Source organism: Nymphaea colorata, chromosome 6 (genome assembly GCF_008831285.2).
Source record: "Nymphaea colorata isolate Beijing-Zhang1983 chromosome 6, ASM883128v2, whole genome shotgun sequence".
Classification (NCBI taxonomy): domain Eukaryota; kingdom Viridiplantae; phylum Streptophyta; class Magnoliopsida; order Nymphaeales; family Nymphaeaceae; genus Nymphaea; species Nymphaea colorata.
Window position 1 is genome coordinate 560,432 of NC_045143.1, and position 278,637 is coordinate 839,068.

Sequence of the window (278,637 nt, forward strand, 5' to 3'; positions counted from 1 at the left end):
TAGATTTATGATAGAAACCTCAAACTGCATTCTTCTTCTTCCCAACCCCTTACTTTTAAAACTAATGCATCAACTCCAATCTTTATAACCTTCATAACTAACATTTAACATGTTAGACAAATAGTCCACCTTCCAAAAGAAAATTTTATTACTAATTTGAAAACCAATTGAACAGAAATTTTGTGCAACTTATGAACAAAGTTGCAAAGATAAACGCTTACAAGTAATTAACTGGAATGTCGTTAAAGCAGAAAGTCATCGTGAGCAGCACCATGATCCAAGAGGAGAAGACTTGAAAAAGAAAGCAAGAACCATGATGCTAATGCAGCAATGCAAACGCAGACACAGAGTTGACCTATATGACACCCTTGAGTCGACACCCTCCAATACTATCCAATCGTGAATGACATCTGACAGCATTAAATCAAGTTAATTGCCAAATTAAGTTCAGAAAGGCAACACAGATAAGAAGAAAATGGGATACTGTTGAAAATGACAAGGCAAAGGTACATGTGCAAAAGGAAAAGCACATAACACATGTACATGCACCCTCACAAAGCAACTTTTGCAAACAACATGGAATGAAATGCAACCTACTTCTAGTTCTATAAAATTTAAAAATCAAGGATACAAAGAGGCTTGTTTTCATTATTAGGCCGTTAGTATGCAAAATTTGGAAACTGACGACAATAGGAAAAGGCGCACAAAAGCCCATTGTCACCAATTGCTTCACTGGCTCAGGCTCCCACACTCGGATGGACATAAACACTTAAAGATATTAATACATGATTGGTACTTTGGCATTACAGAATCAAAACTTAACCTAGTCTGATTGCAGAAAGGAAGTTTTTCTAGTTACATAAAGAAATAAAAGTATCACCATCTTCTAAATAGGGGTAAATTTTCTAAACTCACTTTAGAAAAATTGGTTCACCATCTCACCCGTGCCAGTGATTTGAATTATTACCAAAAGAATTACACTTCACATCTTGAAATCCACTTCCTTAAAATTTCAAGATAAGCAGAACAAATAGAGCAAATTCTTCAGCATTCACTTGGGGCATTTCAGTGAGAATAGCTGCATCAACCACAACAGAATGTAGTTATACACAATATTGTTGGAGCATTTGCAGACAACATAAATGCAAGTACTTGTGAGAGAACATCTCTAACAGTTCAATTTCATATTCATGGGTAGGCAATCCAGTTTCATCGTACTGAAGGAAAAACATGCTGCCGTATAGAATTCATCACAGGTTAATTATTTCAAATACCTTGCCAACATTGTATTGCCCCCATACATAACAGAAGAAACTCATTTCGTGGCAAATATAACATTAGTCTGCAACTAGGGGTTATCAAGCACAACGCACAAGATTTTGGTGAAGGCAACATGAAGGAAAAATGAATTTGGTATAAACTAGTTTGCTTGTGAAGGCCATCGAATAAAAATGTGGTGCAAGAAAATAAATATCCATCCTTCATCTCCTCGGTCACTTGTAGCTTCTGATGTCCATCAACACCCCTAAGCTGATTTTTGGAATGGAATTCAGAGATGACAAGATAGTTTCAGGTTCCATACAACTAAACATATGAAATCCATGTTAATCTTGTTTCCGAGGCTTCAAGTGGCAGCCTGTTGCTCTGTCAGTTCTTTCTTTTCATGTTTATCAAAAAGCAAAAAGGAACTAGAGCTTTCGCTGAGAAAACAGGACATCAATCATCTGTTCCTCGCCTTCACTTGAACTAATCATTTAACGGAAAGTACAGGACCAGAAAAAACTAGCAAAGATCTCATCCGGTCGCATTTGCATCCACAGTCAAATCGCTTTTAGTAGCTACAATGAGCAAAAGTCTGCTCAGATAAAATAGTGTTATCTTTATACAACACGTTTCGAAGTGGAAAGATTATCAGGAAAATAAAGAATTCAAAAAAGAAAGGCCGTCTTTTTTCATGGAACCAAACAAAAGATCCAAAATTCACAAATACAATTCCCCACCTATGGAAATAGAGAAAATTTTTCACGTGGCAACTCGGTGGATCTCCTCCTTCACTTCTTGTTCACCCCAATTGTTTCCAATTAGATTTTCACATGTATATAACGAAAGGAAATTCTTATGACAACCAATATGTGAAATTGGTCCCATTTGAAAATGCAAAACCGCAGACGGTGTTTCAATTTGTGCGAGAATTCGTTCTATGTTGACAAAAGTTGCTGGTTATCGGACTTTTTGCCCCTCTCGTGAGGCGAGGAAATTTGTGCAGGTAAAACCGACCAAAACCATCAACATCGGTTTGCAAAATTTCTTTCGTTAAGATGCAAGATTTGCCCTGAGAAGAATTTTGTGCTGCTGCTCATCTCTCTTCGACAATTGCATCCTCTAAATACAAGCCTACCACTAGGCTCAAACTTCAATTGGTGTATCTTCTAATGCAAGTCTACTCATCTGACGTAGCAGTTGCATTCGGAGCGGTGACCGGATTCTTTCAATCAAAAGACAACTACAACAGTTATTCGTCCATCAATTAAAAGAGAAAAGCAAGCCAAAGTCTCCAAATTCAGTGGAAACAGAACTTCGACAAGGTCAGTGAAAATATACATACTACAAGGCCTGCATTGTCAAATGCCAACGTAACCATGCAGCCAACCTGCACATGTATGATTGTGGCGCTCCAACTCCAAAGCCAATTTCAGCGCTGCTTATAGCTGCCACTATCAGTCTCTTCTTTTTGTTTGAAAAGCAACCTGGAGTGAAGCAAACGCCGACTCTACCAGACACATGGGATACTGATCTCAAACTTCCTTGAAGTTGAAGGTCCAAGTCTAACCTGTCCGAGTGATTAATCCTAGATGAGCTCAGTTAAGTGGCACTTCCTTAATTTTTGGTGATTCAAGACATTCTTGCCTCGCGTATTTAGGACTTAGTTTCGCAGTATTGCACTGCAGAGTATACACAGTTTACAGGAGAATGATGGTAGCTGGTATTTGAATCATGGGTGCCAAAACTGCAACGAGAGCATTGTTTTTTAGTGGCAGACCATTAAACAGAATACAATCCAAACAGAAAATGAGAATTTGAGTATCTGAAACATGCATTTTTTGCACCGAACCACACTAGTCAATAGATCAGGCTCGTCATCGGTGCAGATAAAACAAGGTTGAATCCAGCGAAAACAGATAAGCAGTCTGTAAGCGTTCTTCTTTAAGCAGATATTTAAGTGAAACCGTTCGAAGAAGACATCCTCTATTAACAGAAACCAAACCACGAAATCACAATTACGTGAACTTAGTTAAACCGCCCCAGATGTCTCATTTGCCAGTACATGTCAGGTCACATATTCCCGTAACTTGGGAATGTGAAACACCGCTAGGACAAGATAATCATCACTTTTTAATTTCTGAAGATTGTGAATCAATCAGCAAAACAGTTCTATACAAAGTTCTGCGATCACGTTATTGCGAACATATTACACCAAAAGAAAGAGGAATGGAAAGAACAGGACCTCCAACAAAAGCTTCTGATGACCACTCTCTAACTTTTCAACCATCATCGCTAGCTCATGCAACTGGTTCAAACTTTTCCTCTTCATCCGTTCACAACAATAGAAAATGTCAAAGATTATTCATGATCATAAGTTGTTCGTTATTTCCGTTTTCTTTTGGAGTGTCTGTGCTCGTGTGAGAGAGAGAGACCACCAACAGGGAATGTAAGAGAAGAAAAAAAAAAAAAAACAGAAGGCAAAGACAGACGATATCCAAAGACAGGTACAACTAGCTGCTTGTCCGGGAGGTGTAGAACCATAAACATATTACATATATTATAAATAATGCGTTTACTGCTGAACAACAAAAGAGAATTTAGAGACAAACTACTGCTTCATCGTAAGAAACTGATGAGAGGACAAAGACCATATTTTTACCTTAGAAAATGCATGTCAGCTGGCTTCCGTAACAGCTTAATCTGCCAAAGTAAAATCAACTTCATAGAAGAAATCACTCTATATGAAATATTGTGCCAAAGACAAACCATGGGAGGAATGGACTGAATTCTCGTAAATATATACAGCGACCAAACTAGTGCTTGCACTGTGACCAATTCAATAAGCAAGTCAGCAGATGCTACTGAAAGACTAATGAAGGATTGATTACATGGAAAACCAAACCACCATGTGACACATTGTTCATCTGAACAAACAGCTAAGGTCTCCAGATCACTATATGAATTCAAGGGTGTAAACTACATTGTTCTTACAACTTTTGACCCACCCTAGAATAGGTGGTAGGATGTCCATACTACAAGGTCAATAAGGTAGAAATCAGAAAAAATAAACTAGTATAAAGGCTTAACAGCCTAAGAATTGAAAGGGCTGTTCATGGCATCCCAGTCAACTTCATTCCTCAACAATCTCACGGTGAGATATGGAAGAGACCCATATGGTTTCAAGGAAATATATTGAGAACAGAGCTTCCATTCATGGTCACCTTCCCACATCCATGGATGATGTTCCACGAGTGCTGTTCCAGTATCATTGGCTCCATGTATTATGATAAAGTCTTCCCGTCTTCCTTGAGAACAGCCTCTTCAGACAGAGCCAACTTTCCCCATGTGCTATAACACAGTGAACTGATTTCCGAGTGTTGAAGATCTTGGCTACTATAAAGCTTTGGGGGGGAGGCAGCACCGCAGCAGTAGATTAAACGGGAGGAGAAGAAAGTGCGGAGAGAGAGGGAGGTGCATGTGGAGAAGGGGACTGTTCTCTGCTGACCAATGGAACGGTTTGTAAGGACACGGAGACAGTTGACCAATCAGGCTCCAGTGGGAACTCTCAATCATGGTGCCTGTCGAGTACAAAAAGGCAGGGCACACAGCACATATACGTACTGTTGACCCCTTGGCCTCTGCCCGCCACCGAGCCACATAATATGTAGGTCAAGCGTAAGGTTAGTGTACTCACAGCCGCGCCACTCCATATCTGCTGCCGAAAGATTAAGTAGGGACTGCGATTGCTTGGTTATCCGCCGGACAAATTAGCCGCTGGTGGTCTATCAGACTGGTTCTGCTCCAGTTGCCAAGTGCGCCTGGCAACTGCAGATATAAGCATCCGGTGAAGAGATTATTGACCCGAGTATATACTGTAGCATTCCGATTTTATCGCATGTCTCAAGAGGCAAGGACCACATGACAGACCCGAATCTCAGGTCAAAACACTCCGCGGGGGAACCTAATTAACGAGATCAAACGGCCGTATTTGGAATCTGAGCCTAGCCAACAGAAATCTCATCGGAACATTTCCATTTACAGTTGTACATATTTGGACACCCATGAGATGAGAGTTGGGTGTGACAATACACACGACAGCCAGCATCTGCTAAATGCATGAGTTTAAAGATCGCATTTCGAAGCAATTATGTTTCATTACACAATCTGCACCAGCACACGGCAATCTAAGCTCAAGGATCTTTCAAATTTGCCAAACAAGCTAGTGTTCGCAGATCATCACCCATATTGAGCAAAATGAAGACAATATTTCGGATATGACTGTCAATCGCCTTGTCAATCTTCCAAAGTTACGGACCAATGTCAATCTTCCAAAGTTACGGACCAAACAAAGTTCCAAGATTTCTGTATTTCACAGGACGTTGGAAGCCTTGCCCACTGTAGAAAGAAGAAAGTGCATCCAAACCTAAAGAAAAGCTTCAACATCACATCATACAGGACGTTGGAAGCCTTATACAGTTTTTTTTTTCCTTCTTAGCAGCCATTCTCCGGGAGTAGTTTTTTCTTAACATGTAAATTGAAATACATTTCGAAAAGAAACATTCAAAATAATGCAACATCTAAAGTACAGGATACCAAATTCGTTCAAATGTAGGAACTCAACCTTTGACTCCTAAATAATAAGAGAATAATGTAAAGAGAAAACGTCGGAGATCTCACATGTTTGTATAGAACGAAGCCAGTTTGCTTTATTAGACGCCATATACCCGATTTTCCCACTCAAGCGACAAACACCCCATCGTTAGGTTAGGTGAAGCTGACAAGGTCTGTTAATTAAATTACGATCTATGCAAAGCACAGCAGTAACAAACACGCGACAGAAAGAGGTTTAAGAAACATTAGAATACCGTTCAAAGGTTAAGAAAAAATAAAAGAATACTAAAGAACATTGTGGACCAAGTAGTAAGAGGGCATCACCGGTGAGTAAGCAAACAAAAAGCCTGCCTTGTCTAAGCACTCAGAATCTTCATCCTCAAAACTACCTTTCCAAAGGAGAGAGCAAGGTGAGAAAAGAGTTTTAAGACAGACGATAAATTTTCAACGATACCAATGGGAAATAAAAAATGGCATACTTCAATTTACCAACCATTTCATGTTGCAGAGTATATTAGCGAAAGACAATATCCGAAAATAGAGCCTATGGAAAATAAAAGGAAATCAAACTAAGCAAGACAAGAAAGAAAAAACCGCGACAAAATGTTCGAAATATAGAATCTTTTCCTGGTCAATTAAACCAAACCCAGGAATCACAAAACCCCCAACTTGAATCACCGTCAAGAGATACACTAGTTTAGTCAACCTCCTCAATCTTCGGACCAGCACCAGCACCACCACCAACCGACGGGCCATCCTCGTCCATGCCACCGCCCATGTCTGCACCAGCTCCCTGGTACATCTTGGCAATGATCGGGTTGCAGATGCTCTCCAGCTCCTTCATCTTGTCCTCAAACTCGTCCGCCTCTGCGAGCTGATTGCTGTCCAGCCACTGGATGGCCCCCTCGATGGCATCCTCGATTTTCTTCTTGTCAGCAGCGGAAAGCTTGGCGCTGATCTTCTCATCCTTGACGGTGTTTCTCATGTTGTATGCGTAATTCTCCAGGGCATTCTTCGACTCAACCTTCTTTTTGTGCTCCTCGTCCTCCGACTTGTACTTCTCGGCTTCCTGGACCATCTTTTCAATCTCCTCCTTACTCAACCTGCCCTTGTCATTAGTAATGGTGATCTTGTTCTTCTGGCCGGTGGTCTTGTCCTCGGCAGACACATTCAGGATACCGTTCGCGTCAATGTCAAAGCACACATTGATCTGAGGGACACCACGAGGAGCAGGAGGGATGCCAGAGAGCTCGAACTTGCCGAGAAGATTGTTATCACGTGTTCTCGTTCTTTCACCTTCATAAACCTGGATCAACACGCCAGGCTGGTTGTCTGAGTAGGTGGAGAAGACTTGTTCTTTCTTGGTCGGGATGGTGGTGTTCCTTGGAATCAAGACGGTCATGACACCTCCAGCGGTCTCCAGACCAAGGGACAGAGGAGTGACATCCAGAAGAAGCAAGTCCTGCACCTTCTCGTTGCCCTCCCCGCTCAAGATGGCAGCCTGAACGGCAGCACCGTAGGCGACAGCCTCATCAGGGTTGATGCTCTTGCACAATTCCTTGCCATTGAAGAAGTCCTGCAACAACTGCTGCACCTTCGGGATCCTAGTGGATCCACCAACGAGCACAACGTCATGGATAGAGCTCTTATCCATCTTCGCATCCCTCAAGCACTTCTCCACAGGCTCCATGCACTTCCTGAAGAGGTCCATGTTCAGCTCCTCGAACCTGGCACGCGTGATGGTGGAGTAGAAGTCAATGCCTTCGAAGAGTGAATCGATCTCAATCGTGGTCTGAGCAGTGGACGAGAGGGTGCGCTTTGCCCTCTCACATGATGTTCTCAAACGCCTGAGTGCCCTAGGATTTCCGGTGATGTCTTTCTTGTGCTTCCTCTTGAACTCCTGAACGAAGTGGTTCACCATCCTGTTGTCGAAATCCTCACCACCAAGGTGGGTGTCTCCGGCCGTGGCCTTTACCTCAAAGATGCCCTCCTCAATGGTCAGAAGAGAGACATCGAAGGTGCCACCACCAAGATCAAAGATGAGCACGTTCTTCTCACCAACGCTTGTGGCCTTTTTGTCCAGACCGTACGCGATGGCAGCCGCGGTAGGCTCGTTGATGATACGCATCACGTTAAGACCTGCAATGACGCCAGCATCCTTGGTGGCCTGGCGCTGGGAGTCGTTGAAGTAAGCAGGAACGGTGACGACGGCATTCTTCACGGCAGAGCCAAGGTAAGCCTCGGCAATCTCGCGCATCTTCATGAGAACCATGGACGAGATTTCCTCAGCGGCAAACTGCTTCTCCTCGCCCTTGTATTGAACGTTGATCATTGGCTTGTCTCCGGGACCGGCAACAACCTTGAAAGGCCAGAGCTTGATGTCGCTCTGCACGGACGTGTCGCTGAACCTCCTCCCAATCAAACGCTTGGCATCTGCGCGTGAAAACGTGTCAATGTGATGTACATTATGGAGACAAAATCATACGTAAAAGGCCATTCAGATAAAAGCCCATGAACATATACAGCAAACGCCAAATAGCAGTAAGATGACGTCGCTCTTCAAAGTCAAGCAGAAAAAACAAGAAGGCCCAGATTCTTCAAATCCATTGGCGGCATTGAAGCGAAGTAGTAAACAAATCATGAACGAGAAAAAGAAGTTCAAAAATTGTTGAAAAAACGACCAAAAAACTTGATACAGCAAGCTCAACTAGATGTTTACAACACAACCAAAATAGGACTCAGAAAACGGGAATCCATGTGAAACAAAGGGGATAGCAGATCTCCCACATAACAAATGAACTTGAGATAGATCCCTTGACCAACAGACAGAGGCATCTAAGGACAATTCAACGGAAGTAAAAGTTTCAGATCCTATCCTTTAGCCAACAGAGAGAAGCATCTAAGAACAATTCAACTGCAGTAAAAGTTTCAGATCTAACAACGAACGGAAGAAATGGGACATGAAGCGGCGACTTAAACATCTAGAACGAGGTAACGCTCAAAAGACGCACAACAAACATAGTATTCAAGAATAATCCCTAAAAAATATACCGAACGCACATGCGGAAGACTACAAATCGAGCACAGACCCATTTCAGAATCCCCAACGGGACGTCAAGAAGCGGCACGAGGTCCAACAAAACAAACGATAAACATCCCGACAACCTCAAGATGACACCCAGGGATCCTAGATTTACACGGAACACGAAAGATCTAACAAGAATCGTCAAAACATGGAAGAAACTCACCGAAGACGGTGTTGATGGGGTTCATGGCAACCTGGTTCTTGGCGGCATCGCCGATGAGACGCTCGCTGTCCGTGAAGGCGACATAGGACGGGGTCGTCCTGTTACCCTGATCATTAGCGATGATTTCGACACGGTCGTGCTGCCAAACTCCGACGCAGGAGTAAGTGGTGCCGAGATCGATACCGATCGCCGGACCCTCTCCCTTTCCGGCCATTACAGAAGCTCAAGACGGAAAATCGGAGAGGAGAGGAAGAAACGCAGTCGCTCAGAGAGAGAGAGGGAGGGAGAGCAAAAAGGCGATGGGAATCGCGTGAGGCTTTGAGACTGAGAGGAGGAGAAAGAAGAAATGCAAACCCTAATATGGTGGCTTCCCACCTTCGAGAAAGTTCGAACCGATGCTTCCTGGTCGTCCGATCGCGGAGGCGATGGAGGGTGCGCGGCGGCGTCGGAAGATTCGTTCTCCCGCTCTTCCGTGAAATGAGGACCTTTTCCCTCCAGAAGCGTCCGGTGGCTTCCAGGTGACGGCCAATTAGGGGTCCCCCTCTCCTCGGAAAGCCCCACGCTCTTTACCTTTATTACCGAACACGCCATCCCTTCTCGGGTCCGTGAGAAGACCGTGGGTGGTCCGTCACCGTTAACCCAAACCCGTTTCCCCACCTTTCCTTTTCATTTCCATTTATGAATTTTCTCTTTTTCCAAGGTGATCTATTCAAAAAAATTAAAAAAAAAAAAACATTATCAAAAAATCACTTCAAACATTGGTGGCAATAAAATTTGATGACTCCTCCTAAAGAGAAAATATATGTTCATTATTAATAATCATTGCCATGTGTAGAATACGTTACTTGGTACAATAATATATTCAAGAGGTCGGCACGAATGGACAGGGCTTTAAGCATATGAAAATTGACATGTAGTGACTTTTAGTCATGGGTTCGAATCTCATTGGAGCTTCTTCTAATGACTGAAGGGCCGGCAATTAGTCTAAATCTTTCGTGTGAATTGAATTGAGATCAAGTCGCCACTTGTTAGAGGGCCTTAAGGCCACGTATCCTTTTCGCCGCCACTTGATGGCGAGACATGTGCCAGTAAAAATTGAACATCTAGCTCGATTCTGCTACATGGCACGAGTCGCAACCGCCAACCGGTGGGCCTGGAACATGGGTGCTACGAGGTCGTGTCATGGGGAGCAAGGTCGAACTTGATGTACTCTCGTGCATGGACACTATACAAAGTGCGAAAAGGGCAACCAGAAGTACAATAAGTTAAATCGACCTCGTAAGATCTCACTTTCAAACAGCAAAAGTAGTCTAAATAGTAAAAGGACAAACTTTATGCAGAATCAAAGAATAAGTAGTTCGCAAGTAAAGCAAGCAACATTTTGGTAATAAGTTTTCGTGTCAGGTGGTCATGGAGCGAACCGGTTCTTTTACAGTGCGAACTCAGTTCATCATGTAAGTATTCATTGGATTTGTGTTCATGTTTGAAGCTAGCGGAGTTACAGTGTGACTAGTGTAGACGGTGCTCGCACCAACTCTTCCAAGATCTCATTGCAGCGAAGGTAGACTCAATCCCCGTTACATGCAGTGCCCACACCAGACTTAGGTTGGTGACTCAAAAGCCACTTTGAACAAGTTGAATCCAAATGAAAATAAAAGGAAAGTGTTTCCAGTATATAGAGTTACATTCCCTAGCTGTACTAGGACTCCAAATTCACAATATTGCACGACACAAATTTATCTTGAGATACTTTTTCTAATGTTTGAGCACCGAATAATTTACGAAGACATTCACACGTTATTGTACGTCCGTGCTGCCGGCTAGTTCAAGCAATATCTACAATTATAGTCTCTTCGGAGGCATCCAATACAATTGGAACAATATCTACAATTATGTGTGTATATATATATTTACATTCTTGTTTTGTACATAATTTTTCACGGGTGCCTCGTTCAAAATTTATTCACTTTGAAGTCAAAGTTCATTGTAGCGAATAGATATATCGTTTGAAATGGCTACAAATACCATATTGTTTCATATCCTATATAATTCTTTTTGTGAATATAGAATTTACGTTTTGTGATGATTATGGATATTTTTGTTCGAATGCTTCCAACGTGTTTGTTTAAATGCAGACACGAACATTCAGTTAAGCAAAATCATGTCAATTACAACATTCAAAGGAAAGCAAGTGCGACCAAGAGCTGGTATAGAAAACGTGCATCGTTCCGGCTGGTTATTATGGTTGCAAAGTGTAGCACGACAACTTACCTACATGAATGTGGTAGATAAAAGAAAAGATGTGACAAAAATATGCGAGAATAGAGAAATGGTTAGTTAGATGGAAAAAACATGCAAGGAGAAGACAACTAACACTTGGAATAGAAGTCAACAAGTTCTTCCATAGATCAATCAAACTTTTCTTGAAGATTCTAGCAACATAGACATTGAAAATGAAGACAAGACTTTAGAAGTGACAAGTTAATGGACACATTTTAAATGCCCAACAAATAGTTTGCATCGATCACTGCACATTCTCAAAAGCATGCTTGTCTGTAGCACCATCTTCACATAAAAGTTGGTTTCGGGTGAGTGATAGCAACAGTGCACCCTGCCACGCTCTACCACCTTAAAACACAAGAACATAGCTGACAGGAAAGCTCATTTAGTGACAAAAAAAGTTCTAAAGATAAAAAAAAAAAATGCAGGTGGTCCGGGTCATGAAGCAGATTTTGTGGTTCAAACAATAAGATCCAATAAACTCCCTCATTGTTGAGATGGTATCGATTCGGATGTAGGGCATTCATGCTTAAACTTGGCGCCGTCGATTCCAATCAGGATCGAAGGATCAAAAGTTGCGATTGTTACCCACAAATGCTAAAATTATATGCTTCTCACATAAAAGTTACCCTTTTGTTTTCTCCCTCTGAAGTCTGCGCGGAGGTAGAGCGTGGGAGGGAGAGGGGCGGGGGAAGGGGAGGGGGAGAGAGAGAGAGAGAGAGAGAGCGGTCCCTCAAAGAAACAAAGGAAGAAGAAGTGGGAAGCTGAAATAGTGCTTCAGCGCGAACATACAAGTACAAGTTCCTGTTTTCTCCTTTTGCGCTTCGGAATCTCCTCTCTTTACTATTTTCTGCAATTCTCGGACTGCCTGAGTGTATTGATATCTTCTTCTGTGATTTTTTTGACTCAATTCTTTTCTTGCAAAATCGCTAGTTGGTATTCTGTTTTTTTTTTTCATTAGAGAAGTGAAATTGGTGTTCTTTAATGCATTTTGTCTCTTAATCTGTGCGCACAAATTGATTTTTGCCATTAATTTCCGGTTGTACTGGAATACAGTTCCCTGATGGGGCGGTAGCGTCTATCAGATGAATGGATAGTGGGGTGCGTGCGGCAGTTGTTCTTCCTCCCGGTGTAGTTAGGGGTAGCGCAATTGCTGGCAACCTGAATGGTGGGGGTGATCCCCGTCTCGGTGGCGCAGGCGATCAGCCGGCAGAAAATCAGGATGGAAGTGGTGATTTCATAGGGCCCGACGATGGAGTGACTCTAGAGCCCTATGTTGGTATGGAGTTTGATTCGGAAGAGGCCTGCAAGGATTTCTACAATGCCTATGCCCGGCGAACGGGCTTTAGCGTCCGAATTGGTTCCACGAGTCGTTCGGCCCGTGACAGGGCGATCATCGGCCGGTACTTCTATTGTTCCAAGGAAGGCTTTCGCCAGACGAAGAACAAGGGTGATAGTCAAGAGAACAAGAAGAGAAGGGTACGCTTGGTCACGCGAGAAGGGTGCCCGGCGAAGTTGGTGGTTCGGAAGGATGGTAGTGGCAAGTGGGTAGTTCGAATTTTTGTAAAGGATCACAACCATCCCATGGTTCTGCCCAACAAGGTGCAGTATCTTCGATCTCACAGGAGCTCGTCCACTACTGCGCAGAGTCTGATTGATAATTGTATGGAAGCTGGAGTGGATGTTAACCTGATGATGGCTTATTTGAAGAAGGAAGCCGCTAGGATCACAAAACTTGGGATTCTTGAACGCGATTCTGGGAATTTGGCGAGCGTTGCTCGCTCCAAGGTAGTAGAGAGTGAAGATGCACAGGCGGTACTTGACTATTTTAAGCAAATGCAGGCAAAGAACCCAGGCTTTTTTTATGCAATACAGGTCAATGATGAAGAATGCATGACTAATTTTTTCTGGGTTGATGGTAGAGCAAGAACAGCTTATAAGTACTTTGGGGATGCAGTCACATTTATCATGACCCACAGACCAAATAAATATAAGATGCCTTGTGCTTTGTTCACAGGCCTGAACCACCATCGACAAACGGTGTTCTTTGGTTCTGCTCTGCTCTTGGATGAAAGTGAATCATCATTTGTTTGGCTGTTTAATACATGGCTTGAGGCCATGTCTGGTCACCAACCTTTCTCATTGATCACAAACCAAGAACACGCTCTAGGAGCAGCAGTGGCTCGAGTATTCCCGGAGACTCGTCATTTTTATTCTGTGGGGCACATCCTCAAGAAAGCTGATGAAAAATTGTCACAACTCTACCAGACACACAAAAACTTCAGAGAGGATCTTCAAAAGGTCATCCAGACTTCGGAGACTGTAGATGAGTTTGAAGAATGTTGGAGAACCCTTTGTGATGCTTATGATTTTAAGGAGAATCAGTGGATTCATTCCCAGTATAAAATTCGGCACAAGTGGGTGCCTGCATACTTGCGCAATACATTCTTTGGCGATGTATCGACAACTGAAAGAAATGATAGTATTAACTCCATCTTTGATGGGTCTGCGAATGTCAGTACTAGTTTGCATGACTTTATAATGCAGTATGACAGATCATTGGAAAGCCGTTGTGAAAAGGAGATGCATGCAGACTTTGAAACAAATAGCATGCCAGCAACTGTGAAGACGGCATGGCCACTAGAAAAAGATGCTGCAGAAGTCTACACAAAAACAGTATTCAGAAAATTTCAAGAGGAGCTGCTTGGTAGTCTTGCTTATATTGCAGAAGTAAAAGAAAAAGATGGAACAAGCACCACCTACAATGTAACAAAGTTTGGGCAAAAAACTAGAGCGCACATTGTTAAGCTAGACGCTGCCAATGTAAGAGCTACGTGCACCTGTCAGATGTTTGAATATTCAGGGCTGCTCTGTAGACATGTCTTGATTGCATTCAGAATGCAAAATATTTTACGTCTCCCATCTCATTATGTCCTGAAACGGTTTACCAAAAATGCGAAGTTTGGGATTGTAGTTGATGGAAGCAGTGGCAGGTTGCTTGTTGATTGTGAAGAGTCTTTTACTTTCCGATTTAATGATATCTGTAATCTGGGGATAAAGTTTGCTGAGGATGGATCAGCTTCAGCAGATCTTTATCGTGTGGCATTACATGCCCTTGATAGGGCTTTTGAAGATGTCGCGAGAATGAAAATGGCCCAGCTGTCACACTAAATTGTCTTATTTATCTAGTTCAAGGGTGTACTCTCCAGGGATCATTCGAGAAAAATGAATTTAATGGACAGCGCTCAGCGAGCAGCATGGGTTCTCACTTGAAGAGTGAAGACTTGTATATTAATAGCTGTGGAAGATTGAGGCTAGTTTGCCCATTGCATCGTTATGAATCCATCGTTGGAGAACTTCAATGCTATTTCTCGTCAAGCTTGTAAAGATTCCTGTTGGCAAATGAGAACAAGCACGTGCCTGTGATGAAAAAGGTCCACAGTTTGAGGGATATGTTGCAATATTGTCAGATGGAAGGTTCATATGAAGTCCAAACTTTGGTTCTTTTAGTTGGACTACTGGGTTTCATGATGTGAGCATGTAATTCACTCATTTCCACAACTTGATGCATTGTGAAACACCTTTGTTGATCTTCCTGTTTGTAATATTACTTGAGTTATGTAACCATCTGATCAGAATACTGCTATTTCTGCTTATTTTATGGGATACACAGATTCTTTCCCTCTTTTACAAGAATTTGGTTGTGAAGGGGAGGGAAAGATGAAGAGGCAAAGTCGAAGTGCACAGTGAATAAATTGAAGGAAGAAATTATTTATAGAAAACTTTCGCTTGTCAGAAAGTAAACTTTTGGGGGAAGAAATCTCTTGTAGCAATTAGTAGGTGGATGTTGATGTATTCGAGCAGGTAATTATGAACTCAATGACAGGCTAAAATCTGCCACTCAAATATCAACCTACTCCATTTCCTTCTTACGGTTATGGGCTGCCTGCTTGCTATTGTATGTAAATCCACGTGTTTGATATAGATTAAATTTAGTTGATATTGGTGAAAACGTATTAATGTAATAATTTGCTTCTAGATTCTTCTTTGGTCGGGAATGCTTCATGCATCTGAATGCCATGAAAGAACATGATAAACTAGTCCACTGCATTAACCAATTCCACCGCTTCCGTTTACCCAAAATGTCTCAGTATAACTTATTGGCTATTGGAGGAATTTGTAAATTGATCTACAAATATCTTTCGTTTTCAAACTTCTGCAAATTCATTGGCATTAGAGAATGTGGTGTTTTGTGCCTAAAAACGGATACTCCTCTAGATAATCCGATGCACTTGATTTTGCTTCCAGTTATTTTGCTTCCAGTTGCATCAGATATACACTGGCTACTTCATATGTCACGAGGTAGAACGTGTTTCTCTGCTAATCTATTATGTCACCTGCACAAATACAAATGTGCAAGATATAGACAGTCTATTGGGTCTTTGTGCACGTGTGGAAGATCTATCAGCTTTCTGTACCATGATATTAGTACAACACCATAGTACTATATGTTCTTGTTTTCCTCTGCCAAGTGATTTTAAAGATGTGTTTAGAACGTCTTCTTTCTTGTCACTAACTAAGACAATCCAAATTTTCGGGGATTGATTTAACTTGAGGATGGTGTCTACTTGATTAGAAAGACAGAGAAAGGTTGACACTGGCAGGGCACTAGATTGATCGGGTCAAGTTCTGCTTCCTTGAAGTTATGGTAGTTTGATGCTGTAATAGATTATTGATCTTTTTATGCTTGTCTATGATGTCCTGTAAGAAGAGAGAGAGTATCAACCTGTTTACTCCTTGAGCAGCTGCAACTAGAAGAGAACTCGATGAGGAGTTGGGGCAAGGCAATCTTAACAGCCTTCCATCAATTTAATAAGGGATTTTTATAGCAAAAGAAGAAAAAAAACTCTTCTCTCTCTCACACTGTGAATTTGTGGTGCATGTGTCTTAAAGTTATATTACATAATTGTAGATGTACATGTAGGATGTCAGTTTGGATGAGGTATTACGAAAACAGCAGAACAAATATAAAATGTCAAAATGATTTCTGTGGAATCAAGATTTTGGAAAAAGGCCTGAGTCTGATACGACAGATATGAATATGAGAATTATTTTATTACATAATATTTTGATAATTTATCTCGCTCAAGTTACCAATGTTAATTCCAGCTAACTTCTCAGGAAAAAAAGAAAAGTGTTCGTCACGAGATTCTTCCCTGCCCGTAATATCAGGTCAACTAGATTCCTGAGACCATGCTTTAGAATTGCATTTTCAAAAGGCATTTGCAATTGTGCGCGGCGGCCAACTTGCCTCAATTGGTAGCCTGATTCTAGCGTTTGAGTTGTTCAAACTTCAGAAATAAAGACACCTTTCTTCCCAGGCATCTCTCTCTCTCTCTCTCTATATATATATATATATATATATATATATATATATATATATATATATATATATATATATATATATATATATATATATATATTGTGAGGGAGTAAAAAATTTTCTGCTAAACACTATATATTGTAAATTGAAAACTTTAAAAGGCACCCATATGCAAATAAATAAATTTTTTTGTGGGCTGGTATGATTGATTGCCCATGCCAGCTACACATGCCTCAGAAGGTGTTTAAAAACTATAATTTAGTCCATGTAAAAATTTTAAATCGGCTACCGTCAAATGTTTTGAGAAAATTTATTTATAGTCATATCATATGTCCTGACCGGCCCGTACTAAAAAATCCTGACTCCACACCTACGTGCCTTGGCTACTACATATCAACTCATAAAACTAGATTTGGGCATTCAACTTTTATATGTATAGTATTGATTAAATACATTTTCATAGGTTTAAAACTAATTTTATATGATTAGATTAATGAAAAGCAACTAAAAGATACACATAAGAAGCATATTTGGGAGACATAATCTAAGGATAATATACTTTTAACTATCGATGAAAAGGCTGTCATCCTGAAAGACATCCAAATCGAATCTGCTGACCGGCGAACTACCTGGAATTCAGAATGTTTTGGAGTTTTGTCGCAATTCGAAGACGTAACGGATGTTACTACTTTTCCTGTCAACTGCAGAAAATGAATTTGCCATCATTTTCGAGTTATCGAGATAAGGCAACTTTTAGTAATGAAGCTGACTAAAGTTTTATTCCAGGCAGATAGGAATATGATTCTATTTGGATTACCGTCACAATCTTATACTGTTCCTTTCCTTGTTTGTTTACTATACGTGCATCTTATGATCGTTGATGCTTCGTCGTATTCATGATGTCTGAGAAAGAATGGAAGCCTTTCGCTCGTTGGCATTTCTTCAGTCTGTGAAGGAAGGGGATCATTTGAATCTTACCATGAAAATATCTCGTCCGGATCACTAACCATTTGGTTGATGTTCAAGTGTTTGATCTCCAAGGGGGCATTTGACGGCCTTCAATTTTGATTCTAGAGACAAAGTTCCACCTCAAACTGGAATTGAAATGAAAATTCTAGTTCTAACTTGCCTTTGTGTTTGATTGTATGGAATTTTGGCTTCAGAATTAAAAAATAGCGTGTTTGATAAAACATGAATTAATATTTTGCAATTCATGAATAAAACATTCATGAAATGTGTCCCCAAGAAAGATAAAAAAAAGTTTCTAAAATTTTTGAATCATAATTCCACCCCCTAGGGTAGAATCACAATTATAGCCTCATCAAACACCCGAGAAAAGATCCTAGAAGTTCAAAATTCTATTGCTTACAATCTTGAAGTAATGTGGCCATATATCTGGCAACATGAGAAAGCTATGGAATTGTCATAATCTTTAGAGAGTCTATTTTAAACTTTTAATCATCGATCAAATTGCGGTGCTACGTTTATACAAAACTTCTACCACTAGCACATACAAAAGAGCTGCATAAAGCCAAGCAAAATCTGACCATTCATGAAGGAAACAATTGTGAAGTAACCAATGTTGCTCATTTTCATGGGTCGCTCACCAGATCTCGAGGTAAGGCAATCTTTACCTTGGACACCTGATTTGGTGGAAACCCAGATATTGGATGTGAGCACAAAATTGATTGTGGAATGAGATGTCTCTCTTGCATGGTAACAAGTAGCGGCCAGAATTTTTTTGTTGCAGGGGCCAAACTATAGTTTCAAAATTTTAACAAGAGCCAAAATAGAAATTTTTAATATAATATTTATATATATTAAACTAATTTTTTAGATTTATATATAAATTTTTAAAGTTTTTAAAATCTGGAAAGAGCCAAGGCTCCTGCCGGCCCCTCTTTCCCTCCGTCTTGCGAACAACGAATCGAGTTTTTCTCGGTTGAGGGATGCAGATTTTTGCACTGCAGGCAATGACACAGGTAAAATCGTTGAGGGATGTAGTATCTACGAATATGCTGCAGATTATGGTAGATTTTCATGTGATATCCATATATAATTGAATCTCCCACTAGAAGCAGGCAAGGTGCATACGGACAGTAACAAAATTTGGGTTGGGAACTCAAAGCTGATTGCTTGTTAGTGAGCATGCACCTAAACGTGTTAGGTAGTCAACACACTAACTACCAAACGCTTAGTGCTTCCCCAGCTAGATAGGAGCCTCAAACCTGGCCCATGCTTCTAGTGGGAGATTCAATTATATATGTACTATTATACCTAATTATGACTATTCCTAGCTTGCAAAATCCAACTTAATATATATATATACACACACACACACACACACAAGAGTCATCAAATCAGATTAGATTGGATTATTCATGTGTTGCTTTATTAAAGGTTGTTAGAATTAATCTGTTAAGAATATGTATGATTTGAGGTTTAGACTTGCTAGGAGATTATATGTCCTAAGCTTGGTCGGACCAAAGTGAGAACACAAGAAGACATGTTCCAGCTACCAAACGCAAACTTGCAAGGCTAAATACTGCAAATATCAACATGGGCCCAGGGACAGAGTCAGACAATTATGTATAAAATTTTAAACTTTTAAGAGACACTAATGTATAAATTAAACGAGAAAAATTACTCATAAATGTCAACATGCGTGGATCCAGATCTGAATATCTAACATATACTGTATCGAATTATTAGAACCCATCTCTTGTGCTGATGGTGATAATCTGAAGAGGCTGCTTTAGACTCTCCTTTTCCTTTTATTTTGTCGTCGATGCAGTGCATGTACGTGGAGATGCAGCGATATCGACAAGATTGGCAATGATTTACGTGGATTCAACATGACCAGGGAATGAAATGGATCCTGATTTAAAAGGTGCTGAATGAATAATGGAAGGGAAGGGATTCCCTTGAGAAGCTCATGCAAATCTTCTGGCAGCCATAGTGGGCATCACTGTCAAAGGCAGAGACTGGTACACGCAGCCGTTCACCTGTGGCCGATGAATCGTGTAAATATATACGACTGCTGCTTTCTGTCTCTTGTTTCAACCTTTATGGTGCTCTACGACTGAATGTTTTTCTTCTTTCTTTTCCTCCAAAAAGAATATGTTGTCCATATCCACGACAAGTTTTGGTTCCTCTTGCTACTTATAAATAATGTATCATTTGCGCCTGTAGAAAAGATATTTTTGTTCGGATTTTTCTTTCCTCTTTTCCGAGTCCCCATTAGTTTCTGAACTGAACTTGGCATTCGATTCTAAGTAGGTGATGCTTTGACGCATTTTCCGGCAGCATCAAATTAACTTCACGGACATATAGTTCGTAGTTCTTTGAAGTTACCGGCAGTCAAAAATTTAACTTCCGGCAACAAAACCCACCGACCTGAATTCACAGAGGAAAACTGAATCTGCCACTTCAATCCATTGGCTGATGATGTAGGAGCAACATCTCACTATTGCTTTTGTTGTCATAAAAATAGTTTTATATTTAATTATTTCTAAATGTGATTTATTTTAAAATACAATAATATCATTTGCCAGTTCACAACCAGCCGTCTGATCGAATTGACACCGGTAAGATCCGATTCACGGCCTTCTGATTTTTCAAACACTGTTTCACGTGAAAGGAACCGGGTGAGCCCACCGGAGTGGCGACGGGAATAATATTAGAAGCATCTATAAAGCTGCTGTAGAAGCAAGCTCTAGCTGGAGTTTCAGTGCATAGAAGCTGCCAGTATCACGCATTATTGTACCGAAGATGATCCTCTTCCATTTTCCCTCCTAACTTTCATAGACTTCCCCAACAACCAAACGGCCTGTATTGGATGTTCATCCATGCAAAGAATTTCTGTTAGCGATTTGGTGAAGTGTAACCAAGAATTTATTAATTTCGATGGAAGCAGTTGAGATAGGGCTGTCAATACGTTGTATCCTGACCCAGTTAGGCACAGCTCAGCCTGTCCGATGGGCCTGCAATTTGCAGACCTATATATATATATATATAAAATTTTCAGTTGAGTGAGAGACTTAGTACCGATCGAGGCCTCTCCCATTCTTCATGCCTTTGGGTCCTGAACTGTGTCAATGTTAGTGATGATAGTACTGTACCCTTTGACTTGAGTACCATGCCCTACCACTTAAGATGTATAGACATTGCACTTACAAGAATGGTAGCACTTCACCCTTCGATTTGGGTACCATGCCCTACCACTTAAAGATGTATGAACATTGCACTCACAAGAATCAAACGAGAGACACACTGATTCATGTATCCCTAGGTTAACCAACAGCTATTTGAAATGATTAATTTTTCAGTTGAGTGTGAGAGGCTCACTACCCATTACCCAGAGAAAAGCGTCAAGGCCTCTCTCATTTTCCATGTTTTTGGGGTCCTGAGCTATGTCGATCTGCCTCTATGTCAATGATGGTAGCAATTTACCTTTCAACTAGAGTACCGTGCCCTACCATTTAAAATGTATAAACATTCCATTTACAAGAATCAAACTAGAGACATACTTCTTCACTTATCCATAGTCGGACCAGCTATATGTACGTAAAAAGGCAATGTTTGATTAAACTTTTAGCAAACATCCATGTCACTTTCTAGCTAGGGTTATAAAGAGGGAGAGAGAGAGAGAGAGATGGGGTATTGGATTGTTCTCACACTTTCTGTGAAAGATATCTGATTTGAAGTTTTTAATTGAAGCGAGGAAAACAGGATGTTGGGTTCTTTTATTCTCGAAATAGCAGAACAACGCCTCCTGCTTTGGTGTCATAAGCATCACTCAAGGAACAATTCTCAGTGCTTACATTCATTGAGTGTCCGTTCTACAGTGTTTCTCCGTTTACCATGGAAATCGGAACACTGGAGAACGCCGAATAGGAACAAAGCCGATAGCGTTCTGCATGCTCCAGCGTCCAATTGTCTTGCTCCCATTTCAATGAAAGTAGTATGAAACATAACTGTGGCATTCTGTTCCAGTGCCAGACCGATAAATCAAACAATGCCTATGACGGGAAAATATTCTCCCATTCCAATGTAAAAGGATACACGAAAAGTGGAGCAAGGGGGGCCGCATGGGCCTTATTCCTACATGTTGAGCTCGAGTACGATTCGATTAAAGCTTGACAAACTCGTAAATTTATTTGAATATATCGACTTGATTAAGGCTCGAGAAACTTGACTAAGGCTCGTGCTCGACTCGACAGTTATGTGTTGAGTTTGAACTCAACTCAATTATTTGAACGAGTTGACTCATAAACTTGAGCTTGACTCGGCTTTAACGAGTCAAGCTCGTCTCGTTGTTCACCCCTAATTTAAGGTAATCATAAACTAGTTTTATAATAAAAACAATTTAATGCTGAAAAATCAGAATATTTATTTGGTAAAAAATAAAAAATAAAGCCATATACTCGTGTACCACTTTCCTTAAGAAATTCATGATCCAAAACCTCAAAGTCGCTAAATAAAATTACCGAAAGGCCCCGACATGGCCGGGGTATTTACGGGCCCACCACCTGTGTCCCTTTCCCGGTTGTCCAAAATTGAAACAATAATGGAGGAAGGCGGAAAGAAGAATGAAAGGGAAAAGGCAAGGCGTGGTTGCTTTTCTTTCCCTCGAGGCGGACCCACACCCTCCCACCGCGTGGGTCCCACTCCGCCTACGTGGCACTAGGAGAGAGAGGGTTCGCCGACCAAGAGCATCTGATGACGGCAAAAAAATAAAAAAAAAAATCCTCCATTGGGCCCCCCTTCAGTTTCCCGGTTTGATCCAAACCCGGATCCAAATCCCTTCAACCGGATCCGCAACGGTTTAATCGAATCAGTTTGTCATGGATCCATTTTAATTAATTATATAAAAAAAAGACGAATTCACTGAATGGAGAAGGTAGTATTCATTTGTAATTGATACGATCCATGTCGGTCGATCCAGTACCAAAAATGATTGACCTCGTAATTTGCCTCTTGACCCGTTAATAATTTGTGGTTCTTGGTTGGTTCGCCCCTCCTAGTGGAAACAACTGAAGATTTATTTGACTAGAGCGGGTTGGACCCACTTAATTTAGTATTAATGAATTTGGTTGGTCAACTAAAGTCTACAAGATACCATGTGATGATTACGTTAGACCGACTTTGAACTACTAAGTAGTGAATAATTGCAGTAATAAACACGTTATTATAAGCTTAAACAAGATATAACATAAATTTATACACTATGACCTTTTGAAATCGACATGCCCATGTTGTTGCGCATTGGTTCTTGTCTATACCTTAGTGCGCATTTTTTTTTTTATAGTACTTAGCTTGTGAAGACTCATCCATGTTTACATTTTTTTTTGTTATTTTAGGTAAAGGTATAGGTCTATAGATGTATGAATTTTGTTTTTTTAATTATTCAATTCGGCCAAATGTCAGCGAAGCACCTGGGATCGAGGACGCGAGGCCGGCACTCTGTCGTATGGGTCATCTTCCAAGTGGCAGAAACCGCGTGGCTGACTCGCTTGAATCAACTTTAGTAGAAGAACCTTGCATCCTAGCTTAATTAAGCAGACCCAATGAAGCAGGTGTGTGGTGGATCCCTTGTTCATAACATGTAGATCATGTTTAGCAGATGTTTCATTTGGTACATACATGCAATAAGGCTGCTCTAATAGAATGTAGAGTGGTTATTCCTCATGCTTTTCCTAGTGAATCTTCTCCCTTTTCCCTCAGTGACCAGTCTCCTCCAAAAGGTTGCACTCTCTACCAGCTGCATGTGTTCTTCTTTCTTCTTAGAGTTCAAATGCATATATATATCAGAGACTTTTTCCCCAGATTAAACTTTTCTTAATGAATTCTGACCTTTAGGCTGATCTGATCTACACTTTGTGGGATCCACGGTTTAAAAGAATAGCGAATTTGGGCATTGTGGTTTTTTGGTCTACCTTTAAGCAGCAACAACCACACATATCTAGGGTTGGATCGAAGGGGGCGCCAGACTTTATATTCATGGATATGAGATCCTTATCTCACATTGCAGTTCTCTCAAAAATGGGTAAACGACTTACTCCATTTGAGGACAACCAAAGTGTGTTACTACTATTTAAAGAACCTGATTCACAGATTGAGGTAGGTTCATGAAACACGAACAAACTATTCATATTGCCAAGCAATAAGGAGGATGCTTCTCGTTGAGCACAATTGCAAAAAAATTGTCAAGTTATAGCCACACAAATGCATATAACTTGATAGACGTGATATTTAAAACCCACTGAGATGACATGAGTAGTCTAAGTTCAAGACAATGAATATATATACATATATATATATACAAACAAAAGTCAGACATTCATCTGGCTCTTCACACACAGTGCATCATGGGTTGCATGTGTGAGGGGGTTGATGATGGATCGAGGGAAAGCGAGAGAGAGAGAGAGAGAGAGAGGAGGGGGAAAGTGATAGAGAGAGTGGTTGGCGTCCTTGGGTTGTTGGGGGCAAGCAAGCACATGTCGAGGCAGGAGAATTCATGCATAAAAGCAATCACATGCAGTCCTCCAGGCAGAGAACGAGAGGGAGTGATCTAACCGGCCGGACCACCAGATGGACCTCCCTAACATGTGGATGCTTCTGATCAGTAGGCCCATTAATCGACGCCATGGAGCAAGAGATCTGTAAGGGAGGAAGGACGGGGACGGGGACCTACCTGGTTTTGGCTTTGGAGTTTCGTCCTTCCCATGCCAACCTGCTGCCCGCCGCCGACTCCCTGTTCATCAGTACTACCACTCATCATCAACTCTTACCAGATTCCCCATCTCTTTCCCACCACCATTCGTCAAACTTTTAAACTTCTACTTACTACGTGGACGCTCACCATGAATATATATATATATATATATATATATATATATATATATATATATATATATATATATATATATATATATATATATAATACTGCCTTATTATTTTTTTTTGGAGAACCAATACCTTTTTTGGGTAGCTAGGAATTTGGTTGTGTGGTTTGTAATATGGTCCATGTCCAAACCAATGTCCAGCTGAGCATATGAAGTGGAGTATTCATGTCCAGTAGAGCATGGCTAATCCGATTTATTATCCAGTTTGAATTCTATTTTCAATTCTTCCTCCGAATAGAAATTGTGATCCTCCAAGCATCAACTCTATATAAGCGACCAGTTTCTGTTTTGAAACCCTAGGGTGTCAACCCCTTGTGCCTCAAAAGAAAAGGAAAGAAGAGAAAAAAGGGAGGCTATTAACATGAAAGTTGAAGTATGACAAGAACGACACTTTAAAGTATCGAAAGCCACCTCTATATGATAGGAGGAGGAGTGGTCGGGTGGAAGCTTTGGCTCTTCTCTAAGCGGTATGATGAAATACTCCTCTTGCTTATCCAGAATATGCAATTGTATCAAATCTACAAAATGACATGAATACAAGCATCATGTGTTGGACCAACTAGAAGCACTTGACTCGTCGTGTAAAGTCGATCCGATGTCCAAAGGACCCACCTACGACGAGGCAGGTTGCCTTTTCTATTTACGGCATTCTTCATTTTCTCAAGGACACATTTGTCATTTGAAAAACACTTTTTTTTTTGCCCTTTTACCTTTTTGTCCTTATAGGGGGCTCTGACTTGCCCCCTTATTGAATTCAATCCATCTGAACTTGCATCTAACTTGGCACTAGAGATATAGTGCTACCCTCTGCTCCTTTCAACATGCATTCCAAATCCAAGTCCAACTAGATAAAAAATTCGAGGGGTTGGGTATCTACCGCCAATCTCAGATCCGAGGTGATTTGAAGTCGCTTATGAGAATCACATATCCGAGGATTTAAGGACCCCGCTCCCATCCAACCTCAAATATGAGTTTTGGTCATATACTGAAGATCACAAGTCTTTTTTTTTTTTTTACTTAGTGGGTGAAATCAGATGTTTATTTATGATGTGAGTCCCACATAAAAGAGAATTCGATGCATTGAGATCCAAGGCTATCAAAGACACGTACATAAGTAGGGAGAGATGAGATCTGGGCCAAGTAATGTGACCCGCTTGGATGCGTTTCACAATGGGGACTCCCTGTCTCTATGGCCCATCACATTCAATATTACGTTTTAAAGGTGATAATTTAGCCACAACACAATAGTTCCCTGTATTTATATTGAACCTGAGATCCGTCCCACTGCTGCAAGTTGAGCTCCATTGGGCCCTTAAAATGCCATGCTTTTAACATCACGGTAAGGTGTAAAGTCCAATTTGTACACTGAGCCACATCTACATCTTTCAATATATACCTGATGCTTCCATATTCCAGAACAAGATATCTAATCTGGATATGCATTGCTTTTTAATAATAATGCCACAGAATATCCTAGCAATTGACATTTATCTAGTTATCTTAAAGGTAAACTTTGTCTTAAAAGGTATTTATCAGATTTGAAGTTAGGTAGCAGTCAGCTAGAATTCGATTTCTCTGGGCAAAACTTCTTGAAGGAGGTTCTTTTGGGTGAGCGGTAGGCTAATTCCACCACTCTAGTAAAGGCCGAAGCCTCTTCCATTTCCTCCATGTTTCTAGGGTTCATGATTAATGCTTTTTGTGTTCTGGTGTATGCTTTTACTATGCTTCAACTTGCATATTAGTGCATTTTTTTTGCAACACAAAGAATTGATGTCATGAGAGTTTGACAAGAAAACTGGCCGCCAGTTTTCATCCTATTCATTGCACCAACCCCTTCTAGATAACGATGCTAAAATGTTATACACTCCTCCCAAGAAGTGGCTTTCCTTCAAGATCATTGAGGGCACGTTTGATTGATCGGCAGGAAATATTAGAAATAAAATTTAATTTATTTTTTTAAATTATTGCCCATCAAACTTGGGATGAAATAACTTATTTTAAGTCGGCTCTCATAAACTTCTTGTTCTGAAATTTCGTCCCACCGCAAGAGGTGGAAAAAAGTTTCAAAACTGAAAAAAAACCGTTGGCTTCTTCTTTTTCAATGATTCTGTTTTGTATCTTTCATTTCTATTAAACTGAGAAATTTATTTCCTAAAACATAAACCCAAGTCCAACAAATACAAAGAGGTTTTGAAAATCTAGATTTTGATTCAATTTCCTCATTTCCGGAAGGAAGAAGAAAGTGTTCACTAGGTGGAAAAACGACGGCGTGTTTTGCTGCAGATTGTGGTCCTTGTTCTTCCTCCCCATCTTTACCAGCACATTATCAGTACAACTTTAACTAAACCAGATAATTAAAGAAGGAATAATACGGAAAACCAACTTTTTCTAAGATATCGTCGATATCAGTGCGTGCCACTAAGCCAAAAAAAATAAAAGGATTACTCGGTATATGATACATTCACTAAAGGAAGAGAAAAATAAATATAGAAATATGATTAATTACCCACAAAAAACTAAGGATCCTAAAGAATCATGACATATTAAAGGAAATGGATTTGTTGAAAACATTGTTCCCTCAGTATTATATACAGTTGCTTGGGGGTTGTGTATGTAAGGCGTGTGTATATGAGAAATTGATAGTTAGGTACCAGACTCATAAGGAATCATATCAGCTCTTGATATTTGAAAGATGGATGACTAAGAAATTGAAAAGCTTGGCCTCCATATTTCCCATTTAATCTCCATGGTCTGATATGCTTAGAATCCATGGATATATATATATATATATATATATATATATAGTGTGTGTGTGTAGATTTTAACACATTCCTATTTTTTACTTCCTTTTGTTTTACTTCCACTGGAAATCCATTCTCTAGTGGAAACTTGAAAGCTAGTCAGCCTATTTCTCTCTTTATTGAATGTTCAGATACGTTATCAAATATTTATTAACCGGCTCATTGAGACCGAGCTGGTGGCCAGTCGGTTCGATTTATCGATCCATGTGGAAATAACACGCCATATTACTCATGTTTTTAATCATTTGAAAATACTTTTAATTGATTAGTTGTTTTATTCCTTTCTGTTTTATTTTATAAAATGTATACAATAATTTTCTTGTGGATTATTAACCGATCTAGCTGAGCGTTTAAATCGGTAACATATATATATATATATATATATATATATATATATATATATATATATATATATATATATATATATATATATATGCACACACAGTAGCCGCCTAAAAATTCATAAATGTTTGGCTAAAAACTTTCGGCAAAGTTTTCGGAAATTGTCGCCGGTATTTATCGCCGTGTATATCTAACCGAAGATATGACACCGGCGTTGCTAGTAACGCGTTCACTTAAGTTCATAAATGAAACCATATCCGTGAAGCGATACGTCTCCAGAATCACCACAATCCGGTTGCCGTCTACCTATCATGACCGGGGCGCCACAGTTATACAACCGAATGTTTATGTCGAGCATTTAGGAGCAACATATATGATCCAAGCAAGAAGTTATTACAATCTGTAGTGTGAAGTTCCCACAATGTGGTGTGAGTTGGCAATAAGGAAAGGAAAAAGATGGTGTGGAGATTGTTCACTCTTGATGGGCAAGTAGCTCCGAGCGAATCATGGTGTCGTGGCCGCTGTGATTGTCCCGGCGGGCATACGCCGGAATAGCAACCGGAGACAAGGATGGAAGAGCAGGTGGCCCCCTCTCCCTCCACCAGCACCACCTTTTCCTTTTTCTATTGTTTGTTGCTTGTGCAAATAAAATGTGTTTCTGCAGACAAAATTTATATTAATCGTTAGGGTTTCTGTGGACAAGGCTTCCTTTATCTTTTTCAATTCTCTCTCTCTCTCTCTCTCTCTCTCTCCATGCATAAGCCTACCCTCCCTTTTTCCTCAAACACTTCTGTATCAGAAGCTTAATGGCGAAGTAACTCCAAAATTCTCTTCCGTAGACAGAAAATCTCCCTCCCTCTCTCTCTCTCTCTCTCTCTCTCTCTTTCTGACTCTCTCTCTGCATCTGCAAGTCCTCCAGTATTATTCTGGTGAGTCATTTCTCCATTAACAGCAAACAAAGGAGGAGAAAGGAAGAGGAAGAAAAAAGAAGGGAAAGGAAAGAAAAAGAGAAAGAGAAAAGAGAAACAACAACGATGGTTTTTACTGGAATTCCAGTTTATTTAGATCCACCCAATTGGCAGCAGGTAAGAAATTCGATATCCCTCTTTGAGAAAGATGGAGAGACCAAACGAGAGAGAGAAAGAAATGATACCCTTTTGATCTCCTCTTGAATATACCACTGAACTTCAGGGTTTTTGAATGCTTTCTCTTGAATTTCATCAGGATCATCCGCGAGCAGGCAGTGGTGGTGGCGGCGGTGCAGCTGCGGGTGGAGTAGGTGGTGCTCCTGGTGCTGGCGGTGGTGGTACTGTCACCGGATCGTCGGCTGACAATCCTCCGATGCCGATCCTTCATCCGCTGCCTTCAGAGATGATGCCGACAAGCACAGCTGCTAGTTCGGGAGGTTCCGCGAGGCCGATACTTATGGCGGAACGAGCCCGACTTGCAAAAGTTCAGCCACCGGATATTGCCCTCAAATGCCCTCGCTGCGAATCCACAAACACCAAATTCTGCTACTACAATAATTATAGCCTCTCTCAGCCACGCCACTTCTGCAAAACTTGCCGCCGATACTGGACCAAAGGTGGCGCCCTGAGGAACGTTCCGGTTGGCGGCGGGTGCCGGAGGAACAAGAGGAACAAGAACAGCAGCAGCAACAACAGCAACAGCAACAACAGCAGCCGGTCTCAAGCTCTCGAGACTGGCAGCGCTGGCAGCTCCGGCGGTGCAACGGTGATGTCCTCCGGCAACTGCACCGGCGAGATATTTGGGCTTGATCACAACCCAGCTCCACCGTCCGTGCTTTCTTTCCTTCCCACCCTTCACGGCTTTTCGGACTACGGCAGTACTGGAACTGACATCGGTTTAGCCTTCCCCAGTCGGGATCTGGTAACTTCCGGTGCCGGAAACTCACTGGGCCTGGATTTCGTGGCGGCAAATGATCATCCAGAAAGCAGCAGCCTAAGCCAATGGAGGATTCAGCAGCATTTTCCGACCGCCTTCCCGCGACCCGATAATTTGGCCCTCGTGGAGCCACAGTTGTTGCTACCTTTTGATGGGGAAGGACTGGTAGAACAGCAGTATCTTACTACGGCAGCCGCGGCAGCAACGCAACTGAGAAACAAGCCACCAAGCCACCTCGGTAATGGCGGTACCCCAGTTAAGATGGAAGATAATCAGCCACAGAATCTCACATATTGGGGTGGAAACGCATGGGGTGATCTCTCCAGTTTTCCCTCAACCACGAGCTCGCTCTTGTGATGATAACCTGACGGGTAAAATTTGAATTTACTGAATTATAGAAAGTAACACTCGAAGTTTTCCTCTGAAAATTCCATTCAATGGTGTAGGTTTTAGCAGTGGGGATTATGTTTCAGGTCACAATGTTGTTGAAACTAAGAAACTTGTGGTACTTCAATTCCTTTTATTGTTGGGAGTGTAGAGTAGAAATGCTTCTTTTTTCTCTTTTTTTGGTGGGGGAGAAAGAGGAGGAAAAAAAAAGGAAGGGGGGGGGGGGTTTGTTCAAGCTCTGTTAGATACTGAGATCCAGGAGAAAATGAATACAAGCATGTAACAGATTATATGTTAGTCAAGTTTTTTCTTTCTTTCCTTTAGTATTGGTTTTAATCACATAGTGAAAACATTTTCTTTCCTTCTTCTTCCCCTCCTCAGTGGTTTGTAGCATTACTAATTTGATTAGAACAGTAGAATACCAGATGGAAACTACTGAGACCTGGCGAATGCACGTCTCAGGAGATAATTGTTTCAGGTCGGCTTACAATGTAGACATGACTGAACGTAGTGTTGGATCTTTCTGCGGTAGGAATAAGAGATGGTGTGTCGAACAGAAAGATAAACGCAGTTATAGATATTGGTCCTTATATAAATGTTCTATAAGTGCCGTACTTCGGGAACCGCAAGCGTTGCTTGCACATTTTCATCTGTTTAGGGGAGAAGTTATTCGTGCATGAAACTTTCTGTTGGTAGAAAGAGAAAGAGTGTGAAATTTTCATACGATTTTGCACGGCCATGTTGAGTGAAATGTCATTTCTGAGGAAAAACCCCCCGTGGCGAAGGCTGGCGCAAGCGTGTGATGTGATCGAATGTGTGTCTCTTCTGCGTGTTTGTTTGTGTCTGCAACTCTGAGAGAGATGAGAAGCAGTGCAGAATCATAAGCCAATTTTTTGTATTTGTCTATAAGCGGATAAATGCGCATGTGTTTGTAGAGAGAGAGAGAGAGAGAGAGAGAGAGATGATAAATAAAATAGTAATAAGAATACTGACCAGGCTAAACAACAATAGACGTATGGGAGGAAAGAGAGATGGGGAAATCTTGGTCTTGGATGCGATGTGCCTCTGCCTCTTTTTTCTTTCTTAACTTTGGACAGTTTTTGAGCTGCCTCTTCGCCCTCTCTATCTCTCTGCGTTGCTTTTCTCTCGTTTCATGTGAGGGGGGGAGGGTGGGTGTGCATAACTTTTTCGCAGTCCCCAAGACAGATTAGTAGAGAGAAGAGAATAAAGTAAAAAAGCAGCATCTCTCGCTCTGCTGCTCCTGCTCATCCTGCCGCTGCTTCTGCCTCCTGTTATCTACTGCTCCTGCTGCTGCTGGTGGCGGTGGTGGATGGAGGTCCCCGTCTGCCACCCCCGCCTCTCCGCCCTCCCTCCACTGATAACGAACTGTCTAACCATCACCAACCAACGCCAAAGTTAAGCAAGACCAACTGTACGAAGAGGTTTTTCAAAGATCTACAGAAAATGTTGGTGGGGTTTGAAGACACGGAAATGCGTCGTTAATAAATCAAGAGGATCGTAAAATATCTAATATTTATAGTTTGTATATTCCATTAACGGCATCATCGTGTTCGTCTGTCTGTCGGAAAATGTAGTAATTTTCATTTCATCATTGTGGGAGTACTGCTTTCATCCATTGATCATCTTTATGCTGAATATTTGCTACTAATCTTTAGAAATGCTGCATGCGACATGCTTCTGTAAGACGATATAGACGCCATGGCAGTGTACCGATCGAAATGGGTATATCATCTTCTTGGTCTTTGTCAGTATTACCCGGCGACCCGGAAAAAAGAGAGAGAGAGAGAGAGAGATTTGCGTTGGAGAAAGAAAAAGTGAGTGAAGTGGTTAATATATAGATCATTAGTGGAAAGTTAAGTGAATTAGTCTTGGGTTTGGGGTTGCAGGCTTGGAGACATTTTGGTAATTTGCTTATCAGGTCAAAAGATGACCAGAGGGTGGCGAATGTCTGATTCGGTTAGAAGGAGAGAAAAGAAAGGAAGGCAGAGAGTTGAAGGATAATGGAGTTATATATATATATATATATATGGATGAATGGATCAGAGTGGTCGGAAAGATACAGAGAGGGAGAGTTGGTTGGTACGACCGTCAAAGTAAGAGGAGCCCAGAATTCTACACGATGCTCCTTCACGTGGATCGGCGTGAACTGTTCCGATCCGACCCTTCAGCTTTCTTTCTCTTTCCACAACACAGACACTCTTTCCTCTTTTCTAGAGAGAGAGAGGGAGATTCTCATACTCTTATGTAGCAAGAGAGAGAGTCTCACACTTGAATACACAAGAGATACCACTTTATGATGCACATGCCAAGGTACTGAGTATGTATGTATATATACATTTTGTTTGTTATTTTGTGATCTCATTTTCGAGTCCTGTTGAGCAGGTTCCTCCTTATTCTAACCAAATAAATGTACCCTTTCATCAAAATCTTGTGGAAACTATAGATTCTGATACCACCAATTCTAATAACTAGCTTTTATTTTTTTATGTTTTATCAAATGTAATTCAAAAGATGAAGAAATAGATAAAATAGAAGTGAAGTTATCGAGATTGGAGAAGTTGCGGTATATATAAACAGAAGAATATTGGCTGCGAGTCAAGTAATACTAGTTCTGCATCATATCGTGCTCAACCTTCACCATAAGTGCCGTCAACCGAGTCTCTTTCATGGTCGAAACTGCTGTTTTATGATGCTCATCTTTAGGAGAATAAAGAGAAAAGCATGATGCTACGTGCTGACATACAATAATGAATGCTCGCCTAGACGATGGGACTCTTCCCTAAAACAAAGGATCAATTCTCTCCCTATAACTAAGATATGGAACACGATTGGAATGCAGTTTAAGACTGTTTGGGTACAATTTGGCTACGATAGATAAACACGCTGTAGCAAAAAATGACAAGACTAGTCAAATCCAACCCACCTGCAGCCTTATCTATATAATATAATCAATCAGAGAGCCAACTGTTCTTCAAGGGGTTGGCAGGTGAAGATCAGTATCTATTTTGAGTGTAAGGGGTGTCAACCTCATGTAGAGGTGGCACTATCAGGTGAGGCACCTAAACAAGCTCTTTATCTTAAAGGGGCAAAGGGTTGGGTGCAGTGACATAAGTAGATTTTGAGAATTTATACATGGACCGAATAACATTTTTTAGAACTTCTATATATGCTTAGTTAGAATTATTTAAAGCATATGCATAATTTTGTTTCCCTAAAATGTGAGGAAAGATACCTCTGCGAGCACATCCTTCCTTTCTTTTGCCGTTGGTTGTGTAGGATTGTCGGCTCTTTGGTTCTGGACAATGAAGGATTTTCCACTCTCTGGTTCTGGACAATGAGTCTCCCTTCTCCCAGAATTAGAAGACCCAACCAGCCATTCTAAAATCGTATGACAGATGCAGAACTTAAAGCCACTTGATTCCCACCTTGTTCATGTGAGTCAAGAATACAAAGCACCAATGTGTTCAAATACTTTGATGGGTTGGTTTATGATCTTAATTTATATAAATTATTGGGTAGATCTCTCCCAGTTCCTCATTCGGCTGAAGGTAAGGACTGAACACATGAATGAGCTGAAGCAAAAGTAAATATTTTGTGCTTGGATGATCTTAATTTATGAGACCTGAGTGGTGGAAAATCGTGCATTATTTGGCCTAATATGTACAAGAAGTATAATCAGATTGAAATCAGACAGATCAGACTGACAGACTTAATAGCACTGATCAGACAGATCAGAAGTTTTTAGTTTGGCTCTAGCATATTATATACATGATTAAGAGGTATGTAGAAGAAGTATAATCAGATTGAAATCACATTCAAATTTTTTCACTTGATCAGATTCTGCTCTGTCGAGGAGGGGCTGAACAAGCATTTAGATCGCTCCACGATAATAAACCAATAAACACAAGTAATCACGTAGTAAAATTTAAGCAAGTTAAAAATGCCAATAATGTTGAACGAGATCGCAAGGGTGGGATTTTAATTTATGGGAACAAGGTGAACATGGTGGGATCCGAAGCTGCGGCTTTTTGCCTAGAAAAGTGCAATTCGGCACTTGATGGCTGGACCCGCTTCCAGGGTATCAGCCTAAGATGTTGGGTCCATATCAATGAACCCCTTTTTAATTATTTATGCATTTCTTCAATAGAGACAAACTAGGGTTAGGCTGAGGCTCGGATCGGGTCATATAGGAGACGCTCTATCGATATGATGCTGTTGAACTCTTAACCTCATTTTGAATAATTAAAAACCTTAAAAAGACCTATCAAATTGTAGCCATTTCTGCGCAATGGATGAGATGGAGGTTGGTTGGCCGTCAATCTTGTTTTGAGCAGTCAAGGTGTCAACTCATGCGACCGATATAACAGAATAACCCAAAGCTAGTAGCGGAGTTACTTGTTCACTGTTTTAGGCCACTGCTACAGTTGTGTTAACTTCATTATATTGTGTCAGTCTATAAAAAATTTCACTATATTGTGTTAACTTTACATTCTAAAATTTTATGCAATGTCCACACCAAAGTTGTGTCACCAATGAAAGTGCCGCACAAATAAAAAAATCTTGGCTCTGTCACTGCCCAAAGTAGGTCTCGAGCCCACAATGATGATAGCTTCGGCTCTCTTGTTGATCAATAGGACCTATAGGTTTTGAAGGCCTCTAAATACCCGGATACATTGAAAACAATAATGATGTCAATGATTTAAGATCGCAAACGACATTACCATGCACCGCCATCAGGGATGTTCATCCGGTTGTAAATATCCGTTGCCAATCTTAAAGCTGACGACCTGTTTAGACGTTGAATCTGGTAAAGAGAATAGGATCATCTGTCTGGGGACTCGTTATTTGGTTTATGTTATATGATCAATTTAAAACTGGGTCTAGATCCAACAAGGGTTTGAACCAATTACATGCAAACGTTAGCTTTTTTTTTTAAAAAAAAAAAATTATGCCTCTCGGTCGAATCCTGATTGGGTTTTAGAACTTCATATCTGATTAGTCTGACTCCAAGTTCGTAGCCGATCAAGTTGGTTATGGTTGGAGCTGAAACTAATATGAATATATCATTCAACATTCCTGGCCACCGTACCTCCTACTTCAGTATAGTCGCCGCATGCCTTGGAAATAGCATTTTAACTATACTCGACTTTTTTCCTGCGTTTTTTATCTGGTATAGGAAGCGTATATCGAGATGTATTTGAAGAGACCCATATGCTCATTTCTGCGTTTTCTATGAACCAACAGAACTCTAATTACTTCTCGGCGAGCTATCTGTCTGTCTCTTTAGTAGCACAGTTTGCTTTGTTGAAGAGTTTAGTTTAAAGATGCTCAAGTTGAAGGTGGTTCAGTTTGAATTGATGGAAAATGATTCTTGGATCCTGCATGTGTACATCTGTTTACCAGTCAAGAGATGGTAATGCTCATGAAAAAAGGAGACGATCGATTCTTAAAGAAGTGTCCTGAATTCAATCTAAACGTACCGGGCATTAATGAACCAAACTCCGTTGCTAATCAAATCGTAGCTGTGCCTGCAACATGAATCTCTATACTTTGGCTGAGAATTTTGCGTCGCCGGTAGCCGTGGAGCTCGTACTTTTAGAGAGAGAGAGAAGGTAGTCCATTCAAGTTTGTCTTCAAATCTTTCTCGCATCGCTCAACGATATCAGGTGATGTGACGGAGGTCGCAGTTGCCCCCCTAAAAAGACTATAAGAAATAAAAAATCATGAATGTTTAATTAAAAACATTCACGAGTTTCGATATCAAAATTGTTTCGGTACATGGATTATCCGTTTAACGACATGAAAATTCAATCTTGGGCAGTATGGAATTTGAAGATGAATCCCTTTACAGAAGCAAAAAGATGGGTAAAGTTGCACCTTAAAACTAATTATTAAGAAAACGAACTGGGTACAAAATTGTACAGTTCCTTAGGGAAGCAACAGCTACGATGTAGTTTTATTAAAACCCTAATAAAAGCAAAAAGTTTTTAAAAAAGAATTCCAATTACAGGAGTCTGTCTACAACAACATCCAAGAAAAGGCGTTATTTTCAATGCTCTACCGTATTTGATGAAAGAGAAGAAAGAAGGGAGGAAAAAAAGGAACCATTTGATCGTATTCAAAGAATGTATGAAAGTGCGGGCAGGAAAGGAAAGAAAGAAAATATTCTTACGTGAATGAGAGGCGTTGGGGATCTCAAGGAAGGGCGGAGCTCTCTGGCTATGGCGTTGGACGTAGGAGCCAGTAGTACCACCCCGACCTGCTTTTCTGAATCTCGAAGCCCCAGAAAAGAAAAGATGCTTCCATCAAGCACCAACTACTGCAGCACCAACAACAGGTCGATGCAAAAGGATTTCCCTGTTCTCTGTTTCTGTGACAAGAAAAGAGAAAGGCGCACAAGAAGAAGAGAGAACACTTGAAGAAAAAAGAAAAGCAACAGAGAGCGATCTACGCATCTGTGTGTGCTTGTGTGTATCGGAGCACGTTTAAAGGAAGTGTGTGCTTCACGTTAACTCCATGAACAGCCGACAATTATGTTCCTGAACAGTGGGTGACTGTGGATGTTTCTCTGTTTCCTGCAGTTTCCTAGCTCTCCCTCTCTCTCGATCTCTGGGAGTTGGCATCCGGGAATTTCTTGGATGCATTTGTCACCTGCAGGTAGATTCTCTTGGATTCTTTGGTGTCTGAATTGATGGAGATTGCAGTGTATAGCACCTGTGTCATTCGGTAGACTAACCTACACCATCTACAAATGTGGGCGCCTCCTTCGACTTGCTACAGGCTGGGCGAAATTTGAGGCATGAGGGATCTTATAAGTATTTTTTTATTTGGAGTGCGGCCAAAAACATAATTTTGTAAGCATTTAGTTAAATTTTTATATTCACGTTGTTATGTAGATCAGCACTATATATAGCGATCATCGAGAATTTGATGTTCGTTTCGTGTTTTAGGGGTTTTTTTTTTTTTAAAGAATGGTAGATCGGGATACTAATAATTGATTCTCCAAGAATCTTAGTGAGATGTCTTGTTCTCTTTTCCACTGCACACGCTAAATATGGTCTCCAAACTAGCTATAGTGCACAATATAAATATAGATAAATAAGATTCTTAAACAGTTATGAAAAAAGTTTGAGAGTAACTTTTATAAAAAAACTTCACAGGTTTGAGAAATTTATGTACACCCTCTCTCTCTCTCTCTTCTCTCTAGTCAAAGTGGGTATGGGAGGTAACGATCTTAAATTCATAGATACGAAGGTTTTACTTACATAATTTCATGCAAACATGGATAATATTAAATTCATAAATGTGGAGGTTTAATTTGTATATATACTATCATGAATCAGAAGTTCCCCTACATCTTCAATCATATGCCCGGATCGTCTTTAGTTTAACTCGGTCTCACAGCCTCGCAGGCGGAAGCGCAGACCGAGCTCACCTTTTTTGCTGAATCATGGCTGTCCCTCATGTCGATCACCGCTGTTGGCCGATCATTCATCAGCCTTTACAGCTCACTGATGCTTCCTCTTCCCTGTTTCGGTTAAAATGATCAAAAGCTACTTTACTCTTTCAGTTGAAAACTAGTAGAAAAATCCATACACCATTCATTTTCTTATCAGAGTGCATTGCAAATGAACGAGGTCAGGTAATTGAAGATTGCCGCGGTTTTATCTTTTGTGCCAGTGAAGTGAGGATTCAGACTTGCGATTAAATGTGTTGGGTGGTACCAGATCTAACTCGCTTCGCACCATTAATTTGAATGCGTTTTCATGCATGCACACGCAGAACACTGCGATGATTAATCTGATCTTATTGATGAAATTAATATAAAACCATATACATATACCTATATATATATATAATCTACATTCGACGTATAGGTGGGGTTTTAATTATAAGAGCTTTAAGATTAACAATCTTTGCTTTCGAAGCTAATTACAAAATTTATTCCGGACATCAGATTTTCAAGATTTTTTCATTTTCAAGTATTTTTCACTCATATATGTTGTCAAATATTTAGAAAATCATTATATATATAGTCATTAAATTAGTCACCCAAGATATATTCTGCAATGTCCGACTTCCAGTATTTAATATTTTTTTTCTTGTTATAAAATCCAACCGCATATATGGATGCACAATATTGTATATTTGAAAACCAGTAACGGAAATAAGATGCTTAACTAAGGCCATTAATTTTTTAATTTTTATAAAATCTTATTTATACATCGCATGTTTCTTTCGATCCAACGAATTTGGATATTGAATTTTCATGTATTTATATGGGTGGATTTTTAAGAAGAACGCTCAATGTGGTTGAGAATAGTGGTATATATATATATATATATATATATAAAAGAAAATTGAATGGTAATTCTACCCATCAAGAGTCGCTTTATGATGAATGGTTAAGAGAAAATTAAAGAAAAAGATGTGATAAGCATTTTTGTTATTATCTGCTATTACTAGTTCTCGTTTTTTTTCTAGTTTTTGTCTCAATAGTTCATTACAATGTGTAGGATGGCTATCATCGGGTGATTCTACATAGGCAGAGACACCATCGTTATATATATTTATGGTGTTCGTTTCTTTTCTTTCTACAGCCAAACTAATGAGTGGAGTTGATCAGTAACCGAGTGGGCGAGTCGAGCGAGAGGACTCTCATTGTTGGTCAAATTCCAATTGAGAAAAGGAAAGACAGAGACACAGAACGAGACTTTCGCCATGTGCTCGGAATATGCCGAACAATCCAAAGGGCCTTTGCAAGAGCCCCTTCTGAAGTTTGACCAGCATTGTAAATCACAACAAAAAGTTAATCAAAAGAAGAAGGAGCAGACTGATCACTCTTCCTGTCTACAACGTTACCGTTTTCAATTCATGTTTTTTAGTGATATCTCCCAAACTTAAAAACCCATGTTGGTGCATTTGTCAGGTGTGTTTGAATGTTGTAAGAACCGATTTCTGAATAAAATCAGGAATTGCAGTCGATCACAATCTTTTGAATTAGATCAAAATCAATACACCAGAATTTGACAAGAACGGCCATGTTAGAGCTTCTGCCTTTCTCTGTCTCTGTCTCTCTCTTAGGCGCTCGCATTTCACCTCAAGGCTTTCTCTATCAAGTCTTTAAAGCAAAAGCTTCTTAGACCCACTTTTGATATCTGCTTTACTTTCACATTCGTTCCTTGTTTCCTTTTCCTCTTGTCCTACCCTCGTCTACTTTTTTGCTTTCTTTTGGTTCACCATTGTCGTCTTCTTCTTCTCTTTTCAGCTCTTGTTGTCGGATGCTGCTGGTCACGATGTAAAGCTGATTGGCATACGCGCTAAAAGAACAGCTGCCAACTGCATGCCATCGCTGGCCATTGATGCTCCTCTTGAACAACGTAACTCAAGCCAAAATCATCCTGATGACTTAAGTAAAGAATCTTACTACAATCTGGTTAGCTTGCTGATGGAATATATGGGCCAAACTTGAAGGACTCCAGTTTTCCGAAGACATGGTGAAACAGGGCAATCAAAGATTCATCAGTTTGGATCTGAACATTTTGTCTTCATATAAGACCGATCTACAAAACTTTGTTTTGTTTAAAAAATGTGAAAATACGGAACTGGATTTAGACCCAAATGCATTCCGATCATGAAACAAACAGCGTGTTGATGCAAATATAATAAGGTTGAAATGGATCCGATTATTCTCAAAAAGAAAATCCTGATCTGAACTTCCGATTGGATTAATAAGAAATGAAGGATCACTTTACCATATATAATAGTATGCCTCCTATATATTCCATGCCATTTGTAGAAGATTTTTTTCTCTCCTAACCCAAAATAGCCTCACAACAGCCCCAAGAGGCATAATGTAGTTGATCAGACTGACAGGCTATTGGTAGTCCGGTCGCCAATTCGAATCTCATGGGCGCTACTTTTCTGGACTGCAGACGAGATATATAACCTAGGTCGTCAATTCAAATCTTATGGGTGTTACTTTTCGGCCTATCATCGCATGACCAGACTGTATGACCTTGCAACCAAGGTCATCTTGCATCTGGTGATGCAAGATATCAAGAAAACTCAAATTTGGACTGGTCCTTAATTATACCCAAGAACATGATCGGAATCAATTTAAGACGTAACAACGTTTATGTCTCTGTTCTCTGTCATATTAAATCCCATGATCAGAACGCAATTGAACTGAATAAATCCGAGCTGATCCAAATTCGAATCTAGATACCAAACCAAAATGAATGAAATGGATAGACAACACACAAGGATCTGGGTCACATGGAACCGGATTCATCCAAATCTGATTCATTACACTTGGATCTGGGTGACAAGCTGCATATAGATTGAATCCTGAATTCCCCACCCATTCCAGTTTTCAAACGATTGTGGGAATTGTTGTTAATCAAAACCTTCTCTTTCTCAAAATCCTATATAGACACACACAGAGACGCACACACACACATATCCACAGGGAGACGCGCACACATAAAATCAATCAAACCTTCCAGTTTAAGTACATGTTGCATCCATCTATAAGGTTATGCCTCTTGAAGTTAGTACCCTTGCATCAGTGTCTAAATCTGTGATGCCCATTTGAGAAGGCGGCGCCTTTCGTTAAGGGCACTGTGTACACATCGTGCACAAGTCCGCTCACAAGTGGTAGGAATTACCTTTAAATGTTTCACCTATGTGAAACCCTCATTATGAATTTATGCTGATGGGATTTGGGGGAAGACTCGTGAGGATTGGTTAAAGGGGTATATGCTATTTTTCAGAAAAACGTTACGCAATAGCTATTAACTTGGCTTCACAAAACCGATTGGCCAGCTGATAAACATCGTCGCCAATTCAATCCCATATTCTACCAAAAAATCATTGCACGCAAAGGGCGAGTGCATAGATGCAAAGATCCACCACAATTTAAAGTTATTTTAATGAAGAGAATATTCAATATGGGAAAATAAAGAAGGAAATAAAGTAATACATATTTATTATATATTCAAAACTGTTTCCCAGGATGAAATAGCTTTAAAAGCGGCTCTCTTCCTGGCCTAAGCAATTCAATTTGGATGATCTCCGCAACAGCTATCCATCTGAACAATTAATACGGATAACAGATAAGAGACCACTTTCCTTTATATACTTTTATGACAGAATTAGAAAAATATAACAAAGAAAAAGAAGACAAAATTACTGATACATCAACAACAAATCACAGAAACTAACATGGAAGTAGAGATGATCTTCCACCTCCACTACGTACATTGGAATAAACGACACAAAGAATCAAATATCCACAGTGGTTGTATGGTGATGAGAATTAGTGTAGCTGTTCGAGCTGCTGCTGCTGCTGCTGCTGCTGCTGCTGCTGCTGTTCTTGCTGCTCACATTGCCGTTCTTCGTCTTGAATCTGTCGCTGCTGTTGCTGCTGCTCCTCCTCAAACCTGGTCAGATGTTCTATCAATGCAGTAGCCTTCCTCTTGGCCCTTGGCGTTCCGTTGTATGCCAACTCCAGTAATGGCTCCATTGCTCCCATATCTCGTGCTTCTGCCAAATGACGGTTACCATCACCTGAACAAAGTGTCAGCAACACAGCCGCTGCATTTTCCTTATTTCTTGGCGATCCATTGCTTATTATATTCACCAGAATATGTACTGCCCCTGTCGCAGATCCTATTGCTGCCCTGCCCTCATGGTGGCCCACCAGTATTGCCATAATTGCTATAGCTTCATCCACCATCCCTCCTTCAATAACCATTTCCATTAGCGTCTCCACCACTCCAGCCCTCACTGCTTTTCCCCTGTTCCCCTGAAACATACACAAATTGAACAGAGCAGTAGCTGCATCTTTTTTCCCTCTATGGCTCCCTTCTCTCAGTAACTCTACCAATGCTGGGATTGCCCCTGGAGTACAACCAATCATCACCTTGTTGTCGTCAACAACCGACAAGCTGAAGAGTGTAGCTGCTGCATTTTCTCTTGCTTCCATGCTTCCTTTGCGTAGCACATCAACAATTCCTGAAATGGCTCCTTCTGTTGCCATGATTAACTTCTTGTTATTTTCACATATTGAGAGGTTTAGTAAGGCAGTTACCGCGTGCTCCTGTGTACGGGGATCTGAGGATGAAGCAAGAAGAAGGACAAGAACAGGAATTGCCCCAGCATTGGCAATGCAGATGCGATTATCAGCATTTCGCTTTGCCAAAAGCCGAAGTTCACCAGCAGCAGCCCGTTGATCATCCAAATCGGCTGAAGAAAGCTTAGAAATGAGAGCGTCAATAGCTGCACGGTCAGCAGAGCCACTTGCAGAGAGGCGCTTTGGAGGTTCGATGCCGTGTGACTCACACCACTGTGTTATCAAGCTTCGAAGGGCATAATTTGGAGTAAGAATAGTGTGAGGGAGTGTTTGGTGTGACTTGGGACATGTTTCATGACCAGAATCTAGCCACTTCTGTATGCAAGACCGATCATATGTCTGCAAAACCATTGGGGTTGATTATTTCCTACTTCAAACCTGAGATAATTTGGTCATTATCTGTGAGACCAAAATTTATATAGAAACTTAAAGACACTAGATGGAGATATAAAAAGTTGTAACGTCCTAAGCAACACTCTTAAATTCAAATGTGTGGATAAAGAAAAAAACAAGAAAAGAAAAACAGGAAAAAAGAAAAAAATGGACAGAAAAGCACAAACTCTAAAGAGTATCCAGTGAGGAAGAAAAGGGAGGAGGTTGAGGGGAAAGAAGGACCAAACAAGTGAAATAGAAAATGAAATTTGGATTATATTAAGTTGGAAAATAAAAAGCAACAAAAGAAGGAAAACATTCAAAGTGAAAATGAAGGATATTCGCACCTGTCCAGTGGCAACTATGACTGGGTCTTTCATCAATTCCAAGGATATTGGGCAGCGAAAATCATCAGGGATCATGGGTGATGGAAGATCACCATCACAAGAAGTAACATTATTCTCTGCTACAGTATCAGCTGTTTCTGGGATGTGGCTCTGCACAAAATCCTTAATTCTCCTCAGTAACCTGCACATATTTTCCAGGCTATTATCTGGATCTCCACCAGTAACAACCATCTCCTGTAAAGCCAAAGATTCTTCTTTCAGCTCTTGTATGGTCAAGAGCCGCAATTTTTGTGTCAGTCTCTCCATTATGGCAGGATCCACGTCAATGTTGTCATTCTGATAATAGAGAGAAATAAGATCTGCATAAAGGTCATTATCAAGTGCACCTATCCGTTCTTTGGCCCGCCTAAATTGAGAATTCACAAGCTCAGCCTGGAGATAAAATGAAAATAATATTCTAATCATTTGATACATAGTGAAAAATCGTTATATTGTGGGTCAGGTGAATAAGGCTCTACCTGTTCTCTAACTTCGTCTGATATGTCAAGCTTATCATACGGAATGGCACTCAGAGCCTGCTCCAGTTGGTCGTTCACTTTCTGGAATCTGTTTATCAATTCTTCTCTTTTTATAACCTATACAAGGCATTCACAAGAAACTAGTGTCAAATACAACAGTATCAATGACAAATAAATTGGCAATACTCCATCCTAGATCACAATCCGCCCGAGAAAATTTGCAAATTATTTTCATCTTATGGCAATCCCCTTTCCTTCAAGCAAATGTTTCATTCTAAACTGACATTACAAGAGACTTCAGACACACGGATGAATAAGAGAATTAGGATAAAGGAAGCTATAAATAGATCACAGATTCAAGTTACCCCAAAAAAAAAATGCAAGCATTTATTTGACTAAAACATAAACAAGTAGCACATGTGGTCACAAACAATGACTTTAATTTGATTAAGTCAATTTACGTGGGTGAATATGCAACTGGATATCATGGAAAGCAAAAAATACAAGAGCCTGTTTAGATGATTGCAGCTGAAAACGTAAGGTTGATATAACAGATCCCTAATGCTGATTATTTAAAGGGTATGTGATAAATTATCGTCTATTGGCATGTGCAACCATGCATTCAGCATGAGAAAGTACTCAACTGCAGTCAACGAGGAACCAAAATGCATTCCTTATCCACCAATAAACAAGCAATGATCTTATACATTTGTTCAAGCAGTACTTTTTATTGCCTATGGCCTACTATAATAACAATGAACTATAATGCTCGCACAAAGAACAACAATCTATCACTACAATACAGATCTTCTAAACTTGTTATTGCCATATAAAGCAGATATGTGCATTAAACAAGCAAGGATTCATGTTTTGAATTTACCTTTTCTAGACATTATTTTCAGAAACCAGTACATCAATATTTCCAAAGTCTACTGAATTTAAGCCTACTGAAATAATGGAATAAATTTTATGGTTTAATTGCATAAACAGAAATTTCTGTTCCATGTATAAACAACAGAAAATCAACCAAATCACAGAGAGTTCCATCCCCTACCTGTTGCAACTCCATATAACCATCAAGAATGCAAAAGAGAGTAACTTACAGTAGCTTCCAGTTTTGGGTGGACATGGAAGTTCCTGGTTCTCATTTCATGATATTTTGCAGTTGTACCACCATAATTTTCCCTTGAAAAAGCAAGATCAGAAATATTGGGCTATGATACTACTCATGTGCTTTTCTTTTTTCCTCTTCTAAATAGTGACTAACATCTAACTAAAACTCCTCTAGTTCCAGCCTTGTTGCTCCGTCATGATCCTTTTGAATCTAGTATTGAGGACATCATTGATTTATTTCTTTGATTCATGTAATAAGTTATCTGAGATATTTATCTTACTTTGGAGTTTGGACTATTACAGAGAAGCTCTCAACAGAACATAAAAAAATTGCATGTTCTAGCCTGGAAATTTCCAGTACATTGAAGCAACTCAGAGTTTTTTCTTTTATTTTTCCCTTTTGTTAATTTTCATCAGCACCAAAGAAAAGGAACCTTCAGATGAAGTAATGAAATTACACTAACAAAATATAATAAGCAATCTATGGAATAACTTTATTGCAGTTGCATGTAGGAAGGGAAGAAAACGTGAATACCATTGACGCATAAAAGCAATTGGAGGTGTTGTAGGTATTTCTGCTTGATATACGATGAAATTGGCATTTTTTGACCTTATAAATTACTATTATCTAACAAAAGGCATCAATGTTCTAAGTTTAGCTTGGATGCACACAAATAGTTTCACACGTTGACCTTACTCTCCGAGGAACTTTAATACCTTTATACATAAGATATTCCAGGCAGGCAAAATTTTGCGGAGATGGCATTAATTATTAGTTATCATATCAAAAGATAGCGGATACAATATTCAGTGTACAAACAGTTAAAGTAAATGGCCAATACACTAGCTAAGTGGGGAAATCTGCATTACAAATTTCCTGGCTGACAGGAACCTGCTGATCCAAATATAATGGCACAAACTAAGGGAACTTTTGTTTTTCAACCGGGTAAAAGCATCAAACGATTTAGACGTCTCAATTACAGGCCAAACTTTGTCATCTTGACCGTGGGGTGTTTTAGTTTCTAGGAGAAAGTCTTCACGTTGACTCGGGGAGTTCACACATGGTCCCGGTACCACACAAAGATGAGATGTATAACTTTCTCCCAAGTAAGGAACAATAGTACCATAGGTCCATAACCAAGAATAAGAGTCAAACTACGCACAAGAAACTGTCCACCTTAACTTTGTTAACGAGGAAAACTAATTTTCCTCCAAAAACAGCAGTCGTTCTCCTGTCTTGTTGATACTTTATTTAAAAAGAGCCAAAGTGCTCAAATGCAGAGCTTGTAAATCAATTGGTTACAAAAGATTCACACTAAATGTATCGCCAATGAAGAAGAAAGAAACCGGACTAGCGCAATAAATCATTCTGAACAAATAAATAAAAAACAGACGGAGGAATTCGCTGCAGTTGGGTCCGCAATAAAAGGAAAGGAGTCAAAATATGCACTAAACTACCAGAAGGACAAAAGTACCCTTAAATCCTAAACCAAATTCTGACATGATCGTTTATCATGTTCTCGCAAAGGGGAAAAAAGAGAGCCACGAACAGCGTTCGACAGACGTCAATCGTGAAAGGAGAAACTCCAACTTCCTCGAATTCAAAATGGAAAATTCGCTAAGAAGGACTATAAGCAAAGCAGGCGAGGGGGAGGATAAAGGACGAACTGAAGGACCATACCATGAAGACCTTGCTGCCTCTGCTGCCAAACCTGAGGAGGTCGCGAGCCGATTCCAGGCCCTGCCGCAACGACGCCAGCCCCTCGAGGGCTTCCTCGGGCAGGGGCCAGGCGGCGCAGTCCCTGACGTCCTCTAGCAATGGAGCGAGGAGCCTCACCCTCCGGCTCAGGCCGACAAATTCCCTTCTGAAGAAGTCGGACCGGAATTCCGTTATCCCCGACACTTCCCCCGTAATTGCCATCAGCGACTGCACCTCCTCCCTGCCCCTTTCACCTTCTTCCATCTCTCTCTCGCTCTCTCTCTCTCTCTCTCTCTCTCTCTCCCTGTGTGTGAAAACCAATAAAAAATAGACCGAGACTTTGGGATCTCTGAAGTTCTCAAAATCAGGACAACTTACGCGAACTAGTTCGCGTTTCCTCCTCCCCTCCCTTCCCTTCTTCCTCCCTCGAAAATCTAAGAAAAAAACAATCGCAACCGATTTCTTTTGGGGATCCGTGAAGTTAAGAAAATCTGGACGAATGTCGGCGATTTCAGTTGTCTGGTTCCTTCTTCTATTTGCTTTGCAAGAAGAAGAAGGGAGGAGAGAGAGAGAGAGAGAGAGAGTGAGATGAGAATCACGCGTCCTCGTTCTCCTCTGTCCTTCGTCGTCTTTGTCTTCCTCCTCCACCTGCTCTCTCTCTCTCTCTCTCTCTCGCCTTGACCGAGAGTCTCCGGCTCCTCTCTTCTTTTCTGCCTTCTCAAACTCGCCGGCTTTGTCAGCCGAGGAATTTCATATACCAACCCAGCCGCAACTAAGAGGACTGGCCGATCTCCAACGTTGCCACCAATTTACATATACAGGCCTACCATTTTCAATCATTCTGAATAGCTGTCACATCCCACCACCCTCAACCCTTGACAATGATCTTCGGCTTTGTCAGAGACTGTTGCTTTCGTCTAACGATCAGAGAATACGAACAATGAAAATGTCTGCTTCTGAGATTTCGCAATTTCGAATACAACGTACCCTCGACTTATGATATGGGCAAAAGGCGTGGGTGTTATTTGTAATTTGTTGGAGAGAGGAAAGCTAGTCATTTCGGTAATGGTTTCAGGGCAAAAATAAACAGCGATTTTTTTTCCCGTTGGGCGAGGAATTGAGGTACGAATCGGCGACGAAGTGCGGGCTACCAACATACCTCCTGGTTGCAGAGGGATAAAGCTCGCTCTGAGCCGTCCGATCGTCAGATCGGACAGCCGCGAACAGCAGGCTTCTGCGGGGCCCGCCGAATAGAAATCCCTTACCATGTGAGATCTGCCGGGGCCCACTCCGCACATGGATGACGTGGCTCGCAGCACCGGCGGTCGGTATGACTTGGCAGCTCTCCGCGAATCTCTGCCGTTGAAATGACGCCGCTTCTAATCCTGACCGTTGGAATTGGACGGGACCCCACCTCCGTCAGCGGATATCAGGTACAAAGAGACAGGCTGGATCGGCGAATGGGCCCCGCTTCTGTAGCCTATCACCTCGCAGCCCCATGTGACCCCGGCCCTTCGGAGCGTGACTCAAGGGGTTCTGTCGTTCGTCGGGTCCGACCCGGATCCGAAGATCGACCCCATATATATATATATATATATATATATATATATATATATATATATATATATATATATATATATATATATATATATATATATATATATGGTTTCTTTGTTAGGAACATAGCGAAGTAGTCATGCTAATGGTAATGAAATTCCATGTCCTTAATTTTATTATTGTAGACACTATATACAAATAGCTGTTGCACACTTTACTAGTTGAAATTTGCATCCTCTTACTCCCAGCCAGTAGCCGCTTTGGGTGGTGAGGAGAAAAAAAACAAGTACTAGAGGAGCCAGAAATTTTTTTCTGGTGGGGGCACTCATTCAATATCTTTCATTTCTTTGGGGCACTTACACATATAAAAATCAAATATATTAAAACATTAACATATATATTAAACTAATTTTGGCCACTAGCCACAAGAGAAGAAGGAAGAGAAGGGGGCTTCGGTTCTCGGTCTGGTTGTGGATTCCTCTTCCTCTTAACCCGAAAATATGGGGAACTAACTGCCGCCACCTATGCTTCTTGGGGAGCTGTCGCCTAGTCCTGCTTAGCACTTTTAACTACGTATGTCATGTGAAAACTCAAAAACCTAAGTCTCTCTTACAGACTCATGCTGATTAAAGAAAAAAAAAAGGAACAAACCATTCAATGAGTGTATACAATTCGACAGAAGTTGGTCGCTCGCTTGCAATTATTGTTGCACTTGCTAATTTGATGAACAAACTCAGTACATAGCCAAGCAAAAAGTGCGACTCTTTTGTGATCTTGCAGCTATTTCCTACTATCTTATGCAAATTAAGACCAATAATTTGATATCTAGAAGAGAGAAGAGAGACGTTTGGAGTGATCTATCTTGGAAGAGGGCCAGTGCTTCTGGGATGTGGCAGCTCAACGGCAAACAACGTTTAATTTTCTGATAACGACTTCGTGCACATCAAAAGAATTTGATCAACAGTTTAACGATCAGTATGTGCGTCAGCAAGAAATAAGTGCCAAACTTTTGTTGTTCGTGCGTTATCTTTCATGCCTACGAACCCAAAAATCGATTAAAATGTATTGTCCTCTGTCATGCTTTTGGAAACAAAAATCATGATTTTTTAGCTCCTCAGGTTTTGAAGCACTGCGGATCGTTAGATTTTTTTATCCTTAATTTTCATTTTTTATACCGCAAAATAATATAATTTGAAACTCGATGTTTCTAGTTAAATTACATAGACCGCAGTATTCAATTTATTTTCAATGATATAACTAGTTGATTATACGGTTTTGAAACTTTAGAGAAAGCAAGATTATATCCTACAGTCATCTATGAATGTAATTTAGGCAGACTTCTTTCTAGAAATCCAACCTGACAGATGTTAATGGAGCTCGGCTCTGTTGAATATGTTTGTGCCACTGGGATTGTCCCAAAACAGATTGAATTTTTCAAAATTCAGAACATGAGTCTCAAACAGTATCACCTTCGAAAATTAAATTGATCAAATGAAACCAGGTCGCAAAGCAATTCTAGATCTCAAGAGCAAAAGGTTAAGGAGGGGGGTTTCGGCTTCTCACTCGGGCGGTGGGTTTTCTTTTCTAGTGCTCATCCGCACTAAATCTTGAAAGGAAATAGCGATAGACAAGTGTGAATTAGCATAAATTTACTGTGAAGAAGCATAAAATGAAAAAAAAAAAAAAAAAAAAAATTGACCGTGCTCTTTCTTTAAACCGAAACATATTATATATAGGATATTTCGCTACCAATCTCATCATATATGCTCATATCGTGGCATGGGGCCACTGCCTGGAAGGAAAAGCATTTCATATCTAAAACAAGACAAACAACATGTGAGGTCCAACAAGGTAACGGCATATAGCGCAACAAGAACGAGTCTCCAAGCCAAAGAGACAAAGAAAGAGCTGCTTTCTTGAGTTAAATTGATCATTTTCAACAAGGAGGCGAGCCATTGGCAGTTCTGTACTCCGAATAAAATGAGTAATGAAAAGGCTACTGGAGAATATAGACAGAGAAGGCATGTACTTGGAAGTCAAATTTGTTTTCTCCACTTGGTCTGTATAGACTAGAAGAATTCAAAGCAAAAGTGATTCTCTCTGTCTCTCTCAATCATTGTATTACCACTTCACCAAGATCTAGAGCATATAAGAAGACATGAATTTTAGTGAGTCCAAGATCGAGGTAGATGCTGCAAGCGCATGAAAGCTTGGTATCACCAACTCCACTTGTGGGTTTACATTGCCTCTTCCAACACCATTCCCGTGATCAGGGGTGGAGGCAGGTGTTGACATGGTGTGGGCAATTGTCCATACTGACCCGTAAAACATGTTTGTTTTATGATGAAATTTTATAGCAATTTTTTTTCATTTATATATATAGATGCCCCTTGAAAAATTTAAATTATATATATATTAATCTGTAATTAGAATTTTCTGGCTCCGCCCTTGACCATCTACTCAAGCTGCCACTTTTTTACTGCTCTCTGCAAAATCGAACAAATAGAGACAAGAGAAAGTTTACTTCACAACCAACGTCGATGACAGAGACCACGGCCACCAACAGCATGTCGACCATCAACCATAATCAAACTGCCTTATTTCAAACAATTTTGATATGCCAGCCTCAAATTAACCAAGTTGCGCATTTGGCATGCACGAATGAAATATTTTAACACTAAAAATTGCCCGGATATAGTTCGGGGCATCTTACCGTGATATTTCATGTAAAGCAATTCCAATTTTTGCCTAGCGATCGCCATTAGTCGAATCTTTTGACGGCTCCAATTCCAGCGGTTCTTGGAAACGATTTTAGGAAACAAGTTTTCAATTTGTTTCCTAAAATCATTAGTTGTAAGACACACCAACCTCGTCCTAATTGTATGATACACCAAGTGTTACAAATCATTAGTTTGGTATGAAGCTTTTCACCAGTCATATTGGTTGAACAAGCAAATCCTGAACCACTAAAACTCCATTGCTCTGGATCCAATTCCACGAACAACTCTTATGAGAAGGTTGCGGCGCCCACGAACACACGCAAGATAACCCAAACCCATGAGCAATTCTTTGCTTTTTTCCATGTCAAAGGAGGATCCTGTTAAGATGTAAAAGAATGAATACCAACAGGCAACAGTGGCCTTGTGTGGGGAGTTGCTCCTCAATATAAAAAGTTTTGCAATGCTAAAACAGTAGCGGAGCAGAAACAGAAACAGAAATCTGCCGATGATTTGCACTATTGCTTACTCCGCTTCAAATCATGTTCACGTTCAACATTTAGCCGCGTGAAAAGCAGAATGCGGGCAAAAGAAATTGTCATTTGAAACAAACCAGATAAATTTCTTTGTACGCCACTCATGACCAGCTGAAACTACAAGCATCAGAAAACGAAAGAAGAAAATTGTTTTCTGCAACTGCTAACTGCAAAACTGCGTTAACCCAGTTCGCTTGACACACAACATCTGAACTGTTTACTTCTTCTTCTCACCACCACCAGCAGACCTGCAAGAAAGAAAAAAAAAAAGACACCAAGAATCAGAATTGCGGTTGAAAGCTGTCTGCATTTGGTGATGGAATAAATCTACAGGGACATAACAAGATCCTCACTTCTTACGAACACAAAGTAACAGCAATCCAGCATTTGTCTACCCATGAACAAATGTAAACAATAAAAGAATAATTAAACAGCCTGGAGGAAATTTGTGCACATGCCTTGTCAACGCAACAAGTTATAGGTCGCCCCCAAAAAGATTTAGCTTTATCTAAATCCGTTTTAATCTCTACCAACATGCATTAATGGTTAAACCATATCAACATTTGTAGTCACAAACTATGTAACCAAAGTCGCTAGGCGACCGTTTAAATGATTATAAATTTATAGTACATACAGTCATTATTATATAATTTGTATTATACGATATTTCAGATTGTCATATATAACTTAATATATATGTTAAAAAGTGTGAAAACAACTATTATATATACTAAGCTATTAATTGTTATGTTATATAATATGATTAACAGTGATATAGTCATCATATAACAACATAACAGTCAATATTATGTGAATTTATATTATACCTATATATTGAAGACAAATGTAATGTTATAGCATTAAAGATTCAAGAGAACTGAATCAATACAATAGGTTCTAGTTTCAAATGTTCACTTAAAAAACAGCCATTTTGAGTGGAAGGAAGAGTGGAATTCGGTTTCCACAACTTAAAAATGTGCACCACATCAGTCTCCAGCACTATTTAAACCTCATCCTCATTAAAGTGTCTTTAAGAACACCGTTGAGTCACTGAGTGTTTCTTCAACTTCTATGGACTGAGCTAGGCAAGAGCACCAATACCTTGCATCACCAAAGTACTGGACTTAAGAGAAGCAGTTGGAGTTGTGCCTAAGTGAGGCATTAACAACATCGGTCAGAAACAGTTTCATTCAGGCATATTCTGGACCAAATCTCTCAAATAGGCACATAAATAAAACTGGGAGGTACAAACTTTTAAAATGAAACTGAGATCATCTATAGGAAATCCTCAAAAAGTATATATTCCACTTAATCAGTACTAGTATCTTGATCCAATGGTGACTGACGCTCTTATTGAATGAAATTTGGAAATCCAATCCAACTCATTGGTCATCTCTGAACCTCCACTTAGTTTGATCCCACAGATTCTTTATGTGGCTCGATGTGAACCTCTTCCTTTTTATTCATTATCGAATCTTTCACCACGCAGAACTCTCACCTACTTGTTGGTTCCTGTCATTAGGTTTACTTCTTAAAAATTTACAATTTGAGCTCATCTCTAGGAGACCAACAACGGCATCCACCAAGCACATAAAGTGGTGTAATTTGCTGAAGAAAAAGGGGGACTGCTTATATACATTAAAATGCATCCCAATGGTGATTCAGAGGAGTGCACAGAAAAAAGAAGGTAATAACTGAACACAATATGTGTGTGTGTGTGCAGTCAGCACATAAGACTACCTCATCTTGCGGAGAACACTAGACATCTCCTCACGCTTCTTCTTGGCTCTTTTGTGGGTGCCCAGCTTTCTTTTTGCCACCTTCAAAGCACGCTTGTCCTTCCCAACCTTAAGAAGCTCAGTTATCCTCTTCTCATAGGGGGCAAATCCAGCAACCTCCCTGATAAGGTTCCGGACGAAATGTGTCCTTTTGCTACTTTTCTGAAAAATAAAGAACGTTCGAAGAAATCAATTAGATGAATAGTTCCAGGACATCGCAAATAACAAACTAGTACAATTTAGGAAGAGGACAGAGCCATCAACTAAAGAAGTTGACCACAAGAGAAAAAAAAAAGTTTTATCAAAATAAAAAAACAACGTTATACTCGTTATTTGTTGTTAAGGGCTTCCCAATATATAACAGAATGTATAATATAAAGGATCGCTCAGCTCCTCAAGAGCATTAGTACAGATGAAAACTCAAATTCCATTAGCCAATTCCATCAAATAATTAAAAAAGAAAAAGAAATAACAAAACACGCACCGTGGGAAAAAAAATTGCAAAATTTAGCTCAAAAGTTCATTCCCCTAACTGAGCTAAACGGAAAAGAAAAACCGAAACTGATTATGGGTCTTTAACCTACCTTTTCACTAACCCATATGCATATAAAGATCCTTGTGGAACATAATTGTGGGGCAAATCATGAAAAGTAGATTTGAAACACTAGTGCGGACACCTATAACCAACTTAAGAAAATAATTAAAATGGAAAATGAAAAAGAACAAAGAACAACAAGGCTTTGAATAAAAGGACGCAACAACATACCCCTTTTCTATCCGATGGGCGTTTAGCCAATTCACGCTTCGTCACTACATGACCTCTGTTCAACCCGACAAAGAGCCCTGATTTCGGCTGCGACGGGGCCATCTCCACCTCCTACAAATCAAAACAAGCAGAAAGAAAGGATTAAGGAACCACGTCTGCCCGTGTGAGCGTATTGCCCTTTATATATAGCTCCGAACACATCCTAATCTCACAAGAAACCAAAACCAGTGGAATTTCCCTGAATGAAAGGGAAAACCAAAGATTTCTGATGCCCAGTCTGTCGTGCACCAAAAAAAAAAAACGGAAGGATCAACTATCAAGGAATTTTTATCTCAGAAATTGCGAAGACCCCACTACTCCACGGTCAATCAACTAAGCCACGAAATATGGCAGTTAATTTAACAACCTATGAAGCATTCCCTCCAACGAGACAAATCCAAAATCGGAACACCTAAAATTGCAAGCAAAAGCAAACTCCACCGATGAAGAAAGCCAATATTCAGAAATCCAAAAGTCTTCATTTCATAATAACAGGAATAATAAGAGAGAGAGAGAGAGAGAGAGAGAGAGAGAGAGATGGTCTAGCATTTGAGGATGAAACAGGAGATTTTATTCATCAAATTCCTAACGGAAATGGGAGAGGACCAAGCATAGCATAATGAACAAAAAGAATATATCATGACTCCCTCCAACTAAAAAAAATCAGAGCAAGAAGAGAATACAACTACGATACGAACTACGGTTGCTTCCTGATCTAAGAAATGATCACATACAAATCGAGAGAGAAATTACCCGCCAACTGAACCGCCAGAGATCGAGCAGCCCTGAAGCTCACCAACACGGACGGAGAAGAAAAACCAAAACCCTAACCCTAGACGTAGTTATACGGCGGGTGCCGCGCGGGAAGGCAAATTACAAATATAGACAACGTTTCTTTGCAAGTTTCCCTCATTTATCCCATTCGAATCCTATCCGGATCTTATAACGGGATCCAAGACCAAAACCGTGGTAATGAACCTATCGAGGTTTGCCTACAAATTCCGGATGCTCTTGTATTTTACTGTTGCAAGATATGGGTGCCCTTCCTTAAAATGTCGAATTACTAAATTACTTATATAATATATGTTGTAATATTTTTCTATGCAATTCAACTATTGAAGTATGTTATATAGTAATAATAATATATACATGTTTATTTTGTTATATATATAATAAAAAAAAACTCTCGCCGCACCGCCGCACTTAAATTTTTGGGATGTGCTGCTCCCGCACCCCGCACTCAGGTGACATATGTACCAGACTATAAAGTTTGAATCCCCTAGTTATTCTTAGATTTGGGCTCCTAAAGTAAGATCCAAAATGCATTTTAAATGGATTTGAGCTCTTAGATTTGAGTTTAATTTAGTCACTCAACTATTACCCGATTGTAGTTTTATATGGAAGTACCCCTATGATCTTACAATTGCAAGTGTTTTCCTATATAAGATTTGATTCAAGGAAATTCAAATGAACATGCTTTGTCAACGGAAAACAATCGACATCTTATTGATTCTTGTCATATCAATCATGCCAACCAAGTTTTAGATTGTTAAAAACGTCATTGAGACAAACTAAAACATTATGAGATCTGAAATACTTGCAAAACACGACTAAATTCCTTCTTCTACTATAGATTCTAGTAATGAATCTACGAGTTTTTTATTCAACTGCACACAAGATTAAATTTCAAGCGTTCTTGTACAAAAGCCTTTAATGGGGTGTATGCTTTTGAATTGCATAGAATCAAAATCATACATTTAAATTGAGATTTGGTATGTTTTTTTTTTTCATTTTCCAAATCAAGAAGTTTTGTGAAAGTCATTAAAGTGGTTTGATAGAGAGAAGACTATGTGAGAGTCATATGAATCTGCCCCAAAAATTAACCACTTATCACTGTCATTTCTTTTCTTATTACAATTATAACAATCTTCAAATCATTTTGCCCTCAAAACAGTGTTTTAAGTCGTTTCGAGACACAGTCAAATCTTGAATTGAGAAAAAACCTAGTTTTGACAAAACATCATAACATTTTCTAAAGGGCATAAATTAACTATGCTTTACAAACTGAATAAAGAGCTAGGTTGTCACAAAACTTGAAAATGTCATTATTTTCACTCTCTTTTTATGATTCTCAGTTAAAGATCCCCGGAATGCATTCAAAAGCACAACATGCCAATCTAGAACACATTTTTGCATTCCTAAAGGATAAGGTCGGGTGTCGGGTCAAGTACCTGGTACTCGTCCCGACTTGGGCATAGGCTTGGGTCTGAAAAAAAGCATTGGGCCGGCCCGGGTGGTGAAGAACCAAGGTTCCTATTCCCCTTCAATTGCACTTCCATCTAAGCACTTTTGACCTTGATATAACATGTAATTGTCTATTTGAATGGTCGATTTAGGCACCTCGAGTCTGAACTTAAATGAGATCCATTTATAATCCAGACCCGATCGATCACACGTAAAAACCTGTATCCAAAAGGGCATATGCAAGTTCTTTTCATCTATTTTTATGCATTGCAATACCAAAACTAATGATCTGATATGAACAGACTCAAAGTGCCAAGGTCCGAGCCCAATCCAGCCTTTCTTGGTGCTCCTCGGGTCAAGGCTGAACCTGCCGGTTATTGTCCCTCGCTAAGGCTGAAAAACTGATCAAAAATTGTTCATGTGAAATCATTTGGATCTTGCATCACATCTTTTCATGATCAACCGGACCTTGTGGATCCATGTATATCATTTTTGTCCTTCTCTACTTGGTGAAAGGAATCACATCATGAGGCTTGGACGCTGTCCCAACTATGCCTACATCCTGAGCCTGTACTCGGTTCCTTTACACTTTCACATGAGCCTAGCTGGGTCAGCTACATGCTAACCAGCCCAAGCTTAGCTAGCTGGGCCTTACAGCTATTTTGGAGAGCCTTAGATCAAATCTAACAAGCATGAAATCCATGGCATAAGCAAACAGTGAACTTCCATAATTGTAGATTGAAAGTTATGGAGCTGTAATCCGGGGACGAGGGGGTTGGATTACAGATCCATGGGTTTAAGATCACTGTGGATCTGTGACATTCGCAGATCTCAAATCCGAAGCTATCAAACACATCTTACAAGGTTCTTTCTCGAGGAAGCAATTACGATTTCATTGCGTATCAATTTATTGAACACCAATGCATGATTCAAGGCCCAATCTGTCCTCTACTACTGCAAAGTGGGCTACAATCGTTCACAAGTCCACATTAAGCCGCTGCCCACTTCGTTTTCTCCTCGGAATCATTAAAATATTTCAACTTTGCTGCATCTTGTTCCCCATTTTCTTTCTCTTTGGAGTTGGCCGATGTCCTTGGCATCAGTTTGAACCTCCCCAACTAAACAAACTTCCGTTCTTCTAGGCGTCTTGTCTTCTTTACAAACTTTCAAAGTGCTCCAAGCCAGCGCTTAATATGTACCTACAAGGAATCACCAATGCGTTGATTACACGCCGTCGGTGAAAGGCAATAACATACTTATTTTTTTTGTAGCATATATATATATATATATATTGAAAGTTTTCGGGTCATACTTAAGAGTTTAATGTATGAGAGTACAGCGAGATAGTAAACAATTAAAGAGCAAAAGAGAGAGAGAGAGAGAGAGAGAGAGAGAGAGAGATCTCCCTCTTTTGTCAATCAAAAGTTCGATTTTCATAAGCATTAGCATTACTCTTCAATGGGCATCGGAGGCCAAGGACTGAGGGTGAAGCCCTAGAGTCTTTTATTGTAAGAGCTCTCTCTCTCCCTCTCTCTCTACACATACACATTCATGAAACTCTAAGAACAATATTATTTATAAGAATGATGCTGTCTAAGTTCAGTCTGGTTAATTTCTCGGAGAAGTGGCGATACCTTCAACTTCTTACAAGAATTAAGAACTGATTTTTAAATATAATTTCTTTTTCAGGTTCAATTTTTTGCTTAATTTATGTAAATGTTATTTCTCTCTCTCTCTCTCTCTCTCTCTCTCTCTATATATATATATATATATATATATATATATATATATATATATATATTAGCAGATGCATACACACATACACATTTATGGAGAATGGCAAAGTGGATGCTTTGTGACCTTACAAAAAAAAGATACGGTTCACATGGCCCACTGTTACACAAAAGTCCGCTTGTTTGTTACGAGGACTTATTTTTTTAATTTTGTATTTTTAATGCCATCATGGGCATAAAGAACCGAGAATTCTAATTAAGAAAACAAAAAAAAGATTGAAAAGTGATGGCAGATCTTTTGCAAACACGAAAATTAGGAAGAGGATCGGGAAAGGTATCTCGACAGTGAAGGAAGCTCCAAAACTTTCTCTTCCTGCCATCATTTTCATGGCCTTCTACAGTGGTTTCTCGAACAAAGAATCCTCTAAAGTAAAAATGGAGCTCCTGCCTTTCTCTTGCTTCTATTATATGCATCGCCTTTTGAGTTTTTCTTTTTCTCTTTTGTTATAAGGAAAACTGATCCTTTGCACGTGATGTTCTGCTGAAATTTTAGTGAACATTTTTTAGTACTTCTACGAGCCACCAAGTTTTCTATGCATATTCTTGGCGACAAGAATACACTGTTATTGTCTTAAAAATACAAGAGATTCATGAAACTCTCTTACTTTTTAGAGCAAATTCATGAAACGATAACAATATGTTGATACTGTCTGTCAAATGGCCCTTAAAAGGTGAAACAGAATCTTTTTTTTAAGCTAGACCAACAAGTAATTCATGCAATTTTCCAGCAAAAATTGCATATAAGTGAGCATTACATAGTCTAAAGCGTTGAATCCATGCCATACATCATAGTTCCTGATAAGCAAATTAAGAATACAGTCCACAGTTTTAAGTCATGAAACCAAATATTACAGGGACATTTTTCTTGAACTTAAACTTTCTTATCATTTTTAGAATAAAACTGGGCAGCGACTTCCACATTTTGTATGTGACAAAGCAAGATAGAGAGAGAGAGAGAGAGTATTTTTATTATTGTTTTGAATGGGAAGCAAGTAAGAAGGACCATTTGTTTTCTTGTCTGCTGGATCATGTGCTTGCATCACGAGGCTGGCTGCCCACATCTCATTTCAAAGTCATTCTCTCACTACAATTATGGTTCACACTTTGGGTGCAGTCAGGAACTGTCTCCCTGCTGCTAACATTATTGTTCTTGTCACAGCTGAGTCTGTACTGCTATCAACTAGCGTATCATAACGCATCGACTTTGGAAGTGATAAGGACACTCTTACTGTGTATTCCTTCCTTGAGATGCCAACCTAGAGGTAGAAACAGGAAACCAGGCGAGCTACAGCTACTTACAGGGTTTGGCCGAGACATTCTCTCATTCAATCATATATAGATTAATTAAGCAAAAATAGATGCGCTTCAACAGTATTTTACACTATAAGTTGGATCACAAATAAAAGTTGCTAACTGCAGTTATCAAATGAAAAGAAGGCTGCTAGTCTCTGGTTCGAGCCGAATTGCCGCCGCTCTGAACCTGTATACTAGTTGACATGCATCGAAGGCTCCTCCGCACCAAGCACCTTTCTAACTCGGGTCCTTAAGAGCTTCAACTTTTATTCGGGCCTTCTACTCACTCAAAGCGAAAAACCAGTTGGTATTCTTAGTAGAAGACCCCTAAAGCAATGCCCATTATCTTTTTTTCCTTGTTTTTCTTTTAACCATTGGTCGCAGAGAATCGGATAACCATATTAGATGGCTAGCCAAAGTCACTATTCAATATATATATATATATATATATATATATATATATATATATATATATATATATTTAGATACATATATTTTAGGACCTACTGTGGTTTTTGCTGAAAGACATTTAACCAAGGATGGCAGATCAGCATCAAGATGTGCATGATTAGTCTATTTCATGGGTTGGAATTTAGTCTGTCAAAGTGAGTGGACCCAGCAACAAAGAATGCAGTGGTAGGTTCAATCTTCACCTGCCTCACTCAAGGGAGAGATCAGCTTAACTCTTCACGATCACTTTTTTTTTTATGTAAAAAAAAGTTTGGTGTAATTAAACGGTTGAAGATGGCACGTATAAGTTTATGACATATGCTTTTCATATTATATTTTCTAAACTTCGAATCTGATTTTTATATATATATTTTGCTGGACCAAACTCCACCCCTCTACACGACTTGTTTGAGGGTAGGTATTGACTTAGACAGTTCGGCGCCTATGGTGCAGACTTTGTTTGGCTCGATCTGCTTCAATTATTACACCAGCAATCGAACCTTTTTAGCTATGTATTAGCAATATATATTCACATAATCTTATGTAGAATGAGAAAAGAAAAAGAAAAATAAACTTTGGAAATTTTTTTTTAGATTTACCAAGGAAAAAGATGAAGGAATATTCGAATATGTGAAAATAATCATGCCTTAAACGGTGAGACAATTTCAGAGTTTTCAGTTTCCTGATAAATGTGACAAACAACATGTGCTGCTACCACCAAATTTGGGATCTCAAAAGTTTTCACAAGGAAATCAATGTCAGGGACTTCTGAACTAAAGATTCTCTTAGTTCAGGAACTTGGTCGTTCGCAGGAATATTAATGGGAAGCAGCGAAAGCAAGTAGCAGGGTCGAGGAGAGATGCGCGTCGGTGCTGACAGTGGGAAATACGCAATTCCATGATTCCTTGACCTTGAAATGAGCAAATCTCTCGACCAAAAACAAATCAAACACGTCGTTTTATAAAGAGGGTTCTAAGAAATTTGTTCCCTTGGAACGACACTTTCGGATCATTAACAATATATATATATATATATATATATATATAACGATAACTTGAAATATATTTTTATTTAGTTGTGAATTCATTTTTAAGTCATGGATTTTTATTTTGAAAAAAAAAAATCAGCATTGGTAGCATGCAGTGTCATTAAAATAAGGAATTGAGCCAAACCCTGAATTAGCTGGCTCGCCAATGGCTGGTAAGCAGCATGTCGCTAGTTCAAATCTCACGCCAATGGCTGGTAAGCGGCATGTCGCTAGTTCAAATCTCATAGGCATCTCACTTTTGCCAAAGCATGGTAAAGATTACTAGCTATAAAATTTTATATTTTAAAAGTACATCAATATGTAAATAAAAAAAAATTCCTGAAAGATCAATGTGAAAGTAAGAATTTTGTTTAAGTCTATGTGGGCAATTGCCCACACAATGCCCATACGAGCATCTGCCCAACTTACCTCACAAGAAGACGTCATTCTGACTACATGTCTGCGCCATACACAAGCGAACGTGCTCGCACTGACTCATAGATGCGTTAATTTTTTTAGTAACTTTTTATTGCTTTCGTCGTTTTTATTAAGTATTGTTTTAATAATAAAAAAAACTGGAAACAATCTGTTTGGTTGATTAGAAAAGAGCAAAACCAAAGTTTAATTTAAAATTTCAAATTTACCTCCATGCTTCCCGGAAAACATGGAAGCCCAGTTTGAACTTTAGGTTTATCATTTTGACCATCATGTGAATAATCTTATTTAATAATCTTCAGGAAATATTATATTTTTTTCCTATAGCTTCAAGCTTTTTTACTTATTTATTAAAAAGCCACGAACTTATCCATACGCAAAACCACAAAGAACAGTCACTTTTTATTAACTGCTGACGATTTAAAAGTGATAACAACAATAACAATGTTAAAGCATTGATTTTAACGTTATTTTGAGTGTTTATAAATGACGTTATATTGAAAATGGTGACAGACTTATGTCAACTTGACGTTTTTAGCCACAGCTTTTCCTAAACAAGCTCCCCAAAAAATGGCTTGGGTTTGACAGTGGCAGAATCCCAAGGCCGTGAACGTGATTTGAGATCTCGAGATCAGGTCACCAATTATAATAAGAGTTTTGGATTTCTTGCTTGGAAGATGTATAAATTACAGCAAGAATTTGTCGTCAATCTTGAACGCCAGTTGAGATTTCGGAAGCGTTGGATGAATTACAATAAAGATTTAAGAGCTCTTGCCTGAAAGATTCATGAATTTATAATAGAATCTTTTCCTGAATTTCAGGTCTCAGATCTTGGCTTCTGAAACCTTGGGGTCAAGTCAATAAATGATAATGCACATTAAGCTTTCTTATTCGAAGGATCCATGAACTAAAACAAGAATCAGCCTCAATCTGTAATCACACTCTTCCCCTTTCATTTGAACTCCCATTGGGAGAGATTCATGAACTTGGTGGGTAACGAAGATCCAGAATTGTGGTTCTAAAATCTGTGGTTTGAGAGAACCCTGTGTCAAATCCAATCTTTTGATCTCAAACTCGAGGCAGTCAGTCGCCCTTTAGCGGCCTCTGTTGCAGAGAAGCCATGGCGAGCCAATGAGTGTTCACGAGTTAGACTAGCAGTCGATTGGTAACTTGGTCATGGAGTTCCGTTCCATTGAAGCTTCCTGAGGTGCAGTTCTGCCACACTGACCTGAGCGAAACTTTTGAGGGTTCAGTAATTTCTGTCTTTTTGAGAGCTTTCACATAGAAAACAACCACAGAGCATGACATATGCAACGAGACGATGGAAAGCAAGGTGCAGAAGTATGACATATGGAAAATGACACAGGGAAACTCAGTGAAACTTTTCAGGGTTCGGGAGATAATGAAATTCTTCTCCGAAACTTTTTCCATGGAAGATGAGACTCAGACTTTCGCATCTTCTGTTTTTCCATGTGAAATCGATGTTGAAAAAAATTGTCCTGAATGAGTTGGAAAGTCCCAAAATATTACAGGGAGATGGATTGAGTATAACGCGGTTGCGCATCGCATCGAATGCCGGTTAACCATCGGAGGGTGTCACCAAATCCCCTTTTCTGATAAGCCCAAGGTCAGGACCAACGCCGTCTCCGATTTGACAGTCGACGGTAGAATCTCTGCTTTCTTTCTCTTTCAAATCCTCTGCTCTCTCTCTCTCTCTGTCTCACTTCTGTCTGTGTAACTGGGATTCAGATATCAGAGAGAGAGAAGGAGGGTGCTTTTGAGAAGATGAAGGCCCAAAATATCAAAATTTTTCTGTGAGCTGCCCGTAGGCAGTGGGGCCTTCTGCCCGGGCCCACGCGGTCAGCATGGAGGGAAGGGCACCCAGAGAAAAAAAAACTCAGCTTTTTATACTCCATGATCACGCAACTCTGCTGTTGGTGCTGGCCGGGGCTTAGTTCCCCTTTCTCTCTCTTCTTCCAGCCCCTTTCTGTCTTTCTCTCTCGCTCGTACATTTTTTGACATCTTTCTTCTTCTCTTGCCCAATTTGGCGATGCCCATGAAGGGCAAATAGAGTGGGGTTGTTGTTCCTTACTGAGTGAGGGGTGTCGAGAGAGAGAGAATGGGCCAGGGGATGAGTTGCACGGTGAGTGGGGGGAGCCATAGTTGGTTCAATGCAGTTCGGGAAGGGGATGTGGAGACGGTCGTGTCCCTTCTGGACAGGGAGCCGCTGCTGCTTCTTCAGGCCACCACCACCTACGACAAGCTCTCCGCCTTACACCTTGCCGCCGCCAATGGTCAGCTGGAGGTCTCTTTCTCTCTCTCTCTCCCTATCTTCCTTCGCTGTGACTTGGTTGGAGTTGCGAACTTGGTTCCTGGAATTTTTGGTTCTCTTGTTTTCTTGGTTGGTATTTGGATGGGGACTTGAAGGAATCGGATGTTGTACTTCTGATGTGAATCTTTGTTTCTTGATTTTTTTTTGCTTTCAGGTTCTTAGTTTGTTACTGGATCGATCGGTTCATCCGGATGTATTGAATCGTCATAAACAGGTGAGGAATCACGTTCTTATTATTACTGATATTGTCATTGTTATTATTACCATTAATACTTCTTGTTGTAAAGGTTGGTGCTTCCTTTTTCTAGTTTGGTTGATCTGTTGTTCAGGGTAGTTGTGGTATTCTTTTGTGGCTTGATGTATTTGATCGAAAATGGTTCAGACTCCCCTGATGCTGGCTGCAATGCATGGGAAGATCTCCTGCGTTCAGAAGCTGCTAGAAGCGGGCGCAAATGTAAGTGTATTTGTCTCAAGTTTTTTTTCTCTTGATATTTCCATTATGAAACTGTTTGTCCAATTGTCAGCGTCTTTTCATCTGCTCTTGGTGATGACGGAACAGAGATTGAGACGGAATGCTCTTTTGATTTTCTTTTCCAGATCTTGAAGTTCGACTCCTCACATGGCAGAACATGCTTGCACCATGCTGCATATTATGGCCATTCAGACTGCCTACAGGCCATTCTTTCTGCTGCCCATTCCACACCCATCGCTGATTCTTGGTAGGTCTCCTGGAAGATCTTTTAGTCCTGATCATGCTTCTCATAATCGGTTCAGTATGAACTGAAAACGGAACACCGATTTAAATTTTGATGCATGTTTTGGCTTCGATTAACGAAGATTTCTCTGCTATGCAGGGGATTTGCAAGGTTTGTTAATGTGAGAGATGGAACTGGAGCCACACCGTTGCACTTGGCTTCTCGGGCTGGAAGGCCTGATTGTGTGCATGTTCTCTTGGACAATGGAGGGCTTGTTTGTGCATCCACTGGCGGCCATGGGTAGATTCCTGAAATGCCCAATTACGGCTTCTGCGCCTGAACTTGTTTTCCTCTTAATAATATTGAACTTTCTTTCGTGTTAATTAGCAGAATTTTGGTCAGTGTTCCAGGTAGTACTCCCTTGCATTTGGCAGCGCGGGGAGGGTGTCTGGACTGTGTTCGTGAGCTGCTTGCTTGGGGAGCAGACCGGCGTCAGCGAGATTCTTCAGGGTATGCTGGCATGGTTTTGTAGTCTCAATTATTTCCTCACAGAGCTTCATTGTTTAAATCATTTTGTTCTGTTTTACTGGCCTGATCTTTGATCTGAAGCAGCCTAAAGTTTGAATGTCATGCTGGTTTCCCTCTAGTTTTGCAGAAGAACATAATTCCATAGGCAAGATTCCATGTTATTTTTTTTTCATTTGCTATTTGCCAAGTGTCCTGCTTCCTGTTACTCTACTCCTTGCGTGCTCTCGATCCTTCACGCGTGCAGCTTGCAAACAGAGAACTAGTTTTAGCAACTCTGGCAGCAATTTCTTAGGAAAGCAAAGAAGAAAATAAGATATACTGATATAACTATGAGATTTTAAGTAGATAAATTCATATCCCAAAGAAGGAACCAACATTCACATAATCTGTGAAATCTTGGACCATGATTCTTGGTTATTCCATTAGGCTAAGGGCATGTTAGCGCATCAGTATTAGGAGCAGATTTTTTTTCCCGTGAACTATGATGGGAGCGAAACTTTGTGAATTTACATAGCGTCTTGATTAAATGAATGTCATTTGAATGGCCAACTTTGACGTTTATACGCAGGAGGATGCCATATGCTGTAGCACTGAAGTATAGACATGAAGCATGTGCAGCATTGCTGAATCCCAACTCTGCTGAGCCACTTTATTGGCCATCACCCTTGAAGTTCATCAGTGAACTTGATCCAGGTGCCAAAGTCCTTTTGGAGAGAGCTCTCACGGAGGCTAACAGAGCAAGGGAGAGGGACATCCTAAAGGGGGCTGCTGATTCATCACTGTCTTCTTGCCAATCAGACATCTCTGCGGAGGATAATATTTCGGAGGTTTCTCTCTCTCTCTCTCTCTCTCTCTCTCTCTGTGTGTGTGTGTGTGTGTGTGGTTATAGAAACTCTATGTTGATCCTTTTGCGAGAAAATCTTAATTAGAACTTTCTTGTGCTTTGGACGCTTTGTTCCTCTTTCACTCATGCAAGTTGTTTTGTTTCTTTTGAATTTTCCACAGGTTAGCGATTCTGAGCTCTGTTGCATCTGCTTCGATCAGGTCTGCACTATTGAGGTTCAAGACTGCGGACATCAGATGTGTGCCCACTGCACGTTAGCCCTCTGTTGTCACAGTAAACCAAACCCTGTTACATCCTGCTCGGCCGCACCCACCTGCCCCTTTTGCCGCAGCACCATTGTGCAGCTTGTAGTTGCCAAGCCCAAAATCGATGATGGGGAAAACGATGGCACGTCCAAAAGTCAAAGGTCTAGACAATTGAGGAGTTTAAGCGAAGGAAGCAGCAGCTTCAAAGGCATATCTGCAGTGGGTTCATTTGGAAAAACTGGCACTCTCACTTCTGGTAGGATTGCAGATGGCAGTGAGTTGGCGGATAAGCCTTGATGGAAGACGCACCATTTCCACTTATTTTTGCATGAAAAGAGGCCCTGCTGTTTGCTGACCTGCGGAGTTCTCCGTCCCCCAGAGTTCAGTTTTTTGTGCTGGATGCAAATGCTGGAGGATCTGCTAAATAAGCCAAGTTGGTGGCAGAGTTTAGTTCTTCGTGAGCCTTCGTAAGTTCGGCCTATGAAGAAGGAAATACATGAAGCTAGCAGGTATTTTTTTTGTCCGCTAATCTGAAACTTCCGTTTCAAAATCTCCTCAGTTGCCTAAATCCGAAAAGCATTGTCCAGCGGCAGTATTGTTGTATTCTGTGCATATCCGCTTGTCCACGCGCATGCACCTGCAAGCGTGCGTGGGCGTGCTCGTGTATTTCTCATGCCTGCGCTCTGCAAATAGTATATATGCTTGTATATCCGTATGTTGAGCAATGAGCAAAAGCCATTAAAGAAGGCCATGTAAAAAAACTTGGTCTCGGTTCTCTTGATTGTGAATCTGAGTTTGCTTCTGATCGTAACAAAGATTGCAGTTCACCCTTAATCACAAAATCAAAAGATTTCAGTTCTCTTTCTCAAAAAAAAAAAAAAAAAAAAAATTACAGAGGTTAAGATAGCTGAATAGACAGATGCGCCGAAAGAACTCGACGTACAGCAGCAGTTGCTTCAGAGAGGTTTAATTGTTTGTTGAACAGTTGACGTGATGAGGGAGAAGGAAAGCAGCAGTTACCATGATGCAGACGAATGAATGATCGTACCTAACGTCTCTCCTGACTCCATGTGGAGTGCGTCTCCTTCGCCTGATGATGATGATGATTGACGACGACGCGCGCCCTCTCTCTCTCTCTTCTCTCTTTTGCTTCTTTTTATTGGTGGTGGGACGATGGGGAGAGGAAGGAAACCGGAAAATCGATGGCGTCCCTTCACCATCACCCTCGGAACCTGCGCTGGCTTCATCCTCTTCTTGCCACCTTCTCTGTGGGCCCCACGGGCGAAACCAAAAATCTCAGTCCTTTTAGCCAATCCAAAGCGATGTTTCCCCCCCACTGTGGGGCCCACCGGCCTTACTAAGGCACCTTCTCTCGCTCAACGCGATTGGCCAGTGGCTTCCATTGGTGGGTCCCTTCCCTATCCTTCGCTCGCTTGCTGGGTCCCAGGTCTCTTCGGGCCCTCACGTAACGGTTTTTTCCCCTTTTTTTTGGTTTATATTATAACGTTTTTTTGTAGTTTATAAATAAAAGCCCAGCTTTAAATAAAATAAGGAGAGCTTTCTTTCTCCCGTTCTTTATAGTAGTATATCTTTCAGTTTACGCGGTTAAATATAAAGGTTTTTACAATGATGCTCTGTTCGAAGGATAATTGAACGTAAAAGTGCGGACCCAGTTTGTGTTTCGAAACCATTAAATCCGTTTTCTAAGTTCGAATACTTTGCATCAAGCCCTCACATGGTAGCTTTCGCTTACCTAAACTGTGATTTGATGGTCGGCCGGTGACAATAAATTGTTGTGTTGCAAATTTTATTTATATGATAGAAACAATCCCCTAAGTTTGATGGCACCATCAAGATCATAATTATGATGCGCTGCATAGGTAGGATTAGAGCAGCCCGTGCCCGACCATGTCCACAACTTAAGGCTCTGAGCTTCACACGTCTTATTTCATGGGCCAACCAATGACTTCACTATAAGCCAACACTTGGCCTTGATAGAATCCATATAAAAAAACCTCAATAGGGATGTTAATGGATCAGATTCAGATTTAATGCATTTATTATTACAGCATTGAACATATACTAATGTGACTCAAAAGTTTAGGTAACAGAACAATGTATTTCAACCCAACAATTTAATTCGCTGTGATTCAAGCAGACTATGACAACATTGTTCCTATCCTGTAGTGAGGTTTGAACTTTGAATTCATCGCCAGGTACGTCTACTAAGTAAAGAACGTCCACAGTGAAGAAAAGGCAGGGAGCCTATCTCCCGCATCGCTCATCGGAAAGAACGTCCACAGCAGTTACATGGTCTGTATGATTAAAGCGAAGAGTAAATTGGAACAGAATCTGAACTGCCTATGGAAACTTTTCGTTTCGGCATTTAAGAAAAAATGGCAGCACACTGAACAAGAAAGAAAATCGTGTCTTTGGAAACATGTGTACAAGTGTGTGGTTTTCTTTGGATTCTCAGTCTCTAAGTGAGAAGCCAATTCAATCAAACGCGATTATTTGCGGCACAATAGCTTGAGCTTCTTCCTGGGACGTGGTATTCCAAATGTAAAAAAATGACGATAGAGGATTTACGAAAAACCAGCTTCATCACGTCCAGTCGTCTTCTTCCATTATCTCATTTCTGTTAGCATTAAAAATGGCCCAGATCTAGTGGGAGAGCTTTGTCATCTTTGGATCCAAGACGGCCTCCAATATGTTTAGATTTCCTAGATTCAGATTGCACGCAGCCCGTTGACAAAAGATCTGGTGATTTATTATTTACTGTTTGTGGTTGGTGGTAGCATCACTTCTAGCTGAAAAAAAATTATCGATTTTGGTACATCGACAGTGGGAGGCTGGAAGAAAGAATCTCTTGTTTTTCTTGGATTTACTGTTCCACTTGCCAAGCTACTAACCAAGAGCTCCAAGAAGTTGCCATCTCCTCGAGACGAACGAGAAAGATATGTTGAATAACTGAGCAACTGGCTGCCCATTATTGATCGCGTAACCATAGTTTCTTTGCCCCTGTTTCACCTGCTAAGCGATTGCGCTTGAACTACTAAATGTGGTTTCAGTTGCAGCTACATTAGCATGGACCTCAGCTGCATAGCCAAATTGGTCGGGCTAGGAGAATTTAAGCAGCGGATCTCCAGTTCGATCTCGATAGATGCTATGTCCTTGAACTAAAAAATGGGATGGAAGCACAGCGCTGATGTACATTGGACACAGACAGCAACTCAGCTAATGACCTACGAGGGAGGGTTCACTTTCAAACTCTTTTTTGGGTAGTGGATCACATAAATCCTCTCACTCACCTTGAACTAAATTTTCATGAATATCTAAGTTTCTTTTCAAAATGTAAGAAGAAAATCAGTAGTAATCAAGTCACCTTTGTCAGGTCCAACTTGCAATTGTCTTCTTATTGTGAGAGGAAAAAAAAAATCCACAAGAAAAAAATAAATAAATTGGTGGTGTGAAGTCTCTTTTTTGTTTGCCAAATTCTTTCAACGCCATATGCCAATTGAACAACACATTTAACCGTCGCAGTTCTAAAAAGATAACATCAAAGGATCTGTTAAATGGATTAAGAAATGACCTTTCCAGTTAGGCGCCTACAGAGATTTTCAAAATACATCATTCATCATTGTCATCATCATGATGATCATCCTCTCTCTCTCTCTCTCTCTCTCTCTCTCTCTTTTTGTGATGAAACGAATTGTTTCAGTTTTTTTCTTTGTTCCTTCCTTTTGTGTGTTCTTCAAGGTAGACAATGTAAATTCTGTGGTCTTCACCAAAAGTCTGTAGAGAAGGATGCCGTCGAAGCCCTTCAAGTGACACAGAAATCTACAGCCTTGACCAGAAACTGTGAAGAAAGATGCAAGTCACCTAGGATGATACAGAAATCTTAGCGTTCAGAAGTGGCAGCTCCAGGCCTGTACTCTCCAATTCCAAGCAGGTCCTGTCTCCATCATAAACACCAAATACATCAGCTTGTTACAAGTACCATAAGAAAGTTTAATACTGAAGTCTAAATCGAGCATGAAGTTTCTGATTATGTATCTCAAAAATGCAGCAGCAGACTTGGCACGGATGGACTTACTTGGCATGCTTTATTCTTAGCTCTGGTTTCCGCCGTGCTTGGGATATCATGATTTGGTTTCGTGAATTTTTTCTCTCCACGTTCGCATGAGCCCCATCCATCTGAGAACCTCCCACCCCTATTAACCAAAACAAATGGGGCAAAAAAATCAAATGGAATGAAATCTCAATAGAAGATCAGCATGCAGTAAAATGAATCAATTGCACATACTGCATGAAGGCTCTAACAATAAATTCAGCACGCTGGACGTTGCGATTCTGATCAATGTCTATCTTCTTGTCCTTAATTTCAAATGAAAGGTTAAAGAAAAACGATATTTTCCTCCATCCTGTAGAAGAACGGCATGTTTCCAATATCAAGAAGTCTGATGAGGATATAACAGGAAAACGAAAAAGCCATGGTTTCCAATAGTTTACCTGTTTTCTTGATAAAGGGGTGTCCTGCAATCATCGTATAGTCGCCTTTCTCTAGGATCTGCACAGTGCAAATATCAAATAGGGAATCTAAATTTAGGCCTCTGCAGAAAACTGAAACACAATTCGCTTATCAGGATGTCATGCAACGTGCACAATTGACCATCCCGTCCATCACAACCAAATGATACTTAACTAGCCTATAAAACCAAAGGCAGGGATGTCCTTCCCGTTTCCACAAGAGCATTTAAACTTTAAAGTACGGCTTTCCAATTATGGTTGCATACGGAAGGATAATAAGTTTGAACTGGCATATTTGCCCGGAGATCAAATGCATGCAATTAAGAAACTCTCAGCACAGAACATTTTAAAAAAAACTTAATAGCCTTATGCCTTCCTATTTTTCAAGAGGTCACAATCGTTTTCAGAGAGATTACAGAGAAATTCTTTGGCAGCTAGATTTATCCATGTGAACTGTAGCTGCTATAAGGATGTGGATGCCACATTACATCTTCTAAAGTGTCTGCTAAGAAATCTGAAGTTTCTGAACTTAGGTGGTTTAAGCTACCTGGATGCCTAGAACTTTTTCAGTCCAGGACATGTTGGAGAGTTGGCAAATGTTCATAAACAATCAGAAGTGACCAAAGCTGCAAACTGGATCAGTTGGGACCTAGAGTTGAGACATAGTCATGTTGCTTTTCTCTTACTACTGCATGCATAGAACGGAAATCTACTTCGGTTCCCCGGGTGAGATATGGTCACTTTGTCAAAAACAGTACCACAAGACATCATTGGCAACAACACGAATATGGAACTAGCTTACACGGATAATTGGAAATTATTTGGTATACAGTCTTCAATGAACAAGGATTTTTATATTAAGACCATTGTGTCTGGTTGATGCACTTGTTGTAATCCGAAAGATTATAGTGGCATGTTCGGATCGCACAAAAGCATGAGACTTCACCAATTACTGACATAATTTTAGGACCAATCAACCACTTTATGTCCAATTTTGAAAACATTGAGAAGTTTCAAACTAAAAAGATTGTACCCACTTATGCTACATATACCAAAAGAAAGTCAAAAGACTTTTGGCTAGCTAAGTCTTCATGGCAACAAATAAATTTCAGTCTCATCACAAACCCATACACGCGTTTCTGCAAGAGGAGAAAACGGAAAGTGAAGGTACAGTGAAATGCTTTGGGAGACCATCTTGGAACATGATTACCAAGACAAACTATGTTGCCAATTAATCACGATTTCCTACAAAACCCATAATCTTCCAAGCCAATCCAATGAAGCAGAAGAGACAATGATAAAATTACAATTCCTGGGTGCAATCTCCAGTAGAAAAGCCACGATCTTGAAACCATAACTAAGGAGGATAATAAAGGGAAAGATGATTTACCGCCATTGCAGCGTTCTGGTACTGCTTGAAGAGAGACACAGAAGGCATCTTCAAGGACAAGCTATGCTCGAAATTCTCATTTGGCAACCGTCGGTTCGCTTCCATATCGAGGTTTCTCATCACCGGATACATCTCTTGCACGCCATACCTCTCCGGCACCACTGATGACGACGAATAACCCTGCGATCGCCCTGGATTCCTGTGAATGGCAACAATCTGCTTCCCGCAATCAAATCGGTCTCCTCCACCCGCCATCCTCATCATCTTCCGCGGCCGGCTCGCCCACGGCTCCTCCAAGACTTCACCGTCCGCAGAAGGACTGCCGCCATCCTCCTCCACCGTGTAAGCCGGTCTAGGGTTTTTGCATATTCGTGTGGTAGGGGAAATGGGGGAGACAGAGGGCATCGAAGCATGGTTGTGCTTCAGAGAACTAGGACGGCGGGCATGTGAATTAGAGGCCGAGTGGGCAGCGGCGGCGGAGTCGATAACTGCCCACAACTCCGCGTCGTCAAGATCTGTATCGTCCACGGATAGGTACACTGATGACATTGGTTGCCGGAGCTCGGATCGGTAGCCGGAACGATGACGACGACGGGCTTCGTAGCGAGTCGGAGTCAGGTCCGTTTCTGCTGCCGTAGATCCAAGATGGGTTCTGATTTGAATTTGAACAAAGGATGGGCGGGAAAATGGGGCAGCATATAAAGCAACCAATGGATCGGCTGGATCCTAATCCAATTCCAAGACATTTGTATTTATATTATTTGTTGTTAATAACAGGCTGTGCTACTTATATAGAAATATTATCTCATCTAACATTAGTGAAAGAACAAATTGACTCTTGATCAAACAGATTGACTTATATATTTTGCAACTTAATTTTTCAGAATCTAATCTTCTTGAAATCCACAAGATAGGGGACCGTTTATATTTGGCTCCACTAATGTTCTAAAAAAGAGAAATGTTTTATCCTACCATCCAGAATGAGAGATGAAATACGACGACGCCCACAAGAATCAAACTACAACTAGGAAGCTTAGTTGATGCTAATCCGACCTACCAGCTATATTATGCCCCTCGGTCCGAGACAGTCTCACCACCCATTCAAACAAAAGATGTCGCTACCATCCAAAGTGAACTCCAATTGTGTTTGATTGGGTGTCCCAAAATAATGTGCATTTGGAAGAATTCACCTCAGAAATAATACATCTTGTGATTCAAACACGCTATTAGTGTTGCAAACACCCAATGTCGCTTTCGACTCCTGCCAGGCCGCGCATCATTACTTCAGTTTTTCTGCATCAAAATGGATCGGGTCTCATCACCAAAACATCAAATCTATCTATAGTGAACCGATTCGATTCGATGGCCGAATAATTGGTGTGAGCTGTCAGTTTTTTTAATTAATTTTTAAATAATTAAAAAAATTTATAAGCGATTTATTCAGCAAACAACAGTCTGGCTGCCGATTCACTCCAAAAGCCCATTTTTATGTCATTGCTGACGGAAGGGGAGGTGAAATAAAGGGGTGCCAGTAAATAATGGCAGCCATTCACATGCTATAAGCAACACACAGGGGAAAAAAAAATGACACCCACAGCTGTTGAAGATGGAGCTCAATTAATGACTTACCCCTCTCCCTCTCTCTCTAACAAGAAGAATTAAATCAATGTTTGAATTACTCTTGATAAAAATAACACTGAATTGGATCGATCAGGCTGCTCATTCAATGCATCATCTGATCCGATGGTTGAGTTCTATCTGTTATGGGGTTGAGACAAAGCTTATTATATATACTTCAAAGAAATGAAAAGAAAATTAAAAAAGGTAGACTAAAGAATAATAAAAAGTAAAACTTTCGAATCTGTCACTAAATCAAATTGCTTTGCTTCAAGTGTTGAATCAAAAGGACGAAGCTTCAAATAATATTTTCCCCAGTTTTAGAAGAAATGATTGTTCTAGCTGGCAAGAATCAAGAGCAACGTGTCTCATCTAACTTTGGGCGATCGTTAATTCCGAGGCGATCAAGTCAAACGAACTATCATCGCCTTCCAAATTATTTATTTCATAACAGATCTGAAATCCCCGTCCCCACTCCCCCTCAACTGGCCACTCTTGTGTTTGGTGACTGATAAAAACGATGAACATCGTTAACGCATCCATCGCCAAACATGAATGCTAGTAAGTGCCAAACTTTTCTCCGTTTACGATTTGACACATTAAGTACTTACTTTGAGATCAACGATTCAGTGTGTCTCAAAGCACTCAGATTTCTGCTCTTATAAAATATTGAGTCCTCCCATTCAGATTTCTCCTGTGTGTCATGAGCCAGCCCATTCATGTATGGCAAAATTCTAAAATATACACTTGTAAGCATTTTATTTAAAGATTCAAACATGTGAATTAGTGAAGAAGAAGTCCATCTGAGACAAAATGTCTGAACCTCTCTCTCTCTCTCTTTCCCCTCATTTTTAGGGAATTTGGTAAGACATCTTCCACCTTTCAATTTACCCACCATCAATGAAGATCTGAGTCGAACTGAGAAATGGAAGATAGAAGTGAGGAGAGGCTCAAGGGAGCAGCGGTAAAATCCGCCTTGTTTCATCTTGCAATATAAAAAGACTATTATATCAGCGTAGACTGACTCCGCCACTAGGAGAGAGCAATATGGTGAAGAAAGAGAGAGAGGTTGAGAATTTTCTTATTCAATTCTTGGAAGGGGTCGAAGCCCAACACGTACAAACGGGTTGTTGGTAGGTCTACTGCTCTCCCCCCAACCAGACTTCCGTAATAACTCGCTCGCCTATTTATGCTTCTCCTTTATTGCAAGTGATCACTCGATTCGTCTAATTTGTAAGGCGGGAAGGGGTTTGGGGTCTCTCGATCTATCTCTCTTGGGTGAGTGCTTTGCGATCTTCTTAGACTAGATTCTTGGCTGATCTGTGAAGATGAAGGTGAGCGTGGTGTCCAGAAGTGGGAGAGAAATCATCAAGGGTGGAGTCGAGCTATTAGAATCGGTATGATCTCTCTCTGTCTCTCTCCCCAGCACGCGCACGCGATTATGGGCATCTCACTAACTTGTTAGATTTGCTTTTTGTTATCTATAGGCAACGGTTGATGATCTGAAAGCTGCAATTCATCACCGAAGTGAGTTCAAGATTTGTCTTTCTTTTCTTTGTTATGAGTCTCCCTTTTTTCCATTTTGTCTTCTCTTCGTTGGAACGTTAACGCTCTTTTTACCTTCGAGATGATTTGCAATTGAATCTCTGTATGGTCCTGATGATCTTCTTCATTGGTTGGTTGAACCGTGTGATTTTGAGGAGAACCATGCTCCGGATTTAGTGACTGTATGCTCTTATATCGATGTTGGAGTTGCTTGCTTGGTAGATCCTAGAGTCTCTCTCGTCCAAGTTTGGTTTCGACGGACGTTGTGCGTGGATCAATGTGGTTGGGTTTTTCTTCTCTCTGTAATTAGGTTTCCTAGGATTGAAACGGTACAGTTATCCTTCTCTTCTGGTTTATGGGTGGCCTTTTTCTGGCTTGGTCTGACAGCCTCCGACTGTCTGGCCGGCAGTCATGGTTCGATTTCCATGGGCTTCTCTCCTTGCAGAAGCCGAAGTTGCATGTGTATAAATTGGGTTTGAGGAGGTACGTCTAAGGTGTTTTACTGCTGCTGCAAGGTGAGGTTTTACATTCGGGTTCCACTTTGAACTCTATCGGAAAACCTATGCTGCTGTGAGCGGGTTCGAATGTGGCTATGTGGACTAGTGTCCATTTCTCTAAGAAGCTAGTGCTGAAAAGCCGTATGAGCTTCACATGCTTATGCGTTATGTGTCCTAATAACTGTTACTAATATCATTAGACAACTCTCTGTACGGCCAATATGTGTTGTCTTGGCCCTTCTCGGAAACAAGTCAGGTGAACATGTAACTAGATCTTTTCTCTGAAATTCGTAAATTAGGATATAAATAAACGGGTTAAATCCTAATTTTATGTGGCGATGCAGTCTCATTCTCTATAACATTCTGCAAAAGGTTTGACTCCTATAGCGATACTAACGACTTTCCCATCAGTTATCTATACTAGCACATGTAAACTCCACATTATTACCCTGTTGACAATGGAGAGCCGCATGTACTTGAGACGATCCTAGGTCCCAAGATCTTCTTGTATACTTTCCAGGGAAAGGATAAAGAACTAACAAGTACAATCCTTCATTGGTCTTCTTTGTGGTGGCTAATGCTTGTTCATTAGTATCTCCAGTTACAGGGAACATTCACAGAAAGTAAAATAAAAAGAATATAGAAATGAGGATACGTTCGTTACTTCATTACCTTTTGTTGAAGATTTGAAAACAGTAAAAAAGCTGAATTCTAGTAATATGGTCTTTTCCTTTTGAGTGGCTTTATAGTATTTGCTGTGGCATTTCTGTTTTTTGATTCATGATAGAGCATTGTCTTGGTTAGTTGGAATTTTTTGCGTACATGTACTATTAGAGCAATTTCATTATTTCATTAGTTCAACTCTATCCTCTCTTATTGCTTATGCATAGATGTTTTCGGTCCATTCTTTTCTGTTTATTTTGTCTATTAATGATGCGGCTATTTTTTCAGTTGGACTCTGTGTTGTGCTATCGATTGAAGTCTTGGTCTTATTAGTATCACCAGTTCAAGATTATGTCTAGAGGTCTTGGTACTGTGCAATAGTTTTCTTCTGCTCTCAAAATTTTAAATAACTCATGGTATGGTATCTATCCTGTCGTCAAGCCTAAATTGATCATCTTGACTTTATAGGAAATACTGCGTTATCCAAACAGAAATCGGATGCAAAACCATATTTTCCTTGACTAAGCAAATAGTATCCAAGCAGACTATTATTCTATGTATTCACTTGTTGAAGGTTCTATGAAGACGGGAAAAATAACGAGAAGTTTCAATAGTTAGTAATGAACCAGGAAAAATTTCGATCAGATGTCTCCTCCCCAAATATAGAAACTATATGTCCATATTGCTTGCAGAATGAACTGAGAGGAGAATGGTCATGTGGCAAGCAAAGTCAAGATATAGAAATCTATTTTACCTCCGAATAACTTTTCACGGAAAGACTGCAGTTACCTATTGAAGGGAATTTTTTCTTTTTATTCATTGAATGGTCGAGCTATTCAACTATCATGAAAACATTATCTTTTGCAGTCCATGATAGAAAGACTGGATACTCATGTAAACAAAATTCTTCTATCCTTTCTTTCCCTTAGGATGTAGTATAGGTTTCCAGCCAACACCTTGCTGCTGGATCCTTGATGATTGGCATGAGCTTCTGTCTTTTTCCAGTTAAGATTTTTATATGTTCAAATGTTGAGTTTTACCATTTGCGTATTTATAGCGGGCTTCATATAGTCTGCCAAGCGTCTTTGCCATTTCCAGATTCCAAAAAACTTGTTCTGATTCCACTATTTTCCTTTTATGCAGATAGAAAATACTATCCTTCCAGACAGCGCTTGACACTCCTCCAGAAACCTGGCTCGCAAGGGAGGCCTGTTGTCCTTGACTCCAGGAAGAAAGTCCGTGATTACTGTGAGGGGGACGGAGAAAAACTAACTGTGGTGTTTAAGGATTTAGGGCCACAAGTCTTTTACAGCACTCTGTTCTTCTGGGAGTATCTAGGCCCTCTTGTGATCTATCCTATTTTCTATTTTGTCCCTGTTTATGAGTATTTTGGTTATAAGGGACCCCGCGTAGTTCATCCTGTTCAGACCTATGCTATGTACTATTGGTGCTTCCATTACTTCAAGCGCATCATGGAGACGTTCTTTGTTCATAGGTTCAGCCATGCAACATCGCCACTCTCTAATGTGTTCAGAAACTGTGCTTACTACTGGACTTTTGGCAGTTATATAGCTTATTATGTGAACCATCCCCTCTACACTCCCGTTAGTGAGCAGCAAATGAAAATTGGCTTTGCATTTGGGTTGGTCTGCCAGGCTGCAAACTTCTACTGTCATCTACTGTTAAGGAACCTTAGAAGCCCTGGTGGCAGTGGTGGTTATCAGATCCCAAGAGGATTTTTGTTCAACGTTGTAACCTGTGCTAATTACACAACTGAGATCTATCAGTGGGTCGGGTTCAACATTGCGACACAGACTGTTGCAGGTTACGTTTTCCTTGTGGTGGCAGCAGCGATCATGACCAACTGGGCTCTTGCCAAACATCGTCGCTTGAAGAAGGTAAGATATTTATTGCTTGTTTATATGTTCACAAGTTATTGATTCTAGATATCATTGTCATTTTCATTTTCTTTTTCTCCTGTTCGTAACCAACATATTTTCGACTGCAGCTGTTTGATGGAAAGGACGGAAAACCAAAATATCCACGGAGATGGGTCATTCTTCCACCATTCCTGTGAGTCATTCCTCACACGGATTCCTGGTGTGGCGATCATGGAACAGTCTCTTTTATTTGTGTTGTTAATTTTAGGGTGCTGTTGTCGAAGGTTTCAATTAGTTCCCATTGTTTTAAGTCGCGCAGAACTGTTTACCCCAACTTATGGTAAAACTGATCATCAATTTCTGTTGCATTCAATTATGTCTAACAATCCGAAATACTTTACATGGTATATCTATCTGTATAAGCCAACAGGTCATTGACGTTGTTCACAAATCACAATTCTCGTGCATAATCTCCCCTTTGTTCGGGATAAGGTCTGCCTGGGGGTTAGGCCCCCATCCTTTGTTCTGGGCTTGTGGGAAGAGACTCTCCGCTAGGGTTTCCTTCTGTCCGCCCTTGCAGGAGAGACCGTGGGGCTGCCGCCGGGCCGCTGGCCGGCTCGGAGACCATAGAAGAAAATGAACGGCGGGAGACCATGGATGCGGAGTCGCGTTGCATTTCCGACAATGTTGTCGTCGGGATGGAAGTTGAGAGGGCGCCTGAGAAGGAGCTGGGGGAGGCGACCGGGGGTCGCGGCCTTCACGGACCTTGGTAGCGGTGGTGGAAGACCACCCAAATGAACCTGAGGAGGCCATTCTGCCTCTGGTGGTGCTCGAAGTGAATGGTAAGAAACGGATTTTTATCCCTATAGAATCTTATCAGGTGATTACTCGTCCAATCCACTTTGTTCAAAGGAAAAAAAATAAATACAAAGAATACAACTAAACTGAGCTTTATAGGTGAGTGGAAAGGGGAATATGTTGAGGGTGTGCGATGCTGACGGACATTGAAATCCTTGTTTCCTACAAAAGGCTTTTGCAGACTGCAGATTTAATCCTGTGAGAGATCGCATTTTCAAAAGAATCGTACATCTTTAATTCGCTCTCACCCAACCCTTCCAAAATGTGTAAAGAGTACATTATTCGATGTTCATAGTGGCTGCTAATGTCAAAAACTTAGTCGAGATTGTAGATTCTTCACAGGCATGGATTTGGATGATATTTTTATCTGCTGCTGGCCTGTTTGAGAACTTGGATATGAAAATCTCGAAAGAGAAGATGACGTATTGACGTTCCTTTCTCTCTGTGCTGGTCTTCCCCCTTTCTCAAGAGTCTGCAAACTAGAGGTCGATTCTTTACACATGCCAAGTCAAGCTGGGTAGGTTAATCAAGAGAGCCTGACGACTCGTGCCCAAGGTTGGCGCTCGGGGGCTCAAACGGCAGAAATTAACCTCAACTCAACAGCCTCAGCTAATCTGAGGTTCTACACAAAATAAAGTGCACCTTTGCTGTAGTAAGCATGCACACGGACAAGACCATTTTAATTGATATTAGTGGTACAGAACTACAGATAACCAGACAAAAACGAAATACCGCAGAAACAAAATGGAAGGCACAGAGCAAAAAGGTTCTAAGCAGCTATAGCACAATTGGTGTTTGTATTTTCATTGTCATTCCAGATGATAGAATTCACTTGTACATGAAAAATGAATATTATCTAGTCTCTGGCAAATGCACTTGCCTCTCACTGAGATGGTCCATCAGCACAAATCAGCAAATGTTTTGCAAGTTGTTCCTTTTCATTGTGTTTGACATGGATAGGTACAGAGCCAGTGATATATCCTCCTCTTGAAGCACCACATGTTTAATTCATATAGCACTTCACTCGTGGTTCAGGATTTGGAATAATCCTTGGAGGTCAAGAGATGCCTTGTTTAGAGAAAGTACTTGAAATCTCAGTGTGCATTCATCTCCTTAGGCAAAAAAACAATACTTGAAAGCAGCTGTTATAAAAGATTTGCGTTGTGACAAGTAGGGTTGCATGAATATGGACAGTCGATTAGCTTCACTTCTTCTCTGTCAAAGTACCAATCTCCAACAGCTTCAGCAATAGTCTGTTCCTCAAGTAAAAGGGCTATTTCTTAGTCCACCATATGAAGAAAGTTACAACTTACAACATTAGATTAAAAGGCCATCGCTCATATAGCAAAAAGCTAGCATTCATACCTTGTTACTCAATCTTGGTGAATCTGCTGAATGCCATGTGCTACCTATCCATGTTTGACAATGTGCAAAGCAAGAATTCACAAACAGGCCTCTCGATTTAGATTTTGGCAATTCATTCAATGCAGTGAGTAGCTTGTTCCTGAATTCTGTGAAAAAACCATGAATAAAGTTAGGAACCAATATCAGACTATGGGTCACTTCCCAAGTCTAGTTTTCCAGATGTTAACTGAAATGGCATTACAACCTTGCAATACTTTTATCTGGGCTCCTGTACAACTGTCAATGCTCCGCTTACACTTGTCCCATTCATGACTTGGATCTGCTGAATCTGGCGCTAAAACGTTTTGTATCTGAAATAGTAAGCAAACAACTAAATTAAGTTATAAACTGGAAAACCAAAAGTATGAGAGATACAGATACGATGCATGTATACATTCACCTGCCAAAAATCATAAGCTGGGTTGACAATAAATAGTGGAGTCCGTATGCTTTCAATGATGGATTCAGGAAAGAAGCACTAGAAAAATCCATTCAAAGCAAGAAATATATCAGAATTAGCTAATTGCTTCTACTTGATGTCATTTCTGTACTAGATGTAATATTTCAAACACACCTGAGAGGGTTTCTTTCTAGAGGTGCAACCATTAGGAAGAACTTTTGCTACATCCTGTCATCCAAGGAGGAAAAAAGGTTGCGCACTTTAAAGTTTAAAATAAGACCAGAATTTCAATGAAGACAAAAATAAAAAGAAAAATGTGAGAAGCAAGTAGATAACCACAGTAACATACAAATAATCTAAAAAAGAAGTAAAAAGAATCGCATGGAGCAAAAGCCAAAATGCTGATATAAGGTTTGCATTGCATGTCACTGTGGCTTCATCAGGGTAGATTCTGATCCAGGTAAGATGACAAACCAACAGAAATTGCATACAGAAAATAAGATGTCAGCAATAAACAACATATTCTGCACCATTTATACCTAGTATGGAAATAGAACTGCATATGGGTTGACTACTAATTTACCTTGATATTCCTCAGCATTTCTAATTTGTTTGAACTCAATGTGGTGGTTGGGTTGGGGAAGGGAAGAGAGAGAGAGAGAGAGAGAGAGAGAGAGAGAGAGAGAGACGGAAAGAGAGGACTTTTTGTACATCTGACAGGAATCTCCTGCCAAGTGCAGTGCCTGATATACCTTAATGGTTGTCTGATAAACCAGGACTTGGCATGAAACAGAAACCATTGGATGCTTCCTTTTCTGGAAGCAGTTTCATCTTAACAGAACCATTATGCCAGTGCAAAAAGTAGTTTAGTGATTCTCACATGTTTTGTTCACCAAATATATGAGAAACCACAAATCTACAGGATATGGTCCATCCTAGCAGTCAATATACAAATAGGAACTCATCAATACACAGATATGTACCATTGGCCACTTTGATATAAAACGTAGAAATTATAGTTAAATCATGCAGAGAAAATATTGTATACTTTTACAGATTAATTATTAAAAAAAAATGTATATGCAGGCATAGAGAAACTATAATATCTAGTGCCAATTAATGAGAACAAAGGCAGATAAGGACAGGACACAAGGATTGGGGGAATCATAAAACCAGAGGGCAGTAACCTGCAACGTGACCACTTCATGATAGAAGGTCAGCATAGTGCTCTTTCCAGAAATATCCTTTCTGCATGAGCAACAAAACTTGACAAATTAATCCAGTAAAGAAGTGATCAAGTCAATTAATCTAGCAATCGAGCTTGAGCTAACAAGATGTCAATTCACTTAGAAATGATAGATGGAAGAGATTGAGCTTACAAGATGTCAATTCACTCGGAGATGTTAGATGAAATGCACTATTATAAACTTTGAGATTCAAATAACTTACATCATTAAACGGTGCAAACAATAAAAAATAATTCTTATATAAAAAGATGGAAAAGTATCAATTATGTATTAAATGTCAAGCTCAAGAAAAAAAATAAAAATTCTTTTGCCCCATTCGTGCTTCTAATTTACATAAGCATGGAGAAAATAAATAACACAAGAAGATAAAAAATTTCCTGAAAGATCAACTGTTTAGTATGCATAACAGGTGCACTACCAAGCATATACCTACATATAATTAAAAATAAAACTCATGCTTCATTAAAATTAGACTATAAAAAATGGTTCAACGGGAGGGTGTTCTGAAAATCAGTCATGTCAGACCAAAAGTTAGGGACCTTGAACACACTCATTCAGAAAAAAGCCTCCATCCGCAAGGCATTTGACAGTGGCATCTTTGGGCAACAGTGATTGAAAGTCGTCACAATGTAGAAAGGTTGCCAATCCTCCAGCAGAGCACCCTGAAAGTAAAGCCTGCATGCACGAGCAGCACAACCACACGGTCAATTAGCAAAGGCTTGCCAATCACCAACTTTTCATCCATAAAATAAGAAAATAGGAAAAATGATGTTGCTCAATGGGTTACCACACTTAAATCTGCCATTATCATTTCTTCATTAACAGTTCAAACCATGCTGTTAGAAAGAAATGAACATATAAAATGTTCTTAAGTACGCCATGTATGCACATAAGGTCATTCAGCAAGGAATACACATAAATAGAAAGATTATCATTGAAAATCAAGTTAATAGAAGAATCCTTTTTTAATGAAAGGGTGAAGAAACAGAACCTGAATATGCTGAGGTTAAAATGAAACGTATTAAAGGTGAAGGTCTTTTCTCACTCTGGAAATGATAAATAAGTACGTGAAAAGCATGCATTGAACAGTTGTTTACTAATAATCTTCAACTAAAGAAAGCTTAGGAATTGAAATAATTAACCCTGAGTAAATACTATTCATCTTAGAGAGTGAAATGGCTAGCCCCTAACGTGGTTCTTCTTGAATGAGCACAAGTGGTTAGTATTGTGCCTTTATCAAGGAGTAGATACACCAAATTTGGTGTGTGCATTTACAGAGAGACGGTTCTGTAAAAAAATGTTCTTGAAATGAAGATAACCATGGTACTCAACCGTGCAATTTGACCATTTTATATCTAGTCATGTAATGCTTTGAATTCTGATATAGCTAGCCATGTAATGCTTTGGATGATGAACATACTTCACAAAAAACTAAAATACTCATCCAGCCCATATATTTGCAGAACTATTTGATCTTTCAATCCTTTTTAACACTGATACAACAGAACTCCACTTACAATATACTGACATAATGTGAACTTTGAAGCTAATTAAATGCTGATAGAATTTAATAATTAACAATTAATGAATTAGAATACTTCAGTAATACCAACAACATGGAACTGGTTATCTACAACTTGTTCAATAACTAAACTCTAAAGTACTGCTGGTACTGTGAGGGATTCAAAAATCATTGGATGAGAGCAGAAAACAAAAAACCAATATGCAAACTATAAAAACTGCAATGAAATATTTTAGCTTATGGTATGCAGTAATAATAGAAAAAAAGAGCACCAAATTATGAAAGGGGTAATTGGGTAAATAGAGACCTTTTGAGCAACAGCTAGACCTTTTGACAGAAGTTCATTCATGATCTCTTGCCAGATTTTCAGCCCTCTAAAGAAAAGCTTCGATCCGTCCTATGTTAAAGAGTACCATGAAAAGATAAAAGGGTTACTCATACATCTGCAGTTCTTAGTGTTTCTTCAGAAGCAATAGCATGTAATATAGTGATTGTCTGAGAAATGATGAATGAAATAGTGGAATTTCACAAGGCAAGAACAAAATCAATAGCAACAGCTAAATGCAATGAATTCCTAAGCTACCTTAACTTCATGTTCAACATCTCCAGCAAAAGATGCACCATCACAATAACGTAACTTGACCCGGTTCCAGTTGAAAAAATCTGCATAATGTGCTATTCATCATAAAAAATATCTCTGAATACGCAACTAATTACAGATGGAATACTGTTAACTTATTAGATGTTAAGAACATGTCCACATCCACCATTAGTGAGAAGAAAATTAATTTATCTAAATCACAAGTAATAGTTGTCAGCATCCATATTTTTTACGCATTCATAATTTTTTGTTGTTTGGGATAGCAGTGGAAAGGGAAAGACAGAGATGCCAAGGAACCTGTGCATAAATATGCTAGTAAAGAACATGAGAGTTGTGAATGTTCATATCAGTGCTTATTTCTACAATCGTCTTCTCCATAGCATAAAATATTAACAAACTCAATGGTCAAAAAACTGTACACCTTTACAATATTCTTTCCATGTTATAAGGGTAACCTTAGGTCATGGTATTACATGTAGGAATACTAGCCAAAGGACAACTTTTATAAATTACAGACTTAAGGATCATGATGCAATACTGCCAACCAGAAAATGACCTGATTCCTTTATCGTCTCTTACCACTTACATGCCTGTTGCATAAACAAATGCAGGATCCATGTAAACTGAAAGCGATTAAGAAGCCAATCCCAATTATAGGAGAACAGTATTGACCACTATCATCAGTATTTGAAAACATCACAACAATATCACCAATTTAATACTCCCTGGTAGAAACTGGAAAATATCATGACTAATTCAAAATGTTTAGCTTAAAACTCCTTTTTTTCTGTTTGCTTTTAAGCCATTCCAATGATCTTTTGTAATTTTTGCAAGAAGACATCAATGAACACATTATTTCAATACCTTTTTCAAATAACTTTTATTTTTACTTTTTTAAAGAATTCCAAGATTTTGACTACATTTTCTTGAGAAAACCAATTTTGTGAAAAAAAAATCTAAAAATTGCCCAGAATAACATTAGTGACTATCATTACATACACAGACACACACACAACATATATAGAATTCACAACATTGTAATTTTGAAAAAGGGCAAGCCAATAAGATACAAACGATGATGTGCTACATACAAGGGTTTTCTGATGGAGAACCACTTAAAATTCCAGAAAAGACAACAGGTTGCATAAGTGTAGAAGATCCTAAGATAGTCATCTTGCGTGCACCACATGATGCCATGGTATTGCACCATCCACCACCCTGCATGAAGGGAAAGTATGAAAACTTCCACCACAAGAAGTTAAAAGCTAAAAGTGGATACAGGCCGATTCAGGTGACATCCTGAGTAAAGAGTTCCATTTACCTAAAGGCAAGATAAAGACACCATAACTACGCCTATTTTTCTGAACTTTTCCACAAGGCTATAACATAAAGGCCTAAGACATAAGAGAAAGCATAAAAAATAAATGGAACTTAGAACACAATTCCATCAATTTGGGAACACATTAAGTATGTCCTTCATAGACCACAAGGTCCATAACACGCTTGTAGAATCTTATTTATTTTTGCACTTTCCCAACAAGGCAAAACCAAAGGTTCTAGACCTCTTCCCTTTCTTTCGAGAGGAAGTGCTGATAACATCCTACAATGCGAATATGATCTAGTAAAGTGTGTCCAATTGATTAGTCACACAGATCATTGAACTCTAAGTAAGCCTAAAGTTTTAGATCAGCTCATTGAACCAACAAACCAGAACTTCCTTACGCTCATTATTGCTTTCATCTATGGATAAGTTTGTTCAGATGAACAACCATCAATTTGTGTTCAGAGTCTGATCAACTTCCTGTTCTTATCTAAATTAGTTCTAAAGTTACTAGCCGGCTGGACCAAGCAGTTCTTAGGCCCCATCTAATTCAATCAAAGTTGACTTAAAAAAAATCATGAGATTGAACTTTGATGGGAGAAATGATCAAATGGCAGGAACTGAGATTGGATTTTGCCATGCAAATGGCACGAGGCAGAGAAAATCCTGTTTATAGTTACTGGGCTACAACTGTTTTACTGCCTTGGATGTTTGTTATAGTCCGCCAAGCGCCAAGCCATCTGCCATATTCCTGGCAGAATGGCATATTTTTATGGAAAAGACTTTGAAACATACGACGCCTTGACAACGCTTTAAAGCATTGCAGACAAGATAAAATGCAATAAATAGATATCGCAAGCAAGTAAACTTTTTTTAGTTCAGATAGGCCGAGGACGAAGCCCCGTCATCAGCCTCATATTGGCAGCCCTCGAGTTGGAACGGAACGCCGTCACCAGCCTCAAAGTGGTAGCCGTCGAGTTGGAAAGCCCCTACGATTCCCAGTGCTTAACTTCGACATGGCAGCGTCAGGCCAATGGCTCCGAACACACGACATCCCATCAACTTAGTGACTTCCGTAACTACCCTCTGTCCGAGGAGCGAAGCCATGTTGAATAAGTAACTGTAATTTTTGCAACTGCATCGTTGTCACCAAGACAGGGTCAAAAGGTTACCTCTATATGAAGAAGCCAATTTTTTGAGCCAGATCCATACCCTCTTTGAATGTGATAAGCAGGTGGACTTCCATCTAGGCAAACTACTCATAAATAATGGTTAGCGTATAAGCATTCCTTCTTTCTGAAAACTACAAAAAGGGAAATATGGTGCAAGTGATACAATAAGAAGTTCATCTCCCGACTAGAGCTGTTATGAGCTACCGTGTGAATGCAGCCACTTGTTCAGAAAGGGGGATAGCAGGGTAATTTGCAGAGAAATTTGCAATATCCCAACTTAAAGCTCCGAAGCAAAGGTGGAAAACGGAAAGCAAGAAAAGGCAATCAAGCAACGAGTTCCCCAACAAACAGAATTTCGCGGAATTCGGAATGTGTGGAGGAATTCATTGGTTAAAAAATAAGGAAGACGGGAAAGGAACGTGATACCTGCTCCTTTTGATTCGGCATCCTGCAACAATGTCAATTCCACCAGAGGACTGTTCCCAGCGATCAGTGGCTCGCTCGGAGACCGCAGCGAGACTTTGAGCAGGACGGTGATGATCACGAACGCCACCAACCCGAACGCGATCCTCCCGGCAGACTTCCTCCACCAGAGATCGCCAAGAGATCGACGATGATGTATCAATGCCATGTTTAAAATTCACGAATCAAGAAACAGCATAAACGACGTTTTCGTCCGAGAGAGGAGAATGAACCAACGGAACTCTTGGATCTTTATACCAAACAGGAATCCCGCCCCCGGCAATGTTGAGCCGCCGAATAGTGGACGATAGTGCACGATAGCTGATCCTACCAGGTTGAATTCCAGATTTCAACGTAAAACACCTGGAATCGGACGAGAATCGCCAGACACTCGGAAATGGCCGAGGTGGTCGAAGTCCCTGGAGATTTTTGAAGGCGCGCGGGAGGCAGCAGAATTTTATGGGCCCATCAGATAACTCCGGTGGGCAGCAAATGGCAGAGGATCCAGCACGATACTGTCGAGAGCACGGAAAAGATCCAGCAAATATTAATATGACACTCAAACCCCTTCTTGTTTTAACCAAACCTAACCTTATCGCTCTGACTTATATGGTTGATCCGATGAGACATCGAAAAAGTTTTACGTATATTTAATATTAGAAGAGTTTTCGACATTTTCTTTCTCCAAAAAATGGGAATTCATAAAAAAGATGAGGGGTTTATGAAAATTGACAAGTAGTTATCACCACATTAAGGCAATATCTATCAGATTCAATATCTTTCAAGAGTACTAATATTTCGACATTTTAAAAAGTGCATTTTTGAATCACAAAATCTACCGAGAGTCAATTCTTATCATGTAGATTATATTTATGTGGTTAGTTTTCGTCAAAACTACCAAATAAGATCGATACCCGATCTAAGAAATAAAATTCCAGTCAAGCATAACTAAAGGAACTGGCACTTGAATTGATTCTGCTCTACTATGCTCATCTCAACTCAATTCATCAAGTTGACAAGCCGAATTCGGACCAACTTAATACGAGTAATGAGTAGAACACCAATGGTCTTTTAGGTTTATTATTTGTCAAATGTGCTCAATAGTATCTAAGGGTGGAGAGAGGATTTTTTTTAAGGGCGGGCCAAACAGTCCAACGAACTTATCTGGGTACGGCCAAACTAAACCCGAATCTAAAAAATATGTTATCCAAACAAAAATTTTCAACAATGCATTTTTTTTTCAGTTAGTTAGAGTAGGGCCACGGCCTAGGCAGGCCCCCCCTCCCTCCGCCCCTGGTTAGTATCTACAAGATCATTGCTTCTTAGAAAATCACGCTGAAACTAGCTTTTAAACTTTTGTCTTTACTTTTTAATCAATTCTTATAGTCTTTTGTCATTTTATTTTTCACACCATAGCGCACATGCTTTACCACAGTCAGGCTCAAACTGGTCTTATCCAAATGAATATCAGAGTCCAAATCAATTCCAATAAAATGCTAAGCACATTTAAACATGGCTTTTTAACTCATATTTGTTTTTAGAAAATCACGTCCAAATCTGAATCTGTATCCGATTAAGTCACACTTGATTAATTTGGAGTAAAGCCTTCGGTTGGCTTGAAACCTACCTGTTTATAGAACAAAGGGTTATACAGTGTGATACCAAGGGCTATACAGTGTGAGACGAGCGTCGATAATTAGTCTTTGGGTTGACTGAGTTGGTGCATTCTTATTTAGCCAAGTCACCCATACTCTTTTATTTTACTGTCGCATCGAATTGGGTGTGCATCGGATATGGGTGCTCCTTTGACTCAACACACTAAATTTCTTATATAATATATGTTGTTCTCATATTTTTCAATGCAAGACATATATTATATACATTAATAACTAAATTGTAATAATAACATATACATGTTTATTCTGTTATATATATAATAAATTAAAAGTAATAATAATAATAATAAAATAACCTCACTCGACTGCAATTTTTAAACTATTAGTTAAAGTTGCATAAAGGGTAGTCATTTCCACAGTGTTCGCTTGCCTCGGATCTCATGTTTTCGCTACTTCACGTGGATATGAAGTTTACAGTGCTGAACTTTACTGTTTGACTAAACAGTGGGTTCCATAAAGTGCGGATTTCATATCAGTCTCAGATCTGATATTTATCACAAAGGGATCTGCATGGTAGAGCTGGCTTTTGATTGCAGGGCAATATTTAAAGTTCCATTTATAAATAAGCCACGTCCGAACAGCACAACAGCACAAGATTTAGGAGGGTATGGGAATGTGAACCATCTCAAACCACTGCAGGAATCTGTTGTAGGTCCCAAAATAGATCCGGTCACAGACATCTTCAAGGAACTCAGTAGCTGATTGATGCTAGTGTAAACAGGTCGGATTTGGATAAGCTAAATACGTAGGAAATCAAATTTTAAATGGGTCGCTAAGAAATGTAAAATTGCAAAACCTTGTCTGACCAGTTCATAGTCTTAGTCTGGAGAGGCACCTCTAACATGTAAAGGTAAATATTTAAAGATGCCCTCTAAAAATAAAGAAATTTTAAGGAACTGGTGTGAGCAACTTCCCACAAGTCGCACCACCACTGCAATGTGCACCAGAAAGAATACGGTGGGTTGACCTCGCGACAAAGGCCATGGAATATGAGTTTCAAGCCTGTGACATGCCATCAGCTTAATGGCAGCCATGACTTGGCCATACCAGAACAGCAGCACCCTTTTATCATCAACTTTGTTATACTACTTTCAACTTCTGAGAAAGGATGACTTCTTGGTCAGCACAACCACCCAAGTTGATTCCTCAAGGTAGTCGGTTAGCCCAGCCTTGTTATGATTGTCCCAACAATGATTGACAGGTAAAGACGATAAAATGATCGTCCTATTTTACATATTCAAGACAGAGGCTGCCGGTTGAAAATGCATAATAAAACATACTATTTACAAGAACATGTAATAAGTATCTGAGTTCAGAATAATATTCAAAGATAATATACATAGATGGCAAACGAGATTAAAGCAGAAAATAAGAGGTGCAGGATGTTAAGATTAACACACGAAGAAAAATAAGATCAAATATGAGAGCCCGCAAGGACCTGAATTTTCTGCTCCAGCTGCACAATGAGAAATCAAGAAGACAGGTAAGTGTATTTTCACAAAGTTTGATAGATCAAAGGGTCATCTCTTATCATGAAGCATTTGCAAGTTCCCCTGCATTGCCTTTTTATCCGCTTAACTTACATTTTGGACGAATGATAATTTGGTTGAAAAGCCAACTAGAACCAACAAATGAAATAATAGCACAAGGGTTCACAAAATGGAGGGATTTTGTCTATGTCAGTATGTCACTACTGCAAATTCTAATTAATTTACCGTTATCATCAACTAATGGCCCACACATCAATGGTGTCATCTCCTTAATGTCTTTATATTCATGACAAGATACAATAGGAAGAACTCAACTGGCAAGGTCCCTTCCAGTAAATGGATTGTTCACATATTTGGTCGAGCCAAAAATGCAGACTAATTATTATACATTCAAATGGGCAAGCCAACCAAAATGGTATCACCGTATCAGAAAGAGCTAGACAACAATTAGGAAGTCAAGAATTTAAGTAAATTTGCAGTCATTGTCCATCAGCATACCACTTCTCTTCAGAACATAAACAACTTACCAAAATGAAAACAATGCTATCTCTGTTACCTTGCATGCTACTACTACCATACCATTCTTTCAATATTTGAACACTGGACATTATCCAAAATACCAAATTCAGTAACTTGCAGAACAACCACACAATAAATTTCTGTCCACTATTGATTCTGCATTTGGCTTAAATATATACCCAACTAGACTGAATCAAATGAAGGTAAAAGGATAATTACAATACCTGCATTAGTGTTTCCAGTTTATTTCTTAGAATATAAAACTGTTGCTTAACCACATTAAGTGCTTTGACACACCTGCATATTATGCAGTTTTACAATTCCATCAGCAAAAGGAATCTACTATGAAACACAGAGCAACAGAAGCAAAATGAAAATCCATTGAATGCAAAAACTGAAACCATCACTGGAAACAAAATATCAAACTTAAGCTTCTCTTTAGCTAAATATAACAATTGTACGAGGGATGACATACTCACCCATCTTTATTTGCTTGTTCACAATGTGAACGCAACTCAATACAAGCCAGTTTAACTTGATGAGCACCAACACTGTCAACAAACCAATTTTGTCAAAATGAACTTAACAGAGAATCTAATCATCACTATAAGTTTCTGCCAATATATGCATCCAGAAAACTTAACAACATATATTAAGATTCCAATAATTTCTAATCTATATATGTGTGTGTGTGTATACATAAATGTATGTATGTATGTATATAAACACATGTTTTGTGTGTTGAACGAGTGAACTGTGTCTAATTCACATCAGTATACATAGACAAGCGGTAAGTGAATTACCTCGCACTACTGCCTTTTAATTGGTGAACAGAAGCATCAACTTTTCGGAAGTCAGGTCGCTTTTCGTTCCTACAAAATATTAGTAGAAATACATACGATATACTCTTCACAAGCTGCCACTAATTGATAAAATGGATCTCAGAACATCATTGTGCTGAAGAAACACATACAATGCCTGGCTTATCTCTGCTAAAATCCTCTCCGAGTCTTGACAATATAAGGTGATTAGATCTGCCATGAAACCAGGTGTATTAGCATCCTGTAGCATCTGAACCTGTTTGAATTGCTCATCAAGGTATCCCTGTAAGAAACCAAGAGAAAATCAAGATTGATGATTCAGGCAATAGCACGACCTTTTCCCTGATATCGAAGGCAAAATGACATTGAAGCATCCAGACTGCAATTGCAACCTAAGACAAACTGGCAATGGAGAATCATATAAGGCCCTTTATCTTAGCTCTATTTACATTATGATTCTTAACTGCCAGTTCATGTACCATGCAGAAACTATCATTAAGTCCAGCAAATTAACTAGACATAGTTTTATTTACATATAACATCTGGCTACTGCAAATATAAAATAGAATTTTACATCCCATGGATTCCTAAAAGGCGCTGGCCCATTTTATAGCACTACACATTATGTGGTGAATAAAGGATGTACTTTGTCAATCATAAAGAGTATCTTTGGGGATTACATTGCACGTGTTCAACTTACATTTTCAAAATGCTAGTGCAAACAGGAGTAGACCATGTCACGTATCATATTCTGGAACATGGAAGGACAGATTTCTCTTTTTAGGTGGGAATCAAGTTGAAGTGTGGATTAACACTGCAGGGCATTGTAGAAGAGTGATTGCCTTTTTTTTTCATTAATCTGGCCTGAGCTCTATCATTTAAATTATTTAATTGTGACATGCATTTTATTTATCTGGCCTTTTGAGAAACACTGGCACCATCATGTGAAATAAATCTCAGAATTGAAGCCTAAAGAGGACTTACAATGCCAAACACAGTGCGAGGCAACAAGAAGCAATTAATACAGGCTGATCGCAGCAAACTATTTCAAAGACATGAATATAAAAATGTAAATGGTCTCAGCACTCAAGATGATAGAGGTCACACTATTGTATTTCTAATTTCTGATGTCATGAATTTGTGTTCTACAAATTACAACATTATTAATCGTCACCAACATGTCTTGTGAAAGTCATAGACATCATCGGCCAACTGTAAATACATAATAATCTTCATAGCTGTAAGCAATGTACTATCACGATAAGGCATAAACAGCTATCTTACTCAGACTGTTATGTGGCAACACCAGTGTATGAAACCAACACTTTTACATACTCCAGGATCTAGCCTTTAGGTCATTTCATGTTCCAGTTCTCCTTGTAACTGACCTTCTCTGCTATCTACTTTCCGACATCACATGATTAATCTTGTTAACTTCCTGTCACATTCATATGCATATTAATATACTTAATATAACAAAATGTTCAACACCTTATAGTTATATTATAAAAAGGGGATCATCTTAATAGCCATTTCTTGAGAGTTATATTTGAATTTTGAATTAATGGAGGGAGAGTATGGGAAAAATGTAGGCTTACTGGTTGATTGTGCAACAAAACCATATATTAGCCTTCATGTTCAAAGACATTGGAACCATCAACCATGTCCTTGTCTAGACAACACATGTAGTGAAATGCTAAACCTCATCATCATAAACAGCAAGGAAGAAAATCTTCATTTTGGGTGACAAACATAAAATGGCATTTATGTTTGAAGTCATCTGACCATAAAAGTATGGAATTTTATAGAAGCCTATTGCTGCAAACATCTTTTTTCATAGCACAACGACAACATTATTGGAAATTTTGACCATACTACCAGCATGACATGCTAAATCACCAAATACAACCAACAGGTTCTACCACAATCACCAGCATCATCTAGCTATGTGATTACCATCCTTAAGATCCACAAAGAAGCTTTTTACATCATCAAGAGCAAATAAATATAAACTAATTAAGAAGCAAAGTTCCTTCTAATGTGGCACAAATTGCCATTCAATGGGATAACAATAGATGCATAGCACCATGTATCAGTATTATATTGTTGAAGCATCATAGAATCTTAGTACATATTATCCAGAGAGTCATACCAACCTAAATTCCCAATCCTGGAGTAACCTATATCTGCATTTTTATTAACAAATCCAGTTTCCGTATTACTGCAACTTCTGCTTATCCAACTATAGCATTGAAGGTTGGAGTTGAAGCAGATAGTACATTTATATGGGCGTAGCAACGTCCAGGAAAGGACTTGATATACCACCCATGCCTTAGATAAAACAGTGACGAAACTGGAACGATGAAAAAGTCCTGCTCTTATTTTGCACGGACATGGACCATAGCACCATTAAGCGCTCACAATAATAGAAACTTCTGATAGAAGTAATCATGAAAGCATCATCACAAGCTAAAAAACTTGTTCACAGAGCATGAACAAGTAAAGCACCAATTAAAGAGAAAAAATACCATCACTTTGTTCGAAGCACCAATAAAGAGACAAAAAAAAATCTTTGTTTGAAGCACCAGCTAAAGAGAAAAGCAACCCATTGCTCTGCTCGACTCTTCTCTTCCAACGTTTTCCTTTTGCGTCTCTCGATAATCAATAACCAACTCTTTTTTGACTGACAGTAAGCAAGAATTTCAAGAACATAAAGAGTTCAAACTATCAACAGCTACAATGAAGTGGCAGCCTGCAGATTCATCTACAGAGATACCGATATAAGAAACCGTGCTTTATCGATTAAACGCATCTAACTGCACCATGTAATTCCGGAAATCTCTCCTTGCATCAAAGAAATGAAATTTTAGGTCTACTCAAAGCTCCTCTTTCTTTTTGTACAAACCCACGGATACGTAGACGACATATATATACATACTGAAGTATGCTTTCTTTGGGGAGCACCACCTGATCATGATGCTGCTTATGCACCAAAATGGGCCCATCCTTGGACCATCGACGACCAAAACATAGGGTGATTCAGACTTTACTCAGAAGCAGGACGCCAAGAGTGAACAACGTTCACCCAATCGCTGCTCTCTTCCGTTAATCGGTCGTGGTGACTTCATAATTTAAACACATCACAAGGAGCGCTTAATTTTTATGCCTTCGCTCTGCAACCCAACGAAGACGTAAATTACTGACTACCAATTAGATATCTCCCCACCTAACTCGAAAACTGAGACGCAAATTGCGGAAGATGGGCAGTGGCAAAAATCTCTTTTTCCGAACCAGCAATTAGTAGGAGAGGTTTTTTCCTTTTTCTTTTTCTTTTTTCCATGCTACTGAAACAAATAATGGGGTTCTGGTACGCAATACACGGGTGTTAGAGATAGAGAGGTTTTTCCCCTCATGAAAACCATATCGGCGTTCAGCACCGGTATATCCGTGTACCAATAGCCGAAATACAAACACGCACACACACAGATAGAGACAGAGACAGAGAGAGAGACCTCGCAGAAAAGGGAATTAAGGAAGGCAAGGCGCTGTTCCTTGAGGACAATGGCGTCCATGACTTCTTTCTTCACAAGGGGCTCCTGCTGCTCCTGCTTATCGAGAATCTTGGGGGCGTGGAGCGCGACGGCGATTGGCGAATGAGGAAAAGATGCATACGGTAGAAGGGCAGCTCCAGAAACGCATATACCGAGAGAGAAAGAGAGATACGGACAGGTAGATGCTCCCAAAAGGAACGGTTTTAGCTCGTCTTTGAATGAGTAGCGGTGCAGAGCATGAGCCTCCCCTCCGCTGTGGAGAAAGGATGTGGTGCGGCCGCGACCGCCGTGTCTGCGATTCAGCAGCGACACTGACACGCAACTTAGTTCAGCTCTTGTTTTGGGAAATTTACATGTACGAACCTAATTTTACTTTTAATGTTAAGTACATACCTTACATTCCAGATTTTTCCGTTACACGCTTGGCGGCTTTCCATGTCATGCCGCTGGGAAGACATTTGTCACTACTCCCTTCGGTTGAAAAAATATCTTCCCTTCTAACTTTTTTACATGATTGTCATTTTCAATCACTAGTACTTTGGGGACAATGATCAAAGCAAACCTTTATTTTGACAAATAGCAGTCCTGTGTCAGTTGTGATCATCTTAATTAACTACTAAAGGTTTAAGATTTCAAATTTTTAATTTTTAAAAGAATATGAAATTTTATATTTGAGAGGTGCAAGAAGTGCATTATATATCATTTAGCTTTGTACTTAAATCTAAGGATTTCAAGTCCAACCATATGAATTTGAGGGAAAAAATGGTAGTAAATCTACAGTTTCCAAGTCTAAGGTTTGTTGTAACAACAAATTTAAGGTGGGTCTTTTGTTCAACCAAACTCTAGGAACTAAAAAATCAGTAACCAGACGCCTTTGACAAAGCAGTTTTTCTCACTGGGTCCCGAAAATCGAAATATGGGGCCCCATAATTTGCTTCGCGTGAAGTAAGCATTCGTTCTCACCGACACCAACCCTTTCTCCTGTTCCATCGGTTCGGTGGTGAAAAGGATCTAAACTTTCCTGCTCGAACTTGGTTGCAATTCGAGTGGTTTCGACTGCTGCTGCAACCCCCGCCGACTTGTGGAAGTTGGAATGCGAATGCGCCGGACGTTGATTCCCCTTTATTGAAGCCAATGATGCAATGGGAACTCTCTCTCTCTCTTCTCAAAAGCGAATGGCAACCGAGAACTTTCCCGGCGCTTTATGGTGTTCTTTTTCTTGCATGACTCGTCTCACTTACTCCAATAAAGATTCGGGTGGGGACAACCGTTCTGTTCTCAAGACTCCAGAGTGGAGTGGTTGAAGGATTTGAGAGCAGAAATTCTAGATATCTCTTTGTTCTTCCTCCTCCTCCTCCTCTCTTGCTATTCATGGAGATGTCCATCTCTTAGTAACAGCATCATGGGCACCCCCTTTCTCGTCGAGATAAAGAAGCAGGCGTCCTTCTTCTTCAAGGAGAAGCTTAGGAGTGCCCGGTTGGCCTTCACCGACGTCACCCCAGCAGAGTTGTAAGCCTCCAATTTCAGCTAATGACCATTTTCTTTTCTCAAATGTCTATCTTTTTTTCTGTATTTTTTTCAATTTTAGTTGTCCTGTGAGCGCTGGTATCGGTCACAGTATTGGTGTTTTTCATGTTTACTGCATTTATTACATGTAATTTAATTTTATTAAGTTTTTCTTGTGGGGTGTTTGAAGATTGACAGAAGAGGTGACAAATGGTAATCCATCGGCACCAGATACGAAGGTGATGGGTTTGATATCGAAAGCTGCTTTTGAAGTGGGTGATTATTGGAGAATAGTGGAAATTTTGCATAAGAGGTGATTATCTTGTACGTTTGGTAGTTGTCAGCGATAGTATTCGAAGATCTGATTCTCCTCCTATTCATTGTTGTGCGAATGTCTGAGTTCTGTTATTTTTTTCTAACGTGTCGCTGTGTTGTTCTACTTCTCGATGAACCATTTCTGCAGACTACGTTTTTTTTTTTCTTTTTTGACTGTTATGCTCGAGTTATAATAGGTTGAAATGGTTCGAGTTGGATACGTATTATAGGTTTTTGTTAGAGATCATTTTCATGAGCTGGAAACAAGAGCTATTTGGTCTAAGACTGCTGGATCATTGCTTTGCCATTCTGTATATTTCGTCAATTTTTTGAAGAAAAAGTATAGTTTGATAGAATTTTTTTCCTTTCTCCATTTTCCAATTATTTTAATAAATAAACCTGAGTTTTGTGGTTTATTAAACATATTCTCTAGCTTCAACTTTGTAAAACTAAAAATAGGACTAATTATATCATGGTTCTTGGTTGAGTTCTTGCTCATCTTTAATGCTTTTATTGCTCGTATTATACAAGACAGTCGGATCAAGCGTCCATTCATCTTTCAAGTCTCACGGTCTCAAGTTTACCAGTTGAAAGATCTAATTTATTTGTGTGGCTTCAGGTTGGAAAAGTTTGATAGGAAAAATTGGCGACAGTCATACCAAGCTTTGGTGCTCCTGGAGTACCTTCTCACTCATGGACCAGAAAGTGTTTCTGGAGAATTTCAGTGTGATAAAGAAGTTATCAAGGAATGTGGCGATTTTCAGTATGTTGATGAAAGGGGGTAAGGAACGACCATTTCCTTTCGGTTTTGTTGCTTCTAGACAGTGTAGAAAGCTTGTTCTTTGGATCCAAAAAAGAAAATTTCTTGGTAAAATATGTGGAAAATCTCCTCATGAGATACTTGGAATAACATGTAAGCTAACATATAAACTTATCATGAACTACCAGAAAAGAAAACTATGAGAAATGGATGAGAGTTTGGAAACTTTGCTCAACCAAGGTTCCCATACTTGGTGAATATTTTTACAGTGGTTCTGCTATAGTGAAAATCTGCGTTATATGGGCGGCTTGTGCGCCTATATGATTGTCTCCTTGAAGATTCTTTTCAATTCGAACTACTAAAGTTGAAGTTGGTCTTTGAATTTTCTGTATTGCAGATTTAACTGGGGTCTTCCTGTAAAAAATAAATGCGAGAGAATACTAAAATTTCTTGATGATGGAGGCCTTCTTAAAGAAGAGCGACAACGAGCACGCAAACTCACTTGTGGGATCAAAGGATTTGGGAGTTTTTCTCAGATGTCTTTAAGATCAGAGGCTCAAAGATTTGGAGAATCCATTTATAATTCATTCGAAAGGTGGAATTCTCAGTGCAATGACTATGCAGAGCAGGATGATTCATACTCTCCAACAGCCAAAAGTTCTGCACGAATTGGTAAAAACAGCTCATGCCCAAGCTCTGAGTTCTACATGGACCCGGAAACATCTTTGTCTGCCATTGAGAAAAATGAATTTAGTAGCATGCCTTTGAATGAACAAACAAAAGGATCAGATTTGCGGGAGGAAAACACAGAGAACGAGAACTTCATAAAGAAAGAGAAGGATGAAACTGTTTCAGCAAAGAATTTGACAGCAAAAGGACATGATGATCAGTGGGATCTAAGACTGGAATCTGACCCTCTTTTCGGTGTTGATGAAAAACAACAAGTTGGATATGCAGATTCGTCATTAGAGACATGCAATAGTCATCCATTTATGCGTATTGAATCACATGCCAAGAGTGGTTTACTTTCTTCAGGATTGCGTTGAAGTCTAAGAATTCAGAAAAATGAAGAAGCTTTCTGTCACTTTTGATGTTGGGAACGGGTGTACAGGCTCTAGCCATGCCATGAACTTCGGATCTGTATTCATGCTAATGCTTTGTTGGTTGGTTGCAGATGCAACATATGCATGTTAATATGATTGAATATTTGTAGTTTGTAGCTTTGCTTCTGTGCTGTTTCATACATTGTGAGCAACTATGTTGCTTTCTAAAGTTCTACAGACGTGTAAGGAATTCCAAGGATGCAGAAGTTATCAGGATGCGACATTCTTTTGATTTCCCCACAGTGGCAGCTAAAACGATAAACCTCTTCATACTTGTCAGGGTTGAAGAAATTTTGAACTTCATATAAAGCATGTTGAAGAGTAGAAAAAAAAAATTGTATCAAAGTTTTTTTGAATAATATCTTTTCCTGTTGGCATAAAATTATAATTGAGGACAAGATGAAAAAATAAGACTCGCCAGATCTAGAACCTTCTGCATCTCCTTAAATGAAAAAATGCTTTGTATGAAACGCAGATCGGCTCTCATGCCGTACTCACGGTTCTTTTGGCCGACACAGAAAAATTCACAATGTTGTTTAAAATCTTCCCGGCAACATCAGTGATTATCTAAAGAAATGTGCTTGATATATTAAACACACTATTCAATATGTAATACAGAAATTCTTGTATCCTATCTGTGACAGTTCCACAAAACTACATTGGTTCGTAGCAAAATTGGTAAGCTCTATTTTCTCTTTGGATTGCAATTCACTTGAATCCAAACTTTTCCTCTCTTTTTTTTTGTTGAAATAAGATCTAAATTGAATTTGAGCCGCTCGATATTTCACGTACACTTTAATGCTACAGATCTCAAAACAGTGTTCATTCTAATAGGATTTCATCATGTTCGAGGGTGTTAAAATGGACCTCTTGGGCAGATATTAATGAAATTTATTTTCAAATAAATTAAACCTTATTTAACGCCATACTAGAATTGGATCTCGCAAGTAAAAACAAGTGTCATAAAATCATTGGATCCAATACAAGTGCAAACAAAACAAAATTTCATCGCGAATCACTTTGGTGCTACGTATATTCAAACTGGTATCATGCATCTCATGAGCATATGCAGAAAATATCATTATAAGTGGATCTCAAGGCAAGTAACAACAACATTTTGGATTCAAGAAGGGATATAAGAGTTGAGCCAAAGGATCCAAAACATGTCAATCCATACGCAAACCAAGCGCAGTCAATGTAAAGAATATGAAGATTGAGATCATATCAGTGACGTGGATCCAAGACAATAACGTGGATTCAAAACACAATAACATCCTCCAACCATGCAAACATGAAGGATCCAAGAATTTAGTTCCGTCAGTAATCTAGTGTACGTGCTCCAAGAATACAAACTAATAATAAAAACTTAGTAGCAAGAAAATGAGAAACAAAAAGAACTCATTTAAGGCGGAGGAAAAGAAGGGAAACCTAGATTTAGGGCGGTCAGTGATCTAGTGTACGTGCTCCAAGAATTTAGGCACACTTTTGAGAACTTGCAGTTTAAAGGAAGTGGGGAATATGATTCAGCTGCCCGTGTAGGTTGTTTGTGACTGTCATTCTATCGTTTTCTTCTTGACTGAGATCCATTATGGAGCATAATGTATATAATGAGGGGGGGAATTTCCATAATCATACTTACAAAACTAAAAAAAAAAAAAAAAAAACAAATGTTTTCATGCCAGATCGTTGCAGAGCTGGTCAATTTTTCATCTCAGATTTGCACATGGATTTTTCTCCGGATGTTTCAAGAGCATATGTGATGTCTCTGCACCTATTTTCCAATATATTATATGATTGTATATTCACGTATATACCATGTTTTGATTTTTGTAGCTTTCTTTATCTTGTTGAATGGAAAATTAATAGTTTTACATCGGTTGATCATGGCTTATATAAATACTTTCAGGTGGAATTTTGATTACAGGTGTAAGTGCCGTCACACTAGATATATAGAAGGTCTTGATCAAAGCTTCAACGTGTACCGCAAAGCATTTCCCATTATTGTTTGGCGCTTAAAGTAAAGTGGAATCCTATAGTCATAGATAGCGTTTGTTGCTTTCTTTCTTTTCTTTTCTTTTTTTCTCCGCAACAAACGTTACTTAAAAGGCACTTTTTTAAAGTTGCTTTTTTTTGCATGAAGTGATTGGACTTTCATAGTTGATGCCATATAGCTAATATTTTAAAAATTCGTTGCTAAAAGGGCCATAAATTCTTGTTAAAGTCATCATAAATTGTCGCTGCACCATACATAGTGATTTTTTTTAGCTACCAAAATTCTTAAATTTTAGCTATTTAACAGCATACACCTTTGGATCATTATATATATATATATATATATATCAACTGATTGCCGTATTACCAGATGGCTCAATATTATAAACCGTTACTTAATAACCATGTTGTGTGGGTTTTTAGTGATAGTTTTTAAATATTAATCACCCAGCAACGTCCGGCAGTAATCTTATTAACACAAAGAATACGAAAATGCAATATAATATAGCAGTTTCATAAAATTTGTAAAACCTCGTGTTATTTAAGACTATAGTGATTGCAGTCACGAATATATTCAAAGAAAATTATTAAAAGGACGCTTACGTTAGTGGATTGAGTGTTATGGGGCATTGACGTGAGTTTGGTGTGGGTGCCATATCTGGCCGAACCGAGGTCCAGTTCTTTCCTAATAAAATTTTGCAAAGACTGGTGTTGGCTAGCTGGGCAATGGTCGACACCAGCCCACATGTAACTCCGCTACTAAGTAGCGAGAGACCCTTAAGTTCAAGAAAATGGAGTTAGAACACGCTGACCAACATGGGACAATTCCAAAATATTGTCCTTGACAAGTAAAAATATAATTAAAAAATATTACACAACTTTGTTCTTTTGTGGGTGGCAGTCAAAATATGAGCCGCATTTCTCACAACATGTTGATGGTTTTTCCATGAAAAGACCTTGTTTTCAACAAGGTATCAATCAAAGGCATTGAAATGGATGATCAGGGACCAGAAGCATAAAATATTCTTGAAGATTCCAATGTTTGGCCAGACAGATCCAACCTCATCCGGATCTGTTTATTCAGATTTGGTAGGAAAGCTAGATCCAATAATATAGTGCCCCTACTAATTTAGGCCGAGCCAAGATGACTTTAAACAATATAAATAATTTGAAACCAAGAACTGCCTAAACAAGCCTACTTGCTAAATGAGATTCATTTTTGTTTGATTACATCCAGAATAGGTGTCTAATTACGTGAACCTGACTTTGTAAGTGTCTCATGAATTTGCCATGAAGATTATGGTAGGTTTCTCAAACAATGGCTCTAGTGTTCCACGAATCTGTCTCAATCTTTAAGTAGATTCATGATATGCTCACAAAGTGTCGCTTGCTACCAAATGACCCCTAAAAAGCTATTTGACATTATCAATATTATGTGAGTGTTTCATGAATATATCTTATAATAGAAAAAGATTCATGAAACACTTGTTTAATAATTTTATTAATTTACTCTAATTTTGGGGCAGATTCATGAAACACTCATATGGTAAGTGTTCCATGATTTGACCTAAAGATTATAACAAATTCATGAAACACATGTTTTAGTGCTGCATGAATCTATCGTAATCTTTGAGATAGATTCATGTAACATTTACATGACACTCTTACTGTCAAACAACCTTTAAAGAACCATAATTAGATCACAAAGTCAGCCTTTTTTTTTGAGATATGTCTGGCTGCTAAAATTTAGGCTCCTATAAAACTGAACAAGTTCTTGAATTATGGTGTTTACAACACCAAGTCCAAAAAAGCTTAGATGGTGTTTGGCTGGCACTTCAAAACGGCGTTTTAGAGACAAAACAACGTTTTGCCTTCAAAATAACATTTTTAGAGTGTTTGGGTAACATCAAAAACAGGATTTTTTAAAAATAAGTTTTGAGAAGACTTTGTTTTTAAAAGATAATGAATAATCTGGTGCCACCACAAGTTAATTCCCAAAGAAATGAGTTTTGGATGTGTCATCCAAACACACAAACTAATTTTCAGAAAATTATAAAGAAAAAAAACCATTTCTTTCATATCTATGATTTTTTCAAACAACTTTTTTTAGGGTGTCATCCACGCACACCCTTTATGTTCGTGAACTTGGTCATGATTCACTTGGAAACCAAACGCGATTTTATGCTTGTGCCTTTTTTTTTTTTTTTTTTTACAAACTGCATGAACTACTTGCGTGGCAGAGCCAAAAATATTTCTAAATAGGATATCAATATATAAAATATTACAAAAGAGCACCAAAGGCTTGAGAAAACAACAAATCAAAGTTCCAACTTTGAAAACCTAACAAATATGCGCTCCAATTTTTGAGAGAGTTTTCAATCGGCTGCCTTTCAATAGAAAACATTAATTTTTTATATAAAATGATAGGGATACCATTCTTGAAGAACAAAAAATATCTTTTAGTGGTCATGAGAAGAGAGGAGCATTTATATCAAAAATTAATATGTTCTGTCAGTAGGGAGCCTTCTTTCCAAAAGTTATCTCATATGTCGAGCGGTTAACTTTTAAAAGATAAGTTGTAATTTCTTATTTACTTCAAACGTTAGGTGGCTTTTTGTAAATTTTTTTCTAAAATTCTAGTTGAAGAGAAGCAATTAGATGGATTTTTGAACCCTTGTAGATGTGGCTGCCACTTGAAGCATGTTTATGTTGCAGTTATTCCCAACAGACAAAAAATCTATGTTTGCTTGCATTTCAAAATTCCTCGGCAGATATATGCATCTAAGATACATAATCAACTCGCAAACCACTTTATCTGTAAGAAATGTTCATCATTTATACTGAAAAATGTGTCGCTTCACCACCCCCCTAACTTGACCAGCCATTTACTAAACCCCTTAAAACACGATTCAGCAAACACAATTCAGTAAAAGATCGGAAGAGAGAAGAAAACATGTGAACCAATCCTTCAGTTCAAATTAATTCCTACGCTTGGGCTTGGCACCTAAGTGGATACTTAATCCTGAAGTAAATTTTATCTGAGCAACCAACGTGTGTTTGCATGTGAGAAAAATTCCCACTTTTTCTTCTAAAATTTTCTGACACAACAATCTTTCCGCTCGACAACAGTCCTAAAAACTTTGCTGTTTCTGCAGCACGTATCAGAAATTATAAACAAAGGAAGGAAAATAAAGACAGGGCAAAAAGAAAAGAGAAAAGACATTTCTTTACATGCCGACCCAACAAAAACCTAAAACCCCCAAAATCCCCGCAAGCCGGAGACCCCTTCCTTCTCCACCGCCACCGCTACCGCTCCCCCCGCTCACGCCGCTCCCCGGCGGAGGCGCCGCACTCGACGGAGGAATCCCGGAATCCGGCGAATCGGCGGAGAGTTCAGGGGCCGGCGAGCTCTCAGGCTGGGGACCGTCCCCCCCTGTCTGGTCGATTCTCTCGGGGCCGAAGATCTCCCTTGGCAGCAGCACCGCAGAGATGCCGAAGATTGCGACGGGGTTCTGGTCGAAGACCGTCTGAGTGATCGATGCGGCTGCGATCCCCGTGTTGATGGAGAGAGAGCCGTTCGCCCTCGCGATGTTGAGCGTGAAGCTGCCGGCGCCCTGCTCCTCCGTCGCCAGAGTCGGCTGCACGGGGTTCACGATCGACTGCAGGGAGCCGAGGGGGTAATACGAGTGGAGCGCGTGGTACTTGAGGACGACGGCCTTCTGGTCGGCCGATAGGCTCTGGATCCGCCGGCCGGACAGAGAGGCGAAGGCTTCGTCCGTCGGGAGGAAGGCCGTGATCCCCGCGCCCCGCTCGTCGGACTCGATCTCGGCCGTCACCCCGGAAGCCGCCAGCATCGACCCGACGACGTTGAAGTCCTTCGCGTCGATCAGCACTCTCGTGATGTTGATCGGCACCGGCGGGCCACTCACCGATGCCGACGGGTCGAATCCCGCCGGAACGAGCAGGCCGTCGACGGTAAAGACCGCTGCGACGTACGGGAGGGCGCGGACGAGCGAGACGACGGTGGCGTTCGAGGGCCCGGATGGCCCAGGCGGGCGAAGGGCGACGTTGCCGGTGAGCGGATCGCGGGTGAGGTTCACGGCCCCGAGGTTCGCGACGGCGCGGCCGGTCGTCTGGAAAAGCGTGGTGACAAGCTTCCCGGCGGCCGGGATCTGGCGGAGTGCGGGCCAGTCGAGATACTGAAGGAGGATGTGGTAACGGAGGACGTCGGAGATTTGGGAGGAAGGTAGGCTGCCGAGAGGAGAGGAAGCAAGGAAGGGGTCGAATATGTGGTTCGGCACGGCGAGGATCGTGAGGGACGATCGCTGTGCCAGGTCGTCGGCAACTCCGGTGGCGGAGAGGAGGTGGTTGAAGGAGGAGAGCTCCGGGATGGACGATAGGAATGTGGTCACGTTGAAGCCGACCACGGGATGAAGCGAGACGATGATAACGAGCAACGTAAAAACGGAGCGACGCCGGACGTCATTCCCCGGCGCTGGCGGCATTTTCCGGGAAAAGGGCCCGAGTGGCTTTCCAGTGAGCGCAGGGTGGGAGAAGAGACTGAGATAGAAGGAAGGACGTTTTTATTTATTTCTCTATTCATTTAGTTTGATTAACTAAGTTCCTTTTACCTACTCAGTTGGTTAAATGACGGTATTATCCTTCTGTGGTGGCCATATTAGTGTTATTTGCTTCAGAAGGAAGGGACAGCGTTGTAATCCACGTAGACATTCTCAGGTTCCAGCACCAGCGACACCTTTCTCTGTTGTCAGATTGGTTAATCTAGCAAAGAGTAACTTTTTTTTTTTACTTGAAGCATTTGACCATTTTACCCTTCCTGATCAGTGCTAAGCGCTAGTCGGAGGAGATTTCAGTAATTCAGGTGAACTGGCGAATTACCGTCGGGGGCATAGCATTTACTGTTTTTGGCAGAGGCACGCTTTAAGATTGCGCGTCAGGTCTTCCCTTTTCAGGAAAAGGACGCGGATCGTCGTCCTGCGGGGGAGCTCCGAGCTTGGTAGGTGCGAATAAAAGCATTTTGGTTTGGACTTTTGAAGAAATAAATGGCTCTGCTTTTTTAGCAGTCAAAAGGGGGGGGGGGACGGCCCAGATGTCAGTAGCTTGATATTAGCGTCACCGCCACCGCGGCATTTTAATGGACGGATCCAGAAAAGCCAATGCGTAAATTTCTACTTTTCTCTTTTCGCCATCTTTCTTTTTCTTTTTTTTTTTTTTGTTGTTTCAGAAAGTATGGACAGTATGTGTGTGGAATTAAAATCCTTTTTCAATTAACTTGGAAAATATTTTTTAACTCAAAAACTATACTTTCTTTAAAAAAAGTATACAAAGTTGAAAGGGTTGCGGTAGAGAGGGAGATAGATTCTACGTACAAGCTGTGTCGGACGCAATCTGATCATAATCTTTAGTCATGCTTATTCAATGAAAGAGTTGCACGCGCTTTTTAAATCTTGAAATAGTGGTAGGTTGTGGATTTCTGAGTTTAATATTCTTTTGAAAATATCTCCTGCACATTAGAATAATATTGCCTATATTTTTTTATGTTGCAGGTTTGGTCCTTCTCGTTTTCTGATTAGATGGTCTCCCAGAAGCCTAGAGAATGAGGACGTTAAAATGTGCCAAACGTAAGGGTTGAGTAGGCAGTCTCCTAGAAGCCGTGTCCTGCTGTTGTTGACTAGATTTCCTTCCACTTAAGGTTTGCCCAATTTTAATGTTCATTAGAATCGGCCTAAATCAGCCCAATTGATTCCCTGTTACGCTTTATTTATATATATTTTTGAGTTTTAGTTCATGTTATATATTTTTAACTATTTATTTGTTACAAAAATTGAATTTCTAGATTTTTGTTTTTTTTGGCGATTCACAACCGGAAGTACACGATTTTAATGAAGACTTGTTTTACTCGGTAAGAATTAAGCTTATGTATTATTAACAGTGGTATTATTTGACGTTTCAATATCCAATAAATTTAGATTCAAATCAATCTTGGTCCACGCGTGGATGAGTTTGAACTTGAATGCGAGTTTGGAAAGCCTTCACTGCGGTCTCTATCTAGCTAGCTGCTGCCGACACTGCATAAATATATTTGGGGTTTGATTAGATAATCCCATCCAGCTCATCGGCAACGCCGGTTCATTAACCCTGGCTCAACCGCTCAATCAGAGCTAGTTTTTTGCTCTCGGAAGATTCATTTACTGTTTTAACTTGTTGGAAGAGCCGGAGTCTTTCTATGTTTTAATTAATATGGCACATATTCTATTCTGGTTAGATAATGGTGAAGGAAATTAATATGTGGTGGGAAAGTAGGTAATAACTTCTTCATTTGGGGATCTTTTAACAGTTGACTACACCCAACTGCGCGAAGGTGGTAATATTTGAGATCCACTCAACTGGAGGATTCCAGCTCCGCTGTCTCTTAGTCATGTGGCGATTGGAAAATGACGAGACACTTGACCAAGCATAATCTTCTCATCCTCCTCGTTCAAGACTGCTTTGGAACTTGAGTAGACTAGCAGGTGTTTCTTTATTTTTTTTTCATCGATAATTTGGTAAGAAATTATTGAAAATGAATCTTTGCATATTTAAACATAAAAGGTGGAAAACATAATGTGTCTATATTTAAAGATTCATTTTCAATAATTTCTTATCAAATTTTCAAGAAAAAAAAAAAGAAAGAGAGAGAGGCACCTGCTAGTCTACTCAAGTTCAAAAGCAGTCGTGAACGGAGGATGAGAAGAAGGAGGAGCTCCTCTTTAACCAAAAACTTGGCCTAGCTAAATATAGGCTTCCCGAAAATTGAATTTTTGCAATTTGGCATTCAAATAGTGCGAGTGATAGAGAGGGAAAAGAGAAGCCACACGTAGAGGATTTCCCTTTTTGGTAGAGCCACATTGTGGCCACCCTACCCTGCCTTTAAAAAGGTCTTGAAATAAATGGATCGGGTAAGGATGCTGAATGCTACTCTGAACCGAGCCATGCAAATTGTTCTTTAAACTTATTTATTATGTGCCTATCCTGCAAACACGGTCCAATTTTGCTTTAAGAAAATTAGCCAGGTGCATGTTGCTATTCCCAAAATCTCAGGTCACCGTCCTAGCTTCGTTTCAAGCAAAACAAACCAAATAGATGCAGCATTCCTCATGCTCAAATGGATGAGTCGCGGATTCAATCAATTGCCGTCTGTGGGTAGGATTTGTGGGGCAAAAAAAAAAAAAATCTGAATTTTTTTTTTTATATTTGTTTATTGGTTTTCAAATCCACATAAAATCTTACCTATAATTAGAAAAAGGATCAATCAAAAAGTTCCAGCCTAGGCTTTTACAATAGTTTATTGAAAATGTTAAAGGAGGCTATACATTTTTTTAAGAAGCTTAGACCGTCGACCTAAAAGATTTGGAGGATATGAATCGTTAGGCTGACGATTCTCAGCTAAATTGGTTATGAAATTGGCAAATATATAAATATATATATATATATATTAAAGAGCAATAAAAGTGAATGGTTCATGACACATGCCACCTTTTAATCGACTATTCGATTGAACAATTTTTCCATTGATTCTAATCGTCGGGTCCATTATGACAATGTTGGTTTTGCATCCGCCATATTTATCCAGATGAACAGCAATATCAACTGGGTTTCTATAATTTTAGCCTTACAATTAACTCCCACTCCTTTTTCCATCTTTTCTCAGAACCCAAAAAAAGGAAAAAGGAAATAAAGACGTTTGCTGAGTAGAACTTGCTGGACCAACACGAATCATGCATCATCTCATGAATTCACAGGCAAATAAAGAAAAAGAGAGAGAGAGAGAGGCGAGACGAGAGGAGGAGGTACACTAGCTTACCCTATTTCTGCGCTAAAAGAAAGGTAGCAATGGAAGGTATCCATCCACATAATCTTTCATAGTAAACCTAAAAATAACTATGGCTTCAAACGTCATTCTCTCTCTCTCTCTCCCCTCTCCCCTCTCCTCCCTCCCCTCTCCTGTGCAATCTCCTGAGTTGCATCATGTCTCCTGGTTTGCTTTTCCTCCATTCTCTTTTCTCCTTAGCTGTAATGCAATGGGTAGGCATACCAAAAACTCATTCCGTCCTCCAATTTCTATTCCAAAATCTGCAGCAAATCCTGTGTTACATGCCATGCTTCACTTCAATAAATGTGAAACAGTAAAGTTACCTTACGTCGGAGTTTACATGGTTTTCTTTTTCTCCTTCCCTGTTCAGCATGCAGTGTTTGAAGTTCAGAATTCAATCCAGTAGCTCATCTCTTTGCCTCCTTCTGGTACCAAACTAAGTATATCTTGGCCAGCATGTTAATATCTCCTTTTTTTTATGTATGTCAATAACAGGCAGGAATCTGTCACGGGGCGTCCGGCTATCAGAATTAAGGTGTAGTTGAATCACCACTATTTTGCCGCTGCTGTTGAGAACTACTCTTTCCTTAATCCAAACAATGGCAAGAAAGTTACGGAGCCAAATTGAGGTTAAAGATCACCCAGGCTGCATGTGGAACCTCTTTCATCATTTCCATTTCCACAACCGCCACCAGCTCGCGAGGAAAATGTTGTTAGAAGCAAAGCAGGCTAAAGGTAGCATCCTTAGACCCTTTAATGTTATTGAAATGAAGAGTGGAACCCTCTTCTGTCAAAAACATGTCTTTAGTTTGATTCTCGTGAGCTCTATGCTCATGCGTCTTAAGATGATAAGGCGTGACATCCAAGTTGAAGGGTGTACTGTTGTTATCGCTAACGTCAACGCAGCTCAGAACCCCAAGGACAAGGGGAATGGAGGCCCTTCTCGCCTCGCTCCGAACAGTAGGGATGAACCTTTCACTCACCCGAAAGAGTAGTCATCAAGAGCTCTCCCTCCACTTGGTTAGAAGGTCATACTTAAAATCACGAGGTTAAAGCATTTCAAGTGTTACCATAATCTGGTAAAGATTCTCGCTAACCCAAATATTGCCCACCAAAAATGATACACATGATGCATGGACGATCCATATCCATGTAGCCAAAAATGAAAAAAGCAACTGTGACTATGAACCAGTCTCTTGTTTGCAAGGGAACAGGAAAAAAAAAAAAAAAAGAAGTGCCAATTAATAAAATCCTTACTCTTTCAACGTTAGATTCATAAAAAAAACGGGAGCTAATTAATTGAATGTCCACCAATCAGTCCAAGGCAGGTAAGAATAATTGATTCTCCAACTATGATACTCTTTGAAGGGGGAACGTCAAGTTTACACTGTCTAAGGTGTTTTCTCATAAAGCAACATTTCCCTTTAAATGGAACCTCGTCAACCCTTAATTTGCACCAGTTGAAACCCACATCTGGTGTTTCAACAAAAAAAAAACGTGCTTTTATTCAAATTGGTACGTATAAATTAAACTATGGTAACTTGAATACCAATTTAAATCCATATGAACTGAACTGGTAAAATATGGATTAATGAGAGAAGCCTCCTCCTCAGGAAGGCGTCAGCAGGTTTCATGTCTAGGAGAGAGCATAGTTTAGGGCTCCGTCCCATACTCCACCTACGACCACCTGTATGTATACTTGGAGACAATGCCCCCAACCCATGTAGCCTCCTTCTGCCTGTTTTAAAGAAAGGTGGCTCGAGCAATCCAGGTATTGAACTCTTTAACCTTCCTAAGCGCCAAGGCTAATCCAAGCGGCGCTTGAGACCCTCCTTATGTTCAGTCTTCAGACCATTTTTCCGTCAGACTCGTGCCTCAGTTCAACAAGGGAAATCATCACTGACTTCCAACGACTGCATGCAGGTGCTAAAGCCTCAAAGAAAAAAGCAGGTGGACGCGAAGAAGATACAGCAGATGGTAAAGTTCCAGTAAGTATCAGATCATGAATGGCATATTTTTCTTGCTCGTTCGTTATGTTTGAGAAGAAGCCAGTACACCCAGACCTTTTACGGTGCATCCGGATGCTACGGAGAAAAATTCCCAGAAACAAGCAGTTTTCAGTCTTTAGACTCCCTCAATGGATTCTCTCTCTCTCTCTCTCTCTCCCTCTCTCTCTCTGTGTGCGTCTTTTTTTTTTTTTTTTCTGTGGGGATGTGGGTAGAATATAATGACCGAGTAAACTTAAAAACGTGTGCAAGATTGAATCAAACATGGTGGGAAACCAAATATATGTGTGCATGGTTGAGCAAGTGTTTGGTTTCACATGCAAGATTTTTCACCTATCTGGCAGTTAATGTGCACCATCTTCAGGTTAATGAAAATTATAAGGAAAGGAGCTCATCAGTACACAGCTACAGCGGCAGACTAATAAAAATACTCATGGCTGAGGAAATATCCAAGGAACCAGAAAGAGGATCAAGCGCCACCTCTACCTCCATACCAGCAACGTTTACTGCTTCATTCTCTGATACAGACCTTGGAGACATCGCTTCCCTAGGAGAGCCTGCTGCTGAGAGTTCAGCATCTAGCCTCCATTTATCACAAGACATGGAAACTCATGCTGTGTACGAGAAAAATTCTTTGCCAGAGCAGGGCGGATGGAATAACCCATCTGATGAAAGTCATTGGATCATGAATTATGGTGGCGACTCCAGCTATGATCAACTTGATGAACTTGGAAAACAGTTACTTGAGAAGCATGCCCTTCTTCAAGAAAAACTGGATGAAGCAAAGGAAGCCATTTTAAACCATAATTATGTAGATGCCAAGGACCTTGCAAGAGATATGCTGTTGCATCAGTCAAAAGACTTCGTGGATGCACTGGAGATATTGAATACTGACAGAGAACTATTTCTGGAACTTCTACAAAACCCTAATCCCCTGGCAGAAAGAGAGACCCCTGACAAGCAGCCATTTCATGAAGAGAACGACATCATTTGCTCTTCATCACTGACAAATGCCGATTCTTCAACCAAAAAACACGTCAAGGATCCCAAGCATAAGATGAAAGGGAAGAGATGGTTCACAAAACTCCGAAAAGACCCCCAGGACAAGGATTCACCGCTAGACTTACAGCCTACTAACTTATTGAAGGATGTGAAGCACCAAAAGAAAAAGCAGGACAAGGATCGGAGACTAGACTTACAGAACACTAACCCATTAAAGGATGCAGACAGGATGGACAAAAGCTCTGATCCACCAAAACGTGCAACCGTCATGAAACCTGCAAGTGGAACACCTAGAAGTAACAAAGATCTGGATCCCTCACTGAGCTCAACAAATAAACTCAGTAGGGCAGAAAGTGAAAAAGCTGGCAACCGTTTTCGAGATTTAAAACACAGGCTCAAGAAAGCCATTAAAGATGGCAGAAAGGAGCAACTACACATCTCCATGGATGGGATCCTTCATAAAGTCCCATATGGCACTAAGGATAACATGAAGGAGAAAGTGGACCAACATAAAGAGACTACTGCATGTGGTGTGAACAGAGAACAAGCAAGAAGCAATGCTGACAGTTGCCCAAGTCCATCAAGCAGTATAAAGGATGACCTCAACAATAGAGAGTTGAATTCATCTGTCACTAAGAGTAACATTAAAGATCATCCAACAACCTTCACTGTTTTGAATGAGGATATAGAATCAACAACATCTGGAAGAGATCAATGTTCTGAGGAGCCAGCTAGTCTACGAGAAATACCTTCTGATGGTAATCATAGAAAAGAAATCCACAATGGAGAACCAAAGAACACAGAAAACATTGTCATGGAAGTTTATGGAGAACCAGAATTGGATATAGTACATGATGACAATGAAGAAAGCGCTGGAAGTCCACCTCTGCATTTCCCAGAAAACAGTGAGGTACAGCATCAGGAACTTGGAACAGGTACTGCAAAAACAACTGACACAAGCCCAGATTCCTTTACGGATTGCCATTTTGAAGAAGGTAATTCACATCATGTGGAAGATCCCTCAAGCACATCAACATTTCAAGACCAAGAAGGCAACTATTTTCTACTCATTGCTTTCCTTTCTGCTGTTCAATATGTTTTCCCCCGACCAAGCTTTTTAATATGAAGGCAATAATGTTATTGTTGCAGGTTTAGTGCCCATGCAAATGCATGAGTTCCAAAGAAAAGATTCCATTGTTCCACAAGAAGACCAATGTAATGGAGCAGTTCCTCATGATGCACTTGCTATACCTGCTGTTCATGCTAACCAAGATTCAGCTGACAATGGCAACTCCCATGATCTATACACTCATGGTGATGAAGAAGACAAAGCTGATTTCACATATGTAATGGATGTGCTTAAGGCTTCCGGACTTAGGGGCGACGAATCCCCCACACAATGGCATTCACGAGAACAGCCAATGGATCCTCTATTGTTCAATGAAGTGGGAACTTTACCTACAAGTGACATTGCAGGAGTTAACATGGTTACTGCTTGCAACCACCAATTGCTGTTTGACTGCATCAATGAAGCATTGCTAGAAATCTATGAACGGTCATTCAAAAAGTATCCCCGGTTTATGTCCTTGACATCACGTACTAGAACAATGCCTATAGGAAAGTACATCCTTGATGAGGTGTGGGCTGAAATAAGTTGGCACCTTGAATCTCAGTCACAATTGTATCCATCAGTGGAATATCTAGTGACAAGGGATCTGGCAAAGAGCAATGGTTGGATGGATGTGCAAGCAGAAGCAAAGAGCATAGTGATCGAGCTCGAATCACTAATTACAAATGATTTGTTGGATGATGCTCTCTATCAGATTATCTAAGTCATTTATCAAACTTGTTATGTTTATTCTGATGTCTTCATGGAAGGATTGGTGTATGCACTATGCAGCCATTTAATTCTCTGCGCCCCAAATATAGAAAGTCAATTGTGACCCCATAGTCCATGTAACAGCTGATTGATCATCCATGTGGAAATAGCATACGTAAATGTGTAATTATGACCTGCAGAAAACAGCATTCAACCAATAGGAGACCTTTCTGTATTACATAAGAGTACAATTTGTAAGAATAGGAACCATTGTTTTAGCAAAGGCATGCACCGAATAATACAAACATATCAAAAAGGGTCAGGCAGTTCATATCTAGTTCTTGCAGAATAGGTAGAACATAAATGTTACTAATACTACCAACACATGCTGTGATTGACTGATTACCATATGCATATATAATTAAAGTTGCAATAGAACAAATTAGTATAATAAGCAATTTAGGTACAACGAAATGTATTCTTGACTGAACTAGGCCTACTCCATCTACAGTGTGAAATCAAACAAGTTGTTGCCTATGTGCTATAAGAAATGATGACGCAAAAATGATCAACGAGGTCAAAAAATTCAAGACCAATGTAACTGCCGAACCAGAAAACTAATGGTCCAAATATTTCTGCTTGCTTAACATTTCCCCCTCCCTCAAGGCCATGGTTGTATGCATCATAACATAATCACAAGAATCTCTGTGCATGAACACTAGCTGAGATTATCAGTAGAAATATAAGAAGACCCACCATTTATGGCAAACTTCATCCCTTTGTCACCCTTCACAAAATCTTGACTTGCCTGTGTTCAAAATAATCTTCCATTGTTTTACGCAAGAGCAAATAGAACCCATTTCAAGAATTTCCAGAATCCTAATCCATAACCAACACAAACAAGCATGAGCTCAATAAGCATGTGCATGATACTTGACATGTGCACTTTGGATCCAGGATTCTCCGTCCACCTGACGGAGATATCAAGTATGGAGATATTAAGACTTTTGAATAAGTATACCAATTCAACATCGAAGCACCACCTGAAGTGAAAATCCTTAGAAGAGAAAGACAAAAAATTAGCTACAAATAAATGCAGAATGTTAATCACTGCCAGCCAAAAAAAACTTTTGTTTGTTGACGCAGGACATGGATCAAGCATTCTTATATAATTGAGACAAAAAGGCCATGGCTCATACAATTCAACAGTATCCAGTCTATGCAACTTCAGTAGGCTCATGCAACAGCTTTCATATTTTAGCAAGTTAACTCATCTGGTAGTGACATCAAGGTCTTATAAGCGTAACAATGAAGCACCTTAAGACAAACGAGGAGCATGCCTTTAATGTCTTTCAACATAAATTTTTACAAAAAATTATAAAATTTGTTGAAGCAGTATTAACTATTAAACATGTTAGTGACCCTAAAACCCCTTAATTACTTAAAAATAACTTAAATCAACAAGCAAATAAATGTCATGTCTTTCTCAGAAAAATGAAACAATAGGTTTCTAAAGATGAACAGACATGGAGACCTTAAGAAATTTATAAATTTCCCTCCAAATACTAAGTATAAAATTTTCAGAAAAAATAAAATAGGTTACTTAGTTTTAGCTAATTGTTCACTAAGATGAGAACCCTCTACCAATTACCTTTTTACCTTTAGTATGTATTATCTACGTTTAATAAGGAAATGGTTTTCCTCGTCAAATATGCATTCAAAAGGTAAAATTTTTTGTGTTTTTTTTTTGGCAGGCGAATAAGACATTCCACTAGTTGCTCCTAACTTTTTAATGCTTTAGTGTTTTAAGTAGTTGTCTGCATCTGCCAGTGTATTTTTTGTATTAACAGTTGTAGTATCAATCACAACTATAAACAAAATTGCAGGATTGATCTTGTCAACTTTGAAAGTTACAATGAGTAAAGCTTATGTTCCACTCGAGCTCTTTTTACCTCTACTTTTAATCATTTTTCTCACATTAAGAACTTCTATTCTCAGCATATCACACAACAGTGCATGGTAAAGTATATTCTTAGCTCTAACAGAAATCCATCTTTACTTCCTCAAAAGCATAGTAAACATGGGAGAAGCAGCTCTTGTAACATCTTAAAACCACACTGCAGGAGGGAAAAAGTTGCATTAGCAAAAACACAAGCTTTTGTTTCCTTTCCACTTACAGAAAGGAAACAAATATGGGAGAAATTCTTAGTAAATAAACAAGCTGTGTGTCGCGAACTTCTGATCCAGCAGTAAGCAGAACTAGCAAATGAAAGCCTTTCATCAAGAAGTTCCGGTACCATTTACACTGAAATAGTAAAGGAAAATATCAGAAAAGCTGAGAATGGTGAGAGAGAAAAAGCAAGGGAAAATAACCTACTGTAGCTAAAGCTTGCTTCTCAAGGTGGCACGAGAACCAAATGCAACAACTGAAACTTCAGAGAAGCTGAGAGCAGAACTGATAGGACAATCACCTTATATGGAATTGAATTTCTTCTTAGTTGACATAAGTATCTAGGATCACAGCAACAGCAGGTAAGCCAAGAGTTCACATTGAAGCAATGTATGACAACCACAAATGTCAAGTAACATTTACATCAGCTGGGGCAAGAACACAATACAACATAGACCAAAATGCACTGGAGAACCTGTTCTTCCAATTTCCCAAGGTCAATGACTTTGGTGGCTCCATAAGCATCAAGCATTAAAAGAAGTGCACCACATACATGAAGAATTCCCTGTTTTACCGTGCTTGCAGAATATAAAAACCTCAATCAAGGAAAATGGTAACTGAAAACACAAAATTATGCAGCCTTAGTGAAAGCTGAAATTAAAAGAAAAAAATATTGACCAAATGTAAAACAAAAATCTAGGATTTTAAACAATGTCAGAAATGTCCAGTTGAACTTTTACAGGAAATAGAAAAGGCTAAGATATCTCACTTTCCTAATTGTTGCTCCTTTCCCTTGATTTCTTCCAAGAATAATAACCCTTAAAACATCAATTGTGTGCTTTTTTACCTGTTCAAGCGCTATTTTAGAGGTACCATCACTACTGCCATCATCAACTACAATTACCTGCTCTTAAGCATTATATTCAAAAGAGAAAATCAGTTCTTTCTTGACTGGATTCTGTAACACGGTTATCCCTTGATAAAGACAAAAAGAGAAGACATCTAGTGACACTCATGCAATTTGAGGAGAAAATTTTCCCATACGGTTAGCCTAAAACCATCTACTCCCACCCTCATCTCCACTGCCATCTATATTCTTATCTCCCGAAGCCACGGCTCCGAACTAAAGAGATGAATCATCATAGGCCTTCTTTTTTTACGGCTTAAATTTACCAGATAACCTATATTCATATTTTTTACGCCTACATCGCCATCTCCCCGGTCCGGTTTCTGTTGCGGGCACGTTTTTGGGTAAACCTGACTTATCCACGAAAACACAGATCAACAGCTTAGTGGCCTCGAATTCGGATCCATTTGGAGTCTGATGAAGATAAACAAATTGAGTTATTAATCAAAGTTCAGTTATAGGATTCAGTTTTGCATCTGAATTCAAATTGCATAAAATACGCTACGGATGTTGGGCACATGCAAAAAAATGATGGATTTGAAATAGCTCAGATCTAGGTTCAATTTTAAGTCGCAAATACGAATCTGATTAGGCTAGATCCAGTTTAATCAGACTTGCTAAAATCCTAACGAATCTTTATTCTCCAATCCGGTTTCTCTTACGTCTAAAACTAAAACATACGAAACCATGGCCAGTTCACTAGTGTCTCTCCTTAGCTTCTTTAAATTGGTTGGTTCTGCAATTTGCTTGAACTAGACCTTAAAATCAATAAAATCATTTGACGGAACCATCCATTTGTTCTGGGTGAGTGAGAGGTTTATCCCCCTCCTTTTTTTCTAATTCTAAGGTCTTATACAGTGTCGACATTAGTGATGGCAACAGTGCATCTTTCAACTCAGGTGTCATGCTCCATTAGGAAAAAGAATTGGGTTGTAAATGCTTTAACCTCACAGAGATATTTAGGGGCTTACAGCGAAGGAATTGCTGAAGCAAAACCAGCAAATTCATCGTCCTAAGTTTAATTAGGGTGAAATATACGCATAAATGTTTAGTACTTGTGCTCTCCATTCAGGATAGAAGCAGCAAGTTGCCATAAAACGTCAGCCAAAAACCCCTCGATAATTGCTTGTTACCATAAAACCTGCAAATAAATGGCTGATGTTGGGTGCTCAAGGAGTGTTGGTGGTTCCTCCTTCAATGTTATCAGAATCAGCTGACTTGAATCGAATCAATGTGGCCGATGCAAGAGTGGTATATGTTAATTTTTAATCATTTTTCTAATATTTTAAGATCTCTTTTTTTTTATGTTTACATATTTCTCCATTCATTTTTTTGGGTTTTTAATACCTTGGTTGATTCACAATTGATTTAGATGAATAGTTGAATTGGTAGCCCCATAGATTCGGTTCTATAAAACTACCCTACTCATGCCACCGCATACATAACGCCTTTCATGTTTGATTCCTATGAGTGTTACATGGCGGTTGATATTATTGAGGTAAAGAAGCTGGGATGCGAGTTAAGGACAAAGGTTGTGGCTGTGTCTGCCCTTCACCTCTCTCTCTCTCTCCATTGGATTTCTTTCTATAAATCCAATTCGGAGGAGACATGTTGCATGTCTCTATTGGAGACCTTTCTATAGGTCCAATCTACATGAGACATGTTGCATGCAGGGGCTCTTGAATATGGCTATTAGTTTGGGCCAAACGTCAATCAGCTGTACTCCACTGATGGGTAAAGTCACTGAGAACCCTCCAGATCCCTTTATGTCACCAGCAGTACTAGTTGCCACATTATCTTAAACTTTGAAAGTCCTTAATCCAGTGCAGACTAGCAGACATTGTTATATGTGTCCTTTAACTATTTACCACGGCAATGGCGGTGGTTTAGGCATGTTTTCAACAATGGAAGGCTCTGGTTTCCGTCCCCCTCTGCTGAATATTATGATGTCGAAGGCAGTTTATATTTTTTGTGGACCGTCCAATGGACAAGAAACCGACAGAATCAGTTCTGTATATTAGATAACAGTTGTCTTCTAATTGATCTCGTTGAAAGGATAGATGAATGGTATGACTAAACACGGCGAAACAGAACTCACACGCGTCGATCTTGTTTCTTACATTATTTTAGAAAATGACAGAAGTGTGATGCAAGCTTTTGGAAAAAGAGAAACATATCTTTTGGTAATTAATAATGTAAAAATAAATTGAACAGTTGATAATTTACCCTTTCAAAAAGCATAGGTGAGTATTAGAAGCACCTTGGCTACTACATATAATACAGTGATTAAGAGCACGATAAGAGGGAAGTACAAGTCCTCTCATTATCTTATTTTCTTTCATCGAACAACATAGGAATCCCAACACGAAGACTACAGAAAACTGCCACAATGATCCATTATATGTCATGGAAACCTTGCTCAAAGATAATCAAGCAGTAAATGATTCGGATTCAGCTATCAAAGTATATCGGCGAACAAATTGAGTTGAATTTTGGGTGAGTATGAGGATTAATCTCCTTGCCTACAGGATCCACAGCTATGTCAGTACTAGGATGAGATATCCATGTGCTTCATTGTAACATAGCTTCTGCTAGCCAAACAGAGGACACACCATATAATGCATTTCAACCCGCTCATTTGAGCTATGCTCTAGCTGAAGTGTGGTATGCCAAGTCTATAACTTGTTTCAGTGGAATTTGAACTGTTATTATTCTGCATTGCTGCTGGCTCATCAGAGTTACTGGTGTTCATGAATGTTCTTGCCATTAAAAAGACAACGCAGCCAGAAATTAGTATGAGTTGCAGTGTAGCATAAGTTTACTTGGCACAAACAACAGTGTGGTTCTTTCTCCAAGCATACAAAAGAAGGTCTATTACTTTACTTTGCACTAGGTTCTTTCTTTTTGTGATCCCAATTTGATCTTGTCTGCTCCTAAAAGGGAGGCAATTTATAATGGACGGAAAAAGTGGTAATGATGGTGAAAAGAGCACAACCACTACTCACTTGGGGGCCAAACTGACCTTTTAAGATGGTCTTGCAAAGAAGCATCAAAGAACCAAGTTATCTTCTCAAATGTTTCTTTGTAAAAGTAGGCACCAATTTGAGAACTGTTGTATAACGTAAATATTGTTCTTATTGTGAAACTATTAGGTGGTCAAAAAGTGAAGATAAGAAGGAAGAAGCCGGATAAGGACATAGCTGCCGGGACCCATTGACATGCCACGTTTACGGTGGTGAAGGGCTCCTTCCTCTTCTAGTTGCTCTATATAATCAGGCGTCCTTCGGCAAGGAGAGGCACAAGACGGAGAGAAGGGAAGAAAAGAAAGAAACCGAGGAAAGAATTTTGATTACAAAGAGAGTTCTAGAGTGGGAAAATGTCTTGCTGCGGAGGAGACTGTGGGTGTGGATCTGGCTGCAGCTGTGGCAGCGGCTGTGGAGGGTACCCGCCTCTTCTTTCCTTTGTAATGTTGTATTGGTTTTTCATGTATTTCTTTCTGTCTAACTTTCAAATTTTCAGGCCCTATTCCTTTTATGGTTATGTATTTTGTATCCTCCTAAACTTGGTTGAACCTTACGGGACTCGGGTGCTCTCTCTCTTTAATCTCCTACATGACTCTTTTCTGCTGCTTCATGCAGCTTTTCTATTCTCTTTTTTACTGCAATGCTTTTCGTGTGTCCAACTGTCATTGGCTTCATGCAATGTTACACAACGTCTCTCTCCCTCTCTCTCTCTTTCTCCCTCCCGCTGTGCACTCTGTGTGTGCACACACACTAGGATCGTAAGACCATTGTACAATTCATCCTGGTCCTGCCACTTGTAGCTAATGTTTACATTTTTTTACTGTTTAATGTTCTTTAAAAGTCATTAAAATGATTGTGATATTCGTGATAGAACTGAATATTCCAAAAAACTATACGTGTTCATGCTAAATCATCATACTATAACACGAGCCAAAGTGAAAACGTACTTGAATCCAACTGGAAGAAACGCAAAGACAGAAACTGGTGGTAGCAGAATCTTTTGAGGTCTCCATGAAAAAAATTTATATAACATAGGAAACCACTATTTCTTTTATATTAAGACCAGTTTCTGTTTCAGCTCATTATAAAAACCAAAATTACATATAGGTATCTATACATATGAAAATTAACTCATGAAATGACTAAATATCCAACTAGTTAGGATTTTCAGTTTTAAAACTGATCAATACTTTCAAAGTTTTGGCTTTCTATCGAAAATCACTTGCCTACGAATCTTAATTTTGCAGAAAAAATATCTGGTTACGATTCATACATAAATGCTTTTCGTGCTTCTGTCATGATAAAAAAGAGAAAAAGATATTTGCTCTAGGAATGATTTATCAAAGGTTTTGAACGTTTTGTGTGGCATCAGGGCTTGATAGTTGTTAACGGCAATATTTCACTTTGGTACCGACCGTCATATCGATATACTTGCATGAATTGCTTTGCCTTTTTTTAGCTAGAAGAAAATTGAGAATTGAAAATCCAAAGTTGTCCTCATTGGTTTCTTCCACTTAGTTTTTACGGAAGGCAATTTTTCATGGTTGCAGATGCAAAATGTTCCCTGATCTTGCTGAATCCAGAGAAAACAAAGTCCAGATCAGCGTCATGGGGGTCGCTGCTCAAGCTAAGTATGTGATTTTGATTATCTTATATCCGGCCTCTTCTCTATACTGCTTACAAGGGATTGTTCTGATTTCTCTAATGTCTTGCCTATGTTCATGGGGGGTTACAAGTCATGCATGCTATGTGATTTTGATTATCTTATATGTAGTTCATATTTGCTCTGTGTCATGCAATAAACCATTCTGTTTTATGACTGCCTTTGTCATCAAGCATATTGCTGTTGTACGCAACTCATGCTAAATGTGTGTCTTGACTATCTTATTTGTTTTATCTCTTCATATGCCTTCTGTAATGAATCATCAGAGCTGCATTAACATACACTAATTCGATCACAGGATCTTTGAAGTGGCTGATATGAACGAAGGGTACGAGAACGGCGGATGCAACTGCGGCAGCAACTGTGCTTGCAACCCATGCAACTGCAACTGATGTGCTCGGGAATAACATAGTTAATGAGCAATAATTGACCACTGCATGGTGGCCTTTGTGCACGATGCAGCGGTCAAAAAGGTGTACTTGTATCTTCTTCCCTTTCTCAAAGTAACTACTATGTCCTGAAACCTTTCATGTCTAAGGAAGTCTTGCCCTTGCATCTGGAATTAAATATAACAATATACTTTAATAGGAAAAAGGTCTACCATACACGGCATCTATTTTTTCCGTGGCTTTCAGGATAAATTTAGTAGTACAATGTTACAGGAAGCACCAGATACAATTAACCATGTATCTGTCAGATGAGTTGGTTGAACTTCACATCGATCTGCTCACTCCAATCTGTTAGGGGTGAAAACTTGGCAATCAATCTCCGGTTTGTGAGGGTTAGACTTCCGCAAATCGTCTAAGTGAAGAAGCTCCTTGCAGCTCTTTTGAACATGCCTTCAACCTGAGGATAGTGAAAGCGTTAGAACCTAAAGGCTTAATTGCATGGTTGCTGGTAATGATTTTACATGTATGGAGATGAGACTCACTTGCTTGGACGACATGCCAATTTTCTCTAGATCGTATAGCTACAACAACCAGGCAGATAACTTGCACATGAGTTTATGAATCCAGACATCAAGCTTAGATAAGACGGACAGAAAGGGACAAGGTTTCCTTACTGTTTTGATAGGCTGTGGTGATTGTTCTCTAAGATTGAGAATGTAATCTGCCCTTTTCTGTCCAATACCCTGTACAAAGGAAAGTTATACTTGTCAAGCAGGCATCTTAGACGGAAGAATCTAGGAGACCTTAGACTTATGTTCTTTAGGAAGCTCACCTTTAAGCCCATTAGCTCCTCTCTGTAATTGAAAAAGCCAGGAGAAAGGATTAGTCTAATTCTACATGTAAATCAAAACAAAGTACGCAAAAATACATCTACCTAATTCCAATTATGGAGCAAATGAATTGCTTTTTTTGCATTGATTGGATGTAGAGGCAGATAGTGACCTTAAGCAAGTTGAATCTTATGACTAATGGACCAGAATATTCTTCATAACCTCCATGGAATTACAAACTAGCAAGTTTGCCGACAAGACCTCTGAGACACTTTCCTAAGGGTTTAACTTAAGGTTCAATAGCTTATTACTCAGGTTATGTCTTAGCTTAATCTGGGAGGTTTCTGTTCAAACCAGGTTACCCATACAGAGGGAGAAAAATGACACCACGCAAGTCTGAGTAAAAACACAACAGCACCAAGCAAGCGATACTCAGCCTTCTGTTAATTTGCAACAAAAGTCAAGCAAATTCAATAGGCCCGTCTCAAGTCTCAGCAACTTCAAAATAGATGATTTGTCAGGATTTACTTTTCCTGAACCTATGACCCGGGACCTCATAGAACACCAAAGGAATTTATAGTCACTGTGAAATTATACTTTTTGCTGCATGTGGCTTCCAATGCAATGATATCAAGAAACATACACATAACACCAGATGTGGCTTACCTGCTAGCTGTATTCAATAATTTCAGATATCCTTTAATGAGGGAATTCTGCTCAGCACCACACAGTAACCAAAAAAAAAATCAGTCAGTCAAGTTAATGGAGAAAACCAAGCAAAGAATTCAAAGTTGTCTACCTTCAAACTAGATCCTTGTGCATGAAATTTGTCAAGAGGAGTGCCTTCACGAAGTGCCTCATCATCATCATCATCATGATTCAGGACACGTGGCACAGTCACTGCTGCAGCTTTTGAATGACGTGGAACTTCGTTGGCTTGAGGCTTGTGTGGTGTATCTTCCAGTATTGACCCACTAATATTCGTGTTCACTGGAGAAAGTACATTCCTTGAAGGACTTTGCTGTGCTCTCATCTGGATGGTGGCCGTTGGAGACATCAAGTTCTCCTTATCCATAAACTGATCTGATTAAAGGAAATAAAATTGTTGAAATCAGTAATCTGCATTATTTTAATGCATAGCTCGCCCCTTCCTGAAACTCCTAAAATAATTGAAGCCAGTACTAGAGTATTTGAGCCTTATTTACTGATAAGTACCAACTATAGCGGTTAAAGGCATCCAGAAGTTGCTCTCGTTGGCAACCTCCACTTCCTTGTTATGATGTGTGGTTTCCATGCACTTGTAGCCGTCATCATCCTTAAGATACAATACAGCCTGCAAAAGAGTAGTTGTTTGTACAGTGAAGCCGTGTGATGCAATATTCGTACAAGAGTTTCTGACAAAAGTGGAATGAGTATGAAGCAAACCTCGCTAAAGACACAACAGTCCATAGATACTGAGGTCATGGATGACGAGCTTTCCTGAGACCAAAAAGTATATCATTCATATTAGAAATCTCAAGTTGCACGAAATTTCGATAATCAAGCCAAGTGCTATGACAAGGAATGAATAGAAAACATGAGCAATCAGTTCCTTGAGCAACTTCATGTGGCATAAAATTGCAATAGTTAAGCCAAAAGTCCCAGAGAAGAATAAGCCGTCATGGGAAATGACAACGAGCTACTTATTCATGGATCGGAACAGAAGAAAGATTTGCTCAAACTCATGAACTAGGCTCCACGAGCCAAACACGAGCAAAAGGTGATCAACTCAGTACAGCTTATATGGCCTCATCAACTAATAAAAGGTCATTATGTGTACCTCCATGGTGGAGTCTTGACTTTCTAGTGATATTCTTGGACATGAAATCATGTTTCTCAGAGCCTAAAAACGATACTCGATGAGCAGTTCAAGCATTGCTTCAGTTGATTCGGACTCCAACTTCTACTACTGTTAGCATCAAATAACATTTTTTACAGAAATTAGCCAGTTAAAACTCATCTGTCTTTACGCAAGCTCGACCTCTCGGCAGTTTATGACAAGAAGCTGACAACGGTAGCGCTCGAGGACACTAGAATGCACCCCAAATTCACACTAATTGCTGTCCTGAATAAACGACTACCAACTAAAAGCAAGTCAAAGAATAACATTGTCCACTGCAAGATCTGGAAGTTGGCCAATCAAGTTACTACTTTTTTACTTCAATACAACTTGTTGCATAGGATAGATATGCAGGTTATGCTATATGGTTAACTATTAGGACCATCATTAAATTGTTCCACAAGTGCATTAGCACAAGCCACTGTGTTATGTTTCTGAGAATCTCCTTTTTGGAAGAAAGAATCCTAACAGATGCATGAAGTAACAAAATAAACTCTACTACAGAAAAAAGAAACTTAACCAGGAAAACTTTTTCCTTCTGGGATTCTGGTATCTGAACAATCGCTGAGAAATTAGTTGAGCAGTTATCCTGAAAAAGGGAAAAGACATGAAGCCTTTAGATTACAGTTACCCGAAGCTTTTAAAGGTAAAAGGATGTCTTTCTCTCAAAGGAGAGGACTTACCTCTGCAGTCTCTCTCAAAGGACCCGCCGTTTGGGGCTCAAAAAGTTTTCTGTGCCGAGAAAAGGAAAGTATGATTAAGATACTCTTACATCCAAGACATTGAAACTATCTTAAACTCAAAAAAAGTAAAATTACCTCCCTCTTAAGTCGGAAGGCATTTTGTTGGCCAGTTTAACTCTCCCGGAAGACTTAAATGATGTTACCTTCTTTGCAGAACTGACTGGTGTAGCCTTTGTCTTGCCTTTGGATTCAAGCCAAGCTCGAAGCTTTGCTTCCATGTCAACCTTTTCTCTTGGAGTTTCCTGTTTCCTACCTGGAGCTACATAATTTACAATTTGGCGAGATCGAGCTGCTAAGCTTACAGTATGAACAGCTTCTTGGTATGATGCTGGATTCTGTGATGCAGAAGCAGAAGTGGCCATCAGTATCTGAGTTGATGAAAAAGAAAAAGACTACTGCAACGCTTACCAAGCAAGCGATCATTAGGGCCCGGCTAGTACCACCAAGAGAATCCTGCAAAATCCGGGTCAATTTGCTTTCTCTATATGGAATACGGGCCTGATTGCTGTTCAATGCATAAATCACATTGGAAAGGGCAAACAGAGATTGGTTTATTTTGACACTCTCTTGAAGCCGGATGCCATCATTGCAGCTTCTTCTGTTGTCTTCGTTGCCTGCACAAGTTGCCATATTGAGAAGAAGTGCATTAACAATGACAAAATGAAGTTGCTCATAAGATATGCCGAACGGATGAACCTGCCAAGTCTATAAGGTTAATCTTCCCGACTAATGAAGTGTTCAAACCCTCTGTTTTAGATACTGAAACCATAAGAATTCCGTGGCTTCTACTGGATACATCATTGAGGCCAGTATGCCCCACCTTACGCCTCTGAATCCCCTGGGAGAAAACTTGACGGAACTCCTCGATTGACCGTATCGGTATCTGAAACATATTCAAACGCGGTAAAGAAATTCACATCCGTGTTCCCCTCTGGTTATGCACATGCGATCGTGACAAAACAAAACTCACCTGAGAAAGACCCTTCAGTTGAATTTTACCATCTCTGTCCTCCAGTACAGACACCTCCTTCATCTTAGGCTCGAGCAAGTCGTAACACCGATCAAGGTAAACCTCATAATATGAAATATCTAGCAAGTAACCGTGCATCTCACACATCGACATGATGCTCGACATAGTCAATGGCATCAGTCCAGGATGCTCATCCGTCCCCTAATCCATCACCAACTTTAGCAAGATGCAAACAAGAGAAATGGAAACGCAACAGGACAAGAAGGGTCCCAAGAATGCATACCTGCATTGTATATGTCTTTCCACTACCAGTTGCTCCATATGCAAAAACAGTAGCATTATCTCCACGAAGAACCCCGGGAAGGAGACGGCTGACATCTCTGTTGAAAATCTGGCCAACTTCGCTGTCCTGTCCATAGAAGAAGTCGAGCCTGTAGCACTCGTTCCTACTGCAATTACACCGAGTCCCGTCTCAGAGACACAAACAGGATAGAAAAGAACAACAAAAGAACTAGGAATCTTGACGCATGGAAGTTTTTGGCAGAAAATCCGCAACACTCCAACCTCGTGAATTGATCTTGGAGATGAACATCGACTCCATGACTGGACCCATCTTCTTGCATGACGGAAGAGACGCAGGGAAGGGGCTCCTTGCCGGAAGGATCCATTTCCGACTGCAGGAACGGCCTGATTCTCACCACAACTCTAACCTTGGACTCCATGAGACCAGCGGGGAGGTGCTTGTTTGAGATGGGTGTCGCCATTTCATAAGCAAGAAGATCAAGAAACTGGAAAACAGAGACAGATAATGTCACTTCGCTTCAGACGGGTTACTAAGCTTTCCTTTCCTTTCCTTTCTTCAATCAGACGAGGAAAGACAGCAAATCCGTTGAGTTGAAGAGCCTGAAAGGGATCGTTTCCTCTATGACTATGAGCTATTCAAGTCGAAATAAATGAACCAAGCAAACAGATAAATTTGGATCTTGCTTTTGTCAAAACCCAAGTTGACCGTTTGGATAGGTTTTTTTGAATTTTTGAATGTCATCCCCCGAACAAGAGTGGGACCAACCAGAAGCCTCCTTTCTACAACTACGTGGGACCGCCGAACTTTTTCTTTCAAGTCAATGTTACTGATAAAAGAATCAGCCGAACTGGCTCGAATCAAAATCACTTGTAAATTAAAAAGTTAATGAACTATGAAGTTTAATATATCTAGAAGAGAAAGTAGTATTTATCAAATTATTAACAAATATGCAAGAATAGTTGAACAGCAACATTGCCTAGTCGGTGGATTTGAATAAGGATACGAATGTGCATATTATATAAATGTGAGAGGAATCCAAAGTTGTAGAAGCTGCTTGGATTGTTTGGAGGAAACATATTCAGAAGGTGCTTAAATGTTTCTGATGGGAAGTACCATTCACAGACGCTCTATCTGGCGGTGGAGTGTTAGTTTTATACTTTCCATAAGCGTGCTTGATGGGGATGAAAGGAACGTTTAGAAAATATACTTTTGGCGCTTTTTTTTTTTAGGTGAACAAACAGGAGGAATCTTTTTTGCCATAATTTTTCTGTTGTTTTTATTAGACACTAAATATGTAAAAGATATTTTAAAACGTATTATTTCGTGTAATGTTTTAGTTTGAGATAGTTTTAAGATCCAATAATGAAATGACACTATATATATATATATATATATATATAATAGAGGGAGAGAAAGAGATTGGTAGGTACCAGATCACTGGGATATGGGAGCAAAACAAAATCTCTTAAATTCATGTTAAAAAATGTTTTAAACAAAATATTAACCTTATAATGTTAGAAATATTAATTTAATATAAATCATGCTTTATTTCAAGTCTTTTCTGTAAAAAAAAAATGATCTTTACACTAACAAATCTTGATGTTGTAAGAGTAGTTTATTTCTTAATTATTAGAAAAATATTATTTAAGTAATGAAGTCAGATTTCAAAAAAAATAATAATAATTAATTTCAATAGGTTTTGTTTTTGCTCTTACCCAGATGGTCAGGAGGTCTGGGTTTTAGCAACTTTCATCATCATCATCATCATATATATATATATATATATATATATATATATATATATATATATATATATATATATATATATATATATATATATATATATATATATATATATATATATATATATATATATATATATATATATATATATATATATATTATAGACACTTACTTTCTCCTAAAAAAATCATAATTTATTTCCATCATCATGAAGTTATGCAGATTAGTAGATGATTACTGATGCATGCCTTCAGGCTGGTCAATTCCTTCAAGCATCAAAGAGCTTACCAAATTATTCATATAGAATTCATAGTAGAAAAAATCAATACAGCGCAATGAACATCACGAATCTCTTGCAAGCAATACATATCTCTCCTTATTTACCTCATTGTTAAAAAATCTCTTTCAATATTTAATTAGAAATGATGTAAGGAAAATTCGATTAGAACCTAATTTGAAACTTTGCATGCTCGATGATACAATTTTGGGTAGAGTTGCAAATGGATTGTATTCAAGGCAACAGAATGGATGAGAGGTCGAATCAAAGTTGAATTAGGTGGATTAGATTTTAACAAAATCCTTGATCCTGATCCGAACACTTATAATCTGGTTTTTGGATATTTTGCATTGTATTAAACAAGCATCTTGGTCACTGATTTGCAAAAGAAATTGAGAAAAACATGGAATTTGAACTTCCTTAATAAGCTTTCATTTACATTCGGATCAGCCACGATCCGATCGTATCCAATCCATTTCATACCACCTGCTTTATAACTTTAGGGTTTGGACACAGGCTTGGGTCACTCTGGGCTAAAACCCTGTGAAGGAACGAAGGGAGCACCATGGACAAGAGTATGCTTGGAGATCTTGATTCTCTTCCCGAGGAAGATAAGCTGAAGATGGCAGCCATGATCGACCAACTTCAGATCCGCGACAGGTTATTGCGTTCTTTTTCCTTTCCGTGGTTTCTTTAGCTAATAAGGTTTCTTCTTCTTTGCGGTTCCCTTTTTCTGTCCTCATTCCGTATTTTCGGTCGTGTTTGTTGGTTGTAACATTTCTCGTACTTTCATTGTTTCTCTATTCCTGTTGATAAATGCGAAATTGGGTATTCGTTTTTTTGGGGATTTTGGGATTTCATTTGGCGAGAAATTGAAGGTCGAATGTGTTCTCTATCGTGCCCATATCTCCAGCAATTGTGCTTGTTAGTCTTTCTCTTGTTTGAATTTTCCTTTCTTTCCGAGTTCTAAGAGGTTTTTTGTTGCTCGAGATTTTCTGCGTTAGTGATTTTCTTTTTATTCTTTTTGAACCATCTTCAGTTCTCCGTGTCCGTGCTTGGGTAAACAAGTCTAGTCTACGTCCCATTTTTGGTCTACGTATATTGTGGACACAGATGCGGAAGCATTTCCGATAAGAAAATGGATTTTTCTTTTTTTCGTTTTTTTTTTTTTGGTGTGACTGCAAACCTCTAAATGTTTTTTTCATCAACACTTTGGTGGGGAGATTATGGTTAACATTGAACCGGTTGTATGAACTTGCCTACTTGTTTCCTAGTCCTCAAGTGAGCTATTTCACTGATCAATTGCCGAGGAAAAGATATCATGCCAATGTGGATGGGTTGGTGTGTTCATGAAATGTGTTCCTTTGGCTATAGCATGGGAAGCTTTCCATCGGGTTCCGTGACAATGTTGCCCGCCTAAATTTTGAAAGATTGATGCTTCTGCAGTGAATTAACTGCAAGGAATAACAACGTTTTTTAGTATTACGACTATTTGGTATTGATGTTTCTGACTTTTAAGAGCTTTAGACTTCGAAGCAGAATTTTTCGTAGTCACCTGGATCACTTTGAGCAAGAATCCCAATTCTTAGGAATCAAAAAGTGGATTCCCTTATAAATTCTGAAACAGTTGATGTTTCTGAAGTAAATTAACTGCGAGGAATAACATTTTCTTTAATATTACTACTATTTGACATTGATATCTTCGATTATCAAGTGCTTTAGACTTCGAAGCAGAATTTTTCGTATGTCACCTCGATCACTTTGAGCAAGAGAGGATCCCATTTCCTAGGACTCGGTAAGTGCATTCTAACAGCAATTCTGATTTCAAAAATGAGCCCGATTTTCAGTCATAAGAATCCCCAGTCCCATGTCAAATTTTCATCCGGCTGGCCTTGGAGGTCATGTCTTTACATTGTTGGCATTTTTGAATGATCCTGTAAACCACTTCTAACTTCTTCCCGTCGTTTCCTACTCATTTTTTGCTTTCCCAGTCCGTTGAAGTTTTGAAATGGCCACTTTTCCGGTTTGATTTTCATACTGCTTCCGATTTTCTTTTCCCACTCTGTTAGCTCTGGTTTTGTCACTTTAAGATGCTTGTTGGGGCATCACATAATAGTAGTATAGATTTGGAAAAGAAGGCCTTTACAATTTCCATATGATAGAATGAATGACATTCCCCAGTTTTATATGCAAACATTCTTGGCAAGGAAATATACGTTGTACCGCACCTGCTCGTTCTGAGTGATGGCGTGTTTATGTTAGGTAGTTGTTTAATCTATTAATGCCTGGATGTTTACCGCATACACTTCATAGTGAATGGAAAGTGACCTATACATGTAACATATATCTGTCGTGAATTAAATCAGTTTCTTCTGATAGCTTTAGAGCGCTGCATAACTATAATCTATAGTAATACACTAATAATCTAAATCAGCTGCCAACCTTTATCTTTACCATTCCATGCTATAAACTAGCCATACTTGATCAGAGAAGAAACTGGTTTAATCTGACACAAACCTCTGGCAGCAACTAACTGTTCTGACAGCATTTAGGTTTAAAAATCTCGTAGTTTCGTGGCAGTGTTATTTTTCTTGTCTCTGTCCTTATTGATGAGAGCCGTTTATTTCTAACTCTCACACGGAAATGTGTCTCCATATTTTGGCCTTGTGCTAAGAGAGCGTGCCATAAGTGGGGTTGTGGGAACTAGATTTACCTTTTTGGCACTTTCACACTCATACATAAAAAGATAAAACCATTACTCTTCCCAAATATATATGGAATTGTGCTTGATATATTTGTAGTCGTCTTAAACATATATTATAATAAAGTCTTGCGTGTTCTTTCCTGTCCTAAATGTTATTGAGTTCTGAGGAAGCTGACCTTTTGCTGCAGTCTGAGAATGTATAATACCTTGGTGGAAAGATGCTTCAAGGATTGTGTGGACACTTTTCGGCGCAAGTCTCTTGATAAGCAGGAAGAGACATGTGTTCGCCGGTGCGCGGAGAAGTTCTTGAAACATTCGATGCGTGTTGGGTTGAGGTTTGCAGAGCTTAACCAAGGCACGGCAACGCCAGATTAAGCTGCTTGATTTTTTGAGAACTTCTATTTTCTGGTTAGACATGTTTTTCTGTCCAAATGTGATTTTCTGCCTCTCCTTTTGAGAGGAATCTAAATCATTAAAGTTGGAAGATGTCCCAGTAATGATTAGACTGATCTTGCTCATAAAGGGCGTGAGAGGCCACATTTCTACCAATGCAGATTTCTTTTCTTTTACTACGATATAAACTTGCGCTGCTGCGAATGTTATGGCAATTCATGTGAACTGATCTTTTGATGGGATTTTCCTGTATTAGTTTCATGCAAGAGATTGCTCTTGATTTTGTATTTTCAGATTTGAAGTTCCAGGCAATAACGTTTTTTTCTGTTTTTGGGTAAACAACAACCATGAAAAAAAGAAAGAAACATGAAGAGGAATGTGAACGGCTTTCTCGGTGATTACCCTATTGTTGGTGGTTGTGTCATAAAGCCGTGAAGAATCACTAGCTTGGATCCGTGCACTGTCGTTTCTTAACCTGCTGGGTATACCTAAACGTTTTTACAGATAATCCCTTATCCCCATTGAAGGATTAGGTCAGGTATGAACTTTATTATTTGGCTGATCTCTGTTTTGGAAGACCACTCGTTAAGCTTGTTTACTACAATAATAGGGATCTACCAAACCCTAGTTTGCTGATCGAAAAGGAAAAGAACTCTCGTAAACAACGGACTGATACTTTCAGCACCTCCAAACAGATAAAATATGCTTCCTTGCTCTCAAAGAAAGTGTTTGAGCGCATATCGTTCTGGCCCATATGTGATGTATAATTTTTATTTTTAATATGTAATTGTACACGGGGATTAGAAATTTCAGTTAATAACGTATCTTTTCTGCTTCATCTCTATATATTTACTGAAATAATAGGGTAACTGACCCTTGAAACTCAAGAAGCTTGCCTGCCTACACGCATGATTCTGGTTTCTGGAAAACCTTAGTTGTAATCTATGTATAGCTCTATCTCTTATTACCACTCAGATGGTACGCAAAAGAATTCATTGCACGACTTGAACACAAGAAAGTTAAACAAGCAACCAAAAATAGATGCTAATCTTCAGGCTGATAAAACCAGCTATTCACATCATGTTTTGACCTATACAGAAACAGGCCTACATGAATAAATCGTATCGTTTTTCTAGCTTCCGGAGTGGGTATGTAACAAATAATGAAATAGAGAATGCAACACCAAGCAAACTCTTATCAATCCTAAACAGATTTCGACCATGCAGTCATACCATTTAATTCTGAACAGAATTTGGTTTCCCTCAGCAACCTCATTTTTTTGAACTAATAGTCATCAATGGAGAGAAGAAATGTGGCGGAAACAGGAAATATACGTTCTTCCTCTTGCTTTTGGGAGGTGGGCCACCTTTTGCCTTTTTCTTTCCTCCATTCCCTTGCACAAGGGGCACGCTGCTGACAGAATTCACTTGTGGAAAAAAAAATGCTCCATTCATCTGATCTGTTAAGGGCATCAAGACCATTAAGCAACATTCCCCAAAGATGTCCATATTTGAAACCGTAAATTAGCACGAAAGCAAAAAGACATTAAGACATGAGACCGTCTTCAGGGTATGGCAACTTGGATGGAGTCAAAGACATCCATAAAGTCAAGTATCAATAGCTACTAACTGACGCGAATATGAGCTACAAATAACCATTCAAGTCTAAACCAGATATCTATGGCATTTATATGCAGCACTGCTACATCTAATATGAACTTTCAGCTACATCTAATATGAACTTTCAGATTATCTCTTCAAACACAATTAGTAAAAACTAATAACAAATAAAAATCGTAACCGCTATGGACTCACCTGCTGGAGATACACAAGTCCTTGTTGTTATAGAAGACGACTAAGTGATCTAATGAGCAATTTAAGGTTACGCCTGGTTGCCTCATCACCAGTAAAGCCAGAAATATCAGACGTTATACTCTGCAGAACCAGTGGTCTCTATGAATTAAGAAATAACCAAAACAATGTATCGGATCAAAAAGAAGAAAGGTCTGCACAAATGCTAAAATGACCTCAATGTTCTTCAAAGTGAATATAAGAGTAGCAATGGACTGGCGAAGAAGCTCTGTGTTTTCAGGAGTCAAAATGGAAGAATGCACCAGCCTGTAGGAAAAGCATCACGTTAATTGTTTCATATATCTATGCAGCCATTTCTCTACTCTTACTCTATTAACCATCATGGTTTTGATAATAAGAAGATGACAAAGGTTGTATGTGGCAGAACCATATCATGGTATCTTACCTAAGATCCTCACTAGCTTCAGCCAGGGATCTGGTCAAATTTTCTACATTCTTGAGTAGATCACCATCATGAACCTTGGTCAACAAAGGTTGAACATCTTCAGCCATGGCCTCCATCTGTGATATCACTAGATGGAAAAGAGATATTAGCATCAACAAGTGATTCTGCACAAGTGGCTAGGTACATGCTTGAATGATGGGATTCAAGCGAGACAAACTTGAACCAGAAAGTGATAATCTGAACTACCATAACAAAACAGCCAACAAATGCTCTTCTCATGATGAGCATGGTGTGGAAGCACATTTGGCAAACATAAATTTGTATGACTTCAGAATTCGAAAAAGTAATTTTCCAAGTTTCCCATTGGATATCCATTTTCCATGTAAAACCTCTCCAGAGGATACACATTTTGCATATGCAAAATGATCACATATTGATTTATAGGAATGTTGAATCACATTGTTTAACATGTCGACTGTGAGTTACTGTTACCCACAATGTCACATGGGTACGTGGGTTTCGTACTGGTACGGTGGTACGGTTCTGTGATTAAGAATATTGTTTTCCTCCTTCTTCCTTCTTCCTCCTGATGCCTCTTCCTCCTTCTTCCTTACCAACATATTTACGGCAAAAATGGCATCTGTTTCTTATATTTATGTTACTTCTTTTGCTGATTTCATGTATATAATTAATTAAAAATATATAACTATCGCCGTACCAAGATTGGCGAAAACGCCGTACTCATACCTATGTGACATAGGTTACCCACCAGTGAACAAATAAACTTTGATCATGATTGACTAACAGATAAACTAGCAGCTGAAATTTGTCTAGAACCGTACCATCAAAAGCGAGAGAACTTAATAACTTGTAGTTAATAAAGATACAACAGAAAACTCCAAAGCAAGACAGACATACATACATACATACCTTTGCAAGTAGTGGCTTTGCTTCCTCAATGGCGATTGAGACTTTTTCCGCCAACTTGTATGTATTGGATACACCAATTTCTTCCATCTCTTGCCCCAGGCGGATAAATATTCCAACCAATGTGTCCAAGCTCACCCCTTGTCCTCCCTTTAGTCTCTGACGATCACATACAATCAGCCCTTCTTTGTCACAATCTGGATCAAGGGGACCAACTGTTGGAGTTGGGATTGGATCTCGTGGTGTAATATCAATCATCGTCTCCATAAGAAGACCAGACTGGTTTACCTCAACCAAGGAATTTCTAGGTATGACAGTTTTCTCATCATCAACCTGGACTAGGTCACAGTACACAATGCCAAAGTCATTTAATAATAAACCACAAGTTGAGTCAGACTACAGGCACGAACCCTTTCTAAACAACAACTTTGTCATATAACAATTGATTTGTAATATGACACACAACAGAGATAGGATGATTTCATATCAACGTTTCTCAAACCAAAGTACTGATTCAATGGCTTTAATATGTTATAGAAGATGTTAAACCTTTTCAAAGGGGTAACCTTTTCATTTCCGGGGTAAATGGCATTGAAAGTAGGCGCATCCCTTACACAGACAGAACATATATGTTCCCATTTTTTGTAGGACTTCAAGACCCATTATAAATTTGCAGTTCAAAAAGATATGCAGAAAAAAATATGAATGATTAAGAGAGTCCTCCAGGATGTGGCATTAATTTAACCATATGGCTTGAATCAATTTGAAAGGCAATTAACGTTATTGAGCCACGGCAGACTGATGTTCTGGTAAAGGATGGTTTCAGAAAGTGACACAAAAAGTTACAAGTTGGTGTGTTCGAAACTTCTTAACTTAGATAAAGCACGAAACCAGTAACACCATGATAGTCAAATACATTATTATTCCCAAGATAATATATATAAAGTAGTTATATAACCAGTCCCAACTTTACCGGAATCCTTTAATTTGGAATTAATTTGTTAAAGGGTTCATATTTGAACTTACCAGGAAACCCTTGATAACCTGATGCAAGATGCGTCTATATGAGAAACTTCACCTGAAGCACAAAAGGTCAAATGTTCATGCATCTTCTCGATGTAAACATACCCAGCATCTTTTACCTCCTAGATATAATAACCCCAAGTTTTTGGGTTTAAAACCCAGAAGCACATGCATTTCGGACCACAACAAAGCAGGAAAACATCTAGTAAAAATCTACCTCAGTTCAATCCCCGTCCTCAACAACGCCCATTTTTAACCGAATTCTTGCCCAATCTCTCATCTTCTTTTTACTCATGATTCATGAAATATGCTGTTTTTCTGCACGCTTTTTATAGTGCTTTCCAACCAAGTAAAATCCCAAGGTATGTTTGCGGGATCCATTTTCACCATCATATATACCTTACGCTCATCCGAGCTCAAACATTTCTTACCGGATAATTTGGAAGAAAAATAAAATTCTCTAGTCGATAGACGCTGTAAATGTGCTTCTTGCATGCTGTAGGACTAATTCCTGTACTTAACAAATCACAACTGAAAACCAATGGCTCGAAGATAAAACTGATGCCCGAAGAAGCATAACAGGATTGGACAACGGATGACAAGCTTGTGAGCAGTAAAAATCTAAACCACACTAAGAGCAGAATGCAATTCAACAAACAAAGAGGAGGGAAAGATGACAATTCCTTACCTCGACAACGGCGTCGATACTCTTCAACGAAGGATTAACTTTAACAACAGTACCCACATTGACCCCCCTGATTCTCACGGGGGTCCCGGTGCATATCCCGCACGCCTGAGAGAACTCGAATACTGCTTCATATTTTTTCAAGCTAGACCTCAATCGGAAACCCTTCAACCAGGCCAGAGAGAGGGCAAGGAGCACCGTCCCCGATACGACAAACAACCCAACACCTCCTTCCCAGACGCTCCTCCTCCCAAAACCAAAATCACCCAACGGACGCAGCGTCTGCCTCCAGATGGCCCTGGGGACATCCAGAACCAGAGACAGCGGGTTCCTCCCGCCGCCGGAGCTCCGGTCCTCCTCCGAAGATGAACTCGCCCGGATCCTCACAACCCTCGCATCTTTGCGGCGTTTCGGAATGGGAGGGGAGAGGTAGGTAGCGGAGTCTAGGCGAGGTAGGCGAGTCCCGCAACCATGGATCTGCAACCAGGAAACTCCCGCCATCTCTTTCGACGAAAAAAGAGAAAATTACAATCTACGAGAGGGAGAAGCTGGAATGGCTTCCATGGAAAGCTTCCTAGGGTTTACAGCACAGAGAGAGAGAGTTGATTGCCGAGTGCTGGCAGAGGACGGAGGATGGCGCAAAAAGAAGAACGCTGAGCAGGATCGGGCGATAGAAGCGGGAATTCCCGGGGGTTTTCTGTGGAACCGGTGTATCGAGCTCGGGCGATGGATCCTCGACCAGCACAAGAGGCACCGGTTCGGGTCAGATTTGCTCAATAATAAAATCAGAAATCGAGAAAAACGTGTTCTTTCTTGGCGATCGCTTGCTTTTCACAGATCTGTTATTCCAAACCACTCCACGCTTTCTAAGTGTTCTTCCGCGAGGGGGCCATTATCATTTTCTTTTTTGAAAATTTATAAATACTAATCATTAAATATTTAAGAACTACTTAGGCTTTATTTTATTGAGTTTTTTTTTTTTATATATTTTCAGTTGCTAATAGCTAAATATTTTAATTTAAAAGCTACTTGGTTGTCATGACCTTCCACCATTGGGTAGAAGGCCGTAACAAACAATCTTGTTTTGTTTTGTTCTCTCAAGGCTGTATTTGAAAAGTAGCAAAAGTGAAAGACAACTTTGAAAATATACTAATAAGGTAAGAACTGTTTTGAAAAAAATATCATTATGCTGATTCCATTTCCTCGTGTAACATTTGCCATTCACAATAAGCGGCACATATTAATATTGGACGCTAATCACATATTAATATTGCAAGCCTCCCCGTAATGTTACTTGTATAATAATTCATAGATTGCACAAAAGCTGTTATGTACTCAACGTGTAACGTAAAATATAGGAATCAACACCCAAAAACATTGAGAATCCTATGTGATGTATAGTGTAGACTAGATTTTTACAAAAAAACATTTGATCAACTGCATAGTTAGTTGGGCTAGCATATCGTCGCTGGTTTATTTTTGGAAAATCAATTCTTTAGCCTAAATTTATGACATTTCATCTTAGATGGTAAAATATTATAACAAACAAGGTGAACATGGAATATTATAATAAACAAACAACATCTTATGGGTTTTTAAGATTTTATGAGGATGAAGAAGATATGCAACAAGAAAAAAGTTTGAAATTTTTAAAAATATTTCAGCCCAGCATGAGCAAACTTGAAAAAAAAATTTTGAGGAAATTTTTTTCATAAAACATATTTCCGCCGCGAAAAGTGAAAATATGTTTCCGGATTTTTCTTTTTTTTTTGCCCGTTAGGGCACGCACTCTCGCGTCGGGCCCCCGTCGCCTTCCCGTTTCTCCTGCTCTGCTTCCTCCTTCTTGCCTGGGTTTCCCTCAAGTTCTACCATTGCCACCACCAGCAGCAAGACTTTGACGACCCACAACGCCAGCAGTACCAAGAAGGGCGGGTCTACCGGAGCCCGGACGAGCTCGCCAACCTCAAGAGATACGACCCCTCGCCATCTTCGAAACATTTCACGGACGATCGCGGGCGGCTGCTCAACCCCATCGCTTCCGCACAGCGAGCAGGGCTTTCAGGTCGCTCTCTCTTTTTACATCCATTGTTTCGTTGGAATGAATTCGTTTTCAGTTCTATCTCTCTTTCTCTCCCCACCCCGATTCGCATTGGGGGAGATTGGAGGCTTGCTTGCTTGTTTCCCGATAAATTCGAGTTCAATATAATCTCATGTTTCTCCGTTATTGTATTAGTCCTCTTTTCAAGCTCGTACATTGAGCTTCTGATCTTTCCATTTTCGAACTACCACCTCTATTCTCGTGATGGTTAGGTTGCTGAAGTTGGTAAATTTCTATAAAATGTTGGGACAGTGCAAGATTTGACAAGCTATTATAGAAAATTGATGCAACAGGTATCAACAAGTCTTTATTTGTTGTTTGATCTCTCTCAATTCGTTGATACAATTCTTAGAGCATCATTTGTATTCTTGGACTGAACATCGACCCCTGTTCGTTTCTGTGATGAGTAAGCGTAATCTAAATTTGTGCTGTTTTATTCTTCTAGGCTTAGCTTTTCTTGTAGTCACCCTGAAGTGGCATTCAGCTCAGAATGATCGAGATGATTTAATTGTTGCACAAAGATCATTTGCCTGTTCCATTTTGACATAGGGGAACTCTTTTGAGAGGGAAAACAGGAAAAGGTTACAGGATAGTGTGTTTCATTCTTTCCTTCTTCTTCATGCGACATAAGAAAACAGAGTACATTGGCATTGAGATTGCTATTCACTTTCTCCTGGAATCTGCTCCCTTTTAGGATAATATGAAACAGAAACTGTAAGGAGGCTCTGTTATGACAAGAAAGAGGGAAGGTGAAATTGTTGTTATGAGGAATAAGATCCTAGAGATAGCAGTTGGATCGTGATTAGAAGGGATTTGACAATTTAGGTAGTTGGCCACCGAAACAATTGGGACATCAAACGTATTGTTAGTATGAAATTTACCTTTGTGAAACATATGGTAGCCATACTCATAAAATCTCCTTTTGCAATTTGCGGCAAGATGTGCTAAATTGCTAACTATAAGTCTTATTAATATAAGGTGATGTTCAATTATGTGTCTTTCGAATATGACCTCTAAATACATCTGATGTTTCAAGTAGTCATTCATTGAAGCACAAATAGAAAAAGAAAAAGTCGTGGACTGTTTAGTTGAGGTTATCAAACTCGGGAAAATGTTTCAATATAGTTTTTTTTTTTTTGTTATTAAATGTCCATCTTTTTCAAAAGTACAAGCTTACTGAGTTTTGGAGCGGGTTATACATTTACCCATAAGATTATGCAAACGAAGTACTGAATCCATATCCGACTACCGAACTCGGATATTTCCCTCCATTCCAAGCGAGTCCGATCTTTCTGGTATCTCAAGGTCGGTTTAGGGTGAGGGGTCTTGTACCACTGCGACCCAGCTCGTGGGGACACTTCTCCGTCGCCTGGTTGCCAATCGGCCGCCGCAATCGTCCAGCGATCACCGTCCTCCGGCAATTTTATTGTCCGGGATTGTCAGGTACTCCCTATTTCTTTCTCTGTTTGATTTCCTATTTTGTCTCGTTGGATGCGTTGGTTTCCCCTTCTGCGCTCGGTCGTTTTGCTCTCAATCAAGATCTGGAAATGGAGGGAGAGAATCTATGCAATAGTTGGGTCTCCGTGGATTGTGGGTATGGAAGCCACCGTTTTCTGTTGGATGTCCGAGTGTCCATCAACTTTAATGCTCTGTTGCTGCGGCAGAAATGGTTTATTCAAATTTCAGTTGAGGGTTTCGTATTATTACTGGCCGTGGTGTGTAGATTTTTATTGGATTTTATGTTCTTGAAAATGCTGCTAATTAGTTTGAGCAAGCAAGTGATGGGGATTTTTGGTCAGTTAACCCAAGAGAGATCCCCTCTGGAGCATGACTTGAATTATGCACTTTTTGGGGACATTTTGATGCGAAGTTCCACATGGCGCGGTCTTCTCTTCTCTTCTTAAAGTAATTTTAGAATCAATTTGGCTTACCAGAGCAAAGAAATATTGCATCAAATGGTCTGGCACATTGGAGTTGATTGATTGGTGTTATCCGTTTCTCTATTTTTTTCCACCACAAAATGAGATTGAGAAATAGTGGGCTAGACTTATTGGAAGAAATTGTCCATATTCATGTCCCGTTTCATGTTCATTGTTGAATATTGCAGGTGGCCATGGAAGCCTGCATGGCATTTGACCAAGATATGATTTAAAATTTTTTGCTTGTTCCTATGGTAAACATGTTTGGAAGAGGTCCAGTTTTATTGTAGGATTGATTATGTTTTGGATAGTACAGGTACGTCTCAGTGCCTTTAGGACACATTAAGAAATTCTCTAGATTTTTTTAAATGCACTTGAACTTACCAATGCATCTTCAGCATTGAAAAGTTTACTGAGTGAATTCTTTGGACCTTATTTTTGGACATTCAGCTCTATCGAAAGAAACGTACACTTTTTAAATTTTTTACACAAGCAGCTGGCAACCTACATAGACCGATAGACCGTTTAAGTTCATTTGTTTGTCTCCTTGATTGAAGAGAAATAAATGGGGCATGAAGTTATTGGAGAGCTGCTGGCATGGTCCAAGTGGTGTAACTGGTGTTGGCTGGCATTAGGAACAATTCTGGGTCACGCAGCTTATTATTAATCCTGCTCATTGCTGCTAACATTAATATAAAGTGGTTAGGAAAACCTCACATGCACATACAAACACACGCAAGTATGCAGAGATATGTACACAGATACATACATAGCATTGCACACTTGAATTTTCAGAAGCATGAATCTCTAAATATATTTGTGAGACAAAATTATACGTCAAAAGCAGAAGAATCTTAGTAAAAAGCTAGAATATAATGTAGATAAATATGTGCATGCGGAGGGGTGAACATCTGTCTGGTCATGGTTGGGTTTGGGTAGGTTTTTAATGTTTGTGGTGGATATTGCCATATTGGTGATTCAAAGGTTTTTTTTTTTAGTTCCATGGGTTTGCTAAATCGGAGAATGGAGGTTTTGTTACTCCTGCAACTTGATTTGTTTCTTTGATCCGATAATAATTCAATTAGTTTTATTTTGCTGATTTTTTACTGATCTCACTTTTTTGCATTGATGTAGAAAACAATGGGTCGAAAGAGTGGAGGTTTATACATTAATCCAAAGAAATTTGCAGCGGCCCAAAAACCTTGCATGAAAGAGACGCTAGCATTCTTGAACTGCTTGGCCCTTAATCAGAACAATGATGATAAATGTGTGCGGCAGAAGGAACTTTTGCAGACATGCATGGATGCTCAGGTATTAATAAAAACTAGAAGTCTAGGATGCGCAGAAACAGGGACTCTCTTTATCTCTCTCTCTATCATTCTCTTAATCTCAATGTTTGCTTCTGCAGAGTGGTAAAAACAGTAAGCGGTCATGGGGAAGTATCAACTACCATCTACAGCGGCTTGGTAAAGTGAGAAAATAGGAACTTTCTTGACTTTGTGGTTTGTAGATTTCTTCAGAAAGAGAATTCTGAATCATTTGCTGTTCAAGGATAAATTTTGCTCTCACTACTGTTTGTTAGCAACAACTGGAGCTTGGACTTCGGTGGTGGACTTGGTTCAAAAGAGTCGGCAGTGTAAACCTGAATGGCCCAAACTTAGGATGTAACAGGTGAGTCCGTCTTATATCCGAGCACCAAGTAGAATTGTGGTTCAACCCATTGGAATTTGATAGAATTTTGTGAGATCTTGATCGATCTCAACATTTAGAGAAGCTTCCACTCTAGGAACAATGGACCAATAATCAGAGCTGTTACATTCCAAGATCGAATCAAAAGTGGCAAATATTGAAGTGCAAGGAAAGAAAGTGGGCATATTTTTCCGCAGGCACGTGCCTTTTCCAATTACTTGGAATCATAAAGCCAATGAAATCTTCGTTGTTCCTCCCATGAATGTTGATTACGAATGCATATTATTGTGTTCTTCAATGGGCTGCAGATTAGGTGATCTGGTAGATGACTTTGTGTGACTCCGCCATCATCACTGAGTGCGTGGCAGCAATTCCAGCAACCTTTCAGTATTTCCTTTGGTCGCGATTAACTAATAAGGTTTTTGCTAAAAGCCGTATGTTTGTTGCTGTTTAAGAGTCGACGATGATGGAAAATTGCGGCCTACACAATAGGAATGTGCAACGAAAACGAATCCATTGTATTTTTCAGGTTGAATTATCATATTTGAAATAAAATGATTTGTGGTTATTTCAGAAGGCGAGGAAATTTTCAAACGGGCACATTGTGAAATTACTCCTGAAATTCTGATTGATCGGATGACTAAAAAAATTTTGCTCGCCGAAATTCTAGTCCATTAATGTGTGAACATGCATGGATGAAAATTTATGATGGTTAGATCCAGCAGGCGTGAAACGGTTTGGTATAAGTGAGCTAATGTTCTTAGAAACCACGAACCTACCGAATCATCGTCAGGCACGCACGACAAGAAGAGGTTCACTTATACAGGTGGGGCAAGGGAAGAGACCTAAAACGAAACTATAAGGGGAGTTGCTTTGGGCATGGTCATGTCGATGATCTCGTCCATGGACTAAGTGAAGAACTTGCAACGCTAGTGTCCGCCCGCCGCACATCCTCCGGCCCACACTGGAAGGCGTGAAGACGATTCTCTGACCACCACCGAAGTTGGTTACCCTAGAAGCATGGCATGAGTTGGGGCAAGAAACTTGGTTGATTCGTTGCCTCCTTAAGTAAGTCATGGACTTGAACATTTAGCATTGGCGGAATGATCAATTAATTAGCGTGCCCACATGTCTTAATCACCTAAAAGAATACGGGAATTTTCTAAATATATTTGAAAAATCGGTAGTGATTAAAAATGAAGTCTGCATGAAATAGAGGTGAAACCAAATAACTAGAGAGAAAAATGGAATGCTCTTCTTACAAGGAAGATATATTCTACAACTCGCCACTTTCATATGAGATCACCCCTTCTTGATCATTGCCTACAAGGTCACTACAAAATATGGAATTTTCATTATTAGATAATGTCCACGACACCCTTCAATGATAGAGAACACAAACAAATACGAAACTCTTTCGAAGCATGCCAGCAAGAGCGATGTGCATGTCTAATATTGGCCAGTAGAAGAGAGAATGCGTATCCATGGTAAAACATACAAAGAAAGAAAGGAAAAAAGAGAAGCATAAATCTGTGATCTGCCTGGTCACGGAATCGTCAAATGGTTCAGACCTAGCCTAATCTGCCTCCATTCTTTGTCGATCAATACCCATACTTGCACAAACATCGTAAGTATATGCTTTTGTTTCCCGAATAATATTGAACAAAGATGAACAGTCTGCAGTAAAAGAATGAAAGACAGTGTGAGAGGAAGAGACTCAATTTATACCCAGGTCGAGAAATTTTGAGGATGCGCCTAAATTTTATTTTCTCTCACGAAAAGGGTCCAAGTTTCCGCTTTTCTTGTGCCGCACATTTGATGTTTCAAGTTCTCCGTCTACAAAATTCTTTGCACTGCACAGATCTATCATAAATTTAAATAAAGGGCACCTGCTAGAGGTTTTTCTTTAAGCCCGATATGTTTTGAATTATGCTGCCATCTTATGCAGAAATATCATTGGAAATTTAATTTCATTGATTATGCTCCTCGTAAATTTGTGCACTTGAATATTATGGACATATGTTTGATTATGGAGAAACACTTACTTTTGGCTGTCTCAAATTAAAGCATATTTCTTTAAATAATCGCTAACGTTGCCAGGAAGATTTAAAAAAGAAATTGTGAATTTTTCTGGGGCATGATATTCTTAGAATAATTATTTTACCTCCCTTCACTTGAACATATAATTTTTTTGTTAAAAAAAATTATCCGACTCTTCTCAAGTTAACCAACTAATAAACAAAAATCAAACATATGCCAAATTATACATGAATAGGCATTCCTCTTCTTAAGTCAACAATAAATCTTGTTGCCTTACAGAATATAAAATGATGGCTTCATAAAAATTATATTCTCACAACCAATTCAATTCAATATAAATGATTTAGAGGAAATTAAGGTTTATGTTGCCCAAATTGGGTGCTTCATGGTCTAGAACTTTTTGGTAAGTGGGAGGTTATTTCTACCACCCGAGTGATGGAAGCCCACCCTCCTTCTAGGGTTCAAGGCTATTTCTGGTGTCTAAGATTGGCACTCCTCTTATGTTTTAACTTGCATTGGTACCCTAAAAAGGTATTGGAAAAAAATTCAATGTTTCACTGTCTATCAGAAGCTCATATCCAGGAAGCTTTAGAATTCAACGTCATGGCCAATTATATCTAGGATGATAAAAATTTTAAGCATAGCAGCTTCTCGCTCTTGTATCAGAAAATTTGTAACCATGAAGTCATGACTTCATTCTACCTGCATTTGCAATAGATTATACGATAAATTACTTTTTAATTTACAATCTGCAGAGGTCTTTGATTTTTTTATGCCACATGGATGTGTTTCCTATACCAAAAAAATATAGCAAGTGACTTTTGAACCATTTTGAATATGTAATTGGAGTTTAGAAGCTCAGAAAGGGTTGAAATACTAATCCTTACAAAATGCAATCTGCAGATTGGAAAATACATTATCAAGAGCCAGTTACTAGAGCCTTGGATATGGAGATGGCAACAAAGCCCCTATAGCTGTAGATGAATGACAATGCAGAAAACGGAAGCCATTTTCTCTGATAACAATTTAAACACTTATATGGCATCCTTCAGATCCCCTTAAAAAAAATAGTACAGGGGCAAGCATGCTGTACCCGCCATGAATAGATGAACCATCAAGCAGAATATCTCTTAGATAGCTGCTATTTACATTGTTGAGGTCTGAAATTTTCAGGGCTTAAAAGTTTTAGCAGTAGTTTTTCCAACCTCTTGGAGCCAGAACCAGGTCTGATTAGGTCTTGATTTACAAGGACGGAGCAGCGGTTAGAACCAAGCACAGATCTTCCGGTGCACCATCCTCCAGGTGTGAACCGTCCTCTGGCTCTTCCCAGAAGTTCCTCGTCTATTTTGTCGATAACAGGATCGTTCTTCAAGAACTTGCGTGCAAAGGGTGCTCCACTTTCCACCATGCCCTCGTAATGTTTTAGAGAGAGGGATATAGGGTGTTGCCTAGGCGGATTATGCCACAAAATGTAATGGAGATCGCTGTTGAGTGTGGTGTTCTGGTACTTTGAGTTGCATATGACCGTGTGGAAATACCCTTCAGGCGAAGACAGGAAGTTTGTATAGTACATAAGAAGTGTGCGAGGGAGGTTATCCCAACCCCATATGCAGAACTCCATGAACGATCGAGAAAGCACCACCCATGCCGATCCTACATGTAGTCAACAGTCACTTGACACTAAGTGCTTAACAAAGAGAAGATTTGGAGGAAGATCACCGGAAATAAATATGCGCTCAGTGAAATCAATGTGTAACAATTGCAACCTTCATATCGAGTCTTGGAAACAAGAAGAAAGCGACTAACCGCTTTTATCACAAACAATAATCCTTTATAACTCCCTATAATCACAGTTTGATATTTAGCAGGACAAACAATTCTTACGTAAATACATACTACGCATCACAAACAGAACTCACCACGCAAGGCGTATTTAGATGCAACAATTACCGTGAAACTCTTTTCCCTTTTGGAGGGGAAGGCAGGGTGTTGACTAGGGTATAGGTGGATTATTCACCCTAGCCAGTATCCCTGCCGCACAGACAATACATGAAGTTCTTAAGGGGTTAATTTCACTAATTTCACCTTTCACTAATTTCACCCTATTCGGTATCCCTACCATCCCTGCCGCATTAACAATCTACTGTGATAAATTTATCACTAGATGACTAGTCATTGTTAAATGAAGCCCGTAATTACACTGCAAGGTAATCAACATTACTGAGGATAGAAGGTAGAAGGTAGATGGTGCTCTAGGAGTACCCTGCCATTATTCTACACATGCAATGAATATTGCTACCAAAAAGCAAAAACCAAAAGGAACAACTATGATCCCCTCTCAGCCAGATACAACACAAAGGCAGTTGACATTACGTAGTTGGATTGCCTATAAAAAATACCTGAGCATCCAGTTAGGCTACAGCTGAAAGCTTAACAATAATGGAAAGAACACCAAGGTGGAATATGCAATTGCCATCACACTTCTCTTTTAGTTACCACGTCTGGCCCATCCAGCAGTCGTGTATGATATGACAAACTAGGCAAATAGAGCTGTCATCTTCAGTCAGAAATCTATCCATGATATGCATCAAGCATGGGAATGAAAATGGAACATGCACAATATGCATAAATACATTGTATGTGTATACAGGATTATCCAAGTATGTAGATTCATCACAAATAAAGTTGATACCTTGAAAGTGTCTCGCATTCAAAGAATATGGAAGGAGACAGTTTTTTTTTTAATAGTGTCACGATAATTTATACAAACTGGTCATGATCTCAATAAATTAACATACTTGTCCAATTCTCCATTTTGTACCTTCCACCAACTTATAAGTAATACTACACCCACACAACATCAGTAAAAGAACCATTTCTAAAAGAAATAAAGCATCTTCTTGAAAGTTTCAGTCCACATAAATGGGGTGAAAACATCAAAGCACATATTTCAGACACACTATCATGCACCTTTTATACCTTTTTATTGGACCAAGTCACCAGTTCTCACATTTAGCAGTCATAATGTAGTTAGATATGTGTGCGTGCATGGGTGTGTGTGTGTGTGTGTGCGTGCATGTGTGTGTATGCACGCATGAGAGTGAGAAAGAGAACTAATTGTGCAGGATTCACTTCAGATCATATATAAAATAATACAAGCCTTAGAGACCGAATCAGACCTCACAGGAGTTTTCAACATGGTAAATTTTCTAGAGCTTAGCAATGGAAGCATGTTTCCCTTTGGTAAAAAACTAATTTGTGAGGAAAAATCTGATATCATGAGCTGTTGATTTTGAAGCTACTAGGAGCCACTTATACGTCAGAATGAGATTCCTACAAAAGACATTAGAGCACATAACATGAAAATGAAACTCATGAGCTGAACAAGACAACTTAAAGAATGGGGACAAAGATTTCAGACAAAAACCATAGATGACATCATCCCATGTCATCTTGATGAAAGATGATCTCTGTGTACTTCCATGTATGTACACACACACATATATATATACATATATATTTTAAAGCCTTGAAATAGGCTACACATCAGACATAAGGAGACGACAACTTTCACGTTTAATAAATAAGCTAGAGTAATCGTCTCATTTAATCTTGTACCAAAAACATCTTCAGTTTGATTCCTGTCATGGCCACCCTCAGCTTTGTTATGGAAGAAAAAGAAAAATCAGTTTGAGCCTTACCCATAAATAGTTTAAAAGAAGAAGGCATAATACGGCGCTGTGTGGCCCAGAATATATCCGATTTGTTCAAATGATACAATCCAGGATCAACAATGATCGGCCTTGCTCTTTGGTGCCTGAAGGAGAAAATGCAATCATGTATAACTTCTATAGTTTCATAATGCTAGCAAAAACAAATATCAGAAGACAAGGGAGGCAGCTTACTCTTTCCATCCGATGTTACTTGTGTGCTCAATGAAGTTCAGATCTCTGGGCAAGTAGGAGAAAACATGAAGCAGGTCTGGCGATTCAAGTGCACAAATAAATAACAGTAACAGGCTTTTTAAAGGTTAAAAAAATTATGTCCTTTTAATACCTGACGAGAAACTAAGAAAAACATAACTAAGAGCAAGCAGGTTGCCACCAAATACCTGACAAGTGACAACTTGTATGTCAGAAGGAAACGATTTCTTCTGACAGCAATAGAAGGCAACACTTATCAAAAACACCCAGGCCATATCGACGCACCACTGATAACATCTGTCTTAAAAGCTAGTAAAGAAACGCAAGACAAGATGAACAACGACCCCAGGCCCAGAGAAAAGCAGCAGACGAACACAACCATAAACATGTTTGACTGATGAATACATCGGACAGTAAGTAATAGTATAACGAGTTTAATTAACCACAAAAGAAAAATCGTATTATTAATAAACATATACATCCAAAACTAAGAGGGAAAAAAACTTCAATAAATTGAGAACACCCAAAATGCTGATGCCGAAACAGAACCAACAAAAAGTATATCTATTAATCTCATCAACAGCACTAACCATCTTGTGACATCAGAGGGTAATCCGAGGCGCTGAGGTTGATGAACCAATCCCAGTCCCTCTTCTGCCTCATGAGGATGGCCACCGCGTGAAGCGTACACGCGATCATCGTCGGTCCCATGTAGGTAATCCGATTGGGCTTCCCAACAACACGCACATTGTCCGCCTTCCGAAACACCCCCTCTGATTTCACCACCCTCACCAAATCCAGCCTCTCCGACGCCGGCGCCTCCCGGTCGAGGTGGAGTAGGTACAGGTTCCTCGGGTGATAAACAGCCCGAAGCAACCTCATCACCCTCTGCCCGTCCCCCTTCGTCCCAGTTATCAGGTACGCGAATCTCGGCGTACTCAGAAATCCTGAATCCGACGACTTCTCGGGCTCCCCGGTGCCGGATGCCGCCGACGGTGCCCATCGGCCTAAATTAACAAGGAAAAGCAAGGAAATCACCACGGCCGAGCACCCGATCAAAATTACTACCCATTTCTCCGAGAACGGAAATATCTTCTTCTTCAGCATCTCGGTCAAAATGCCGCGATGCATCGGAAACCCTAGACAAGGGGAACCAAAAACAAACGCCAATCGAACAAAGGTGAAAGACCGCAATCGAATAGAGTCGAGTCGACTTCTGAGACTGAAGGAAGAAGAAACTCGCAGCCACTACCAGATTCAAGAACAGAGGCCTCGCAAATGGAGGAAGGGAGGTGGAGAGGCACGTCCCTCCCTCGTCGTGGTTGCAGCACGGTTGATTTTTAAACGTTGTTTGTTTTTTAGGTGGGAAAACCGGGAGAGAAAAGGCGGGGGTTGTTAATCTCGCGGTCTATTTCCCCCATAAAGGCCCTCCTCTTTCCATGATATAACAGAAACGCCACTCAACGTCGATCAGTCTAAGCATCACACCTGTTCAGGGAAAAAAAGGGGGAAACAAGAGAAGACAGAGAACGGGTGGTGTGTGGTGTGGGCGCCGGCTCTCATCTGCGCCATTTTGCCGGGAAAACCAGAGATGGTCCATGTTCTGGCTATGGTGGAAAACCTATACTATACATGTATATATGCTAAACGAAGAATAAACCAAAGTAGAACACAGTACCGAACATCGGCGTTCTGCTCTAGTGTTGGCTACCTGGTGTCGTGCGCCTGACAGTCTCGCCGGTGGCCGGAGATGGTCGCTTCAAATTCCGGCAATCAAACCCTTGGAAAAAAGGGGGGAACTAGTAACTGAAAATTAGTGAATAAATGCCTGAGAAGGAGGAATTGGGTTGCCACGGTGGTGTGCCGGTAGGCGGAGGCGATCCAAGGTTGATGGAGCCGTCGATCAGCCATGGTTTTAGTCTATGAAAGCCTCGGCCGAAGAAAAATCCATTGAAGAGAGGAGAGATCGAGAGGATAGAGAGGGAGAATGGGTGGAAGGGAGAGTTGGGGTGTGGAACGGGGAATCATGCAGTGTCAACCCCATTTTTCTTTTTAAATTATTTTTGAAAATGCTGGAAATCATCCTCTTCCCGCCCCCTTCTCGTGTGAAACAAGAGAATTGAAAGAGGGTTTCCCGTCATTCTTTTGCAAAACCATACGATTTAATCTTTTATTAAATTCCATGACCCTGGGTTTGGATTCAGATCCGATTGTTTGTGTTTTAATTGTTCTACACAAATTTTTTGGATGCAACATGATTTTAGTTAGTTCTACCATCGACAAATATTTTTCAGCATGTCATTGGTCCCAACTCTGTTTTCTTTCAAATGAAATTTGACCCGAATCGGTCAGAAAATGGATTTGGCCTGGTATTATTTATAGTCCAATTTTCCATCCTCTTAATTTAGAAGGAAGGAGCATGATCAGATTTTTTTTCTTTTGAAATCCAGACAGATTTGTGTCCAGATGTGAATTTGCTGTGAAATGGAAGCTTTGGTAGTTTTAGTTAAATTCGGATCCAGATACAAATCCATATAAGTATGTATTTCAATTGTTGTAAATGGATTTTTTAGCTCATAAAATGGTTAGATACTTGCTCAATGTGCTCATAAAATACTGACTAAATAGATGATAACTTTGGTTGGGTAAGCCTTGTTCTGAAGAGATGGTAGCTGTAGAGCATGGAATAAATTCTCTTTTCAACATTTTGTCGGGAATCATTCCCACGACGCTTTGCTGACCATTACAATCTCATATCAAGAAAGCTTTAGAATTCAACGTCATGGCCAATTAGATCTGGGGTTATACAAATTTTAAGCTTAGCAGCTTCTCCTCGCTCATAAATTTGTAACCATGAGTTCATTCTACCTCTATTTGCAATAGATTATACGATTCCTTAATTTTAATTTTCATTATAGACAAGTTCCAATACTTCACCTGCATGGTTTAAAAGTAAGGAGACTTAATTCTCACAATTATTTAGCTGCCACTTGAGCATATTTGCGGAAACAAGTTAATAGAATATAGTATCATTCTCGAGTATATGGTATTGTGCTTATTGAAATTATCAATAGAGAGTATAGAAGCCACAACGGTTTCATTTTTATTATTATTAACACAACAGACCGAGTTGGTCAACGAGACGCTATTAACCAACTTTTAACTTTAATTGACAGTAGGCGGGCCCAATCGAGCCCACCAGCACCAGGAAGAGTTAAACGTAGGTTGGAAAAGGACAACATGGCCGACTTGGCTAGGTTAGGCGGCGTGGGTGAAGATCTTTGACTTTAAGCAGCACATGGGCCACCATCCCGCACACGAACCCAAGAGCGGCGCCATAGGACCCAACCATGGAGACGGCGGTCACCACGAGCATCACGAACCACTCCGGCTTAGTGCCCATGTCTCTGGCCGCCATGGCCAGCTCGGTTCCGGCGAAGAACAGCAGCACGCCCAACAGACCCGTCGGAAACTCCCTCAGTATGCCCACAAGCGAACTGCCGATGACAAAGCCCAGCACCAACTTGACCAAGCCCAGGAGCGCGACGCAGGCGCCCGACCTGCCCCCAAACTTGTACTGGCCGGCCATGCCGCCGGCACCGTGGCAGCAGGGCATGGCCCCGAACCAGCAGCCGACGAGGTTCATGAGGCCGACGCTGACGGAGATGCGGGTGGCCGTGAACTCCCGAGCCGGGAAGAGGTCGGCGCCGAGCTTGCACACGGCGAGGACGGAGTTCAGGACGGTCAACGGCAGCTGAGGGACCGTGCCCTTGATGAACCCTTGTTTCCAACTCTCCGAGGAGATTTTGACCACGTGAGCATGAGACGGACCCGCTTTCAGGTCGCTCAGGATGCTCGGCTTCCTGACGATGGCGAGGACCACGCCCAGCACGAAGACGATGACGGCCGACGGTAAGTACCCCAAAAATTTCATGACCCTATCTCTGATTGACGCCGGCCTCGATCTGGCTTCTTCTTCGTCCTCCTCCGGCGCCGCATTCCGGGCGTCGATGATGGAACTAATGACCACGAGGAAGCCGAAGGCCACGAGAGCTAAAATCAAGCCGTCTAGACCCAACCATGGCCGGGGGTGGGATCCAGACTTCCCCTTGGAGAAGTCCTGGGAGTACCTGACGTACGTGACGGCGGATTGAGCGAAGGAGAGCCCCTGGGCGAGCTGGATGCCGCGGACGACGGGGAGGGGGACGTAGCGGTAGACCAGGCGCATGAGGCCGGTGGCGCCGAGGAGGAACACGACGGCGGACGTCAGGATCCCGGCGGCCATGATCTCCGGGACGCCGAAGGACTTGCCTTCGGCGATCGCCGCCGCGGCGATGGACTTCATCGGTTGGACCGGCATGGGGACGCCGAAGAGCGCGCCGGTGACGACGTTGTACACGCCGGTGAAGATGAGGGTGGTGCCGAGGTCGAGACCGTTGACGAGGGTGAGGGAGATGACGATGGGGATGAAGGTGCCAAGGTCGCCCATCGCGCCGTTGATCTCCGCCCACCGGGCGCGGAAGGCAAGGTTCTCCTTCAGCGTCTTAAGAAAGGTCGACGAGTAAGAGGGAGGCCTGAAAGAGGGTGTTTCCGGCAGGGTGATGGCCGTTTCGTGGTGGGAGGAGGGAGGAGGGGTGCCCTTTCCGGCCATTTCGGTGGCTCTGATCAAGTCGCAGGCTTGCCGGGATTCTGGCCTCTCAGAACTACTTATTATCGGGGTGGCCGTGGCATCGAGTGAGGGTGAGCCAAAGACGAATCGAACATAAAAAGCAAGCCATTGATTTTCGCTGCGCCACGTGGATATCTCGCGTCTCTAAGCAAGTTCAGTTCCCCAAAAGGGAACTGATTTTGATTTTTTTTAATGTGGACCTCGTTGTATCTGATCCGAGTCGGACCCGGATCAGATTTGGACTGACTCCGTGCCCGTGGCAGGTCCAGATAACGGATAATCCAAACTGGTAAGACAAATCCAGATCGGCAATCCAGTTTTGATCAAATCAAGCACACACTACTTCATCCAGAAGGGGGTTTAGATGATATTTTAATTCCTCCTGATCTAATCAGTTACGCTATATCCCTAAGAAAGCGTTAATGTATCCGTGTTTGTTTCACGCATGCATGAATCACTCCGTAGGTTGTAGGGACTCCATTGTTTCTGCTACCACACGTCAAGAAAGAAAAAAAATTTATCGCCAAAAATGTCAAATTCCGTAAACACTGACTTTAAAATCGTCCAGATTATTGGGCATTCAATGCCGATAAAAAAGAATTAAACGGACTTATAAGAATGGAGTTTTTAGGTTCTGACATAGATCATGGCCGTATTGATGAACTAAATCGACTCTCAATAATTACAGTGCACTCCCGCCGTCAATTGGTGGGCATATAAAAGCCAACCTTTTAAATCATTCTTTAGGGCTTTCAAAGCGTCACTCTATATAAATAATATATACTGAATGAAGACTTTAAAAAATCTCTTTGTCTATGTCTTTAGGGGTTAGAGTCAAGAAATTTTTTAAGCAAATTATATTTTAAAATTTTTATATAAAACAAGTGAAATTTTTTAAAATTTACGAAAATTAAGGTGGGTCCAATCTATCCAGGCTCCTACCTTGACTCTGCTCCTGCCTCCCCCGGGTTGGGGGATGCTTCTTTCTGTCGCCTGACGCCAGCGCCCCTCCTCAAAATTCGGCCGGCCAGATGATTTGCGGCATGCAGCTTGCAGGTCAAGGTTGATTTGTAGGGCTTAAGAAAGAGAGAAGCTCCCTCATTTATTAAAATCTCTTGTTTGAGGGCACTAGATCTAGACATATACATATTCTCTCTCTCTCTCTCTCTCTCTCCCTTTATATATATATATATATAATCGGGTTTCAAACTGCTGGATATTTAGTTCTACCTTTCATTTATCTTTGATTGCAAGAAACTTTTGTTCCAACCATTGAGAAGTTTACAGGCAAAAAATGTCTTCCACCATTAAAGTCTTGCCTGTTGAAGTGGAACTTCAGCGAAGCTTTAATGTTGGCACTATAATTCCACAATGACTCCAAAACTCTCGAAACTAAAGTTTTCTATTTACCTGCCTCTAGATTTCTACAACTAAAGTTCAACCTCTATCGTAAAAGTTCAATAAATCCAAATCGGTGACTGCTCCAACACCAAATTTGAGTTATACGTAATCGGACCCACATTCAAATTCAGATTCAAAACCTATTTTTAAAACCGGAGTCAAATTCGAGTGGCATAAGTTATGACGTTTAAACATAATTAGGTTGGATTTTGTTACCGAAGCTTAATTACATATCAAGGTCGAGTTGAAATTCGGCTGTGAAATCGCACCAAATCTAAATCCAGTTAGTTTCAAAATCGAATTTATAATAAAATGTATCTAATCCATTTACATCCCTTTCCCTCCTCTTGGTTGACTTGCAAATTCTTTATTTGTTTAGTAAGGCCCTATTAAATAGTATTTATTAATTTTGGTTTGTCTGACTTTGCAAAGTATAAAATAACTTTATGTGTGGCATCTATCAACCATCAGAATGGCTCATATTTAGTGCAAGTTGTCCACATATTTCTTTCTTTATGGCCGATAGTTGTGAGCTCATTTGCAGGATTAAAGGAGAGGCGATGATGAGTCTTGAAGAGGTGTACAAAAGTTTTGCCAAAGACAAATGAAATTGCATGCAACACCACTTTGCCTTCGATGCAAGTTATATGTTCGGGCCTCGGAACACGGCCCTTTGTGCTCGGGGATCCGATTGTGCGCCACGTGTACGAAACACGCTCCCCAATTGGATCTGTCTCGATATCGATCCATTCAATAGTCCGATTGAAAGACAAAAATACCTGTCATGAATAAGCACGTTCTAGACTGCTTTGGGACCTAAAACACCTTCTAAGAACATGAATAGCCAAGAAATTGACACTAATGTCTGGGTGTTTCTCAATAGTATCTTAACAATGTAATGTCGTTTCCAAGCTTTATAGAACTAAAAGGAATGGCGGTCGTTCGTTCTAGGAAACTAGTAGGAGAAAAAGAATGTGGCAGACTCTGTTGCAGGCATCGTGCACGTCCATCCCTCCTCCCTTTCCCCTGCAACAATGGCGTAGTCAATGAAGGGATATGATTTCCTCATCTTCAATGCCCAACAGTAACCGTGGCTTTCTACTCAAAATCTTAGCGACCCTCGTTCTTCTAAATTTGTGTTAATCGCACACGCAACTTAGATTCTACTAACTTGAACGTTGATCCTGCCTCAACAAACGAACCTCGACCGATCCATCTTATGGTATTCTTTAGGTGAAAGAACACGCAAGTTTTTAAAATCCGCTGCATGAATGTGATCTTCGCATCTACAACATTATGGATCGATAAAGAAATTGTATGATTTAAGTGTGTGGTTGAGATTTTATAAAAGCTTAACAATCAACGGACAGAATCTTTTAGCTTGCAACAGTCGTTCGATATCTCAACGCACACAGAGAGTGAGATAAGCCAACTACCAGTGAACTTTGAGGTTAGTGGAGCCTTGTCCCTTCATTGCTAAGTTTGCACTACAGAAAAAAGCTATGCTGGCTTCCATTTTACTTCTTCTTCTCTGAACTTCTTCATTGTGGTGGATCATGGATGCATCTGTCAGATAGTTCGACAAGGCAATGGCTGCCTGTTAAGCCATCTATATTGGTCTCTATTTGAGCATGCCCGTAGTGCAACCTAGGGAACCTGTCGTTCCAAGTAAAGGAGCAATTGTAGTCGTCCATCATCGAGTGACTTAATTCTTTCTAAATGGACTTGTTGTGGCTTACTTTCCGTTAAGCAACTAAATCTTAGCTTTGTGTTGGTGACAGATTTTATTTTTGCTCCTGGAAAACTAATTTCGCCTTTCTTAAACTTGTTTCTTTTGATTGGATATGTACATTATATGAGAAGAAGTGGCTTTATATGTCGATACCAGTGCTTGATTATTTTCACAAGTAATTAGTTATGTTGTTTAGGAAAATTGCACATCAACCTTGGAATAAGTACTCCACCGACATTTCAAAATAAAACATTATTGTCATGATAAGCCTATTTCATATATCATGTTAAATGGACAAGTTTTAACATCTTGAACACATCAGATCTATACAAATTTGTTTTGGGTTCATTACCGACTCCAAGAAATATTCAAGTGAAGGAATTGGAAAAAGTAAGTATTTTGCTCTAATGAACATGCTGTAAATGCATGGGTCGGCAATAACAACATTTAATTTGTGATTATTCCTCAAAAGAGGATTTCCTTTTAAAACATATGCTTGGTTTGGTTAATTCGGCAAGCTGCATGACTTTGTGGTAAAGAGGAAAGTCGAATTCCACCAACAGTTGTTGGCCCACTGAGGGAAGAGAGAGAGAGAGAGAGAGAGAGAGTCTCTTTCTTATGGTTCAGGGCAACAAGTTGGTAACACGATCCCATGAAAAGTTCATAAATTAGCTAATGCCGAAGAATTGCACTGGAACTTGATACTATTGTTACACAACCAAGCTTTTCCGAGCATGACATCAGAGTCCACATCCGCAAGAACATATATAGTACTAGTTATTGTCAGGTTATCACCACTTGATCTTAGACCTGTAGGCCCCTGACCAAAAGAGAGAGGAACAGAGAGAGAATTTTACAGCAGACACAAATTCCACCATACATGTCAAGAAACCATATCCTCGGAATTCTTATCAGTAGCCACAGAAAGCCCGCATCTAGTACTCCACCAACAACGATTAGGCTATCACAAGCTTTCTCAGCTTTAGAAGACGCATCCCCTCCATCCTTTACATTGCCAGCAATCATTTCTTCAGGACCTGATTTTTCTACTCGGCTGTTGGAACTCCGATGTCCATCTGCCAATTGTGCCGCACCTAATCTGTCTGCATCATGAGCATTTAAGTCAACACTATTAGTTAAAATGTTATCCATCTCAGTTACCAGCTTCCTCAAGCATGAACACAAGGTTAATGGTCACTTCACGGTGTCTGTATTGCCACAAGTTTCCTTCGCAAATCCATTGTTGAGCACATCTCCAGCAGCATCTTGCAGATAGCGTTAGACCTCCCAGCAGGATTGATAGAAAGCTCCATCTCCAGCATCTAAAGAACCAGTCGTTCCTCTTTGTCGTTTTCAGGTCCAACATCTATAGAAACCAAAGATTCGATGTTCTTATCATGAATCACCGTCTCAGTTAGACCAACTTGGCAACTTTGATTTCAATCTAACACCATACTGTTGGCCAGACTAGCATTTGTTTTGTCGACACCTTCAAGAAATGAGTGACCATCCAGTTACCTAATATTAGCATCACCAACCTTGCTGCCTGTTTTGGAGATGCCATTCCCATTATTTTCTTTCTCAGTTAGGATTTGCTGGTCCTCTTCTGCCAAGTCTCTCTCTCCAATCTCCATCACATCATTGACGGATCCAACCTCATCAGCTTGTATACCAGTTTCGAGTTTGGTGAGGGTTACTTTGCCATGTGCTTGATAATCCCTAACATTCAATTGTGTTTGTACATTGACAGCTAAGGAAACAGCATGATCCAGGATAAGAGAGTCATGTGGTGGACGGTAAAGCACATTATTCAAAGTGTGCTTGTAACAGGAAAGACTGATTGATGGTGCCGTAGATACTAGATGGCGACAAACTTTTGCAACCTTGATAACATGCTTACAGAGGTTGCCCATTCTTGACCAATCACAATCACACAATGCATATTCAGAACCAGGATTAAGAACTACATGGACACTTTCGTGGTCACTCTGATTGATTATTTTTGCATATCCATCTTCGAGGACAACAGCAGAATCTGGAATTAACAATGCTTCCCGCCAAGATGTTAGGCCGCTCTCCCATTCGAGTTTCTTGTATCGAACGAAATCATTCCGCCCAGCATACTCATCAAGCCAGAAGTAAGAATGCACCTTTGTTGCTAATTTATCAGCCAACCAATCAGCACGTTGGTACACATTTGTTTGTTTTTCATTTAATAATCTAAGTTTCAACCTGTAGTGGTAGTTTTCCATTGCAGCACAAGCCTCCTGACTTGAGAATGGGAAGCTCTTGAGTGCTTCAACCCACGTCCCTATCAAAAATCAGTCACAGAAAAAATTAAGAAACGGAAATTCCTCAAGCAATGAGAATCTACAGAAGGAATGCCACCAACCAATTCTGGGCAACCATGTGGAGGTGAAGTATTCCAAGAAGCCAGTGCTGTCAATAAAGTCCTCTAGAAACTCCTGGAAAGATTCATCACAACTATGTCTCCCGCGTAGCCTATAAATTGCCTGTCCCAACCGTTTAAATATCTCAACCTGCGTTTCAGTTTCTGAGCACATTTTGTTGAGGTTTTTGTGCCATGCATGTCGAACACGCCAAAAGGAAACCAAAATAGAGCACTGAAACACCTCTCTGTGTAAGTAGATGAAAAAACAGTTAGCAGACAAGATTCTAAGAGACAAAAATAATTGTTAAGCAATAAAACGATGAACAAGGAAACTGCAGGACTACTTGATTGTCGGGATATCAGTAGTTGGATCATCAATTATAAACCCAGCCAATTTCCACATTTGATCCTTCGCATGAACCCTGTTGTAGAGAGCCCTGATCCACTTGTATGAATCAACAGTGGCAAAGCGTGTTGTTATAATCCAGGCAATAGGGATTAGAACTTTTTCTTTGTTGAAGACAAGAAGACTGTGGAGAGCATACTGCACAAAGGATGAAAACCATAGTTACAGCATTATCATGCATATTCAAATTCATGTGCTACAAATTAAATTCAAGGCATGGAAGATTGTAAATGAGTCCGTAAAAGCCGATAATATCCACTAGCAACTCGAAAACATACAAACAACCACAATTTAACAGCTCAATCTAAGTCTCAACTTGGACAGTCTACTGCATGCTAAAACTTGCTCCCGCCAAACTCAAGAGGCCATTTGCAGTCACCCTTGTTCAAAGGCGCTTCATTGAGGTAAAAGATTACCAAAAAAGAGATAACAAGAAAATCACAACAGGAAGAAAACCTTCAGCTTGTTCATCCCAAATCTTGAATTGTATACGATAAGGCCGTGATTACCAAACTGAATCATCTGTTGAAGCTGCCACTCTGACTGAAGGCCCAAAACAAAAGGTCCCGTCTCAGAAAAATCTTCATAGAAGAAAACACAGTTCTGATGACACTGGACCCACATTCCCACACTAACTGTATCGTCTGCATCAAATTTAAAAGTAGAACGCCTAACATTTCTCTCCAATGTACGAACATGGCGATGGGTAAGCAGGTCATCTCGGTTACGTGGGCCTCCTTGCTTCTCTACCATCTCTGAGTGCCTCTGCATTATGCTCTCAACAGGCACACCAACATGCAATAAGGAAACAATACGAAGACGGAGGTCCTCAGAGAAGTCGGGAGCAAACATTGCACGAGTACCAACAGCTTTTACATCCAACGGACCATGACAAGGTAAGCCTTTCACATCAACATGCCTCCGCTTGTTATAAATGATAAGTGCAACTGATGGGTCATCTACTAATTTCTTCACAATGAAGTGGCAAACACAGCCTCTCTTGATATTTGGTCGCCCAACTGTCTTCTTCTTATGTTTCACAAAATTCCTTCTGCTGGGCCGGGAAACCCCACCTTTTCTATAATCATCTGGGCCAAATGAACACCAATACCTGAAACATTGTGTTTAACATCTCTCTTGAAGCTATAACTAAAGTCCGTTGATAGAAGTGAAAAGCAGCAATAGTAAGTCCAAATACTTACAGGATGTACTCAAGATATGCATCAACCCTTGGTTTCAAGACTGCATCTTTTGGTCTTCTCCTTCTAGCTTCAACATGAAACCTAGTTGGACATTCAGAATTGGAGGATTCTCCCCTCACGAAGTCATCCACTCTAGAGAAGGGAATGCGTGCAACCCTGTCTACCTCCTGCTTCCACCCATCCACATTAGACCAGACAAGATCAGCAGCAGAGAAATCTAAGGTCGGTGGGTCTTGTATAGGAAGTGTGAGAATGTCGTCCCATCTAGCCATCTGAGTCAGGAAATAAAACAACACCAATGAGCATCAATGGACACCTCATGACACAAAATGATAAACAAGTGAAAAACATAGATGAACCAATTCCAAGGATGACTTGGTGTCATGGACGAAAGTAAAGTTGGCTTACTGAGGGACCCTTTCTTAACTAATATATGATGACTGCTGTTAGCACCAAAAGTTACACCATATCCAGTACCCATAAGAAGATCTTTCAACAGTTACAGAACTGGAGTGGCCTTAAAATGGTTTGGTTTAATCATTGCAGTTTCACTTGCAATCTGTTTGTGAATGCTGCAGCGGTGGACAACACTAAAAACTAATATTGATATTTTCTGTTTCAGGTAGAGGAGATTGTCCTTCAGAGAACCTCTAGACAGTGAAGATTTTTTCCTGGGTTGTTGGCTGTGAGCTAGATTTTTTTTTTGTTAACCACAAACAATCATCAGAGGACCGAACTTTGTTTCAAATTTTAGCCAATGGTTCCAGCTTTAAGTTTGTTCTCCATAAATAAAAATCCAAGTACAAGAAATTCACAAAAAAAAAAGATGATATTCCGTGTCCTCTTCACCAGCCATAAGCCTCAGAAAATCCAATAGCAACCTAACCCAAAACAAAGCGAAAAATTGATGCTGAATTCCTGCAAGAATGACAAAAAGATATGCCTATTTAATCCCAACAGTGGTACAATAAACCCAATATTGGCAATGCTCAGCTGTCAAAAAGAAAGGCCAACCGTAATGGAATAATATGGCTCAGCAAATATCGATGAGAACTAAGAAGTTGTGGGATCTAATGGTAACCCAAAACCGAAAAAAAAAATTCAATGCATGTTTCATCAAACAATAACAATTGATAATTTTAAATCTGGATTGAAAACTTCCGGCCATCAAACATAACAGAAAAATGGAACAAGGAATATTCATCATGATTCGGTACCTCAAATACCCCCAAGGTTCTTGTATGTCAAAACATGATTGAAGCGATGAACTGATTGTTTTGCCTGCATTCTCTACTATGCATTTCTTCCATGACAATGCTCAAATTTGCTAGCATGGACAAGTTATATAGCTTTGAAGGGTTTTATAGTTTATCTCGGTAGAAAACTAGCTGTTGCAAGCATTTACTTAAGGACTATGTATTCTATTCCATCTATGTCGAAGATAGAAGATGACCAACTAGTACACCACATGAGCTTGGGAAGATGGATGGTGGATGAACAGGCAATGCGATTATACAAACAAGGAACTGCCATAGTGAACCAAATTATGCAGGAACCCAAAAAATTCAATCAGGAGGTACCCAGTAAACAATTTCGTAATGAGAAAATTTTGATAGCAATTAGCAAAAAGCTCGCGGGGTGGCGAATGCAGTGACAGTACTAAGAAAAATAAAGAGAAGCTGCGAATGTTTGTACAGTGTAATGAAATTTTGTGAGAACGTGAAGGAGATTTTTGGAGGGCATTCTTCAAAGCTGGAGCTAGCTGGTAACTGCCCTCTGTAGTGAGATTAGGTGGACAAATTCAAGTTCACTGGTACGGATGCACCTCTTTTTCCGGTATCAAAACCTCTAATCTGCATATTATGTGTGTATTTAACTGGTTTGGATGCAACTTTTTTGCACCACTTCAGCCGATCTGAGATTTTATATTGTACCATATCTTTCAAAAGTTCTATTGCACGCAATATCATATCTGGCTTTAGAGAATGTGTCACATGGACCGGCCCAAAAGAACATGAGATATGCCATTTTGAAGGGATATCCTATTGAAACTATAACAAGTTTACCTGTTTCACCAGACCGTAGATGGACACTAGGCAGCCAGAAGCATCAATTTCTCACTTGCAGCATGAAGTATCAATTTCACACGTGCAGCACCAACAATAGGGATGTTTGAACTATTTATTATGAGTAGAAGGGAAAAGTGGGGAAAGGGTCACACGTACACATTTACTAAAAATTATTTGGTGAACAGTTTGCATACAAAAGACGCTATTAATGAGGTATCTGTAGCTCCAGATAACTAGATGTAAAACCAACCAGCCCATTTAGAGAATGCAAGAAAAAGATACAACTCGTCCACCGACCTGTTTACCAGAGACTAGTTTGCAGGATTGCTCCCACAACAACGATGAAAGTACCCTCGTTTAGCATGCAGAAGTCCACGACCTGCTCAGCAAAGGGCAGTCCAGGCCAATCTAATGTCTAGGTCCCTTGCTTCCCCCTTCGTTTCCCTCTTTGTTCTCAAATCATTAAAGCCTTTAAAGCACAACGAAACCCTAAAACTCAGTCACGCATTCATGAAAATGAAGGCTTGCGCAAGATGAAATCGTCTTGCCTCAGTCGCAGGCTTACCTCCTTGGATGATGGCTGCTATTTGGCGTTAGCACAAAGAGAGAGACCTGAACAACTCGCATAAGCTGCCAGCGGCGGCGGCGGTGAGAGGTACATAGCAGGATGAGCCGTTCGCGCGAGAGATATACGACAGGGTCGAGGAGGACCTGCGTAGCGCGAGACGACGGAACTCCACAATTCCGGAACGAGGCGTAGAAAACATCTAATTAGCTCCCAGATTTTTCACCATAATGTCATAAAGCGCCGCACAGGTCGAATGGTTCCCATACGAGCTTCATTTGTCTTTAGGTTTTCTTTTTTTACCTCTTATGAATCAGGTTCAACTTATATCATGTCGTGTTAAAAAACTTTTCAAAAAATGAGTCGTTTCAACGTTCACGTTTTAGTTTTGTTTTCACCATCACGCATGGCTTTTATTTAACTTCGTTTCGACTTAATTATTAAAAAAAAATAGTTTGAAAGTAAGTGAAAACTGTATAAAAATAAATCAATTAATTTTAGTGTGGATATTATGCCCAACATGAGATCAATAATTTTATGACAGATTTTTTACCACATCTAGCATGGAAGCATGTATAAAAACTCATATATACATCAAATCCATGGATTTAAAATTTGGAGTAATCAAACGCCCTCTTAATAATAATAAGTAAAGATGTCAATAGAACTGATTAGTATCCGACCAAAGTGCCTCGAAAGGGTCATATGTGAATAAAAACTAAGCATTCAATTAGAATAACAGATTGGATTCGTATTTGATAAATGTCAGTCAATTGGATTTAGTTTTCGATCCAGTTTGATCTAAACATCCAACTGAGATTAAATTCCAATTTAAATTCAGATTCACTCAAGTGTTCTTCTACATCAAATATTTGTACACTTTGGAAGTTCGAGTTCTTAACATACCATGATATGTTAAGTGTATTATAAACGAATCATGCAGTTATGTTATCGCAATTTGTTTCGTCCGATTGCTTATCGCTTATTAGTAAATGTCATTTTATTGTAAAGGAGAATCTCCAACTAGCAATTGGATACAAGTCTCTGCAACCAAATACGACCACATGAATTGAAATTTCATTTCATATCTATCGCCATCTTACACGCAGCTGTTTAATATGCACAATCATGAGCGATGAATGAAACTACAAAGAATAAAAAGCTCAACGAATGACTAAACAAGGAAGCTTATTGAGTGAGCTGATCGACACATTATGAGAAACTCATTCCAAACATAAACTGGGGGTTTTAAAAGAAGAACTTACTGTTTGACTTGTCATCTAAACTTACAAAGTAGATTTAAAAAAAATGATTGAAAAGCATGGTTTTCACAAAGCCTATTTTCTTGAGGTGATTTTCACAAAACTGTACGGCTGCGGTAAATTTTACTCGGTAACTGTTGAGTGCATCGAACGCGAACTCGTTGTAAGCCGGTTAAATTTCACCCGGTAAAATGTTTGAGAGCTGAGAGCTCGGACTTTTTGCCATGGATTTCTTCGAGAGCCGTTAGGGCTCTAAAAAAAAACCCGGTGTTTTCTCCTCTTTCCCCTCCTTCGCCTCTTCCCTTCTCCTCTCTCTGTCTGTCGTTCTTCTCGCAGAGCCTCTCCTCTCTCGCTCTCTCCGTCCTATCCCCCGTTTTCTCTTGTCTTTCCCCTCCGTCGCCTCTTCCCCTCTCCTCTCTCGGTCTCTCGTTCCTGTCCGCTCTCAGAGCCTCTCCTCTCTCGCTGCCTCTTTCCCCTCCGTCGCCTCTTCCCCTCTCCTCTATCGGTCTCTCGTTCCTCTCCTCTCTTGCTCTCTTGCTCTCTCGTTCCTCTCCTCTGTCGCTCTATCTTCATTCAGACGCAGGACCTCAGGCACCATCTTCAACAGGAAATTTCTGTTCTTCCCTCTTGGCTACTCCTTTACTAAGGTATGTGGCGATTTCTCATTCACTGGTAACAGCTATCTGTGTTTACTTCAGCTACCTCTGTTTCTGTTGAATTTTACAATGATATTAGGGCTAGAACATGAAACGGACAAATGGGATGGTTTTTCCGTTTTTCTACCTAGGAAGCGCCTGAAAAGTAGAACATGACCAGGGAAAGAAAAAGATCATTTTGCTTATTTATTGTTATATGCATGGGACAACTCAACTTAAGAGAAAGAAGAAGAAGAAGTAGGGTCTTAAGTAAAAATTGTCAAGAAGAAGAAGAGGGCCTATGTTTTGCTTATTGATGGTTTACGTGCATCAAATTGTGGCTGGATTAATAAGTGGATGTAAATAGGTACAAATAAAAGTTGTCTTTCATACATGCCATTCCTGATGTTACTATTGGTCGATTGCAAATGCTTGCCTTCTGTTTGTTCCTTAGTGATCTTAATCAAAAACTTTCCTTCCATAATGCTATGAATATTCTTTGCTAGAAAAGAACTGCATCGTAGAAATTGGACTAATGCATCTGTTGATATTCTTTTCTTATACTTCGTCTGCATCTCAACTAAAAATTGGTGCTTCCAATTTTATTACTGTATATCTTCTTTTGCCTGTTAGCAACATATTCACAAATACCAATGCTATTTTGGAAGATATTATTTTTATTGCCAAAAACAGCATTAAACATTTTTGATAGGGATCCTAATATTTTAAAATATTGTCAAGAAAAATGTTATTGGGTTGGTATCGTTATTTTATGTCTTATTTTCCTTTTTATAAGAAATACTTGAAATGCGCTTTTAGTTTTTGTTTGTTTTAATTTTTTTAAATATTAATAACTATGTTGAATTTTTTGTCAATATATTTGCAAGAAAATTAGTTGAAGGCTCTTCATTTCATATCTTTTCTGTTTGTATCTATCTTAATTGTTTCAGTTCCAAGATTTTGCTCAAGAAAAATAATTTTTCAGAAAAATTCTCAACGTTGTTACTGTTCTTGGCAACTTGGAGCATCTTTTAGGACTTAAGACTAATGCTTGCTTTTCCTGCTTGTAGTGGGTGTTGGAAATTTCTGACAAACCCGGGCAAGAAGAGCCAGAGCCTGCATTTAAGGTGAGTTTACATTCATGCAGTTGTTTGAATTAATTTGCAGTCGAAATTGTGGCACTGATGGAGAATTGTAGTTTCTTGCTCTTTGATTTTGAGAGCCAATGCATAATTTCTTAATGCTATGTGCACTTGTGCTTACACCTTGAGAATGTTTTCTATCTGATTTCTCATGGCTGGCTAAGTTGTTCATCAAATGTCCTCTCTACTCTACTATCTGGCTGCACATATGTAATTGCCATAATGCCGAAAGTCTGAAGTTAAAGGATGACTTTGATGATTGTCATGAATGGGCAACAACTAGAAGCGCCACAACCAACACCATCCTTCTGTCAGTCTGTATATACTATGTACAATGTCTCAGTTCTTAGACGCTGTAAATATATGAAGTTTTCAAGTTGTTATAGTTCTTGATGCCTTGCCTTGTTATTTGTTGTATTGTTTGCTGCATTTGTTTTTCATAGCAAATTTTATCTCTATAATTGCAAGTGCATCATTTCATTGCTTCTTACCTTTTTGACTTAATTGAGTTGACCATTGATGTGTTAGCAGCCCTTTTTGACTTCTTTTGTGATTACCTGTTTTCTTTGTTGGATATGTACTCATTAAACTTATATTTTGGATGGGAATACAGGCTTTTGTTAATGTTTTATAACTTTCATACATGTTTAACTGTGTTATGGTTCTAACTTCTATTTGGTCAACTACATTGAACTCGTGGATGTCATGGTTCTAACTGTGTTACTTTTTTTTGTACCTTAAATTTTTTTGGTACTGCATGCTTAATGCGTAGGTGTAAACCTCAACATTTTGTTGTTTTAGAATATTATCTTTCAATTTGTTCCCACATGAAATTGGGGAGAAGAAGAAAAAAAAAAAAAAACAACTACTACTAACAGTCCCAAAGAAAGTCTCTCAAATTTTCTACATTGTGCATTAAACAAGGTTAATTTTACCCTGCAAAAAACTATCTGTGCATCAAACATGGTTAATTTTACCACGTTAAATTCTACCCTTCAATCAAACAGAGCCTCATATTGGAAGAGGGAGAAATTTCATCATGTAAATTTTTCCAAAAGAATTTACCATGGTAAATTTACCACGTTAAATTCTTCTTTGCCATCAAACGGGGCCTAATAGTTACTAGACTTCTTTGAATTGCAAATCATAAAGTCTAAAAAGAGCAAGTATGCACCAAGAGAGGGAGCATTTCTGTCGGACGTCCTTGTCCTAACCGCAACGTGCCACTTAAGAGAACCGTCCGATTAAAAGAATCGGACTTCTCATTGCCCCATCAATCAGTGCGGGGCTTCATTTCCCGCCTCTCTTTCTCCCTCTCCAACCGTCCCCTGCTGCGAGAGTCGTGCCTCTGCCAATCGTCGTCGTCAGTGACATCGGAAGTGTTTTCATCATCCACAGGTAAGCTCGTATCCCCTTTTTCTTTCTCTCTCTATCTGCCCACAGCCACCACCCGTGGCCAGCCTGAGCCGGATGCGGTGGCCGAGCAGCACCTTCTCTCTCTGTCTCTCGCGGCCCATGGCCGGCCGCGCCCCCCAATCTTTCTCGCAGGCCATGGGTGGCTGCGCTCTCTGTCTCTCTCGCTGCCCATGGCCAGCAGTCATGCATGCCGACCCAGGGGGGGCTGTGACGACAACCCCGTCCCAGCTCATCCATTCTGTCTCTTGGAATGACCAACAATAGCTGTTTGATTAGAAAAATCGAACGCTTCTTGTTTGCCGAATATTTTCATGGAACGAACGAAGAAATTATATATATATAGTCCTTTTCTCTTTCTTCTCTGGCTCTGTACCAGTCTGCTTAACCCATGAAACCCTCTCCTTTCCTTTTCTCACCGCCGGATGATAGGTTCGCCGAAGTCACCGCTGAAGGGTCGGTTCATTCGAAGTCTACTTAGCTCCGTGGCCCTCTCTCTTCCATAACTGCAGTACTGGTGGCCGCTAAACAGGTTTCCCTCTCTCTCTATTGAGGGCAGCTGTCCAGAAATGTCCTGCCATCCGCCCTCGCCCCTCTCTCTCTCTATATTGTTCCTCTCTCTCTCTCTCTCTCCCTCCCTCTTTCAGTCCTACCTGTCTCTCTGTTGCGAACGATGGCTTCCGGTCAGCAATGGCCGGCCGGCAGCCCTTGTCTCTCTCCCTCTCTCGATTTAGGGCTGCCTGATATACTGTCAGTTTCCCGTTGATTTATTTGTTTTTTCAATTGTTTCATGCCTCAATATTTTTTTATTGTTGCATTTGGCGTGGCTTTTAGAAGCTTTTCATTGAGGGTTTTTTGCACGTTTGAGTTCAGTTTGCTTCCATTCTTGTGGCGGTTGCCTTAATCATCACGAGAATATGAGTTTAAGCAACAGGTTTATGCAAAGGAGTTGGTTGTGTCTAAACTCTGTAATCTGCTGCATTTTGGGGCGATGATTCTGTTTCTTCTGTGGAGGAATAGGATAGGTCACAGATTGATTTAGGTTGAGGTCGGGTCCTTGGTTAATAGTTAGTCTTGAATTTTATTTTAAGTTTTAAATTTTCATCAGCTGAGTAGAATAGGTTGCTCTAGTTTAGTTTGTGTTTAGACAATTTGTTTCTAACCTAATTATTTGCCGATTTTATAGGGTGTTAACTGTAGTTCCTTTATGTAACTTAGTGTATAATTTCTAGTTGTATTGCTGCAGTCCTCTAATGATATGTGGTTGCCACAAGTATTGCCACAACATACTTGAAATTTCTGTATAATTCAAAAGTTCACACAAATCGACTTAAGTTGGCCTCCCTTTTTCTTGTTCTTTTTTCCCCCTCAAACAAATGAAATATTTGGAAAACATACATACTGAAGGCAAAATTTTAACTGTGAAATTTAAGTAGACCTAGAAAGTATTGTTGGGATAGGTCATTTCTACAAAAAAAATTTGCATATATAGGATGTGGCTAGAGCAGGTTGATTTGAGGATCACCACCCATATGTTTGAGTTATTTTCGTTATGATTTCGTGATTGTGGTTCTAGCTTATTTACATTATGAATACAACTTGATTTTGCAACTGAACTGTGTGTAGAAGGTATTGTTAGGAGAGGTCATTTGACAAGAGATGACCTTCATGTAGAAGGTATTGTTGGGGCATGTCGATTTAGGGACGACCCCACATTTGTTGGAGTTGTTTTCACTATTATTTTGTGATTGTGGATTTCATTATATTGTGAATATAAATTGATTATGGTTTACATGTTCATGTTTATGTGAAACCTGATCAATACGAGTTTGATGTGTTTTTACGTGGTATTTTAGCTGTACTTTTTCAAAATTTTCATTACCATTGTGGATATAATATATCTTACAAATTTGATCTTGAAGTTGATGCCCTAATGCTTTGCTTTATGATAGGCTGAACGCCTTTCTTCACCTCATCACATTTTACAACATTGGCCTGGAGGGAAACTGAAGAGTTAAAGAGGGAGAGAGAGCAGGAGGGGGCAATGGCTGAGGGCCTCATCAGTGATGGAGAGGAAAGGGAACAAAGGAAGCCAAAGCACAAGGGGAAGCATGACAAACCCAAGCCATGGGATGACCCTTCCGTCGACCACTGGAAGATTGAGAAGTTTGACCCCTCTTGGAATGAGGGCGGCATGCTTGAGACTAGCACCTTCTCCGTAAAGTTTCCAAGTTACAGAGGTATATGTTAATCTGTTGCACTGGGTCCTGTTTTTGTTATTTAACTTGTCATATTTGCTTGCCGATGCTGCCATTGGTACGATCATGATAACTGAAATCATTAATGCTGGGATGGTTGCTGGAACCAAATCTAGCGTGGATTGATGAATCTTGGGTCTGGAACATTTGTGCATAACATGCACTGAAATGACTCTTGTCAATTCTCCTATAAACTTGGTTACATATATCTCATTTGTGACGAGCATAGTCACAAATATCACATTTCTTCAAAAAAAAAAAACATCAGCCAAAAAAGGGAAAATACCAAGTCTTCTTGAAAAAGATGCCAAAATGAACAAAAAAAACATGAAAACACGTTTTTTCACATTTTTTCATATTTCTCATTTTTTCACTTTTTTGCGTTTTTTCACTTGATATATATAGTTTTATTTTTTTGACATTTGTTGCGTTTTTTACATTTTTTTATTACCACATTTTTATTTTTGCATTTTGTTTTTAAGATATTTTTTTAATTGTTTTAAAGTTTCTCGAGATTTTGCCGAGAAAAACGACTCTGCTGTATTATGCCTGAGGAAAACATGCCTACCTTGTTGTTTAAAACCCTTAAACAATATTTGTGACTATGACTAGTAATTGTCATATGAACTTAAATACATGGTCTTAATATCTGCCATGTTTGGGAAGATATCTGCTTATTATCCACCTGTAGGCAGTGGTAAATGGTATTACCTGGTTTTTCATGGCCACTGGCGAGCACTTCAATGTGCTCTCTCTCAAGTGGTTGATAAGTTTAGATATCTTGTAAAACGCTTACGTAAAGCTAGCCTCTACTTTCACTCTTTTGAAGAGAGGTGTGCACTCAGATGCCTTATTAGTAGAAGGAGAGGGGATTGCTTGTGTGGTTCTATTATGAAACTTGGCACAGGCTTCTACAAGGTTTTGTGAACTTGGTGTTATCAGGATTAATTTTTTTCAGCAGGCCGGGGTTATGACTTATGACATCTTTAGTAGCATGAATTTGTCAATACAAGGATACGATGTTCAGCATCAAATTTTTCCATCTGTGTAGGTTTCATCTATGTTTTAGCAGGTCAAGACTGATGGTAATTGTGTAAGAGGAATGTGTAGACATGTAACCTTTGCAGACCTTGGGTATGTATATACTATGTATATATTCATTTTAATGAAGAGATGTTGCTTAACGGAATCTCATCTTGAGCTGCTGTCACGCCATGTCAGACTGAATTTGGACCAAATTGGTAGGACCTTTTGGAATGGCATAAAGCTACTTTTCAGATTTTGCTTAACAGAAAAAAAGTGTTATGAAGATGACATTCTTACCACTTTTGGTATATGCATAATTGATGATGCAAGAAATTGCCCTATTTATTGTTCTGTGTGCATTGGACTTGTCAAGCATGACTTTGCACTTGTAAAATGAGTTGATGTTATAGCTGAACATATGTTCCTCACTGCTCATACTTGTGGTTATTTTGTTTCAGAAAAGTATTTGCAAGAAGCATGGCATATTGTGAAGCAGGCACTTAAAGAGTATGGTGTTGCATGTGAGCTTAACTTGGTAAGAATATTTTGGGCATGTTTGCTGCATAGTACAGTTAATGTACTGGGGCATATGGTTGCACTTCTATGATAAGGTTGCTGTTGGTTCTGATTACAGATTAGCTCATTTGTTGACAGGTTGAGGGTACCATGAGCGTTTCCACAACTCGGAAGACGAGGGACCCATATGTCATTGTAAAGGCTAGGGATCTTTTACGACTTTTGGCTCGTAGTGTCCCTGCACCTCAGGCATGTAGATTTAACATTTGGCTTTATACATATTTTGTTGTGTCAGAAGCTATCCAAAATAAGTCTTCGGAGTTGTGTTTGAATCTGCACTAAGGTTTTTGTTTCAAAAGAAAGTTTGGCACTGTAATGATTAGTTGCTTTCTAATTTGGTCAAGCAAAGTGGTTTTGTCATTCATAACATTGTCCAAAAGCTGTATTTTAGAGGAGGGAAACAAAAAATAATAATTTTTATGTCAAACAGGCATTTGAATGCATTTCAGATAAAGGAGGTGGTTGAATGTGGTAGAATACATGTTCAATATCTCTTTTGTTTTTTTGTAATTTTTTTTTTGTCTTCCTTTTCTCTGTGAACTTCTGTATCTTAACATGCTTTTTGAATATGAAGGCGAGAAATTCATGTCCATTCAAATTTTGGTTGTAGGCAATTAAAATATTGGATGATGAAATGCAATGTGACATAATACAGATTGGCAACATTATTCGCAATAAGGTATTGTCTTCCTTTTCATCTAATACCCTTGATACGTGTTCACACATGCGTTTCCAGCCTTCCATACTTTCCGTACAGGCAAATTCTTAAATCCAAGCATAAGACTTTCCCTGCTTATGGCTGGTAGATGTTTGTTTACATATGAAGTATAGGGTGGTGGTCCTTGCATGTCCATTGCTTGCATTGGTTGGTGCACCTTGTTGTAATGATGCTGATGTGGCTGAAAACATTTTGCGTTGGATGTAGGATGGCATACAACTAAAAGATCTGAACTAGATCCTTGCTACCTATTAAATTTGTTGCTTACAGTCATCCTTACGCTCTGATGTGCAGTGCCCTTCTCTCTGTGCCATTGAGCTGAACAAATCCTTGGGTGCTGCTTCTTTCTTAAATTATGGCTCATCAGAAATTGATATTGAACTTTAATTAACACAGTGTTGTTTTAGTTGAATCATCTGGCAGGCCGTTAATGTGTGAACTGTGAAGCATCAACTCCTGCAACCCTAAGTAGTTTTTATATTTTCCCCTATTTGACTGCATTATACTAGGAAAATAAGGAAAAAAGAGATTTGTCTTGCTAAAGCTCTTAGTGTTTAATGAAATTTAAATGTGTAGGAACGGTTTCACAGGAGAAGACAACGCCTGTTGGGTAGCAACAACACCACTCTGAGGGTATGCTGGTTTAAAATTATGTTGTTTCAGTTGGCATTATATGGGGCTGAGGTTAAGCCCTTCTTTTCTTGTTGAAGATTTTGAGCGAACTCTATTTTGTAAATGCAGGCCATTGAGTTGGTGACTGGTTGCTATATGTTGGTCCAGGTCTGGAATCATTACCTGTTCCATGTTTTTGCCTTTTTGTCATCTGCAGTTGCATCCTTTATGGAGTTTTAACTTTTGCTTTTAATATGTGCAACTAAAGTCTGCATCTGGAGCTACGTAATGTTAGTACTTCTACAGGCTCGCATTACCTATACAGTACTTGTTTTGCTCAGTTCCTCTTGTATTCTGGGCATGGATCATCTGAAACTCAGGCTTCAATAAGCTCGTGTAATTCACTTGATGGTTTAGACACACAATCAGCACAAATGATAGAAAATATTTGATGTTTATTGAAGTCCTTTTCTGTTTGGATTTTTAGTTGTTTATATTTTGACATACTTCATACTTCCATCTGTATTCTGTGTGTGTGTTTGTCTGTTTGTGTCTCGGTGAATGGATGTCTGTTGCATCCATGCATGTATGCATGTCTTTATAAAATTAATGTGTCATATCCTGCACCTCCACCTGCATCTATGTGACAGTATCCGTCTCCAGGGATACACTGTTGCTGCCATGGGTTCATTCAAGGGCTTGAAACAAATTAGAAAGATCGTGGAAGATTGCATGAATAATATACATCCAATATATCATATCAAGGTAGGTACAGAGGTTTGCCGTTGACTTTTGGTAGTCAAAATTTCATGAAGTTGTGTGTGATGTGAGTTAATTTTTGCTTTCTTGGTAGACTCTTATGATCAAGAGGGAGCTTGCAAAGAATCCCACACTTGCAGATGAGAACTGGGACAAATATCTTCCCAAATTTAAAAAGTGCGGTACCCCTTGTGCTATGTTTTGATTTCCCTTTGCATCTACTATTTTCTTTTCTTTTTTCCTCCGCTTCTTCTGGCATAATCTAGGTCTGGCATCATCCAGGAAAAATGTTAAGCGGCCGAAGGTTAAGGCTAAAGAGAAGAAACCATATACACCATTTCCTCCTCCTCCACAACCCAGTAAGGTTAGTTATTGTGTTCTTTTGTATGTCCTTTGTGAGTGGTTCTTGTGATGTGATTTAACACTTTATGGCCTTTTGGGACTTACTTACTGCACATATAAATATTAGCTTACTGCAAAAGTAGAGTTGTTCATTTTATGCTGATAGATTTCTACTTTAGATCTTGAATGCTGAAAAAGGTTAAAAAAAAAAACTAGGGGAAGATATCCATAAAGCTGTTACTGGACTGGTATTACAATTTTTATGCAGATTATAGAACTTAGTTTTTTCTGTCGGTTGTGATTATTTTGCTTCTTATTGTAAGCCAATTGTCTTTCAAGTTTTAAGTTAAGAGCAGTAATATCTTGTGCCTAATCTCCTCCTTCATATACACCTTTGTGGTGCTTCTTGTGCTAGTAATGCAGAATCAATGGAAGATAGGATGCCATTTCTGTGATTCAGCATTAAGGGATGAACTGGATGTTTATCTGTCTGTTTACTGTCTATGTAGCCAAAAGCACCAGATGGCACCTAAATAATGGACTTCATTTGGAACTAGGCTGGTGGTATGAAACAAGGATAACAAGGATGAAAGCAACACTCAGCAAATCTAAAAGACATTTGGAAGTATATATATACAAAACATGTGTTACGCATAAAAACTCAAATTCTGCATTCCACAGTTCTAAGAAACTGGTTTTGCATTTTTCCCCCTCAATTTTGCACATCAAAACCACAACATGGGTCAAGAGAATTTTTACTTGCCAAGATATGGAAAACCACGCGTCTCCCATCCTCCCCTGCGCGCCACCCCCGCCTCTCCTTTTGATCCTTTCCTAGCACCCAGCAGAACAAACAGGCTCTCATTTTTTAGCATTTGATATGTTAAAAGAACATGCAGAGGTCTTAAAGATTTTGAAAACCATTTATAACCGAACTGTTTACAAACTTGTGCTTGTGTATGCATAAAACCTCACCTGTAAGTTTTTAATACATGTTCATTTGTGTGAACTTCTAGCGATACTAGCTGTGAAGAGGTTCGTGCCTGCTCATTTTGTGTGCTTAATGCCATAATCATGCAGTAATTCTAACTCTTAATTTTGTTTTTCCTCTTTTCCACAAAACACCAATAGATGAAGTAGACTTACTGTTGCTTGCTACTCATAGACGAATCTTCTGTTTTTCCTTGGTAGCACTTATAAGGAAAAAGCAGTTGAAGTTCACAGGCTAATGAATTGTTGTGTGTTGCAGATTGACCTTGAACTGGAAAGTGGTGAATACTTCCTAAAAGCTGAAAAGAAATCTAGAAAGAAGTGGCTGGAGAAACAAGAAAAGCAAGCTGAGAAGACAGCTGAAAGGAAGAGAAAGAGAGAAGAGGCATTTATTCCTCCAAAGGTTCATCATTGGACTTATTTTTTGCTGTTTTTTTTAATTATTTATATCTCTGATATAACTGTCCATGCGGCTCTTCTCCCACATCATATATTTGGCCATCTACGTCAGAATATGTTTTTCCTGCATTTTTTTCTTGAGAGCCTTTTACTTTCCTTTGAGATATCTGGAAAACCATTGTGCAGGAGATGTCCTCTGACCCTACAAAGCCCTCTGCAAATGGCAACAGTGAGTTGGCTGAAATGGCTGCATCCTTAAAGGTGAATTATTGCATAGTTGCCCGCATTGTTTATTAGACGTGATTAATGGTTTATGAACATGCATGTTTTGGGTTTTATGACTGATTTTGCTTTATTTGTGTTTAAAATTTTTGTGGATGAAAGGCCAAGGCAAAGGCTCATCGGCAACAAAAGATGGTTGAAAATATAAAGGCAGAAGAGTACCTCGTTGCACCAGAAAAACATTCAAACAAGAAAAAGACGCAACAAAAGACAGTTGAAAATATAAATGGGGGGGAAGATATTGCTTTACCGGAAATACATTCAAAGAAAAAAAGGAGAGAAGAGGCTTGAGTGTCAGGTATTTTTTATGTTTCCTCTTTCCATGCTGTTATAGTGTAAAACTGCACCTAGTGCAGCGACGACTTTCGTAGTGGAATAGTGTTTTAATGTGTTGTGGGTGAGGGGTTCTTGGGTTCAGAAGTCTTTATTCATATAGGAATCTCCTGCGCCTAGGCGGGACAAGCATAAATTTATTTTAGAACATTCAACTTGAAAATTGCATATTTTTTTCCCCTTCTTTTCTGTTTCAACTCTCTGACGATGTCGATGAATATTGAGAAAGACTCAAAACCCCCCATCATCCTCATTTCTTGTTTGTGTTTCTCTTAATTTCTTTTATTATTTTCTTGGTGCTGATTAGCAACAAGTGGGTCTGCATAGTGCTTTTTACTGTATAGTTTCTAGCAGCAACTTACTGGTGAATTATGCTCATTCCAGGTCCATGAATGTGGCAGCATTCTGAATTTTTGTCTGCTGATCATGGAAGTTTTGTTCTTGACCACTGTATTCGATAAGACATAGAAGTTGGACGTGATAAATAATCTGGTAAGTAATAGTAGAGCACACTTGAGGTGCAAAGGAAATCTGAAGTTCTTCCTGGTTTCCTCAATGTGGAGGAAGCAAAAAGCAGAACTGCTGGACCGGCCACCTTCCTTGGAAAGGAAATCGAGCCTAATTAATCGTATTTAGTATGATTTTTTTGTTTTATTTTTGAAGTGGAGACTGATGGTTTTTGGTACCATTTTTTCCCCACTCGTGTTTGAACGATTGTAGGGCTTTCAATATTTTATTGCCCCAAAAGTGAAATGTAGTGAGGGTGGTGATAAATATTTCATTGTGTACATTTAAAATTTTACATGCTCTTTATCTAAACAAGATTTGCAGAAACAAGGTTATATTTACAGCACGGTTCAAAATTGCTCTGTAGACGCAGAATCGTGCTTGACGATTGCATGTATCGGGCAACAACTCGTGTGTGTGTGTATATATATATGGAGAGAGAGAGAGAGAGAGAGGTTGAAATCCTTCTGATCTTGAACTCTATTTAATCAGGGATGTTTGATGTATTGCATTTCTTTTATTGCATCTCTTGCATCCATCTAAATTCGGACAAAGAAATCGACATTCTGTGGACTGAATAAATAAGAAACCTAGGCGGATAGTTTTATAAGCCGTGTAATCAACTTGGTTGTTCGCAAGGTGTCACATGGAAAGTTTATAGATACAAGTCATCATTCTTTCAAGAAAAGTTTTTTAACTGCGTAAACCTTTAACTATGTTGATTAGACAACTCACCTACTTTCTATACTAATATTTATTCGGTTGCATATTATGTGAGCTCAACCTTATTGGATTCCCGCATTGAAATGCATTTGAAATGAATGGGACAGTGTCACAGTTCCCGTCTCTTCTTACACTGCCGTTTTTGGGGCCTTGGACCATTTGTTTCTTTAATCTCTATTTACCTTTTAATTTTTTTTCATTGTGACCATTCTTGTTCCCACAGTTTCCTAATGCTGTGAATTTTTTAAGTTGCCATTACTCTCGAACTTTTCTTTGGCGCATCACGTTCTGTGACTGCAAGTTGTCGACGGACATGCTATAATTGATCTTAAGAAGGAAGTTTTTTTTTAAGGCGGAATTGCTCTCAAAATTTTTTCTTATTACGTCACATTCTGTAACCATTAAAAAAATTCTTTTGTCATGGCAATATCGTTGTTTAGCTAGAGACATCCACGATATGTTCGGTCATGTCCAAAAGATGTAGATGAAGTCTAACATTTGACATAAGCTCATTTTCTATTCCTTGAACTCGTTTATTATATGACTGGAACTCATGGTGGACAATGATTTCGAAAGCCCAAGGAAATTTTCAGTCTCTGTTAATTTCAGTCTATGTTCACCTGTTGTCAATGGTTCAGTTTGCTAAGCAATCACTACTAAATGATGCTTATTTGAGAAATTGTTGGTCAACATTTAATTTTTGATGTACATCGTAGTCAATGAAACAGAGTTCAAGAAAATGATCCAACAGAAGCAGGAGAAATGGAAAAGTAGGTTCTAAGTAGCATAAATATCTGCTTTTATGAGGGCAACAAAATTTAGCAGATTGATAAGTCTCTGCTAGTTTTTTTTTTTTTTTAAAAAAAAAAAATTATACGAAACGTCTGTATTGCTTTTCAAAATCTACTGAATTCCAGAATCTTGTTGACCAACATCAGAAATTGGTCTGCCTTCCTCCAATTGCTACTTTCTTTGATCAACTGTATTTGCTGTCCCTCAACAACCTTCCACTGAATCTATGCCTTCAACCACCACCACCATTCCTAAGTTTTCACGATCGCTGTCCCTTCTCAACCAAACCAGCCTTGACAAAAGTAGCTCCTATTCCCTAATGCTTAGACTGTAGATCCCACACCAAGCTACAACTTCCATGAGTGGACACTTCCATCTACCCTCGCTCTGCATACCTCCACAGAGGAAACTTATTTTTGCTTGCCTGAACTAAGAACACCAGATGAACTGTCATATCTACAAGCGACTCGATAATGTGACAACTGAAATATCAAATATAAACGATTTACAAATTTCTTATTAGGAAGAAGTTAATTTAATGAGAGAGAGAGAGAACCAATTACTTTGATAAGATGTGAAAATTATACTGCGATTTATGTAGTTGCGTGCTAAGTTGGACCAACAAAGCGAGAACTCATTGGTCCCTGAGGGGATTGGGTGCAACAACTTGTCGTGGGAGTTGGTAGTCGAAAGCATCAACCTCTTGTTCTACAAAAAGAAGGGGGGAGGGTCACTGATTGTAGTACAGCAGAGGCGGCACCTCAAAATACTGGAAGAAGCCTTGTAACCTGTGGACACAAAGGGTTGGATAGTAAGTTCTGCTCTCTGCTGGGCGATGGGTTTCCTCGACTCACCCAGAAAGAGAGAACCCATTTAATTAGTGTTACAAACATCAGCAGGAACACTTTCTGAAAAGGGAAGAGATGCCTACAAAATTCTTTTGGTTATTTGAGAACCCCTATGTTCGAGGGCACTGGAATCCAAGCTAGTTCCCACTTACTGCTCGTGGCTATGATCTACAATAATTTCCTCCGCATTTTATTCTATAGATCCAAAAGATATTGCTTCCTATCAAACTCCAAAGTTGCCAGCAATTGGCCACCGCAGCAAGAACTTTAGAACGTACAAAATTTGTAGGACCCGTCGATCGATTCACGACGGGAGAAAATTTTCAAAATTTGAAAACAACAAACAACCAAACGCTTAAAGTAGAAGTGACATTATGCATCTACTTATTATACCTTTCTTAAAGTGTCAATCCTTCTTCTTTGAATGGCAGAGTGGATCCAACTAAGCCTCTGCTTCATCATCTACCATACCTCACATGCACCAACTTAACTAGAAATAATAATAATAATAATAAACAAATAACTAAATAATATACAATTTTAAAGATTCAAACCAGGTGTTGTCGGCCGATACAAACTCATATATCACCAATTTTGGTGATACTGTTGACTTAATTTAATGGTGTATACTTCCAAGTGGGGCGCTTTATAATGTAGAAGATCAATCATTTGGTGGAGAGAATAATGCATCTTTTCTAGAAGCAGTTCCATCCTTCTTTGTAGAGCAAATTGCAGATTCGAAAATGCTTTGCCCATTTAAACAAGGCACGCGCAAAGTGGAGGCAATCATTTTTCAGTTCTTTCTAAACAACTTTTCGGCCTCCTACAGCACACTGCTAATCTCAGAAGCAACGCTGCAACAGTAACTTCCTTTTTTTTTTTTTTTTTTTTTTATCTGAATGGAAAAAGAGGACAGGGATCCTGGGGGTCAGGTTGAGCTAAATATGAAGAAGAAGCCAATCAAAGGAAGAATAATGGGCTGACAAAATGTGAAGAGACAAAGAATTCTCGTTCTCACTGAGATATTGTTGCGATAATCCTTTTCTTTTCTTTTCTTTTTCATGAGGCACATGTTGAAACTCATTTTATAAATTTGATTTAATTTATGTAATACATAATCATTAAAAAAGCAATAGCCAAGCAACTGGCCAATGCAAATGCACCTTTTGTGTATATATATATATATATATATATATAAACCATCCGACCATTCATCCATCCAGAGTCTCCTGCATGCACATCCATAATAACGGATGTTGAACTTTCTCATATGTTATATATAGTACAAATCCATTTTAACCTTTTATTTAAGCATTTCAAGATGTCTTTGAGGTTAAATTTGAATGCCTTTTACAAAAAGGAGATATAAGGAATGCATTATTTCTATAAGCTACCCTTAATTTTTTATAATCTTGAACTGCTAAGATTGTTAAAATATCAGAGGGACCAAACAGAAACACCCGTCACTTGGGTAGGAGGCTAGATTTCTCCAACTTAAAATAGGATTAAAAATTTTAATATCACCAGGTTGTATCTATGTTAACAAAATTTAAACATAGTTCCGAAAAGCAAATTTGTCCATCAAAATGATCCTAAAATTTTAACCGATGCATAAATAAATCTGCCCTAAAACCTTAGAATCCATGCACATTATGAATGAATTTGTCAAAGCAGGATAGACGAATTCAGGAACTAATAAAATATGGCTTGTGTAAAAAGCAGAAAACTGTTTTGATCAAGTTAATATTAATATGATATAATAATATGACATTGCTAATTGCCTTTTACATGTTTTACATTTTTGGTACAGGATTGATTTTTCAAATCTTGCAAATAAAATCACAATCTCTTGAAAATTGCGTGGTTGTATGGCCAGATATTACTACTTTGCAAACTCTTTTATCTGTATTGGAAACTTTTTCAGATAAAATGATAATAATTTTTTTAATTGTCTCCCTTCTGATTGCCTGCCATTGACGAAGCAGTATCTCCACAAGCAGAAATTATCCGTAAATTTCATCCCTTTTTAATCGACAAAAATAACTCTGCCAAATTTTCCAGCTTCACTCGATCCATACTCACGCGTGAAGGCAGGTGAAGAGGCATGGCATGGTCAAAAAAATTATAAAAGGGAAGAGAGAGAAGAAAAAAGGAAAGACAGCTCTGATTTTGATTTTAGAGAAGGAAACGTCACTCCTTGGTTCTCCACGCAGATTTCTGTGAATTTTTTGTCATCTACTTTGGAAAAGAAATTTGGTTTTTATTTTTCGCTTTCTAAAGCCCCATGTGAACAGCCATCGATGGACGTGACTTTTCCAACGGTACCTCATCCCCTAGCCTTAATCAAGGCCATCGACTACAAGATAATCCCCTTCTGTCACTCCCGGGAGATCATGAAAATGCACTCATGGTGGTTTTCCTCTGGCAGCCACCAGAATTTTAGAGCGGCCAAATCTTGAGAGGAGAAACATAACAAAAAGGGGTTTCGCAGAGATATTGCCGTGATTTGCCGAGTAAGGACGAGATATTTTAGGCAAGTTTGTTCCTGGAAACATTGAAGAAAGTTGATTGTGGGAGGTGCTTGCGTAGCCTGTTCTGCAGATATATCACCGTGGGAGTTTTCGATACACGAAGATGAGACGTTTCTGTGGTGTTTGTGAAATGGGTGTGCGGTTCTGGAAAGAAAAAGGAGGTTCTCTTGAGTAGTTTGTTTTTGGTGGTTTTGTAGACAGAAATTGAAGAGAAATGGGGTCATTGAGCAGTTTGGGTATTGGTCTGAGCCTCGTTTTTGGGTGTCTCTTTCTCGCTTTGCTTGCGGAGCTCTACTATGTTCTTTGGTGGAAGAAGAGACTGAACAGGGAGATTGAGGATGAGTACAACAGCTCAATGAAGGAGCTCCTCTATCTCTTCTGCTGGAAGAAGCGTGCTTCGATGAGTTCCGCTGCAGTAAACCCCAAGAAGTTTGTATTGCAGGTAGAAACGCTAGTGCCCGTAACTTACATGAGCAGAACCAGCAGCCGGGCTCAAACAAGGACCTTCTTCTCATGCCTTTTGGGGAGGAGAGCGTTGAGTCTGAGATCATGAGGCTGCACCATCTGTCTGGTCCACCGAGATTTCTCTTCACCATCAAGGAGGAAACCAAGGAAGATATGGAATCCGAAGATGGGAGGTCAAGGTGTGGGAGGAGTAGAAGAGGGTCTAGCACAAAAAGCCTGAGTGATCTTCTAGTTGCCGTCGAAACGCCATTTACTACCCCACTTTCCTCTCCATCATTTCTCACTCCTGTTGCTCTGACTCCTGATTACCATTACCCAAACCTCCCATTTCTGAATGGGTTCAATCCACTCTTTGAATCAAGCATAGAAGGGGAGCTCAACAGGTGGAGATCATCGCCGCCTCCGAAATTCAGGTTTCTGAGGGATGCAGAGGAGAAGCTCTGCAGGAAGCTGATGGAAGCTCAGAAGATTCACCAAAAATCTGGGTGTCTTCTGGAAGAGAAGGCGAACAACCCCAAGAGTTGTTCTGGTCCATCAGCAAAAGAGGAAGACGGGTCTTTCATTACCATAATCATAAACAAAAGCACAGAGAACCAACAAATTCAGCCTCCTCCATCTGGGTCTTCACAGGTACTACCGTTGCAATCTTCCCCACCAGAAAGCACAATACCAGTTAGTAGAAAATCCATGTTCCATTAACATCTCAACAGTGAAACTAATCTTTTCGTTGTATCTAATGATGCCTGTAAAATTTAATATTACATTGGGAATTACAGTATGCTCATTTTATTCTCCAATGGTTTTCATGGGGACCCAGGTAGGCTGAGATTTATCATCTGTACACAAAGTGGAATTCTATAATGCAAGAGCCCGTTTAGTTGTTATCATCGCCCACAGCAGTTAGTTTCTGGCTTTTTAGTCTGTTAACCTGAGATTAGATTCTTAGCGTTGTTTTTCTCTCTTTTGTGGTCTTATACACCTGCCAGCATCCCATGGGTGGGAGTTGCCTTGTATTTACAAAGAAGACAATGTAGTTTAATGTTTGAACATGAGAATCTCTTCATTTCCATTGCCTGGGAGTTGGTGGAGTCTTCTCTTTGCACACCTCTTTCACCAGACATGCTTCAGTTTTAAAATTTAAAATGCCAGCATAAGTTTCTCATGAAATAGGGGCATTTTTCTGCATTAGGTTCTTCTTTCTCACCGGCCTCCAAAAGTTCCTTCATTCTTTTCTATTTTTCTGCCTATTTTGGATTTTTGATATGCTCTGCCCATTTGACGACAAACAGAGTTGGCTGTTAGTCTTCTTGCTGCATGTGAATCTTTGTTTTACATAGGGCAGTCCTAATCAACCAAGCGTTGGTGAAGAGTAAAGTTCGTTTCAAACCTCACATTTCCCTGTGAAAAAAGAAAAAAACAAAGGTTTGAATCCCAATATCCTTCAGCCTAATAGGGGCACAACTGCCCAAATGAAAATTTGTCTTATCTGATAATTTTATTCTTACCTTTGATATCTGAACTCTTTGTGTGGACATCATGGTCATTTTAGATTTGCTGCAGAAACCTTCCATGGGGTATTGAATGTAGGCCCAGGAAAGGAACCTTCAAGATTGTAGGCGTAAACTGTACAGTAACTTCTCTGTGCTCCCTCATCTGAGTGCGGACCACCGCAGGGAGAGGCAGATGCAATTTTTTTTAGTGATACGATTATTTCTTGGAAGATATGTTTTAAGCAAACTATATTCATGAAAAACAAGATTCATGTCCACATCTTGCTTTAATTTATGCATTGACCATTCTTTATGCTGCTTTTATCTTTAATGGGTTTAGGCAGACATGCCCAGATATTGTTGTTATATCGAAATTTATTTCAAGAATTTTTCCCAGAAAAGAGACCTGTAATTATGATTGCTTCTCGCTACCATCATCTTGACCGTTGAATTGTCCGGTAAAGTTTATCCGTCCAACGAAGGGCGAGAGGAAGCATATTACTTTTGTTAACTGAGTCATGTCTACAAGACTGAACAAGGGTTACTTTTCCCCTTTTTCTACTTATTTTTTTTCTTCAATGATATTATGAAAACCTGTAAGCTAGTGCTTATTTTTTGCCTTCTTATAAGGATCAAGATGGCAGCTTTGTCGAAAGTTTGGTGTACTGTATACCAGAAAATCATAATGAAAGAGAGAATAAATCACGGGCTAAATGAGGAGGGGCCCATTCTAGAAGAAGAAGTGGCTGGTGAATATATATATATATATATATAATCTTGCACCTAACCAGAGCCATATGGTTCGCCCAGTTAAGGTAAGGAAAGTGCCGGCCGGAGAACGGCAGATCAGGCTGCGAGTGGCATAGAATCCATCTTAGGTGGAGGCAAGGGGGAAGCGCCAGCGAGCTCTCCCCTGCCATTGCCGGACTGACAACAGAATGGGTGTCTGCCGGAGCTCCACTGGACCGGTGGGAAGGCCCGACGGCTGCCCCCCATTCTGTTGTCGGTCCGGCAATGGCAGGGGAGAGCTCGCTGGCGCTTCCCCCTTCCCTCCACCTAAGATGGGTTCTATGCCAATGGCAGCCTGATCTGCCTTTCTCCGGCTGAGACTTTCCCCTTACAGTAACTGGACAAACCATATGGCCTCGCTATATATTTGTTCGCGACCAGCTGATGAGAACTCCTTTCATGCATATTTGAGAGACGTTCATGGGGATGGTTGACAATTGATGAAGATCAGGAAGTGAACAGTTCGGATTCAGTTGCTATAAACTCGCATTAGTAAATCAGATTTGAAAAAGGAGGAAAACCCAAAAATTTCAAGAACATGCACTAATCGTGGACAACAGAAAAGCCACAACATGTGCTTTGTATATCACACGACAATAAAAAAAAAAAAAATTCTGTGATTTGTTTCAGTGCCAAAAACAGGTACTGAGATTGAGTATCCCTCTAGGTACTCCACGACAGTAAACCAGGCAGGTCTAAGAATGCCTTATTATTTGGCCCGTGATAGTCCTCCTCCTCCTACCCCTAAGTCTTAGGACATATATACCACAAGGCCTACTAAAATGAGAGGGCAGATCTTAATAATCAAGTTATGCCTTCATTAACGCTGCCAACTCCAAAGAAAAGGGCCCACTCAAAAAGTAGTTGTAAGCTGACTTTTTGAAATATTGCACAATAACTTATTTATTTATGAATCGTGATATCTGTTAAGACTTGGAGAATTCTACGTTGTTCGATAGTTAAAAATTGAAGATCAGACACTATAAAAGAAAAGAGCATTGGCGATGCGACAATTGTTCATAGTTTTTTTACAATAATAATCTGGTAATATCCAGCACACATGGCAGCATTATATGTATAATTGATATGAGCGTGAGAGCGCAAATCTTAGTCATCAAAATGAATTATGCCCTTACTAGTGCTGCCAACTCAAAAGAAAAGCGCTGCACATGTTCTTGTTTGATGAACAAAAGTATGTAGGTCACATTCCCATCATCAAATTTTGACAAGGTGGTAATGGACTCTCTCAAAAATTTTCTTGCTTCACCTGCCTTGGGATCTCCGATGGTGCTTTTCTTCTTAATCACCGAATCGCGTCGCTTTCTCCTGATAAATGGCAGGCAGCAGAAAACATTGGCCTTGTGATCTTCGTCTTCCTGTTTCTGTAGGAGCAGGTGGTTGATGAATTTGCGCTGTCCAGCTCGTCTATATTGGACCCCATCACCCGTCATCTGCGCGTTTGCTTCTCTCTCTCTCTCTCTCTCTGTTCTTGTCCTTTGCTTGAACATAATTAGCCAATGACATTATGAAATGTGAACCTTTCAAATCATCTGCTGTCTTGGAGTGCTTTTGCGTTACAGCTCAAGGGAAATTAATGACATTAACCATCAAAAAATGTCACATCAATGAGCATAATCTTCAAACTCTCACCAACTGAATTTGAATTTTACGTTATAGACACGAGAAAAATCCATTTTTGGCCGTATGGGAAACTGCGGCCCAGATCATCTCTTCTTTGAAAGAAGAGAAGATTGCTTATAAGAGCTCCATTTGGAGAGTTTAGTTTCAGTTGGTAGGAGTAGTATTTCATCCTACCACTCCGATGAGAGCGGAAGCACCCACCATCCTTTGTATGGAACTTACTTTCCATGCCTCGGATTCATTTGGGGAGTTAGATTTAAGACTTTTGCAGCAAAAGAATGCTAACAATTTAACAGGAGTTAGATTTAAGACTTTTGCAGCAAGAGAACGTTAAGCATTCAACACTCCACAGCTTTGGTTTAGTGTTTTCTGCCTCAGGCAACTTGAATATCCAAAGAAATAAAGGAAAATATGTCTGATTTTCAAAAGAATCCTGCACATTTAAAATTCAATTTATTATGTTCACGAAAAGATAAACTCCTAATGAACCGAATTGCAGATTTAATTAGATAGGATCCCAATTGGCAAGAGCTCCACTTATCTGATTTCGATTCCCTGGTTTTGTTCCTTAATTAGCTTTCAGAAAATGGTCATCCTTTTCTTTATCACATTTTGAACACTACAAATCAAATGATATACGCTTAGATCTGAACCGAGTCTGTTTATGATGCACATCTAAACTACCCAACAATGCAGAGTGCCACTTTTCAATAAAATAACACTCGGTAAAAAAAAAAAAAAAGGTTACTCGAGAAAAGGGAAAGAATTTTGAGAGGTATACTACTCAGCAGCTTCCTGCCAAGCTGAAAAGAGGTTGAGAAAGAACAAAAGCAAAAGCCAAAGGCAAACGACACTGCACGATGGGCTCATTTTGTCTTTCTGCTTCCCTCTCCTGTCTTTTGGATCCCTTTGTTTCTTTTCATTCATCCTTCTTTCTTTCTCCACTTTCCTTCCTCTTCGATTCTTCTTGTTCTTTTGTATCTGTGTACGCCCACGAATCTTTTTGCAACATGATGAAGAGAATCGAGCTGTATGGATCACATATATATCGCTTCACTGGATAGAGGATAAAAACACTTAGCACCAAATAAGAAGCCATTGGAGGAACATACCGAGAAAAAGTTACAATCATTGGCGCAAGATGACGAATCATGACCAAATTCATAGAAATTGTTGAGGTTTTATTTAGTTATCTCTTGCTAGAAATTAGCAAAGAGAACAAAAGTATAGTATTAGCGGCAACAAGGGGTGAACGATTAAGAATTTATTTATATGTAAGTCCAGTTTCACTACCGATCAAGTCGACGTGTCCCTTAATCTCGAGGGGTTTAGTGTAGCTGGCCAGCAACCCATTTAATCAATCTCAGGCCAAGCCCGAGTTGGGTTCGCGGCCCAACAATGACTTGGGATTGAACTTTGGATTGGATTTGTTAGTTACCGGCCCATCAATCCAATCAGCTATACTAGACTCCCTGAGCTGAATATAATCTTAACTGTGCCTAAAAAAAGTTGAGTAACATCCTAAATATCATATTTCTAGATGTCATAATCGATCTAAAGGTCCATGTCGTTGGAGTCCAAAAGGGCTTAAGCTGAGTCAATTTTAAAGTAGATCTGCTCCAAAACAAGAAGTTTAGCCGAAAAATGGCTTCAGTTTACATTACACTTCCAGCTGCGTAGATGTCAAGGACATGTTAAGATCGGATTACCATCCTTAAACAGATCTATTCAGTTGGATCCAGTCTAGGAAAATGGATCTGAATCCCAATTGGTGCTTGGGATCCCCCGTGACCCGCCCAATTCAATCATATGTGAGAGCCGAATATTACTTGAGTTCTGCCACGCCTACATTCAATTCCAGATCAACTTCAAGTCTGAACCAGTGTCCAACTCCAAATCTGACAATAGCGTAAATCCAACTAAGTCGAATCTAGTAAAAAGTGCATGCAACCCGAGTCCGGACCGCCTTCCAGAAGACACTATTTTTGGGTTCAAAGGGGGTCAAAAATTTTTGGAACCAGCTATTTGCCCATCTAGGATTTCGTTCCCGTATATCCAGGGCCCGAACTATTTGTTAAACAACTGTGGATCTTAGACCGAATCCTGTTTTACGAGTTTAAATGATCCCGCACAGACGTGCTGCTAGGATTTGGATAAATTACAGCACAAGAAGATCCATGGACCTTTCTTTCTAGTGCGGTGCTCTTGAGCCTTGAAACCGGAAACCGGGCCAAGGTGATTCAGAAAAAAATATTTTCTTAGAAAGTTAAAGGGAAGAACATAGGCAGTAGTTGAAAAGAAGACAAACTTTAAAAATATGTATGTATGGTTTTTAGGAGTTTTATGATGGCAAACATGACAATGGAATTAAACAGTATGTTCTCTCATGCTGAAAAGCAGCCGAGACCTCGTAGATATAATAATATACGGTTTTTAGGAGTTTTATGTGGAAGACGGTTCTCCTAAATAAACATTTAAAAAAAAAATGCAAGTAGATATTCGTCCATCAATCAACAAAGTAACATCGATGGCAACAAAGACGCACACATGCAAAAGCATAAAATGATATGTTTGAATTTTTTTAGATATTTCCTTAGAAAAGTAATTAAAAAATGCGGAAAAGGTATGATCATTATAATACATTATAAGTGTCGAGGCTAGAGTCGAGCCAAACCTGCATGCATGCACGCATCCGAGTGTCACCGTGCATGAGATGCAGGCCGGCTGAACGCAAGAAGCAAGAACTCAACCAAGAGAAGAAACGGGGAGAGGTGACAGGAATCTACAGATGTATCTATTCTCCTGAGTTAATTTATTATCAATCACAAGGGAAGCAAAATTTGAAAAGAAAAAGGAAGTTGGTAACATGAAAATTCGTCTAGCTTTCCTGAAGATGTTAGCCCTACATGAACCTGAACTCAAAACCCTAATACTCCTCAGACACACTACAATGACCTGATCTCTGCTATTCCATTTTCTGATTTCGTGATCCCAATATTGCATCTCACAAGTGGTAATCTCTCTCTCTCTCTCTCTCTCTCTCTCTCTCTCTCTCTCTCTGTGTGTGTGTGTTAGTTTTGGGAGAAGAAATTAATGAAAGGAAGCTGCTCTGTGTTCTCTGAGAGGCTGACGTCCGAATCATCTGAGAAACAGGATGGATTCCCATCGCTACTGCTGATAACAGGAGAAGGAGAAGAGAACGCTTCCTCCCCTGAATCTCTGCATAAAATCCCCGTCGGGTGCAGGGGGAACAATTGCAGTGTCTCATGTGAAGTTGCACCACTCAAGCTGCTCCTTCCTTCTCCATACCCAACATCAGACGCGCCATAACCTTGCTGCTCCTGCTTCCTGATCTTGGCATCAGACCTTTCCGCTCTAGGCCTCCTTGCTCCTCCCGCTGCAGGAAGCAGCACCTTCTGATACGGAGCGTAGTATCCGAAGCCCCCATGTGACGCGTACGAAGGGCTACAGACAACTGCGAGGCAAAAAAATGGAAGCATGTTTCCGTAATGAGCTTCTTTGCTTATGACAGAGAAGAGGGAGATTGCAAGAAATGCCAGTGCTGTGAGTAGCAGTGTAAGAAATAGTGCAGTAACAGTGACAGAAGTTCAAAACAGATGAAGAGAATAGTGATGGTAGAACCAATTAACTTGGTCAAATAGTGTATGCATGTTTGTGCGTATACATTGAACAATAGTGACGAAACACAAAGAAGGAAATCGAGTTCTTCTAAAGAACATAGTTGCTGTAAGAAACATTGCTTGTAATTAAAAACTTTATTAAGCAAAATCAAGCGATTTCAGTAATCAAGCTGTAAGATTTAAAGTTGGAAGGGGAATTAGCAAATAGGTCGCCCGCTACGTGTTTCGCCAACACCAAGATGAATCGAGAAGCAGAAAAAAAAGAGGATGATGCAATCATCTTCTTCTCAAACCTCGAAAACCTGATTTACAATACTGCATCTCATGCAGCCCACTTTTAAGACAAGTGAAGAACTTATACAGTCTTTTAAAAAGAGGATCAAGAGGGTATTTGCTTCACCATTAGGAGGAGGAAGGGGAGGAACAAAGGGAATGGCAGCAGCATGAAGGAAGCGGTTGAAGTAAACGAGGCTCTCCTGCTTCTGTTTCTGCCTTTGCCTGGCCTTGTGGTTTTGAAACCAGTAGAAGACGTTCTTGCCTTCTATGTGGCCGTAAACCCTAAGCCTGCCGGTTATCTGCTGTATCTGCTCGGCGCTGGGCGTCCTAATCCCTTGCTTATACAGCCCTTCAAGAAGGCTGATCTGTTCTTTAGTGGGGTTCCATCTGGAACTCACCCCACCGCCAGAAACCTCGCCGGAAACGTTAGTTGCACTACCATCATCGCCTTTGCACTCTTCCATACTAAATATACGTACTTGAATTGCAGCAGCAATAGCAATAGCAATAGCAGAGAAAGAGAGGGGACTCGGTGTATTCTTTTGGACTTGGGCTGCTGGGGAGGGAGTCTTATTATAACGGAAGGATTTTAGATGACATGGGCGTCGAATTGAGCGCCGGACATCCCTGAAAACATGGTGGAGGGAGGCGGAGACGGTGGTGTGTGGTGGCGATAATAATGAGGAGAGAAGCGGCGCAGCAGAGAGAGGGGCAGAGGCAGGCGCTCTAGTGGAGGTGAACTTGAAGAGAGAGAGGGCGTTGGGAATTGAAACGTTGGCACGAGGGAGGGGAGAGGAAGATGAAGCGGCGAACGTCAAAGGTGGCGAGCGCGAGTCTCTCTTCTTCTCCTCCTCATCTCCCGCCTGGCCTATTAGCCCTTCCACTTTCGCCAAAATCTCAGGCCTCGCCGTTACTTTCCTTGATTCTCGCGTTATATTCCTAGCAAAAGGTTTATCTCATTTTACAAGTATCAGCAGATATTATGCAGCTCCAGCGTCCAATCTAAGAAAATCGTTAACATCAGATGCTTTTCTTCAATACCATGTTTTGATTAGATGGAGAAAGTTTTGAAACACCCCGAGAAAGATTGGTGAAGGCTCGCTAACATTTTGTATAATGAGAAAGCTTCTTAGTTCTTATCACTACTCATATTTTTGGCATAAAGGCGTATGGAGTTTGATAATAAGATGATACATGAATGCTCCTTTTCCAATTTGAGGGGTGATCCAGAACCACCAGGAGAAAAAAATCAGGTTTCAAATGTCCGTTCATGAGAAACACGAGTGCCATTATCAAATCCTTCGGCACATGCCCTTCTTTTTGTTGATCTTATAATCACTTCTCAGTTTCAACTAGCTGTTGTTTGGTATTATTGTTCTATTGCATGGTAGTTTTATCTCGTAGCAAGACGCTCTGCCTCTCGTTTGTGTATCCCTTTACTGGCAACCATGGCCACGGCTATAAAAACGGCAGTGCGTAAACTACGAACATGGTTTAACAGGCGCCGACATTTAGCTGTCATCTTTGAGATGATATCAGGTCGTCTGCCATGATCCGATATGTTGTCGTGAATATCACAGATCCCGCTGTACGTTTAGATCTTAAACTGGTTTTATTCTATACTCTGAAAGAGGAAATTGAACTCTGAGTTTTGTTTCGAGTTGAAATGAAAGGTAAAGAATCTATGCTTTGGGTGGTCGATTGCAAAAGAAGTGAAGGCAAAGATAGCTTTTTTTATGTAGACTGTAAAGAGTTCTCAATAAAAACTTAGGTTTTTCATGTTTCTTGTCAAATTGGATGATCAATCATTTTACGGCTCAACTTTTATATTAGTGACCAGGGAGTTCAGGAGGAGTCTTGGCCCTCAACCGCTTTCAAAATTAAAAAAAAATGTACATGTAATTCTTAAAAATATATAGTTAATTTATACAAAAATTATGTTTTTGTCTTTGTTAAAATTTTGAAACTATTGTAAACTTTTTAATAAAAAACTTTTAGCCCGACTCTTATATTAGCGTCTAGGAAATTGAAGTAAGAGAGCTATAATAAAATAAAAACTATCGGCCTACCAATCTCATCCCATAAATTATGCCTACCCCTAAGATTTTTTTCTTCGTTAACATGATTCCTTCCTGTCCTCCTGGACCGTCTGATTCTCACGTAGATTTGCTTTGCACGAGAGAGAAACGAATATCTTGTCAAGGAATATTTGAAAAACGGCGTTAAATATAGTACGTGGACGTAAAGGTCCTTTCACATTGAAAAACAAAAGAGAAAAAGATCTGAAATGTTTGATTGGTATATTTGGATTTCAGTGGTTTTTTTTTTTCTGCTGACAATTCTTTCTTAAAAATAATAATAATATAAAAAGAAAAAGACTAATAAATGACCGTAGAAACAATTCAAAGAGCTTAAGGGCCACGTGTCGATTTCTACGCCGAATTTCGAAATTTAACGAAAATGTTTGTTTTGCGCATTTCCGATGCACGCTTCGCTCTGCCGCTCGTATTGAATTCCCACCAACAAAGAAAAACACTTTTTTAATATAATGTCTAGTCATTTCACAAGGGCAATTCCGTCAAAATGGGTTGGCTTCTCCCCAAATGACCGATGCTTCACTCAGGGTGCGCGGGAAGGAGAGTGTAGGCGAGGGGCAATGGCGTCCCCTCGGGACCATGAGAAGCAGCAGCCATTGAAATTGGAACAGAGACGATGATGAAGAAGAAGAAGAAGGAGAGGATACTTCAAATTTGGAGGCACTCAGTAGTTTGTCCCGTTCCCTTTGTATTCTGATGATGAAAGAGAAAGGGACGACGCCTGTTTTCTTCTGCTTGCAGGGCTTTTGGTTGGCGAGTCAAATTCCATTCTGCAGAAGAGAGAGGGGGAAGAAGAGAGGGTGATTGGGGTTGTGCCACCTTGAGGCTTCGTTTACAACACCTGCCCACCTCCTCGTGAAACTAACGTGGGTCTACGACTAGCCGTAGGCTGCTGACTACTCCCATGCATGCAGTATTTCTTTTATAATATATATATATATATATATATATATGCTATTTTGTTTATTCAACTCTGCACATGTGATTTGTAATTATTTATAAAGATGAAAAACGTATTCAATGAGAGTTTTCAGTTTAAATACATGGTTGAGACAGTGAAAAATCAAAAGTTTGTGTATAAATATACTCAAGAAGAAGGAGTTTATAATACATAAGGATACGAACACTGTGACATGTATAGTTGGTGGCATCTTTATGTCCAATTTGATGAATAGCTAATAAGTAACTGATTGAGATGTACCAAATCTTGCTTTGTCCATCTGGAAGATGGGGAAAAGGTTACAGAGTTACAGTTAGTCGCTGTGTGCAACTCAAGAACTCTGTTCCACGAAAGGCAATGAAGTAGCACGCAAGTGAGTCTCATCAAGTATCATAGGCCTACCAATTACAGTCTTTTGTTATGAACAGGACTTTTGTTATGAACAGGACTAGGAGATGAACAGGACTAGGAGAGTAGCTTCAATTGCTAGATATTTTACTAAGAAGATGGTACCCCAAAGCAACCAGCTGGGTCACTCTCTTACCTCGTAGACGGCCCTGGTTTAATAATCTTTCTTCAAATTAACTGTATACATAATTAGATGTTATAAAAAGTCACAAAAAGGTCGGTTCAGGCTCACTTAAATTTGGCCTGATCATAAAATTCACGAAAAAGTTCATCTCTTATGGCTCCCTCTCTCTGTGATGCATTTAATTGCATGTAAATGCAGGTAAGCAAGCACAAGAAATTCTCTCATTTAATACCAAATTAATAGAGTGGTAAATATTGAATGATCTTTTTCATGCAAATCTCTCTCTCTCTCTCGTGAGGGAGCTACCAGTCTACCAGTCTAGGGCAGGTTGCCTACAGAAGGTACAGAACTCCTACCAACTTCAACGACCATCACCTGTTGGAGAAAAAAAACAAAAACAAAACATGTACCGGAGACCACTTTTGACCACACCTGTACTCTTGAGGTTTCTCTCTCTCTCTCTCTCTCTCTCTCTCTCTCTCTCTCTCTCTCTCTCTCTACACATACAAACATATGCTGTCTTCAAAGTGAGCCTTCCTTCTGGCATAGGCCCCTGCTATCATGAACTAGGTAATGGAGGAGACGCCCCCTTATCAGAATCCCCAATTCCAAAAACTGGTGCTAACTCGAAGTAAACGACATCCTGTTTTCTACCACTGCCATGTCGATCACTCACCATACAAAGACTCATGAGAAACGCCTAATGGGACAAGTGCAATAAATTCAAGAACGAACTACGAGATACTTCCCGAGAGCAAGTGTTCGATCACTGTCCTCTCTCTAAATTACATCACCCGGTTGACTGTAATGGTAACTCTGCGCTGCCTCTTTAATTTCTTTTCTTTCAGATTTTTCCTTTTTCTTTCCTTTTTTTCTGTTTGGCTTATGAGGAAATGGGCAGAATGCAACATTCAACTTTGCTCTCACAGTCAGTGCCTCAAGTTAGGGAGGACTGCAAATGCGAGTAGTGATCTGAAAGGGTTTTGGGGTTTGGCCTGTTCCCGAGCTCTGTGGAATCTGATAGGATCTGAGTTTGGTGGCAAAGAAGGTGGTCCAATCAGAAACCATGGCAGACTTATACATCTGTGGTCTTTTCACTTCACCAAAAAAATCAGGGCGGCTACGCATAGCAATATCAAACTAAGCCAGTAGAAGCACACCCAAGTATTGAAGAGTCCATCTTCCTCGACTTAAAGGCCTTTGAGTCCAATCTTATTATCAGGTGAGCAGAATCGAGTATCATCCATTTTTTCACCTGACTTGCCTGTTAATGGAGATCTGAGAACTGTAAACTTTAAATTTAAGCACAAAATAACGAACTTATCACTTTCAAACCTATCCTTAAAGAGAAACTAAGTTCTGGACGTTGTTAGAGTTGAGTCTAATACGATTTGTTGAATTATTTCAGAAGAATTTTACCCCATGTGTTAGTGAATTGTGAGAAGTTGATTTCTTACCATGACAAATTTATTGCAATGTAAATTTCATGAATGTATTGGAAATGAAGCACATTAGAAACGTTAGTGTGAATGGATTAATCGTTCACTGCTTGGATCAACGCAAACAAACGCGTGTAAGCTCTGCATGTCATCGTGCAGACCATGCAAAAAGGTATTCAATATAAATTTATTATTTAGTATGTCACTATATATATAAAATTATTTGTTTATTATTCTTTTCCAAGTATGGACTGGGTTTGTGTATGCAACCTTAGTAAAAGCTAGGTCTAGCTGAGTCAGGTCATGGGGACAGACTGCATGGGTGTTAGTGTATCAATGAAGTTAAAGTCTAGGCAATCCAGTTTCTATGGTAGGGTCCACTTGGATCTGATACCAGACTTTGTAATAATGCCTCAGGTCAGATACAGATCCAATCCCAAGAACTCCTGCCCACAATCACACATACACAAGTCTGAGTAGCAGACAATATCGCATAAGTACAAACCTTTATGAGCATAAAGGCCTTTCATAAAATATTATGGTATCCTTACTACACAATAATATGGTGCAACAGTCAAGTGATTTATCATTGGCGACACTATGCGAACATGGGAAAGATGAATTCAGCTATACATTATCAATATAACCATGAAGAAAAAGATTAGTGACACACCAAATAGATCCGACCCTACAAAGGAATGCTGAAATCTTGATGATGCCCATCCGTCTATGATTATTAGACCATGGGATCAAACTAATATGTTTAAAAAATGTTAAACCTCAAATATGGACCAATTGTTGAGCTGCACCAAATCAACCTAAAAAAATGTAGTCATGCAATTGTCTTGATTTTTGTGCCTGTGATTCACGAACCAGGAACATTATCACTGGAAGAGCTCTGGAAGATGTGCATTGGTCAGCTTGGTCCTCTTGGAGAACTCACGCTTCTTCTTCTGTTTCGGTTTAGGCTTGATTCCCTGCACCTCTGCCACTTCTTTTCTTTTGGCTGTGTTGGTCGCTGGTTTCATTCCATTCTTCTGCAGATCTTTTTCTATGTCAACCATGTCTCTAGGCAATTCTATCCCTCTGAAAAGCTGCTTTATGTCATCATCTACTTTCATTATTGCCCTCGGATCATTTGGGTAGACAATGTCTTCCTGAGAGTCCAAGTTAGAAAGCAACCAAACCTCACCAGCTGCTTTAAGTTCCTGCATGTGGCCTCTCCATAGTAAGCAGAAAGAATCACATTCAAACCGTCAGCACACACACCCCTTGTTTCCATGCAAGCTGTCGACCAGATTCACATGGAATATGGAATCATGCATAGGTGTGTGGTAACAAATAAAAAGAAGTCAAAATCTCTCAAAACAGGATATAGTGAAAAAAACAATTGGACTTGCAAGAAGCCACTTCATGGTTCAGACAAGTTACCCAACAAACATTACAACCTTTCTCAAACTTCGGATTCATCCGATCCTAGAAATTTATGCATCTAACCTTCTAATTGTGAAAGGACTGAAGCTGGAAAGAATAATAAATTACAACGGAGAAAGATCGGAATTCATCCAAATTTCAGGAAATAAAACATCAATATGCTCAACATGCAATTGAAAGATACCTGCAGATCCTCCACAACAGAGGGATATGCATCCTTGAGATCAATTACAGCAACCCCGTTCAGAGCTTTACGGATAAGAACAAGAAGCTCTTGTTTGCTCTTTATGTCATGTTTTGACTGCATAAAGAAACAGGATAAGTATTATGTTAAATTTTCCAGTAAAAAGCAACTTAGTGTAGGAACATATTTCTGTGGATGTGCACAAAGGTGTTGCGTACATACATATTCCAATTTATAGGATCCTGAAGAATATTTTTTGATAAATACTCACCCCTTCTTGAGGCCAATATCTAAATTTAATATCTCAGTTCCAGCCAATATTTGTATGTACTTTACATATTTATGTACCAAAGTTCCAGAAACTGCTCTAGCAAAATTTAAATGCCTATATGACACAGCGCAAGATAAATATACCTTGTAAGAAAAGCACCTTCCATCGTAATTTACTTTGATGTTCTTTCTCAAAATGTCAAAGACAGACTTATTTGCATTGATATCAACATAACAGAACTCGTTGATTTGCTCAGGTGTGAATGCCTGCCTTGTCTACATAAATATGGAAAAAAGGTGAAGAATTTAGTCACTTCTAGATAGGACATAAGCTAATAAAAGTACCTGCAAACTGGAAAAATAAAAGCATTTTGGAGTCTTGGACCCCCACCCCCATTAACACAAGTATTTTATTATGTTTCATTTCTTCCTAGCAAACAAACTATAGTCTATTTCAGTAAAGTAATAGACTTCCTAAAATAGCAAAGTTGAAGGTGCAATGTCTGGCATTTTTTTTTTTAATTCATAAGTCTTGCCTTAACAGAAGAAATTCCTCATCCAACAGAACTCTCCATCACATGAACTAAATAGATAGCTTTGTATGGTTGGTCTATAAAAGCATAAAAAAACATTATGTTCCCAACACAGTTCATGCTAAATTCTCCCACAAACTGCAATACAATGTGGTGGTTACATTCTTATTTGTGTGATTCAGCCCCTGACTTTTACATTTAACTAAAAAAATGTGCAGAATAACATCAATACACTATTCTCAAGAAGGACAACTAACTGGTCAGTCAAGAGAGAGAGAGAGACTCATTAATATACTCCTCAACTAGGTCACACTTCGTTCTAGATGAACCTTTTATTCCACATATCCACATGAATGACTGTTCTAGCATCCATAAAAAAAATTATTTTGCAATAGGACATTAAGTTTAGATGCTCTTCAAGTCTATTATTCCTGTCAAGTGTTAATTCAGCTGATTTTTTATGATATATCAGGTTGTCAACCTGCACTAGCTGCAGTGAACCTTTACAAGAGAAAAAATTATATCAGCTCGCTCCTAGAGGTAATGTTCATTGAAGCATGAAACAAAAAGTAAATGCATGTAAAAGTCCAAGATTAAACACAACAGATTCACAGAAATACCAAAAAAAAAACTCCCAACCTTTTAAATGAAATCAAACATATGGTACAGATGAGGTTCCAAAAGACGTCCACACAAAATAAGGCCTAAAAACTCTACCAGCAAGCCCATTTAACAAGAGAAATCAGGTATTATGGCTAGAGAAACTATTTAAGATTATAATATTTATGTGCTAGCAAACAGGAAACATAAACAAAAATAGTTAAACCCTTACCTCAAAAAGCAGGTCTATAACACGCTTAACCTGTGAACCAGCTGTGGATTTTCTAATAGAATTAATGTACTGAAGCCTTTCAGTATCATTAGAAAATTTAATTGGAACAGGGGATTTTTGTGGAACTGAAGCTGTAGGAGCAGCCCTATGAGGCTGCTTTTGCTTGGAAGCTGTTGCCTGTGCAGAGATACCTACAAGAGTCGACTGGCACTTCTCTTGTTGACTCCTGAATTTGTTTAGCCTCTCCTTCAAATCCATAAAGTATGGACTGGTATATCATAAATTGGCCTCAGGTAAACTGCAAAAGCTTGAACAACCTAACAAACAATAAAAATTAGTTAATCAATGTTGCAGCAAAGGTGTTAATATATGCATAAGTAAGCAACAGATGGTGCAGCCATACATGCACACACACCATCAGCAAGCCCAGACTCACACGTAGGTTATTGATCATTTAATGCTGAACTATCTTCCAAATGTGACACATTGTTATGAAATAATTTAAAACAGATGGCACTGTCAGATTGGTTCAACGAAATTAGAACAGCATTAGCACGGTAAAAAAAAAAGGTAGTTCGCTAACTTGAAGGTCCTAAAAACCTTGAAAGTTCATTCTGGAAAAATTAAATCATCACTTTCTGCAGGACGCACCCTTCCAATTATGAAAAAAAACAGTGAAAGTCCCATGTTGAAAGTTACGTCCTTCTATCTGAAATGATTCCTTACATCACAAAAATGTGCACTTTCCACAAAATCACAAAGATGTACTATGTAAGAAGCATAAGATTTATCTACATTGTTTTTCCTCCTTGTATTACTCTCCAACTTCTGTTATTGCTTCTTAATTGTGCCTCTTGTGGTTCCTAAACAAGTCATGCTTCACAATAGAGCAATTTGTCAACAATTGCTTATAACCTTATACCTTGACATCAGATGATCATCATCCTTTCCACTTTGGTAACTATAACACAGGCTCAGTTTATGCCAAGCCAAATTCTTAAACATTATCTATGTTACCATCTCATAGTTTGCAATAATAGGTTGATTGAAACAAGGTTGTAAAAAGATGTGAAGAAAGATATTTTTAAATTTCTAGGGAGCTAGAAGTACTGACCGATTTGGAGGATACAAGCGTAATGCAAAGACAAAAGTGTTGGAAGAAAAATACACGTTATTCTAATCAATTAAGAAAGATTGTTTGACACAAAAATGGAAAACATTAGGATTAGGAAAATAAAACTTAAAACAAGATAGCATGACAACAATAAACGACAAACAACCACCTTGTTTTTGGAGAACCCATTGTCTAACAACCTTCCTAATATGTTTGACAAGAACTATATGGAAAGAAGCAATGGTTTGTATGGTGGTCCGCAGCCTTCATAACCAAGAAAGACCTCTGTTCTGTGTCTTGTATCTGTCAATTCACTCACAATTGCTGTTAATGGGTGTATTAAGTGGTGATACTGTATCTTGGTTGTTAAACTACTTAAAAGTCCAAAAGTTTCTTTTTGACAAAGGCACCAACTTGAGAATAATATCATTTTCATACATTCTATACTTGTGCTTTCCTATATATGACTTCACAGCAAGCAGAAGCTTCTAAATCCAATCACTTGGGTGAATAACCACTAACAGAAAACGGTTTTGTACAATTTGACCAAGATGAGCAATGGTTCAAGATCACCTCCTTTACTTCATAAATGTAGTATACATTGGCAAGTTATACTCTTTTCTGTAGGCTATTCTGTATGCTGATGTTATCAAACCCAACTAACTGATCAGACACATAACCAAGGCTTGTAGGCAAGATTTATGTTTAACAGGACTAATTTTCCGATTACCCTGCCCGGAAATTTCTACCATTGAACTACTTGAGAGGCTTGGCTGCACGAATCTCAAGATTGTATTCTGGATTCTGCATCCTGCATGTAGCTAGATCACTAGTCCTCGGTGATGGCCTTGAATGTCAATTTTGACCAATTACTAGGATTAGGATCAGAAGCAGTTTCATATTCGTACGCGATTCCACCAACATGAATCACAAACAAGATTCCCTGTCAAGGGCACAAGAAAAGCAAATAAAAAGATAAATGCTTTCATTGCAAAAGTGGAAGAGATCTTTCTATGGGGAAACAGCTTTCCTGAGGAAACATAATTAGTTGAGTTCATTCAAGCCCATGTCCGCACTATTACAAAACGTAAACCATCAAATCAAAATGCTCAGACTCCATAAACCAAAATGTTCAACGTTGTCTCATAGATTCTTTCTGAGAATGAAATCTGCCACAACACGGAGATCCAAAACAGACCTGGTAAAAGAAAATCAATCCGACCAAGAGAAAACGTAAAATATTGAACTAAAGAAACAGAAAAATCCTATAGGCAACAAAAAGGAGATCTATTTCCTACCCATCCCAGCAACGATATCTCATTGAAAATTTTAAAGGCCCATAAGCCATAGAACAAGTGTGTTTCAAAGCGATCAGGGCCACAAACTATAATTAACTCCTGCATGATCCCATACACCAAAATTTCGTTCTCTGCATCAACACCAAGTTGCAAAAGATAAGTAGGCATTAGGCAAAGCTTTTGTCAATTGGTAGTCTCTCAAATTATCTTTCCCCCACAACGTGCGAAACCATTCAAACTACTAATTCTAATTAGCCACAAGAATTACGAATTTTCATAAATTTCAACCTCCTTTGCCCTACACTAAAATGATCAAATTTTGCATTCCCATCACCATCTTGAAGCCATTTAGGAGGAATTTTTTGTTTACACAGTAGCTTTTCGATCAAGCCAATTTCAATGAATTTTCAACAAAGTGATCTCTGCGGGCTCCTTCACAAGCCCAGGAATTTTAATGAAATGCTCATTCAAAAAGTTATTTTATCATCCAGCATACCAAACATCTTCCAGTCAAAATTATTATGATATATATGTACTTCTGCTTTTCAACAACATAAACATTGAGCAGCCATTGACAAAATTTTGCCAGCTTCGAAAAATGAACTACACAGGTTCCTTATTGAAACAACCACTAGATGAAACGAAATGACTTTCATCCCACAAAATGGATGTGCATATACGGCCGATGGAGACATTTAGCGCATTCTACCACTAAACAAGAAGACGGATATTAACATCTCGATCACAAATACAGGAATAAAGCAAAGCAGCAAATCAACCCAAGTAGCCTGACCCCATTTCTTTTCCGTCAATGGACAAAGACATAGATTAAATGGAAATATCAAATGGGGACTCAACTGGGGAGATCGAACAGAATTTGGTGGTGATGATAGCCAATGTTCTTCAGTGGATACCGCCAGTTGCAACTGGAACTTCTTTCAGCCAAAACCAGCCGCACGCCGGATAAATGCGAACATGAAAGGGCAACTAGAAAGGTATCACCATGGAGGGAGACAACGGCAAAAGGAAGGTGACACGGGCCTTGTTGCGCCAATGGAGACTGATGTTGAGGGTTCACTACTAACTGATGAATGGAAGCGGGAGAAAGGGATTAAGGCACCATAGAGAGCAGAGAGAGAGGGAGAGGGAGAGGGGGGAGAAGGAAGGCCACCTTAACGAACCCTGGATCAGATATCTTTCAATATTCACGCTACTATTAGTTGTGAGAAATCGGGTCTAGGGATTTCGATGGGTCCGAAAGGTCTCGGAACCAGATCCATTTAGGCAGATCTGGTAGAGAAGGATAAATCTGGATTTTGGACATGATGTACGGTCAAGGTATCTGTGTCTTGATCCAATAAGGATCCACCAAATTTGAATTCAGATACACTTCCAAAATTTCAAGAATGAATCCAAGTTTGAGCCATGAATCCTACGAAAGAAGATCCCCTACTAAAGAAAAGTTTACATGTAGATTTTAAAAAAAGTTTGTTTTGCAAATTGTTATTTTGACCTCGTCTAAATTTTCAAACCATAATTCAACCTCTTTCATGAAAAATTCCTAGTTCCGCCCCAAATCCCACCTAAGAAAGATTAAAGCAAGTGAGGCAGCAGTATTACATGTAAAGTATATGAAATTGTATATTTTTTTTCTTTTTGAAGTTTATTACAAATTAAAGAAGCTATAAAGGACATACCATAGCTAGTCGAATTCGCTGTATAGATAAGTAAGTTGTTAGTTTGATTTTCATTGGCGCAATTACTCATAAGCCTTATGAAGCGATACATGACACTAAGATGATGATGTAGTCTCTATTTTAGGGCGCGATAGATTCATGCACCCCAAAACCTAGAAGCAAGTGGGCTTCGGATATCCTTTGGGCAGCTCCCTTCATTTTCCGGTGAGCGAGAGGTTCATCCCACTGCTTGAAACGAGACCAGAAGGCCCCTCATTTCCACTGCCTCTTGGTCTTGAACTACAAAAAAATGAGAAAAAATTGCGCTTTTAGGTATCAAATTAAAATACATAGCAGAAAAAGGTCAATATGAATCACCGTAATTTGACCAATTAAATGTTTAAGTTGCTCATCACGTTGTTCATGCTTTAAAGTTGTTTGGACTTTTCTCTCGTCCAAAATTGTTCTAACCTGATATTATATTTTTGGCCATGTTAATTCATCTTCCAAGAATTCTTCGTGAAGTCAAAATGGAAATCTTGCTTGGTTGTGATAAAGGGCCTCTAAGAAATCTTCTCTCCACATATATCCACAACGAGAAATGGATCCTTATGTCCTTTTAATTTGGTGCAAATGTACACACATATACGACCAAATAGAGGGCCCCAAGCCCCTGGCTCCCATTACTTATAACCCCTAGTGTTCACTCATTCCCATACATAAAATCTCTCTCTTCCTTTCTCTCTCTCTCTCTCTCTCTATATATATATATATATATATATATATGTCTCTCTCTCTCTCTCTCTATAAAAGCATTAGAGTTATTAAATTATTACTCTTCCAGCCAAAATTTCTCACTCTGCTAGTAGCTCAAATATGGAGTTAAAAGATCTTGATAAGTTTACTAAAACCCTGATTCAATTATTAGAATAAGGCAGAGAATCACTCTAAACTGTCTTTAAGATCCTCAAATGGGCAATTTAAATATTGGGATGAAGCTTCTTTCAGTACCCTATTGCCTGACCTATACTATTAAGTTAAAAGCAATAAGATAACATAATTGAATGAAGCATTCCCCAAGTTTCCTTCCTCCTGCCCCCAATAATGCATTTGTTTAGTCATTCATCTTATATTAAATGCATCTGCACAAAAACACAATGTAATAGCTTGGGAAGCAACAATAAAACCGACCTCGTGTTTGAATATTTGCTTTTAGCCGCCTGGGTTAGGGGAAAGAAGGTAGGTAAGCAAAAAGTTTTCAATAATTGAGTGTCTTTTTGTTATATCGCTAAAATTTCAGTGCCTTTCTGCAAACTTTCATTTCTAATTATTTGTAGTTCTTTTATCTGTACATCTTGATGGAAGCTTGTGTAGGTGCAATTTCTAAGAAGCTTCATACTTGCAGTGACGTGCTCCTCTTTCTCTCTCTCTTTGGGAGAGGACAGATGACCACCTACATGTGGCTTGTATGATAAATTCGTGGATCCAATAAGTTGTGAATGTTGAAGGTTCTCTTGACAATTGGCCACATATTATCGGTGGTGGCGGCCGGATTATCGACACGTAGGCGGCCGACTGTCCAGATAACACCTCCCTCAGGTTGTTCAAAAGAACTACAAGCAGCTTATTCTTTTTTTTAAAAAAAAAAAAACTCATTTGGCTCTAGCAATACTCAAGATGAATGTTGATCTCCTGTGCATTTAGCTGATCCAAATCCGAAAGAAGTTGTTGTGATGGATCTATTCTGACTGGGAAGGAGTTTCCGAAATCAAAGAAGGTCAAGAGTTCAATACCCAGGTCGAAACACATTTAAAACTAACTATAGTGAGAACCAAAACTCCATGCATTTAACTCGGAATATTTCTGCGATCAAAAATATTGCTTTTAGGCAGACCCACCTATTAACTCATGAGCATGACATCCACACAGTTAGTTTCGCAAAAAAAACGCATAAATGAGTCAAATTCTCAACAAATAGTCTATATATATATATATATATATATTCTCTTGACGGTTGACGGGAATTATAGCATAGTTGATGGGGAAGACCGGAAAGAAAAAGAGAAAAGAAAAAAGAGGATAAGGGTGAGGATTGGATGATACCTGCCCTTGCTTATCCTTGAATGATGCCCACACCTTGGGCAGCAGTCAACATTAGGAATTCTGATGGATCAAATTCTCAAGATAGCATGACCCATGCTTCCCCCACACACAAAAGAATATGCCTCCTACTTCTTTTCCTTGGGATCTGGGTATTCTTTTCCCTTTGGTGAAACCATTAATATAACTATGCGCTGCACGCACAGCTTTTGTGGGAGAGGAAAAGTAGTAATTGACTGATGATAACTTGTGCAAGCAGATTGATTGCCTTGAAAAGCTCATGCTGATAAGATTTAACTCTCGAATTTTGCAGATTCGAGCCCGACACTATCAAACACACCGAAAAACGACGGCATTGATAAGAAAGGTTAGTTGTTTTGAATAGTTAAAAAGAATTATTGCAATAGCCATAGTTAGGCAGGTTGGCTTGTTCTGACTCCTCTTATATTCAAAAATCATGAAAGCTATATAGTAGTACCATTGACTACCTAGGTTGGGCAATCCGCACGTCAGCAGTGACGATATCTTTACACACAAAGCTTCCATATTTATCAACATGGGAACGTTCATATTTGCTTTTCTTGAATGAGTATCCCAATAATACACATTTGATGGACCAATTTAATATATATATATGTATAGTTTTTGCTAATCAGCATGTTGATAAGAGGAGTGGTTGTGATCAGCGTTCCCACTATCATGTCGGCCCGTTACTCAAAAGCGTCCTCTTCTAGTTTTTTTTTTTTTAAATTTATGATTTTAATTATTTTTAATCGAAGACCAAACGGAAAGTTAGTCAACATGAACCAATTTCCATCGGCTAATAGCACCTTCAAAGCAATCACGTTAGAATATGACCGAATCGGCCGGTTCGATTCAGCGGCCGATTTGAAGGCATAAGGGATCATTTTGTAAATTATTTTAAGTGGTTTTAATTGTTTAAACTGTTTTGTTAATATATTTTCATGCCTAAAAAATAATGTTTAAATATTTTTGATGGATTTTAAATCGAATTGGTGAACCGGCCAATTCATTTAATTGGTACCCGAACCGTGAGTCTCTCTCTCGTTCACACAAAAATTAATATATTACTTTATTTTATTTTGTTTAAAATTCAACAAGCTTATCTGAATGGGGCTTAGTCGGGAAATTCGAGTGAACCGGTTAACTCGGAGCGGGTTATGACTTTCGGGCTGGTCCGATGCCAAAACCCGGCCCAGTCAGTCGGTTCGATTGGTTTGGGTTCCCATTTGGATCCGGATTCAGATTCTGGACAACGATCCGTTTCCGGCGCGCTTAGCAGCACCACACGTTGGCAGGCGACTTCGTTCCTTTCTTCGAGATAAGCTAAGCTGCCTCAATTGTGCATTTCTATAAAAGTGCAGGGCTGTTTCGGTAATTTCCGTGCCCTTCTCCTCCCCCCTCTCCCGCCTCCTCGAGAACGCGGCGTGAGTCCTGCGGACCGTCACCGTCAGACGTAACGGCGAGGGGAAAGGCTTTAACCGGTGGAGGCTTTGCTCGGACCCGTGATGAACGCGCTTTTCAAATTCTCGGCTCATTTTCAAAGTACAACGATTTTTTCATGGTTGCTTTCGCAAATATAAATTTTACAAAAATTTCGTAAATTGTGAGAGCATGATGGTCTCCCTTAGTGTGGTTGCTTTCGTGGTTTTATTTATTTACATTTTTTGTGATATTACGCTTCTTGGATTTTTTTTAACCTCCGATTTCAACGCGTTATTTTGGGGGAGATGGGTTTGTAGCATTTATTTTGGGCATAGACTGAATCCGTTACAGCTCTTGTGCTGTTATTTGTTGACGGACGTTTTGCTTCTCTATCGCCCTCCCTCGCTCTCTCTCTCTCCATTTCTCCCTTCTCTCCCGCGGTCACGGCGACCGTCGATATGGCGACGGGGCGATCGAGATGAGGCGCTCTCATCCGTCGATCTTCTTCTTCTCCCCTCGCGGCAGCTCAAGAACGACGCTTCCCTCTCCCTCCCTTCCATTTCCTGGGCCGTCGGATCGCTCCATCGTCCGAAGGGACTCGGCCGTCGTCGTCATGCCTCTCTGCACCGCGCGCCTGGTTTTCCCTCCCGTCTTCGGCGGATTCCGGCTCCCCCGTGGTTAGGGTTTCTCGTCTTCGTCTTGCTTGTCGTTTTTCTGGTTCGCGGATGATGGGTGCCGACGTTTTCTGATTCATTTTCAGGTTAGGGTTTCGGGTATCGGTCTGTCCATTTAGAGTTCGTGTTTCGTGGACGATGAGGTCGGATGGTGCTCTGATCGCTTTCTAGGGTTGGTGCGAAGACTCCTCTTTCCGTATCTCTGGCTGTTTGATTCGTCGGTGATGGGTTCCGACGTTTTCTAATTAGTTTCAAGGGTTAGGGTTTCTTGTTGCTAGAAAGGAAAAGGGAAAATATCCGCGTTTTGGGGTTTCCTGTAGAAATTTTCCTTTTTTCTTCCTTTTCTGTGGCTTTGATTTGCGGTAGTGTTGATGGGGGTGGTTTTTGTAGATGGAATAGAAGAATGATAGATTTTTGAGATGCTATTGTGGGTAACGGTGGAAGAGCAGATCCAACCCCACCGGGATCGAGAGAGGGACGATGAGGAGGGGCTTCTTCTAACAGGGTTGATGCCCATGGAGAACCACCACCCGCTCACCCTCCTCTCCATGGACTCGAGCGCTCACGACGACCTCGACCGGGAGCCGCCGGGGCGCCAGATCGTCCTCTCGCGTCCGCCTGACATCAATCTTCCCCTTTCGGCAGAGCGGAGCCCCCCACCTCCTTCCTCGTGGTCTTCCGCCGATGGCAGCGGATGCGGGGGAGGGAAAATCCTTGACGTTGGCCTCGGCTCCCAGATCTACGAATCGGAGGCGCTGATGAGCCAGCCGAAGCCCGGAAGGAAGTGTGCGAAGCGCAGTGACAGCATCTGGGGAGCGTGGTTCTTCTTCAACTTCTACTTCAAGCCCGTGTTCGTCGACAAGGTGAAGGCAAAGGCAGCCGGAAACGGCGGTGGTGCTGCTGCTTCAGGCGCTGGATTCGACAAGACGGACCTCCGCCTAGACGTCTTCTTGGTGCAGCACGATATGGAGAACATGTACATGTGGGCCTTCAAGGAGCGGCCTGAGAATGCCCTGGGGAAGATGCAGCTCCGGAGCTACATGAACGGGCATTCCAGGCCTGGCGAGCCGCAGTTCCCTTACAGCGTTGATAAGGGCTTTGTTCGATCGCATCGGATGCAGAGGAAGCAGTATAGGGGTCTCTCGAATCCGCAGTGCGTGCATGGAATCGACGTGGTGAGGGTGCCTGACCTATCGCATCTACTAGAAGGGGACCTCAAGAAATGGATGGAACTGACGGGGAGGGATCTGAATTTTTCAATCCCTTCGGAGGCAAGCGATTTCGGCTCATGGCGACACCTTCCCAGTACAGATTTTGAGCTTGAGCGCCCCTTGCCTCCTCCTTCTTTGAAGAACAACAACAATTCTTCTGCGAGGAGGTTGCTTAATGGCTCCGGGTTGAATCTTACAAATGGTATTGGCAACGATGTGATGGAGCTTTCTCCTGTCTGCAACAAGCGGAAAAAGGAATTCTTCCCCCACGTTAATGATGACGATTGCTGCTTACCTTTGAACTATACTGACCGCAGCCAAGATGTGGAGATCCATCAGATGGAACCTCCGTGGTTGAATGATTTCTCTGGTGTGATGAGGCAGGCGTACGGTCCTGTGACAGCTGCAAAGACCATCTATGAAGATGAAGAAGGGTACCTGATTGTGGTCAGCTTGCCATTTGCGGATCATCAGAGGGTGAAAGTTTCATGGAGGAATACGCTTACTCATGGGATTGTGAAGATCCTATGCGTGAGTACTGCAAGGATGCCATATATAAAGAGGCATGATCGAACATTCAAGTTGACGGATCCATCTCCTGAACATTGTCCTCCTGGAGAATTTGTAAGAGAGATCCCTCTGGCAACAAGGATACCAGAGGAGGCAAAATTGGAAGCTTATTATGACGAGGCTTGCGCTGGTTTGGAGATTTTGGTTCCCAAACACAGGGTTGGGCCTGAAGAGCATGAAGTTCGTGTCTGCCTTCGCCCTCATCTTGGCACAAACGAATTGCTTCTGACTTGAAGGAGGATAGGACGTTCCGACCCACCAGGAAGTAGGAAAAACAGAAAAGAATGGAAGTGTATCAACATTGCCAAGGTAGGTCTTCGATTGGTTTTACTAACTTTGTACCATAAAATCTATGATGAAAAAGAGAAAGGGGCTGTGTATTCCTTGCCTTGCCCGTGTTTTGTCTTGTGGAAAATTGTCAATGCCCAATTGAGTTTTTGTGGTATTGCTTATTATTTTTGTCCGTGTGTTTCTGTTTCAACATCTGTATTGGGTAATTTGACTGAGATTGGTGCAAAAATTATTAGCTGGGATTAGAGAATGGTACGAATTCATTGTTCAGAAAATGAGGCTGGCCTCATTTGACATGATATAGGAAACAAGCTTAAACACCATTTATCTTTTATTTTTACCCTGTTTCACTGTTAATGTCCTGGAAGTTCATCATCTCCAACCTTTCCCATGTATTGGTGTTGGTGTCGAGCAGATGCTTTGTCTGACCAAATTCTTCTACACTAAACGTGATGCCTGATCAGATAGATGAGTACTCTAGGTCCTATGATGTTTTTTCTTTCCTTTTCCTTACATTGTTTGACTGTTACATGGCATGGAAGTCTCCTTGAAAATTCTTTTGTTATTCTAAGCTTAAAAAAGTTACAGGTAGCAACACCGTTGTTCATATTCTGTTAATACGTAGTGGTTGATTCCTTTTAATTTTTATGTTTGCTACCTTTTCATGTTTCAATGGAACCACATCGCTAAAGAATGAAACATGTGTTGCCTTTTGAAAATGTGCATTTTAGTTCTGTGTTCAAGGTACCCTTGGGGTCTTTTTTAAACACCAGATTCTTGCATTTCAAGAATGAGGATTGTCAACACTTGTTTGTTATTGGACAGTATGGACTATGAATCATCAATTATAGCAACACTGATTCTCTATACTGTAGTCCTTTTGATCCTGATCCTGCAATTCCTCTAAGACAGTAATGACTGTCGTTGGTAGTAGACAGCACACACGGGTGGCCACCTGTTCGACTTGGCTTGAATTCCCTTTTTTCCTCTTTTCCTTTTCCTTTTCCCTTTTTCTTTTCTTTATTCATTTACTTTATTTTATTTTATTTTTCGTATTCTTCCTCCTCCTCTTTTTCCTTATCATTAACTATTTTTGACCCTCCTAGATGCTATCAGGTGCTTTTTGGAAGTCCACTGCCTTGGCCTGCCTAGTGCTTTCAACTGTTTACATGAGATTTTAACCATTCCTAACAAATCTTGGTGAAAAGAAACGAGGACTGAATGACTTCTATCCAAATAAAAGTGAAGAAAAGATTTTGTTTGGTAAACCCAGAATGTCTATTACTTTTACTGATGGCATATCTGGAACCACTTTGTTGAAGACTTAGAACGTCAGACTGTGTACTTTATATTCAAGTACCCTTTGGTTTGTTAAATTGTGATGCTTGTATATTGACTCATGGAATTGAATTTGTATGTGGTTTTGCATGTTGTTCTTCTCATTCTTCTTGCTGTTTGGTTTCTACTGTCGGTCTCTGGGTTGCCCTGCAACTTGCATATATATAGTTTTGTATTTTTTGATGAGCCATTATCTAACTCTTACCTAGGACTTGCTATATGCCACATGGATCCATTGTGCATATGTTCCTTTCTACGTAAGTGTGGTTGTGGGTCGCTGTAAACTGTAAAGTTCCCTGCTTGGATGAATTTTCTTTCTCCCTTGTTTATGTGTGTGCATTTGCACTTGTATCAAAGTTGCCATACCTTGTTAGGTGTGGTGACCATATTATCTTCATTCAATATGCTTTGAGAACTAAGGGGGAGGTAGAGTAGAAAGGAAAGACAGAGAGAAACTGGTGAGAATTCATAAGAACAACCAAAGCCCTAAGCAAGGTGAAACAATAGTTAGCTAATAAGGTTTCCCTGGTATAGCTGCAGCTTTCTGACTGCTGCTTACTTTGAGGCTGTGGACTTTGTTTTGCCGCAAGATGATGGCCATGCTCTTACTTGCTGATAGGATCCATCACTCCCTGACCAGACAGAAGGAGCTCTCCGACCAGTGATTCTCGACTATTTTTTTGATGCTGGATTCCTGCAACTTTATCCAGTATTTTTTCAGTGGTACCTTCCTAGAGAGATCTAAGCGGGGCGAGGGATTTTGAAACCAAGGTTACTACATTTTGTTGGAAATTTGTTAAGTTTTTTTACTTTAACAATATGTAACAGTGGTGTAAATCATGTCATTGGTCATTCATCCTTTTGTTTATTTGAACAACTTCTGCATGGTAATGTAGGTGCAACCACTAGATGAATTCTGTTTGCTCCACCTTATAGGGGGGAAATGTCAGAATGGATGAAGCATCCTACATGTTCTGTACTTTTGAAATGTTGTTTAATTTTTTTCTTCATGCCCTCATCAGGATGCTCATAATTGACGGTTTGGTTGTTGTTTTGCTTTATCTTCCTTTGATTATAAAGATTAGCTGAAATAGCATTCGCAGATTAAAATGGGAAATGTCGTTCTGAGGGCCGTTATTGCTGGGGACATTGCCTGTATTGTTTCCGACATGTATGATGGGGAAAAGGGAACCATGCTAAGATCTTACTGGAGCTGTCCCATTTCAAGCTTGCTAATTACACTAACATTAACTATGGTCAACATTTCCATTTGTTTCTCTCGCTTTTATTTGTTTCTGTATTTGTTTGTTTATTATTATTAGTTTTAACGTGGTTACCGTCTTGTTAATGTTATTTTGTTATCTGTTGACTTTTTGATAAATGAGAGTTAGAGGATGGGGTCGGTGGACAAACATAACTTTCAATTTGACAACTTATATTTCATCATGCGCATTTTATACGGAGTCTTTAACTTGTGGGGTTGTTGCTGTTTTTGTTAAGTAGCTATTAATATTCATTAACCATTGGTTTTGCGACATTTTACTTGTGAATTTCATAATTAAATATATTATTTTGACTGTTCAGTAGGTTGCCTTTATATAGGTTTTTAACCCCACTTGCATTTGTATCGCCATAGGTCATATTTTTATTGTGTTGCTTACCTGAACCATTTTGTGCGACTTATGTTTGGTTCATATTGTCTATGTAAACAAACTTGCAAACAATTAGTTTACTTGGTTGATGTTTTTAATTTGTTTGTAGTATTTTTTTTCCCCCCTCCGAACTTTGGTTTCTTCTAGCAATGCCCCCAGATGGTATGATCTTTTAAGTCGTAATGTTGAATTTTAAGTTTGTAGTGCATTATGCCTCCATGTTTTCCCGTCATTCCCTCACTCCCGTTGATTTTTTTCTAATTTTGCACGGTTTTGGAGACGAATCCCTCTTTGTACGCAAGTATAATATCTAGGAACATGTAGTTTCGTTTCTGATTGACACTTTTTTTGTGTAAGGATTTAGCTCAGATATTTTTAGTCTTTATGTGCTCTAGTGACTCTACCCATGTCTTAGACATGAAGGGATTAGCATGTTTAGGGGGCAGGCTGTGGCCGTCGTCTGAAGAATCAGATAGTTATGATTCGACAGACACAGGCATGATTCATTGCATAACCAGGCTCCATGGAGACCATGACAGACATCACACGTGGATGGGTCCCATCAATTTGGTGACTTGCGCACAAGTTGCCCCTTGCCCCTTCAGACAAGTTAGAAACCACGTGGGCTGGCCGCCCAGATCACTTCTCAGACATCTAGTCCGTGACGACACTTATATTTTCTTTGTTTCCTTATTCTTCGATCTCTTTTATGCTTAGAATGATTAAACCATTTTGTTTACCTCCAATTATTTTTAGATCTTATGAGTTATGACTTCATATTTCGCCAAATATCAGATAACCTCTTTCCATTAACTTAGTGATATGCAAACCACTTGCACATTATTCAAATCCCTAATATACTTGACGTTATGCATTTAGTTTTACTTGTGGGCTCTTCTATATTTTGGTGGTAAGGATCTTGTGGCGTTAGAAGGTTTCGACTTGGAGAGTTTGAGAGTTCGATCATCGCGATCAGACCTGCTGATTGGCGGGCATCCGTTGGTGCTTAGCAGCCAGAGGCTTATCTTGGACTCGATTCTTTGCAGTTAGAATTCCCACCCCACCGTATATCCATAAACTGGTAAAAGCAACAGTCTATCTCTTACCTGTCGGCGTTCAATCATCGTTGGATTTGTATTTGTAGTTCATGTGGTCGAGGAAAATCGTAGTTGATGCTCCAAGAAATTAGCTTTTTGTCCAGAAAACAAAAAGGGTGGTCTGCCCTTGAATATGAGACAACTTTGGAGAAAAGAGCTTCTGGATTTCCCGGACAAAGCAATGGGAGCTTACCTAGAGTGACAGATCCAGGTGTCTTGGGTTCGATGAGTATTGGTTGAACTCGTTTTGTCTGCAATCTTATCTTCATTGGAAGTTAGAATGAAGAAGGTGCGATTTTTGTGCATTTCTCGCCAAGCAGTGCTTGTGTTTGCACAAATTAAGATTGGAAAGGATTCTCAGGTTTCAATGACGAAAAGGCTTTGTTCTCCAACTCAGTCGAGTGTCTTTAGAACGGTTGCTAGAGAAACTCTGAAAGATCGAACGGCAAATCCTTTTCATTCCCTGTTTGGTTCAATTCCGGAAATTTCAGTGCTACAGTACATCTTCGGGCCATCGTCTATGCGTGTCCGTTTGGAACATTAAATTTATAAATATGTTTTGGGGTAAGTAAATGGAACAACTAATAAACTATTTCGGTTACCAAACACCCTCTTTAAGGCCTTTTCGAAATCATAACCTGCTGTTGGGTGCATGGTTTTGATATTTGTAAACTGAGAAGCTGTTTGGGTGTCCTTATGCTTTAAGTAATTTTGATCACCCCTCCTAGTCTGTTGTTTGGATTCAAATGGCATCGAAAAATCCGCCAACAAAGAGTGCCTGATACCTGTAAGAAAGATGTTTCCGAAGAACTCAAGTAATAAAGAAGCCAGATAGGTCTTTGGTTGGCTTCCTTCAAGTTCCTATATATATAACACGGAAGAACTACAAAAAAATGGCACACCACTCGATTGAGAAAGCTCGAGAGATCGCTCCAACGATTTAATTTAAACGTTTGGCTTTGTTCGTTCGACCCAAGAACTGGATTTGCTCGTTTTGATCTTAATAAGTTGCAAGGTTACTCGATACAGTAACACGTTCACCATCAAATCGCAAAGTTTAAAAGCAAAAATGCCATGAGACTGTGAGAACTATTTATTTTTCAAATAGAAAGGCCATAATTTTGCCTTCGCCCTTGCGATCTTTACACTTCCCTGCTGAGTGATGCACATAAAAAAGATGAAAACCCCGTCTACAGAACTCACAAAGAACATAACAAAGGCGAACAACCAGTAATGCCTAACAACATAACCAGCTATTGCCAACCTCCTAAAAGTTCTTTTGGAAACCCTAAGAAGCATATAAAAGAGAGAGAGAGACCACGAACACAAACCAGATGGCAAGACTAGAGAGAGAGTGAGAGATCATACCCAGAAAAAAAAAGAGGGATAAACCCAGAAAAGAGAATATATCCACTGCAAGCAAGTCTAGAGACAGAGAGAGACGACAAGCATAGACCAGCTTTGGACACTGAAAACCAGAGAGAGATCTAAAACCCTAGAATGCAAAGGAGATGAGAGATAAGAAGACTTGTAAAACCCTTAAGACTACTGATGCGACACCGGAGCAAGTGCACGTCCCATCCCTGTCCTGCTCCTTCCATATTGGGGGGCTAGTGGCAGAAGATGACCTTGAGCTCCACTGGGGAGGCACACTGGTGAGTGAGGGAGGGGCTGTCGTGGGCGTAGGTGAAGGTGGCCGGGCAACTGTGCTTGAAGAACTCCGAGTACGTCGACGCCTTGCACGTCGCCGGGCTGTTGAAGTGCCCCCTGCAGCACAGCTCGTCCGTCCCGAACGCCTCGCACCCGCTCTTGCACCCTACCACCTTTCCCCCATGCGCCACCCGCAGCGCCGGCGGGCACGTCTCCAACAGGTTCACTCGGCAGCCCACCACCGGGCACGCCCCCTTCCCCTCGTGCGGCGTCACCGTCATCGGCAGGTTAAACCCGTCCACCAGGCTCACGGAATAGGACGACAGGTCCGTGTTCGGGTGGTGGAGCGAGAACTGCGCCAACGTCGCCGGGACTGCTCCGCCGGCGCCTCCGCACTCGATCCGGCCACCGCAGTCGCCGGTGGCGCAGAAGAACCCGCCGCGCGAGTAGTGGCACCCTGTGCGGCCCCAGATGCGGCCGGACCAGTGGCGGTCGGGCACGTGGAAAGTGCGGTGCTGGAGGGTCTCGAGGGCGAAGCCGCCGCGCTCCAGCACGTCGTGGCCGGAGTTCGGCTGGATGGCCGGCCAGACCGTGAAGGGGCAGTTGTTCACCACCGTCAGAACCAGTGGAGATGCCCCAGAAAGGACCAGAACGGAAAGGAAGCACAGGAAGCGAAGGGTCGCCATTGTTGGTGAACGGGAGGACCGTTGGCGTTGAGTGTGGGAAGAAGAAGGTGTCCTATGGGGCATTTATAGAGTGAGAAGCGGATGAAGGCGAAGGGGTTGGTGGATGAGTGTGCTTAGTGGAGCCCAGTAGAAAATCAAAAGTGGGTCCCACTTTTTTCCTTCTTTTGATATTTGAAAATTTTAAATTTCAACGGGCCCCATAATTTATATTTTCCAAAATTTCGAAAACTTGACCTTTGTTTGGAGCCGTGGTAGTGAGGCATCCTATGGGCTTTGTGCCACTTTGGAAAAGACGCGTCCATTTAGCTTTTAAGTGTGTGTCTCTATGTGATAGATTCTTTATTTTACATATAATATGATATTGTAAAGAAGTTAGGCAGATTACTATCAAATAATCTTGTGTTGGAAGGCGCAAGGCATCTAATTCCATCTAATTCTTGGTTTTCATATTCACAGCACAGGTGGAAGAAGCTCTTGCTACTTGTATTCATGAGAATAAGATGCTTACTTTGGCTGTCCAATTTTAAGCGAGTAGAAGGTCAATCTATCATCCATCCAAAGCTTTTCTCATTCTTTTTATTTTAGGGTTTTGAACCGCCTTAAAACCTAGATGAGTATGACTTTTATTCATGAGATGAGTATGACTTTTATTCTTCATGTTCACAACTAATGAGAGCAGCGCACCTATGGGAATTGAATCGACAACACACCTTTTTACCGTGACCGCTTGTTTGACTAATTATGTTACGCCACTTAAAGCAACTTTACTTCCAAATACATTAACAATTTTGCAGGACTGATTCATCATGGTATGAAAAGGATTACCTTAGCAATGTATGGCAGATATTCGCAGATGTGGATGCAAGTTTTTATTCAAAATCAAGAAAAGTCTCATGGTGAGACAATTATTTCTGTACCCACAAGAGTTTCATCCATGCAAAGAAGGAAGAGGCAAAAAGAGTTGAAGATGAGCTAACTACTTAGAACTTCCCTGTAGCGACTGAAGCGAATGTTGAACGTTGAAAGCATTTGCCTTTTCCGCAAGGAAGAAAAATGTTTGAAGTAATACAGCAGAAAAACTTCACCTGTCTAATGCACCCTGAGATTTCTTTCTCCTGACTATCAAACACCCATTTGGGAGGGTGCCCAACTCTTTTCTACGCGCAGCCAACTTTTATTGTTCTGAAACTTGGTGCTGTGCAACTTTTCTATGCACCATGAAGGTTGGCAAGCGGAACACGCATTATCTAAGCTTAAATTTTGACCAGTTTGATCTGAAAAGGAGAAAAAAAATCACAAGTACAAATGAAAAAAGACACAGATGGGAAATGAAAATTCTCCATGTATAATATTCTGCAATTCAGCATAATTTTTTGGGATATACTGCTGGTCCTTCCCAAGAAATATGATTAGAAGCACTCTCTGGCAAAAGGCGAAAAGCCTTCCTCTCTACTGAAGAGTGGAAAGCCAGTACTGGTTTGGGAAAAGATGATGGGAAGAGTCATGTGCAGGCCTGACGCCCTCCATTGATGCCGTCCTCGTTCGGCGTGAAGAAAAAGAAGAGATGGAGAGAGAATGGCGGATCTGCATCCTCTCTCCTTTTGCGCAGGCGGAGACAGAGAGGGCAGGGCACAGACACAGTGCTCTCCTTCTCGATAAGGATTGACTTGAAAGGTATTCTAAAAAAAATGATATACTTTTATTGGAAAGAAAACGTAAACGAACTATTTACGTGGGATTTTAGGTCTCGTTGTTCTTAAATCTATTTTGTTTCATCTGAAAACTTATGTAGAAAGATGTGCAGATCTTACTTGTAGAGTTGTTAACTTCTGTAAACCTCTACAGACTACAGATATCGATATCAACTTTTTCTTCCTTTCTCTTTGACTTGAGATTGTATATTATAGATTTGAATTATACCCTTTGATCTAAGATCTGGAGCAATCAAACTTCCCATAAATCTTGTGCCATTTTCATTTTCTGTTTTACTAAATGAAAAAAATTTGTTTAAATTTGAGTTTGCTTAACTGATAGATTGTGTATCATTAATTTATTTTAGCTTGCCAGTTGATTGGGAGCATCGAGTTGAAAGAAAAGAAGACAAGCGAGCGTGCGAATCGAGGAGGCAAAGAAGCTCGTGAAATTGTCTTTTTGCGCCAGTGAGGACCCTGGGACCCCGACACCCTTTCTCTCTCTATTCCACTCCATCCTTTCTCTCTCTATTCCACTCAGGCGCGTGCGCCCAAGCACTCTTTTTATTATATATATATATATATATATAAAGAGAGAGAGAGAGAGAGAGAAACTTCATTCCTCATACCTCTTAAATCCTTATAAGAAAACATTTTAAATAACATATTGACATTTTGATGTGCTTATAATACTAATTCAACATACCCCACGCCTTATTAAATCCTTATAAGAAAATATTTTATATAATATGTTGACATGTGCTTGTAGATACTAATTCAGCATAGAATATCTCTCGGTTGTTTTTAAAGGCAACACTGATTTTTATACCATTAAAAGTTTGAAGTCATAGGAGACCTTCGTTTTTTTGTTTGACAGAGAAGTATAGTAGGGTTCTTATCAAAACATTTATAAGATCATATCCATATGATTGGATTACATTAAAAAACGCTTTAATAATCAATTCTGAGTGGTTTGATTTCTGCAATTATTCTTGTCAATGCAAACTAAATAAAATACCACAGTAAATATCAGTTTAAATTAAATAAACATCGCTTTTTGGGCACTTTTGGCACGTGCCTAAAATTGAGCTTCACCAAAAGAGACCGGGAATATACATGCCATTTTGTCATTAAGGCGAGACAACTGAAATTTTGTATTTTCAAGTTCACACTATAAACTGGAAATGTCAAAAATTATAGATAAACGCATAAAAGTATATAAAATTAAAAAATATTGGCTAAATTGAACAATCCATCTAAAAAGCCGTGATAAGAGTATTAGCAATAGTTTATAGTGTAGAAATAATTTGTAGCACTTTTAATAAAGGCTAGTATATTCTTATGAATATACTTATGACTATATATATATATATATATATATATATATATATATATATATATATATAAGAAGAGAGAAGAGAGAGCCGTTGGAGTGGACAGTAAAAGGACATTGAACACGGTTGGTTAGTGGCACCCGTGAACGGAAGGCGCCATTTTAATTAACCGATCCGTGACAAATTATCACGCTCCTCTTCCTGCGACTTCGTTTGGTGGGAACGGGGACGAGTTCCACTGTGACTTTTCTTGTCTTGCACCTGCACCCCATGAAAAGAATTTCAGGGGAAAAGAGTTTCCTGATTACTATATAACACAGAGTGATTCGTGTTTGTCTTTCTAAAGCACATAATCTGTGAAATTTCAGTTTCAGTCAATTTCTTGCCGACCATCTAAAAGAAGAAGAACACATTCTAGGATCTTGTTCTTAGGAAGTAGGGTCTGAATACGAGTCATGAATCCAATTAAGTGGAGTCAGTCAAGGCTAGATCCAACCTGAATCCAATGGTGGATCCGATTGCTAAATGTATTCAGTTTCATGTCAAATCAGAGTCAGATATTCGACTGGATCCAATAAATATCCAACTTTATTACATATGAATGTTGTGTGGATTTGACAGTTTAGGACCCGGATCCAAAACGGACATTAGATCCATGTTAACTTTCATTAATGGTTTTTGGCGCTATAGAATCCAAACCGTTGGCTGCTTGTCTTGATCTGGGGAAAGAGAGACACACCATTATGAACTGGCATCCTTATCAAGAAAAGGGAAAGAAAAGATGCTTCTCTTTTATTTGAACCGCTGTTGGCCAGATGGTCTAGAATCCTCCTGGCGTCAACTGGAGCTGTAATCGGATCGGTTACATTTGTATATGAAACTCGAGTTCACAGCAATGTTCTTGGATTCCGAACTACATGAGTGATTCCGCACATTTTATATATATATCACCAGTGAACTAATACTAAATGATGAAAGTACCCATTATCTTTTTCTTTTTCGATAAAATGTAGGGAGCTAGAGTGTGTGCCATTCACCAAGTTTCGGATTCCATTGGTTCAGTGCAGACTTGCTTATCGACCAAATGGGTAAACAAAAGTAATTCTTTTTCTTGCCCAACTTCCACTCGGGGTCTTTCGTGCCTTGTTAATGTTTTATTAAAGAAAGAGTTTGAAGAATGTGCTCTAATCTTTGGGATAAATTCATTGAATGTTAATATGTTGTTCGACAAATGTTTATGTTCCCAACAATCTCTGACTCCAACAACAAATTTCACCTCGATTTAGATATCATACGACCATCCATCTCATCAGATCGTGTTTGGATGACATCTCAAAACAGATTTTTCGCGACAAAACAGTTTTTTTCGGAGTCTTTGGATGACACCAAAACCAGGTATTGTCAAGCATATTTTTTTGAAAAAACATGGATTTCAAAATGATTAAATAACCTAGTCCCCTTAAGTTATTAACAAAAAAAAAAAGAAGAAGAAGAGTTTGAAGTGTGTCATCCAAAAACACAAACCAATTTTTAAAAAATAATTAAGAAACCATTTTTTCAAAGGTGTCATCCAAACACGCCAATCAAACTGATTTCGTTGAGTGTGTTCAGGGGCGGAGTCAAGGTAGGGCCCACTTGGGCCCTGGCTCCACCTCAATTAAAAAAAAAAAACATGTAAAAGTTAAAAAATTTCACTTGTTTTATATAAAAATTTTGAAAAATGAGATTTTAGCTATTGTCAAAATTTAAAAACTTTAACTCAATCCAACTCATGAAAATTTTCTAACTCCACCCCTAATTGTGTTTGATGAAAATTTATAATGTGTTTGACATTCACCCGGTTGCCTCATTATATATTATTGCATCTTTCCCCTTCGTTTTAGGTTTGGGAAACTTGATATTAATCTCTTGATTCAAGTGATTTTTTCCCCCCCTCAACAGGCGCTAGTAATAATGATTTGTGATACCGAGGATAATAGAATGGCAATTTCCAAGTTCTTTCGTGCGTCCAACAAGATCCATAGGTCAATAACTGCTGCACGCATCGTCCAAAATGAAATATTCGACACACTCCAACATTAATGCCCAATCAATTATATATAGAATGTTTCCATGAAACAAAAGGTAGATGAAACCAATTCTAAGAATGTGCACCGCTACAATATATTATATATAAACAATAGTTAGCTTAATTTGTAAGCAGATTTTCTTATTTCAGCATGTCTTTCAAATATACGTCTTCCTTGTGTAGAAGTCTACACATGCACGTCCCGATCGGGAAAGAGAGAAGAAGAGATGCACCAAATTCTTATTCTTTGAGCACTGGATTTATGGAACAGCGTCCATGGCGGTCCGATGCAGAGAAAGATCAGAAAGATCTAGAGAGAGAGAGAGAGGCCATGGTTGTCTGCAAATATTCTCCACTAAGCACCTTTGTTGTTGTGCACGCAACAAAGGGAACCGTCCAAAATGCGATGACCTCCGTTTTGGTCCTCCTCCTTTTCCTCAAGCCCACCATGATCACCCAAATAAAGGAAAAAGAGAAGGACGCCTACCTGCAACACAAGAACGCCAACTTGTGGACACAAATGGCTTCTTCTCTCGCTCCTTTTCTTTCTCTCTTCTTCCAACCGTAGAAGAACACCGGAAAAGAAGAAGCATGCATATCAGGTCTTTGATTCCAAGTGGGTCCTCTCAATTTGCACCCCATTCACCGTAGATCTGCCCAAGCTTTTCAGGGCTTCCGCGGTAGAGCCAAGTTAGTGTGGATGCACCTTTTAGAGAGCTCCTAACAGTGTTACAGCCACTCAGTTGGTCATGGCGTGCTCGATGCTCTTTCTTTGAGACCTACATGAATAGCAGTACACCGGTCAACTAAAGCGTTATGCCATGCATTTAGAGTATATGCAGTTCAGAAAAGTAGCAACCATAAAAACTGAATTGACAACCAGACTGACTCTCACCTGTTCCAGTGGTTATGCCACAGCCCCCTCGGGATGAGATGAACATCATAAAGAGTGGGAAACCAAAATAATAAATGGGTATTCTTTTTGTGACGAAACTTAATTTTTATTAACAAGCGTATTCCAATTTCATCAAAGAAAATCTATACATATTGGACTTGGGTTGTTGAATTCTAAGCCTTTTTTCAAGTTAAAGGCCTTGAAAATTCACTAAGCCGAGTGTCATAAACACTTATCAACTGCATGTTACCTAACCTAACCTAATCTCCATTCAGTTATATAATTGAACCTTTTTTTTTTTTTTTGAATCATGTCAAAAAATTAATATTCAACCCATGCAGTTTAAGGAGAATCCAGAACATATTTTGCCGTAGTGATTGATAGGGCAAACTAGCTTGCCCAAGTCTGCAACTGTCACCTTATTTGATCCCTAGGCTTTCAGTTAGCTCTCCGAATATTTATGGCATATTTCACGAGCTTAGTATTACGTGTAAGCATTAGCTTACTAATATGCATATTTGATTAAGAATTATTCTTTTCTTCTTTAATATTTATTTAGGATAAACCGCATCATACGTAAAACCCGCAAGCCCATATGCCTAACCTTTTAAGGTTTTGGTTTGTTTCGCATGGATCTACGATACATTGTTTAACTCAAGTGTCGAACTTGCCACCGGTTGCAACGAACAACAACAATAATGACCATGCGATTAAAAACACCTGACCCCTTATATATCCAAATAAAAAACACAACAACAAGGCTGATATTCAATTAAGTCGCATTTTATGTTAAACTCGAGGCAGGATATCCAAACTGTGGAAGGTTTGATCTGATCTCAAATAAATGGTCCCAAAAGAAATTTGAGGTTGAGACGTGCGGTAATGAAACACCAGCGAGCCAAAATTAAAATCGGACCCGATCCAAATTGAGGGTTTCAACTTTCACATCTAGCAGAAACCCGGAACCTAGACTCGACGATCCGTGCTTGGGGGCTTAAACCGGATTCGAAAGGCGTCGAGATTTGAGAGAGATGGAGAAGGAAAACCGAACGGATCAATTCGACTCGAATTTGAACCGACCCCGGTGCAAAGGAGAAACTATAAAACAAAGAACAGAGCAGCCAGCTTCCCTCTCGTCGATTTCGTCACCGCCGCCGAATTTCGAGGCTGCTCCGTTTCTTCTCTCACATCCACACCTCTCGCTCTCTCTCTCTGTCTTTTTTTCACGTCCACCTCCCTCTCTCTCTTTCTCTCTGTCTTTCGACCAGGGGAAAGGTGCGGCTGCTCATGGCTATCGCGCCTACTCAGGCGAGCCTTCTTCTCCACAAGCAACTCAAAGGTGGTAACAGTTAGATCCTCTCTCTCTCTCGTTGGACGCCTCCCTTCCCTTTTCTTTCTTTCTTCCGTTTTCTGTTTTGGAAATCGATGTGGTTGTGAAAGATCTTGTCTTTGTCTTCTTGTTGTTCGTGGTGGTGGTGGTGTTTGCCCCTTATTCCTCAGATCTCTCTAGGAATCCGGTCGATGGTTTCTCCGCCGGCCTGGTCGATGACTCCAACATCTTCGAGTGGAGCGTAACCATCATCGGACCCCCTGACACATTATAGTGAGTCCCTCTCTCTCTCTGTTATTTTCAATGTTTCTGCCTTTCTGGGCTCCCACCGAGGGCCTGATGATCGTCTTTATTCATTTATTTGGCGCCTTGTCGGATTTTTTGATGGATGATGTGGAACTGTAGTTCACTAGTGTAATTGAGCTTTGGAGTCAATGATTGCCAATGTTTTTCTTTTATTCCTCCTCAGGATCTCTTCTAGGGAGCTTTTTTTTTATTGGATATTGATTGTTGAATTATTTGTTTAACTGAATTTGTCTGCTCCGCTTATTGGTTTATTGATAGAAGTCACAGTGGTGGCCGCTGCACATTCTGATTTTACCTCTATAATTTGTTGTTTGTTTATTTAGTGTTTGTTGGATATTCGTTTGTACCAGTCCCTGATTGATTTTGTTTCTGCTCGGGGCTTTCGATTTCAGCGATGGAGGCTATTTCAATGCAATAATGAGCTTCCCACCTAATTATCCCAACAGTCCTCCATCAGTCCGGTTCACATCGGACATGTGGCATCCAAATGGTTGTGAACCCTACCTCACTGGCATCTTCTTCTCCATTTGCTCCTGGTGAATTTGCAGAGTTGTTAATATCCTCTATGATTGTGACTGGCTTCTGAATATTCAGTTTATCCTGATGGACGGGTTTGCATATCGATTCTTCATGCTCCTGGTGATGATCCAAATGGTTACGAGCTTGCAAGTGAGCGATGGTCGCCTGTCCATACGGTATCGTTACTGATTAATACGATCCTTATTCCTTTGGTCGTCTCCAAGCTATGTGTGTTTCTGGTTATGTTCTGGTTGCTTGATTTAAGAATGGGTGCTATGTATTTATTGGTTTTGGTTTTGAAACACGTCTTGCAACTGGATTGCTAGTATTATCACATTTCCACTAGACTTACGGTTTGCTAATCTAGGATGTTCTCATGTAGCAGCGGTTCGAGAAATAGCTTCTGTTTTCTCTAACTTGAAGGAAATTTTCTTGTATTCATGCGTTATTTTGCATAGAAATCGCTACTAGGGCAGTTAATTTCTTCTTCCTTTTTTTTTTTTGAAGGCAATGGTAAGGGTCTTTTGAAGGCAATGGTAAGGGTTTGTTTGGACCCAAGTCTCGTCTAGTCTCTCTCTGTACTGTGCCTGTCACTTGTCAGCGTACAGTGCTTTCAATATATCAAAAAACACATAATAACAAATCTTGCCCAAGTCAACCATGATTCAAAGTGTAGGCATGGGTGAAGGTGCAACAATCCCATCCCCAAGGAAATGGTGATTTCTTCTTCTCGTACAAGAAAAGATAGTGTGTCAATGAAATAAAGGGGTCTTCACATTATTGTAAAGAAATCATAATTTTGCCAGACTGACCCACTTGAATGGTATCTACGGTCAACTAGAGATTATGAATTTTTATTGGTATCTCTGTCTGAGTTTGCCTTGTCTGTTTTCATGTTATGGAAACATGTTTTCACTCTGTAGATCACATGGAACTGTTAAATGGCCTCTTACATGCTTAATTGTGCTTGACTTGATCAGTTTCCATTTGTTCATATGTGGTCCTGTAAAGGGAGGACAACTGCATGCACATCAAATGGCTGTGGACCACCCCACAAGTTAATGGTGACAAAGGTTCTACAAAGAGGACCTAAAGGGTTAAAACTCCTCTGGACTTGCTGTTGCTGTAGGACTTCACATCAGGCTCTCTATACCCCTCTTTAGATAAGAAATTGAGAGATTGTATCAGCTTAAAAAGCAATTTCAGTCGTACATCCAAGAATTAGTGGATTCTGTTGTATGGGCTGGAGTCTGTTGTTGAGTGAATTCCTAAATTTTTGATTGGTTGAGTTTGAAATACAATTGGACAAGAATATAATACCTGTTGGTGAAAGGCACTGAAGAAGTGCGATTATTGGTAAAGAAATTTATGTGGGAAAGAATCAATAAAATGCAACTGGATTAAAGAAATTTTCACTGACAAGCCTCTATAATATGGATGACCAACAGCTTCTGTGTGTGGTGGACAACACACAAAGAGGACAAGTGTGCAACTTTGAGATACAAAGAACTCACAGAGATGGAGTGAAGATGAAAGGAAAATTATTACCTGTTTGCAGAGTTATGTAGCATGAAATGCATATTTTCACCACAGAGGAATGACCTCCAGAATTGTGAGAAAGGAATCTTCGGAGGAGCATACATCTTATATATTTGAAATGTGAATGGATTCATCATTCATGTAGTCCTTTATGTTCTTAAGTGGTTTATATCATCCATGCGAAGTTTTTTACATGCTCGAATAATTTGTTTTTGCTATTAATGCCAATTGCAAATGTGAATATTTGGCTAATCTAATCAAATGCCTTCCTGACTACAAAACAGCATCTGAAAGAGTTTGAGAAATGGCAGGTGTAATTTTGTGTGCTCTAGAACTTTGGATGCATAACCCTATTTGATGTCTTCTCGAATTGTGCATCTGTGCCCATAGTTCATCTTGAAGGGCCAAGGCACAGCAGCTTTTGTGTTTGGAATTACACTACACAATGGCTGGTGAAGTTAAAAACTCTATTGCTTGGCTTTGGCATCAGATTTTGACTAGAGAGAAAAATAAGAGCTCAATGGTTTGCGTTTCTGAAGGGTGAATGTGATGGCTATGGGGTCTTATTAGTTATTATTAAATTTATAAGATATATATGTGTGGACATTGTCGTTGTAGATCATATCTTGGTTATGACATGCTAGTGATTAGAAAATGCATACGTGGGCATTGGTTTAGGCACACCATCGGTTAATATGTGTTTTTGTGTGTGTTAACGTACTGTGGATTCAGGTGCTATGCACTGTAGCAGGATTCTACATCCACAGGTACTTTTGCTCACCTGACTGGCTTCATGTCAAAGGACTCGAGAGTCAGGAGTTGGTAGTAAATCAGATGTATAATTAAGGTTTACTTTCAGACTTGTGGCTTTATAAGCTTTGGTGGGTACGCACTGGAAAAACATGTGTTTTCAATTGATTCATAGGTTGTTTGATAGTACATATGTCTTCTATGCAAGATCCAGCTAGAGTTGCCTTCTATAAAAGGTCTTTGTGGTGCTAATCTTAAGGCTTATCTGAATTTGCTAGGTTTGTGTTTGACTTTTCTTTCCCGGGATGATTGGTTGGATTCACTGTTGTATCAATCTTTGTGTGGATTCCTTTGAGATTTGCTGCAAATCAAATACAGTTTTGGTTTTCTGTGATGTTTTCCGTTGGCTAAATATAATTTTTTTGTAGTCTTATAGGTATGTTACGATTTTATGTGGATGGTTTTCTGATCAATGCTTGTATCTTTTAGTTACTTACACGATCGTACTATTAACTGTGCAGGTTGAGAGCATAGTGTTGAGCATAATTTCCATGCTTTCAAGTCCCAATGATGAATCTCCTGCCAACATTGAAGCTGCAGTAAGTGCAATCTGTGTCTTATTATTTCTTGTGCTTGTCATCTTATTTTTCTCCCAACCTCCAATCTGGAAAAGATAAAAAATTCTCTTCAACATTGAATACATGCTGGATTTGAGGAAATCTAATTTTGACGAATATTAACCAACTTGAACATAATCATCTACCTACACAGACTAACCAGTTTGTGGTCCATATCTTAACCCAACCCAAAGGCCAACCCGACCTACACTTGAGGCAAACATAATCCTTGTGTGCATCAACCTACTTGGTGAGTCGATGACATGTCATGTAGGCTATATGTTCCGGACTCTTGTATTAGAGCTTCCAGAACTTACGGTCCAAGTATGTGCCTCAGGCCCAATGTGGAGCCAGAAAATTTGAAATGAGGGGCAATATTTTAAAAATTCTCGTACCCTTAAGGGGCGCCGATGCACCAATATATACAAATCAGTGAATAATTGAAGGCATCCATTTGAAATTAAAGAAAATTTGTGGGGCTGGTGTGGACAACAGTCTATCGCAGCTTGTCCACAGCAGCCCACATTTGTCTCTGCTACTGCTCAGGCCCTTGATACATTATGTATTCTAGGATTCAGACTTTTGTACCTGCTTCACTTTTAGATGCTTGATGAAAGCACTAACACCTTTAGGGCCCACCTCTTCTCTCTTTCTCTCTCAGATAAAATTTTCCATGAACTCCTGCATGGCATGTACAGTATGCACCCATATGCCTATTTTGATGATTGTTTGTAACAATGATCATTTTGCTGTCCACCCATTATGGAAGTGTGGCTTCATGTTAAGAGTTTGAAGTTAGGCTGAGCCCATGTTGATACCTTGTTTTTGTGATGGAGAGAATCTGTCAGCAGTAAGCCCTATGGCTTTGCAACCATATTTTATTTTACAGATTAGCACAAGTTTGGTGGACCAACATAGTGGAGAATTGTTGTAGGCCAACTATTGGTAATGTGAATCTAAGTTTATTATGCCTGGACGCCTACCTCCTGCTTTGGCAGACTCTATCAGCTTCGCTTATGTGCTTTTGATCGATATATAATTTTGGACTTCGTAGTTAAGTGGCTAATTTATTTAGAAATTGATTCAGAAATGGGAAACTGGTAAACCTGAAACTAATAAAAAGATATGCTTGAACCAAGGTTATAGCAGTAGCAAGTGGGGCATTATTATTACAGGTGGTGGTGGGGTAATTGTATGAATGTTTTTTGTGGGGTAGAGAGGGAGAGAGAGTCTTCTCAGCACCACGGTATGTAATGAAGGTAACTACTAGTTTAAGAGTTTGTAATCTTGAAGGTTGAGACAATAAAAGAAAAAATTTGAATAATGTTTTGGAACCCAAATTTGGTATGCTTTCTCATGGCATTTAATGGTTTAACTTATAAATTTCTCCTAATATATCTCGAAATTTATGCAAAGATTTTCTTACAATTTTTTAAACCTCTTGAACATTTAACCACGGTCAATTGGAGTCTGCAGCTTGGCTTTTTAGCTGCATGTGAAGTATACTAGTGCTTAGATCTAATTGGGGGACCCAGGTTAATCCAGGGTACCCTAAGGAGGTGAGACTATTTGGGATTCTTTTGTTGTTATTGGCTGTCGCAGATTGTTAATTTGTAGATCATCATATTCTCAATTTTATATTGTAGAATTATTTTGGAACGTTTACTAGTCTTGATTAGTCCAACTAGTCTCAACTAGGCTATTTCTTAAGGCCACATCATGGACTTGCACTGTTAAACTGTCCGGATGTTAAGATAGTAATATGTTCTTTTAAAAAGAGAAGGTAATGGACAGAAGAGCGTATATTGTTATAAAAAATTGTTCAAACTCTACATATGCCTGAGGGCTGTAATTTGTTATGTTTAATAATGTAAACTGAAACACCAACGTTGCTCCGAGACAGCCACTTGTATTTTTATCCAATGTACATGTTAATTCATCATTTGCCTGGCGCAGTGGGATCCTGAATTTATCTTGTTTCAACTGCAATGTTGGAGTTTTGTCCATTCCTTCTGTTTACAGCTTGATCTATTCATTTCTTAAATGCTTCTACCGTCAGACGCTTTTTATAAAAGCTAGCCTTCAACATTTGTGATGCTGATGTTTCATAACTGAAAGCACTGAAGGTTTTGCCAGGCCATGTTTCATTAACACAATCCGTCTTTTGCTTTACAGAAAGAATGGAGGGAGAGGAGGGACGAATTCAAGAGGAAAGTAAGTCGCATTGTTAGGAAATCCCAAGAAATGTTCTGAACCTTGACCCGACTGTTGCTTCTTGGATGATTGAACTTGCTTGTGGTCATCCAACGGTATGATATCTATGGTTGTGGTTAAATGGAGTAAAAAAGTTTCGAGTTTCAATTGAGATTCTCGTGCCACCTTCTATTTTGTAGTGTCCAGTGAAGCGAGTCTCAATCAACATGTAATCGGAGGCTTTTCTTTGTACTCAACTGGATTTATTCCTGAATAGGATCTTTCAGTTTGTGTTTTAGGACTTGTTACTATTATCTTCTATTAAACTGATTTTTCTTCTTACTGACATAAGTTACCTAAATCTAGACTTCAAAAAATCTCAAACCCGTTTGCACAACAATACGTAATAAATCAATAGCCAGAGGCTCGTATTCTGCCTCATTCCAGTACCAACTAGCAACCAAAAGGGAGAACTAGCAACCAAAAAGGAACTGTTGGCTTTGCTAATAAAAAGTTTTGAGGTGTTACGAAGTGAATGCACCAAATTCAAATCTCAAGTCGAGGGTAATTCACCGGAAATACGATTAGTCAAGCTCAAGCAGAACTGGGTAAGGAGCGAGACAGGATCAGGAGGTGAGTCTAAGTAGCTTGTGCCAATCTGTCGTCACAGGCTCTCCTGCAGTTCTTATTGAATTATAATGTGGGTGTGTTTTTAAGCTATCGGCAAACCTAAATAAGGACCAAGCATGCCATTCTTTTGCACTAGCCAGTGTCCCTCTTGGGGTTATGAAAAAAATGCTGAGAGTTATGGAAAAAAATGCGGAGAATCTTACTGTACTGTGAAAAATCAGATAACCTTCATGAGTGAATAATGACTTTGGATGACTATAGATAAACAAAGTAATCATTCACTCATTCATGGGATCACGGTAAGTATTTGCTACTAGTGATTATTATAAATATTTGGTTTAAGGGATATAATAAAATTATATATTTTTAAGGTGCATCAGCATATAAATGAAAAAAATACCCTAAATACCAATATAAAAAAAATATTATTTATGGATTTGTGTGGGAAATTGCCCACACACGAACTCGAAACATTCTTAAAGACAATGGACTGCTGTGGTAAACCGACTCAGAAGTACCTGAAACTAAATCACATTATCCGTCCGCCACTTTGCCGCAAAACGAAACTCTGGTTCTCTTCGTCCCGTTGTTAGACGAACCCTCCAGCAAACCCCCGAAGCACCTAAGTGCCCATTACAGTGATTACTTCAAATTCGTCTCCTTTCTGCTTCCCATTTCCGTGTTTTTCTTCCCATGCACATAGTCGACACGTTTGCTTACAGAATCAACAAAATATTGTTGGTCTCTCTACCTTCTGGAACCATCTTCCCCATCTCCTGCCTACATGAAGCAAGAAGATGAAGAGGAAGATCCTGAAAAAAAAAACAAATATGAAACTGAATGACTTGCAAGTCCCAAAATCCCAAAACAAGGAAGAGAAGTTCCTCTCATCCACCTACCGGAGTATCACAAGAAAAGTGAAACAGCAAAAAACCCGGGAAAGAGAGACAGAGGGCTGCTTTTGTCATGTTGGTAGTGTAGACTGAAACGTCAATTCAAAATGGTCACCTTGTATATTCATCCAATTTAAATAAAATTGGAACTATACATGCAAATTGATCCTTTGCCTGGAGCAGCGTGATCCTGAATTTATCTTGTTTCAACTGCAATGTTGGAGTTTTGTTCATTCCTTCTTTCTCCAGCCTGACCTATTCACTCGTAAATACTTAGTAGATCTTTCAGGATTTCAAAAGTTTCCTTTGTGGCATAATTCGTAGGTTGTTAATGGCTCAATATAGACCTAGCTTTTACTATTTCAATCTCATATGATAGACAAACTTGAATTTGTTATCTTATAAGGTGGGAGCCATTAGGATCCGCAAGATCCTTTCCAATCGAATAGGAAATATCGATGAACAAAATGAAATTCCGAATGTTCAAAACTGAACAAGTGCCACACTTGAATTGGAATTAGTTTGCCATCCTAACAACACTGACACGCTATTGTGTTGTGATGGACTCTCGACCAGTAGAAAGTACACTCAGTTTTGACCCTTAAGGAGGAACAGCTGCCACTTGTTGTCTTTCGACATCTAATCAACATAAGAACATAAAAAAGAATTAATTCAATCAATGATCATAATATATATTTTTTAGAACAATAGATTTTGTGTTGCAAAAAAGCCGCAATTACGTAAAGTTGGGATGTGTTATGTAGCGTGTCTTTAAATGGAATCAAAGGGCTATCTTATGTGTCGTAAAAAGAGATGAATCTTATGTCCAAATTAAAGTATATAGAGATGTGACTGTTTAGTACCAATGCAACTCTGAACTCTAATAATAAGAATCTAATAATAAAAAGAAAGGAAAGGAAAGGAAGTTTTGGCTCTCGCTCGAGTGGTGAAATTAATCCTGAATTTCCACGGACAATATCATCCGACCATTTCTTATGCAGATGGCAACTCATCGTGTGGAAAAAAGAGAAAAAAAAAAAACCAAAGAACAAATGGTGGTTGTAGATGGATCTTCTGAAGGTAAGTCGCCATATCATGTGATCCGCTTGCAAGTGCGGACTGGATCCACTCCTATCACAATCCAATTAGAACTAAAATCTGATCGAGAAATAAGCTGAATGCAAACAAACATCCAATAATGTGAAATTGAACATGGAGCGAATATCCCTGCCTGCACCGATATTGGGTCCAACAAAAAATAGTTCAAACCTTTTCCTTTTCATGTCCAAGAACGCTTTCGAATTTAGTATCAACAAGATCCAAAATAAGTACTGCTTGTATCCAAATAAAATTTAGCTTAACAAATTTGGATTCAAGCCGAATGGGTTGTGAATCTTAACCAACTACTTCAAATCCAGAGTGATCACAAAAGTGGGATAAGATATCTGAGATAACTATTCTCAACTGAAACGCCAAAGCTAGGCTGATTGGAATTCGGTTAGTGACGTCATATTTTATTCAACACGTAAAATAATACATTGTTATTACTGATACAATTATTACTTTATAATTCTCTATCTGAACAGGCTTAATTAAGCAATTCAGGTCAAGATCTATTAGCATGTCTGACCCATTAACTCCGTTCGGGTCATCAATCTGTAGCCAAGTTTGGTTTATCCAGCCTTAGTTGAATAAAGTAGAGTGTTAGGAGATATATAGGGGCCGGTGTAGTTTTATTGAATGTCTTAAAATCATGGTCAGTAAGAAATTCCATGAGGTGCCTACACCAGTACGAGCCTAGTCGAGCCCAAGTTCAGCCTGCTCGAGCTCGGCTCGACTAATGAAACCTTGAGAATAGCTCAACAAAAACAGCTCAAGCTCGACAAAAAAAGACAGTGACGTGTTGAGCTTGGGCTCGATCTCGACTCGATTAAGGCTCGACAAACTCGTTTGAATATATGAACTATTACTTTGCCATAAATCGAGCTTGACTTGATTAAGGCTCGACAAGTTTTTACAAAACTTACATAATTAATTAACGCCAATATATAGGTTTTTAATTAAAAAAACGAGTCAGATATTTAAAAAATCGCTACACATTATTTTGAGCCGAGTCGAGCTTTAACAATTCGAGTTCAGTAAACTTGAACTTTACTCGATTATTTGAACGAGTCGACTCATGGGGCCACAAGCGTTAGCTATGGCCCATGGATTAGGTTGGGACAGAGAAAGGCATGGAGTTGGAAGTATATGACTAATTTCAAAGATATCTGCTTCCCGTTCGTCCAACTGGGATCAGCTTTTAGTTGAAATTTGCCAAGACATCACTTACTTTTAAGCAAACATCATATAATGAGAAAGGAGAACATCATATAATGAGAAAGGAGAATGTTAAAAAACTATTTTTAAGATAACATATAAAATGTTAAAAAACTACTTTTAAGATAACACATAACACATGTTCTCGGCTAAATTACTCGATAAGCTACTGCCCAAGATAAAATTATCAAAAAGTTGGCATTCATTTTAAGAAGTACAAACCTTAGGATTGATCTTGTCCATCACATATAGGGATGAGATGCATTCTCTCTCTCTCTCTCTCTCTCTAACCAGAGGTTGCAAAATCAAAGATCTAAAGAGAAAAGTAGGGAACGAAGAAAAGAGGGCAGAAATCAAAACCAGACCTCTTTCTCTTCTCTCTCTCATGGGACGCCTCGAGAGGTTGAGTCCCGTGATTCGATGCCGCCCTCATAAATAAAAAGACTTCCTCCCAACTTCCCACTTCCTCTATTCTTCTTCTTCTTCTTCTTACTGGACCCGGAGGCCCCTTGTCTCTCCTCCTTTCTTGTTTTTTATGGCTCTCCTAGGTTCGTCTTCTGCTTAGCTACCCACTTCCGATGATGAGATCGCCGGAGATCCTGAGGAATGGAGAGGCCCAGGCGAGCCCGAGCCCCAGGAGGAACAGGGAAGGAGGGGCGAGGAGGGGGCACCCCCGGGCTTCCACTCGACGGTGTCCCTCCAGAAGCTCAGGCGGTTCAACACGCTAGCTCTGGTCTTCAGGGTGGTCGCCTTCTGCTTCCTTCTAGCCTCCACCGTCTTCATGGCCATGGACTCCCACGCCTCTCCCAGCCCCCGCTGGTTCGACCACCACGCCTTCAGGTTCCTCCCTCTCTCTCTTTGTAATTTGGGGTTGAAGGTTAAAAGTTCTGGGTCAAGCCTAGAACCCTCACGATATCCAGTTCCATCCCTTTCTCTGGCGGGTTGTAGTGTCTCTTTCTCGGAATCCGCTGAAGCTTCCCGGCCAAATCCGAGTCCCAGACGGCCCGACGGGGCTGATAATGGGGAACCACAGCAAGCTAAAGAATTGATTCATCTGCTCAGACTGATCTTACCAGCGTGAAGTATGAACCATAGTTGTTCCGCTTGTATGATCTACTGAGTTCATAAGAAACTAGTAATCTGATCGTTGTTCTCGCCATGAACCGTATAGTTGGTAACTGGGTCAAGCGGCAATTCATAGTTTTCCCTGGTGTTTATTCACCGGGGTCAGAGCTCACGAAGGGTTTGCTGCCCGTTTATCGTAAATTAGGAAAGTTCTTTGTCATCGAAAGAAGATTTAAGTTTTGAGCTTAGCTTAGTCAGTGAGTTTGAAAGCTTACTCCTCAGAAACTCATTTGGCGTAGAACCCAGTGTGCTTGGATCTGGATCTGGGCACGGGCATGGACATGGACATTAATCTCATAAACAATGGGGGACCCGCATCCACCAAACAGAGTCTCAGTTTTTCTGGATCCCTCTGTTGTTTCAGGTACTTGGTGGCTGTAAATTCCATCATTGCAGTGTACTCTTTCTTCGAGATGGGCGCGGCGCTATGGGAGATGCTCAACGGGAACACGCTCATGCCGGAGACCATCCAACTATGGTTCGACTTCACTCATGACCAGGCAAAGCTGGAACCCTTCAAAATACATGAATCTGAATCTTTTGTGTTTTCCTTTTATATGCTCGGCATTGGGGAATAGTTTCTGAAAAGTTTTTTTGTGGATACCACTGTTGCCCAGGCGTTTGCTTACCTACTTTTCTCGGCGAACTCCTCTGCGACAACGCTCACGCAGAACCTGAGGGGTGGGCAACTATGCAGCGGATCGAGTGGTTCTTCTTGTGGAGGTTCGGACGCCTTCTGCATCCAATCCTACATCTCCATTGCCCTCGGCTTTGTAGCTTTCCTCTTCCTAGCTGCGTCCACCGTGCTGTCCGGCTTCCGGCTTGCTTGCTTCATTACCACCGGCTCCCGGTTTCATGTATGACCAAGGAAATGTGAACGGGAAAGAGAGGAACTTTATTGGGTACTTGTCTCCTCTGCGGATTTGCAATTTTGAGTTTTTCATTTTATTTGGTCTTCAGCCTATTCACTGACGATGGTGTTCCTTGGACACCCTTCATCTGTTCAATCTTGTGATGGTCCGATCGAACCGATCAAGTGCGGTAACATATCTTCACACAGTTTGTGGGCTTAATAAAAGTAATTTTTTCCAAACTGCACAAATATGAACGTCCAGCGGACGCAGATACTACAAAACAACATTCGTGCTACATCCAAAACCAATCCAATGATTTTGGCAGAAACACAATAAAACTCTCTCTCTCTCTCTATCTCTAAAAGTAACATCTTCCAAACAACACAAATATGAACGTCAAACAACACCTAATCAAGCAAGACTATATTCAAAAACCAATCTGATGATTTTGGCAGAAACACGATAGAACTCCCTCTCGTTTTGACGATCTTGGCCTCCTCGTTTCCCCCCCACCGCCCTCTTTTTGGGCTGGCAGTCTTCAAGGTTGGCAGATCAAACTACCTTATCGTACTGGCAGACCAATGTCTCTCTCTCTCTCTCTCTCTCCACATCAGCCAAGCAAAGCGGTTTTAGCAGTAGAACATCTCTCTTTTAACATGTTCCATAAGACGGGGTAAGGGTCTAACACTTCTTCCCATCGACGCAGAACTTTCTGTAGAACTGTCCGATGAATCTGTGTCCAAATAACACCGTGCTCGGAACGCAAGCAAGTGTGCGTAGTAAGCTGGAGGAACTGCAGAGAGAAGAAAAAATGGAAACTGAACTATTGAGCATGCACATATCACCGATCGACACATGCAGTAGTAATTACCAATAATATTGGATAATGGAATTTTAGATCACCACCGATCAATTGACTTGAAAAAAGAAGCTAAATTAGTGAAATGTCAACTAAAAATTTACATTGTGGATCAGAACTGGAGATCTTGAGGGTAAAATATGAACATGCAGAAGTACAAACCTATAGAAACTGATCTGGTGCATCGCGCATACCTGAAAAAGGCATTATAAACATTGGTTCAGTGAAAAAAGTTGTACTAAATGAATTGCATGATGAAAGCATAACGTAATTAAACGGAAGCCGACAAAAAACTGAAGATACATACGTGTAACACAAATTGTTCGTTAGCACTTGCAGTTGATCAGCTGAAAATCCATTTTCATCATAAAGGACATGGTAGTGGGTAGGGCGACTGGTGCCCTGAATGATAAAATCTAACGAACATTAAAAATACAGTGAAATATTATATATTCTAGTATTCGAGATATATTCACCTGAATTCCAGCATGACTGCACAAGTAGAAATCAAATTCAGTCGGGTGACAGATTACGGTATCAACGACTGTACCTGAAGAAGAAATAAGTGTACAAATTTATGCATTCAATGACCCATCACCCATCATGCGATAAAACTCAAAAAGAACTAGTTAACCAGACCACCAAATGTTTCCCGAGAACAAAGCCCCTCCCAGAAATTAGACAACAATACCTGGTAAAATGTTCCCACTTCTATCGGTGGAGTCACGACCCTTATTGGCAGGAAATAAACGTGTGTGGTGGCGCTTTTGAACAACTACAAAAGTGACACGTGGTAGGTAACCCTCCTCGAGGGAGGCACAGGCCTGGGTTGATGTAGATTCATACTAATAGTTAATACAAACAAGGAAAAAGTTGCGAAACGGAGAAGTTTAGACAGAAATCACCTTACGAATTGCTTGCATTTCTTCCAGAAGAACTTCAGCAAACTGACCTTCACTTACACCATCTCTATCAAATTACCAACCAAAAAAAAAAAGAGGGAATATGAACCCAAGCTGAAGGGATACTCTTATACAATAACAGTTAACACATGGTTGGTTACCTGTAGAATAAGATTCGACCAGGTTTATGCCCTGTTTCCCTCCGGAAAGAAATTAAGAGTTCTCTGATACAACGACTTAAAATCATTAAAATGTGCTGCTGCCTGTTGAAATTGCGAGGTATAAATGAAGGGTGAAGAAGTTCTACCTAATCATGCCTCCAGCACCCTTCTCACTGACATTATAGAGATCGTCAATTATCTCTCTTCGATGAGCTTGGGCAGAAAACAGGCCACGATATTTTGCAATCTGAGGCCAATCTTGGGAAGCAACAACCTACGCACATATTTTTACACTAAGCACATTATTCTTGACATGTTAGCCAGACAGAATGGAAAAGCTATTCATATAAGAGTACAATCACTAGATGACCGTTGCATTAGCTACATTCGAAGCATAGAAGTGTGAGCTTCATATATGAAAAAATCAACATTGTAGCTGTAATTACAAATTAAATGAGATCATAAACCCTTACAGCTGCAATCGAAGGACTAGAATCCTCGCCAGGAGAGGGATGTGTCACGTCAGCACCAAATATTATGGTTGGATCATCAGTAACAATTGGCAACCTTCGCTGCAATGCATCAACAAGAACAGTATTTCTTCCACCAACCTGTTCACGGTAACAATGCAGGTGGTCTATATCAGCAACTCACCTCTGAAATGCCTAAAAAAACAGTACAATAAATGCATAAAAGCGAAGTGGCTGAAGATAACAGAACCTTCACATTTATCTTTAAAGCAACATTCTCTAGGTACTGAGGACTAATCCTGAATGCATTTTTTGGTTTGCAGCACTGGGACACAATATCCAGTTCAGTTTCACAGAATCGTTTCAATTTCCCTGAGAAGATAAAAGAAGCAAAGTTCAATGGTCTAATTCTAGGAGTTGGATTTATATATGCGCTAAGCACACCTCACCATCAATACACATTCAAACATGCATACCGTAAAAGATCGAACTATTTTCTGGTAGGATCACAATCAACAATTGAAGCATTGCAGAATTCTTCCGGAGAATATTTTGTGCTTCATTATGAAGTTGGACAAGTGTTCTCTCCATTGTAGCAGGATTTTGTGAACGGAGAGGAATAACAGGTTTGTCTACAAAATTCTACAAGTGACAGAGAAATAAATCATTAACTTGAAGGGAGTTAGGGAGAACAAGATCTGTTATCAAGAGCCACAAAACTAAGTAGCACTGATAGCATACCATCCCAATATTTTTGCACATCTTAATTAGTTCCCCAGAAAATCTTTGGGCCGTTGCAGTATCCACCCTTGAGAAATTCACGCAAGCCCAATGTTGAACAGAGCCACCATTTATCATTTTCTGCAAAAGAGTGCATTGTCTAAAACGTTCAAATGACAGTACATAGGCAAAAGCAACAGAAGCAATAGTGGCCTGTGCAGACACCTTTCCCAAGTTGCTATATAATAGCAATTTTACTTTATCAAACCCAAAATTTAAATTTAGCCTTGCAAACATAGACCAGAATAAAAGGCACAATCACATGGGAAGGATTGGCCGTGTTGATCACTTGCCAGCAGAATCTGATAACAAATTCTAGCTGCATTTAAGATTAACAATTCAAATTTAGAGAGTAAATCAGATAGAATAAGAAAAGGTCCCGACAATCACCTTCCGTATCATATTCCACTGTCCAACACTTGGCACACACTCCTTTTCATCTCCCAAGTCATGGTACTTTAACTGAAAAACAAAGAAATGTCCTACATATCTTAGTCACACTGTAACTCGTAAGTTTTAGAAAAGGATGGAAGACTAATAAAATTATAGAAGACAGCTCACACGGGGAGCCGGCAGCACTCGAGCAGGACAAGAAGCAAGTGAATTGGAGACCATGATGCCAAACTCCTTTGCATATTTATCATTCCCATAGTTGTTTGACGTAACAACCTGCAAAATTTATGGAGCTCAACAATCAGCAAATCCTCTTCAGCAAAAAGGCGATAAAAAGTGCAACAAAAAATAACACTATGCTAATTAACCTTCAGAATATTGTTTTGCCTATCAGTAGGGCGTTGACATGTTGCCCTCAGCATAGCAGTGACTTGCTTCTCAGTTAATTTATGTGTGTATCTCTGTCCCTCGACTATCTTGCAAGTCTATCATCAATTATATCAGCCAAATCCAATTCTATTACTTCACATTATAAACAAAGACCAAGTGCTCAAGAAAATCCTAAGAATAAGACAAGATACCTCCATTGGCAGCCAGATTTGTTTTTTATTCCCAACAATTAGTGATGGCCACTCAACAAAATCAATGCACATTCGATACCTTTCCATGAAATACTGCACAACGGTGGTTCTATGCCCTTGATCATCAGCAAAACTGGAGAGGCAAAATCAAAAGATGCTTCAATGCATAAAAAATGCAGCATCATCAAAATACAAAGCTCATTGTGACCAACATTGAAAAGGCAGATGAAAAGTTGCAATAACAGGCCAGTGTAAGCCAATTGGTAAAAAGATGAAGCGATGATAAAATCTTAGAGCACAGCAAAGATTAAGAATGGCTCACCTCAAGTCTTTTGTCCTTTCTCGCGTTAAACCCTTAATGACATATCTCCTGTGATAATTTTCCCCGTAAGTCACTTCAACTTTCACTTTTTTCAGAACCTTCTCAACCTGTCATGCTCAAAGATCAGCACAGGTGCATCTATATGTGTAGACATAGAAACACCCCACTTTCAGCCAGCCTGTTCACTCTTAAGCTTTTAAAATTAACAATTTAATTTTTGCTCATGTTGCAGAATATCTGTTGTAAGTTGTAACTGATAAGAAATTGCTCAAAAGGTATTAAATTAAGATGCAGGCATTATGTCACAAGAATTGAAACGTGATACCAACAAAGAAACCATATTTCCAAGAAATAAAAATGAATTAGTCCTGGTACATTGAGGATAAATGAAGAAGCCAACTAGTTCCAAAAAGTTCAAACTTCAAAGACAACAACAACACAAAACAACATGAAGCAGACATATCAACAAAAGTGAACGGCAGTTTGGAAACTTGGGTTTTTTAATGACTTTCTGAAAACCCAGTTTGCATATTTGGATGGCCAGGTAAAAACCAGGTTTTCACTATGGTGGCCAAGATTTTTCATTCTCATGTGAAAACACTGTTTTGTGAAAACCCAGTTTTCATAAAGCATCATTTTCTTGTCATCCCAAACATTTTCGGGAAAGTGGTTTTGAAGGAGGCAAAACCAGGTTTTGAAGTGGCATCCAAAAGCCCCTTAAATGTATTTATGATTTAACATACTACAACAGGACAATGAAGACCAAAAAACATTCCAACACCTAAAGACTCTATAGCTTTCACACCGAAAGAGTGAAAAAAACATTAAAAACTTGCTCCCAGAGAAAGAGAGAAAGCTCCTAAACTGAATAATACAAGGAAATCAAAGCACTAAGTTGTGGAAGTTGGTCCTTGACATATTGCATCTATATTGATAAATTCAATATCTTAAATATGCATTAAATTCTTGGTCTTACACTCCTCAAATAGGCATAGACATGAAAACGGAACACCCAACAGATAAGCTCAGTAAAACATGACAGTTTAGACCAGAGATAAAAATGTAGAACATATTATATTCACAATCTACATGTGAATAATGTTGAATGTAAGTTTTTTAATTATAACTCTGTTATATTATGTTTAAAACAAGCTGAAATAAAAAACATGTAACCGTTGGCAAATATTTAAGGAAAAAATAACAAACAAAATACCAAGAAAAACTACAAATAACCCCAAAAATGTGTATGAGACCTGTTTTAGATGATCAAGGTATAATTACTTTGACAGGTACGAGAGGAGACATGCTACCTTCCTATGTTGGTCACTGGAAAATGGCCTTGAGGAGTCCACATAAAGATATTGTCGGACAAACTCGTTCACCGGAATTGCCTCAAAATAGGGAGTTGCCGTCAGATCTGAAAGGAAGAACAGGAAATAATCAATTAATTGACAAAAGAAACGGCAAGAACAAGGAATAACAAATTAATGCTGAAGTACAAACTAATTAATCAAAGAGAAAATATTACACAGAGGATTGGGTATTTATAGCTCCAAGATTACTAGTTTCTTTTGAAACAAGTAGATGATCAAATTGCTCAACGAAATTCATGTTTAAAGTATGTCTAATGCTCAAGCAGCGCATCCTAGCTGAACAGATCAAACCCCTCATGTAGTGGACTGAATCTAAACAACACCAAACCTAGAGAATGTATGCAGCCAAAATATGCTATACGTCCAACTCAAATACCTGAAATGATATGCGCAGTCACAAAGGGCACACGTGCAAGTGCATATGTTGAAAAAGCATTTCTCAAAAAATGAGGCTGATGATGCAGTATACATACATCTTGCGCAGACATAAATACATATATATGTGTACCTGTGCATGTGATGCCACAGGTGAGCCTACAGCCTACCAACGAACCATTTTCTAATCAAGCAAAAAAAAAAGTAATATACAAATGTTATATACCAAAAATGCAAAGTAGAAATTATTGTGAGATTACGCTAATTAAACCATGGGTTCATGACTCAAGGTGACAACACCTGGCTGGGGTAAATTTATGATGTACGTAGGTGTTAACTGCACTTGACATAAACCAGTGCGATTGCCACACAGGTTGGAACGACCATAAAGAGTCTATACCACATTGCAAGTGCACAGGTTCTACATTTATACAAATCAGCAACTACAGAATAATTGTATGTCTCCAAAGTGTGACTAATTTTTCATGTCTGTTTATCCCCAAGCTTCAGCCCCACTGAAGGTTAGTCTGTTACATAGAAAGGAGCAAACATTTTGAAAAAAGTCATAGGGAAGATAGTTGCAAAATCCATTCTTAAAACAATCCATCAAGAGTACCTTGATGGACCTACAGTAAATCGCACCAAAGAATTTTCACCTATATTAAGGGATAGTCCCATATGAATGGGCCTGATACTCTGAAAATGTCCCCGCCAGCATGTTGTTCCTTCTCCGAGAACAGTTGCACCATCTCCATGAAAGAATGACCGACCAAACGGATGAAAACTGTAGCAAGAAACACATAAACAGCTTAGGTAGACACAATAAGAAGAGAAACACATAAACAGCTTAGGAAGACACAATAAGAAGAGAAACACATAAACAGCTTAGGTAGACACAAGAAGAAAAAGGAAAAAGAACTAACAATACAGAAAGCAAAGCAAAAGGATCTGCACGTAAAGGCGTCTGTCAGCAGTCTCATGACCATGAGCAATAAAATATCAAGGAAATTAAGAGCAGCCACATAAGTAACTCATAATTAGCATAAATAATTACTTTTCACAAGGGGATGATCTTAAGACGACGTCAAGCGCTTGAATTGCTTCCTGTGGTATATCTAGCTGCTGACCACTAAGAAACCTCATCAGATGATGGATATCAACAGTAGAAGCAAACTTTACTGCTACTTTGTAGTCTTTTTCTCTACTGTCAAAAAAAAAAAACAGCATTACCAGGAATTGATTCAGAAGACAAATCTTGGTTTGGTTGAATCGAATGGAAATTAGTAAATTTAAAATGGGTATCAATTCTTAAAAAAATAAATGAAAATTATTCAAAAAAATAACTAAAAAGAAGAAATTTGTTAAAAAAATATTTTTGTGAACTGCCAAGTGGCTCGCACAGGCCAATGCTGAAAATTACTGAAAGCTCATTGCAAATAGATAACTAAGATACATGTGTGTGTAAAGAAGTGGAAATACAAAGATAAATTTTGTTGCATTATAGATACATCTATGTCATACTTGTGTACATATGTGCGAACCTAAACAAGCAAACATCATATTAAGATAAAAATTATCCCTATTTTATGTCTTTTTAGTATACTTTTGGTTCACTTGAAAGTTGAAACATGAGCAAAGATGACCAATAGCTATCCTTCACAGCTTTCAATCTACGCATGCGACCAGAGACAATTGCAAAGAACTGTGGAAATTCACCCAGATATTCGTTCTCCACTGGCAATTGCCCCATGGCGGATCCGTTTCAGACTAGTTTTGTACCGTCTTCCTATCAGTTTCTTTTCAGTTTTATTTAAAAGGAATTTCTAGCATTTGCTTCATGCCCTGTCTGGTCCTGGACTGACTTTTCCCGTGTTGCACATGCGATGGGCAGAAGTTTAGTAGATCAAGGATCATTTTGAATTTTTTACTGAACGCGTCTTGTTCGATGCGTTAAAACTTTCTAATACAAAGGGAGTGATTATAAGTCACACACTCCCTCTCCCCTTGCTTCATTTCCCTGTTAAGTAGACATACAGCACGGTTTTCTTGTTTTAGCTTATTTGTTCTGCGGCTAAGAATGTTACCGTTGCTTTTTTCCTTTTTTCTCCCGTTGGTGTTTTCCCACAAACCTCGCATACAAGGCTCAAGTCGAGTGTCGTTAATATCAGCACGCATTGGGACCATTCGACGTATCGACCCATTCGACGGATCGGCCCACTCCCTGATTAATATTTTTTTATTTGGTATCTTTTCATCAATTTTAAAATATTTTAAATCAATTTTTAGTGAAAAAGGGGACAGATCACGTCATTCAAACCGACGCATACTACGAAATACACCATAAACCGACACGAGGCCGATACCGATGCACACATTGGTAGATCGAACGAACACAAGCAGATCATGTTCATCGACACATTTTTTATTGAGCGAGTTATCGTCTTAACAAGCTTAAGATTACTATGAAAGCGGTGCAAAATCCTCGATCTAAAACATTTGAAAGCAGCAATTTTCCAAAGCGATGTAATAATCTCGAATGCTAAACAAAAAGAAAAAGTTAAGGCATACACATATAGTGGAGGAATTCCGCACAAGGTCTACTGTCCTTCCTCCTCGTCCAACAGCATAAAGTAAAAGTCCAAAAGGGAGGATGACGCCCCACGTTAGGAAAGAAAGGCAAAAGACAAAAGACGTGTGGAAAGGACGGAAGTAAGATACCTGGAAGGGGTGCCATCGCCGTCGATGACTTTGACATCGAACTCTTTGGAGGAGAAAGGAAGCTTCCCGGCGGTGTATAGGCTCTTCCCGCCGTCGTAGGCAGGAAGGCGACCACCCAGGCTGCTCTCTCGGTTCAACCTGACGAGCTCCGCTACCACCTTCCTCGATCTTCCCCTGGACGATATCTCCGGCCGGATCGAAACCTATCACAAAAAAGAAGAGAGAACTGAGTTTGTTCGCTTCAGGTGGTCGTTGTCAACAGAGAAGCAAATGGGGCTAGGCCTACGTCGTAGTGATAGATGACGATGTCCCTGCGCAAGTCCAGCTTGAAATGGTTAGCGAAGACCATATACGGCCTGCCGATCGTCCCCTTTCCAGGACGGCGAGGGGGCAGTAGCGCCTTCGATGACGACGGAGCAGAAGAGATCGCCGTCTTCTCCATTTGCTCAGCAAGCACCTCTGCAGCCACAGGAGGTGGCTGAGATGCAGCAACCGGCGGTGGCGGTGGCGCGGAAACCATCTGCCCAGACGTCAGTGACGGGACGTGAGTTGGGGGACGGGGCTGCTGGGGCTGGAAGGGAGGATTGGAAGGTCCTGCTGCACGGGGAGAGGGGACGTAAGAGGTTGGCGGGGGCCGAGGCTGGGCAGGGCCGCCCGGAGCTTCCCCTTGCTCTCTCCCTCCTCCTCTCCCTCTCCTTCTCCCTCTTCCCCTGCCGGAAGATTCAGACATTTGGTCGCTCCGGCGACGTGGATCCATCGAGCTGAACCACTCTCTGTCTCACACACACTCACTTCAGAGAAATCGCAGCCGTGTGTGCGAATGACAGAGAGGGACAAATCCCGTTTATAACGAAGCAGAAAGTCAGAAAGTTCTCATAGAAGCGATTCGTTATGCCTTGCAGAATACAAGGCTTTAAAAATACTAGTAAAAACCTGAATAAAACGTTAACAACAATTATGGAAGAGCCCTTTAAAAGTACAAACAATAATTAATCAATTTTCTAAAATTGCAAACAGATCATGATTTGGCCCTTAAAGCAGCGTTTAAATAATGTTCGAATGATGGCCATTAATGTTGTCTTGACTAAGGTTTAGAAAACCGGTTAAACAACTCCTCTAAGATACTACAACTTTAAATTAACTTTAAATTAAACTTTGGTGGTGCCTTGGTGGAGAAGGAGGGAAAGAAAGCTTCCTGGAGAAGAAAGGGCAGAGACGGAGAGGAGGAAGTTTCCGCCTCCCCATAACGTACGGTACGGTTGGAGGGATAACGAAAGAGAAAGGAAGAAAGCAGAGGGCCCGATGGAAAAAAAAAAAAAAGGAATAATTTCAGAAAGACCCTATTGTTTACAGTAGTATTCCCTTCACAGACCTCTGCGGCTCACCTTTTCCTGAGAAAAGCTTACTTTGGGTTTGAAGTAAACGCGACACGACGTCGAATAGCTAAGCAGAGTAACGGACAGTACTGAGTAACGTGTTTGGTAATAATGAGGAACGCTGCCGCCTGGGCTCTGGAAGTCCCAAGGACCAGAAAATCACCCCTCACATCTTACGATTATTACAATGTTATCCTTCGACTTTCTCACCTCATCTATATATATAAATAAAGTGATGTTCATGGATCGGATTTAAATTACTTATGTCTAAAAAATACCCTTTTTAATATATGAATTCCAATATACAAAAGTTTGATTCTTACATTCATATTTCAATCTAATCTAAATTTTGAACCGAACATAATTGATTTACAAAATATAAGAGCATTAGATACATAACATTATTTAAAAATAAGTCAAATTTGAATCCAACTACATGTTTATGTATATCTGAATATAAAATTGAATCTAATTAAATTTTTTAACCATACCGATTTTTCAAACAAATGTCCAATTCACATTCAATATACTAACATTCCTACGTACCACCGCAAGTAATAAGTAGGAGAGAGTTATTTAAATTATTATTTATGTTTATTATGGGCCGCATTTCTTCCGCCCCGGCCGCTGGACTGAGGTTCGTCTAGTAATTTTGTAGGCGATAGAATCCGTTTGGGAAGTGTTGCCGCATGCAGTTAGAGGTGTCGTGTGGAGATTGGCTTGGCGTCCTGTCACGCGTGAACTCATGGGCACCGGAAGAATTTATGAGCGAGCGTGGTAACCGATCGGTAGCCGTGCCGGAGTCCGGCGGTTACCGCCAGGCCAATCGGGTGGCGGTTCAGACCTGGTACCACAACTCTGCCAATATTCGAGCTGGTGACCTTTTATGGATAAACTTTCTTCAATATCAAAAGAAACAGTCGAACAGACAAAAATGATGCCCGCTTCGATATCATGATGAACGCAGACTTGTCAATTTTTTTTTTTTTCCTTCAAAACTAAAAATAGCAATTAGCAAGCGCGCGTGATGAATGAACTTCTTCGTTTGCATATTCTTTTGTTTTCTTGTTTGTCTGTTCCATTAATTGGCTGACTGTGGTTTTTTCTTTTTCCTTCTCCATTTGCATTTTCTTAACAGCTCTTCTGAGGATATGACAGTTCCTGTTTTTGAGATTCGCTTTCGGACTTACTTTTTGCTAAATGAAACAAATTCACTACTTTATCGTTATTTCTCTGCCATGTATGGATTTGAAATAAGCTTATGGTAATGCAAAATTGATCATCCATTAAATTACATTTTTTTATCTCTACTGATTTTTATAAGTCACTTGGAAAAGGCAAGAAAATATAATAATTAATAGAAAGTAATATTGATAATGTTTAGCTGACAATATTTTGTTTCTCACTGTCGTTCTTGGTAGCTCACATGAAAAATGTGACTGTTGTTAGAGTTCACAACATACTGCATATGTAAATGAAAATCTTCTTCTATATCAACTAAACTGTATCGAAAATCTTAAATCCTTGGGCCATCTACATGTCCGCCTCTCTCACACACATCTTAAAACTTATATATGTTATGTGAAACAAAAACCTTCATGTACAATACTTAGGGTAGAATCATCTAGGAATGTCAATGGGTCTCTTGCATCTTAAATTGGTATAATCTGAATTCGATTTTACAAAAAAATAATCGGAATTTGAGTTAGTAACTTAATAACAAACATTAAATCAAGTTTGGTAAAAGGAAAATGTCGAACCAAACCACATCAAGCTACAACAGTACAACAGTTTGGTTCATTCTTTTCAAACATATGTATATATTAGATTCATAGCAATAGTTACTGCACTTTAGCCAAAAGCACAGAAAGTTATGACAGAAAACCAGGCATCTCATCTTTCTTCTGACAGCTTCTTCAACGTCTCCACTACCTATTTCCCTTCCATTAAAAAAAACAAACAGAAGTGTTTTTTTTTTTACTTCTTTCTACTCCTTCCTCACAGTTGCTTTTTACTCATGCCTTAACGAGGAAGACTTCTGAGTTTTTTTATTTTTACTCATGCCTTAACGAGGAAGACTTCTGAGTTTTTTTATTTTTACTCATGCCTTAACGAGGAAGACTTCTGAGTTTTTTCTGAGGTATTGAAGGAGCCTAAAATGAAGAGAGAAACTGACAGAAACCAGAACCCCACATATCAATTCAATGGGAACCATCCGCGCCGTAGATCATCAAGAAATCGGATGGACTGGATTCGTTTAGAAAAAATGACCATTCAACTTTCACTAGTTACCACACCACCCTCATAACAGAACGAGTCCCTTTGGACAAATGAAGGGTATTTTGGCCACTTAAGAGAGATGAATGTTCCTTTTTCTTACACTATGTATATATATACATATATAATATACTGGAGGGGCGAGTATGCATGTGTTTCTTCAATTAATCAACATTATATACAATATTAAAAATGACGATTTTGATTGTTATACGTAAACTATTAGCAAGCAAAACATAATCGTCATATTGTGCCCGAACTTAATTAAAAACAAGGTGTAAGATTTATTAAAATAAATTCAATTCAAAAGGTTCCCCCATCTCATTAAATCAAGTAAAGTCTGTCTCTCAGATATAATATATCTATATCCCTCTCTGTCTCATTAATCGCTAGGTCGTATAGTTGCAGGGTTTCAGCAGCAACGGACCCACTTACTTCCCCAACGGAATGGGGCAGCAAATTCTTACTATATCCACCGGCCAACCAGACTTTGATTCACTGATGTGAATCTTTACACTGAGATCCACTTGTCAACTTCGATCAGATTTAAAACTACATATATTCCAAGATTAATCTAATTAATCTGGATCTGGATTAATATCCAATAGAAATTACCTTCTTTAGCTGTAAAAAGTAAACTTTTAGTGTATTGACAGCATCGAACTCAAGTATGTCATTAATGATTATTGAACTTTTTAAGTGTGTCCTTGAGAAAAAGCCCTTGTATATATATGTATCTTGGATTGAGTACTAGATCTGCTCTGAGCGACCGGATCTGAGTCTAATCTGGATTTGGGATAATGGTGTTTCAGATTTGGATTCGGTTCTGAGAAAATCCGTTTGGAACCCTGCCAAGACCATGTAAGCTTTCCCTCCACGCCTATGTCACATGGGTGCGGGTATGAAAAAAAAACATTAAATTAATAGTTCACTCTTATAAAAAAAATTGTTTCATCACAAAAGTACTGAGTATTTGAAATGATTGTTCATCAAAATAATTGGATACATAAAAAAAAGATACCGCCTGGATACGCATGTCCATGTATCAGATATGGATAAGTGGGCCAAACCCATGTATCCTTGTAACAGTGCACCACACTGCTCATCATTTACCACGTTGATTGTTTGAAATTGGTTTTTAACGTCAACTTCAGCTTTCCAATTTGGACTCCCACTTTCACCCAACTTAAAACTGCAACGACAAAGATTAGTTTCCCGTGACCCCTCTCTCTCTCTCTCTCTCTTTCTAAAACACATACACATATCTTTTTTTTTTTTTTTCTTTTAAAATTATCATGAGAAGGCCTTAAAGAGAATGGGCAGACTTAGGTTGTCTTGTACATCTCCTCAGAGGACTATGCTTTTGTATTGTAAGGAGAATAAGCCTTTTAATTGCAAGTTGAAGCACACCATATTAATTGCAAGTTGAAGCACACCATATGGTATTGCACACTTCAACCACTCAAGCTAACTCTTTCAACTCAATTCTCCTTGCAATCCAAGTAGCGCCAACAGGCGTTGGCTACGCTACAAAGAGAGATTAAGAAAATTCAATTACATGTAGCCGTCAACCGGCAGCCATGGTTAATTAGTGGAAGAGTTTACCATTGGTAAAATACACATGCGTAGGGATGAGTCGTCGGTCAACTTTGTACGCTTATAATCTGCAGAAGTTTCGGAGAGGAACTTTTGAATCGTAAAAAGGTAAAAGGCCAAGGCAAAAAAGGCAAAAGTAAATCGTCTTTTTGGTAATTAAACCCGAGAAATTGTGATGCTTAGGTCATCCAAGTAACTGGTCAAAACTCCATCGCCGTCGTTTGGTAAACTCTCTGCTGATGTGAGACTTCCAGTTTGGACTGTACTCTTCTGCTTGGACACGTGAAGCAGCCATGTCGAGGTGCAAACTACTATATAAATGCGGAATTATCTCAGGAAAACCACTACCCACGACCAGTCACTGCAACAGCCAAAGAAAGAAAGAAGAAGAAGAGAAGATTAGTCGATTAAGCTGAGAATGTCGATAGAAGCGTTAGCCATGGCCGGCGCTGATTGGAAGAAGAATGGCAGCGAACCCTCAGATGCGGAAGAAGAAGAGGCACCACCATACCTCTTGGTGGATGGCTTGCATGGTCCCTGCAAGAGGGGCTCGGCCACGCCGAGATTGGAGGTTGAAGACGGAGAGGAGCAAAAGAAGAGGATGCTAAAGCAGTGGGCGAAAGCCGTGGCTTCCTCCATGAAAAAGTTCCTGCAGAATGACTGCCAAGACAAAGTTGGTGGTCGCCATGGTGACTCCGCTCTATCTACGGCAACGTGATGGCGGTTAACGAGCTTGCTGATTGCTGTCTGATATTAATTAGGATCCTAATTCGTAGAGGGAGAGACTGTTAATTTTGTTTCAATAGTTTTTTTTTTTCTTTTCATTAGATTGTGAATTTCTTTTTGGCGTCACGTTACTCGTTAGAAGACCATTCTTTTTCCATTGAACATTGGAGATACAATTTTTTTTCTTGCTGGCATCATTCTGCTTGTTAGAAAACTCACTCTTCCTTACAGACAGACAAACCCGTCTGCAGTTTGGAATCAAGAATCAGTTTATGAATAATGTTCAGGATCCTGAAGAGAGAGAATATACCATCCCAGAGAAAAATATGCAAGTGCACGTTAGTTCTTACAATCTCTATAAAATATTAGGATCTTACGTATAAATAAACGATAGATAAGCTTTAGATGGAGCATTGCCTTATAACTTCTGCCTCCAAGCTTAGAATGATGACACCACAATACTTTGACGGCCTTCACGTTCTCGTCTCGTTGCTTGCAAGTTTACGTTACGACAGTTCTGCAATATTTGTTGCCCATGCTAAGGACCAGTTCTTCCAGTAATGCCTTGCTCTCCTCTAATTTGGTGCCAAACTTGCCGTGATGTTAGTAGCTGGTACCACTTTGTTCTTTGGGTTCAAAAGAGAAAAAATTGGGCATTTATGATGTATATGAATCATTTCAGAGCCTGTAAAAAATAATTATCTGGGTGTAAATGTGGTCCACAGGTTTGTTTGAACGGAAATGAGTGTCCCTTTCCCTTAATTAAGACCGATATATATATATATATTATGAAGGTATTGTGAAGAGGAGGAGGCACAAGCTTGAAATTATCAAGCTTTCTAAGCATCAATGGTCAATATTGTCAAGCTTGATAATATGGATTAGTCATACTCAGAAAGTAGACGAGCTTCCTTTTTTTAAAACAAAAAAATAAAAATTCACTATTGGCTTTCAAGAATTATCGCTGCAAGTGGCCAGATGAGAAAGAGAATGTGAACAGTGTCAAGTTGAAGACCATGAATTAAACCTCACTAGGTAATCTTTTTTGCACGAACTTTACCATAATACTGTTCTTGGACGAGTTGATGGTCAAGGGGCAACCTAAATTTTCTTTATTAAAGTGTTCCTTGTCATTAAAAGAGAAAAAAAAGAAAAGAATAGAGGCATTTCAATTTTCAAGACGTTTCATAATTTCTTACTTTACGCAGGCTAATTTTACAAGAAAAGTAAGAGAAGGCGTTTATTAAAAGAACATACGTTCTTAAACATATCTAAATTACATGCTTCCCCAAAAGAACATACGTTCTTAAACATATCTAAATTACATGCTTCCCCAATAGCATGTTCTTGTTCCATAAAACAATGTATGATTGTGTCTACATTTTGATTGTCAGATTTAAGAACAACAATTCTTGTTAGATTTATAAGCAACAATTCCTGAAAATATCATGGTTCTGGAGTTCTTGATATACGTCTAAGACGAGTGTTCTACAAATTAAGGCTACCATCAAGACAGCGCAAAGAGTCGGGCTTGGGCCGGGCTGCAAACCATAACAGCTGCTCGGGCCGGCTCAATTCCTCGGGTCTGGCTCGATTGCTCGGGCCAACTCGGCGCAGTCCAATTAACTTTTTTAAAATAATATTTTAATATAAAATTATATATAAATATAATATATAGAATTATATATATAAATTATAAAATAACATTAAATATAAGTTATCGAACCAAGACGGCTTTAATCCAGCCTACCCGGGCCAACTGACGCCCAATTTGTAGGCCCAGGCCCAAACCTGAGTCGGACCAAGTAGTAAACAATCCCCAGTCTTACTACAAAATGCAATGTTCTTATGAAACCCCTCGAGAAGCCTGCCTACAGTTTACGTGGTAAACGATTGGCCATCTTACCAGCTTAAACACCGATGTGTTAATTCAAACGTAGCATGTTTACGGTTTACTTCATACATAGACCATCTTACAGATTAGACACCTAAAAGAATACATGCTTCTTCATGTTTGCAGCCAGATTTTTTTTTTTCAATTGTTGCACAAAAAAACGCGATATGGGTCGCTTACCATTTGATTGGTCTGAAAAATAAAACATAGGGAATCATGTTCTTTACTTCATAAATAACTTGGGTTTTGACGTTGTGTGAGGAATGGCCTTCACCTCTTGGAACAACAATCCGCGTTGAGAGCAAAAACCTCTAAAAACACAATAACTTCTTCATTGTTGGATTTTCCAATCGACGTCGTGTGGTTTTAAAGCAACGTAGGTGTCAGCACACAACATCTCTTCCATAGTTGTACATAGGCTTGAAGAAACAGAACTTCATGCTTGAGATAGCTCAGGTGCGCAGAGCTGAACGCCTGAACCTGCAAAATTCGATATCGCTGATCCATAGACTACACATTATCAGATTCATGACCTTCACCAGCACCATCAATATCTTCTCGTCCGCCTGGCCTCTCATTGACTTCATGAGTACCCCAGTCTCTGCATTCATCAATTACTGGTGATGAGAATTATATAGGCAAAGAAGGGAACTAAGTAGCATCCACAAGAGAATTCAACCATCAAGAAATATATAGGACAACCTATACTCTTTAAAAGAGACCGGCTTCAGTATATGCACTCATCTTGCTGTAAATAATAAGATAATCACTAGAAAAGACTACTCGTGTAAGACGGCCGCCCATGAGGACCGGAATGCCAGAGAGAAGCTCGTTATACCATTTATATTGAATGAGTAAAACAAGACTAAATCCTATATGTTCGGCAGCCCACCTTCTCCTGGATGCTTCAGTTGCTTCATATCCTTGTTCAGATAGACTAACGGGGACATAGCCTGCCTTCCGATGGCTACTTCTATTACCACATAGTAACTTGTGGAAGCATGATGCAAAAATTTCCACTACAGGTCTGCAAAAGATAGACGATAAAGTAGCTAGATGGAATATTCATCTTAAATCATGTAAATCGATATTTTAAAAAATAAGCAAAGGCTAAAGGCTACCTTAAGAAGCATGGAAAAAAGGTTGAGAAAGCAAATTCATCATCAGGATCACCAATCAGGTTGGTCTCTGGATTTCTTTGAAGATATCGCAGGTAAAGCCAACTCCCATAAGTTCCGAAGAGAACAAACGGCAGGTAACTCATCACTCTTATGGTGAAAAAGCTTATGAAAACAGTAGCTAAAACTAGAAGTGATGGCAGCCACTGAAAAAGAAAAATATAAGTCAGTGACCTATAAGTCTCAACTGCTGGTTTAGGCCACCAAACATGGCAGCTCCAATATTTTATATAAGTAGGAAATATTAGACATTTTGAAAGTGCATGCCTCAGCTCTGAAATGGAGCTTTCCAAGCATAGTAATCTCCTGATCTGGCATCACCTGTTTCACTCCAACTAGGAATCCACATAGTACCCCATGAAATCCAGAAAAAGAACCATACCTGCAAAGCGCTAGACAAAGGTTACTCCTTTTTTATCAAATCAACACAAAGAATATGTTCAAGCAAGCAAAAAATTACCATGACAATGAAATACTCCAGAGTAGTTATTTCGTGAAAAAAGAATACTAAGCTGATGAAACTCCGACACGATGAAACAAAAAAAATTGTTGCACCGGCTGATGGCCATTTGAACAATGGGATAGGCTTTTTGAGTTCTGGGTTGTCATTGTTGGGAAAAGAACACACACATGTATAATATTTTACAAACCACAACATGAAGACAGATGAAGTGATGTAGAAGCACCCTTGTTTGACAATTAGCAGAAGCAGACAACGACTCTTAGGTCTTCCCAGCACCTTGAGACATATGTCCGAAGGATATAACTAAGAAAACAAGACGTCATTTTTGTGGCATTTTCTGCATTTTCATCTAAACTAGCCTACAAACGGACATGATACAAGCACATTTTGAAGCATCTCGAAGACATGGATTGAGAAAAGACATAAGTTGAGAAAATTGTGTTCTCACAGGCTGACATAGAATTGCTGGTTCTTCTTCATCTAAACCAGCATAAAGGGAAAATACCCTTCTCTAGGATCATTCAGCCAAATCTTATTCAATCCAGTACAGGCCATTCCCTGGTCCTCAAAGAATGCACTGAGATAGCACCACTATAAGTGATAAAAGTGCATGTTAAACTCAATTAAGATATTTACAAGCATGCACATAACTTTCTGTACCGCTTGTTACCAATTAAAGCTAAAGCTGATGATACAAAAATATGCAAAACAAGAAGCTAAAGGGGTATACGGAGATTGTATAATCTACTAAGAAGTAAACATTGGAAAACCAAGACTGGTTCTTGTAAGAATACAAAAAGAAATAAAATATCAAAATCAAGACCAGCAGCAAGGAAGAAGTTCTTACAGGAATTTTTCTCTCTTGGTAAAATAGTAACAACTGACGGCAGTGACATAAACACCAAGTAAGGTGAAAAAGTTTACAAAAAAGACGAACTTCACGAATTCATGAGATCCCCATATTGGTTCTAGTAACTTGCCACCGACCAGAAGGCCATATATGCTCAAGATCAACTGCAAATAACATGTTCTTAACTTCAGGTCTCACAAATTATTCAGTTGAGCAGCAACATCAATTTCATACTGAAAATCACAATGAAATGTAAACTAAGGATCTAGGCATGATGAGAAAGGCCCATGCTCATCTTCGCTAGCTAAACACGAAATTTACATTTCGAAGATTAAAATACTAAAAAAAGAAACAGTTCAAAAATATCAGAGTTAATCAGCTACATCTTTTAAAAAATTACATAAATGAAAATATAGTATTTCAGTAATAATCATGATAAAAAAATCTTCCTTAGACACAGAAGACCAGACAACCAAAGACAAAATCTCCACAGAGATTTAAAAAAAAGTCAAAGTTACAAGAAGATATCTACACATGTCCGCACAAAACATCTCCATACGTAACTGTGAGAGAGCATAAAATTCGTTCTATTGGAGGCACATCATGGTCAAAGGCACTATGATAAACTTAAAGGACCAGACAGAGAATATGAAAGTTAACTTGTGATGACGTGTCACGTAGATAAGGTTCACATGTTATACTGATGTTTGTGATATTACTCCACTGAATGTATGTAGTATATCAAGAAATTACTTTTCAACAGGCTAATAGAAAAGCATATTCCTGGTCCAAAATTTCCATGAAAACCAAGGTTAATACCTATAAAATTAATGTTTCATCTTATTAAAAATTGAAGCACGCACCAACAGGGCCATCTGATAGAGGTCCCAACATGAAATGGTATAAGATCAATGGTCATAAGGGAAAGTTTTATGGTCCATGCTATCTTACTTTTTATTTGAAAAATAATTTTTTTAAGGCATTTGATACTGGATAAAGCATGCATGACTTGGTCCATCTATCAGATGTTGTAAGGCTTAGTGTCCACTCTTTTAAGTGACCATATCCTCAACAATTTCTATTACATGCAGATAAATGCATGAGAAAAACTGATTAATTAGAACAAATCTTTGCAAAGATATCTGACATATAGTAGTCATATCTTTTCATTTAAAGATAGTCATGGAAAAAAAAAAAGAGATACTTTTAGTAGATCACCCCTGCCCCATTCAATGGTGAATGGCGTCGTAAAAACCCTACATCCCTTTGCCCTGCAGGTTGAACAGCAGTCTAAGTATTATTTGAGAGATGCACACTAGTTCTGAACTCATGACTTAGTTCAACTTGGAAGGTCATGAACTACTCAGCAGCATTTTTTTAGAATCCTCTTACTGGTGATGACTGCAACAATTTGTAACCCATTACGCTAATCTTCCACCAACATAGCAGATGAGTTATGAAGCCTTTTTAGTTTCTACAAGCCAACAAAAAGATTGAATAAGAACTTACACCAAACAATGACTGCTCCAAGTATCCAGCGGTTATAACATTCCATGCAAAAGGTATGGTCCTGCACATGGTAATGATCAAAGAAAAACTGAATCTTATAATATAAGATAGACACACAACTTAGAAACTTGACATTAGAAAACATTTGACTTGGTTTCACATATTTCAGCAGCTTAATGAGGATCTAAAATAGAAATCATCTTATAAACCCATAGAACATTCAATTTCTTGCTTTTTTTTGGGTATTTCTGTTTCTAATTAATAAGTCAGCCAGCTTAATGAAGCGAGTGACAGCCAGTTTTGGTATGTTGGGAGCTATCATTTGCCAGACACTAGGCTATAAATGTCAGCAGTACATAATGCATATTCTACTGCAGGCAGCATATCCAAAATTCCAAACCTCAAGAAGGTAGCAAATCACCATTGAGTCTAGCAGCTCTGGCTTCCACCGGCATAAATTACTTTAAGATCATGGCATGAAAACACCAGATGGTAGAACTTTCAATTCTTATGGATGAAAACCATGGTAAACAATTCAAGCACAAATAGCATTAGGATGTATATTGCAATGAAAAACAGAACCATATTCAATCACCAAGTGCTGTTATAACAACTATCCTAGGACATGTTTTCAAATCCTGAATTAGTCTATTAGAAAGAAAGAAGTTTTTTTCATACCTCGCTGGGACCAGCGCAACAAATCGAGTTACCCAAGGAAAGAACAAGGAGACAACAAATACGATGAAGAGCACTCCAGACAGTCCTTTAGACAGCCTGGTGAAACCTGTGCCACCCTGGCAATCAATCAGTACAATTAATATCAATAGTCAAGGGAGGAAAACATCACTTCTACTCCAGAGTCAACATTTGATAGCTGAAGCAGAACATTCGAGCAAATGATATGTGTGACAATTAAACAAGTCCATGCCTCAGATTTCTAGATAATCAACAGAATCCACTTCCCAATGAACCAGTGGAAATTCATCTATGAAGCCTAAGATGATGCAGGAACTGGAAAGGAAAGCAAGTCTGACAGAAAAGAAAACAGTGAAGACGTGAAGAAATTAACAATACAAAAAATGAATCACTTGTTCAGAAGGCAAAGAAGATAGGTCACCTTTGAACAGAGGAAGATTAAAGCGACGAAGGTTCTCCATGCAAGAAAACTAAATGGGTCAAGTAAAATAATAATAGATATTTCGCATGAAATGCCAAAATGTGACAAAACATATTTGTGTGCATCATTTCAAAACGATACAGCAAGTATCTATTCCCTGTAAGTTAATGTAAAAGGAAGACTTGCATTTAGTTTTGGAAGTCTGTTTTCAGGTAACAGAAACTGATAACATTCTAGATTTATGGTTTTCTAAAAAGTTGAGTTTACGGAAACCTATGGTGTATTAAGATAAGACTGAATATGTTATGTGATCATCATCTGGTTCAATTGGTCATTGCTTAGTCTTGTCAACTTACTTGGCTCAATTTTCAGTAGTTTCACAGAACAATTCATCTAGGATAATGTTACTGACAAGGGATACTTCTCCATCCACGGCCCTTTCTAGTTGGACATGCTTCGCACTCGTTCATACTTCTCTTGTTAACCGAACGGAACAAGTATAGCAAAAGTATGCACAAGAAGGGTCTCAAAAATCAACGATTCCAGAAGAAATAATATAAGAAAGATTCCTAAACGGTGCGGCTCCCTCGTAACCGTAAACACTACTTGGAAAAATTACAAAATGAAAATGCTACGGGAATTTCCTTTTCACTATTCAACTGTGCCATTGAACTTGATATAGAAACTTCACATAAATTTCCTTTGAAAATTTGAAAATACCAGCAAATACGTATGCAAAAGTAAACGTTAAAATGCGAAGAAAATGTAAGTCCGGATATAAGACGAAACAGTTCAGTATAGATGATATTGGAAATTATCTCAATTTCGAGGTATTTTTTTTATTACAGAAAATGTCGAAGCATTGACCTTAAAATTACCGCTTCTGAAGTCCTGATATGTTCTAAAAATAGCAATTACATCCTTTAAAAAGCTTCAACTCCATCAGCTCCACAGCAAGCCAGTAAAAAATAAGAACCCGCCGTAAGGCCCACTTTTCAGTGGACAAACTAGTTGCTAAGTCAGTTACATATGTCACGCCATAAGTTAAGATCTATTATCAACTACTGCCACCAGCGATCTGACTAGCAACAGGAATGCCTCGGATTATCGCAGATCCATGAAAGCAGTTCATTTTTCCTTCTTACGTCATCTACTCAGTCAGACATCCTAGCCCTAGTTTCATTCGTAAGGTGAATTTGCAAGCCAGTCAACAAGATAGAAACATTTTCCCCAACCATGACATCAAACAGTGGGCCTAAAATACAACCGCAGAACGGAAACTCTTTCCTTTGTCGTCACTCCCTTGTTCAAAGCCGTAGCCCAAGGGTGCCATCTTCCCGCCATGAATTCAAGCAAAAAACAAGAAACAAATAATAAACGAAGGGCACAGCAAGAACGAAGGTCAATCACGGAGACCACGCACTCCAAAATCAAGAACAGAAGGGCAGAATCCACCAAATGCAGACGGACGAAATGCAGATCGGAGAGATAGGGGGGGGGACTCACCGAAGAGTACGCCGGCGTCATCGCCGTCAAAAAACTTCGTGGTAAAGAGCCAACGCCCGGGAAAATGTCAGAAGTACCGCGGATCCACCGTTCCAATTTATAGGGCCACCCTCGATAGACGCCCGTGGACTCACCGACGCGTCCCCAAAACCCAAAATAATTGTTCAAAAGCCCTTGTAGTTGCCGTTATTTATCATTCTGCCACTGCATGTGCATGGTAATTACCACGCATCTCCTTACCTGCCACGCCTGCCGTTCATCTGCGAGATGGACGTACCTGAACAGTGAAGGGGGGTTTTGCGGCGGATCCCCGGCACTGGTAAGCCGTAAAAATGGAAATTTCCACAAGACTCTCAGACAAGGCTGAAATTCCTGCCTGCGACGAGTGTAAGAATGCTGCAGAAAACTCATAAAAGGATTTTAAATATTTCGTTCTGAATGAAATGTTCAACTTTTTATGTTTGTAATCAGTTTAACCACACGAAGATTTTTCTCCGACAAACTAAAAATAATTCATTAAAGAATTGGTCAATTAGAAGCGAGAAAACATATTTTTGAACTTATTATTACTGTTCTTGTGAAGGAGATATTATACCATCCATAAATTTTTGGATACTTTTTGTCCATGATTTCCACAACAGAATATGTGTCAAGAATTAGCAAAGTAACAAAAAATTAACATGAAAAACTAACAAAAAATTCACATGAAAGACTATATGTGACCTCGAAATTCATTTTGTTTTTTTATATATTTTTCTTAACAAGCTTTAACTATATCTTGTGCACTACGTGATTGACTTAACAAGAGTTTGAAAAAAAAAAAAAGACCTTGGTGAAACGTATGAAGGATTTCAAAATTGTTTAAACTTTGGAAATTCAAAAGTACACAATCTTTACATTGAAAACCAAATAAAACACGTACAAATCAGCGCAGTTGAGTACTCGTTAAGTGAAAAAATTAAAATTAGATTAACTTGTTAGCTTTTGATTCTGAAAGTGAGTAGATTGAGTAAGCAGCAACTAAAAGTAGAAGATGGAGGACCATCTTAGAGCTTCAAAAATGTCAACAAAAGAAGGTGACGATTGCAATGTAGCTGGGTTCGGGATGAGCCTAAATTAGGTACTTATTTGGATCTGACCTAACCGGTTCGGAGCATTCACACTAGATCTAATACTGTCGTCATTTGGAATGATTGATAAGTCAAGTAAGCATATTACGTAGTAAACAAATTTTTTGAGCCCATGTGGGCAACTGCCCACTCGATCCAACGCATCCTTGAATTAGCAACGATTAAACAAGGAAGTGGGGAATTCTTTGTAAGTACATGCTTATAGGAGCATAGTTCAACTGGGCAGCTCAGGGAATCCGAGGTCTGAATCTTGTGGTTGCAGACATGCTTCAATGGGTTATTTTTATAGGTTGAAAATGACGGCAAGTGTGATACCCAAGTTAATAAAAGATATATTGTACGTCCATTAAGGCTATGAAGTACTATAAAACTTCCAAGGTGTAAGGGTATAATCCCAAAAGTGTATTATGTAAGTAAATATTAAGAAAATGAATGAAAAAGAGAAAAAATATGATAGGACAAGGAAGTGGGGAATTCTTTGTAAGTACATGCTTACAAGAGCATAGTTCAACTGGGCAGCTCAGACTCAAGGGAATCAGAGGTCTGAATCTTGTGGTTGTGGACATGGTTCAATGCGTTATTTTCATAGGCTGAAAATGATGGCACCCAAGTTAAAGAATATATTGTAAGTCTGCTCAAGCTTCGAGGCACTATAAAACTTTGAAGGTGTAAGGGTATAGTCCCGAAAGTGTATTCTGTAAGTAAATATTAAAAAAATGAATGAAAAAAAGAAAAAAATATGATAGGAAATTACCAGGATTTTTTTTTTCTTTTGGGTAGTGAGAGAATAGGTAAATGGAAACGCCAAAGGTGGGATGGTGATTGGTGCCCCACCTCGTCTCGATTGTCGTCTTTCTTTGCAATAGCGAAGCGTAATAAGGTCAAGCACTTTGTTTTCATGCTTCTTGTGATGCCAGGAATGAAAGATCAGAACGTGAAACGTGATAGAGTGTGGATCTTGTGTTCCCATATTAAGATATTCCTCTTCATCACCACCATTGACGTCTCTCTCTCTCTCTCTCTTTCGGGGCAACTCTTAATTATGACGATTGAAATATGATGAGAATATGGACATTTTCCATACATTTTTTGGGCACCGATCAGAGTGCCATCAACTTTGAATAGGCAATCTCACGATCTGATAACAGATATGTTTATCACGAATAGCATACCGACGTCCTTTCCCCAAAAGAAACAGAAGAAAACCACATGCTCAATCCCCATGGGAGCAGCAGTGAAAAACAACCAAAACCTCAAAGCTAATGAGTTCTTCTGCATGATATCCATTTGAGCCTTTGATTCGTAATCTTTTAGAAAGTATCTGTGTGTCATACATGAGGAACTCAAGTACTGATTCTTGGAAGACGAATCGTATTGATCAAGCACATACCGAGGATGAAATCAAGAAATTTTCTACATCACATCGTTTCTCAGCCTTTTGGTTAAGATCAAGTGTAAACTTATCGGTTTAATGTCACATTGTAGAGCCGAATGGCCCCAATTCTCAATAAGGCTCTTACAAGCCTGCCAAAGGCCTTGTTCTTTTGCAAACATGTGGAAATTCACCACATGTTAAAGTTTCCACCTTCCAGCATCCCGAAAACACATCATGGTCATCCAGAGATTTATCCGCATATTAATCGGACTGATACTTTTGCTGACAAATGGTGGGAGTTTGTGTTGACAACGACATTAATGGGGACTGCATTAGCGACCACTTGATTCAACCTCTCGCACAATTTATGAATTAATGCCACTATTCTTGCCTTTAGTTATTTTCTCACATCATTTTCCTACCGGATTAAGCTGGCATCGGACTAAAGGTGCAACTGAACCGGATGCTGATCATCTACACAGTATCAGATTGTTCAGAGATTCAAGAAAGCCTAGAAACAGCAAAGAAAAGAAGACCCTTGTGAATTGGATCCATTTGCAGGCCTAGGTCAGACAGACCCTATGTTGACAATATAAAAACGGGCACATTAACAGCAACTCATTTGTTTGAAACAATGACCAACATGACACTCTAGTTCAGGAATGTACCACAGGTCTTCCTAGGTTCTAAAACATCCCTGGACATCGATGCCAAGGGAAAGTGGGAAGGGATTCAGACCTTCTTTGGGTGTCTTCCAATCACCTGAAAATCGACTGTGATTTTGAAGGAAACATGGAGCCTCGCAAGAGAGCTAAGACTCAACAGCTTGGGTCAAACTGAAGGTAAATGAGAAGAGACCTAAAACTCAGATGCTGCAAGCTCGAGAATAGTGTAAATGGGTCATTGCCAGCTTCACCACCAAGAATAGATCTGTGCAGGAGCTCAAAAAATCCAGATGGAGATAAAGGAAAAAAAACTTTTCAGAACTTTGAATTGAACCCAAAACTCGATCACCAGCTCTCAGAATCCATACAAACAAGAAAAATAACATGAACATACACGAGGCAAACACAACTTCACACACTTTCTGCATGAGCAGCTATCCAGTCGTCTGTACTCTAGCTCAATATACAAGTCATTCATGGTACGGCCTCCAAGTCCTGGAAGTACTCGTGCTCAAGGGCACTGCGCGCTGTGATTCTTTTACTTGGTTCCAAGCAAAGCATTTTCTGAAGAATACATAACCGCCCAAGTCAGATCATAGATGTTATAAAAAGAATATTTTCTGATGTCAGGAATTGTTGGTTCATATCTCGAGCCAGTCAGTCGTGAAGTGGAAGAACACGATTTGCAAGAACATATTTCATTTTCAGTCATTCATTAGAGAAGATAATCACCTTGAGAAGATCAACGCCCACCGGATCAAGACCAGGAACTAACGTTGCCATATCCTGTACAATAGAAGACAGTTACATAAAAGCATTAAGCGTTTGTTTGGTTGTGTGTGTGGGCCTGTGGCTGTGTGTGTGCGTGTGACAGAGAGAGAGAGAGAGACAGACAGACCTTAGGAGCCCACTTTGGAAATGATGACTTGTAGTCAGGCAGTGATGTCACCCCAGGCCAAGTTTCCTCAGTAGGGGTACCCAGGACTCTTCAGAAAGAGGAAAGGGAAGATTTAATAAAAAATTTTGGCAAGGATATTGACATGCACAAATCTTGCGAACTAGTTAAACATAAAACTCAAAGAAACCTGAATATTTTGAAGAGCTCATCAATCTCAGAATCACCAGGGAATAGTGGTCGGTGGTTCACCATCTCTGCAAAGATGCACCCTACGGACCAAACATCAACTGGTGTTGAGTAATGGTGTGATCCAAGCAGGATTTCTGGTGCCCTGTACCATAATGTCACGACCTGCAATGAATACATTAGACAAGATTGTCCAACCTAGAAAAGCAAATTAATAGGAAAGATATAAGATCATTAATCAAATAAGAATAATGATCATGTCTAAGAATGATGAAATAGCAACAAGTGAAGAACTATGCAGAATAAAATGCAGTAACTTGACAAAGGCAACTTGGAAATAAATGCTTCTGAAAAACACAAAAAAACCAATTAAACCAGTCACAACTAAGGGGAACAAAGAGTTAACAATAGAATACCTCATGAGTATATGTCCTCACTGGGATACCAAAGGCCCTAGCCAGGCCAAAATCGGCAAGCTTTAAAGCATTAGTACTACGATCTATCAGCAAATTTTGTGGTTTCAGATCCCTGTGAAGAATCCTACGAGAATGGCAGTAAGCAATCCCACGAAGCATCTGATAGAGGAATATCTGCATAAAAATTCAAAAGAAAGCACAGATCAGAAGACTCAGAGTTTGATCACGTAGAACACAAAACATCATATGTGATAATGATTCAGAAAGAAGGCATATTACTTATGCTGGATAAATTCGAGCAAACAAGCAAAAAATACACATGCATGCATGTGATTCGTGCCTATACATCGATAAACATTTGCATGCACAGAGAGAGAGAAAGAGAGAGAGAGAGAGAGAGAGAGAGAGAGAGAGGGATAGCCACCTAATGCAATGTGTCATGCACAAACCTTACATGAAAAGGCATCGCTAAGAATATAACATTTTCTGACAAAAATCACAAAGAGACTAACTTCTGTCACCTCTCTACTTCCTTGGCCATTCCAATTCTCGTTTATGTATAGTAAATGTCTCCACAAATGCTTTTTAGATAACCATTGGCAGAGTTATTTCTATTCTGGTAATCCTATATTTTACTGAAAGCAACAGAAATTCATTATGTCGTCAAACCATGTCCATAAACGATTTATGCACATTTATGAAGCACATTGTTTCAAGTCGGCAGTCAGACTACTGAAGTTGCATCGAACATATATGCTGAAACCTAGACATTTGATGACACGAGACTAAGTAAATGTCCCCAAAGTGGGCAGAACCAAAGCAAGGACATTGTAGAAGTTGCAGGCAAGTACATAAAGTTACACCACATAAATTGACACAACCTGAGAAAACATGATTAAATTGAACAGGGCCAATACACAGTTCCAGGTAAAAAACAATTCTAATCACCTGCAAAAACGTAAGTTCAGCTATCAACATCACATCTCATATACAACCAGACTAAGTTATGGAAAAAAGTACTGAAAAATGGGTTGGCAACAGTTTAAGAAAATAAACAGATGAGGTCCACATCCTAAAGACATCCAATGTACACAATGATGCACATGATATCAAGGAAAAGGGACAAGACAATCATATTCAGAAACCAGCAATAATTTTTTTGTTCTCTATGCATTGGTGAGTCCTAAAGGCAGACCTATCCAACAGATCTATTTGCAAATACTGATAGACATAAACATGAAAGCCTCCTGATGGGATAAACTCTATGGAAACAAATATCAGAATTTTCTCCAATGATTTAAAAAGAAAACCTGAATTTCCTTATCAATGAACCTGAACGCCAAAAAAAATGTAGACAACCTTGAGCGCAATGTTCCTTGGGAACAGAAATCATGAGAACTGATTAAATCTCCAAGGTCTTACATTCCTGCATTTGTGATGATGAGCAAACCAACATCTACATATTTTTTATAACCTTACAAAGCAATGAATAAAAGGACAAAAAAAGTAGCAAGAACTAATACCCGATAATCACAAAAGATATATTAAGGACACAGCAATCAGTTCCACAAAGGAAACACAAAACAGTGAATGAGCGTTCAGAAAAAGTAATATAACTAAGAAACCAACCTCCAAAACACAGAAGAGAAGAAAGGAAAAACTATGACACCATGATCCATGTTCTTGCGCACCATACTGGGACAAGTAACGAATTCTGCTAGTTCTGGACATAGAATAACATGCTCAGGTTCTCTAGATAGCAAAACGGCTTTAAGTGTTGATTAAAATAGTAGATCCATATAACAGCTAAAATGAGAAATTGTAGGATACATTTTCTTTTCCAGACAAGTTTGTGTAACAATTTTCTAATAGCTATATCTGACGTGAAAAATTTACCTGATGTCATTTTTGGATTCAACCATTTCCAACATCATCATGGAGTAGATACATTGAAACTATGTCACATGGGTGCAGGCTATGATACACGGGTATGGCTATGAGGGTGGAGTACCCATCCGGTACCAGTACGACACCGGTACAGGTACGGGTACGGGCTTGAGTACGGGATGGTGCGGCGTTGACCGTACTGGGTACGGTCAACGTACGGAATGCCATATCCGTCTATTTTTCGATACGGTCAACTTTGACGGAGTTCAAATCCGTCCGTTTTTATTTTTAAAGATTATTTGATTTTAACTTTTAAAACCATTTTAACGTTACAAAAAAAAGAAACGAAACCCTTAAAACATTCGTTCCTCTGTTCTTACCTCTCACCGAGCGACAGCAGCGGCGACTGGCAACGACTTCAGGCGAGTGTGCAGCGGCAGTGGCGACTGCGACCGGCGACGACAACGGCGACTGGCGACGGCAACGGTGACTGGCGAGGGCAACGGCGACTGGCGACTGTCACGGTATTTTCTTTTACTTTTTTCATTTTTCTTTTCATTTTCATCTGCTCCACCCCTGCCTTCACCGCCGGTGATGACCGCCGACGGTGACTGCGACCACCCTTGCACACTCGCCGGAAGCCCTCTCCTACTGCTCGAAACCCTCATACTGAAGTATGGGGATTTGAATGTTAGAACTTCTAGTTTATCCTCGCCGGTCTACCACAATGCCATCCCTTTTTATCTTATGATGTATCAGGATCAAAATCGAATCAAGAGTTTATCTTATTCCTTTTGCTTTCCCCATTTTCTATGTAAAACTGTCTGAAATAGGGATTTTTGTAAGTTTAGTAATATGAACAACGACAAGTAGTTGGCAAGCAAAGATGGCCCGTCTGATCTGCTTGTGTCTCCCGCTTGCCAGAGGCACGTGCATATGCCCCATGAACTGCCTTCACACCAATTTTCGGCATCGATGACAAACTGACACGATGATAGGCGTTTTGCTAGCATCTAATGGCGTCGTCTTTGTACTTTATAGAGTGTTTGGAGTTATAGATTTTTCATCTCTGATATGTATACATATGTATATTATGTTGGTTGTTTAATTAAAGTTAATATTAACTTAAATCATATTTTGATTTTGTTGCAACTTGCAGTTCAAGATCATCCAAGTATTGAGATGTTAATCCAGAGGACATTGACGTAGAACTTGAAGGAGAACATGAATTGCATGCTCTTAATATGGATCTTACAGAACCTGTTGTTCCTTCTAATCTTGATGATGCAACTGAGGAGTGAGGAGAATGAAAATCAACAAAGCTAATGTATTTTGAATGCTAATTATGAGACTGAGGATAATGAGAATCAAGACTGATAAATTTTGGATTATGATTTATGAATATGATAATATGTTATTATGTTTGTAATTTTTGATATATATATGTGTGAATATGTTATTCTGTTTAAAATTTTTTGACATATATATGTGTGTGTACGGCCGTACCCCCGTACCCAAGTTTTTTAAAAATGGTCCGTACCCGTACCCGCACCGACACCCATACCCATGTGACATAGGGTGCAAGGTGCGAATACTGGTGTTGGTGCTGGTGCGGCAACTTTTTTTAAAAAAAATTAAGTGTGGGTGTGGTATATATATATATATATATATATATATATATATATATATTTTTTTTTTTTTTTTTTTTCACTGAACCGTGACTCTAACCATCGTCACATATATCGTGTACGGATATTATACGACGATGAATTACTCGGGTATAATATGACAAAGTTGTATATCTTGGGAAATCTCGGCAAATTTTTTTAAAATTTAAAACATTTAATAAATCCTGAAAATTATAAAAAATAAAAAAATAATAAAAAATACAAAAAATGTCACGTTTTTTATTTTATGGCGTTTTTTTAAAAAAGACGCGTCTAATTGCCATTTTATATGGATGACTCATTTTTTGCATATTATACGCATTTTTTTTCAATTAATACGCATTTTCTGTGACAATGACTCTAACTAAGGGTGACATTTATAGACATCAAATGAGAGCCATCCATCTTTTTGATCAAATGGCCCTCATTTGGCTCAATTTTTTATTTTATTTATTTATTTATTATTTATTTTCCATTTGTGCCTCCTATTGGGGCATGGATGGAGAAGGAGAGGAAGGAGGGATCCTCCCTCCCACCGACTGGTGGCGAGGGGAGTCTCGCTGCCGTCAAGCAATGGGAGGGAGGATCCCTCCTCCCTCTCCTTCCCCACCCCATCCTCCTGAACATCATCAAGAGGATGTGGAAGGAGGTTTCCTTCGCCTAATGCCATACGATGGAGGGGGACGGTCGGGCAGCACCGGCCATCGGCCTGGGTGCTGCCGAAGGTGGGGAAGGGAGGGTGGAGGACCGGAGGTTGGATGGGAAATACTCCCCACAATAGATTACCCAAAAAAAAAAAGAACTTAAAAAAAAAAGAGTAAGCCAAATGAGGTCTATCCAATAAAAAACAAAGGATGGCCCTCATCTGATGTCCAAAAGTGTCACCTTAAGTTAGATTCACGATTCAGTGATTGTGTGTGTGTGTGCCTATATATATAGAGAGAGAGTTAATTAACTATTTAGTAGCCTATGTATCTACATTTACATTTTAGCCAGTCAAGTGTGCATTTCAAATGGTCAGTTTTGGCCCAATTCAGCTGACTGCACCGGAAGTACTATGTCAAAAAAGCACCAACATCAGGGTTGACATGGGTGTTGTAACCATTTAGGAGCACCCATGTGACATAGCATTAAATAGATGAGAAAGCAGATAAATGAACATGACCATTGCTTGGTTCAAAACTTTTAGGTGTCAATAATGTCACCTCCTAAGAAATAAACAGAAAAGGAAAAGCAGTTCCTACATAATGGGAAAATGGCCGTAGTTGCCAAGTAATAAAATGATCCATAAAGCATAATTATCAAGTATGTATCCAGAATTCAAATAGTGTATTCAGATATCAGGCTTCATATTTAAGTAACTAACTAATGCACTTCAAATTAGTGAAGCATATAACATCGTGACAGCATTATATATATATATATATATAGTGATTAACACCACCAAACAAAGAAAATGAAAATGCATCAGGAAAAAGTGAAACAACAGTTCCCTTGACTGCTGAACACAGTGCACGGACTGAAAAGTAAAAAATATTGCCAGCTTCCAACTATATTGACATAATATCTTCAGAAATTGCAGTCTCCAGGTAAATATGAACTTCAGGATTGTTCAGTGAATATACTAAAGGTGCTAAATTATCAAGTGTACAAGGAAAATGTCTTCCAAGTGATGGGGCCAATTCTCTCATTGCTTTGACTAATCAGGCAGCAGATCGTTTTTGATAGCCATCAAAACTAACGACATATTTCAAATCCATATCATCTTCACACTGGCAGCTTTTGTGCCTTGGACATATCCCAGAACCTTAAGCATGTGCTAATCAAACAATAGGAACGATGAGTTAAGCAAACTGATTTTAATCTTCTGTGAGTCAGAGAAAAGGAAATGTTTCAGTCGAATACATTCCATATATGAGGGAAGAAAAGAAAGATCAAGGCTGAATTGCTCAGCATTGTGCAACTGTCGCAGGACAAGGAAAGGCTTCAATTGTCAGACAAAAACAGATGAGTTCACATAAACTTGGTATAAGACACCAATACGGGGCAACCTGGGTCAAAAATACTCCCTCAACTGCTAAAAGACCTGTAGGATCAGCCCAGCTAATTCTACAATATGCAGTTGCATTTCTATGCAGGAAGGAAAGATCTCACCTACTTTTATCAATTGGGGATTCTTAGCAAGTTCTGGGCAGGAATCCATGTGCTTTTTGAGGTCCAGGTCAAGATACTCAAAGACTAAGTACAAGCGCTTTTCACTGTGCACAACATCTTGCAACCTGTATTTCACAATAAGCATGTAGTTGAAGGTTAAAAAAGGCACGATATATTACAAAACATCTCAAGACAGTAAGCTATACAAAATGCAACAGAAAGGTGTTACAAAATCGTACAAAAATAAAGATTAATAGATGGGATAACAATTAAACATGACCTATTATTAGAGCTGTAAAAGCAAACATGCAACAGTCATCAGGTAAATGCGTCAAGAGGAAGTAAAATCCATTTCTAAGCAAAAGCAAAATTTTCGTACTCCAAGAGCTTAGCTTGCAAGATGAAAGAAAATTAAGGTAACAAACAAACTGAGTTCTCATAATGGAAATATTTCATATACCTTTGCTGCCTCGAGTAAAAGCAATTAATTAGTCCGTTTAACAGTAGGACAAAAAAAAAACAGGATATTGCAACACAAATTTACTACCAACAAGTAATTGTTGACAATTAAATAGACCCGTTAATGGCATGAAAACTGTACCAGCTCAAAAAGGTTGTCTAGAAAATACCAGCTCCAATTGAACGACAACCAAACATTCAGTAAAAACAAGGACAAGAAATGCACAATGAGGACAAGACTTCTAAACCAGGAAAGAAGCAAGTTAGAACCTGACAACATTGCCATGCTGCAATTCTTTGAGCAGGGAAATCTCCCGTAATGCTGTGCTAGGCACACCCTCATCTTCCTGCTCAAGACGGATCTTCTTAAGAGCAATTGTTGTGTTAGTCAAACGATCACGGGCCCTATACACAACACCATAGGTTCCTTCCCCAATCTTCTCAACTTTTTCATACTGACCAAATGGCAAAAGTTAAATGTTATCCACTTGAGGTCAGGCATCTTTTGAACTATTTATTCAAGCAACATAAGAAAGGATAATTCAACTACAAACAACCCCAAACTGGAGAACTTTGTGCAGGAAATGGCTAACCTGCTCCATGAACTCGCACGCGACAAAACTTTGTCGACAAACGAAGCAGAACCTAGAACAAAATCATCATGATCCTTGTCATAATATAGAAAAACAGATAAATGACACAAACCAAGTTCGTAATGGAAAATGATGAGGCAATAGAAGACCACCGGATCGTAAGATCCAACACAACCATCTATATTGCAAAACAGAACTTCTCAAATCCTTCCATCAAGGAACATGAACAAATAAAATCGGAATCATAATTGAATCCAGAAAAAGGAAACGAAAACAAGCAACCATCCGGAAATAAAAACTGCACAAGCGACCATCCGGAAATGAAAAGTGCACAAATAACGCCATCTTGGCTAGCTAAAATCGCATGGAAACCAATAACAATAACCTCCGATCAATTAACCAACAAGCAATGCAAGCGTCATTTGTCCGATGAAGCTCAAGAAAATGATGGATGAACTCCAGAGGCATCACAAGCAAGCACAAACGAAGCGCAACTCCCGACACAAACCTGACTACGAGAACTACAGCGTCCCCGAACTCAAGGGCGAGATAAGGGGGAAACGGCGGAAGGCATTGGTTGCAACAAAGCCAGACGAACAAAATAGAGGAAGAAGAAGAGAAAAGAAATCTTAGAGAAGGAGCAGCCGCAGTCACCTTCCGATCAAGCGCTAGTCGGCAAGCCCCCGTCGCCAGCCCTCCCCCCGCTTCCGGCAAGTCGACGACGGTCACTCGGTCAGAGAGTAGTTGTGGTGGTGGAGAGAGAGAGAGAGAGAGAGGGAGGGAGCGCTGCGGGGGACCCCGCTTGCTGCGAAATTTATATGTGGAGAAAAATTAAAGCTTCAGTCGGAGGTCACTCGCTTGAAACGCTCCCCGCTAATTCTGTTTACGAGTAATTCATGAAATTGTGTACGATTCTCCACTTATTTCAAAAACCTCCCACCTTCAGATCTCTCTTCTTAAAATTAATTTTAATTGGATTAGTGCAGAATTCATAGTAGGTCAGACGGGTTAACATATCAAAATCCAATACCAATTTGAGTCTCTCGAATAATGGGTATCTCATTTTTCATTTAGGTTTCGAAGAGAACCGAGAAAAAAAAGGAAGATTCTTCATATTCAAATACCTCCATAGTTACCAAATATATATTTTTTTTTTCTCTAAAATTTGCTTTCTAACTTGTTCCCATTTTTTCCATTATTGTAACGTATTTACAAATATTTATTTCTAATTCAAGATGTGTATATTTCAGCCACTTCAAACACAGTGGCAATAGTAGATTTCTGATTATAACCCAATTAGTGACAGAAACATCTTAGTAGAAAGTAATACATTTAAATTGAAAATCTTAGCTAATCAAAAATAAATGTTTAATACAAAAGTGCAACTAAACTTCTCCCATTATTCATTTGTGTAAAAAAATTGATACAAGTCCATTATCGGGCTGTTTTCTTGTACAAACTGCACCTGCTCATCGTAATAAATAAAAAAACAATCGCCTTTATGAAATATCTAACTAGTTAGGCTGCGGACGGAAACGCCTCTCTCTCTCTCTCTAAGAAATATTTGGCTAATTTCGACCGCTTTCCTGTTGTCCGGTAAGCGTTGGCTGCCCACCATCTGGTAAGCGAAAATAAGTCCAAGACATGGATCGGGTCAGTTAGACATCCGGTTCGTTTGGTTCTCTTGTCTTGGATAAGATCCATATCCAAAGCAAGACCGAACCTGATTCTCTTGAACTGGACACTTACTGATCTATACTTTGATCTGGATCGCATTATCCAGATTTTAGTTGACATTTGATCCATTTGTAGCGTTTTCACATAAAAAAAAGAAAAAATCGATATTAGGCATAGATCTGAATCTCACATGGATACTACCCTAAATTCGGTGTATTCAGATCATCTATAAATTGGATGATACTGCTCAATATTTTTAAAAATTTTCACTTGGCTTCTATAAAAGTTTCGAAAATTATATAGTGATTTTTTTTTGAAAAAAAATTTCTGACTCTCCCACTGGTGCTGGCTAAGACCGCCCGAGCTCACCGGGTTCAACCTATATTCATTCATTCTTTGAGACAGTTCAAGACCAAGATTAAAATCGCGAGCGGACCGAGAGAGAGAGAGAGACAGACCTGGTTTTAGCTGGTTAATTTTGTATCATGTGAAACACATTATCTCAATATTAATACTAATAAAAGTTTAAAATCAAACTTATCTAGCTAAGCGAAAGCTGAGTTGTTAGAGTGCATTATTTATTGGCAAAACTAAGTAATTGACTCACTTGACACATTTCACGAGTTCAAGTTAAAATATATATTTAAATAAAGCAAATGGGAAGTGGCGAAGTGAGTTTGCATCGAAACCGAGTCATATTTATGGATCTGAAGTTTGGACTTGGATACGCAAAGTAAAAAAAACCCAAACCAGGTTGAACTGCAAGTTAGACGATGGCCAATCCATGGGGCGTCTTTATGATTGATGTTGAGTATGTCATCGGATCGAGCATTGATTGACAAGAAGGACGCCTCAAAGGATAGACCTGTCCCATGGGCCATGCAATTTAATGTGGACATCCTTCTGTATATGATCCCATTGACAGTTCACAAGATGGTAGTGATGAGAGCCACCTGTGTGATTTCATGAATCACAAGCAAGCAAGAATAATTGGAGAGTGAGAATGAGAGACAGAGCCGATAACATGAAAATGCATAAAAAAAAAATTTGGAACAAGAAGTTCTTTAGATTAAAAAAAACAAACAAAAAAAAAGCTGTAAAAATAAAACAGGAGAATGAAACATAGAATACAACAACAGAGTAAGAGAGGGACAAAGGAAAGAGAGAGAAACTTCATTGTCTTCATATTTTTAACACTTAGACCTGAGATCCCATACGTGCACATGTGCATGCTTTAAAAGCAGTGGATTGTAACACCCAAGTAAAAATTTAATCTCGTGTTTAAGATTGTATGCACGAGAGAAAAATTTATGCTTTAAACGAAGTTGATTGTAACACCCGAGTACAAGTTTAATCTCTTAGATCCAAGATTGTGTGTGAGAGAGAGGGAAAAAGAGAGAAAACTTCTAAAGATTGTCCAAAAACTGATGAAATACCTCACCCTAACTTTTTAAAATTTTATGTAATGATATAAAACTTTGCATACATTCATATATGGTTGCTTTTCCTCAAATATAAATTTACATGTTTGTGCTCTCCGCCACTAGGAAAAGAACTTGTTGATGTTTTTGTTTTGCAAATAAATTAGGCCAAAGCATTTTATTGTCTCTAACTTGTTGATCAATTGTCCGCTCTAAGAATTTGGATTCGAGCAAGCATCTTGAGTTGTTCATTCCATTCTTTGACATATGGTTCTCAGAAGTTTTAGACAAAGACTTTGGTAGTTCACGGAATGTCTCGTACAATGTAGGTTTGAAAAAGGTAATTTCACAAATGCTACATAGTAAACCACCAACCATATTGATTAAACAATTCATAATTAGTTCACATGGTTTTTATATTTATTCAATTCAGTGATGACTCAAAAATTTAATTTAGATTCAAATCGAGTTGGCATCCAAATGACAAACATATAGCCAACTCATTGATAGCTATAATGGCTAATACAATCCAAAAATATAGCATTTTAGGTGAGTAAGAGGAATATACTGATCTGGATACCAAACATTCTTTCAGTACTTTGGGGTGAGATTCATGATATGTTTCATACTTGCATATCAGTGTTTCTCATGATAGACCATAAAAAGTTGATATCTTAGGTGCTCGAAATCGAGATTGGCTGCTTACCAACTTCGCCTACCTCCTTGAAAGATCGAACTTAGAATTTATATTTCCTTTGCAAAACCCCTTGTCACTAAAGTCAAACTTGGATAATTAAATATAAAAACAGCTTTCGTCCAATCATTATTGGAAAAGATACATGAAACTTTTTAAAATGTTGAAATAATATCTTGAAGTGTCAGTAGATGACCAAAGTGGCATGTCCCATAACTACTGACTGCATCATCAGGCGATTCATCTTACTAGAAAGATACACAAAATCGACCTGTATTCTCCGTACTCAATTGGCCTGAGCATTTTCAAAATATTCCTTCTTAAAACATAAAAATAATAGTTAGGTCGATACAGGATGCTCTGTTGGACTCTTGGACAAAACCCTGAAGGCGCACGTGTAATCTGGATTTGATCGTATCACGATGGTCAAAATTTCATATTGGATTTGGGCCGTAGTCTTCTGTTCGTTCTAGTTTCGAAGATCCAAGAGGAGCTGCTTTAACCTTGGAATTCCCTTCCACTTGCTATTTTGGATTTTGAAGTCTTAAGACAAACCCATATCTGATCTGTTAGTGCCCGTGACATTATCAAGAAGGACGCCGATATTCATAGATGTGAACCGAATCCGGCTTGTAATGTTGCGGATTTGAGTTCAATGAGCGTATGTGATAAATAAATATTGAAATAATAAGAGTGTGCAAAAAATAAAAACAAATAATGTTATTGAGCTAAAAATGCTCGAATTAATTGAGCCAGTTATATAGAAGGCATGAAACGTGAGAAGGGGACCTAAAACTCGAGTGTCTGAGGCATGCGGGGCGTCTTGGCTTGGGCGGGGTAGAGAGGAAAATGTTCAAAAAGTGAATGTGGCTGCTGGGATTCGAGCCCAGGTCTCCACGGCCACAACGTGGAATTCTTACCACTAAACTACAGCCACAGGTGATGAAGCAAGATGCAAAAAGTATTTACTAAAAATGACCATTTGGCGGATGCGACACCATTAGTTTTTTCCGTCGGTGCCAGCGTCCCACCGCTCTCTCATTTTTCCTTTTCCAATTCGATTTGTGATGTCTTGAACAGGACGAAGATTGGGAATCATAGTTTTCTAACCAGGCTTGCATTTCTTGAGGACAATTAATTCTTACCATAACCCCACCTTCTTCCCTCTCTCAATTAGATAATAAAATTGTTGAGCAGCTCCTATTGTACGTCTCAAGGCTTGACCAAATCCTAGCTGAGTTCAAATCCCGCTTACATATAAGGAATTAAGTATGCGAAATTGTGAATGGGTAGGATTCGAATCATATGTACTCTTTATCATGTGTTTTTTGTTTTTATGTTCACATATTCAGATTTGAACGGGAATGAAAAACTCTATTACCAGATCCAAAACTCAAACTGAATTTACAATCTGAGTCCGATCTTTTGGTTCACGCCCAAGTCCAAATCTGACTTTGAAACTAAAATCCAAACTGTGTTTATTAGACCTTATAAGGGATAATAGGACATTTGTTTCAAAGGGTCATTTATGATAGGAAAAATGGGTCATTTGAGAAGAACTTCTTCTTTTTTTGATGAGTTAAATCTGATCCTAGTCTAAATCCAATTGGGTATTTAGTTTAATCCAAATTCAAATCCGATTAAATGTCATCTTTTTTTTCTTTTTTCAATCCAGTTCCTTAATCGAAATTCAAACATTTTTTTTTCATATGCTATTTTTTTTAAGTGATTCAATCTAAGTCTGGTATAAGTCTTATTTTTTGACATCCCTGCCTAAAGACATGTTGAGACTAAACCTGCCGAGGTAGAGAGACTAGAAAGAGTTATCCGGGCTCAATTATCTAAATGCAAAAAAAAATGGGTCAGTTTGCGCAAGTTAGTGGCTTGTTTATATGAAGACCACTTTTAAAACAAGAATCCAGCAATTCGGAACTCCATTTCCAAACTTACACGCAATAAAATCAATTTTATCCAAATTGGCGCATATCAGCCCACGCGACAACCGACCCAAAAACTGCCCTCAATCGGCTGATGCAGCTGCATGTCCATTGGATATATTGAAACTTATACACATTTTTTACGAATTTAGAGACATTTCTCCACAGAAAGCTCGTGTAAAAAGGAGATTGGAAAACATTCCATCTTATAAAAGAAGCAATGACATGGGGGCTCCAAACAGGAATGCTCAGAGATTGAACATGCATATGCATGGTCAACAAATTACACAGCTTCGATTGATACATGGAACTAGTCAGTCTTTGATTAGATATAACCCTTCCAAGAAGCAGCCAAAGAACACCTACTGCAACAAGAAAAAGAAATGAAGTAATCTAGCAGCTCAAGCAGTTGATTCCTCACCTATATCTGGTGAATCCACGTTCAAAGTTGCGGGCTGAAGGACACTCATATGCCAAATGGCCGCGACCACCACAGGTGTGGCAGATCATAGACACAGCACAGTCCCTGGTGGTATGACCGTGTTGGTTGCAGGAGCGACAAAGTATATCCCTCAATGGAGCACCACCATCCAGCCCAGCTTTTGGGCACTGCCGTGCAACATGGCCGGAGATGTTGCACGAATTACAAACAGGTTCATTTGTGCAATCACGTGCAAAATGTCCAGTCTGACGGCACTTGTTGCAGGCCTTGTCGTTCGTGCATTCCTCGGCTAAGTGCCCTTGCTTGTAGCAGTTGCTGCATATCATTGCCTCACCCGGTCGGAAAACTGCGCTGTTGCACACTCGAGCTAGATGACCAGTCTTGCCACAGACATGGCAAAGGGGCTCGTTTGAGCACTGGCTGGCCATGTGCCCTGGTTCACGGCAGTTCCAGCACATGGTCGTTGTGGTACACTCGGAAGCAATATGCCTTCAATAAAGAAAGAATCAGCGAAAGACCATTTCCAGAAAAGCACAAGATGAATATAAGACATCTAGAAACTCCACAAAAAATTTCTAACTGTATAGCTTTTCAGATCAGTGAGTTAACCAAGTTGGTGCAATTGTGGTGCGAACATTGTGAATGCAGAAACCCGTTGTATGATTTGCCAACTCACCCAGGAAGCTGACAGTTGTTGCAGACTGCTTCATTTTGACAGTATCTCGCAAAATGTCCAGGTCGTTTGCAGTTATTGCACAGAGGACCCCTGCAAAGGAGACAGGAACAACTCTGTTCAGCCTAGAAACCAAATGAAACGAAAAAAACAATGCAGGAAGCCTACCAGAAAAATATAGATGCATGTCAGTTTTTCAAGTAATAGTTACATAAAGCATCTAACAAACATAATGCACTGCAAATCATTTGCAAGATGGACCAAACAGAAGCTACGAGCCATCAAGTACAGAAGACAACCACCAATTCTAGCCGATATGATGTTCTGATACGAGAATCCCATCTTTAGGACAACGTAAGAACAAAAACAGTTTTGTATTGCATATATCCTTCTTGTATCCTAATAAATTCAGCAGATGCCCAAGTGGCAGTAGCTGTATGAGCTTCATTGCCAAATACTCACAAAATATTCCATGCTTGGGATGTTCAGACACTTTAAACCATGAGAAATAAATTTCTAATAAAAGTCATCATCCTTGAAGCTTCACAGTGCTATATCATAACGACAAGCACAGCATGCATCATATGCAACATAAAGTGGAAAGGACATCTGTATATAGGACAAGAATGACTAATTTACAGGAAATGAGTGTGATTATGATTTCCAATTTAGAACAGATGATCCAATTACAGATTTGTACCTTGTATACGACCTATTCAATTGGAGAATACTGAAACTGCAGTTTTAAAAGAGGAAAAGGTGGCAGGACAAACAAATAGCAAAAGAATATGAAAACAGTTCCAACAAAACCTTAAATGCTCATAATAATTAGATCATGAGCTCATAAAAGTTAAATGACACTTTCTTGAAGAACTCAACTTTACAAGATGTTGATGCAAAATAGCAACAGAAATAAATACAGAAAACCAAGCAATTTAGTGGGGGACAGGTCCCATTCTCTCCCTACTTGAGCTACTCCACACAAAAATAATCACAGAAACCTGGCACAAATCGGCCAATCTTGACTTGCTATTAAAGAAGAGATTTATTAACCCACTGAGAAATGGTCAATTTCTCATTAGTACAAAGCCCCCATTTCAAAAAAGTGCACATATCAAATTATTACTTCTATAAGTTTTAGGTACTTATCGTTTCTTTCCAATTTCAGTTTTTGCTATGCGGAAAACAGATATTGTTTCTAGTTAGGATTGAAAACTGATTAAACGCTTTCTTAACGACTCCATAATTGCTAGTTTTCCAGTTCATTTTTCTCACCTTGCCAAACATGCATGCTCACCGAGAAATAAGAAACAAATTTAACAGAATTAATTTGACTCCAAAAATTGCACATACCTACATAAAGATATAACTGTAAATTTGAACAGTTTATAAAATTACTTGAACTCTAAAATAATTTTTCCTTGGTATTTGCCTGTAAATTGTAAGATTTTCTTATTGATGTCCTTTATCGCTTTTTCATCAATAAACAGATTCATGTGCTAATCAAGATATCATCAACTCTTTCTTTCCCCTGGTATTCATCTAGTACAATAGCTTCTTGCAAATTAATTTTATGGTATCATTTCATTTATTCATCCTTCTCATCGCCCCTTGGCCCGCCCCTAAGCAGATCACTAGCCCCAAATCACTGACAAAACTTCTTCAGTAGTAGCACAAAAGGCTGACGCTCAAGAGGGTATTACAGCAAAGGACTCAAAAGGAAAGCAGACCTGGAACTGCGATAATCCCTCCTATATGGTGCATCACGATAAGAAGCCCGTTGACTGCCACGAAATACACGAGATCGTGGAGGACTTCTACTCTGAGGACACATCCTTCAAATTCACCTGTTTCGCCTATCTGCTTCTTCCAGTTTCACCTCTCCTCCTTGTCCTTCCTGTCCACATTTGCAAGAAGTGTGACATTTTTACAATAGTTCAAGACCACCTTAGCCGAAAGTGCACCAAGAAACACCAAGGAAACCACCACAGAAACTGGCAAGAGGAAAGAATGCCCAACTTCTAATAGAAATATATAACAAGAACAGTGCTTCCAACAAGATAACAACTAAAATATACCAACTTTAGCCCACCCAACTTCACTGGTGTAAGGCTCGACGAGTGATGAAAATGACCACATTGAATCCGTTATAGCTCAAACGACCGAATCACAAAAAAGCAAAAGGCACAGGAAACTATCATCCTCATGCACCAACATGGCCGAATAACACGGAGTTTCAACATGAGGGAAACGATCCCCAAAAGGGATGCTGGATACAATCCACCCACAGACTGCCTTATTAAATTAGGGAAACAACTAACATCCACAGAACAATTAGTTAGCCATATTGAACATCCTGCGTGCAAAAAATTCGTTCAACAGCCAAAAATGATGTTATGAAGGCGAACAAGAAGAAAATCATTCGCCATCACCACCCAAAAAGCAAAACCCTGACTAACTCAAAGCCCTAATTATTCGAACATTTTTAACTCTCGCATTCAACGAAAACCGAGGCAATCGTAAATATTCGAACAGGAAAGCAGGTTAGAAAATGAAGAAGCATAAGAAGGGGGAACTGACCTCGGAGAGAGCCGTTTCCTCTGCCGCGGGACGAGAAGAGAGGCAGGAAATGGAGGGAAAAGAAGCCAGGGAGGAGGACCTCCCTCCACTTATATTAAGATGTCGGGTTTTTCAAATCTCCCGATATGACGCGATATTTTCTTCAAATGGATTAGACTACGAAAATATATCCAGTCCAAACTTTCGCAACATGTACTTTTAATCTAAATAATTTTCGCCGCGTGTTGTATTAACACGATAATTGATTTAGCAAACCTTTTAATTTTTTTCATGTTTCTAATCTAGTTTTCTAATATATTTTGTCTGCGGATTCAATTAAACCTAATTATACAAATATCAATGGAACAAATTTGGATAAAATATCTGTTTTAAATATGTCGGATATGAAAAAAAAACATTAATATTTGGAGGGTCAAAAATCATACATCATTTTCTAATGAAAAGAAGTCCTTTACTTGATTGAGCGTAAACTTCCCAACTCACATTTACAATTCAGGTCCCCCCAAATGTATCAAAGTCAGTTGTAAGTCCAAATTTAGATTTCATACTTGTGCTTCCCAATTTAACAATATTAGTGAACTGTTCTAGTAGTCCCTACTAATGTTACCATAATCATACTTTTGGAACAAGATCCATTAATCTGTTGATCCGGTGAATGGGCCGATTCGCCGGACCAATTGTTAATGGACAAAAATACATAAACAAAGTATATAAATATGGTGATTAATTAGACGTAAAAGTTGTAAAAAATAATTTAAAGAGAAGACGCAAAGCTTTCAAGTTGGGAGAAGCAAGCAAAAAGATCTTACTGGCTTCATATGACACGCTCGCGCGTAAACTTTTCTAATAGGCAAGAGAAGAGAAAGGCACTTGAGAATCTTAGTCTCAAGGTTAGCTTAGCTTCAAGGACAAGTAAAACAGGGCACCATAAACAGGTTAGCTTAACCTTGAGACTAAGATTTTAGATGTAGGCGTTTATGGTGCCCTGTTTTACTTGTCCTTGAAGCTAAGCTAACCTTGAGACTAAGATTCTCAAGTGCCTTTCTCTTCTATTGCCTATTAGTCCTATGAAGCCAGTGAGACCTTTTTGCTTGCATTTTTATAATCTTCTAACTTGAAAGCTTTAGGCCTTGTCTTTAAATTATTTTTTAGAACTTTTATGTTTAATTAGTCATCATATTTATGTACTTCGTTTACGTATTTTTGTCCATTCACAATTGGTCCGGCGAATCGGCCGATTCACCGGACCATTAGAACAGTTCACTGATACTGTTAAATTGGGAAGCGGGTGGTTGATAGACATAGTGGAGCGCAAGTATGAAATCTAAATTTGGACTTACAACTGACTTTGATATATTTGGGGGGACATAAATTGCAAATGTGAGTTGGAAAGTTTACGCTCAATGAAGTAAAGGACTTCTTTTCATTACAAAATGATGTATGATTTTTGCCTCTTTGCATACCACCTTCCAAATATTTTTTTTTTTTTTTTCATATCCGACATATTTAAAACAGATATTTTATCCAAATTTGATCCATTGATATTCTTATAATTAGGTTTAATTGAAAACCTAATAATAGTACATTTTATTAATTTGTTCTTTTATTTTTCAATGTACACGCAGGGGCTGGGGCG

General features: G+C 39.5%; 32 protein-coding genes, 1 non-coding gene and 1 pseudogene across 52 annotated transcripts; 14 read left to right on the plus strand and 20 right to left on the minus strand.

Moving 5' to 3' along the window:
* Positions 1 to 6,333: 6,333 nt before the first annotated feature.
* LOC116255713 (heat shock cognate 70 kDa protein 2-like) lies at positions 6,334 to 9,467 on the minus strand. The gene is made up of 2 exons (XM_031631640.2): positions 9,123 to 9,467; positions 6,334 to 8,307 (listed from the first exon to the last, which is right to left on the minus strand). The coding sequence occupies exons 1-2, from the start codon at positions 9,334 to 9,336 to the stop codon at positions 6,572 to 6,574; spliced, it is 1,950 nt and encodes a 649-aa protein (XP_031487500.1). The 5' UTR covers positions 9,337 to 9,467; the 3' UTR covers positions 6,334 to 6,571.
* Positions 9,468 to 12,056: 2,589 nt separating this feature from the next.
* LOC116256701 (protein FAR1-RELATED SEQUENCE 5-like) lies at positions 12,057 to 15,440 on the plus strand. Its single transcript, XM_031633119.1, has 2 exons — positions 12,057 to 12,196; positions 12,459 to 15,440. The coding sequence occupies exon 2, from the start codon at positions 12,492 to 12,494 to the stop codon at positions 14,571 to 14,573; it is 2,082 nt and encodes a 693-aa protein (XP_031488979.1). The 5' UTR covers positions 12,057 to 12,196; positions 12,459 to 12,491; the 3' UTR covers positions 14,574 to 15,440.
* A 13,096-nt stretch (positions 15,441 to 28,536) lies between these two features.
* On the plus strand, positions 28,537 to 30,323 carry LOC116255648 (dof zinc finger protein DOF2.4-like). Its single transcript, XM_031631532.2, has 2 exons — positions 28,537 to 28,920; positions 29,060 to 30,323. The coding sequence occupies exons 1-2, from the start codon at positions 28,870 to 28,872 to the stop codon at positions 30,095 to 30,097; spliced, it is 1,089 nt and encodes a 362-aa protein (XP_031487392.1). The 5' UTR covers positions 28,537 to 28,869; the 3' UTR covers positions 30,098 to 30,323.
* A 10,798-nt stretch (positions 30,324 to 41,121) lies between these two features.
* Positions 41,122 to 47,108, minus strand: LOC116255779 (protein spotted leaf 11-like). The gene is made up of 4 exons (XM_031631781.2): positions 46,316 to 47,108; positions 43,522 to 43,638; positions 43,004 to 43,435; positions 41,122 to 42,623 (listed from the first exon to the last, which is right to left on the minus strand). The coding sequence occupies exons 1-4, from the start codon at positions 46,595 to 46,597 to the stop codon at positions 41,469 to 41,471; spliced, it is 1,986 nt and encodes a 661-aa protein (XP_031487641.1). The 5' UTR covers positions 46,598 to 47,108; the 3' UTR covers positions 41,122 to 41,468.
* A 3,990-nt stretch (positions 47,109 to 51,098) lies between these two features.
* On the minus strand, positions 51,099 to 54,614 carry LOC116255488 (60S ribosomal protein L36-2-like). The gene is made up of 4 exons (XM_031631327.2): positions 54,480 to 54,614; positions 53,688 to 53,798; positions 52,884 to 53,083; positions 51,099 to 51,391 (listed from the first exon to the last, which is right to left on the minus strand). Exons 2-4 carry the CDS (start codon positions 53,787 to 53,789, stop codon positions 51,361 to 51,363), a joined length of 333 nt encoding a protein of 110 aa, XP_031487187.1. The 5' UTR covers positions 53,790 to 53,798; positions 54,480 to 54,614; the 3' UTR covers positions 51,099 to 51,360.
* An 8,141-nt stretch (positions 54,615 to 62,755) lies between these two features.
* LOC116256855 (E3 ubiquitin-protein ligase XB3-like) lies at positions 62,756 to 66,358 on the plus strand. Of its 2 annotated transcripts, none has more exons than XM_031633374.2 (8): positions 62,756 to 63,273; positions 63,455 to 63,514; positions 63,683 to 63,754; positions 63,898 to 64,019; positions 64,155 to 64,295; positions 64,386 to 64,505; positions 65,092 to 65,350; positions 65,529 to 66,358. In XM_031633374.2, the coding sequence occupies exons 1-8, from the start codon at positions 63,088 to 63,090 to the stop codon at positions 65,907 to 65,909; spliced, it is 1,341 nt and encodes a 446-aa protein (XP_031489234.1). In that variant the 5' UTR covers positions 62,756 to 63,087; the 3' UTR covers positions 65,910 to 66,358. The 2 variants fall into 2 exon arrangements, with proteins under 2 accessions (XP_031489234.1, XP_031489235.1); XM_031633375.2 differs by having other exon boundaries at positions 62,763 to 63,273; positions 64,398 to 64,505; positions 65,529 to 66,323.
* Positions 66,359 to 69,065: 2,707 nt separating this feature from the next.
* On the minus strand, positions 69,066 to 72,176 carry LOC116256416 (uncharacterized). Of its 2 annotated transcripts, XM_031632778.2 has the most exons (5): positions 71,533 to 72,176; positions 70,125 to 70,182; positions 69,919 to 70,036; positions 69,709 to 69,826; positions 69,066 to 69,567 (listed from the first exon to the last, which is right to left on the minus strand). In XM_031632778.2, exons 1-5 carry the CDS (start codon positions 72,079 to 72,081, stop codon positions 69,514 to 69,516), a joined length of 897 nt encoding a protein of 298 aa, XP_031488638.1. In that variant the 5' UTR covers positions 72,082 to 72,176; the 3' UTR covers positions 69,066 to 69,513. The 2 variants fall into 2 exon arrangements, with proteins under 2 accessions (XP_031488638.1, XP_049934355.1); XM_050078398.1 differs by lacking the exon at positions 69,919 to 70,036.
* Positions 72,177 to 74,010: 1,834 nt separating this feature from the next.
* On the plus strand, positions 74,011 to 78,141 carry LOC116255717 (very-long-chain enoyl-CoA reductase). Its single transcript, XM_031631647.2, has 4 exons — positions 74,011 to 74,546; positions 74,637 to 74,676; positions 76,998 to 77,752; positions 77,863 to 78,141. The coding sequence occupies exons 1-4, from the start codon at positions 74,478 to 74,480 to the stop codon at positions 77,929 to 77,931; spliced, it is 933 nt and encodes a 310-aa protein (XP_031487507.1). The 5' UTR covers positions 74,011 to 74,477; the 3' UTR covers positions 77,932 to 78,141.
* A 1,207-nt stretch (positions 78,142 to 79,348) lies between these two features.
* LOC116255716 (pectin acetylesterase 5-like) lies at positions 79,349 to 87,275 on the minus strand. Its single transcript, XM_031631645.2, has 12 exons — positions 86,686 to 87,275; positions 86,260 to 86,342; positions 84,858 to 84,984; positions 83,749 to 83,828; positions 83,473 to 83,562; positions 82,194 to 82,318; positions 81,584 to 81,644; positions 80,571 to 80,624; positions 80,397 to 80,474; positions 80,202 to 80,307; positions 79,958 to 80,103; positions 79,349 to 79,845 (listed from the first exon to the last, which is right to left on the minus strand). Exons 1-12 carry the CDS (start codon positions 86,888 to 86,890, stop codon positions 79,738 to 79,740), a joined length of 1,263 nt encoding a protein of 420 aa, XP_031487505.1. The 5' UTR covers positions 86,891 to 87,275; the 3' UTR covers positions 79,349 to 79,737.
* A 2,372-nt stretch (positions 87,276 to 89,647) lies between these two features.
* LOC116256832 (histidine-containing phosphotransfer protein 1-like) lies at positions 89,648 to 95,086 on the minus strand. Its single transcript, XM_031633336.2, has 6 exons — positions 94,740 to 95,086; positions 91,380 to 91,510; positions 91,210 to 91,278; positions 90,886 to 90,957; positions 90,631 to 90,703; positions 89,648 to 89,853 (listed from the first exon to the last, which is right to left on the minus strand). Exons 1-6 carry the CDS (start codon positions 94,797 to 94,799, stop codon positions 89,812 to 89,814), a joined length of 447 nt encoding a protein of 148 aa, XP_031489196.1. The 5' UTR covers positions 94,800 to 95,086; the 3' UTR covers positions 89,648 to 89,811.
* A 714-nt stretch (positions 95,087 to 95,800) lies between these two features.
* LOC116256408 (epsin-3-like) lies at positions 95,801 to 98,676 on the plus strand. The gene is made up of 4 exons (XM_031632770.2): positions 95,801 to 96,287; positions 96,475 to 96,597; positions 97,219 to 97,380; positions 97,757 to 98,676. Exons 1-4 carry the CDS (start codon positions 96,181 to 96,183, stop codon positions 98,403 to 98,405), a joined length of 1,041 nt encoding a protein of 346 aa, XP_031488630.1. The 5' UTR covers positions 95,801 to 96,180; the 3' UTR covers positions 98,406 to 98,676.
* Positions 98,677 to 103,508: 4,832 nt separating this feature from the next.
* Positions 103,509 to 105,610, minus strand: LOC116256032 (fasciclin-like arabinogalactan protein 4). Its single transcript, XM_031632168.2, has one exon. The coding sequence runs from the start codon at positions 104,957 to 104,959 to the stop codon at positions 103,682 to 103,684; it is 1,278 nt and encodes a 425-aa protein (XP_031488028.1). The 5' UTR covers positions 104,960 to 105,610; the 3' UTR covers positions 103,509 to 103,681.
* Positions 105,611 to 108,436: 2,826 nt separating this feature from the next.
* LOC116256030 (uncharacterized) lies at positions 108,437 to 114,545 on the plus strand. 5 transcript variants are annotated; one of them, XM_031632161.2, is made up of 5 exons: positions 108,437 to 108,539; positions 108,823 to 109,062; positions 110,251 to 110,315; positions 110,698 to 112,387; positions 112,485 to 114,544. In XM_031632161.2, the coding sequence occupies exons 2-5, from the start codon at positions 108,927 to 108,929 to the stop codon at positions 113,165 to 113,167; spliced, it is 2,574 nt and encodes an 857-aa protein (XP_031488021.1). In that variant the 5' UTR covers positions 108,437 to 108,539; positions 108,823 to 108,926; the 3' UTR covers positions 113,168 to 114,544. The 5 variants fall into 5 exon arrangements, with proteins under 5 accessions (XP_031488021.1, XP_031488024.1, XP_031488020.1 ...); XM_031632164.2 differs by having other exon boundaries at positions 108,461 to 108,492; positions 112,485 to 114,545; XM_031632163.2 differs by having other exon boundaries at positions 108,496 to 108,640; positions 112,485 to 114,545.
* A 4,981-nt stretch (positions 114,546 to 119,526) lies between these two features.
* LOC116256036 (metallothionein-like protein 2) lies at positions 119,527 to 121,454 on the plus strand. The gene is made up of 3 exons (XM_031632171.2): positions 119,527 to 119,672; positions 120,805 to 120,885; positions 121,216 to 121,454. The coding sequence occupies exons 1-3, from the start codon at positions 119,608 to 119,610 to the stop codon at positions 121,307 to 121,309; spliced, it is 240 nt and encodes a 79-aa protein (XP_031488031.1). The 5' UTR covers positions 119,527 to 119,607; the 3' UTR covers positions 121,310 to 121,454.
* A 20-nt stretch (positions 121,455 to 121,474) lies between these two features.
* Positions 121,475 to 126,684, minus strand: LOC116256031 (kinesin-like protein KIN-10C). The gene is made up of 16 exons (XM_031632167.2): positions 126,293 to 126,684; positions 126,012 to 126,177; positions 125,729 to 125,929; positions 125,455 to 125,641; positions 125,167 to 125,372; positions 124,834 to 125,093; positions 124,699 to 124,747; positions 124,536 to 124,604; positions 123,562 to 123,615; positions 123,352 to 123,469; positions 122,936 to 123,219; positions 122,803 to 122,849; positions 122,139 to 122,160; positions 121,981 to 122,049; positions 121,849 to 121,887; positions 121,475 to 121,763 (listed from the first exon to the last, which is right to left on the minus strand). The coding sequence occupies exons 1-16, from the start codon at positions 126,490 to 126,492 to the stop codon at positions 121,719 to 121,721; spliced, it is 2,016 nt and encodes a 671-aa protein (XP_031488027.1). The 5' UTR covers positions 126,493 to 126,684; the 3' UTR covers positions 121,475 to 121,718.
* Positions 126,685 to 128,553: 1,869 nt separating this feature from the next.
* Positions 128,554 to 131,442, plus strand: LOC116256034 (mitochondrial import inner membrane translocase subunit Tim9). The gene is made up of 2 exons (XM_031632170.2): positions 128,554 to 128,712; positions 130,945 to 131,442. Exons 1-2 carry the CDS (start codon positions 128,618 to 128,620, stop codon positions 131,129 to 131,131), a joined length of 282 nt encoding a protein of 93 aa, XP_031488030.1. The 5' UTR covers positions 128,554 to 128,617; the 3' UTR covers positions 131,132 to 131,442.
* A 726-nt stretch (positions 131,443 to 132,168) lies between these two features.
* Positions 132,169 to 136,798, minus strand: LOC116256033 (protein TRIGALACTOSYLDIACYLGLYCEROL 2, chloroplastic). The gene is made up of 6 exons (XM_031632169.2): positions 136,044 to 136,798; positions 134,336 to 134,665; positions 133,406 to 133,521; positions 133,176 to 133,266; positions 132,964 to 133,083; positions 132,169 to 132,608 (listed from the first exon to the last, which is right to left on the minus strand). Exons 1-5 carry the CDS (start codon positions 136,539 to 136,541, stop codon positions 132,991 to 132,993), a joined length of 1,128 nt encoding a protein of 375 aa, XP_031488029.1. The 5' UTR covers positions 136,542 to 136,798; the 3' UTR covers positions 132,169 to 132,608; positions 132,964 to 132,990.
* Positions 136,799 to 137,799: 1,001 nt separating this feature from the next.
* LOC116256909 (uncharacterized) lies at positions 137,800 to 142,322 on the plus strand. Of its 3 annotated transcripts, XM_050078536.1 has the most exons (6): positions 137,800 to 138,102; positions 138,351 to 138,431; positions 141,192 to 141,368; positions 141,466 to 141,528; positions 141,640 to 141,728; positions 142,055 to 142,322. In XM_050078536.1, exons 2-6 carry the CDS (start codon positions 138,423 to 138,425, stop codon positions 142,083 to 142,085), a joined length of 369 nt encoding a protein of 122 aa, XP_049934493.1. In that variant the 5' UTR covers positions 137,800 to 138,102; positions 138,351 to 138,422; the 3' UTR covers positions 142,086 to 142,322. The 3 variants fall into 3 exon arrangements, with proteins under 3 accessions (XP_049934493.1, XP_049934494.1, XP_049934495.1); XM_050078537.1 differs by lacking the exon at positions 138,351 to 138,431; XM_050078538.1 differs by lacking the exons at positions 141,640 to 141,728; positions 142,055 to 142,322 and having other exon boundaries at positions 141,466 to 141,625.
* Positions 142,323 to 144,647: 2,325 nt separating this feature from the next.
* On the minus strand, positions 144,648 to 149,409 carry LOC116256145 (beta-glucuronosyltransferase GlcAT14A-like). The gene is made up of 4 exons (XM_031632380.2): positions 148,300 to 149,409; positions 147,692 to 147,767; positions 147,488 to 147,603; positions 144,648 to 145,439 (listed from the first exon to the last, which is right to left on the minus strand). The coding sequence occupies exons 1-4, from the start codon at positions 148,838 to 148,840 to the stop codon at positions 144,928 to 144,930; spliced, it is 1,245 nt and encodes a 414-aa protein (XP_031488240.1). The 5' UTR covers positions 148,841 to 149,409; the 3' UTR covers positions 144,648 to 144,927.
* A 1,340-nt stretch (positions 149,410 to 150,749) lies between these two features.
* On the minus strand, positions 150,750 to 152,426 carry LOC116256144 (molybdate transporter 1-like). Its single transcript, XM_031632379.2, has one exon. It carries the CDS (start codon positions 152,358 to 152,360, stop codon positions 150,963 to 150,965), a length of 1,398 nt encoding a protein of 465 aa, XP_031488239.1. The 5' UTR covers positions 152,361 to 152,426; the 3' UTR covers positions 150,750 to 150,962.
* Positions 152,427 to 156,164: 3,738 nt separating this feature from the next.
* LOC116256207 (uncharacterized) lies at positions 156,165 to 162,317 on the minus strand. 2 transcript variants are annotated; one of them, XM_031632494.2, is made up of 7 exons: positions 162,146 to 162,317; positions 161,878 to 162,049; positions 159,512 to 159,783; positions 158,766 to 159,420; positions 158,248 to 158,447; positions 157,904 to 158,148; positions 156,165 to 157,822 (listed from the first exon to the last, which is right to left on the minus strand). In XM_031632494.2, the coding sequence occupies exons 3-7, from the start codon at positions 159,781 to 159,783 to the stop codon at positions 157,026 to 157,028; spliced, it is 2,169 nt and encodes a 722-aa protein (XP_031488354.1). In that variant the 5' UTR covers positions 161,878 to 162,049; positions 162,146 to 162,317; the 3' UTR covers positions 156,165 to 157,025. The 2 variants fall into 2 exon arrangements, with proteins under 2 accessions (XP_031488354.1, XP_031488355.1); XM_031632495.2 differs by lacking the exon at positions 161,878 to 162,049.
* A 1,310-nt stretch (positions 162,318 to 163,627) lies between these two features.
* LOC116256729 (KRR1 small subunit processome component homolog) lies at positions 163,628 to 175,740 on the plus strand. The gene is made up of 15 exons (XM_031633188.2): positions 163,628 to 164,054; positions 165,113 to 165,169; positions 168,550 to 168,837; positions 170,340 to 170,416; positions 170,536 to 170,646; positions 171,068 to 171,136; positions 171,752 to 171,808; positions 171,917 to 171,955; positions 172,451 to 172,552; positions 172,641 to 172,723; positions 172,829 to 172,910; positions 174,138 to 174,281; positions 174,464 to 174,538; positions 174,662 to 174,857; positions 175,277 to 175,740. The coding sequence occupies exons 3-14, from the start codon at positions 168,642 to 168,644 to the stop codon at positions 174,848 to 174,850; spliced, it is 1,224 nt and encodes a 407-aa protein (XP_031489048.1). The 5' UTR covers positions 163,628 to 164,054; positions 165,113 to 165,169; positions 168,550 to 168,641; the 3' UTR covers positions 174,851 to 174,857; positions 175,277 to 175,740.
* Positions 175,741 to 179,931: 4,191 nt separating this feature from the next.
* LOC116255460 (uncharacterized) lies at positions 179,932 to 181,827 on the plus strand (annotated as a pseudogene).
* Positions 181,828 to 187,749: 5,922 nt separating this feature from the next.
* On the minus strand, positions 187,750 to 189,059 carry LOC116255863 (WUSCHEL-related homeobox 2-like). The gene is made up of 2 exons (XM_031631943.1): positions 188,720 to 189,059; positions 187,750 to 188,240 (listed from the first exon to the last, which is right to left on the minus strand). Exons 1-2 carry the CDS (start codon positions 189,057 to 189,059, stop codon positions 187,750 to 187,752), a joined length of 831 nt encoding a protein of 276 aa, XP_031487803.1.
* A 5,037-nt stretch (positions 189,060 to 194,096) lies between these two features.
* On the minus strand, positions 194,097 to 200,444 carry LOC116256151 (uncharacterized). The gene is made up of 5 exons (XM_031632391.2): positions 200,126 to 200,444; positions 196,856 to 197,172; positions 195,635 to 195,766; positions 195,221 to 195,337; positions 194,097 to 194,810 (listed from the first exon to the last, which is right to left on the minus strand). The coding sequence occupies exons 2-5, from the start codon at positions 197,111 to 197,113 to the stop codon at positions 194,487 to 194,489; spliced, it is 831 nt and encodes a 276-aa protein (XP_031488251.1). The 5' UTR covers positions 197,114 to 197,172; positions 200,126 to 200,444; the 3' UTR covers positions 194,097 to 194,486.
* Positions 200,445 to 204,855: 4,411 nt separating this feature from the next.
* Positions 204,856 to 209,591, plus strand: LOC116255787 (uncharacterized). Of its 9 annotated transcripts, none has more exons than XR_004172963.2 (3): positions 204,856 to 205,166; positions 205,250 to 207,253; positions 209,108 to 209,591. XR_004172963.2 is itself a non-coding variant. In XM_031631795.2 (3 exons), the coding sequence occupies exon 3, from the start codon at positions 205,583 to 205,585 to the stop codon at positions 207,176 to 207,178; it is 1,596 nt and encodes a 531-aa protein (XP_031487655.1). In that variant the 5' UTR covers positions 204,856 to 205,166; positions 205,250 to 205,339; positions 205,554 to 205,582; the 3' UTR covers positions 207,179 to 207,569. The 9 variants fall into 9 exon arrangements, 4 of the variants coding, with proteins under 4 accessions (XP_031487655.1, XP_031487653.1, XP_031487654.1 ...); XR_004172964.2 differs by having other exon boundaries at positions 209,114 to 209,591; XR_004172965.2 differs by having other exon boundaries at positions 209,193 to 209,591.
* A 2,812-nt stretch (positions 209,592 to 212,403) lies between these two features.
* On the minus strand, positions 212,404 to 213,708 carry LOC116255586 (osmotin-like protein). Its single transcript, XM_031631458.2, has one exon. It carries the CDS (start codon positions 213,656 to 213,658, stop codon positions 212,933 to 212,935), a length of 726 nt encoding a protein of 241 aa, XP_031487318.1. The 5' UTR covers positions 213,659 to 213,708; the 3' UTR covers positions 212,404 to 212,932.
* Positions 213,709 to 220,764: 7,056 nt separating this feature from the next.
* Positions 220,765 to 227,198, plus strand: LOC116256425 (ubiquitin-conjugating enzyme E2 7-like). The gene is made up of 6 exons (XM_031632789.2): positions 220,765 to 220,985; positions 221,147 to 221,249; positions 221,675 to 221,772; positions 221,877 to 221,977; positions 224,612 to 224,689; positions 226,883 to 227,198. Exons 1-6 carry the CDS (start codon positions 220,934 to 220,936, stop codon positions 226,958 to 226,960), a joined length of 510 nt encoding a protein of 169 aa, XP_031488649.1. The 5' UTR covers positions 220,765 to 220,933; the 3' UTR covers positions 226,961 to 227,198.
* A 3,758-nt stretch (positions 227,199 to 230,956) lies between these two features.
* Positions 230,957 to 232,835, plus strand: LOC116255698 (CASP-like protein 4C1). The gene is given in 4 exon segments (XM_031631609.2): positions 230,957 to 231,389; positions 231,392 to 231,582; positions 232,232 to 232,367; positions 232,485 to 232,835. Coding segments are annotated over 4 exon segments (642 nt in total). The 5' UTR covers positions 230,957 to 231,320; the 3' UTR covers positions 232,731 to 232,835.
* A 92-nt stretch (positions 232,836 to 232,927) lies between these two features.
* LOC116255697 (protein argonaute 1B-like) lies at positions 232,928 to 242,527 on the minus strand. Of its 3 annotated transcripts, none has more exons than XM_031631608.2 (22): positions 241,942 to 242,527; positions 241,656 to 241,858; positions 239,992 to 240,138; positions 239,594 to 239,721; positions 238,500 to 238,606; positions 237,190 to 237,296; positions 236,868 to 237,000; positions 236,655 to 236,771; positions 236,455 to 236,562; positions 236,284 to 236,355; positions 235,855 to 235,974; positions 235,590 to 235,755; positions 235,364 to 235,485; positions 235,117 to 235,254; positions 234,790 to 234,917; positions 234,644 to 234,706; positions 234,486 to 234,549; positions 234,272 to 234,404; positions 234,057 to 234,130; positions 233,888 to 233,982; positions 233,743 to 233,774; positions 232,928 to 233,514 (listed from the first exon to the last, which is right to left on the minus strand). In XM_031631608.2, the coding sequence occupies exons 1-22, from the start codon at positions 242,410 to 242,412 to the stop codon at positions 233,351 to 233,353; spliced, it is 2,892 nt and encodes a 963-aa protein (XP_031487468.1). In that variant the 5' UTR covers positions 242,413 to 242,527; the 3' UTR covers positions 232,928 to 233,350. The 3 variants fall into 3 exon arrangements, 2 of the variants coding, with proteins under 2 accessions (XP_031487468.1, XP_031487467.1); XM_031631607.2 differs by having other exon boundaries at positions 239,992 to 240,141; positions 241,942 to 242,526; XR_007573534.1 differs by having other exon boundaries at positions 233,405 to 233,514; positions 233,888 to 233,996; positions 239,992 to 240,141.
* Positions 242,528 to 249,731: 7,204 nt separating this feature from the next.
* Positions 249,732 to 256,277, minus strand: LOC116256912 (rhomboid-like protein 19). Its single transcript, XM_031633463.2, has 8 exons — positions 256,148 to 256,277; positions 254,203 to 254,318; positions 253,525 to 253,585; positions 252,013 to 252,179; positions 250,970 to 251,084; positions 250,646 to 250,848; positions 250,417 to 250,551; positions 249,732 to 250,125 (listed from the first exon to the last, which is right to left on the minus strand). The coding sequence occupies exons 1-8, from the start codon at positions 256,166 to 256,168 to the stop codon at positions 250,035 to 250,037; spliced, it is 909 nt and encodes a 302-aa protein (XP_031489323.1). The 5' UTR covers positions 256,169 to 256,277; the 3' UTR covers positions 249,732 to 250,034.
* A 3,337-nt stretch (positions 256,278 to 259,614) lies between these two features.
* On the minus strand, positions 259,615 to 268,383 carry LOC116256130 (cell division control protein 2 homolog). The gene is made up of 9 exons (XM_031632358.2): positions 268,232 to 268,383; positions 267,578 to 267,629; positions 267,255 to 267,439; positions 266,530 to 266,650; positions 260,818 to 260,991; positions 260,403 to 260,566; positions 260,216 to 260,303; positions 260,050 to 260,103; positions 259,615 to 259,881 (listed from the first exon to the last, which is right to left on the minus strand). The coding sequence occupies exons 2-9, from the start codon at positions 267,584 to 267,586 to the stop codon at positions 259,792 to 259,794; spliced, it is 885 nt and encodes a 294-aa protein (XP_031488218.1). The 5' UTR covers positions 267,587 to 267,629; positions 268,232 to 268,383; the 3' UTR covers positions 259,615 to 259,791.
* Positions 268,384 to 272,234: 3,851 nt separating this feature from the next.
* TRNAH-GUG (transfer RNA histidin (anticodon GUG)) lies at positions 272,235 to 272,306 on the minus strand. Its single transcript has one exon. It is a non-coding gene; the product is annotated as a tRNA-His (tRNA).
* Positions 272,307 to 273,482: 1,176 nt separating this feature from the next.
* LOC116255604 (zinc finger protein GIS2-like) lies at positions 273,483 to 277,071 on the minus strand. Its single transcript, XM_031631476.2, has 4 exons — positions 277,002 to 277,071; positions 276,152 to 276,318; positions 274,425 to 274,514; positions 273,483 to 274,237 (listed from the first exon to the last, which is right to left on the minus strand). Exons 2-4 carry the CDS (start codon positions 276,253 to 276,255, stop codon positions 273,724 to 273,726), a joined length of 708 nt encoding a protein of 235 aa, XP_031487336.1. The 5' UTR covers positions 276,256 to 276,318; positions 277,002 to 277,071; the 3' UTR covers positions 273,483 to 273,723.
* Positions 277,072 to 278,637: the final 1,566 nt, after the last annotated feature.

Excerpts from the sequence above, each read along its gene's own strand:
- LOC116255863 (XM_031631943.1), bottom strand. The coding sequence starts at position 189,059 with ATGGAAGAGTGCAAAGGCGATGATGGTAGTGCAACTAACGTTTCCGGC. Across the intron at positions 188,241-188,719 it reads TCCCCTTCCTCCTCCTAATG|CACTGGCATTTCTTGCAATC; the intron begins GTGAAGCAAATA and ends TGCTACTCACAG.
- LOC116256034 (XM_031632170.2), top strand. The coding sequence starts at position 128,618 with ATGGACAAGAGTATGCTTGGAGATCTTGATTCTCTTCCCGAGGAAGAT. Across the intron at positions 128,713-130,944 it reads CAACTTCAGATCCGCGACAG|TCTGAGAATGTATAATACCT; the intron begins GTTATTGCGTTC and ends CTTTTGCTGCAG.
- LOC116256036 (XM_031632171.2), top strand. The coding sequence starts at position 119,608 with ATGTCTTGCTGCGGAGGAGACTGTGGGTGTGGATCTGGCTGCAGCTGT. Across the intron at positions 119,673-120,804 it reads TGTGGCAGCGGCTGTGGAGG|ATGCAAAATGTTCCCTGATC; the intron begins GTACCCGCCTCT and ends TCATGGTTGCAG. Across the intron at positions 120,886-121,215 it reads GGGGTCGCTGCTCAAGCTAA|GATCTTTGAAGTGGCTGATA; the intron begins GTATGTGATTTT and ends ATTCGATCACAG.
- LOC116255779 (XM_031631781.2), bottom strand. The coding sequence starts at position 46,597 with ATGGAAGAAGGTGAAAGGGGCAGGGAGGAGGTGCAGTCGCTGATGGCA. Across the intron at positions 43,639-46,315 it reads GAGGCAGCAAGGTCTTCATG|GTTATAAAAAGAGAAGAATT; the intron begins GTATGGTCCTTC and ends TGCCTTGTATAG. Across the intron at positions 42,624-43,003 it reads TCATAGTTGCCACTGGACAG|ACATATGATCGGTCTTGCAT; the intron begins GTGCGAATATCC and ends ATGGTTTTGCAG.
- LOC116256151 (XM_031632391.2), bottom strand. The coding sequence starts at position 197,113 with ATGGATTTGAAGGAGAGGCTAAACAAATTCAGGAGTCAACAAGAGAAG. Across the intron at positions 195,338-195,634 it reads GAAGGTGCTTTTCTTACAAG|TCAAAACATGACATAAAGAG; the intron begins GTATATTTATCT and ends TTCTTTATGCAG. Across the intron at positions 194,811-195,220 it reads CTGTTGTGGAGGATCTGCAG|GAACTTAAAGCAGCTGGTGA; the intron begins GTATCTTTCAAT and ends GGCCACATGCAG.
- LOC116256855 (XM_031633374.2), top strand. The coding sequence starts at position 63,088 with ATGGGCCAGGGGATGAGTTGCACGGTGAGTGGGGGGAGCCATAGTTGG. Across the intron at positions 64,020-64,154 it reads ACACCCATCGCTGATTCTTG|GGGATTTGCAAGGTTTGTTA; the intron begins GTAGGTCTCCTG and ends TCTGCTATGCAG. Across the intron at positions 64,506-65,091 it reads CGTCAGCGAGATTCTTCAGG|GAGGATGCCATATGCTGTAG; the intron begins GTATGCTGGCAT and ends GTTTATACGCAG.
- LOC116256130 (XM_031632358.2), bottom strand. Across the intron at positions 266,651-267,254 it reads CAGCATGGCAATGTTGTCAG|GTTGCAAGATGTTGTGCACA; the intron begins GTTCTAACTTGC and ends TGTGAAATACAG. Across the intron at positions 260,992-266,529 it reads AGAATCCCCAATTGATAAAA|ATATTCCTCTATCAGATGCT; the intron begins GTAGGTGAGATC and ends ATTTTTATGCAG.
- LOC116256912 (XM_031633463.2), bottom strand. The coding sequence starts at position 256,168 with ATGACGCCGGCGTACTCTTCG. Across the intron at positions 252,180-253,524 it reads TGGAGCAGTCATTGTTTGGT|TTGATCTTGAGCATATATGG; the intron begins GTAAGTTCTTAT and ends TGTTATTTGCAG. Across the intron at positions 250,849-250,969 it reads AGCTCCATTTCAGAGCTGAG|TGGCTGCCATCACTTCTAGT; the intron begins GCATGCACTTTC and ends TTTCTTTTTCAG.
- LOC116255488 (XM_031631327.2), bottom strand. The coding sequence starts at position 53,789 with ATGGCCCCGTCGCAGCCGAAATCAGGGCTCTTTGTCGGGTTGAACAGA. Across the intron at positions 53,084-53,687 it reads GCCCATCGGATAGAAAAGGG|AAAAGTAGCAAAAGGACACA; the intron begins GTATGTTGTTGC and ends TTTATTTTTCAG. Across the intron at positions 51,392-52,883 it reads AGTGTTCTCCGCAAGATGAG|GTCTGCTGGTGGTGGTGAGA; the intron begins GTAGTCTTATGT and ends TCTTTCTTGCAG.
- LOC116255713 (XM_031631640.2), bottom strand. The coding sequence starts at position 9,336 with ATGGCCGGAAAGGGAGAGGGTCCGGCGATCGGTATCGATCTCGGCACC. Across the intron at positions 8,308-9,122 it reads CCCCATCAACACCGTCTTCG|ATGCCAAGCGTTTGATTGGG; the intron begins GTGAGTTTCTTC and ends TTTCACGCGCAG.
- LOC116256909 (XM_050078536.1), top strand. Across the intron at positions 141,369-141,465 it reads AGACATGCATGGATGCTCAG|AGTGGTAAAAACAGTAAGCG; the intron begins GTATTAATAAAA and ends TTGCTTCTGCAG. Across the intron at positions 141,529-141,639 it reads ATCTACAGCGGCTTGGTAAA|CAACAACTGGAGCTTGGACT; the intron begins GTGAGAAAATAG and ends ACTGTTTGTTAG.
- LOC116256033 (XM_031632169.2), bottom strand. The coding sequence starts at position 136,541 with ATGGCGGGAGTTTCCTGGTTGCAGATCCATGGTTGCGGGACTCGCCTA. Across the intron at positions 134,666-136,043 it reads GTATCGACGCCGTTGTCGAG|GTTGATGATGAGAAAACTGT; the intron begins GTAAGGAATTGT and ends GACCTAGTCCAG. Across the intron at positions 133,522-134,335 it reads CAAAGCCACTACTTGCAAAG|ATGGAGGCCATGGCTGAAGA; the intron begins GTATGTATGTAT and ends GTGATATCACAG.
- LOC116255716 (XM_031631645.2), bottom strand. The coding sequence starts at position 86,890 with ATGGCATTGATACATCATCGTCGATCTCTTGGCGATCTCTGGTGGAGG. Across the intron at positions 81,645-82,193 it reads GGAGGCTTTTTTCTGAATGA|AAAGGATATTTCTGGAAAGA; the intron begins GTGTGTTCAAGG and ends TTGCTCATGCAG. Across the intron at positions 80,475-80,570 it reads CTAGAAAGAAACCCTCTCAG|TGCTTCTTTCCTGAATCCAT; the intron begins GTGTGTTTGAAA and ends GGATTTTTCTAG.
- LOC116255697 (XM_031631607.2), bottom strand. The coding sequence starts at position 242,412 with ATGGATCCACGTCGCCGGAGCGACCAAATGTCTGAATCTTCCGGCAGG. Across the intron at positions 236,772-236,867 it reads AAATCTGGCTGCCAATGGAG|ACTTGCAAGATAGTCGAGGG; the intron begins GTATCTTGTCTT and ends AATTGATGATAG. Across the intron at positions 236,356-236,454 it reads GAGTGCTGCCGGCTCCCCGT|TTAAAGTACCATGACTTGGG; the intron begins GTGAGCTGTCTT and ends TTTGTTTTTCAG.
- LOC116255787 (XM_031631794.2), top strand. The coding sequence starts at position 205,583 with ATGCTATTGTGGGTAACGGTGGAAGAGCAGATCCAACCCCACCGGGAT.
- LOC116256145 (XM_031632380.2), bottom strand. The coding sequence starts at position 148,840 with ATGCATCGCGGCATTTTGACCGAGATGCTGAAGAAGAAGATATTTCCG. Across the intron at positions 147,604-147,691 it reads AGTAACATCGGATGGAAAGA|GCACCAAAGAGCAAGGCCGA; the intron begins GTAAGCTGCCTC and ends TTTCTCCTTCAG. Across the intron at positions 145,440-147,487 it reads TTCTTTTAAACTATTTATGG|GATCGGCATGGGTGGTGCTT; the intron begins GTAAGGCTCAAA and ends GACTACATGTAG.
- LOC116256032 (XM_031632168.2), bottom strand. The coding sequence starts at position 104,959 with ATGCCGCCAGCGCCGGGGAATGACGTCCGGCGTCGCTCCGTTTTTACG.
- LOC116256408 (XM_031632770.2), top strand. The coding sequence starts at position 96,181 with ATGGGCACCCCCTTTCTCGTCGAGATAAAGAAGCAGGCGTCCTTCTTC. Across the intron at positions 96,288-96,474 it reads GACGTCACCCCAGCAGAGTT|ATTGACAGAAGAGGTGACAA; the intron begins GTAAGCCTCCAA and ends GGGTGTTTGAAG. Across the intron at positions 97,381-97,756 it reads CAGTATGTTGATGAAAGGGG|ATTTAACTGGGGTCTTCCTG; the intron begins GTAAGGAACGAC and ends TCTGTATTGCAG.
- LOC116256144 (XM_031632379.2), bottom strand. The coding sequence starts at position 152,360 with ATGGCCGGAAAGGGCACCCCTCCTCCCTCCTCCCACCACGAAACGGCC.
- LOC116256031 (XM_031632167.2), bottom strand. The coding sequence starts at position 126,492 with ATGGCGACACCCATCTCAAACAAGCACCTCCCCGCTGGTCTCATGGAG. Across the intron at positions 124,605-124,698 it reads CTTTGAGAGAGACTGCAGAG|GATAACTGCTCAACTAATTT; the intron begins GTAAGTCCTCTC and ends TCCCTTTTTCAG. Across the intron at positions 122,161-122,802 it reads TTATTGAATACAGCTAGCAG|AGAGGAGCTAATGGGCTTAA; the intron begins GTAAGCCACATC and ends TTTCAATTACAG.
- LOC116255648 (XM_031631532.2), top strand. The coding sequence starts at position 28,870 with ATGGTTTTTACTGGAATTCCAGTTTATTTAGATCCACCCAATTGGCAG. Across the intron at positions 28,921-29,059 it reads ATCCACCCAATTGGCAGCAG|GATCATCCGCGAGCAGGCAG; the intron begins GTAAGAAATTCG and ends GAATTTCATCAG.
- LOC116256207 (XM_031632495.2), bottom strand. The coding sequence starts at position 159,783 with ATGGCTAGATGGGACGACATTCTCACACTTCCTATACAAGACCCACCG. Across the intron at positions 158,448-158,765 it reads TTGGGATGAACAAGCTGAAG|TATGCTCTCCACAGTCTTCT; the intron begins GTTTTCTTCCTG and ends TCCTTTGTGCAG. Across the intron at positions 157,823-157,903 it reads CACATGGTTGCCCAGAATTG|GGACGTGGGTTGAAGCACTC; the intron begins GTTGGTGGCATT and ends GATTTTTGATAG.
- LOC116256030 (XM_031632161.2), top strand. The coding sequence starts at position 108,927 with ATGGCAAGAAAGTTACGGAGCCAAATTGAGGTTAAAGATCACCCAGGC. Across the intron at positions 109,063-110,250 it reads AGAAGCAAAGCAGGCTAAAG|GTGCTAAAGCCTCAAAGAAA; the intron begins GTAGCATCCTTA and ends GACTGCATGCAG. Across the intron at positions 110,316-110,697 it reads CAGCAGATGGTAAAGTTCCA|GTTAATGAAAATTATAAGGA; the intron begins GTAAGTATCAGA and ends CACCATCTTCAG.
- LOC116255717 (XM_031631647.2), top strand. The coding sequence starts at position 74,478 with ATGAAGGTGAGCGTGGTGTCCAGAAGTGGGAGAGAAATCATCAAGGGT. Across the intron at positions 74,547-74,636 it reads GAGTCGAGCTATTAGAATCG|GCAACGGTTGATGATCTGAA; the intron begins GTATGATCTCTC and ends TGTTATCTATAG. Across the intron at positions 74,677-76,997 it reads AGCTGCAATTCATCACCGAA|ATAGAAAATACTATCCTTCC; the intron begins GTGAGTTCAAGA and ends CCTTTTATGCAG.
- LOC116256701 (XM_031633119.1), top strand. The coding sequence starts at position 12,492 with ATGGATAGTGGGGTGCGTGCGGCAGTTGTTCTTCCTCCCGGTGTAGTT.
- LOC116256832 (XM_031633336.2), bottom strand. The coding sequence starts at position 94,799 with ATGGACGCCATTGTCCTCAAGGAACAGCGCCTTGCCTTCCTTAATTCC. Across the intron at positions 91,511-94,739 it reads TTAATTCCCTTTTCTGCGAG|GGATACCTTGATGAGCAATT; the intron begins GTCTCTCTCTCT and ends GGTTTCTTACAG. Across the intron at positions 90,704-90,885 it reads GAACAAGCAAATAAAGATGG|GTGTGTCAAAGCACTTAATG; the intron begins GTGAGTATGTCA and ends CATAATATGCAG.
- LOC116256416 (XM_031632778.2), bottom strand. The coding sequence starts at position 72,081 with ATGTCATCAGTGTACCTATCCGTGGACGATACAGATCTTGACGACGCG. Across the intron at positions 70,037-70,124 it reads CCCCTTTATCAAGAAAACAG|GATGGAGGAAAATATCGTTT; the intron begins GTAAACTATTGG and ends GTTCTTCTACAG. Across the intron at positions 69,568-69,708 it reads CTAAGAATAAAGCATGCCAA|GACCTGCTTGGAATTGGAGA; the intron begins GTAAGTCCATCC and ends TGATGGAGACAG.
- LOC116255604 (XM_031631476.2), bottom strand. The coding sequence starts at position 276,255 with ATGTGTCCTCAGAGTAGAAGTCCTCCACGATCTCGTGTATTTCGTGGC. Across the intron at positions 274,515-276,151 it reads AGGGATTATCGCAGTTCCAG|GGGTCCTCTGTGCAATAACT; the intron begins GTCTGCTTTCCT and ends TCTCCTTTGCAG. Across the intron at positions 274,238-274,424 it reads AACAACTGTCAGCTTCCTGG|GCATATTGCTTCCGAGTGTA; the intron begins GTGAGTTGGCAA and ends TCTTTATTGAAG.
- LOC116256729 (XM_031633188.2), top strand. The coding sequence starts at position 168,642 with ATGGCTGAGGGCCTCATCAGTGATGGAGAGGAAAGGGAACAAAGGAAG. Across the intron at positions 171,956-172,450 it reads GTTGCTATATGTTGGTCCAG|GGATACACTGTTGCTGCCAT; the intron begins GTCTGGAATCAT and ends ATCCGTCTCCAG. Across the intron at positions 174,539-174,661 it reads AAATGGCTGCATCCTTAAAG|GCCAAGGCAAAGGCTCATCG; the intron begins GTGAATTATTGC and ends TGTGGATGAAAG.
- LOC116255586 (XM_031631458.2), bottom strand. The coding sequence starts at position 213,658 with ATGGCGACCCTTCGCTTCCTGTGCTTCCTTTCCGTTCTGGTCCTTTCT.
- LOC116256425 (XM_031632789.2), top strand. The coding sequence starts at position 220,934 with ATGGCTATCGCGCCTACTCAGGCGAGCCTTCTTCTCCACAAGCAACTC. Across the intron at positions 220,986-221,146 it reads TCTCCACAAGCAACTCAAAG|ATCTCTCTAGGAATCCGGTC; the intron begins GTGGTAACAGTT and ends CTTATTCCTCAG. Across the intron at positions 221,250-221,674 it reads GGACCCCCTGACACATTATA|CGATGGAGGCTATTTCAATG; the intron begins GTGAGTCCCTCT and ends TTTCGATTTCAG.